The sequence below is a fragment of the Arachis hypogaea genome, chromosome 19 (genome assembly GCF_003086295.3).
Source record: "Arachis hypogaea cultivar Tifrunner chromosome 19, arahy.Tifrunner.gnm2.J5K5, whole genome shotgun sequence".
In the NCBI taxonomy this organism is placed as follows: domain Eukaryota; kingdom Viridiplantae; phylum Streptophyta; class Magnoliopsida; order Fabales; family Fabaceae; genus Arachis; species Arachis hypogaea.
The window spans coordinates 134744641-135011161 of record NC_092054.1 but is presented as its reverse complement, the minus strand read 5'-3'; the positions used below and the strand labels follow the sequence as shown (position 1 = coordinate 135011161).

Below are 266521 nucleotides of genomic sequence, written 5' to 3'. Positions count from 1 at the left end.
GAATATGAAATGTTTGCAATGAAGGAAGGAGAGTCCATTGATGAACTGTTCGAATGGTTCAATGCTATCATTGTTGGCTTAAATGCTCTGGGAATTACACATTCTGATTCTGTGCTAGTGAGAAGAGTGTTGAGATGTCTCGCAAAAGAGTGGGAAACTAAAGCTTTAATTATTTCTGAGAGCAGTAGCTTAGACTCCATGACACTTGATGATTTGAGAGGAAATCTTCTTGCTTTTGAAAATAACTATTTGAAAAAAGATACAAAAAAGAAAGGAATTGCATTTTCTTCTGTGACTAACCCTCTGGATGATGAATCCAGTGATAACTCTTCTGAAAATGAGTTTGTTTTATTTGCAAAAAAATTCAGGAAAATGGCTAAGCTCAAAGGCAGCAGCACAAGGAGAGTAAAGAAAGACCTTAGCAAGGTAACTTGCTATAATTGCAAGGAAATGGGGCATTTCAAATCTGATTGTCCCAAGCTGAAGAAGGAGGAAAAGCCGAAAAGAGGAAAGAAGAAAGGACTGATGGCCACATGGGAAGACTTGGAGAATGATTCTGATGATGATGAAGAAGAAACTGAGACCAAGTCACAAACATGTCTCATGGCAGACCACATAGATCAGGTAGTTTTTCATAACCTTAACACTGAAGATCTTCATCTTATGATAGATCACCTTTCTGAAAAAATAAGATGTTTTCTGTTGGAAAATCAAGAACTTGAACAGGAAATTACCATTCTTAAGGCCGAAAACAGTTTTCTAAAAGAAAAAGTGAGAGATGCCGAAATTGCTTGTGATCTTGTTGAAGAAAATAAGCAGTTAAAAGCCCAAGTTAGGAGCTGTGAAAGTAACCATTGTGTTCTTGCATATGTGGACTGTTTTAAGCAAAATGAAGAATTGCTTAAAGAGGTTAAAAGACTTAAGGAAGACTTGGCCAAGTTTACACAAAGTTCCGAAAGTTTAAATCACATCTTGGCTAGTCAAAAACCTCTTTATGATAAGGCTGGGTTGGGGTTCTATAAATATGAAAATTCACATTTTGAAAATATTGCTTCATCTTCTAATGACACAAGATTTCAAGATCCCACCTACTTTAACAAAAAGGCAACTCCAAGGTTTTGTAGACTATGCAATCGGAATGGACACTTTCCCATTCAATGCTTTTTCGGTGAAAGAATGGTTGGTGACAAGGTTTATAAAATTGTTTTTGATTACAATGGCTTAGGACATAGAAGATGGTTTAACATAAAAGGATCCAAAAAGATTTGGATACCTAAGGTTACTTAAGCTTGTTTTGTAGGTGTGCCTAGCATCCAAAAGGAAGGAAAATATGTAGTATATGGACAGCGGATGCTCTAGGCATATGACCGGAAAGGCAACCTTCTTCATAAAGCTTGATAACTATGATGGAGGACTTGTCACTTTCGGTGATGATGCAAAAGGAAAAATTGTGGCTGTTGGAAAAGTTGGTAAAAACTTTTCTTCTTGTATAAATGATGTTCTCCTTGTACATGGCTTGAAACATAATTTGCTTAGTGTTAGTCAACTTTGTGATTTGGGTTTTGAAGTTATCTTTAAGAAATTTGTTTGTTTAGTTGTGTGTGAAAAAAACTGGGAATGTTCTTCTTGAAGCTAAAAGATGTAACAATGTGTATGGATTAACTCTTGAGGATTTAAAGGAACAAAATGTAACATGCTTTACATCTTTTGAATCTGAAAAATGGCTTTGGCATAGAAAGTTGGGACATGCTAGCATGTATCAAATTTCTAAGCTAGTCAAAAGAAATTTGGTTAGAGGAATCCCAAACATCAAGTTTGATAAGGATTTTACTTGTGACGCTTGTCAATTAGGCAAACAAGTAAAATCCTCTTTTAAATCAAAAGATGGAATCTCAACCAAAAGGCCATTGGAAATGTTACATATTGATCTTTTTGGTCCTACTAGAACTCAAAGTTTAGGAGGTAAACATTATGGTCTTGTAGTGGTAGATGATTACTCTAGATTTGGTTGGGTACTTTTCCTTACTCATAAGAATGATGCCTTTCATGCTTTTTCCACCCTTTGTAAGAAAATTCAAAATGAAAAGGATTTGAAAATTGCCCATTTGAGAAGTGATCATGGAAGAGAATTTGAAAATCAAAATTTTGAAAAATTCTGTGATGACTTAGGGATTTCTCATAATTTTTCATGCCCTAGAACCCCCCAACAAAATGGGGTGGTTGAAAGAAGGAATAGAAGCCTTCAAGAAATGACTAGGGCTATGTTATGTGAGAGTGAAATTCCTAAATTCTTATGGGCTGAGGCTGTGAACACAGCATGTTATATTTTGAATAGAACAATCATTAGAAAAGGGTTAAAGAAAATGCCTTATGAGCTATGGAAAAGAACCCCTCCAAATCTTAAGTACTTTCATGTTTTTGGATGCAAATGTTTTGTGCTTAACAATAAGGAAAATCTTGGAAAATTTGATCCAAAATCATATGAAGGAATGTTTGTTGGATATTCCACCACAAGCAAGGCCTATAGAGTTTATCTCAAGGAACATAGGACAATAGAGGAATCCATACATGTTACTTTTTGTGATTCTAACTTAATTCCCAGTATTGTGAAGGATATTGATTCAGATTGTGAAGAAGATGGAACAAGCAAAGAAAATCCCAAATCTGTCCAGAATGAAGAATCTGTCAGCCCGGTTCTGTCTCGTCAGATTGGAGGAGACACTTTCATTTTGTCTCCTGAACAGGCACGAGCAACTGAAACAGTGAGACCACCAGAAGTTCATCAAAGTTCTACACCTGTCCGAAAGCCTAGAGAATGGAAGTCTATGAGGGGTTATCCTCATGATTTCATCATTGGTGATCCTTCTCATGGCGTAACAATAAGATCCTCCACCAAAAGGCAAACCGAACCTAGCAACTTTGCTTTCTTGTCACAAATGGAGCCCAACAATGTCAAACAAGCTCTTGAAGATCCATCATGGGTCAAGGCCATGCAAGAGGAGCTAGCTCAATTTGACAAGAATGAGGTTTGGACATTAGTACCTTATTCGGATGGTATGAAGGTAACGGGTACTAAGTGGGTCTTTAAAAATAAACTTGGTGAGGATGGACAAGTTATTCGTAACAAGGCTATATTAGTGGCCCAAGGTTACGATCAAGAAGAGGGTATAGATTTTGATGAGTCTTTTGCTCCGGTAGCTAGAATGGAAGCAATTCGGTTGCTTCTTGCCTATGCCGCCCATAAAGGTTTCAAAATGTTTCAAATGGATGTTAAATGTGCTTTCCTTAATGGATTTATTGATAGAGAAGTGTATGTGGCACAACCCCCCGGTTTTGAACATAAAGAGTTTCCAAATCATGTTTTCAAATTAACTAAGGCTCTTTATGGTCTTAGACAAGCTCCAAGAGCTTGGTATGAAAGGCTTAGTGCCTTCTTGTTGGAAAATAAATTTCAAAGGGGTACCACCGACACTACTTTGTTCATTAAAGCATCTAATGATGATATACTTCTTGTTCAAGTTTATGTTGATGATATTGTATTTGGATCGGCCAACATTTCCTTGTGTGAAGAGTTTGGAAAACTCATGACTAGTGAGTTTGAAATGAGTTTAATGGGAGAGCTCACTTTCTTTCTTGGCCTTCAAATTAAACAAACTCCTAGTGGTACTTTTATTTACCAAGAAAAGTATGCAAAAGAACTTATTAAAAAGTTTGGCCTAGAAAATTCCAAAGCAATGGGTACACCAATGCATCCCAACACAAAACTTGAAAAGGATGATGATGGTCGAGATGTGGATGAAACAAAATATAGAGGAATGATAGGTTCACTCATGTACCTTACCTCCTCTAGACCGGATATTGTTCAAAGTGTGGGTGTATGTTCAAGATTTCAATCTCACCCAAAAGAATCCCATCTTACGGCTGTTAAATGCATCATTAGATACATTAAGGGAACTTGTGATTATGGCTTGTGGTATCCTAAATCTGATGAATTTTATGCAGTAGGGTTTTATGATGCAGATTATGCGGGAGATAGAGTGGATAGAAGAAGCACGTCCGGCATGTGTTGCTTCCTTGGAAGCTCACTCAACATGTGGTCAAGCAAGAAACAAGCCACAGTGGCTTTATCCACAGCTGAAGCAGAATACATTTCCGCATCTGCATGTTGCACTCAATTAATTTGGTTAAAAACACAATTGGAAGATTACAAATTAAAAATCAATAGTATACCCCTATTTTGTGATAATATGAGTGCAATAAATATTTCAAAAAATCCTGTTTTGCACTCAAGAACAAAGCACATTGAAATTAAATATCATTTCATTAGAGAACATGTGCAAAAGGAAACTATTGATATTCAATTTGTAAAATCTGAAGACCAAATTGCTGATATTTTTACAAAACTCCTCTGTGAAGACAGATTCTGTAGCTTGAGAAAAAGTTTGGGAATGTTTGATTTAAATTTTATTGAAAATCTGTGAATTTGTGACTCTGTTCAGTTTTTGCTCGTAGGTTTGGACGAGATAAAAATGATGGCATGATGGAAGAGCTGTGGTCAAGGGGGAGGCAGCGCAGAATTCAAAATTTTATGGGCCCCACCAAAAATTCCTTGACCCCACCTTAACAGTTATGGTAGTTATCTTTCTACAAATAAGAATCTTCCTCTTGTGTCATCAAATCTCCTTGGAAGTGGTTATTGTCAAATCAAATCCCTATATCCATCTAATCCCTTGATTTAAGGCAACAACTTTTCAGTTTTGGATTTCAAAAGTTAAAAGGGAAATCATTTTTGGATAATAACCATCCATTATGGTCATTAACCGTCCACTAATGGTCATTACTCTCCATATTCTCTTTCTAAACCTCATTAAATGTGTTCACCCACCTTGTCTCTCTCTCCCTCTCAATTCGGTTATCACCGCCAACCTTTCATATTTCATTCCCCCATTACCATGAAAAAGAAAACCGCGCCAAGAAAGAGTGAAAGAATTCTTCTTTCTCAAAAACCATCAACACCTCAAACTCACACTCACATCCACATACATTCTACTTCCTCATCCTCTCCCTCACCTCCAACCAAACAAACCGAAGCCATGAGAAGAAAGGTAGTGGCCCAAAAGAGTTTCGGAAGAGGACGAAACAGGAAGAACAAGGACCCCCAAGAGGAAGAAGAGCAAGAATCTCATACTTCTCCCATGCCTTCACCTCCACCCTCATCACCGAAACGGACTACTCCTGGAAAAAGCTCCCAAAAGAATCAGGGGTTTGCACTCAATGACACTACTGAACCTCCAAACTTGGAATCCATGGAATTCAGAGACAAGTATGGCAAGACTCACTCCCACTTTGATCCAAGCAGATTTAACTCGTGCACCTCTTTTGAGTTTCATAAAGAGGTTATGGAGAAGCGTCATTTGTGCACAACCTATCTTGTTAGCCTTTAAAATCTCACCAACAAGGGTATCAATATCTCCTCTCTGTTTGAACTTCTCAACTGGAAGCCTCTGCTTCTCATCCAGAAACCAGTCTACCCTGGTCTTGTTCGAGAGTTTTATGCCAATATGTGGCTCATTGACGGCACCCTTCATTCCTATGTCAAAAGGGTTCAAATAGCCCTTGATGCTGAGACAATTGAAGCGGCCCTTGGGTTCAAAGATGAAGGACCGCGAGCGTACATGGTGGAAAAATGGGACGCACAAGTTGGCGTTCCATACAAAACTGTTCTCAAGCACATTTGCGAGAACCTTTCTGGATTGCATGGCACCATTCCAACACATAAAGCTCTAGGACCGGTCAATTCCCTGCTTCACCGAATCATCACTCATATTCTGACTCCCCAAAGTGGCTCACACAACCGAGTAACATTTTCTGACTGTCTCATCTTATTTGCTTTGGTTACTTCTACTCCTATATCCTTTGGTTATATTATGATTAGGCACATGTGGGATTCTGTTAGAAGCACCAGAAAGGCTAACCTGCCTTATGGTATGTTTTTAACTAGAATATTTGAGTACTTTAAAGTTGATTTGTTGAATGAGGCTGTAGAAAACAAGGTGTCTTCAATTAGAGGAGGAGGAGCAACTAAGGACACCAAAGGGCGAAAATCTGCTGCATCGGATAGTGAGTATGAAGGCAGGCCAGAATCTTCCAAAACAATTAAGTCCATCAAACAGATTTTGGGAGAACTTTCGAACATGGCAGATCTGATGTATAAATCCCACAAAGAAGCCCGCAAACAAGCTTATGAAAGTGAGAAAGCTTGGAACAATTGCAAAGAAAGGGTTAATCTGATGATGGAACGTTTTAAAGAAGATTTGGGAGATGATAGTGACGGAGATGCTGAAGAACAAATTAATTTTTCTGATGATTAGTGACTGTTTCTTTACTCTGTTTGATATTGGCTCAATTAGGCTCAATCTATTTTTTGTATGAGCATGACTTGATACTCCCTGCTCTAGGATAATCTCTAGGATATTGTCATATACTCTTGCTACTTTCTCTTGAATATTTTGCTGTGTTGATCATGTTTTGTGCAGGTGCCCCCATGATGACAAAAGGGGGAGGAAATTTATGTGTTTCCAAAATTGAAATTGGAACGAAACAGGGGCTGGAGAAACAGGGGAACAGGAGATGAAATTTTCAAAATTGAAAATTCATGATCACCCTTGTTCAAAGAATGCATGTTGTTATTGCATTCACTATGGTTGTTGCTTGAACTGCATTTGGTTTATAATGATATTTGATTTATTTTTTATGCCTGGCTGTTGATTCATCATTGATAAACTTGTTGTTTGGAAAACTTATTTTTGGCAGTTCCTTTAAATTGTGTAATACATTAAAACTGCCTTGTTTTGATCATGTGTACTTCAAATACTTTTCCATCATGTTATTTTGCTCTGATATCTTTAACAGGAAAGGATTTGAAAATTTTTTTTGAAAGAAATAGTTTGAGCAGTAAATCAGTTTATGATATCAAATGAGTTTTGATTATCAATTAAAACTGCTCATAAATCAAGCATTTAGCATCATAAAATATGCTAAATAACATTGTTACTTGAAGCTTGATTTAAATGTTACAGGTTGAGTGCTTCCCTTGGTAAAATAAGCATACATCAAGGGGGAGCATTGTGACATTTTGAAAGGGGGAGAAATTCAAATTCAAAGGGAGTATTCTTTACTCAATCTCTAAATTTTCCCATTTCAATTTTAATAATGTTTGTCATCAAGGGGGAGATTGATGAGTTTGGAAAACTCTTAATTAATATTTATGATGACTAAACATTATTAAAAATAATTAACTGCAAAAATTAATAATCTGATTTGATTAAATAATTTTTGTTGCAGGTTTTAATATTGGGCCAAAAAATGAGTTTTTGGCTTAAGCCCAATAACCAGCCTTGTTGCATGATTTTATACTAAGTGGCTGAAATTTTATATTGATAAGCCAAAATAAATATTGTTGTTGCAAGCCCAAACAGATGCTTTCTTATGTGTTCTATGTTTGATCCCAAATTCATCAAGAAAGCAAATGTTAACCAATTGGGGCAGATTAAATCTTAATGCTACCAAGCCCAACATTATTTTGATGAAAGTTTCCAAGCTTGGTTCGAAACCAAGGTTAAATGAAAGCTAAATGGCTTCATGTTTTCCAATGGATTCCATTTCTTTGTTAAGAATGGATTTCAAATTTTAATATGTTAGCATTGGAAACATGAGAGCGAACTTGACTTTGATTTGATGGGAATCATTATGATTAATGCTATACGCTACTCAAAGCAAGGGAAGTAAAAAGCAATCTATCAACTTGTTTCATTTTCACTTAATTGCTTTTACTTTAACTTCACATTCTCTCTCATCTCTTTCTTCTTCTTCCTTCGGTCCTTGTCCAAGAAGCTATGGACACAATGCTCATCAACCAAGAAAAGGAAGAAGTTGCATGCATCAAGACCATCAAGCTAATGATGGCAAGAAAACATACTAAAATAAAAATGAGCTGTGGCTGAGATATTCACCATATTTGGTTAGATTTGGTGATGTATCTTGAGCCTCTCATGCTCAAAAATGGACGTTGAAGATTCGGCCAGCATGGAGGAGATTCTTGAAGCATGGCTTGTCTTTGATTCTGTTTAACCACCACAGGAAGTAGCTAGAGTGGCGAAGTGATGGTTGAGGCAGAGATTGAAGCAGATGAAGTCATTATCATCATGAAGCATCAAGGGCCAGAAATTCATCTTGGAGAGCAAGCCAAGGATGGAGAGCTCGGATTGATGAAGGGTGATGATCAAGAAAGGTCCAGAGTTAATTGCATGTTGGGTTTTACATGGTTATCTCTTCTCTCTCTATGTGGCCGAACCGGTTCTGTTTGTTGAAGGAGGAAGAAGTTGGTTCGGTTTTGGCTTCAATAAGTGGAGGCTCCCCTCTTCTATAATAAGGGTGGACAGCCACTGTTTGGAGCAAGGAGAAAATTTGAGAGTGCAAGGCACAGTGTTCTCAGAGCTACCTGAGCTAACAGTTTTCTCTTCTCCTTCAATGTATTCTGTTTTGTATTTTTCTGTTTAATTTTGTCATGTCTTGAGTCTCATGGAAAAAGGCAAACAGTGAGGTTTGTAATGAAAAAGCCATAGAGCGGAAAAAGGCAGAGAGTGCAAAATTAAAAGAAAAAGCCATAGATGTCTTAGAGTTCCTTTGTTCATCTATGTTGTGTTTCATGATTCTGTGGGAATCCCCTTGTAAGTTGGGTTAGCACTTTACAAGTTGTAATCAGATTGATTATAGTGAAATTCCATCATGTTTGTGATGGAGACTGGATGTAGGCTGCACTGCACTTAGCAGCTGAACCAGGATATATCTGGGTGTAATCTTTCTTCTCTCCAACTCCATTTCTATTTTCTACTGCACAGGAGCAAAAACTAAAATGTCTCGTGCCAAGTGACGAGACAAAACAAAAAGTCTCGTGGCAAGTGACGAGCAAAAACAAAAAGTCTCGTGTCCAGAGACGACCTAAAACAGAAAAGTCTCCTCTGAGTTCAGCAAGCGTTAGCAACATAAAAAAAGGGGGCTAAGATTCAACCCCCCTTCTCTTAGCCATTGAAACCATCACATCGTATTCTCTAAATTTTCATTTTATATGTTACTTCAATTTTTTTTTTTGAAAATGAGATATAAACAATTGAATGTTAGCTCTATAGGCATAATCAACCCAGAAAATGAACAAAAAATAAGCACAAAACTAGAGAGAAAATAAAAGTAGAGATAACTCATGTATGATTGAATTTTAAGTTTCAATAAACCAATAAAAGAACAATTAAGAAAATAACAGCAAAAACCAATCATCAATCATAAAATAAGTTAAAAACAAGTAATTAATTTTTACCTGCCTCCATTAGCCTTGCTAACCTAATTGTTTTGAAATTGCAACGACAAAAGAAGTTAAAATTCAAACATATTAAAAATAATTTGAAAACTAATTCAAAAATTTTTAAAACAAGTACTAAATAATATTCCACATAAATAAACACTCACAACTGCAATAGATTTATTGTTTAGGTGCTCTTTCTTATAGTGTTCTCTGAACTCAAATTTATAAAACGAAAACATAACAAAAAATCTCAACTAAGAATCAAGAACAAACTAAAAATCATAACAAGAGAATTAGATTCAACTCAATAATAACTAATTATGTCAAATTAAATAAATTATCTAAAGCTACATCAAAATTTAGAATTGAAAAACTAAAAAAATTCAATGTAAAAAATTTATGGAATAAAACTAAAAAAACTCAGTCAAAAGTGAAATCAGTGAACTCACCCACACTGCAGAAGCAGAACCAAGAACATAGTGATGGAGGAATCATGAGAAGAGGAAGTAGAGGATGGTGATGTGGCAGGAAATAAGTACGACTGGCAGTGAAAATCCGAGGCAGCGAGAATGTTTGAACCACGAACCACAGTCACTGAAGAAGGAGAGACATAGGGTTAGGGTTCAGAAAGGGGTTAGGTTTTTATTTTAAATAAAGTGAAAACGGGGATGAAATAGGAAGAGGGATGAGGGCAACTCACCTGGAAGAGGGCAGAGAGACGCAGGTCGGCAATTAAGGGAGCAACGACAGCGGTAACAGTGGCGGGAGCGACAAATACAGTGGCTACAGAATAACCAACGCGGCGCAAGGAGCACCTATCCGAGTTTACGCATTCTTTGGACGCGGTTAGTGGTGGCCGATGCTAGCGGAGGGGTTGCCAAAGGTGGTTTAGGGGGGTGGGAGAGAGGAGAAGGTTAGAGAAAGAGAGAGATAGTAGTTTGAAAATGAGGGGAGAGAGGGTTTGCGTTCGAATTTAGGGTAAGATTATCGTCGAATTTACCGGCAGAAAAATCCAATGGTAATGCTTTGAAAGTGACCAAAACACAGTGTTGCAATAATCAAGGATTACCAAAAAATAAATTCGACGGTAATCTTGGCGCCAATTTTTCTTATTTTTCCTCCGATTATTACCAGCGAATTTACTGTCAAAAATCAAATCCGACGGTAACCTTTTTATCTAACAAATTCATTGCCAAATCCTCCAGTAAACCCATCGCTAACGTCTGATGCTAAATTCGACAGTAAATCCGATGGTATTCAGTTTTTTTCTTGTAGTGGACATCCATATTAAACTATCAAAAATATATATTATAATGCAGATGCGTATCTGTATTCATAAAAGTAATTAATGATTTATTTTAATCTTCTTCAATTAAAGTCTTCTGTATCCCTAATAGGGTTGAATTACAACTCTTCTAATGGAAAAAGAGCTTTGGAGGCGACTTTGATATATTGGGAACCGAAACTCTAGAGTTACTATTTTTTGTTGCACACGGTATTCCCAAGTCGACAGGCTAAAGACTAATCCGTCGTGAATTTTAGCTTGAGTGTGACACTTATTAAACACTAAATCCCAAATAAAATAGTATCTCTAGTTTTATTCTCATTTAATTCCAAATCAAAAGTAATAATGATTTATTCAATTCAACATTTATAACAATAAATAAGATCACCGTTATATAAGTCATTTAACGTGAAATAGTTTAATTTGCGATTGTAATTCCATAAATAGATTAAAAATTTAGTAATTTTTTAACATAGAATATCCTAAAAGATAAAAATTAAATATATATTTATAATATCTAATATAAGTAGGCAACCTTGATTTTAAAATGGTGTTTTATTCTTTTTAAATTCAAATTCAAATTTTTTATTTTTGTGCAACTAAACAAATTTAAACGCAAAACGATAGTTTCATAATTAAGATTATATAAGGTACTTTTTTTTAGATAATAGTGGTATTTTATTCAATAGAAAAATAAATACAATGTTCAAAAGTCAGGTCAAAAAAAATAAAAAAAAGAGGATTTTCAAATATTCACAAACAGGTGAAATTGTAAGAAGAAAATAACATAGAAAAGTAAATAGGGAAAAAATCTTAAAAAACTATGTATAAAATAAAATAGATAGCTCTTGATTCAACTTAAGCGATGTTACTTGTACTTTTTCTTGAGGCTCCTGGACATGCTCGAAGACTCGCCGATACCTTTCTTTCCAAATATTCCAAGCTATAATCAAAACCAGTCGAACTCTTTGAGGGCTTGTTCCTTGAAGTCCAGTTTGTAAAACTGAAGCCCTCCACGAATTGAAGAACAACGAACATCTATAGTTTGAAATGAGGTAAGTCAAAGGATTCTTCTTACACACTAGATTAGCATCTCCAAAGAAAAATAGACAGTGCATGAGTGATTCTGGAGTTGACTTGCAGATTGGACAAGTTGCCGGAGTAGATGGGAACCGCTGGTGGATGAGAAGTAGAACAGGAAGCTTACCATAGAGGATTTTCCATGTAAAGAGCAAAATCTTGTGAGAAATTTTTATCTTCCATAAATGACTCCAAACTGGCCTCTGTTACATAAAGTTCAGACAAAATTCAATAGAGGTATGGTAAAATTGGTAAATAATCTTGTACCCTGATGCAACATCATATGTCTTTACTCTGTTCATTACCTATTGAATTGTATCTTCAACTTCTCCTGGAGTTATGGAGAGGATTCGCTGAGCAATTTCTAGAGGAAAAATATTTGAGATTAATACTTGGTTTCACTGTTTATTTGACAAAAACAAGCCTTTTACCCATAACAGATGGTAACTATCTAATAGTAGTGAGAATGTTATCGTGAAATTTTTGGGATTTAGAGAGACCCCTGACAGTTCACAACCTTAAAGGAATTGTTCAATCCCACTCCCCCGAGTTGGTTTTTCTTTGTAAATAAAAAACCAATCTTGACAGATAGAAAGAAAATTTAGGAGTTGTGGCTATTTTAATTGGAAAATTGGATCCTTCTGATAGTGTGGGTGGACTTGCGTTGGCAAGAAAGGATGATTTTGTTATTCAAATTTTTAATTGTTCTGAGTTTTATATTGCTGCTTTGATAAAAGATGTCGCTCTCAACATTGAATGAAACATTGTAGGGGTTTATTTAAATTGCAATGAGAATATTCGGCTATCCCAGTTCTAAGAAATCTCTTTGGTGTTCTTCCAACTCCAAGGTAAATAGTTATTGTTGGTGATTTTAATTCAATTATTGATCAAGGTGAGAAACTTGGTGGTAATCCTAAATCTCATTCTTCTATTGCTAGCTTTAATTACTTTATTAGAGATATCTTATTGATTGATTTGGTAAATGGTGGGTAGACCATTTACTTAGAGTAATAGATGCAGGGAAGGTGAACTAATTTAGAAAAAGCTTGACAGAGCACTTGTCGAAGAATCTTGGTCCCAATTATACTCTCATCCCACAGTCTTTAGACTATTAGAGACAGGTTTTGAGCACGTCCCCTTCTTTTGGACACTAACTACCAACCAGAGAGATTAAAGGGGAGATTCAATTTCAATCCCACTAGTGTGGTGAAGAACAAATTCGTAACTTCATCAGCGAGGTCTGGAACTCAGATATAGAAGGTTCAGCGATGTTTAGATGATTTCAGAAGCTTAAATTGGTTAGACTCCGATTAGTTCTCTGGCAAAAGAACAGCTCTACAAATTCTAAAAAAAAGATTGTAGAAGTTACTACTTTTCTAGAACAAAAACGGTCATCAAACATCATGGGAGACACTGAATTACTTGCGCTTGAACAACAGTTTGAAAAAGCATATTTGGATGAAGAACTTTATTGGGAAGACAAATTTAAAATTAAATGGCTAAAGGGAGGAGGTCAAAATATAAACTTCTTCCATTAATAATTTAAATCTAGAACCAGAAGAAATAAGATATGGCATCTGTAGAGGGATAATGGGGATATGACAACAACCAATGCTGATATTACTAAGGTGGCTGAGGACTACTTTAAGAATATTTTCACATCTTCTAATCAGCTAGATCCTGGGCCTTTTTTCACAGACTTTGAGCATAAGGTTACAGCTAATATGAACTATAGGCTCAGAAGACCTGTTTCTATAAAGGAGGTAAAAAGGACTACTTTTAGTATCTACCCTCAAGTGAACCAGGAGAGGATGGTATAACGGTTAAATTCTTCCAAATCAACTGGGATATAGTAGGAGAAGACGTGTTTCGGGCTGTGAGGAGTTTCTTTGCTGGAGGTAAAATTTTAAAAAGTTTTAACTACACCAATATCTATCAAGTGCGAAAGGTCCCAAATGCGAGCGATATGACTCAGATAAGGCCCATCAGTTTCTCCTCTATTGTCTACAAAATCATTTTGAAGGTACTGGTCCACAGACTCCAAGGGTGTATGAACAAAGTAATTAGCCCTACTCAAAGTGCATTCTTAAAAGGTAGACTTATTTCTGATAACATTCTTATAGCACACGAATGTATGCACTACCTTAAATAAAATAAACGAGGCTTGGAATACGAAATGACACTCAAACTTGATATGAGTAAAGCCTACGACAGGGTGGAGTGACATTTTCTATAGTTTATTATGGAGAAGTTGGGCTTTGAATCAAGATTCATTGACTGGATTCGTGAATTATTAAAAATCATTTCTTACTCTGTTGTTGTGGAAGGTCAACTCTATGGTTTTTTCTTAAACCAAATAGAGGCATCCGTCAAGGTGACCTTCTATCCTGTTTTCTTTTCTTATTATATGCAGAAAGATTTTCCTTCTTGCTACACAAAGTAGAGCAAAACAGTCTCATTTAGAGAATTCAGATAAACAGAAGATGCCCCAGTATAAATCACTTGCTATTCGCTAATGATTCCATTCTATTTGATAAAGCCTTGAAAAGTAGTTGTGCCTCTATTCCAGAATTATTGGAATCTTATAAGAGATTCAGTGGGCAAAGAGTTAATTTTAATAAATTGGCCATGTTATTCAATAATAACACTCCAGAGCTTATTAGAACCTCCCTAGTAGTCTAGCTGAATATTTCTCACATAGATGCATAGGATAAATATTTGGGTCTACCTTCCCTTGTCACCCATTCTAAGAAAGCCACCTTCAACTCAATCAAAGATAAGGTTCTCAAAAGGATACAAGGATAAAAAGGTACTTGTTATCTAATGGAAGAAGACAGGTATTACTCCGAGCAGTTAGTGAAGCCATACCAATATACATATTATCATGTTTTAAACTTCCGGACAACTTGTTAAATGAAATTCATAGTATTCTAACCTAGTTCTGGTGGGGGTAGCAAGGTTCTGAAATGCGAATGGTGTGGATTTGCTGGGATAAGATGACTAGGCCTAAGAAAGAAAGCGGGCTTGGTTCAAAGATCTCAGGATTAAAAACCTGGTTCTTTTGGGTAAATAGTACATAAAAATCGTGACTCAACCTAACTATCTTCTTTCTAAAATACTTAAAGGTAAATACTTCAGATTTAATTCCAGCCTTATAGTAGAAGTAGGAACCTTACCTTATTAGAGTTGACAAAGTATTCTTGAAGAGAGACGAGTTGTAGAGAAAGACATTAGTTGAAAAGTAAATTCTGATGATATTCGAATTTTCAGTGAGTCATGTCTCCCTCCTTCTTACTCCTTTACTATTCCACCATCTGCAGCACGATTATATAAGGTACTTTAGTGATGTAAAATCAAATTAAAATATCTAAATTTTAGTACAGTTAGTTAATACTAAATGTATATTTTAGTCTTTTTTATATGTCTCATCCTTAAACGCTCCTTGTTAAGTATGGAGTGCTGCACACCTTGTGAATTCGTTAAATCTGAACTCTTCATTTATTATATTTTATTTGAATGGTCTGGATTTAAAAAAGTAACCTGTTAATCAGGTTAATCATTTTTTACAAGTTTTAAATTTTTTTTGTAAGTCTCAAATATTGGGCTGAAGTTCAAAATAAAAAAAATAGTATATAAATATTAAAAACAACATGTCTGTACAAAAAAAAGGTTATTGGACTTTAGAATTAAAATAAATAATACATAAAAAATAAGTTGAAAATTCATGTACTAAATCTAGAAAAAAAAGATATATTAGAATCTTAAAAAAATAATATTAAATATATATTATGTATATAATATTAAAATTTAAATAAATTTTGTTTTGTGTGAAATAAAATTATAATATTAAATATAAACACAATAATAAAAAATTTTGTGTTATATATATATTATGTATATAATATTAAAATTTAAATAAATTTTGTTTTATGTGAAATAAAATTATAATATTAAATATAAACACAATGATAAAAAATTTTGTGTTATATATATATAATTTTATTTTGTGAGAAATAAAATTAAAACATTAAATATGAACAGAATGATAAAAGATTTTGTATTATATTAATTTAATTAAAAAAACATATATACAACGTAAAAAATAAACAAACATATAATAATTTTATTTTATGCAAAACCAAAATTCATATAATTTTTTATTAACAATTTTTTTATTGAAATATGTCATTTTACTATATTTATAATATATTATTTGGGATAATTATATTATTTTAGTTAATATATTATTTAAAAAAATATTTAAAATTTATTATTTTGTATTAAAAATATTATTAAAAATATATTATTATTTTTTCTTAAAATAATACTTTCTTTTCTTTGGTTCAAATACTATGACAATAAAAAAATTTTACGTAACTGCGTCTACTCAATAAATATTATATTCATTTATTTCTATATTGTATGTAAAATAAATAATTAATGTTTAAAAAAGTTAATAAAAAAAGAAGTATTCTTTTTTTTTTTTTACCAACTCTTAGGTGAATATAGAGATTATGTCATTTGAACTATAGCTCGTTGGCAAAGAAAGAAATACTCTTAATTATATATTAAATAGAATAATTATTTATTAGGCTCATTCTTATACAAATAAAAATTTTTCTTAGTTTTATATCTGTAATATTTTATACCAATTAGCTTCAAAATTTAATTATTTTTTGAATAAATTAATAAAAAATAATATAAATAATTGTTTAAATATAATTGTATTTTAATTTTTCATTCTATTACGTACACGTTGAGAATAATTTGAAATAAAAGATAATGGACTTGTTGTAACTGTCATGTATATTGTGCTTTGACTGCGTCGTCATCTGAGAATTATGGCACCTTCATGGAGACCGGGTTCTTCTACAGAATCGGTTTTACATTTGGAGTTAGCCAACCAGCAGCGGCCACACAGCGTCTTCCTTTTCTATGACAGTAATTTTTCGGGCTTTGAAGGTCCATTTATGGTAGAGGTGGAATGGGGTGAGTTCAAGAACGTCAAAATCTGTGGCTAGACAGAACAACAATGGAAGCACCTGCTAACAAACAAAACAGTGAAAATATTTGAAGACATCACATCAACAATAACAGAGTAACGGAGGAATTTGATCAAATTTTTCTGAGTATTTTTCTGGTGTAAAGATAGTCCTGTGTTAAACGAGCAAATTAGTTTTTTTTGTTAGTGTCGATTTGTTTGTTCAGCCCATGACAAAAAAAATAACAATAATAAATAAATTTAATTTACCTGATCACTTTTGATAGTAGATTAACTTTTAAAGAGTACTGCACTCCCTACTTTGCCTAGAGTGCACTAGCTTTCGCCTTTTTATATCAATATTCAAAAAATAATTTAGTCTTTTTAAAATTAACTAAAACAATATTTAATTTATTTTCTTAAAACCATATTCAAAATTCAAAATTTCTAATACAATAAAAAATATAATTAATTGTGTAAGGGTTTTTTAACTTTTTTATTAATTAACTAAAATATTATTTTAGTCTTTTTAAAATTAATCCTACAAGATTATTTAGTCTTTTAAAAATTAATTATACAATTATTTAATATTTTTAAAGATAAAATTCAATTTTTTTCTAATATGCTCGAACAATGTTAGATTAATCAAATTATTAAGGTATTTTAGTCCTTTAAAAATTAATATCTTTTGATTTTTCGTCTTTCAACATGCATTAAACAGTCTTAATCTTAAATTTGTATTTTTATCTTTTTATAATTAACTTTAAAAAATTATTTTAGTCTTGTAAAAATCAATCAATAGGATAGTTTAGCATTTTTACAATCAAATTTATTTTTTTAGTTTTTAATATAATAAAAATAGTTTAGTTAATATTATAATAATATTTAAATTTTTTAAATTAATGATAGAAGATATTTTAATATAATGTTCTATTTTATTTGAATATAAACTATTTATTTTTTGAAATAAAACTTTGTTAGTTTTTATTTCAAAAAGCGAAGAGACAGTGACAGATCTAGAAAATATTGTGAGTGTGGGCAATAAATAAATATATATATTGTTACGGTGGGTAACCGGAGATGGTGGGCTGGACTTGCTAGGTTGGCCCAATCGTCTGAGGAAGGAAGCCTTTGAGCGGGTCTGCGCCTTAGGGGCCTCCGTCCGACTTGTGAGTATGAATGAATGGGGGGTGGTACCTACAAAGACACTCCGATGCCTAAGTTAGCAAGGGTGTTAGCAGGTTTAGAGTGTATTGGGACTTAGAGATACCTGAGAAGTGTCAGTGTATTTATAGTGGTGAACCAATAACCACCGTTGAAGTAGTGCCGCTTTTCTAGGATGCTAACCGTCCCTTTATCTTAGGGAGGTTGAGATATGGCTCCGGGAAGTGGGTAGAGAGATTTTAGGGGTAGTTACTCTTTTGAATGGGTGTTTATCTGCCAGCTAATCTTCGTCCCGACTTCTTTAGAGCAAGTCGTGGTAGGAACCGACTTCTTGGGGTGAAGATTGGTATAAAGCGAGGCTCAATCCTTTGGATTGGGCCTTTCGTTTGGACCTGGGCCTTATCGTTGGGCCAGGGTATGAACAGTGTCCCTACTCGAGCCCAATTTCTTTTAAGATTTGGGTTCGAGTATTCTACTCGGGGTCGTAGCCGACTTGTTGGAGGACCGACGTGACTTTTCGTGACCTTTTGGTTCTGACAGTTACGTCTAATTAAGCGTCGCGTCTGTTAGGGATGTGCATAGGGATTGATGGTCTTGGTAACGGTGCGTCTTTATTAATGACTGCCCCGTTTTTACCATTGTGCCCCTAACGTACTTATAAATACCTTCCCTCTCTTTTCTTGTTTCGTTTCTGCGATTTTTCAATTTTTCTCTTCATCTGTTCGTGCTGTACTCTTGTGTTCGAAGGCCTTTACTTCCTCCAGCCCTCATTTTCAGATAAAGGTTAGTTTTTTCTCCTTCTGTAACATGCTTTTCTATTTGCATGCCTTTATTTTGTAAATAGATAGGTTAGTTTGTAGACTTCCGTTTAGTTATGTATTCCCTCCCTTTAGGGGCCGTGTTTTTTTATTTTCCTTTTCTTTTTCCCTTGTAGGTTTTTGTCACCTTTTTAAGAAAAGAAAATGGCGTCTGTAGATGTTCTTTCTCAGTGGGTTGATGTCACGGTCCTAAGGGAGGAACCTTCGGTCGATACTGAGTTTATCACCCACCTTCGTACTCACCACAGAATTTGTACTTCTGAGGAGGAGGAGCCGAAGTATGAGTTGGTAGTCCCGGGTCCAGAAGACCGGGTTTGCTTCGGGAGGGCCAATGAAGCGGCACCTCATTTTATCTTTATGTATGAGTGTATGATCACCCGTTTGGGTGTTTTTCTTCCTTTTTCAAATTTTGAGATGTTTGTTTTGCGTCACTGCCGAGTTGCTCCTACTCAGCTTCACCCCAACTCTTGGGGTTTTTTGAAAATTTACCAATTCATCAGCCAGGCCTTGGAGTTCCCGACTTCTCTGAGGGTTTTCTTCTATCTCTTCCATATGACCAAGCCCTTCAGTGGGCTGAATAATAAGCAACCGTGGGTGTCTTTCCGAGCTATTCAAGGTCGGAGAGTTTTCACCCTTTTTGATGAGTCCTTTCATGACTTCAAAAACTATTTTTTCAAAGTTCAAGCAGCAGAGGGTCACCACCCCTTTTTCTTGGATGAGAGTGCTTCTCCTCGCTTTCCTCTATACTGGTTAAAGGCCTCCCCCTGTGAGAAATATGGTCTGAACGACCTGGACGAGGTGGAGGCGGCCATTGTAGGGTTCCTTCGAGAAGTGTGGGGAGGGCCCCATACTTGGATACTAAAAAATTTCTCCAGGGGTCGCCGACTTTTGTCCAGTCACAATTAGGTAGCTTTTTGCTTTTCTCATTTGTTTCCGACTTGCGATTTTTCTTACCGACTTGTCTGACTTTTAGCTACCGATTTGTTTTTGTAGAGATGGCGAAGAAAAACGCTCAAGAGTCTTACCAGAGGGTTCAGGAAGCCAAGGCAAGGTCTCGTGCTAGGTCTGGTGGAGCCAGGGCGATTATCTCTCCTCCTCCCCTTCCTCCCCGGAATGTGGGGACTCCTTCCCAGCCCATCGTGATCCCTTCATCAACTCTTTCTCAGCCGCCCCTTTCCTCCCAACTTTCTTCTGAGCCAGAGAAAAAGAAACGCAAGGTGTTGGATTCTGGCTCCTCTTTTGAAGGTGAGGCTAAGGCGGATGCCCCTGCATTCGTCCGGAAACACATCTACCCTCATGTCCATATAGGCATGGATGATGTTTCTGTCCGGAACCACCTTACTTCTCTGGCTGAGGAGAGTATCAGGGCGGCGGGGGTATGCACAAAATTTCTTGACATGTTTGAGAAGACTCCTCTTAGTTTTCTGGGTTCAACTTCGAAGGTTGGTGAGCTGGAGGAGAGACTTCTCATATATCAGAACACTGAGAAGGGGTTGAAGGAGGAGGTCGCCAAGCTAAAGGAGGAGAGGGATAATCTTCGGGAGAAGGGGAACAAGTTACAGGACCAGTGTAACATGGAGGAGGGCTTGAGAAAGAAGGCACAGGAGAGTTATCAAAGTTTGTTCGAGGATTTGGTGGCTACAAAGAAGGATCTATTGAATTCCCGAGCTGCCTACACCGAGCTGGAGGACTCTATCGCTGATGGTGCCGAGGAGGCTTGGAGGATCTTTATGGAGCAGGTCAGGGTCCTTGCCCCCGACCTTGATCTTTCTCCTTTGGATCCTGACAAGGTTGTTATTGATGGCGCCATAGTCTATCCTCCTGCCTCTCCTAAGCCTGTCTCCGATTCCGACTTGAAGACTCGGGGGCAGAGGATAATTGAGTCTCCTCCTCGTTCGAAGGATGCTCCGAGCTCCTCAACGCCTCACGGAACCTCCTCTCCTTCTCCTATGGCTGCCTCTCTTCCTGGCCCTGATGGTGCTCCGACTGCTCTTTCTGATTCCGGTGGTGATCTCTCTAAAAAATAGTTGGCTATATGGGGCCCGGCCTGTGGGTCCCCCTTTTTTAAACTCTTCATATTTGTTTGTTGGTGGTGGTGTTTGTTGAACAATTTCTTCTGGCCTTTTAAGGTCGTAAACAAAAAATACTCTTTTTGATAAGGGTTTTAAGTTAACAAAATAAATACCCTTTTTTGGATAAGGGTTTAAGTTACCTTATGCGTGTATGCTTTTCTGACTTCTGTTTTTTGAAAAAACCCCTTTTTGATCTTTTCTGAAAACCTTTCCTTTGGCTTGTCTAAACCTTTTTGCTTTAAGGGTTCTAGGATAGCTTTTAAGCTTTTTCCTTAGGTTTTTCAATCTCTTTTTGTTATTCCTCGTACTCAATTTTGTTTTATTGAGTTCTTATGACTTAGGTTATTTTTGCGATGCGTTTTCTTTTCTACTCGGACTTTCATTTCGACTTATGAGCCTGAACGTTTCCGAGTTCTTCGCGATCATCTTTTATAACCTCTTTACACCGACTTGTACCTCGTCATTTTATCCTGACGACCATCTAGGTCGGTTCATGAGATTTTCACGTTTTGTCGAGCTTAAGTCGGCGCATTTCGTCGAAAGAAAGAGAAAACAAAGAAGGAATTTATAAGAGATATTTGTAAGATGAAAGAGATCTTTATTAATTGGGGAGGTACCTTATTGCTACTAAGGGTTTTGACAATCTATTTCCTTTAGCCTCTACTATGATGCCTCGTTAAAAACCCTTCTCCAGAAAAAACCCTTTGATTTTTGGGAAAAAATCATGAAGTTGGGAAAAGAGTACATCAGGGAGTAGAGTTCGCTTTTAACTGTAGTACCTTTTCATATTACAAGCATGCCACGACCTCGGTAACTCGGTTCCGTTCAGGTCGGTTACTTTATAATAACCTTTTCCTAAGACTTCATTGACTTTGTATGGTCCCTTCCAATTTGCAGCGAGTTTTCCTTCCCCTGATTTGTTGACTCCAATGTCGTTTCTGATCAAGATCAAGTCATTCGGGGCGAATACTTTTCGAATGACATTTTTGTTGTACCTTGTAGTCATCCTTTGCTTCAACGCTGCTTCTCTTATCTGGGCTTCTTCTCGGACTTCGGGGAGCAAGTCGAGCTCCTCTTTGTGCCCCTGTATGTTTCCGATCTCGTCATGGAGAATTACTCTTGGGCTTTGTTCGTTGACTTCTATTGGTATCATGGCTTCTACGCCATAGACTAGTCGGAAGGGCGTTTCTCCAGTGGCGGACTGAGGGGTTGTCCTGTAAGCCCATAGCACTTGTGGAAGCTCTTCGGCCCAGGCTCCTTTTGCATCTTGTAATCTGTTCTTCAGCCCTGCCAGTATGACTTTGTTGGCTGCCTCGGCTTGCCCATTGGCTTGCGGGTGCTCCACCGAGGTGAATTGGTGTTTGATTTTCATACTGGCTACTAGGCTTCTAAAGGTAGAGTCGGTGAACTGGGTTCCATTATCTGTAGTAATGGAATAGGGTATCCATATCTTGTGATGATATTTTTGTAGAGGAACCTCCGACTTCTTTGTGCGGTGATGGTGGCCAATGGTTCTGCTTCTATCCATTTTGTGAAGTAATCTATTCCCACGATCAGGTATTTGACTTGTCCTGGCGCCTGGGGAAAAGGACCTAACAAATCCATTCCCCATTTCGCAAAGGGCCATGGAGAAGTGATGCTGATGAGCTCCTCCGGGGGAGCCACGTGGAAATTTGCATGCATCTGGCATGGTTGACACTTTTTCACAAATTCGGTCGCATCTTTCTGCAAGGTCGGCCAGTAGAATCCAGCTCGGATCACTTTCCTGGCTAATGACCTTGCTCCGAGATGATTTTCGCAGATCCCACTATGGACTTCCTCCAACACCTCGGTGGTTTTTGAGGTCGGTACGCACTTTAACAATGGTGTTGATATCCCCCTCCTATAAAGAATATTTTTCACCAAGGTGTAGTGTTGTGCTTCCCTCCGGATTTTCTTAGCCTCTTTTTCCTCCTTCGGGAGGATGTCCAATTTCATGTATTCGACCAAGGGGTTCATCCATCCGAGGCTTAATCCGACTACCTCAAGGACCTCTTGTTTGTTTTTTTCTTTTACTACGGAGGGTTCCTGGAGAGTTTCCTGGATTAGGCTTCTGTTATTCCCTCCTGGCTTGGTACTTGCTAACTTGGATAGGGCATCTGCTCTGCTATTTAGATCCCGAGTTATGTGTTTGACCTCGGTTTCCGCAAAGCGCCCAAGGTGTTCCAGAGTTTTTTCCAAGTACCTCTTCATATTTGGGTCCTTTGCCTGATACTCTCCACTTATCTGGGAGGTCACCACTTGTGAGTCGCTATATCAGCACCTTTGTAGCACCGACTTCTTCCGCCAGCTTCAATCCAGCAATCAAGGCTTCATACTCTGCCTGATTATTTGAAGCTGGGAATTCAAATTTGAGGGAAAACTCTATCTGGGTTCCTCTTTCATCCACCAATATTATGCCTGCACCGCTTCCTGTTTTGTTTGAGGATCCATCTACATAGAGTTCCCATGTAGTTGGTTTTTCCTCTTGGTCTCCTGCGTATTCTGCAATGAAGTCGGTGAGACATTGGGCTTTAATTGCCGTCCAAGTTTCGTACTTCAAGTCGAACTCGGAGAGCTCTATTTTCCATTGAACCATTCTCCCTGCAACATCCGTCTTTTGGAAGATTTGCTTCATGGGTTGGTTCGTGCGGACTCTTATTGTGTGAGCTTGAAAGTAAGGCCGTAGCCTTCGTGAGGCTACTACTAAGGAGTAGGCAAAATTCTCTAGTTTGTGGTACCTTAGCTCAGGGCCTTGTAGAACTTTACTGATGAAATATACTGGATGCTGACCGGCCTCGTCTTCTCTTATCAGGGCCGATGAGACGGCCTTGTCTGCTACAGATAAGTATAGGACGAGGTCTTCTCCAGCTATAGGTCGGGTCAGAATAGGAGGTTGGCTCAAGAATCTTTTGAACTCCTGGAACGCCTCCTCGCATTCAGGAGTCCATTCGAACTGACATCCCTTTCTCAATAAGGAGAACAGTGGAAGGGATTTTAGTGCTGATCCTGCCAAAAATCTGGAGAGGGCTGCAAGTCGGCCATTCAGTTGTTGGACCTCTCTTAAACAAGTCGGGTTTTTCATCTCCAGGATAGCTCTACATTTATCGGGATTTGCTTCGATCCCTCTTTGTGTCAGCATAAACCCTAGAAATTTTCCTGCCTCTACCGCGAAGGCACACTTTGCGGGATTTAGTCTCATCCCGTGTAACCTTATGGTGTCAAAGACTCGTGAGAGATCTGACAAGAGATCGACTTCTTTTTCGGTTTTTACCAGCATGTCGTCGACGTATACTTCCATTAGGCTTCCCAGGTGGGAGGCGAACACCTTATTCATCAACCTCTGGTATGTGGCCCCTGCATTTTTCAATCCAAATGGCATGACCACGTAGCAGAAATTAGCTCTGGGTATGATGAATGACGTCTTCTCCTGGTTTGGCTCATACATCGGGATTTGGTTATACCCCGAGTAGGCGTCCATGAAGGACAAGTATTGATACCCCGAGCTGGAGTCTACTAGGGTGTCAATACTTGGCAGTGGATAAGGGTCCTTGGGACAGGTCTTATTTAAGTCGGTATAGTCGACACACATTCTCCATTTGCCATTTTGTTTTTTGACTAGCACTACATTGGCTAGCCATGTTGGGTACTTGACTTCTCTGATGAAGCCGGCTTCTAGGAGCGCCTGTACTTGCTCTTCTACTACCAGGGCTCGTTTTGGGCCGAGCTTGCGTCTTCTTTGTTGTACAGGTCGGGACCTCGGGTAGACCGAAAGCTTATGGGACATGAGCTCGGGGTCTATCCCAGGCATGTCGGAGGCCTTCCAGGCGAAGAGATCGAAGTTGTCTCTTAGGAGCTTAGTCAACCCTTGTTTTAGGGTTTCCCCTAGGTTGGCTCCTATGTGAGTATTTTTCCCTTCCTCTTCGCCTACCTGTATCTCCTCGGTTTTTCCTCCCGGCTGTGGTCGCAGCTCTTCTCTAGCCCTTGCACCTCCGAGCTCTATTGTGTGGACTTCTCGGCCCTTTCTTCTCAGGTTTAGGCTTTCATTGTAGCATTTCCTTGCCAATTTCTGGTCTCCCCTTACCGTTGCTATCCCCGCTGAGGTCGGGAATTTCATACAAAGATGGGGAGTGGATACCACCGCTCCGAGTCGGTTAAGGGTAGCTCTGCCGATTAAAGCATTATATGCTGACCCTACGTCGATGACTATGAAGTCTATACTCAGAGTTTTTTATTTTTCCCCTTTTTCAAAAGTGGTGTGGAGGGGCAAAAATCCCAGTGGCTTTATTGGCGTGTCACCTAATCCGTACAAGGCGTCAGGGTAGGCTCTTAACTCTTTTTCATCCAACCCTAGTTTGTCGAAAGCGGGCTTGAAAAGAATGTCCGCTGAGCTTCCTTGGTCTACTAGGGTTTTATGGAGATGGGCGTTTGCTAGGATCATGGTTATTACCACTGGGTCATCGTGTCCAGGGATTATTCCTTGCCCATCTTCTTTTGTGAATGAAATGGTAGGGAGGTCGGATGACTCTCCTCCGACCTGGTAGACTCTCTTGAGATGCCTTTTGCGAGAGGATTTGGTGAGTCCCCCTCCCGCAAACCCCCTGAGATCATATGGATATGTCTCTCCGGAGTCTGTGGTGGTGGGTCTCTTCTATCCATATCATCTCGCTTTCTTTTCCCATGACTGTCCGACCTTTCTATGAGATATCTGTCAAGCCGACCTTCTCTAGCCAGCTTTTCTATCACATTTTTAAGGTCGTAGCAGTCGTTCGTGGAGTGACCATATATTTTATGGTACTCACAGTAGTCGCTGCGGCTCCTTCCTTTTTTATTTTTAATGGGTCTCGGGGGTGGCAGCCTTTCAGTATTACAAATCTCTCTGTATACATCCACTATAGAGACCTTTAGAGGAGTATAAGAGTGATATTTTCTTGGTCTATCGAGACCGAGTTCTTCCTTCTTTTTGGTTTCCCTCTCCCTCTCTTTTGTTGAGGGAGGGTGCCCAGGTCGCCAACTCAGGTCTCTCAGCTTAGCATTTTCCTCCATGTTGATGTACTTTTCGGCTCTTTCCTGTACATCGCTTAGGGAGGTGGGGTGTCTTTTAGATATGGACTGTGAGAAGGGACCTTCTCTAAGCCCATTGACTAACCCCATTATGACTGCCTCAGTGGGCAGGTCTTGGATTTCTAGACATGCTTTATTTAACCTTTCCATGTAGGCTCGTAAGGATTCCCCGACCTCCTGCTTTATTCCCAGGAGACTTGGCGCATGTTTTACTTTGTCTTTTTGGATGGAGAACCTCATCAAGAACTTCCTTGAGAGGTCTTCAAAACTGGTTACCGACCTCGGGGGGAGGCTGTCGAACCACTTCATCGCCGCTTTCGACAAGGTGGTCGGAAAAGCTTTGCATCGCGTAACATCAGAAGCATCAGCCAGATACATCCGACTTTTAAAGTTGCTCAAATGATGCTTCGGATTTGTGGTTCCGTCGTAGAGGTCCATATCGGGGCTTTTAAAGTTTCTTGGAACTTTTGCCCTCATTATGTCCTCACTAAAAGGATCCTCCCCTCCTAGGGGCGACTCTTCTCTATCGTCACGGGAGTTCCGACCTTTGAGGGAGGATTCTAACTTTAAGAGTTTTTTCTCTAACTCTTTTGGTCGATCCATCTCCTCTCTTAGGTGCTTTTCTATCTCCCTTTGTTGCTCCTGTTCCTGTTCTAGTTGTTCCAAGCGACTTTGGTGGACATGAACTAGTCCCATAAGTTCAGTTGCATGGGATTGTCCGTCCTTCTCCGATTCACGGCCTTCAGAGGAATTCACCTTCGGGGTTTTGACTCCGGAGGTACCCTCTCTATGTTGACCGTTGGTTTCCTGGCGGAGGGTTAAGTCCGCGTCGTTATTTCCGGTATCCAGATTCTCTTGTTCGGAATCTGTTTCTACGTGACCCTCCTCAGGGGATCTGTCCGCCATCGCTGGTTGATCTCTCGGGTCCCCGGCAACGGCGCCAATGTTACGGTGGGTAACCGGAGATGGTGGGCTGGACTTGCTAGGTTGGCCCAATCATCTGAGGAAGGAAGCCTTTGAGCGGGTCTGCGCCTTAGGGGCCTCCGTCCGACTTGTGAGTATGAATGAATGGGGGGTGGTACCTGCAAAGACACTCCGATGCCTAAGTCAGCAAGGGTGTTAGCAGGTCTAGAGTGTATTGGGACTTAGAGATACCTGAGAAGTGTCAGTGTATTTATAGTGGTGAACCAATAACCACCGTTGAAGTAGTGCCGCTTTTCTAGAATGCTAACCGTCCCTTTATCTTAGGGAGGTTGAGATATGGCTCCGGGAAGTGGGTAGAGAGATTTTAGGGGCAGTTACTCTTTTGAATGGGTGTTTATCTGTCAGCTAATCTTCGTCCTGACTTCTTTAGAGCAAGTCGTGGTAGGAACCGACTTCTTGTGGTGAAGGTCGGTATAGAGCGAGGCTCAATCCTTTGGATTGGGCCTTTCGTTTGGACCTGGGACTTATCGTTAGGACAAGGTATGAACATATATATATATATATATATATATATATATATATATATATATATATATATATATATATATATATATATATATATATATATATATATATATATATATATAATATGATAATAATTTTTATAATTATACTTTATTATTATAAAATATAATTAGTCTTTAAATTATCTAACTAACAAATTAAAATACTAAAATAATAATATAAAAATTAAAATTTATTTTTTTAAGTTTTATATTTTGAAAAGATTAAGTAATTTTTTATTGTTAATACAATCAAATATCTCTTTTTTTATATATGTCGTTAAATAATCATTTAAAAATTCATCTCTCATATTATGAAATCGATTCTTTATAATATTCATATTTAAAAAAGTTTTTTCAACTGATGTTGTCCCAAAAAAATTTTAGATGTCATATTTTGATGTAATTTTTTGTAAATAATATTAAAAAAATAAGATCTTTTTATTCTTAAAAATTTGTAATTTTATGTCAAGTGAATTATTTAAAAGTTTTTTAATTGTGAATGACTAAATTTTTTTGAAAAATAGAAAAAGAAAAATTTAGAGATCAAATTTTTCTCTAAATACTTTTATGCATCTTCTAAATATTTATTCAAACATTGACAAAACAATTTAAGATTAAATAGATATGTCATTGGTTAACTACGAAAATTTTTTTATTACTTATAATAAATATATATTTATTAGTTATTTTTATTGCAATTTTTAAATTATTTAAGAAATATTTATGGCTACGTAGTTACTTCTATTTTGAATATATATATATATATATATATATATATATATATATATATATATATATATAGCACAATAGTAATATTCACTAAGTATATAAACAGATTTTTTTAAATTTTAAATTTATTTATTAATTATAATTATAAAATAACAAATTTATACTTATTTCACTCGTTTTTTTTTAAATTATTATAACAAATTTATTTAAATATTGAATTACTATTTGTTTCTACATAATTAAAATTGATGAATAAAGTTCAATCATAATAAAATTAAATTTAATTATACAGTGAGAACAAATAAATTTTATTACTATATATTAGTTAAAAAAAATTTAAATTGCACTGGGGCACTTGCCCCGAACCCATGAACTTGAATCCGTTCCTGCGAAGAGAGTGAGACGTGGCTATGACACTATTTGGTTATGTCGTTTTTTAAGGATGAGCATAATTTCAAAATCTGCCTCTGTATTGGGGAATCGAATTTTATATTTTTTTTTTTTTTGGGTGACTATCGAATTTTATATTTTATAAACAACTTTCATAACTTTAAAATATCGAATTTTATATTTTAAAGTTATGAAAGTTGTTTATAAATAATTTTTATTATTAAATCAATAATACTATATGACTAAATTATTTTACTAATTAAATTTAATTAAATTGATTCAATAGTTTATTAGCATAATAAAAATCAATTAAAAAAAAAGAGACACATAAAAAAAACTTTATTCAATTTAGTTATAAAAATAACATGTTTACTTAATATTTTTTTATTCGATTATATTGCATAAAAAACCACATATAAATAAATATTTTAGATAATTTATTATAAAGCCTTTAATAGCATCTCTCGTCATATTAAAAATATTCACTAAAAATAAAATTATTTTTTACTAATTTATACATGATTAAATATTGAAAGTGATAGATATAATAAAAATTTATACAAAATTATTTTTATATAAAATCATTACTTTAGATTATTAAATAATAATTTAATTAAATATATTAAATTATTTAACCATTTTTAATTAACAACCTCACATAAAGATAAGGACAATTTACGCAAATAAAATGAATGAGCAAAACCTTTACGCAAATATAACATTAGTAATTTCCAGACGCAAATGCAATAAACGCAATTGTATATAATCCGCTACACCCTGTAACGGAACTCAATTGCATGTAATCCGCTACAGGGTACCGCGGATTACGTTGAGGGCTGTATTACTCATAAACCGCTACATCCTGTAGCGGTTTATGCTCATATGGTGCTACACTCATAATCCGCTACACCCTCTAGCGGATTATGAACAATGTGGAAGCTTGGGAAGATGCCTATATATACCAGTCTTACAGTAACAACTCGTGATGCAAAATGTACGAAGTTATACAAATACAGTCTCCATAAATAATAAGCCATAGAAATATAATAGGCACGAAGCATTAACAGTAACACGGATTAAATTTCTACATTAGGCATAAGTCATAAGTTATACAAATAGGTCGGAACCAAGACTAACACAAACACACCAAAGGAACTAACACTAACACCCGAAAGCGTAAATTGCTACAGGAGAATATAAAATTCAAAAAACTAGAAGCACACAGACTAGAAGTCCTACGAACTACTGGCAACGGTGGAGCCTCTCTAGGGGCAAGACCTACGCGTGTGCCCAGGCTGTTTGCAGAGCCCGCATCGCTTCGGTCGGTTAGGGTCAGCCTCATCCATGTTGTTCCGGATTCTGGTAGACCTTGGTCGCCCATCACGACAACGCCTCAAGCTGGGGTCCGGAATAACGGTCGGACCGTCATAAGGTGGCCAAAGTCCCTCCGGTATTGGCGGTACGAAACCCATCTGGTACACCCTGAACACCTTCTGCATGGTGTAGACGTCGTCGACATAGATAGACCAGTCAAGCCGTGACTGGTCACAACATGCAATTGCATGGCAACATGGGTAATGGAGAGCTTGAAAGTATCCACAGTCGCATGTACGATGCTGGAGGGAAACTCGGTACGTCCCAAGTGAAAAGCTCCCGGTGGCCGTTGTCTCGGCAACGGTGTACTCAGACTGGTGTCTATCGAACAGAGTGACAGTGAAACATCTGGAGTCTTTCAAGTTGCGCTCCATCGCCTTCATAAAAGACTGGCAGAACTTGGCATCGCTGGCCAATTGAGCCTCTGCCGTCTGACCACGAATCACGAACAACTCCGCTAGCCGACCATATGTGGACTTTACTAGGGCGGTAACCGGAAGATTCCGTGTACCCTTAAGAACAGAATTAACACACTCAGATATATTGGTCGTCATGTGACCGAACCGTCTGCCACCATCCTGGTGCTGAGTCCACTTATCGTATTCTATTCTGTTCGTCCAATCACATATTGCCGGATTCTCAGTCCGCATTATATCAAACCAATAGTGAAACTCTGCCTCAGTCTTCGCATAAGCAGCGTTCACAAGCAAACGCTTTGCATCCGTCCCCTTGAAACTGAGTGCGAAGTTAGCTGCAACATGCCGAATACAAAATGCTCGGTACGCATGCGGGGGTAACCACCCACTGTTCGGGTTCTTTAGTGCAGCCTTGATGCCATTATGCCTATCTGAGATGACTAGTATCCCCTGTTGCGGAGTCACATGTTGCCGCAGGTTGGTCAGGAAGAAAGACCAAGACTCGGCATTTTCTCCCTCCACGAGACTGAAAGCAATAGGCAAGATGTTGGAGTTCCCATCTTGAGCGATGGCCAGGAGCAAAGTCCCTCCATACTTGCCATACAGCTGAGTACCGTCTATACTTACCAATGGCTTGCAATGTCGGAAAGCTTCAACACAAGGAGGAAACGTCTAAAAAAGACGATGAAAGTACACGGTTGAGTCATCCACGTCATCACCGACGCGAACCGGAGATGTCTTCAACAACGTAACCGTCCCCTCCATGGTGGACTGCACACCAAGGATCCAACGAGGTAGCTCGGCGTAGGACTCTTCCCAGTCCCCGTATATCTGTGCTACCGCCTTCTGTTTTGCCAACCACGTCTTCCTGTAAGTTGGCTTGAACCCATACGTTCCTTCGGTAGCTTCTTGTAACACCTTTATCGATCCGCCGCATTGGCTCAAACCAGAGGAAAGATATTCGCACAGATCACGTGATAATCTAGTTGTCGGTGGTCGCTGGATATCAATGTAGCCAAGCATGTGTGTGGTCCATTGTACCGCCGAACCTCCCAAGTTCCCTTCCGTGCTCGAAGGCTGATGCGAATCATCCATGTGCAACCCTTCCCAAACTCCTTGCATCTCCCATGGTACTTAAGATGATCTGACTCCATCACTCTATACTCAACATCGCGCCAAATGCTGTAATCCTTTACAGTAAGCACAGCTTCCTCCTTACTATGGAAAGATTGGCCAACTTGAAATTCAGCTACAGAATTTTCCTCGTGCAAGCTTCGACCCCCAAAGGTTGGTGCTGATACCGTCGGTTGGATGATGGCTCCCAGATCCAGGGTAGAATAATGTGCAGGTTGCTCATGTGTGCCGGCACTTGACGGTGGTTGACATGTTGCTGGGTTTGTCGGAATTTCATCATCGCTGTCCCCTCCAATGTCAGCAGGCTCTTCGTCGGAATCATCCTCTAGCATAGCATTTTCCACCCGATCCGGTTCCCCCTCATGTCCTACATCTGGAGATGGATGAGTTGAGGTGAATGCCCTCAACTGGACCGGCTGGCCGATACTCCAACAAACACTCAGGTGCAACGACGGACATCGAGGTGGAGGCACCCCCCATCGTGGTGGACTGGGGGTTTGGAGCGGATGCACCAAAACTATCGATCCCATGTTCCAGCTTCGCAAACAACTCATGTATCCTCACTTTCGGAAAACTCTGACGACAATGAAACAACACCTGCATATCTTAATCTGTTCGTAACACGAACGTTTCATATTGCACGCCAGTTGACACAACCGCAATAGGGACCTTGTAGAACAGCTTCTTCACCCACTTTGAGCCACCCGCGGCCAACTTCTGCAGTATACTGCTCTTCAGATCCAACAATGTATCAGGCGACCTGACAAAAACACTCAGCGATTCTCTGTCTGTAAACTTCACACCGTGCCTCTTACTCTTTTTTTATTTTTTCAGAATGATGCACTAACACCAAAAAGCTCTCTTCATTCTCCATTCCTCAAGTTATGAATGAATGAGAATGACACTCTACACAACTTGTTGGGTATATATAGGCATCTTCTCAAGCTTTCACATTGTTCATAATCCGCTAGAGGATGTAGCGGATTATGAGTGTAGCACCATATGAGCATAAACCGCTACAGGGTGTAGCGATTTATGAGTAATGCAGCCTTCAACGTAATCCGCGGTACCCTGTAGCGAATTACGTGCAATTGAGTTCCGTTATAAGGTGTAGCAGATTATATACAATTACGTTTATTGCATTTACTTCTAGAAATTGTCAATGTTATATTTACGTAAAAGTTTTGCTTATTCATTTTATTTGCGTAAATTATCCTAAGATAATGATATGAATTCATCAATACTATCATCCACCAAAACGTTTCCTTCTTGAATCTGGGTTTGTAAAATTGCTGATGGAAGCGCTTACGGCAGGAAAACAAAATAATGCATCATTAAAAGAATTTTATCAATAATCACAGATCCCGATCTATTTTTCTACAATGTTTTATTATATTTTGAACATTGACATTTCAACATCGAAAAATCAATTTTTTATATATATTAATATATATCCAAAAGTGGAAATTCGACTATTGAAGTAAAAGTTATATTAAATTATAAAATAATGAAATAGGAGCTAATACGACACACGAAACTACATACGAAAGTTTGTTTGTTTAAACATTATTATTTGCGAAAGAAAAGTATACGTCACCAATATATTATCTGTTAACTTATTACCAACAATAATTAATTAATATATTTTAAATACATATATAAAAAGATACATCTAAAAAATATATTTATAAAAACACTTCTATTAAACATAATTATAAAAAAGATATTTTTATTAGACACATCCACGAAGACACTTCCATAAAACACAATTATAAATAAGAGTTAGCAGAAATTAACAGATATGCTGTTGGTAATGTAGCGGAACCGTATTTGCGAAACAGAAACTCTAGGACAGTAGTTTTTAATAATTTTAATTAGCATAAATATTAAATTATTTTTAATAAATAAATTTTATTAATTTATAAAAATAAATTTTAAAAATACATATATTAATTTATATATAAATTTTAATAAATATAAAAATAAATTTTATATTTTTAATCTATAAATATTTATAAATATAGATATAAATTATTATTGACTAAATACTAATTTAAAATATTAAAAAACTGCGAACTCTTCTTCAGTATATCTTCACTACTAAGACGAGGGATCCAGTATTAGGAAGCTTACTTCCATTTTCATTTGTTTTATCAAAAACTCAAAGTTTAAATTTTTAATATATTTATTATCGGTTCCGCTACGTTACCAACAGCATATCTGCCAACTTCTACCAACTCTTATTTATAATTGTGTTTTATGGAAGTGTGTTCGTAGATGTGTCTAATAAAAATGTCTTTTTTATAGCTATGTTTAATAGAAGTGTTTTTATAGATATATTTTCTGGATGTGTCTCTTTATATATGTATTTAAAATATATTGATTAGTAGACACATCCACGAACACACTTCTATAAAACACAATTATAAATAAGAGTTGGCAAAAATTGGCAGATAATATGTTGGTACCCTATACTTTTCCATTTATTATATATTTATTAAAACAAAAACTTTAAAATTTTTCTAATAATAATTTTAATATATAAATTTATAATATACTAAACTGATAAAAAAATTGGAGCATTTTTTCCGAGAGTTTACAATCATAAATGTGAAATTCAAGTTGACCATTACAATCAACTAAAAGTCTAAAACTACTTGAGATATTATATTAAATTTCTTAGGTTTAAACTTGATGAACACGCCAGAATCCAGATGACTAAACTCAATATAAAGAGAGGTAGAGTGAGGAGGTGACACTAAACACAAAAATGGAAGATTTGAAGTTACATGGATTTTGGTATAGTCCCTTTACAATGAGGGTGGTATGGACCTTGAAATTGAAGGGTCTATCATATGAGAACATTGAGGAAGATCGCTTCAATAAGAGCCCTCAACTTCTTGAATACAACCCTGTGCATAAGAAGACCCCAGTGCTTGTTCATGGTGGAAAACCCATTTGTGAGTCCATGATCATTGTTCAATACATTGATGAGTTATGGCCACAGAATCCATTGGTCCCTCATGATTCCTATGACAGAGCTCAAGCAAGGTTCTGGGTTGCATATTCTGAACAAATGGTAAGATTTTTAGAAATTAATATTTTTGTGTTTTGTTATTAGTGTTTTCAACTCTTTGCATACCATATTAGACTTTGCAAACTTAGAAATAAAATTTTATTTTTGTTGTAAAAATAAAGATAAGAATAATTATCTAAATTAATTTTTAAAATTTTAGTCACAAAAAAAAAAATTAATTTTTAAAATTTTAAAATTGGATAAAACAATTTTTAATGTTTATTTCTATTAGACAATATAATTTTTTTCCATTAATCACTAACAATGACTGATGGTGACGTAAAATATTATTTCGCACACACGATAATTGCTAAGTGTCCATATGTGCAAGCTGAACAAATCAATTCAAATTTTTATATTTTTCATCGTTTTCAAAACCAAGGACAAAATACATCTCTGATTTTTTATTACTCTGTCTCATTATTTTTATATCGGAGATAAAATCCAATAATAATAATAATAAAATTTGTAGCTTAACAAGATTCTCGCTTTCTAGTCATTTTTATGCTAATTAACTTTGTACCGTATCAAAGTTTTTTATGAATAATAATAATAATATCGATTCAATGTTGTCAATAATTAATGGATTAACGTTTATACTAGGTTCCTGCACTGCCAGCACTCATTCAAAGCACTAGTGCGGAAGAGAAAGAAAAGGCCGTACAGAAGGCCTGGGAAAACTTCAAAGTCCTTGAAGATCATTGCTTAGCTGATAAGAGAAAATTCTTCGGTGGTGACAAAATTAACATTGTGGACATAGCTATTGGATCATTTTTCGTATTTTTTGTCACTATAGAAGATCTTAAACAAGTAAAGATCCTGGTAGCTGAAAAGTTCCCTCTCTTACATTTATGGTTTGATAATTTCAAGAATGCCCCAGTTATCAAAGAAAATTTCCCAGATAGGGAGAAAATGTTGGCTACTATGAAGGCTATCTTGGAGAGGAGGTTGGCATCTTCCTAAGAAGTCAGCATCTCTATTTATGTGCTTGTTTCTTTATATACCAAACCTTCTGTTGGGTTTGTCTTATATTGTGCTTGTAAGGTATAACAAAAGATTGAGTTTATTGTATTTCTTGAAATAATGAATTCGGTTTCCTTTTAAGTCATTGGCAAACCTCTATGAAATAGATTGGGACATATTGGGTAACTTGTGTGGACATACTAAAACGCCAATTAGTAGAATTTGGTTTACTTCTATTATGAATTAGTAGTTTTACACTTTTACTACTTGAGAAGCTATGGCTAAAGTATAAATTAATTATATAATCATGTTAGTTATATTCTAAAATTAACCATTAAAATTAATTATTAATATAAAATATATAGTAAAATATAAAATATACATTAAAAATTAATTAATATATATATATAGATAAATTTTAATGTATAAATAATATTTTTATTAATTATAATATAATACGATGTCTCATACAATGAGGGACGAAATAAGAATAATTTTTTGAGGCGATGTTTAGTAATTTACTAAAATATTTTATATTGCTATTTTTAACAATAAATTTTAAATGAAAGTTAAATGTATAATTTCAATCAAATATCTATGTGAAAATATACACAAATGTATTTAATATCTAATTAAATAAAAGACATACTACGAATCCTGTTATTATTGGAGTGGAGTGAAACCCTAGTTTTTTTTTCCTGGCTTCCCCCTCCCTGGCCTTCATGGTGCTGGCGACGGCATCCCTTCTCCTAATTTTTGCATCCTCTATTTGTTAGTTAACCGTCTGACTGAGTCCACGTCCAACCCAGATTTGCTTTGCCTTCCCGCTTTTAGATTAATAATTGACCTCATTGGTTGTGCCTCTGGTCGAGTCATCGTAGACTCCAACCCAATAGTCATTGCGTCACCTGAACTCGTGTGCCTGTCTTGGAACCACAGTGCCGACAAGTTCCCCTTCTGCTCTCTACAAGGGTCATTGCGAGTGCATCTACTCCAAAATATGAACCGCCTGTGCGACCGCCACAGCTGCTGCCCCTATCAGAGCTTGATGACTACGCATTATGTACCATTTTTCCTATCTAAAAGGACCATAAAAAGAACACAATCCTATTGAATCAATGCAATTTCATGGAAAAAATGATATATATTGTGGTACTTTGCTTTGAAATGGTTTTCGTTAAATTTCAGGTGGAAAAAGAAGCAAAAAGAGCACAAAACAAGCAAATAAAGTTGGGCGTGCCACTTGGAGCTCTGGGCGTGGCACGCCAAGCTTTTGAAACCAATTCTCAACAATGGGCGTGCCACTTGGTGCTATGGGCGTGGCACGCCAAGATTGTAAAGCCAACCATCCACATGGGCGAGCCACTTGATGTCGAAGGCGTGGCACGCCAACCTTAATTGTGACTTGGGCGTGCCACTTGGGTTCTAGGCGTGGCACGCCAAGCTTGAAAGAATGAAGACCAACATGGGCGTGCCACTTGGTGCTATGGGCGTGGCACGCCAAGTTTGTGAAGCCAAGATCTCAAAGAGGGCGTGCCACTTGGTGTTTTGGGCGTGTCACGCCAGGCTTAAGTTCCAGAGGAGTGATTTTGAGCCCCACTATAGGCATAGGCATGCCAGGCTTAAGTTTCAGAGGAGTGATTTTGAGCCCCACTATGGGCGTGGCACGCCAAAAAGTGGGCGTGGCACGCCGGGGCATATGCCAGCCTGACCTCTTCTCATTCAAATGAAAATATCTTGAGATACACAATTTCAAATGAGATGATTCCCATTCCATTAGAAAGTAGACATACAGAGTTTTTCAACCATATATAATACTTTATGATGGACACTGGAATTGAGGAAGATATTGACCCCGAAAGCACAGGGAGCAAAACACGTTACTGCAGAGTTACCAGCCTGACCTCTTCATCTTCAAAGGAACATAACTTGAGTTGTAAAGGTCCAAATGATGTGATCTTGGTGGTGTTGGAAAGCTGATATCAAGAGCTTTCCAACTATATATAACACTCTAGGGTGGACGTTAAAACTAAAGGTGAAAATGCCATTATTTCAGCGTTGCAAAATCTGGGCGTGCCACTTGACATCGAAGGCGTGGCACGCCAACTTTATTTTTATAATGGGCGTGCCACTTGGGGTTCTGGGTGTGGAACGCCAGTTCTAATGACCAGAGAGTATCATTGAAGGTGTGGCATGCCAAAAAGTGGGCGTGGCACGCCGGGGTACTTGACAGACTGACCTATTCACCTTCAAATGGGCATAACTTGAGCTACAGAGGTCCAAATGAGTTGATTCTAAAGGCGTTGGAAAGCTAACATCCAGGGCTTTCCAACAATATATAATAATTCATAGTGGACATTCAATTTGAGGCCCAAACAACTCCATCAATTCAGCGTTGCAAAGTAGGTCATACTCCAAAGGGCAAAATCAAGTGGGAGTGGCACTTGAAACCACACGCCAACTTCTTCCTGCAGCCCCCAACCTTCAATCAAGCCCACTCCAACTCTCATTCAAGCTACAATTGTCAACCAATAAAGGCCACAAGAAGTATCTAGAATAGTTTATTTTCATTTCATTGTTATTTGCTTTTAATTTTATTTAAGTTTCTAATTTAGGAGAGCCTATATAAAGGCCTTAGTTTCATAGACTTGGGTATGCTGGATTGGGGGAAGTCTTCGGACCCTCTCTATTCACCATCAATTTCTTCTCTTTTCTTTCTTACTTTGTAAATAATTTAGTTATGAATTACTAACTATTTCCATTGGGAAAGAGAGCTCTATTGTTTCTCAATGGATTGATTGTTTTTATTCTTCTTCTTCTCTTCATCTCTCTTTGATTTACTAGAAAGAATTTCGTTCTTCATGCTTAGCATTCAATTATCTTGAAAAAGAGATTGAATGTAATTGGGTTTTATGGGAACCTTGGAAGAGGAAACATAAAACTATGCTTGAAATTCTTTCTCGCACTTGAATAGAATTTGGGTTTTGGTGTTTGGATATAGTGATATATAATCTTCCCTCTACTTGAACCTAGGAAAGTGTGTGGTATAATCAAGGAACAAGCTTCATCTCTTCTCGTGAGCAATTAGACCAAGGAAGTGGCTATTGATCAAGATTTGAGAGATTGAGTCACCAAGGGATTGGGGCTCAATCAATCATGATTGCCAAGAGGTCAACGACTTGCATGATTGAAGATGAGATGAAATCAATTAATCCGGAGAATGTAATATCTCTTGATCCCAATGCTTATTTTATCTTTCTTTCTTTTATTTACTTTATGGTTATTTATATTTTCTGCACTTTACATTTCTAGCACTTTACTTTCTTGTACTTTACTTTCCTTGCCATTTACTTTCTCGCACTTTATTGCTGTCCTTTACTTTCATGTCATTTATATTTCTTGTTGATTATCTCTCCTTAATGAATAGTCTAACTAGGATAATCAATTAACTATTGTTTGCTTTAATCCGTTAATCTCTATGGGATTCGACCCCACTCCTAGTGGGTTATTACTTGACGATATTTGGTGCGCTTGCCAAAGAACGGATTCATTACATATGTGGGTAGTGAATCTAACTCATCAAGACATATGTAATGAATCCGTTCTTTAGCAAGCGCACCAAATATCGTCAAGTAATGACCCACTAGGAGTGGGGTCGAATCCCACAGAGATTAACGGATTAAAGCAAACAATATTTAATTGATTATCCTAGTTAGACTATTCATTAAGGATAGATAATAAAAAAGAAATGTAAATGACATGAAAGTAAAGGAAAGTAATAAAGTTCAAGAAAGTAAATGGCAAGGAAAGTAAAGTACAAGAAAGTAAAGTGCTAGAAATGTAAAGTGCAGAAAATGTAAATAACCATAAAGTAAATAAAAGAAAGAAAGATAAAATAAGCATTGGGATCAAGAGATATTGCATTCTCCGGATTAATTGATTTCATCTCATCTTCAATCATGCAACTCATTGACCTCTTGGCAATCATGATTGATTGAGCCCCGATCCCTTGGTGACTCAATCTATCAAATCTTGATCAATAGCCAATTCCTTGGTCTAATTGCTCATGAGAAGAGATGAAGCTTGTTCCTTGATTATACCACACACTTTCCTAGGTTCAAGTAGAGGGAGGATTGTATGTCACCATATCCAAACACCAAAACCCAAATCCTATTCAAGTGTGAGAAAGAAATGTTTCCTCTTCCAAGGTTCCCATAAAACCCAATTACATTCAATCTCTTTTCCAAGATAATTGAATGTTAAACATGAAGAACGAAATTCTTTTTAGTAAATCAAAGAGAGATAAAGAGAAGAAGAAGAATAAAAATAATCAATCCATTGAAAAATAATAGAGCTCTCTTTCCCAATGGAAATAGTTAGTAATTCATAACTAAATTATTTACAAAGTAAGAAAGAAAAGAGAAGAAATTGATGGTGAATAGAGAGGGTCCGAAGACTTCCTCCAATCCAGCATACCTAAGTCTATGAAACTAAGGCCTTTATATAGGCTCTCCTAAATTAGAAACTTAAATGAAATTAAAAGCAAATTACAATGAAATGAAAATAAACTATTCTAGAGGCTTCTTGTGGCCTTGATTGGTTAACAATTGTAGCTTGAATGAGAGTTGGAGTGGGCTTGATTGAAGGTTGGGGGCTGCAGGAAGAAGTTGGCGTGTGGTTTCAAGTGTCACTCCCACTTGATTTTGCCCTTTGGAGTATGATCCACTTTGCAATGCTGAATTGATGGAGTTGTTTGGGCCTCAAATTGAATGTCCACTATGAATTATTATATATTTTTGGAAATTTCTGGATGTTATCTTTCCAACGCCTTTGGAATCAACTCATTTGGACCTCTGTAACTCAAGTTATGCCAATTTGAAGGTGAATAGGTCAGTCTGTCAAGTACCCCGGCGTGCCACGCCCACTCTCTGGCGTGCCACGCCTTCAATGATGCTCTCTGGCCATTAGAACTGGTGTGCCACACCCAGAACCCAAGTGGCACGCCCATTATAAAAATAAAGCTGGCGTGCCACGCCTTCGATGTCAAGTGGCACACCCAGATTTTGCAACGCTGAAATAATGGCATTTTTCACCTCCAGTTTTAATGTCCATCCTAGAGTGTTATATATATTTGGAAAGTTCTTGATATCATCTTTCCAACGCTATGAAGATCACATCATTTGGACCTCTACAACTCAACTTATGTTCCTTTGAAGATGAAGATGTCAGGCTGGAAACTCTGCAATGACGTGTTTTGCTCCCTGTGTTTTCGGGGTCAATATCTTCCTCAATTCCAGTGTCCATCATAAAGTATTATATATGGTTGGAAAAATTTGTATGTCTACTTTCTAATGGAATGGGAATCATCTCATTTGAAATTGTGTAGCTCAAGATATCTTCATTTGGATGAGAAGAGGTCAGGCTGGCATATGCCCCGGCGTGCCACGCCCACTTCTTGGCGTGCCACGCCCATAGTGGGGCTCAAAATCACTCCTCTGGAACTTAAGTCTGGCATGCCCACGCCTATAGTGGGGCTCAAAATCACTCCTCTGGAACTTAAGCCTGGCGTGCCACGCCCAAAACACCAAGTGGCACGCCCTCTTTGAGATCTTGGCTTCACAAACTTGGCATGCCATGCCCATAGCACCAAGTGGCACGCCCATGTTGGTCTTCATTCTTTCAAGCTTGGCGTGCCAAACCTAGAACCCAAGTAGCACACCCAATTCATAATTAAGGTTGGCATGCCACGCCTTCGACATCAAGTGGCTCGCCCATGTGGATGGTTGGCTTTACAATCTTGGCGTGCCACGCCCATAGCACCAAGTGGCACGCCCATTGTTGAGAATTAGTTTCAAAAGCTTGGCGTGCCACTCTCAGAGCTCCAAGTGGCACGCCCAACTTTATTTGCTTGTTTTGTGCTCTTTTTTCTTCTTTTTCCACCTGAAAATTTAACACAAACCATTTCAAAGCAATGTACCACAATATATATCATTTTTTCCATGAAATTGCATTGATTCAATAGGATTGTGTTCTTTTTATGGTCCTTTTAGATAGGAAAAAGGGTACATGATGCGTAGCCATCACAACACCAAACTTAAACTTTGCTTGTCCTCAAGCAAACAAGGAATCATGCAATAGATTTTGACAAACCAAGGTGAGAAGAGTAGCAATTTTTATGTTCATGGTTGGCTAGTTTCTTATGCATGCTACAATTACAAAAGACATTCAATTGATTGATGCTTCTATCTAGCTCATTTTATGAAATCTTTTTCTTTATGTTCCTTCCTTGAAACAAGCTTTTCATTCTTTTCTTAGTTTAGCTTCTTGGGTGCTTTGCACCATTTGTTGAAAGCTACGACTCTAAATGCTTTGTTTTCAAGTATTACCACTTGATACATAAGCACCACAACCATTTAATTAGAGGACTCTTTTAGCTCATTTGTTTCTTTTCTTTACTCTCTAATCATTGATACTCAGAGCCTTGAGCTCTAAGGGAGTACTTTTGCACTTGAGCCTAGCCTTGACTCTAAGTGTTTTGTTTTCAAGCTTTTTGCTTGATACATAAACACCACAAGTACTTAACAAATGAATTGTCATTGGTACTCAGAGCCTTCAGCTTTCTCATTCTTTCCCTTTTCTTTTTCTTGCCTTATTTGCATTTTGCTTCTTCAATGTTTTCATGATTTCAAAAACTTCATAAAATGTCCTAGATGAAAACTTCAATCAAACAAGTTCAAATGCAATTGAAGAACAATAATCATGCTAGCCTTCCAATACTTATATGCCCATGCTAAGTTCTTCTTTAATGACCTTGTTTGTTTATGATCATGAAACTAAATTGCTTTTGAACTCACAAAGCTCAAGATGGTAGTCATAATATCATGGCAACATGTTCCAATTCAACAATCAAGCTATGCTTATTCACAACACACATGTATACAAAGGAAATAGAAGACAATCATGCAATTTAAATGTACTGGAAACAAATAAGAGGAAAAGAAACTTTACCACCTTGTAGTTCATCTTCATTGTTGTTGTCACTTTCCTCCTATTCTTCCCCTTCCCACACCAAATTTAGAATGATTGTTTGTCCTCAAGCAACAAATAAAACAGTGGTGATGGGGTTTATGATAGTTCATGAATGTCTTAAACAATAGAGTGTTAGTAGTACATGTGTTTAAGCAAGCAAAATTAAGAATCACAATAAAGGCACAAGAAAGAAACAGAGGCAATATGATTGCATTAATAAGTGGTGTGCATGGTACATATCATGAAAGATAAGTGGCAACACCAAACTTAGTGTGACACTTTCATTTTATCATGATGCAAGTACCCAATGAAGATTGAAAATTAAATTGTTGCATGGCAACACCAAACTTAGAATGCAATCATATGCCAATTTATTGAAAGTAAACTAAGCAAAGAAAGGAAATGTTACCTACAGTTGGGTTGCCTCCCAACAAGCGCTCTTTTAGTGTCATTAGCTTGACATGTTGTTCTCAACTTTCTTCCTCTTCTTCCAATTTTTCAAGAGGAATGACCTCAAGGGGAGAGAAGAGCAAGTTGATGTCTCCTGTATAGGCCTCTTCCCAACAAGCTTTCTTTTATTATTTGCTTGATTTGCTTTGCTTGTTGGGGGCAGGGGTTGGATTGTTTGCAGTTGACCTTTTCTTCTTTATGAGTGTTGTCCTTTGTATCTTGGTCACAATCCTCATTCCAGTGTTTTGGTTGATTGCCTTCACTTCTTTGTTTTTGGAACTTGGGTGTTGTGAGATGGTTGGAGTATCCTCTTTATCAAGAACATCTTGGAATGGTGACTCACTTGGTACAAGGATCTCTTTTTCTTGCTCTACCAATTCCTCATTTTCACCCTCATTAAACACTTCTCCACTCCTTAGACTGATGGCATGATATTCTTTCCCTGGCCAAGGGAAGACATTGGTTAGTTCAGCAACAAAATATTGTGCCAATTGTCTCATTTTCTCTTCTTGATTTCTCCTTGAGATTTCCATATCTTCAATCACCTCTTTTACATTTTACCTTAAAAACTTACTGAGTTGGGCAATGAAGAGATATCTCTTGGAGAGTTCTTCTATTATAAATTCTAGAAGATTTTGTGGAGGTGCATATGTTGGACAATTACGGGATGATAGTCCTTGAAGAATGGGGTATGCAGCATTAAAATTCCTTCCAAAGCCAAAATTTTTGTAGTTGTCATAACAATATGAACTATTTTGTGGCTCTGGGAGGTTTTCCATTTCATTTGATTACTCATACTCTATCATTCTTTGGTGATATTCCCAGCCACCATTAGGAAAATGACTAGAATCATTTTGTGGTGGTGGGCAATATCCCATATGACATGATTGATCAAAAGATGAGGTAGACTCCATTCTTACTTGCAAAATGCTCTGTCTCAAACAATAATCACCAAAAGAAATTGGAATCCCCATTGTCACAGATGAGGTTCTTAGTGAGGCAATAACACAAACACCTTAGTAGCAAGAGAAAATAAAAAGAAATTAAATGACAAAAACAAAAAATAAAGGGAAAAAAATATCTAATTTAGGTAATCAACCAACCGGTAGTTTGTTAATCACAATTAATCCCCGGCAACGGCGCCATAAAACTTGATGTGTTAGATTCACTACCCACATATGCAATGAATCCGTTCTTTGGCAAGCGCACCAAATATCGTCAAGTAATAACCCATTAGGAGTGGAGTCGAATCCCACAGAGATTAACGGATTAAAGCAAACAATAGTTAACTGATTATCCTAGTTAGACTATTCATTAAGGAGAGAAAATCAACAAGAAATGTAAATGACATGAAAGTAAAGGAAAGCAATAAAGTTCAAGAAAGTAAATGGCAAGGAAAGTAAAGTACAAGAAAGTAAAGTGCTAGAAATGTAAAGTGCAGAAAATGTAAATAACCAAAAAGTAAATAAAAGAAAGAAAGATAAAATAAGCATTGGGATCAAGAGATATTGCATTCTCCGGATTAATTGATTTCATCTCATCTTCAATCATGCAACTCATTGACCTCTTGGCAATCATGATTGATTGAGCCCCGATCCCTTGGTGACTCAATCTATCAAATCTTGATCAATAGCCAATTCCTTGGTCTAATTGCTCATGAGAAGAGATGAAGCTTGTTCCTTGATTATATCACACACTTTCCTAAATTCAAGTAGAGGGAGGATTATATGTCACCATATCCAAACACCAAAATCCAAATCCTATTCAAGTGTGAGAAATAATTTCAAGCATGGTTTTATGTTTCCTCTTCCAAGGTTCCCATAAAACCCAATTACATTCAATCTCTTTTCTAAGATAATTGAATGCTAAGCATGAAGAACAAAATTCTTTCTAGTAAATCAAAGAGAGATGAAGAGAAGAAGAAGAATAAAAACAATCAATCCATTGAAAAATAATAGAGCTCTCTTTCCCAATGGAAAGAGTTAGTAATTCATAACTAAATTATTTACAAAGTAAGAAAGAAAAGAGAAAAAATTGATGGTGAATAGAGAGGGTCCGAAGACTTCCCCCAATCCAGCATACCTAAATCTATGAAACTGAGGCCTTTATATAGGCTCTCCTAAATTACAAACTTAAATGAAATTAAAAGCAAATTACAATGAAATAAAAATAAACTATTCTAAATGCTTCTTGTGGCCTTGATTGGTTGACAATTGTAGATTGAATGAGAGTTGGAGTGGGCTTGATTAAAGGTTGGAGGCTACAGGAAGAATTTGCCGTGTGGTATCAAGTGCCACTCCCACTTGATTTTGCCATTTGGAGTATGACCCACTTTGCAACGCTGAATTGATGGAGTTGTTTGAGCCTCAAATTGAATGTCCACTATGAATTATTATATATTGTTGGAAAGCCCTGGATGTTATCTTTTCCAATGCTTTTGGAATCAACTCATTTGAACTTCTGTAGCTCAAGTTATGCCCATTTGAAGGTAAATAGGTCAGTCTGTCAAGTACCCCGGCGTGCCACGCCTACTTTCTGGCGTGCCACGCCCATATATTATGAAACTGGCATGCCACATCCACTCTTTGGCGTGCCATGCCTTCAATGATGCTCTCTAGCCATTAGAACTGGCGTGCCACGCCCAGAACCTCAAGTGGCACGCCCATTATGAAAATAAAGCTGGCGTGCCACGCCTTCGATGTCAAGTGGCACGCCTAGATTTTACAATGCTAAAATAATGGCATTTTTCACCTTCAGTTTTAAAATCCATCCTAGAGTGTTATATATCGTTGGAAAGCTCTTGATTTCAGCTTTCCAACGCCACCACGATCACATCATTTGGACCTCTACAAATCAAGTTATGTTCCTTTGAAGATGAAGAGGTCAGGCTGGTAACTCTGCATTGACGTGTTTTGCTCCCTATGTTTTCGGGGTCAATATCTTCCTCAATTCCGGTGTCCATCATAAATTATTATACATGGTTGGAAAGCTCTGGATGTTTACTTTCTAATGAAATGGGAATCATCTCATTTAGAGTTGTGTAGCTCAAGATATCTTTATTTGAATGAGAGGAGGTCAGGCTGGCATATGCCCCGGCGTGCCACGCCCATAGTGGGGCTCAAAATCACTCCTCTGGAACTTAAGCCTGGCATGCCACACCCAAAACACTAAGTGGCATGCCCTCTTTGAGATCTTGGCTTCACAAACTTGGCGTGCCACGCCCATAGCACCAAGTGGCACGCCCATATTGGTCTTCATTCTTTAAAGCTTGGCGTGCCACGCCTAGAACCCAAGTGGTACGCCCAAGTCACAATTAAGGTTGGCGTGCCACGCCTTCGATGTCAAGTGGCACGCCCATGTTGATGGTTGGCTTTACAATCTTGGCGTGCCACACCCATAGCACCAAGTGGCACGCCCATTGTTGATAATTGGTTTCAAAAGCTTGGCGTGCCATGCCCAAAGCTCCAAGTGGCACGCCCAACTTTATTTGCTTGTTTTGTGCTTTTTTTGCTTCTTTTTCCACCTGAAATTTAACACAAATCATTTCAAAGCAATGTACCACAATATATATCATTTTTTCCATGAAATTGCATTGATTCAATAAAATTGTGTTCTTTTTATGGTCCTTTTAGATAGGAAAAACCGTACATGATGCATAGTCATCAGAACTTGTGTGGACTGAAATTGCAGTTGGTTTGAGTCTCTCAGTCTTCATCTTTTCCCTCCTTTTAGTGATATTTTGTCACTGTTGTTATATTACTTTGGATTTTTGTGTCTTTTCTGCTTTTTGATACCCCATAGAGGTGTGTGTGGGTTTGTTCAACTATGTTAATTGTGGTGTTTGCACTATGTTGAGTGAAAAATAGAGGTTTAACAAGAGAGAGGGTGATGAGGGAGAATGCCAATGGCGAGAACTTGATAAAAGAAGAACAGAGGAGTGATGAGGACTAAATATTGGTTTAGAAATTTCACAAGTTAAAACACAAGATTCGTTATAGCTCTAAACCGGAAAATAACCCACTACAAGAAAAAAGGCCTATGGCCACACTTTTTCTTGCCACGCTTTAAAAGCATGGTCAAAAGTGGTCAATGGCCACGCTTTTATGAGGGTGGTGATTGATTAGAGATTTGGCCACGTTTTTTCTTTCTACGCTTTTATGAGGGTGGCAATTGATTCGAGATTTGGCCACGCTTTTTTTTTTGCCACGCTTAAAAAGTATAGCCATAGAGAGAAACAGGCACACTTTTAAAACGTGGCGACAAGGGTTTGTTATAGTGACGTTTTAAAAGCGTGACAGTTTTCTACAACTCTTTTGGCACGCTTTAAAAGCATGGCCAAAAGGTTAAAAAAAAACGTTTCGAAAAGGATATAATTAGTTAATTACATTGCACACCCTCTTCGAAACTCTATCTTTCTCCTTCGAACCCTAAACTCTTCGAACCCTTGTATTCATCTTAAAAAGAAAGGCCCTTCGAAAGAACCTTAAACTCTTCGAAAGAACCCCAACACTCCGCGACCCCAGCAATCTGAAGAACATCGACGACGCTCGCAATGCCTCCGTCAGCGCTCCCTGTTCCGGCACTCCCACCATCGTTGCTCCCACCCTAACCCTCCTTCGGCGGTGATTCTCTATGGCGAAGACTCTCTCAACGCTCACTGTCAGTCACAAACCCTCCGTTGATGCTCCCTCCGTCGCCGCTCCCTTATGTCGTTGCAAATACCTAACCCCTTCCATCGCCGCTCCCTTTTGTCGAAGCATTGGAAAAGGTTTGTTGTTCAGGGCCACTCCCTTCCATCGTCAAGCTCGATGGGGCTGCTGTCACAACTGGCAAAGAGGATGAAGATGCCATCCTTGATCTATAATCCCTAACTCATACTTGTTCAGTAAATTTTCGATCAGCATTTAATCATTTATTTTGAATATTACAATAAATATGTGCTTTTAGTTGTTATTACTCTTTTCCAATTGATTTTAGGAAATCGAAGTTTTACCGATTCGACAAGGAAGGGAATCGGTGGAAGGAGAGAACCGCAGGTACCGTCAAGTTTCCAAAGAACAAGGTTACTAGCAAGGTTTGGTTTCTCATCCTATCAAAATTCATTTATGCTTCTTTGTTTATGCTATTTATTATTCTCTTATTCATTTGTGCTTTCCTAGTTCTCTGATTTTTCAGTTCATAAGTAATTAGAGAAGTTTAAACAATAATTGTTTGAACTTTATATAATAATGTTGAACGTAGTTCTTTTGCTGTCATTATAGTAGTTAAATATAAAAAGGTTAATTGGTTTATTTATGCAACTAATTTTTGTTCTTTTTTGTGTTTATACAGAACAAAATCATTGCTGAGTGTGATTTTTTAGCTGTAAGCACTCCAAATCATTAAAAAAGGTAATTCATAAATTCCATATTTTTTTCATTTAAAAATCATACTAAAATAATATAATCTAATATAAAGAGCGAGCTGTTAATACTCTAGCTTGATTTATATTTATAAGAAATTATGAACTTATTGGTTGAATAGCTTATCATGGGTCATTATAAATACCCTTTCCCTTTATTTTTCTTTTCGTATATTCCTTCCATAACCACCCCTATCTCCGTTCCAGAATCCAACATCCCACCAAATTTACTCTTCTTCTCCCACCTTTTACAGATAGCTACATCTCGTTACAACCGCACAAACCCTCATCCTCTCCCTCAAGACCCTTTCCTTTCACTCCTTGATTCCTCTGTAATTTGAGATCATTACTCTTGAAAATCCTACGCTGCCACGATGAAGTTCTGCAATGTCATAGTTGTGAGGACGATGATGAGCATGCAGCGAGGTGGTGCCACTGAGGGGGATTTGCTGCCACGATGAAGCTCCGCAACAGTGAGGCAGTGGTGCTGAGGGAGCTTCGGCCGCTGCAGCTATGGTTTCTTGTGTTCAACAGTGTAGTGGATCTTATGCGCGCGGAGGGCGTGCCGTGAATTGGTGGATTCCAACAACAATGATGAATTTTTATTATAGTTAGATGTGTGTAAGACTTTGCCAAGTGGAGAGTACTTGTAACTTGAATGATTCTTCAGCGTCATTGATTAGGAAATTCGGGCCACTAGAAACAAGTATGATGCTGGTGGCATCACGAATGATGAGGTTTTCATCACATTTTTCCGGAAGTCTACGTCAAGATGTTCAAGTTAAAGCTTATTTGTTTCTTGATTTTTTTTTTGGTTTGAATTTAATTTTAAGAATATTTTAATAACACTACTAGTGATAAAATTCAAAGATAAACAAAAAGACGAGCATTGAAATTAAATAAAAAGATAAATTAACAATTGAAATAGAAAACAAATAATAGGTTAATATTGAATAGGTTTAATTATTCTATTCGTTTTTATAGTTTTATTAAATTTGTAATTAATTTTTTATATTTTTTTATTTTTTTAATTGAGTCTCTACACTTTTTAATTTTATAATTAAATTTTTTTTAGTATAAAAATATTAGAATTAATTAAATATTTTTTTTAAATTGAAGGTATTTATAAGTAAAAATTTAATTAAATTTTTTACCACAAATATTTTAGAAAAAATATTCTGTTAATTTTAATATTTTTGACATAAAAAAGACCTAATTACAAAATTAAAAGTAACGTAGGAATTCAATTGAAAAGAAAAAAAATATAAAAACCTGATTAAAAATTTGGTAAAACTATAGAGACCAAGAAAGTAATTAAATTAATTGAATACAAAAAGAATCACTTCACTTTTTATTCAAGTTTTTGATGCAACAAGAAAGGGAACGCTCAACCTAATTTGTCAACACCATAGTTTGAGAATTGGATCGAAGGGACTCACACAACATAACCTTCTATCTAATTTTCTGATGAAATAAGAGAGTGACTCACTCAATTTCACTTGTCCACACCCAGGTACAGACCTAGTCACAACCATGAGAGGGCATTTGCCCTACAGTATTTTTAATTTTTTTTTAAAAAATAATTATATATAGTGTGTCTCATTTCAAATTTTAAATGACTCTACTATAAATAAATTAAATTTAATTGGCTAAAATCTTAAATTCACTTTCTTATTTTTTTATTATTTTGACTATTATTTAACATAATCAAATTTAGTTCTTGTGCCATCACTTTTTTATTCCTTTAAATCCTCTTCTTATTTTTTATATTTTTAACTTTTATTTTTTATTTTTTGTCTAGTTGTCATATTCTCTTCATCAAAAGATAAATTTCAAATTCTCCATTTTTTTATATAACTCTCCATAACTCTATGTATCTTCTAATTTCATTATTTCTTTTTTTGATATTGTCAATCGCAAATTTTAATTCAAATAATTATAGTTTAAGTATTAATATAATGTTTTATTCTTTTCATGACTTTATATATTTTATGATCTATTCATCTTTATTATTTGTTTTGTATCTTTTGTTTTATTATATGTATCTACGTTGTATATAAAATTTGAAAATGAATTGATTAATTTACTAATTTAAAATATATTTTTTATTTTTAAAAATAGTAATAGAAAAATATTTTAATTACAATACATAATTAAATAGATGTATAAAATTTTTCATCTAACATTATATCAAAATTAAATTAAAAAATATATAACAAATTAATTATTTAAAAAAAGAAAGAAAAAAATTGTAAATTAAATTTCTATTATTTTATATAAACAATCTTTTATATACAGATTAATTTTTCTAGTATTTATATATAATTCTACTTTCAAATTATAAATACTAGTGTATTATTAGGCGTTAATGTGTTAATTAATTCAATCTTTTATTATTAAATATGTATAAAAAATTAGTTAGAATAATAAATTATCTATAATTTAACTAAAATATTTTAAGTTCAAGTTTTAGAAATAAAAAATATTTTTTTATTAATTATATATAATGAATAATATTTGAAGAATGAAAGTGTTCACTAACTCTTTTTAATTTTTATAACTTTATAATTAATAATGTTCAATAAAATTTATTTGAGTAAAATATCGTTTTTTTTTGTTCCCAACGTTTGAGGTAAGTTTTAAAGTTGTCTTTAACGTTTCAAACGTCTTATTTAAGTCCCTAACGTTTCAAAATTGACTCAATGTTGTCATGCCGTTAGGGATCCGTTAACAGAATTGGTAGCAAGACAAAATTGAGATGATTTTGAAACGTTAGGGACTTAAATAGGACAAAACATTGGGGACAAATTAAAACAATACATAGAAATAAATTTTAATTTTATCCTTCAATAATATCAATTTTTTACTATACAGAATATTCAATTATTTTTTAGTCACATCTAAATAAATTACAGTTAATCACATTACTTTCATTTTAAATAAATTAATTTTTTTTATAATTTTACTCTTGAAGTAATGTAATTTTTTTATAAATAAATGAATTTTATACTTTCATTCTAAATAATGTAATTTTACTTTTATTATTTAATCACATTACTTATAATTTTTTTTTATAATTTTACACTTTTATTTTAAATAAATTAAATTTTTTCATAATTTTACACTTAAAGTAATGTAATTTTTTTATAAATAAATAACTTTTACACTTTCATTCTAAATAATATAATTTTACTTTCATTATTTAATCACATTACTTAAATTTTTTTTATAATTTTACACTCTCATTCTAAAAAAATTAATTTTATACTTTCATTCTAAATAATGTAATTTTACTTTCATTACTTAATCACATTACTTATAATTTTTTTATAATTTTATACTTTTATTCTAAATAAATTAACTTTTTTATAATTTTACACTTAAAGTAATGTAATTTTTTTATAAATAAATAACTTTTATATTTTCGTTTTAAATAATGTAATTTTACTTTCATTACTTAATCACATTACTTATATTTTTTTTATAATTTTACACTTTCATTCTAAATAAATTAATTTTTTTATTATTTTACACTTAAAGTAATGTAATTTTTTATAAATAAGTAAATTTTATACTTTCATTCTAAATAATGTAATTTTACTTTCATTACTTAATCACATTACTTATAATTTTATTTTTATAATTTTACACTTTTATTCTAATCACATTACATTATTTATTTAGAATGAAAGTAATGTGATTAAGTGTAATTTACTTAGATGTGATTAAAAAATAATTGAATACTATGTATAGTAAAAAATTGATATTATTGAAAGATAAAATTAAAATTTATTTCTATGTATTATTTTTGTCTCCAACATTTTCGTCCTATTTAAGTCCCTAACGTTTTAAAATCATCTCAATTTTGTCTCGCCGTCAATTCCGTTAACGGATCTCTAACGGCAGGACAACATTGAGTCAATTTTGAAACGTTAAGGACTTAAATAGGACAATTGAAACGTTAGGGACAACTTTAGGACTTACCCCAAATGTTGGGGACAAAAACGATACTTTACTCAATTTATTTTAATAAATATATTTTTACCTCATTCCTAAAATTTTCTAGGTCCATCACTGTCCACACCATAGTTTCATTACGAAACCAAAAGGGAATTTACACCTTCAATCACTTAATCACAACTACAATAGTTTATGAGATATTTATAACCTCTTATTAAGTTAAATAAAAAAAATTCTAAACTCACTAATATAAAACTTAATTTAGTAACTAAATAAATAAAATAAAAATATATAAAATTAAATTAAACATTCTAATACTTAAAATATAAACTAATAATTATTAAATAATATTTAAACTTTTTATCATATCACAAACATTTAAAGCATATATCACCTAAAGATAACAATAGTGATAAGAAAATGGAGATGAGAAAAAAGAAAAAAGAGAGGGATATTTATAAAATTATTTTAATGGAATTAATGTTTTGTTAGTTATGTCGGACGGAAATAAATTTTAGTGTTTATTAAATGTATTTAAATTTTTTATGGTCAGTTTTTTGTGAGTTTTAAAATTTTGTATGGTTAAAAATATTATTCTCTACTTCTTTTATGAAGAATATAAAAATTAAGATTTTAATATATTTATTAAAATAAAAATTTAAATTTTTTTACTCATAGTACTTTTAATATACAAGTTTAGAATATACTAAATTGATAAAAAAATTTGGATATTTTTTTCAGACTTTATTGTATAAATAAATTTGATCAATAAATGTGAAATTGAAATTGACCATTACAATTAACTAAGATTAATTAAAATATGATGAATTATAGGATAAAAATATAAATTTACATATTTTTTTTTATGAAATGAAATAATATTTGAAAAATTAGGGTCTATATTTTGAATAATAATAATAATATAATAAAAAATAACTATAAAAAATTTTATATTTTTTTTTATACAATTTTAATCTGTATGTATGTAGAATATCCCTAAAAATATTTATTAGATTTCTCGGACTTGGTGAACAAGCCATATGACTGAACTCACTCAATATAAGAACAAGAATGAGGAGGTGACATTAAACACAAGAATGGAAGATTTGAAGTTACATGGATTTTGGTATAGTCCCTTTACGCTGAGGGTGGTATGGGCCCTGAAGTTGAAGGGTCTAGCATATGAGAACATTGAAGAAGATCGCTACAATAAGAGTCCTCAACTTCTAGAATACAACCCTGTGCATAAGAAGACTCCAGTACTTGTTCATGGTGGAAAACCCATTTGTGAGTCCATGATCATTGTTCAATACATTGATGAGTTATGGCCACAGAATCCATTGGTCCCTCATGATCCCTATGACAGAGCTCAAGCAAGGTTTTGGGTTGCATATTCTGAACAAATGGTAAGATTTTAAAAACTATAACAAATAAAATATTTTGTCTTTAATATTTGGATTAAAATTTAATTTTATTTAATATTTTATTTTTATTTAAGTCTTTTTATCAAAATTAATTTTTTTTGTAAAAATATTATTTTTTACTATTATATTTTTTTTCTTATTATTCTATCACTTTTACTCTTAAATTATTATTACCATTATTATGATTACTACATTCACAATTTTTGTTGTTATTTAAAAAAAATATAATGAAAAAAGGTATATCTAGAAAAAAATAATTTAAACTAAAAATTTAAAATAAATCAAAATAAAATATTTTAGAATAAAAAATAAAATGTATAAAACGTTAAGAATAAAATTAGAAGTTAATCCAAACATGAAAAATTAAAATAGTACTTTACTCAACTAATATTATATGGCCAATGAGACATATCTTAAATGACATAGTCTCTCCATACTCTCTGAGGTGCGATTGGACTTTTCAAACACAAAAATATTTATGGCTGTGTTTGGTTCTGAGAATATGATAAGACAAGATACTGATAATAAGATACAAAGAATAGAAATATAAAAATTAATATTTTTATATTTTGTTTGATAATAAATTAGTACACATTATGCAACTCTAATTTATTTTCAATTTTTTTATTCAAAAAATTTGAGAAAAAAATATAATAATAAAAAATATAATAAGAATAATGAAAGAAAAATAAAAAATAAATTGTATTTCTTATTAGTATCTTAGTGTTATTTCTATTAGAATAAACACAAAATACACTAATTCAGTATTTCTAAACACAATGTCTTATGTGTCAAACACAATTTTTTGTGTCTCTGTATCTCATGTCTGTAAACAAATGCGACCTATGTGTTTTTGTTGGTACTTTTAACTCTTTACGCGTTTATTTAATTAGATTTATGCGTTTAAATAATTTTTAAATAATTAGTTTAAAAATTAATATTTTTGTTATTGTAATAATACATAATTAATTATACTGAAAATACATAAAAATTAAATTTAAAAATAAATATATAAAAATTTCAATCATATTAAATATATAATAAAAATTTGCCACTAAAATAATTACATATAAAATATATGTTAAAATATAACATACATATTAAAAATAAGTTAAATAAATTAATATATAAATACATAATAATTAATTTTGTTATGTACACATAATATTATTAAAAAAATATATTTTTTTGTCCTTTTGTAAAACAAGGAAAAAATATATCTCTAGTTTTATATTTCTGTCTGATTAATTTTATATTAGAATAAAATCCAAATACAATCTTTGAACCAACAATGTTAGCAAGAACTTTTTGGCACTTGATCCCTAACAAGATTCTAGCTCTAGTCATTTCTTATGCTAATTAACTTTCTACCATATCATAATTTTCTATGCACAAATAATAATAATAATAATAATAATAATAATAATAATAATAATAATAATAATAATAATGATTAATGTTGTCAATATATAATTAATGGATTAACGTTTATACTAGGTTCCTGCACTGCCAGCACTCCTTCAAAGTACTAGTGCGGAAGAGAAAGAAAAGGCCGTACAGAAGGCCTGGGAAAACTTCAAAGTCCTTGAAGATCATTGCTTAGCTGATAAGAGAAAATTCTTCGGTGGTGACAAAATTAACATTGTGGACATAGCTATTGGATCACTTTTCGCATTTTTTGTCACTATAGAAGATATTAAACAAGTGAAGGTCCTAGTAGCTGAAAGGTTCCCTCTCTTACATTTATGGTTTGATAATTTCAAGAATGCGCCAGTTATCAAAGAAACCTTCCCTGATAGGGACTAGGGATGGCTACTATGAAGGCTGTCTTGGAGAGGAGGTTGGCATCTTCCTAAGAAGTCAGCATCTCTATGTGTTTGTTTCTTTATATATACCACCCTTCTGTTGGGTTTGACTTATTGTGCTGGTAAGGTATAATAAAAGTTTGAGTTTATTGTATTTCTAGAAATAATGAATTCGGTTTCCTTTTAAGTCATTGTCAAACCTCTATAGTCACCAAAAAAAAAAAAAAAAGTGTCAAACCTCTATGAAATAGATTAGGACATATTATGTAACTTGTGTGGATAGATTTAAAGAGCCAATTAGTAGAATTTGGTTTACTTCTAATGAATGAGTAGTTTTACATTTTTACTGTTGGGCAAAACCTCCAACAATATGGAATGCTCATGATCCGAGAAGATTTTGACGATAATCCAGTGAGAAAACATAAAATAAGAAGGTATTACATCAAATTCAAAATTCTAAAGTTTTAAATTAATGAAAATTTTTCACTCTTCCTTATTTTTTTTGAGATGAGACTAACTTCATACATTCTCACACTTACAACATTAACATTTATTACTTGAGAAACGACGGATAAAATATAAACTAATTATACAACTATGATATATATATATATATATATATATATATATATATATATATATATATATATATATATATATATATATATATATATATATATATATACTAAAATCAACCATCAAAGTTAATCATCGATATAGAATGTGAATACACATTATATATATATATATATATATATATATATATATATATATATTTTATAGTAAATTTTGATAGCTAATTTTAATGTATAAATAATATTTTTATTAATTATAATATGAACTCCGCTAAAGAGTCAATAGAGAATCTTTACAATGTATATAACGGGCTGGTCGTTTATTAGCCCAATAAGGATAAATAGTGAAAACTAGCCTATAGATTACCCTAAATTCAAAAATTCCAATTCACTTATCTCACAAAACCAACCATCCAACCCTAATTACAACCCTTTTTTTTTTACCCCAAATCCTCTTTCTCCCAAAACAGCACCCACCCACTGCCTTCTCTACCGAACATCCAACCTCATTGGAGTGTAGGTTCCACCTCAGTCACCCCGCCTCTCTTGTATGTATGTGTTGTAACATCCTAATATACAAATCCTTATACTTGAGTCATAAGTCAACGATATTATGGTGGTACGACTCAAGGTGGAATAATAGTAAGCATGTGTGTGTGTGTGTGTGTGTGTGTGTGTGTTTAAATGAAAGAATTAGTAAACGAGAAGTTTGAAAAGGAATAAAATAAAATTGTGAATGAAAAACACTCTTGTATATAAATAACAGACGAAAGATAAAACGTGTTTTGGAAAGTGACGGAGAAAAAATGTCGGTAAAGAATTTTCACAAAAATATCGCATTGCAAGTATAGATCTAAACCGATAATGAATCCTCGGTCAACGTTTAAATTGTTTGTCACAAGTACAAACCCAATAAAATAACCGAAGTATTCAAACATCGGGTCGTCTCTCAAGAAATTGCAGGGAAGTGTAGTTTATTATTGGCTATGAGGTATATTTTGGGATTTTTGTAATAAGAAACAAGAAAGTAAAATGGTAAGAAAATAAACTAATAACTAAGAAACCTCTTAGCAAGGAAAGAGAATTATAAGTCCTATCCTCATTATCATCGTCAATTGTGATGGTAAATGTAAATTGCTTTCACTTAGTTATCCTCTAACAAATGAAGGAAAGTCAAGCGAGCAAAATCGACTTAAGTTCACAAGTCCTAATCAAAGACTAGATTTAGTGAGGCTCAAGCCAACTAGCAACTTTCAATCACCAATCAACAAAAGAATTTTGATAACTCAAGAGTCTCTAATTAATCAATCCAAGTCAAGAACAAAAAATCTAAATTAAAATCCATCCAAGCATTTTATCAAACACTTGAAAGGCATAAAATAAAACATTGAAAATTGATAAGACATAGGAAATTCTAAGACTAACCAAAGCAAAGAAATAACAATCACAAAGCAATTGAACAATAAAAAATATGAAACATAAATTGCATTAATGAAAATTGAGAGTAACAAATGAACTCATAAACTAAATTAGCAAAATAAAGGAATCAATAAGAGAAGTAAATAACTAAAGTCTAGAACAAATAAAAGTAAGAGAAAATTAAATTAAATACGACTGAAACCTAAACCTAAAGAGAAATTGAAAGAAGGAACCCTAAACCTAGAGAGAGGAGAGAGCCTCTCTCTCTAGAATTCTACATCTAAACCTAACTAATGTGAAAAGTGAAAAGTGAATGATTGATTCTGCTCCACTCCCCGGCCTCTAGTCTGTATTTTCGGGCCTGAGACTGGGTCAAAAGCAGCCCAGAAATCGCCCCCAGCGTTTTCTCGTAACTGGGGCACGTGATGCTTGTCACACGTATGCATCAGCCACGCGTACGCGTCAATAAATATTGAATTGGCCACGCATACGCATCATCCATGCGTGCACGTCATTTGTCTGCTGCACCAGTCACGCGTACGCGTCGTCCATGCGTGCGTGTCGATATCAGCTTCTCAAATTCCAAAATTCTTGTGTTCCTTCCACTTTTGCATGCTTCCTTTCCATCCTCTAAGCCATTCTTGCCCTATAAAACCTGAAAACACTTAACAAACACATCATAACATCTAATGGTAATAAAAGATGATTAAAAATTACTAATTTAAAGGCCTAAGAAGCATGTTTTCAATCATAGCACAAAATTAGGAAGGAAACTTAAAAACATGCAATTTACATGAATATGTGTGAGAATAATTGACAAAATCCACTCAATTCAATATAAAATAAACCATAAAATAGTGGTTTATTAGAAAGCGATAAGAATAAGATAAGGACAAGATGTATATATATATATACACACAACTAGAAAATGGATTAATACAGACAGATTTAGTCTTTATTACAGACGAATTTTTAGTTACCGACGGATTTTGTCCCTTTGTAAAAGCCCCGTCGGAAATTATTTACCGACGGATTTTTTTCCGTCGAAAAATTACAGACGGATTTTTACCAGTTACCGACGGATTTTTCCTCTGTAAATTTTTTATCCATTTCCCAAAGGCGACAAAATTTTTGACGAATTTTTCGTTTGTAATTACAGACAGATTTTCCGACGGATTTTCTATCTGTAATTATAGACGGATTTTCAGACGGATTTTCCGTCTGTAATTATAGACGGATTTTCCGACAGATTTTTCATTTGTAATTACAGACGGATTTTCTGTCTGTAATTTGAACCTTGGAAAATCATCTCATACTATGATTACAGACAGAAAATCCGTCTGTAAATCCGTCGGTAAAGTAAAATAGAAATTTTTTAAAATTTTTCCATTGCAAAATGAATACTTTAGGTTTATTTTTTAAATTTCCTCCATCAAACACACTGTAAATTGAAAAAAAAGAGGCCAAAAATCATATAGATAAACATAATATTCATTACATGATACCTATAAAATTGGATGTTATTTTTCAACATCATTGGCCAATATCTCACTATCTCAATAAAAAGATACCCAAAAAAATAAACCATTGACAGAACTATAACTATTTACAACACTCATTGACACTACTAGTTCCTTCATTTTCAACAATTTAAACAAACAAGATTTTATATTGATCCTATTCCTTTTAGATTGCATGATGGTGACTTGCTCAGAGCCATTGACAAATACACCTCCTGGATCTCCTTGTGGTTGTGTGTGGCCACTTCAAGTTAAACTCCACATCAGCATTGCAATATACAAGTTCTTCCATTTGGTTTTCAAGCTAGCTGAGGAAATTGCAGCCAGTCTTTTGTTGAGTCGCAACCAGGTTCGCATTGTTGGAGCTAATGCAGCAAATCATCAACTAGAGAAAACCACTGTTCTCTTAAATTTGGTGCCTCAAGGAGTTAAGTTTGATGATACAACAACATTCTTGATATACAAGAAATTCTGGCACAAAGAAATTCTCAGTGATGCTTCCCTTTTTGGCACAAGAAATTCTGGCACAAAGAAAATCTAATGGCTTATTCAACCAGAAAAAGAATATATTTCAAGGTACCTAATTACTTTCATGGCTTATAAGGCAACTCGCGAAATCTTAAAAACCAGATCCTTGTGACATTGATTAATGGAAATACTGAGATAATATTCTATATATTCTATTTATTTTAATCAGCAAAGGGAAGAAAAAAAAGTTTGTATTGACACAGCTCTCTTCTTTATTTATAGAGTTTGCTGATATAAAAGCTGTCACAAATCAGAGTTTCAAAAATTCATCCTTCTAAATGGTCTTCACACACACATCACAACTATACTAATATTTGGCAATTGAATTTGCCTTTCAATTGAAGGGCGCAATATAGATTTACCTCAATAAGGACCTTTGCCTTCTTTGATTTAAGATCAATAGAATCCTTTTAAGAAGGTATATGAACATCAGTAACAAATATTGTTAGGCTATAAGAAAGAAATATTTTTGTATAAACAACAGCAATTATAAACAACAGCAAATCTCATCTTCCAAGTTCTTCACATTAAGCTGTGATTCAAACATTTTGGTTTCATGAACATCTTTATAAAATTCAGTTACAACGATCCTTATCTCATAATGTGAGGTCGGCTACATAGATTATATGGCACTATATTGCTACGTCGAATTCAGTGACAACAGTCTGAGTGTAAAAAGTACAAAGTTAACACACCTGTAGCTCCTTAACATAGGATTGATAATCAAAAGGTAAGAACTCCTCATCTGCTAGCCATAATGCTACTAGACCCCAAACACTTGCAACTGTTTTCCACAACAGAACCAATTGTCATTCAAGTGAATTAAGTATATGTAGTTATAGTTTCTCTTGTGGTTTCTATAGTTCCTTCACCTATTCTTTCGCATAACGTATGAAATGACATAGATCCTGTTACCACTTGTTAGGATTTGATTCGATTTAATGCGGAGAAAAATTCTCGTATCAAATAAGGTCATGAAGTGTCAAACATGATAACAGAACTTTCCCATTTGTAACACTATGTGTATATATTGTGAATATACTAATTGCAGAAAAGTTAACATATTTTAACCTGTAGTTGTATATGTAATTATTAAATTCTTAACTCTTCAAGAAACATTTTGATATCATTAGAGTTAACTGAGATGGAGTTTAATGTGACATAAACTGAAAAAGGAAATTGAATGCCACCAACCTGCAACATGCCTATGAAACATAGGATCTCCAAATTTTTGCATCCAGATGAAATCATCATATAGTGAGTGGTATACTGGATAATCTACAGAAAGAGTATTATTAATGCATCTGAATCTTAGTGATTAAATTAATGTGTTATGTACCTCCTCCAAAGGCTATATCAATTGATGGAATTCCCACATGCTTCACAAAAGGTTTATAATCTGATCCTCCACCACCTAATCTTCCAATCTTTCCATGTAAAGAAATAGTTCATGATTATATATAGATGTTCAAGTTATGCTACTATTTTAAAGTTCAATCAATCACATACTGATCACTGGCCAATTTGTTGAAACTAAAAGCATAGTAAATTGCATGCTTCTACTTTACTAATTTTTTGACAGTTGCAATATGCTTACCAAAGGAGAGGTGCCAGAACTAGTCCAAGCTTCATAAAGGCTCTGTGATGAGTTATCTGAGTCTGTGACCTAAATAAGAGTCAATATTTAACAATAGTTCCAGGTGCAAATTTCTACGGATCAGTGGCTCCAATTAGTTTTTGGCCATAAGTTATGACTCCTTCTCCTTCCCAAACCTGTTTCATGAATTCAAGGGAAAATCATACTAGTCTAGAAACAATAACAGGGCCAGAGCTTATATGACAGAGCTTAATTGAAGATGGTGACAGGATAATTTTGACTAACCAAAAATGCAGTCTCATTATACGACCTTAGAATAGTAATCACAGCCAAATCAACGATCATCAATGACTCCAGGAGCCTCCAATTTTCTAGATTCAGGCCAAATCAAATGTAGAATTTTCACTACTCAGCAACAATTCAGCAAAGCTAGCAGTAAAAAATTCAATAATTACATATCTCCAATTTTAGAATTCAGATTCAGAATATAAAATTGCAAAATTAAAGTCTACAACAGCAAAAGCTTCAAAATCAGCAAGGAATCCAAAACTTACAGAAGTTGTTCACATCAAAGGAGAAGAAGGAGACTCATCAGATTTTAATTTTACATTTTAACCTCAACAACAAACAAAATCAACAGAGCTGGCAGATCGAGCAATAATTCAGCATTCATCTTTGTCTATTTATGCAAAAAATGAAGAAGAAGCAACATATTTGGCTGAAGAAGAAGAATTAGCTTTCAATTTTGAATTCAACCAGTATAATCAAGAGCAATTTCAGTTCGAGTAGGATTCCAAAATTCAATTCGAAAACTGCAATCAAAATTAGCTCTCATTCCAGAACACACAAGAGAAGAACACCTGGATCTATATTTGGTGCATTTGGAGGAAACGGATCGGGCCGAGCTAAGGAGGAAGTTGCCATCCAGGACGGCGGAGTAGCAGCGGAGGGGTTGAATCGTCCACCGCCAAAGCCACCTTACTCGTTTACAAAGGCTGTGGTTGGCTGGGCGACAGCCAGCGGCGCCATCGCAAAGTTGGAGGGAGATGACACCGTGCATGAATGAGGCGGATGGGCCTAGAGCGGTGAGAACGATGACGACGCGACTACCTCCGCGACCACCAGAGGCAGAGATCTTCCCTGAAGGATGAGTGCAGTGATTCCTGAACCGGTGGATGAGGATAACCAGCGAATGGCCGTTGCTGAGGTCAGTGATGAGATTGTGCGACGCAAGCGGCGGCAGCAGCGGTGTAAGAAGCTCGTGGATGGTGAGAGAGCGTGGATGGAGAGAGGAAGAAGCTCTTCACTAGCGTGGAGGGTGAATGGAGCTCGAGAGACTAGGGTGTAAGTTAGGGTTAGCTCAATGTTTTCGACAGAAAATTTTAAATTACAGACGGATTTTTCCGTCTGTAATAATTTAATAAAACGCAGCATTTTGTTTATTTAATTACAGATAGAAAATTCGTCTGTAACTATTTTCTATGAAAAAAATTAATTTTACCGACAGAATTATCGACGGATTTTATTTTTTGTCTGTAATTTATGCTAATTCATTTTTTTTGTTTTCCAACAAAAAAAAATCCCTCTGAAATTCCGTCTATATTTCCGTGGGATAAAATCCGTCGAAAATATCCGTCTGTAATAACTAGTTTTCTAGTCTGTGAAGTTTAAGCCGGTTAGGGTACAGAAATTTAAGACTAGATTGACAATAGTATTTTTTATCTCTCCCAAAGATACATTATTGTCTCTACAAGAAAGCTGCAAATTAAAAATTTACATGATTCATATTGAAGGTTTTCAAAATAAAATGGAGAGATCCTAAAAGTACAAAATAGAATCAAATAAACTTCGCGCCTTCCAGACGAATCTAGCTCACTATTGAGCACCAGGACCTGCATCTGAAAAACAAAGAATATATATACGAAATGAGAACCCCCGATCCATGGGTTCCCAATACGGTAAAAGTACCAAATAAATACAATGCACGATAACATAAATTCTCTAAGCATCTGATCTTAAACTTCTTACCTCGTCATATCCATCCTAAGTTCTCACTAATCCATAACTTGGCAACTATTATAGAGGATTCTAATTCTAACCCAATAGCTAACCCGGGCACAGTCTCTCCGTTGCGCATTAATACCGTTAGAGGGGATCCGTGCCCTGTCACTATTAGAGGGTATCTGTGCACTATCACCAGTAGAGGATATCCGTGCACTGTCACCATTAGAGGGTATATGTGCCCTGTCACCATTAGAGGGTATATGTGCCATGTCACTATTAGAGGGTACATGTGCCCTGTCACCATTAGAGGGTATCCGTCTCTTGTCACTATTAGAGGGTATATGTGCCTTGTCACTATCCGTGCCCTGTCACCATTAGAGGGTATCAATGCCCTGCCACCCTTTCAACCAGAGAGAAAAATGCGAGCATACTCACATTCAACATTTTCTATCATGATTCATTTACCACATTCATTCATTAATCATATATGCATCTCCGGCATACTCGCCACATTTTCACGCTTCCTCAATTAATCATAATCATTTAATCATCAATCCATCTCTAACTCGATTGAAATTTATTATTATTATTATTATTATTATTATTATTATTATTATTATTATTATTATTATTATTATTATTATTATTATTATTACATTAGTTCGGTCAACACTTCACAAGCCTGAATTCGCCACTACACAATCATAATTTATTACTCCGCAACTTGCTTGACTCCCAAGTCACTCCCCTTTCATAGTTCGGCCCCCCTTCACTATCATTACAACTTAATCCTAGGGTCTTACAGAATAAAAATAGAGGTTTAGAGGTTCAAAAGAATGTTTAAAACACTAAAATCTCATTTGCTGAAAAATAGGGGCCCGCGTACGCAGACCATATCACGCGTACGCGGAAATACATTTTCCTTTAGCTCGCATACACATCCCTTGTCTGCATACGCAAGTGTAGTGGACATCAGCAAACGTGCGTGTACGCAGTCGTGTCCCTGTGTACGCGGGTGCCCTTTTTAGACCATGATGCGTATGCGGAGCCTGCTCACGTATGTATGTACACCAAACAGATACGCATAGCCTCGTATATAGAGACACGCGTACGCAGGTAAGAATTTCCATTTTTGCACTTTGAACTTTCTACACACATAACTTCTTTGTTTCAAAATATTTTTTATCCGTTCTTCGAATGGTGTAAACTTCACAGACCCAATTTTCATACAAAATAAATTTGAAAGAGTTTGGGGATCCGAAAGCTAAGTTATGGTTCGCTGAATTTTGGCCAAAAATCATATTTTTCAAAATCTTCCAAACCTCTATTTTCACAAAACATAACTCATTAGCCACATCAATACAACTAATCCCTGTACCAAAACATACCAAACACAGCCATCACTGCCCACATTCTACCACAACCAACCTCACCTCAATGTAAATCACTTCAATAATCAACAAAACCTCATGTTCAAATATTTATATATTACTATCATTCGTTCAATTCATCATCTCATCAAATCACCAATCATCAACCATCACTTACCGTTCTTACCTCTTTCCAGCCTCCGACCCAAATTCATGGTCTCCGACCCAATATTTCATCAAATAAACTCATAACCACATAATTCACTATCCAATACCAATTTTAATCCACACATCAACTATGCAAAATTTCACAATCCTTATTTAATATCAATATCATACATATCAACATCAATCTTTACCATACATCCATTACACATATAATACCAATCAATCATACCATTCAAGCTTAATCCTAGGGGAACCTAACCTAGGAATTCACATCATATCACACGGTACTTAAATGAAACTTAAACCGTACCTCTTGGAGCTAAAACAATAGAGCTTCTACTTGTAAGTCTCCACCAATCCTTAGCTCCAAGCCTCACCAAAGCTCCACAAGCAATATCAATACTTTAACATAACCAATTTTCACACTTTTAATCAATCTAGGGTTCATAAAATTGATAAATCAAAGAGGAAAAAGCTTCTCTTACCTCAACCTACTCGAAATTGGGGTGAAACCCACTTATAATCCATGCTAGTGTACCCCTAAACAATCAAAATCACAATAATTCAACAACCCTAAAACCAAAAATGCAAATTTCAAAGGAAAAGAAAAAATGGGCAAAATTCTGAAAGTTCCTTATCACAAGGCTTAGATATAATCAAAGAGGATAAGGAGAGCTATGCGAGGCTGTAAACGGCTCGTCAATCGGAGCTCCGAATCAAAAGTTATGGGCGAAACAAGATTGGGGTGAATAGTGAAACCCCAACTCTTCTCTCTTGCTCCTCCACGGCTCTCTCTCTCTCTTTCTCTCTCTCTCTCTCTTTGGAGGGTGAAAATAAGTTGAAGCTCATTAATTATGGCTTATGTAGGTTAAGCTTGGGCCCAACTTGGGCCCAGTTCAATCGGTTTATCCCGTTAGCCCAACTTTGGGCAAAAACCTTTAAGATTTGAGTTTTAAATTGTATTTTAAATATTTCTTTCTTCCCAAATTATAAATGATAATTTATTAACCTTATTTACTTATAATTAATTTTCTCAGTCGCAGTACCGAACAGATCTCAGCTGGTACTGCCGGTCAAATTTTTCAGTGCGCATTTTTACGCAGAAAACTATGTTTTTTCCGACTCAGGAAAACCCACTAAGTCCAAATATCATATTTGAATAATCAAATTATGATTGCTAAAGTTTCTAACCATGTTCGCTCATATTTAATTAGCTATGGTTTGACTGGGCTTTACATGTGTCTCCGTCGCCGGCACCCACCTCTCTTCCCTCATGCCCGCATTCTTCCCATCGCGAGTCTCCTGCTCATCTGCCGACAGCCTGATTCGAGGCTGACCATCGTCATTCTGGTCACGCGTTCTGGTGAGTGGTTCCCTCTCTCTCCCGTGCCTATACCTAGCGTGGTGGTCCCGTTCTGCCTCCGCCCCCATAGCGCCACAGATCATTACCGTTGTGTACGCTGAACAGGTCGGCCGTCTTGCTGCTACGACACCCACCCCCAGCTGAAAAGGTTGGTTGATGAATATGTTTAGTTGATGAATTTGGTTTTGCTTGTAACTTGATGTTCATGCCAAGAATTTGTTGCTGAGTTTCTTGATGTTCTTTTCATAATTAAGAACACCATGGTAGGATTTGAATTTTTCGGAACGTATTGATCAAGTTGATGCTGCTGATGGTTGCATTGGTGTTTATTTTAGCGCGGGAAATATTGCGGATGTTCGTTTAGTAAGTACAGTAGTTTTGGCTCGTTGTGTTGACTTTTGCATACAACGTCACTTAAATTTGTTGACCATAGTCGAGCTTTAGTTGACATAAAATGGATGGTTACTTAAACATGTTTCCGAATGGTTGAATTTCAAAAAGTGATTGGTATTTGTTTGGATCATGTAGTCTTTGCTGTTTTTTTTATAACATTTAATGAAATTGGTCATTGAGTCCCTTTAAAGCTTCAATTAAATGTATATGTGTTTCTCATATTGAATTATGACTCATAAATTTTTTATGACCCACACGAACGTAGGAGTCTTCTTGGTTTTAGTAGTGACCAACATGTGCGGATTGTCGATTGTAACATATTGTGCACTTGTTGATTTCTTGAGGCACCCCAAATTGAGTTGATTTAATTAGTTGATATAAGACTGATGGTTACTTAAACAAGTTTTTGGATGGTTGATTTTCAAAATGTGATTGGTATTTGTTTTAGCTTTTGTTGTTTCAAAAAGCGCTGGCACCCATCCTGAAGTTCGCGTCATGCATCCCTAGCCTCCCATCTCGTTGAAGTCGTGACCGCTAAACAAGTTGCCCTCCTTGTTGCTACAGCACCCACGACCAGCCATACCTGCTACCAAAGGTTAGTTGATTAATATGGTTAGTTGATGATAATGGTTTTACTTGTAACTAGATGTTCATGCTATGAATCTTGCTGAGTTAGTTGGTTGTTCATAATTAAGAACACCATGGTTGGAATTTGAATGTATTAGAATGTATCGAACAAGTTGTTGTTGTTGATGGTTGCATTAAATTTAATTAAGAATACCATACTAATTGCTGTTTGTTTTGGATTGTGAATTTATTGAACACTTGAGCACATATTTAGTTGTGCACATTTTACTGATTGTATTATTAATTTGCTTAGTGGTGGTTGGAACTTTTTATACTTGTTGACTAAGGATTTAGCTGATAACATGATGTTTATGCAATGGATTTGGCCGAGTTACTTTTTACACGCTCCTTGCTTTGGCCAGGGAAGAATAAGTTGAGTTATCGGTTAAAAAGCACTTTAATTTTGCAAGAATCACACTTTTTCTAGTTCTCACTTTGGTCGAATAAGTTTTTATTGAAATCTTTTCAGTTTTACCTACTTAGTTTGACGGGTTTGACAGTATCATTGATAGTGTTTTTTAAGTACGAATGTCATGCTGTTCTATTGCTCGTTACATGCTTGTTTGGTAATCAGATTATGATTTTTGGATTGAGGAAAACCTAATGATTTATTGATTCTTAACAGTCTACCAATTGACCAGAATTATGCGTAAGGAGGATGGAACACCATTCATAGAACCAAGCACAAGAACCCTGGTCCAGAGGGCTGAAGGGTTACCCATGAAGAGGACTAACAAAGGGAGGAAAAAAATAGACGGATAAATTTGAATAGTTCAATTTACTTTTCCACATTTTATTTTATTGAATATAGGGATTGGATGATGTTTTGCTAGTCACAATTACGTATATACTCTGTTCTTTTTGTAAAACTCCATGATTCTGTTGCAAATCCTGATAATTTTGAGAGAGTCCCAAGTCCAACAAAACAACTATCCACGTAGCATGTAAAATAATCATCTGGCTACATAGAGAACTGAACATCCCGCATTTATTAACTGTTTATATTTAAACCGAATCTAATAAAATAACTATCCAATTACTAATTAAAACAACCATCTGTACACCTAGTGAATTGAGCATTTAGTATATTTAACATGTGATTACTTAAATAACCATCCACGTATGAATAAAAATAACCATCTGCCAACATAGTGAAATGAACATCTGGAATATTCGCCATTGTCCACAACTTAACACTTTTGGGTTAAACTTCTCTTTAATCACATATTCATGATACTAACGGCATATGTTTTATAATTGAAAAAATTTACACTTTGTAATAAATATACATTATGGAATATGATATAATTAAGTAGAATTTAGCAATGTAATAACATGTCTATTATAACTTAATCACTTATATCTAACTACAACAACTCCAAGCATACTTGAATTCAGTGAATGATAAATTAAATACAATTCAACAATATGACCACATTTCGTCTCATCAGTTTCTTGCTCAGTCACGTCCATCACTTCCACGACCTGCAATCGAACATAAACAAAAAAAACCAACCAAAGGAATTAAGTGACATATGGTACTATGACATAAATATCAGCAATATAAACCACCAAGAAAATGACTAACTTAAACAGGATTAAGTGTGTTAGTTAAATTTCAATTTATAATAGGCACTGTTCCAAGGGTTACCTTAAACTGTAGGTCGATCTCGGACGAGATCTTCTGTGCTAATCGGTGCTGACGTGTCCGACTTGTAAGTGGTGGCCGGAGCTATCGCATCCGACTTGTTGGACTGGTGGTGATGTTGATCCTTCGTCATCGGAAGGTGGTGGTACCTGCAAGGGACTCCGATGCTTAAGTTAGCAAGGGTATTAAGCAGGTTTTTAGTAGAATCAGAGTATGAGTTATACCTGGGTGCTCCAGTGTATTTATAATGGTGAGGGGTGACCTTCTTGGAGATAAGATAGTTATCTTATCTTATCTTTGAGTGAAGTCATCTTTATCTTCAAGGGAACCGCCCTTATCTCTATAGGCTTGGGCTGCCTTTGGATTTGGGTCGTGTTCCTCTGTTTGGGCCCTTTTTTGGGCTTCTCCATGAGGGTTTGGCTGAACTCTTTGAGAAGAGATCGGGTAGCCTTGACCTGAAGAGGTCGGTTGACTTGTCGTTAGTCAGCCTGGGTCGTACAGCTCGACCCAGGGTATAAACAGTGCCCCTGCTCGAGCGTGGTCTACCTTTTGAGGTTGAATCCTTTTTTTTAGGACTTCAGTCCTTCTTTGGGGAAGCCGAGCTCGAGCATTGTCGATTTCTTTTTGTAGAGCTTCTATTTGAATGCGGAGCGTTTTTTTTCTCACTCCCTTTAACTTTGAAAACGCGCGTTTCTTGCTTTGGGAACGTGCGAGGGTTTTTAATAACCCATTAACTCCCCTCTTTTTGCCATTTTTTCCTCTTTTCACTTTGAATTTTGAAAGATTTGGCTTTCAGTTTTCTCTTCTTTGTTTTTCTGAAACTCCATTTTTATCTTTCTAGCTCGCCTGAGAGTTTTCATTTTTCGCTTGCTCCCAAGTTTTTTGTTTTTCACATCTTCACGCTTCTCCTTGTTTTCGGAGGTGACTGTTTGGCACTTCGTTCTTTCGAAGGGTGGTTGTCTGGCGCGGTTTTTGCTGCTTCAATCTCTTAGTATTTCTCGTCTCCTCCCAATTGCAGGTTGGTTTTCTTCCTTTCTCTTTTCTTTTCCACGTCGTTCTTTTCATACCTGATTTTGAGGAAGTTTTGATGTTGCTTGGAGAAAGTTTGAATCTTTCTTCTTTGGCTGTGCTTGATTGCTGTTGTAATGTGCGTTCTGTGAGTTTCTTCATCTTTTGTATGAACTTTTTTGCCTTTTCTGATGGTTGATGCTTTTAGGGCTTTGCATGTTGTTTCTGTATTCTTTGATTTTGAAGTTCTTGGATTAATGACTTCTTTTACTTCTTGAAAAAAGGTTATGTCTTTGATGATTTTCACTTGGCATGTTTTGATGTTAGTAGTTCTCTTTGCTGATAGACTGTAAAAAGATAGTAGCTTTGATGACATTTTGTGATTAACTTTCTTTTCTTCGAAGTGTCGCTATCTAAAATCTTTTTTTTTTCTTGTTTGAGAGATGTCAGACGTAAGCTGTAGATTTTTCCTGAAACCTTGTTCTATTACTGCCTCCAAAGGATGCCCCTGGACTTTGGTTTGAGTCTTGGGGTTTCCTTTTTGCTAATTTTTCTGTCCTGTACGCCTTAGATCGAGTTATATCCGTGTTTGGCCTAGCTATTTTGTTGATTTGCCTGAGTTGATTGATTAGTAACGATTTCCTTTTTCTTACTGTAGGACTAGTTGACCCATGTCTTCTCGCAAAAATATTGTTGAGACTTCTTCAAAAGTCCTTGAGGGTATGTCGGACTGGCTGGACTCCCTCGTGTTGATGTGTGTCTCTGTGGTAAATGCTGAGTACTGTGTAGAACTGAGGAAACATCACAGGATTTGTAGTAGTCGGGCCCAAGAGAAAGATTATGAGCTTGTAGTGCCTGATTCCGATGAGAGGGTTTGTTTCCCGACCTCGGTCCAGGGGGAGCGTCCCTTCTTTTATGCATATGACTATTTTTTCAACCAGCTGAACATTACTTTTCCTTTTACTCCTTTTGAGACCAATTTGATGTGGTCGTGCAATGTATCTCCCTCCGAGCTTCACTCGAATTCATGGGGCTTTTTTAAGATTTTTCAATTACTGTGTCAAGAGTTGGATGTTAAACCATCTCAAACACTTTCCGTGCTTGGGTGGCTAAGAAGAAGGCTGCTTGGGTATCTTTCCGTGCTGCCTAGGAAAAGAAAGTTTTTTCAATGTATGATGAATCTTTTCGCGATTTTAAGAACTATTTCTTCAAGGTCCGAGCTGTTGAAGGAGCTCGGCCTTTCTTTTTGGATGAGAATGGCGAGCCCAGCTTTCCTTTAGAATGGCAGAAGAATGTAGTGGTGTCTAGGTATACTTGGGAGATGTTAGATAAGGTTGAGCAAGCCTTTGTAACTGTGCTAGAAGAGAATTGGGGGCAGCCTCCCCATCTTGATACAAAGAAATTTCTAGGAAATTCCTCTCTTCTCCGAGCTGAGCTAGGTAGTCGTGGACTTCTTTTGTATTTGTTGTGCTTGTTTATATTTGTCGAGTTCATTCCTTTCCTTTCCTATTTATAACTCGGTTTTCTTACTGTATTTTGTTTTCAGAGATGATTAAAAATAATGACTCTATGAGGGCCTTTAAGAAGGCGAGAAAGGCTACAGCTGCCCAGAACATCTCGGCCAAGGTGGCTGGGGAAGGATCCTCTCATGTTCCTCCAAAATAGCTGATATCAAGCTCTTTTGGGCCAAGGAAGATGATTCCTACTCCTCGGGTTCACTTGATTGATCCTGCCCAGACTTCTGCTGCTACCTCTTCTCCTACTGCCGTTCCTCCTTCGAAAAGACAGAAGACTATTGAGACCTTCAATCTGGATTCCCCTGACTTTGATGTTGTCGGGTTTGTTGATCAACAAATTGCTCCCTATGGTGTCATTCCTACTGACGATGTTTTCCTCCTTCGTCACTTGGACTTCATTACCCGGAGTAGCATCAAGATGGCACATATGGGGGCGGCTCTGTATCGAACTGCCCATGATCTTCCTATTCATGAAACGAAGGCTTTTATGGAGGAGGCCAAATCCGAGTTCGACTGGATCAAGGGTTTGAAGGAGGAGCTTGAAGTGAAGGTGGCGAAGCTAGAAAAAGAGTTGGAGGGTGAGAAGACTCGGGCTACCGCTACTGTGGCTTCTGCCAAGTTGGCTGAGGATATGGCTCTGAAGCATAAGGAGAACTATGTCACAACTTATGGGGAGATGATGGATCTTAGGGAGAGTTTGGAATCTGTTCGAACTGACTATGCCGAGCTCCAGGGTCATCTTGTAGGCAGTGTAAATGCTGCTTATGAGAATTTGAGGGATCAGGTTCGGGTTCTTGTGCCCAAACTCGACCTCTCCCTCTTTAGCTTGGACAACATTGAAAGGGATGGTAAGATTGTCCCTAATGATCCTAATGATGATGATGTTGATGTGGATCCCCTCATGTGCCATCCGTCAAAGCCTCTGCTGCCCCGCCTTCCTCAACTCCAGTAGCTGAAGTCGGTCAACCTGAGTCTGATCTCGACGTCCAGATCCTGAACCGGGATGATGGGACGGTAGATGCGGTATTCCTTCAGACTCATCCTCCTTCACCCCGAGATGCTGCTACTGGGAAATCGTTGGATCCATTGTAATTTTTTCTTTTGACATATGATGTACAGCCCGGTCTGTGGGCTTTTAAACTTTTATTTCTGTAATTTTGTGGTTTGTTTTTTACTCTGGATACTTTAGTTGCTTTCTTAGCAACCTTATTTAAAAAAAAAACAGAAGTAGTTTTTCAAGTCTCTTGGAGTCGACTTCAGGTGGCCTCTTGAGTCTGTTTATTATAACAACCTTATTTCTTCGCAATATGCTTGTCGGTTGCTTACCTTAGTACTTTCCAGGGATCTTCAGGGTGTTGGAATCTTGTCCTCTAACTTCTTCCGATTGCTTTTGTATTTTTATACTTGTAGATTGAGGTTATGGCTTTCTGGGTACAAGTCCCTTATGGCGCATACCTTCTATCGATCGATGTTTTTATTTTTAGTAAATCCCACAAATTTACTTTTTATAGTTCTGCAACTTTGGTCCGACTTTCGCATCTTGGTTTGTCTTGAAGTTATTTCTAGTAATCCATTTTATTTGGACCTTTGTCAGGTCTTTTTTATGGATTACTTTTTATAACTTTGCGATTTTGTTGGGCCGACTTCATCATGTCAGTCCCTTCTAAGTTATTTTAGTAATACATTTCTTTTGGACTTTTGTTAGGTCTCTTTTATGGATTACTTTTATAACTTCGTGATTTTATTGGGCCGACTTCATCATGTCGGTCCCTTTCTAAGTTATTTCTAGTAATCAATTTCATTTGGACCTTTGTCAGGTCTCTTTTATGGATTACTTTTATAACTTTGTGATTTTGTTGCGCCAACTTCGTCATGTCAGTCCCTTCTAAGTTATTTCTAGTAATCCATTTTATTTGGACCTTTGTTAGGTCTCTTTTATGGATTACTTTTATAACTTTGTGATTTTATTGGGCCAACTTCGTCATGTCGGTCCCTTCTAAGTTATTTCTGGTAATCCATTTTATTTGGACCTTTGTCAGGTCTTTTTTATGGATTATTTTTATAACTTTGTGATTTTATTGGGTCGACTTCGTCATGTCGGTCCCTTCTAAATTATTTCTAGTAATCCTCTTTTTTTAGGGCTGGCCAGACCTCTTTCCAGGGATTTACTTTTTATAACTTTGGTTATTGTGGTCGACTGGTCCGACTTCTTTACGTCGGTCCGTCTTTAAGTTATTTTTAGCAACCCATTTTTATTAAGGCCTCGTCAGGTCCTTTCTATGGATCACTTTCGATAACTTCTTGCATTATTCTGTTTTTGTCGCCTTTTCATCTTTGCCAATTTTGTAGAGATTGAGTTTGATCCTCGTTTGGTCGACCTGTTGATGAATTTGGTTTTCATCTTCGTTGGTCTTCATCGTGATCGAGCAGTGAATTTGATTTTCACTTTCTGCCGATCTGTAGCTTTATAATCAGGCGATGAATTTTTTGTGTTTCAGATTAATGCGTCTTGATAAGAGGATTTGTAGAAAATCTAAAAAACTTTATTCAAAAGAAAAATGCAACTATATACATGTGGGTGTTTTATCCCTCTAAGTCAGGTAGTTCATGGATCTTGGCTCGGTGGCTCGTTAAAAAACCTTTTTCAAGAAAAAGAGTGCACCTCATCCTAAGATCTAACTGTAGTACCTTCTTAAGTTGCAGGCATGCCATGACCTTGGAAGCTCTCGTCCTTCGAGTTTGATCAGCCTGTAGTAGCCCTTTCCGAGTACTTCTACGACTTGGTAGGGCCCTTTCCAGTTTGCTTCCAGCTTTCCTTCTCCAGGTCGACTTGTTCCAATATCATTTTGGATTAAGATGAGTTCATTTTCGATAAAACCTCGCTGTACTACCTTTCGGTTGTATCTTGAGGCCATTCGACATTTCAACATCTCTTCCTTGATCCGAGCTCTTTCTCGGATTTCTGGAAGTAGGTCGAGTTCTTCCTTTTGAAGTTGGGAGTTGGCCTCTTCACTATAGTAGATTACTCTGGGCGATCCTTCTTCGACCTCCATTGGGATCATTGCCTCCATTCCGTAAGCTAATCGGAAAGGTGATTCCTTCGTGGTGGAGTGTGGAGTTGTTCGACTTGTGGGAGCTCTTCAGCCCAGGCTGCCTTTGCATCTTGTAATCTCCATTTTAGCCCGGCTAATATAACTTTATTGGCGGCTTCTGCCTGTCCATTGGACTGGGGATATTCTACGGATGTAAATTGGTGCTTTATTTTCAAGTCGGCCACCAATTTTCTAAAGCCCGCGTCTGTGAATTAAGTGCCATTATCTGTGGTGATGGAGTAGGAGACCCCAAACCTTGTGACAATGTTTCTATATAGGAATTTTCGACTTCTTTGAGCAGTGGCGTTGGCTAGGGGTTCTGCCTCAATCCATTTTGTAAAATAGTCTACCCCGACGATGAGGAACTTGACCTGTTCTGATCCTTGAGGAAAAGTCCCAAGGAGGTCGAGTCCCTATTTTGCAAATGACCAGGGTGACGTTACGCAGATGAGCTCCTCTGGTGAGGCGATGTGAAAATTAGCATACTTCTGACATGGTGGACATGTCTTTACGAATACCATTGCTTTTTTTTTGTAAGGTTGGCCAATAGAATCCGGCCCGGAGTAATTTTTTGGTGAGGGCTTTGTGCTCCGAGATGGTTGCCACAGATGCCACTGTGTACTTCTTCTAAAACTTCCTTTGTGTTGGAAGTCGGCACACATTTTAATAGTGGTGATGAAATTCCTCTCTTGTATAGAGTATTGTTGATGATGGTGTAGTATTGTGCTTCCCGTTTTAACCTCTTTGCCTCCTTCTTATCTGTAGGGAGTGTTTCTATTTTGAGGTAGTTGATTATGGGAGTCATCCATCCTTGATCCAGACCTGTTATGGCTAGGACCTTTTCTTCTTCCGAGATTGACGGGTTCTGCAGCATCTCTTGGATGAGGCTTCTATTGTTGCCCCCTGGTTTGGTGCTGGCTAGTTTTGAGAGTGCATCAGCGCGAGCATTCTGTTCCCAAGATATGTGCGGACCTCATATTTCCCGAGTTGTCCGAGCTGTTCCCTGGTTTTGTCCAAGTACTTTTTCATGGTGGGATCCTTGGCTTGGTAGCTCCCTGCTATTTGTGAAGTGACTACTTGTGAGTCGCTGAAGATGATAAGCTTTTGAGCTCCAATCTCCTTAGCCAGCTTCAAACCAGCTAGTAGTGCCTCATATTCGGCTTGGTTGTTTGAGGCAGGGATCCCGAATTTGAGGAAAAGTTCGATTTGGGTTCCCTGGTCACTTTCTATTATCACGTCTGCGCCACTTTCAGTTTTGTTTGAAGAACCGTCCACGTAGAGATTCCACTCAGTAGGGATTTTCGGAGTGTCCGTAAAATCTGCAATGAAGTCAGCCAAATACTGTGATTTGATGGCTATCCGAGCTTCATATTGGAGGTCGAATTCGGATAACTCGACTGCCCATTGCAAGATTCTTCCTGCCAAATCTGTTTTCTGTAAAATGCCTTTTATGGGGTGGTTAGTCCGAACCCTGATGATGTGGGCTTAGAAATATGGGCGAAGTCGTCGAGAGGTTAGTATGAGAGCATAAGAAAATTTTTCTATCTTTTGATAGTTCAGTTCGGATCCTTGTAATGCTTTGCTGATGAAGTATATAGTTTGTTGTCCACTGTCGTCTTCTCAGACCAGTGCTGAGGCTATTGCCCGATTTCCCACTGCGAGGTACAATATAAGTGGTTCTCCTTCCTGTGGCCGAGTTAAAATGGGTGGTCGTCCCAGGAACCTTTTGAAATCTTGGAAGGCCTGCTTGCACTCTGTTTTCCATTCAAACCTATTTCCCTTCCTTAGAGTGGCGTAGAAGGGGAGAGATCTTATTGCCGATCCAGCTAAAAATCTGGACAAGGCTGCTAATCTTTCATTGAGTTGTTGTACCTCTTTAACACTGGTTAGACTCTTCATGTCGAGTATAGCCTGGCATTTATCCGAATTTGCTTCAATTCCTCTTTGTGTGAGCATAAAACCCAAGAATTTGCCAGCTTCTACTGCGAAGGTGCATTTTGCAGGGTTAAGTTGCATGCCATGCCATCTTATAGTGTCGAATACTTGGGTGAGGTCGGACAGTAACGACTATTCACTTTGTGTCTTGATTAACATGTCGTCCACATAAACTTCCATGACTTTCCCGATGTGGTCTGTGAAGACTCTATTCATTAATCTTTGATAAGTGGCTCCTACATTTTTGAGTCCGAACAGCACGACGATGTAGCAGTATTTTGCTTTCGGGGTTAAGAATGAGGTTTTTTCTTGATCAGGTGGGTACATCAGGATTTGATTGTATCCTGAATAGGCGTCCATAAACGAGAGGTATTTGTATCCGGAGGAGGCATCCACCAGAGCGTCGATACTTGGGAGTGGATAAGGATCTTTTGGGCAGGCTTTGTTGAGATCAGTGTAGTCGGTGCACATCCGCCACTTCCCGTTTGATTTTTTCACCAAGACGACGTTAGCTAGCCATAGTGGGTACTTGAATTCTCTTATGAATCCTGCCTCCAGTAGAGCTTGTACCTGCTCTTTCACAGCTTGGGATCGTTCTGGTCCAAGCTTTTTACGTCTCTGCTGTACTGGCCGAGATCCTGGGTAAACTACCAACTTGTGGCACATTAACTTGGGGTCTATGCCTGGCATGTCTGCGGCCTTCCATGCAAAGAGGTTGGTATTATTTCTTAAGAACTGTATGAGTGACTCCTTTACGTCTCCTTTTAGAATTGTGCCGATATTGGTTGTTTTGTCTGGGACATCTCCGATCTGGACTTTTTCTATTTCGCCTTCGGGTTGTGGACGAAGTTCTTCCCGCCCTCGAAATCCTCTGAGTTTGATGGTGTGGAATTCTTCTCCTCTGCCTCTAAGGTTTAGAATTTTGTTGTAACAGCGGCGCGCCGTCTTCTGGTCTACTTTTATCGTAGCTATTCCTTCTGCGGTTGGGAACTTCATGCACAGATGTAAAGTCGAGACTATTGCGCCGAGCTGATTTAATGTTGTCCGACCTATTAGGGCATTGTAGGATGAACTCACGTTGACCACAATGTAATCTATGTTGAGTGTCCTTGACCGGTTTCCTTTTTCAAAGGTTGTGTGTAGCGAGATGTATCCCAGTAGTTGGATTGGAGTGTCTCCCAGCCCGAATAGACTGTTCGGATATGCTCTGAGTTCTTTTTCTTCCAGACCAATTTTGTCAAAGGCGGTTTTGAATAAGTGTCAGCCGAGCTTCCCTGGTCTACCAGTGTGCGGTGGAGATTAGCGTTGGCCAATATGATAATGATGACCATGGGATCGTCATGTCCCAAGATGATGCCAGCTGCGTCCTCTTTAGTAAAAGTGATAGTGGGGATATCAGGTGCTTCTTCTCCTCCCTCAACATGATATACTTCTTTAAGATGTCTTTTGCGAGATGATTTGGAGATTCCTCCTCCCTCAAATCCTCCGTGTATCATTTGGACGTGTCTCTCTGGGGTACGAGGTTGTCGTTCAGTTCGTCCGACATCTTCATCCCTTCTTCTTTTTCTTGGTTCATCTGCTCTGCTGGCTAAGTACATATCTAGTTTTCCCTCTCTCACCAGTTTTTCTATGACATTTTTCAAGTCGAAGCATTCATTGGTGGAATGTCCATAGATGCGATGGTATTCACAGTATTTAGTCCGATTTCCTCCTCCTTTCTTGCTTTTAAGTGGGCGAGCTGAGGGTATCTTTTCAGTATGGCATACTTCTCGATAGACATCTACAAGAGACACCCGGAGAGGGGTGTAATTGTGATATTTCTTGATCTTTTCTCCATGCTGATCTTCTTTGGACTCTTTGTCCTTATCCCGGGAGGAGTAGGAGAATTCGGACTTTGAGGTCTCTCCTAGTCAAGAGTTTTCCTCCATGTTGATGTATTTCTCTGCTCGTTCTTGTACTTCGTTCAGGGATGTGGGATGTTTTTTCGATATTGAGTGACTAAAAGGTCCCTCTCGTAAGCCATTGATGAGACCCATAATGGCTGCTTCTGTTGGCAGACTTTGTATGTCCAAACATGCTTTGTTGAATCTTTCCATGTAGCTGCGGAGACTTTTCCGATCTCCTTGCTTGATCCCTAATAGACTTAGGGCATGCTTAGTTTTGTCTTTCTAGATGGAGAATCTGGCTAGAAACTTCTTGGCTAAGTCGTCAAAGCTTGAGATAGACCTAGGGGGCAGATTGTCGAACCATTTAATTGTTGTCTTTGTCAAGGTAGTCGGGAAGGCTTTGCAGCAGATTGCATCTGAGGCGTCAGTGAGGTACATTCTGCTTCTGAAATTACTGAGATGATGACTGGATCTGCTGTGCCATCGTATAGAGTCATGTCGGGAGGTTTGAAGTCCTTTGGGATTTTGGTTTTCATGATCTCTTTGGTGAATGGGTCTTGGTCCTTACGGGAGCTATCTTCGTGGTTGGATCGAGTAGTTTTGGCCTTGAGATCAGCTTCGAGCTTTAGGAGCTTGTCCTCTAACTTGCGGCGTCGCCTAGCTTCCCTTCGTAGGCCTCTCTCGGATTCCTGTTGATACTCGACCTCTTTTTCGAGTTATTTTAGGTGATCCTGAGGTGCCTCCATGGCTCCCGTGTTTGGTGAATTCTTGTCTTTGTTAGGTTGAGAAGTATCATCTATTGTGACCTCTGCGTTCTTATGTGGCGTTCTGTTCTCCAAATCAGAATTGTGGTCGTTGTCAAGGTTGTCTGCCATGAGGTTGGGATGACTTCCAGGTTCCCCGGCAACGGCGCCATTGTTCCGAGGGTTACCTAAAACTGTAGGTCAATCTCGGACGAGATCTTCTGTGCTAATCGGTGCTGACGTGTTCGACTTGTAAGTGGTGGCCGGAGCTATCGCGTCTGACTTGTTGGACTGGTGGTGATGCTGATCTTTCATCACCGGAGGGTAGTGGTACCTACAAGGGACTTCGATGCTTAAGTTAGCAAGGGTATTAAGCAGGTTTTTAGTAGAATCAGAGTATGAGTTATACCTGGGTACTCCAGTGTATTTATAATGGTGAGGGGTGACCTTCTTGGAGATAAGATAGTTATCTTATCTTATCTTATTTTTGAGTGAAGTCATCTTTATCTTCAAGGGAACCGCCCTTATCTCTATAGGCTTGGGCTGCCTTTGGATTTGGGTCGTGTTCCTCTGTTTGGGCCCTTTTTTGGGCTTCTCCATGAAGGTTTGGCCGAACTCTTTGAGAAGAGGTCGGGTAGCCCTGACCTGAAGAGGTCGGTCGACTTGTTGTTAGTCAGCCCGGGTCGTCCAGCTCGACCCAGGGTATGAACAGGCACCATGCTCATAATATTTTTTAACAAATTCTTCTAATCAGGCCAAATTATGTTAAATTCAATCTAAATCAAATAAACATCCAAATTAGAATGAACTAAACTTCGTATAATTACTTGGAACTTTTGACCTTAAATTCCTAACTCACACAGAGGCCTTCTTCAAGCACCCAAAAAATATATCTAAAAAACTTGCTTCAACAGTAAATGAATGCCAATGCCACATAATTAAACGACAAATAGCAACAACAACAATAAATTAGTTACATTAATATAAACACTCACACTGTTATGATTTAGTCCATCAAAATCACAACTATGAATAGCTACCAAAAATGTTATATATATATATAATGATGATTGTAAAGCACAACCAGCATCATAGTGCTTGAAAGGCAATAACATGAATTGCATTGTTATGAGAATATATTAAACAATACATCAAAAAAGATTTCTACTAATTAGAAATCCTACTGAAACAGTTGCCAAAAGGGATCCAGTTCCATTCACATATCTGTAATAACTTTTGTAAAATGGCAACAATGCTTTGAATCAGGATAGACAACATCTAGGCTCTTTTAAGAAAACAATTCATTATTAGTTGCTAAGTGGCCTTTTCTTTTTGAAACCTACTTAAAAAACAGAGAATGAACATCCAAATTAGTGCTTCATAAAATTTCATAAAATTCTAAAAAAAGGGGAGAAATTATGACCTTTTGGAATGCGGCAGTGATTGACGAATATCCAATTGTGGTGCAGAATTTTTCAATCCACAAACAAACCGGCAAGTGCACCAGGTTGTACCAAGTAATACCTCAGGTGAGTGAGGATCGATCACACGAGGATTGATGGACTGAGCAACAATGGTCAAATGAATCACTTAGTCAGACAAGCAGAAAGTTATGTTTTGAGGGTTGTAAAATGCATTAAATAATAAATTCAGAGAATTGGAAAGCAAACAATAAAAGTGTTGTGAAATATACGAGAGAAAATAGTTAAGGCTTCAGAGTTGTTTATTCATCCGGATTAAGTTTTCTTACCGACTATTTTAATCATGCAAGATTTATTTCATGGTAAACTGTAATTGACTAAATCCTAATGTCTTAGTGATTTAGTCTCCTCTAACCCAAATCAACTGCCAATGTCTTGGTCACTTAATGTAGGTTAGAGGGTTAAAAGCAATTCTAGTTTATGGCCATAGAATCCCTAATTACCCAAAGCTAAGAGGATTATATATCACGTATCCTGATTAGTTCAAGTAATTACCAATTTTGGATGAATTTGCTTTCATCAAACTGTTGTTCAAGCGAGATAACTCTTTCAAGAATCACAAGAACACATATAGAATAAGGGTTATACTGTTGTTCTACCCAAATTCATAAGATGAAGAACGAAAGCAATCCTTGAAACTAAACCAATACATTAATTAAAGTAGAAGAATAATAATCTCAATCTTTAGATATAAACAGAGCTCCTAACCTTAACCAATGAGGTTTAGTGGCTCATGACTTATAGAGAAAACAAGGGTTCTGAAAAGTGAAATGTGCGGAAGTGACAAGATGAGAAGAGATCCCCCTAAAGGGTGAATCTTTTCCCTTTTATATCTAATCTAATTTGATTTGAAACTAAAATAAAATAATAAATTCTAAAACTAAAATATTTTGTTTGTAAATAAAAATTACAAAAATAAAAGATAAGATAGTAATTAAAAGCTAAACCCACTAAAGATGCTCCTTTGATGGGATTTGAATTCGGATTGCCTGGCACTAAACGCCGGCTTGGTGTTTAGCACCCAAAGGGGATAGAAGCGTGCTGAGTTGCTGGCGCTAAACGCCAGCTTTAGCGCCAGCTTGGCGTTTAGCGCCCAAAAGGTAGCTCCAATTCTTCTCTCTCTTGCACAAAACTTTGCCAACTCGCCCGAATTTCACTTGAAATAATAAAAACACCAAAACAACTCAAAGTAGCATCCAAAGAGGATTTTAAAACCAAATATAATTAAACTTACTAAATTCTAACTAAATTTAACTAGAAAATAAGCGGGTACCAGATGCTCATGCATAACAACACCAAACTTGAACTGTTGTTTGTCCTCAAGCAACTAAAAACAACGTAGGACTGAGAAGTATAAATTACCCAAGACTTGAGTATTCATTTAAGGTCTTGCCTAATTACTGAGTGGGGTTGATGACATTGTGTTCTGAATAGGTTTGGCATCTCACTATCCTTTGGAGCTTAGAAATATTGATGTCCCTCAGAACTAGAACTCAGATGGTATTATGGATTCTCTTCCTACTTAAGCTCCGATTGATCCTTGAATACAACTTTTTTTTCTTTGGTGCTTTACACCTTGAGCCTAGCCATGACTCTTAGTGTTTTATCCTCAAGCTTAACTTGGCACAGAAAACACCACAAGCACTTAACTAGGGATTGGTTTCTAATTTTTCTTTTAATTTCTCCCAGTCAGTGGTACTGGTGCACGAAATTGTGATCTCAGGCAACGGCGCTAGAAACTCTGTACGCACGTCTTAATAAATCATTTTTCATTCACAACTTCGATACAACTAACCAGCAAGTGCACTGGGTCGTCCAAGTAATAAACCTTACGTGAGTAAGGGTCGATCCCATGGAGATTGTTGGTATGAAGCAAGCTATGGTCACCTTGTAGATCTCAGTCAGGCGAATATGAAATAGTTATGGAGTTTTCGAAAATAAATAATAAAATAAGGATAGAAATACTTATGTATATCACTGGTGAGAATTTCAAATAAAGGTATAGAGATGCATTCGTTCCTCTGAACCTCTGCTTTCCCGCTGTCTTCATCCAATCAATCCTACTCCTTTCCCTGGCTGGCTTTATGTAAGGACATCACCATTGTCAATGGCTACTTTTGATCCTCTCTGGAAAATGGTCCGATGTGCTGTCACTACATGGCTAATCGTCTGGAGGCATCACCGTGGTCAATGGCTGCATCCTATCCTCTTGTGAAAATGGTCCAAATGCTCTGTCACAGCACGGCTAATCATCTGAGGTTCTCGATCATACTGGAATAGGATTCACCCTCCTTTTGCGTCTGTCACTACGCCCAGCACTCGCGAGTTTGAAGTTCATCACAGTCATTCAATCCCAGAGTCCTACTCGGAATACCACAGACAAGGTTTAGACTTTCCGGACTCTCATGAATGCCGCCATCAATCTAGCTTATACCACGAAGATTCTGATTAAGAGATCCAAGAGATACTCATTCAATCTAAGGTAGAACGGAAGTGGTTGTCAGGCACGCATTCATAGGGAATGATGATGATTGTCACATTCATCATATTCAGGTTGAAGTGCGAATGAATATCTTAGAAGCGGAATAAGTTAAATTGAATAGAAAAACAATAGTACTTTGCATTAATTCATGAGGAACAGCAGAGCTCCACACCTTAATCTATGGAGTGTAGAAACTCTACCGTTGAAAATACATAAGTGAATATAGGGTAAGCATGGCCGAATGGCCAGCCTCCCATGGAGGTCTAAGATAGCATAAAACTGATCAAAGATGTCTAATACAATAGTAAAAAGTCCTATTTATACTAAACTAGTTACTAGGGTTTACAGAAGTAAGTAATTGATGCATAAATCCACTTCCGGGGCCCACTTGGTGTGTTCTTGAGCTGAGCTTGAATGTTACACGTGCAGAGGTCATTCTTGGAGTTGAACGCCAGGTTGTAACGTATTTCTGGCGTTCAACTCTAGTTTGTGATGTGTTTCTGGCGTTTAACTCCAGACAGCAGCGTAGAACTGGCGTTCAACGCCCTTTTACGTCGTCTAAACTCAGTCAAAGTATGGACTATTATACATTGTTAGAAAGCCCTGGATGTCTACTTTCCAACGCAATTGGAAGCTCCAGAAAATCCACTTTGAGTGCAGGGAGGTCAGAATCCAACAGCATCAGCAGTCATTCTTCAACCTCTGAATCTGATTTTTGCTCAAGTCCCTCAATTTCAGCTAGAAAATACCTAAAATCACAGAAAAACACACAAACTCATAGTAAAGTCCAGAAATGTGAATTTAACATAAAAAATAATAAAACATCCCTAAAAGTAACTAGATTCTACTAAAAACATACTAAAAATAATGCCAAAAAGCGTATAAATTATCCGCTCATCACAACACCAAACTTAAATTGTTGCTTGTCCCCAAGCAACTGAAAATCAAATAGGATAAAAAGAAGAGAATATACTATAAATTCCAAACTATCAATGAAACATAGCTCCAATCAGATGAGCGGGACTTGTAGCTTTTTGCCTCTTGAATAGTTTTGGCATCTCACTTTATCCATTGAGGTTCAGAATGATTGGCATCTATAGGAACTCAGAGTTCATATAGTGTTATTGATTCTCCTAGTTCAGTATGAAGATTCTTGAACACAGCTACTTTATGAGTCTTGGCCGTGCCCGCCCCTAAGCACTTTGTTTTCCAGTATTACCACCGGATACATAAATGCCACAGACACATAATTGGGTGAACCTTTTTAGATTGTGACTCAGCTTTGCTAAAGTCCCCAATTAGAGGTGTCCAGGGTTCTTAAGCACACTCTTCTTTTGCTTTGGACCTTGACTTTAACCGCTCAGTCTCAAGTTTTCACTTGACACCTTCACGCCACAAGCACATGGTTAGGGACAGCTTGGTTTAGCCGCTTAGGCCAGGATTTTATTCCTTTAGGCCCTCCTATCCACTGATGCTCAAAGCCTTGGGATCCTTTTTATTTGCCCTTGCCTTTTGGTTTTAAGGGTTATTGGCTTTTTGCTATTGCCTTTTGGTTTTAAGAGCTTTTGGCTTTTTCTGCTTGCTTTTTCTCTCTATTTTTTTTCGCTATTTTTTTTCTGCAAGCTTTGTTCTTTGCTGCTTTTTCTTGCTTCAAGAATCATTTTTATGATTTTTCAGATTATCTAATAACATGTCTCCTTGTCATCATTCTTTCAAGAGCCAACATATTTAACATTCATAAACAACAACTTCAAAAGACATATGCACTGTTCAAGCATTCATTCAGAAAACAAGAAGCATTGTCACCACATCAACATAATTAAACTAAGTTCAAGGATAAATTTGAAACTTATGTACTTCTTGTTCTTTTGAATTAAAACATTTTTCATTTAAGAGAGGTGATGGATTCATAGGACATTCATAACTTTAAGACATAGTTACTAACTACTAATGATCATGTAATAAGACACAAACATAGATAAGCACTTAACATAGAAAACGAGAAAACAGAGAAAGTAAGAACAAGGAATGAGTCCACCTTAGTGATGGTGGCGTTTCCTTCTTGAGGAACCAATGATGTCCTTGAGCTCTTCTATGTCTCTTCCTTGTCTTTGTTGCTCCTCCCTCATTACTTTTTGATCTTCTCTTATTTCATGAAGGATGATGGAGTGCTCTTGATGTTTCACCCTTAATTGTCCCATGTTGGAACTTAATTCTCCTAGGGAGGTGTTGATTTGCTCCCAATAATTTTGTGGAGGAAAATGCAATTGAGGCATCTCCGGGATCTCATGGTGATGAGCTTCATGCGTCTCTTGAGATCCATGAATGGGCTCTCTTGCTTGCTCCATCCTTTTCTTAGTGATGGGCTTCTCTTCCTCAATGGGAATGTCTCCTTCTATGAAAGCTCCAGCTGTGTAACATAGATGGCAAATAAGATGAGGAAAAGCTAGCCTTGCCCCAGGAGAGGGCTTTTTGGCTATTTTGTAGAGTTCAAGGGAGATGACTTCATGAACTTCTACTTCCTCTCCAATCATGATGCTATGGATCATGATGGCCCGATCCACAGTAACTTCAGATCGGTTGCTAGTGGGGATGATGGAGCGTTGGATGAACTCCAACCATCCTCTAGCTACAGGCTTGAGGTCCAGTCTTCTTAGTTGAATCGGCTTGTCTTTGGAGTCAATCTTCCATTGAGCTCCTTCCACACATACGTCCATGAGGACTTGGTCCAACCTTTGATTAAAGTTGACCCTTCTAGTGTAGGGGCGTGCATCTCCTTGCATCATAGGCAAGTTAAACGCCAACCTCACATTTTCCGGACTAAAATCTAAGTATTTCCCCTGAACCATTGTAATATAATTCTTTGGATTCGGGTTCTTACTTTGATCATGGTTCCTAGTGATCCATGCATTGGCATAGAACTATTGAACCATTAGGATGCCGACTTGTTGGATGGGGTTTGTTAGAACTTCCCAAACTCTTCTTTGGATTTCATGTCAGATCTCCGGATACTCATTTCTCTTGAGCTTGAAAGGGACCTCGGGGATCACCTTCTTATTGGCCACAACATCATAGAAGTGGTCTTGATGAGCTTTGGAGATGAATCTTTCCATCTCCCATGACTCGGAGGTGGAAGCTTTTGTCTTCCCTTTCCCTTTTCTAGAGGATTCTCCGGTCTTGGGTGCCATCAATGGTAATGGAAAAATAAAAAGCTTATGCTTTTACCACACCAAACTTAGAATTTTTCTCGCCCTCGAGCAAGAGAAGAAAGAATATGTGAAGAAGAAGAAGAAAATATGGAGGAGAGGGGGGAGAGGTGTATTCGGCCAAGAAGAGAAGAGAGGGTTGTGTTGTGTGAAAATGAGGGAGAATGGAGGGCTATATATAGGGAAGGGAGGGGGGTTAAGGTTCGGCCATATAGGGTGGGTTTGGGTGGGAAAGTGAGTTTGAATTTTGAAGGTAGGTGGAGTTTATGAGGTAGGTTTATGGGGAAGAGTGGATGGATGTGAGTGGTGAAGTGGTGATAGGGAAGAGAGATTGAGGTGATTGGTGAAGAGTTTTGGGGAAGAGTGTTTATTGGGAAGAGAGGATGATTGAGAAGAGAGAAGTGAGTGGAGGTAGGTGGGGATCCTGTGGGGTCCACAGATCCTGAGGTGATCCTATGGGGTCCACAGATCCTGAGGTGTTCAAGTATTTACAACCTTGCACCAAATTAGGCATGCAAAATGCCTTTGCACACAACGCTGGGCGTTCAGCGCCAGATCTTCTCCAGGGTGCAATTCTGGCGTTCAAACGCCCAGATGCTGCCCATTTTGGGCGTTCAGCGCCAGAACCATGCTCTGTTCTGGCGTTGAACGCCAGTAAGGTCTTCCTCTAGGGTGTGATTTTTCTTCTGCTATTTTTGATTCCGTTTTCAATTTTTATATTTATTTTGTGACTCCACATGATCATGTACCTATTTAGACATATAACTAATAAAAATATAGTTAAATAAAAATTGGGTTGCCTCCCAACAAGCGCTTCTTTAATGTCAATAGCTTGACAGTGGGCTCTCATGGAGCCTCACAGATGTTCAGAGCATTGTTGAGACTCCCCAACACCAAACTTAGAGTTTGGATATGGGAGTTCAACACCAAACTTAGAGTTTGGTTGTGGCCTCCCAACACCAAACTTAGAGTTTGACTGTGGGGGCTCTGGTTGACTCTGCAATGAGAGAAGCTTACTATGCTTCCTCTCCATGGGTACAGAGAGAGATCCTTGAGTTTTAAACACAAGGTTGTCCTCATTTAATTGAAGGATCAATTCTCCTCTGTCCACATCAATCACAGCTCTTGCTGTGGCTAGGAAGGGTCTTCCAAGGATGATGAATTCATCCTCATCCTTCCTAGTATCTAGGACTGTGAAATCAGCAGGGATGTAAAGGCCTTCAACCTTTACTAACACGTCCTCTACTTGTCCATAAGCCTGTTTTCTTGAATTGTCTGCCATCTCTAATGAGATTTTAGCAGCTTGCACCCCATAGATTCCCAGTTTCTCTATTACAGAGAGGGGCATGAGGTTTATCCCTGACCCAAGGTCACATAGAGCCTTCTCAAAGGTCATGGTGCCTATGGTACAAGGTATTAAGAACTTTCCAGGATCCTATTTCTTCTGAGGCAATGTCAGTTGATCCAGATCACTCAGTTCATTGGTGAACAAGGGATGTTCATCTTCCCAAGTCTCAATGCCAAATAATTTGGCATTCAGCTTCATGATTGCACCAAGGTACTTGGTAACTTGCTCTTTAGTAACATCCTCATTCTCTTCAGAAGAGGAATACTCATCAGAGCTCATGAATGGCATAAGGAGGGTTAATGGAATCTCTATGGTCTCTAGATGAGCCTCAAATTCTTTTGGTTCCTCAGAGAAAAACTCCTTATTGATCACTGGACATCCCAAGAGGTCTTCCTCACTGGGATTCACGTCCTCAACCTCCCTTACAGGTTCGGCCATGGTGATTAATTCAATGGCCTTGCACTCTCCTTTTGGATTTTCTTCTGTATTGCTTGGGAGAGTACTAGGGGGATTTCAGTGATCCTTTTACTCAGCTAGCCCACTTGTGCCTCCAAATTTCTGATGGATGACCTTGTTTCATTCATGAAACTCACAGTGGCCTTAGATAGATCAGAGACTAAGTTTGCTAAATTAGAAGTATTTTGTTCAGAGTTCTCTGTCTGTTACTGAGTGGATGATGGAAAAGGTTTACTGTTGTTAAACCTGTTTCTTCCACCATTATTAAAGCCTTGTTGAGGCTTTTGATCCTTCCATGAGAAATTTGGATGATTTCTCCATGATGAGTTATAGGTGTTTCCATAAGGTTCACCCATATAATTTACCCCTGCTATTGCAGGGTTCTCATGATCATATGCTTCTTCTTCTGAAGATGCCTCTTGAGTACTGTTGGATGCAGCTTGCATTCCATTCAGACTCTGAGAAATCATATTGACTTGCTGAGTCAATATTTTATTCTGAGCCAATATGGCATTCAGAGTATCAATTTCAAGAACTCCCTTCTTCATAGGCGTCCCATTATTCACAGGATTCCTCTCAGAAGTGTACATGAACTGGTTATTAGCAACCATGTCAATAAGTTTTTGAGCTTCTGCAGGCATTTTCTTTAGGTGGATGGATCCACCTGCAGAAGTATCCAATGACATTTTAGCTAATTCAGACAGACCATCATAGAATATATCCAGGATGGTCCATTCTGAAAGCATGTCAGAAGGACACTTTTTGGTCAGTTGCTTGTATCTCTCCCAAGCTTCATAGAGGGATTCACATTCTTTCTGTCTGAAGGTTTAAACATCCACTCTAAGCTTGCTCAGCTTTTGAGGAGGAAAGAACTTGGCTAAGAAAGCCGTGACCAGCTTGTCCCAAGAGTTCAGGCTATCTCTGGGTTGAGAGTCCAACCACACTCTAGCTCTGTCTCTTACAGCAAAAGGGAAAAGCATGAGCCTGTAGACTTCAGGATCTACTCCATTAGTCTTAACAATATCACATATCTGCAAGAATTCAGTTAAGAACTGAAAAGGATCTTCAGATGGAAGTCCATGAAACTTGCAATTCTGCTGCATCAGAGAAATTAGCTGAGGTTTCAGCTCAAAGTTGTTTGCTCCAATGGCAGGAATGGAGATGCTTCGTCCATGTAAATTGGAATTTGGTGCAGTAAAGTCACCAAGCATTCTCCTTGCATTATTGTTGTTGGGTTCGGCTGCCATCTCCTTTACTTGTTCGAAATTTTCAATAAGGTTGTCTCTGGATTTTTGTAATTTAGCTTCTCTTAGTTTCCTCTTCAGAGTCCTTTCAGGTTCTGGATCAGCTTCAACAAGAATGCCTTTTTCCTTGTTCCTGCTCATAAGAAAGGGAAGAGAACAAGAAAAGAAGAGGAATCCTCTATGTTACAGTAAAGAGGTTCCTTATTGTTAGTAGAAGAAGAAAAGGAATAGGGGTGAAGAAGAATGAAGAATCCAAACACAAGGGTAAGGATAGGAGCAGTGATTTGAGATGAGGAGATGTTAGTAGATGAATAAATAATTAGAAGGAGATGAGAGAGGAAGGAGAATTTTCGAAAATAATTTTTGAAAAAGGGTTAGTGATTTTCGAAAATAGTTTTTGAAAAAGGTTAGTAATTTTTGAAAATTAAAATAAAAAATTAAAAAGAATTTTTGAAAAAAGAGAGAGATATTTTTGAAAATTAGAGAGAGAGAGTTAGTTAGGTAGTTTTGAAAAAGATAAGAAACAAACAAAAAGTTGGTTAGTTAGTTGAAACAAATTTGAAAAGATAAGGAGTTAGGAAGTTAGAAAAGATATTTTGAAATCAAATTTTTGAAAAAGATAAGATAAGAAGATATTTTTGAAAAGATATGATTGAAATTAGTTTTTGAAAAAGATTTGATTTTTAAAATCACAATTAATAACTTAATTCACAAGAAATCACAAGATATGATTCTAGAACTTAAAGTTTGAATCTTCCTTAACAAGTAAGTAACAAACTTGAAATTTTTTAATCAAAACATTAATTGATGATGTTATTTTCGAAAATTTTGTGATATAGGTAAGAAAAAGATTTTTGAAAAAGATTTTTTTAAAATTTTTGAAAATAACTAAGAAAAATGAAAAAAGATTTGATTTTTGAAAAAGATTTTGAAAAAGATAGGATTTTCAAATTGAAAATTTGATTTGACTCATAAGAAACAACTAGATTTTAAAAATTTTGAAAAAGTCAATTCAAATTTTTGAATTTGATGAGAAGAAAAAGGGAAAGATATTTTTTTTTTATTTTTGAATTTTTGATGATGAGAGGGAAAAAATTAAAACATCATTTTCATGTTTTTCTCTTTTCTTTTTGGATCAAAACAAGGAATGCATGCAAGAACACTATGAATGTCAAGATGAACACCAAGAACACTTTGAAGATCATGATGAACATCAAGAACTTATTTTTGAAAAATTTTTAATGCAAAGAAAACATGCAAGACACCAAACTTAGAAATCTTTCATGTTTAGACACTATGAATGCAAAAATGCATATGAAAAACAAGAAAAGACACAAAACAAGAAAACATCAAGATCAAACAAGAAGACTTACCAAGAACAACTTGAAGATCATGAAGAACACTATGAATGCATGATTTTTTGAAAAATGCAGGATGAACATGCAATTGACACCAAACTTACAATTTGACTCAAGACTCAAACAAGAAACACAAAAATATTTTTGATTTTTATGATTTTCTAATTTTTTTTTGTATTTTTCGAAAATTATTTGAAAAAGAAAAAAAATAAGGATTCCAGAATTTTTAATATGAATTCCAGGAATCTTGTATTCTTATTCTAAAGCTCCAATCTGAGGGTTAGGCATGGCTTAATAGCCAGCCAAGCTTTAGCATGCCATTACATGCATTGAAGTGATTAGTTGAAGACCAGTCCCAAAGCAGTTTGGGTATGGCTTTACAGCCAGATAGGATTCAACATGTTTCATGAAACACTAGAATTCATTCTTAAAAATTCTGAAGAAAAATATATTTTTGAAAACATTTTTTTTTCGAAAAAAAGGAGAAGTTTATGAAAAATTTTGAAAAGAAAACAAAAAGAAAATTACCTAATCTGAGCAACAAGATGAACCGTCAGTTGTCCAAACTCGAACAATCCCCGGCAACGGCGCCAAAAACTTGGTGCACGAAATTGTGATCTCAGGCAACGGCGCTAGAAACTCTGTACGCACGTCTTAATAAATCGTTTTTCATTCACAACTTCGATACAACTAACCAGCAAGTGCACTGGATCGTCCAAGTAATAAACCTTATGTGAGTAAGGGTCGATCCCATGGAGATTGTTGGTATGAAGCAAGCTATGGTCACCTTGTAGATCTCAGTCAGGCGAATATGAAATAGTTATGGAGTTTTCGAAAATAAATAATAAAATAAGGATAGAAATACTTATGTATATCACTGGTGAGAATTTCAGATAAAGGTATAGAGATGCATTCGTTCCTCTGAACCTCTGCTTTCCCGCTGTCTTCATCCAATCAATCCTACTCCTTTCCCTGGCTGGCTTTATGTAAGGACATCACCATTGTCAATGGCTACTTTTGATCCTCTCTGAAAAATGGTCCGATGCGCTGTCACTGCATGGCTAATCGTCTGGAGGCATCACCGTGGTCAATGGCTACATCCTATCCTCTTGTGAAAATGGTCCAAATGCTCTGTCACAGCACGGCTAATCATCTGAGGTTCTCGATCATACTGGAATAGGATTCACCCTCCTTTTGCGTCTGTCACTACGCCCAGCACTCGCGAGTTTGAAGTTCGTCACAGTCATTCAATCCCAGAGTCCTACTCGGAATACCACAGACAAGGTTTAGACTTTCCGGACTCTCATGAATACCGCCATCAATCTAGCTTATACCACGAAGATTCTGATTAAGAGATCCAAGAGATACTCATTCAATCTAAGGTAGAACGGAAATGGTTGCCAGGCACGCGTTCATAGGGAATGATGATGATTGTCACATTTATCATATTCAGGTTGAAGTACGAATGAATATCTTAGAAGCGGAATAAGTTGAATTGAATAGAAAAACAGTAGTACTTTGCATTAATTCATGAGGAACAGCAGAGCTCCACACCTTAATCTATGGAGTGTAGAAACTCTACCGTTGAAAATACATAATTGAATATAGGGTAAGCATGGCCGAATGGCCAGCCTCCCATGGAGGTCTAAGATAGCATAAAACTGATCAAAGATGTCTAATACAATAGTAAAAATTCCTATTTATACTAAACTAGTTACTAAGGTTTACAGAAGTAAGTAATTGATGCATAAATCCACTTCCGGGGCCCACTTGGTGTGTGCTTGGGCTGAGCTTGAATGTTACACGTGCAGAGGTCATTCTTGGAGTTGAACGCCAGGTTGTAACGTATTTCTGGCGTTCAACTCTGGTTTGTGACGTGTTTCTAGCGTTTAACTCCAGACAGCAGCGTAGAACTGGCGTTCAACGCCCTTTTACGTCGTCTAAACTCGGTCAAAGTATGGACTATTATATATTGATAGAAAGCCCTGGATGTCTACTTTCCAACACAATTGGAAGCGTGCCATTTTGAGTTCTGTAGCTCCAGAAAATCCACTTTGAGTGCAGGGAGGTCAGAATCCAACAGCATCAGCAGTCCTTCTTCAACCTCTGAATCTGATTTTTGCTCAAGTCCCTCAATTTCAGCCAGAAAATACCTGAAATCACAGAAAAACACACAAACTCATAGTAAAGTCCAGAAATATGAATTTAACATAAAAACTAATAAAAACATCCCTAAAAGTAACTAGATTCTACTAAAAACATACTAAAAACAATGCCAAAAAGCGTATAAATTATCCGCTCATCAGGTACTCAGAGCCTTTGACATACTCTGTAATTGCACTTGGTCTCGACTCTTAGTGCTCTGTCTCAAGGATTACTTAACACATTCACACCACAAGCATATAGTTAGAAAAATAACTCTTTGAGCTTTTAATCATTTTTTAAATTCCTTACTATTGATGCTCAGAGCCTTGGACTTTACTTTTTATTTTCTTTTTCTTTTTCTTTTTGCTGTTTGTTTTGCTTCAAGGGTCAATTTCTTACTGAGTTTTGGAGAATCCATAATATTTTTCTAAGCTTATGTAATTCAGGAATCAACATTCTTAACTTTAATATCGAGTATGCACTGTTCAATTCATGAATTTGGAATCATAAATAATACCACCACATTAAAGTAATCAGGACAACTCATGATATATAACTCAAGTCTCATGTATTTTACTACTTTTCTTTTTCTTTTTCATTTCTAAAGTTTAGTGTGCAATACATGAGATAATTTTCAAAATAAGCATAATATGGCAAAGTAAACTACTAAAATATAGAAAAATAATAAAGTACTACTACTGATCATGCAAAGGCTTTCAAACAGAAAATAAGAAATAAGATAAAATACTGAAGAACAGAAAATAAAATAAGTAGAAGATAAAGAAACTCAACCATTTCAGTCATGGTAGCTGCTCCTCCCTCCCGAGAATCCTCTATGGCGCCTCAGCTCATCCAGCTCACGCCTCTGTCTCTGCTGCTCCTCCTCTACTAGCTGATGGAGAAGGACTAAGTGGTCCTTATGCTCTATCCTCAGTTGGATAGTAGAAGATGCCAACTTTCCAATGGATGCCGTCAGCTGATCGCAGAACTCGCGCGGGGGAAAGTACTATCCTTGATGCACTTCAGGCTGCTCCTGCTGAGGAGGGGGAATTGACTTCTAGGGTGGTACTTGTCCAAGCTCCCGAGCATACTCCATGCCCCTCCTCGTGATCGGTGTGTCAACTGCAATAAAAGTGTCTCTATCAATCCAGACATGAACAGCCTCACACAAGCAAAAAATGAGGTGAGGGAATGCTAATCTAGCTGAGGTGAAAGTCTTAGCTGCTATGCTATATATCTCATGAGGGATCACACGCTACACCTCCACCTCATTGCCGAGCATGATGCAGTGAATCATCACGGCTCAGTCAATAGTAACCTCAGACCGGTTACTCGTAGGGATGATGGAGCACTTAATAAACTCCAACCAACCCCAAGCAAATGGTTTCAGATTATGCCTCCTCAGCTGGTATGGCTGACCCTTAGCATCCCTCCTCCACTGTGCTTCGGGGAGGCATATATCAGTGAGCACCTGGTCTCTGATCAGTGTTGATCCTCTTAGTGTAGGAGTGAGGGTCATATCTAGATGGAGGCAACTGAAGTATCTCCCTCACTCTCTCTGGACCGAACTATAGGATTTCCCCTCGGATCATAGTGCGCCAAGACTTGAACTCAGGATTCACATCCTTGATGTGCTTGTAGGTCACCCACAAGCTGGCATAAAACTCTCTGACCTTCAGAACTCCAACCTAAGTCATAGGGTTGGCCAGAACTTCCCAACCCCTACTCCGAATTTGTTCTTGGATCTCCGAATATTTGTCCAGCTACAGATCAAATTGGACCTTTGGAATTACTTTCTTTTTGCTCACAACTTCATTATAGTGATCCTCATGAACTTTAGTTTGGGACCGGTTGACATCATATGGGATAGTGGAGGGAGCCTTCTCCTTCCTCTTCCTTGAATAGGATTCTCCAACTTTTGGTGCCATGAAAAATATGAGAAAAGTGAAAAATGGAGCGCCCCAATGATACGTGAGCATCTTTCCTATCGTTTCCTAGTGAATTTGCATTTAATTTGTTGAGTTTAATTAGAATTAATTATCTTTTAGCCACTATGGATGCTACTTTGAGTCTTGTACAATTCTGTTTATTTTAGGTAGCATTTGGTTGGATTTGATGGAGCTTCCACAGAAAAAGAGAAGAAGGCCATATAGGGCAGCAATGGCTTAGAGGATGGAGAGAAAGCTTGCACAAATGGAAGGAGCACAAGAATTAAAGGAGATGACCAGCGAGGAGCGACGCGTGCGCGTACCTGACGCGTGCGCGTACCTGACGCGTGCGCGTACCTGACGCGTGCGCGTGATTTGGAGATTTGCACAGCGACGCGTGCGCGTACCCGACACGTACACATGACATGCACCACGTGCAGAAAACGCTGATTATTTAATTAATTTTGATTTAAACTTTATTTTTATTTTAAAATAGGAAAAGATATTATTTTAGTTTTAGAAAATAGATTTTAAATTAATTAGGATTAGATATAAAAGAAAAAAAAGAAACTTCTCTTCTGGGGATTCCACTTTTCATTCCACCTCAGCCCAATTTACAGTTTACCAGAATTCTTATTTTCTCTCTTTTTCATGAGCAACTAAACCTCCACTGTTAAGGTTAGGAGCTCTGTCTATTGTATTGATTAATTCTATTATTTTTCTATTTTAATTCATGTACTGATTTATAATTTAAGAATTATTTTCGTTCTTTATCTTATGAATTTGGGTGGAACGGAAGTATGACCCTCTTTCTAATTGAGTTCTTGTATAACTTGAAAAAGCTCTTTACTTGAACAACAGGTTGAAAACAATTTCTCCTAAATTCTAATTATCTGGACTTAACGGGATATGTGACATATAATCCTCTTATATTTGGATAATTAGGATTTTTGTGGCATAATAACTAGAATTAAACTTCACCCCCTAATTGGAATTAATTGACTAAGGAATTCGCGGTTGATGAAAGTTAGAGGAGACTAGAAAGGTCTAAGGAATTAGGGTCTAGTCATATATTGTTTGCCATGAATTAAATCTTGTATGATTAAAATAAATTAATAAGAAAGTCAATCCGGAAAATAGATAACTCTGAAGCCTTAACTACCTTCTCCATATTTTATTCCCAACTTATTTACTTGCCTGTCTTTTGATATTCTGAATTACTGTTTAATGCTTTTGAACTCTCAAACACTATTTTCTGCTTGTCTAACTAAGTAAATTAATCAACCATTGTTGCTTAATCCCTCAATTCTCGTGGGATCGGCCCTTACTCACCTGAGGTATTACTTGGTACGACCCGGTGCACTTGCTGGTTAGTTTGTGGTTATAAATTCCGCACCACCCAACAGCAAACTTAAAGCCTTTATTCGTCGTCCCCAAGCAAATAAAGAGAAAGAAAGGGAACAAAACGAACAAGAGAGTGGAAAAGGCGTAAAAAGGGTGGGGGGTTTGGTTTTGGCTAAAAGGAAAAAAAGAGAAAGGAAAGGAAGAAAGGGGGTAAAGAGAAGTGAGGAAGGTAGAAAAATGTAGTGGTGAGGTGTGGTGAAAGGTGAAAATAGAGGTGGTATTTATAGGAGGGGGTAAGGAAATTAATTTGGGAAGATCGATTTGATGAGGATTTTAGAAGATATGATAGGAAAATAGGTTGGGGTAGGGAGTATGGTGAATTAAATGAGATGGTTTGGGGAAAAAAATTTGACTTGATCTTGGAATGAGGAGAGAGAGAGGTAAAACGGTCAAAAGGGGAGAGGGTGGGGTGGGGTGACCGTTGCAACGCCCAACTGGCGTTTAGCGCCTTTTGAGGCTTGGATTTCTTTGAAAATTGGATCCCCTTATGGGTGTTAAACACCCTCCTGGCATTTAACGCCAGCTCTTTGATGCCATCTAGGGTGTTAAACGCTCACCTGACATTCAACGCTAACCGTTAGCTTGCCAACTCCGGTGCTAAACGCCCACCCTGGCATTTAGCGCCAGAGCACTTCAAGTTGATTTTGCTCCATGGTGTTTTATTTTTCTTCCTGATTCCTCCAGTTCCTTTCCTAAACACTTTGCAGGATCATAAACAAAATTAAACCAAGGAAAACTATAAATAAAATGAAAAAGAAATGAAAATCAATTGAAAGAAAAACCAAAGGATACTCAGGGTTGGGTTGCCTTCCAACAAGCGCTTCTTTATCGTCACTAGCTTGACGGTTAGTTCTGCTAAGCTAGCAGATGAGTGGATCTCTGACAATCAATCTCACGTCCAAGGTAGTACTTGACCCTCTGGCCATTGACTATGAATCTTTTATCTGAGTTTTCTTCTTGAAGTTTCACATGACCATAAGGTGACACTCCAGTGACCATAAAAGGTCCTGATCACCGGGACTTGAGCTTTCCTGGAAAGAGCTTGAACCGAGAGTTGAAATGGAGAACCCTCTGAACTCATCAAGCTTGGCATTCTCATAAGCAGAGTTTCTGAACTCATCAAGCTCATTCAGCTGGAGCAGCTTCTTCTCTCCTGTGGCCTTAGCATCAAAATTTAGGAACTTTATTGCCCAATAAGCTCTGTGCCCCAATTCCACGAGCAAGGGACATGCTTTACCAAAAACTAACTGGTATGGAGATATTCCAATAGGGGTCTTGAAAGCAATCTGGTATGCCCGAAAAACATCATCAAGCTTCCTTGTCCAGTCCCTTCTTGAGGTACTCACAGTCTTCTCCAGGATCCTCTTGAGTTCCCTGTTAGAGACTTCAACCTGTCCACTTGTCTGAGTGTGATAGGGGGTTGCCACTTTATGACGGACTCCATATTTCTATAGGAGTGAATCTAACTATCTATTGCAGAAGTGGCTCCCTCCATCACTAATCAATGTCCTTGGGACACCAAACTGGCTGAAAATATATCTCTGCAAGAAGCTCAGCATGACTCTGGCGTCATTGGTGGGTAAGGCTATTGCTTTCACCCACTTGGAAACATAATCTACTTCCACCAAGATGTAAGTATTTGAGTATGAGGGAGGAAATGGCTCATAAAATCAATCCCCATACGTCAAACAACTCGATCTCTAGAATTCCCTGCTATGGTATCTCGTGATTGTTGGGGAGATTCCCAGCTTGCTGACACTGGTCACAGTTTCTTATGAATTCTCGTGAGTCTCGGAAGAGAGTCGGCCAATAAGAACCGCTTTAAAGGACCTTAGTGGCTATCCTTTCACCACCAAAGTGGCCTCCAATCTCAGAACCGTGACAATGCCAGAGGATCTACTGTGATTCATCCTCTGAGACGCAACGCCAGATCATACCATCTGAGCATCTCCTAAACAAATAAAGTTCATCCCACAAGTAGTACTTAGCATCACTCAAAAGGTTTCTAACTTGATGTTTAGTGTATTCTTTAGGGATAAACCTCATGGTCTTGTAGTTTGCAATGTCTGCATACCACAGAGCTCGTTGAATCATGAAGAGTTGCTCATCCGGAAAGGTCTCAGTCACAAAAGTGGGGGTGGTGTCCCGTCTTTAGGCTCAAATCTGGAAAGATGATCAACTACTTGATTTTCTGACCCTTTCCTTTCTCTAATCTCAATATCAAACTCCTGAAGAAGCAGCACCTATCTGATTAATCTTGGTTTAGAATCCTGTTTGGTTAGATTTAGAAGGTACTTAAGAGTAGCATGGTCAGTATAAGCAATAACCATGGAACCAATTAAATAGGATCTAAACTTATCAAACGCATAAACTACAGCTAATAATTCCTTCTCTGTTGTAGTGTAATTCTTTTGCGCGTCATTTAACATGCGATTGGCATAGTAAATGACATGTATAAGCTTGTCTTGCCTCTGCCCATAAACAACCCCTATAGCATAATCTCTGGCATCACACGTTAGTTCAAATGATAAATCCCAGTTAAGAGGGGCTATGATGGGTACAGACACAAGCCTTGCTTTCAGAGTTTCGAAGGCATGCAAATAGTCATTATCAAAAACAAAAGGAGTGTCAGCAACTAAGAGGTTGCTCAAAGGTTTAGCAATTTTAGAGAAATCCTTTATAAACTTCCTGTAAAATATTGCATGTCCTAGGAAACTCCCTATTGCTTTAAAATTAATAGGTGGTGGTAATTTTTCAATTACCTCCACTTTATCTTTGTCAACCTCTATCCCTTTGCTTGAAATCCAGTGACGAAGAACAATACCTCCAGTTACTGTAAAGTGGCATTTTTTCCAATTTAAAACAAGGTTTGTTTCTTGGCACCATTTCAAGACCAAGGATAAATGCTTAAGGCAAGAGTCGAAAGAATCACCAAAAATAGAGAAGTCATCCATAAATATCTCAATGAATTTTTCAACCATATAAGAGAAAATAGAGATGCATCTCTGAAAAGTTACGGGGGCATTGTAGAGTCCAAACGGCATTCTTCTATAAGCAAATACTCTGAAGGGACATGTGAATGCTGTCTTCTCCTGATCTTGAGGATCTATTGCAATCTAATTATGGCTAGAGTATATAGTTAGAAAACAGTAGATAGCATGGCCGGCTAACCTCTCAACCATCTAGTCAATGAAAGGTAAGGGGAAGTGATCCTTGTGGGTAGCATTGTTGATCCTCCTGTAGTCAATGCACATGCGCCTCCATGTGATGGTTCTTGTGAGAATGAGCTCATTCCTTTCATTCTTGATCACTGTCATTTCCCCTTTTTTGGGAATCACTTGTACAGGACTTACCCATGGACTGCCAGAAATGGGGTAAATAATCCCGGCTTCCCAAAGCTTCATCACCTCTTTCTGGACCACTTCATTCATGGTAGGATTTAGTCGCCTCTGTGGTTGCACAACTGGTTTGGCATCATCCTCAAGTAATATATTGTGCATACACTTGGTTAGACTAAACCCTTTTAGATCACTAATGGTCCATCCAAGAGCAGTTTTGTGAGTTCTGAGCATCTGAATTAGCGCCTCCTCCTCCCCATATTTCAGAGAGGAGCTAATAATCGCCGGATAAATGTCTTTGTCTCCCAGGAAGGCATACTTCAAAGATGGAGGCAGAGATTTCAACTCATGTTTCAGGGCTCCTTCTCCTGTGCTAGGCGTGTGAGACTTCTCCTTCAGAGGTGGTGAATCATCAAGTTCAAGTGATGCATCCTCAGAAGGAAACTTTAGAATGTCATCAAGTTTCTCAGCTTCAAACACTTCTTTAATCAAAGGTTCAATCATATCAACTCTCATGCACCCTTCGGAGTCATTAGAGTGTTGCAAGGCTTCTAGCACATTGAGGACAATTTCCTCTTCATTGACTCTTAGAACCAATTCGCCCTTTTTCACATCAATCAGAGCTCTTGCTGTGGCCAAAAAGGGTCTTCCAAGAATCATAGAAGTACTTTTGTCTTCTTCCATATCCAATATCACAAAATCAGCAGGAAAGATAAAAAGTCCTACTTTCACAAGCAGATCTTCAACAACTCCAAGAGGATACTTAATAGAATGGTCTGCAAGTTGAAGGGATATGCGAGTCGGTTTTACCTCATCGATTTGAGGCTTTTTCATTAACGAAAGAGGAATAAGGTTGATACTAGCTCCAAGATCACATAAGGCCTTCTGAATGGTGGTCTCTCCAATGGCACAAGGAATTAGAAAACTCCTGGGATCTTGTAGCTTCTTTGGGAGATTTTTCTCGATGATTGCATTGTATTCCTTAGTCAATACCACTGTCTCACTTTCTTTCCAATCCCTCTTCTTACTCAAGAACTCCTTCATAAATTTGGCATAAAGAGGTATTTGCTCAAGGGCTTTCGCAAAAGGAATGTTGATTTGAAGCTTCCTGAAAACCTCCAAAAATTTGGAAATTTGGTTGTCCTTAGATGCCTTTTGTAGTCTCTGAGGGTATGGCATTTTAGGCTTGTATTCAGGAGCCTTGGGTATAGCAGGATGTGCATCAAGAGTGACTAGAAAAGGGTTGTCTGGATGCCTTGAGGGGGGCATGCTCTGCCTCTTCATTTGTCCTCTCTGTGGTCTCTTTTTCAACCTGCTCTTCACCACCCTTAGTTTTTGGGCCTGCAATATTATCACTTCTCAACTTAACTACCTGACACTCCTCTTTTGGAGTGAAAACCGTGTTACTGGAAGGAGTATCAAAAGGTCCCTCAGGTGTTTTCTTGCTAAATTGTCCCATTTGTATCTCCAAATTCTAAAGTGAAACTCTGATTTTCTACATAAAACTCTGTTGGCTCTTGGAAAGGTCTGCAACAATAGATGCTAAGTCAGGGACACTCTAAGGTTGAGAAGGTTGATGTGGGCAGTTGTTGAAATAATTCTGATTGAAACCCCCTAGGAATTTGGTTGCTGCCTCTGAAGTTTCTCTCTCCATCCATAGTTTGGTTGATTTCTCCACCCTTGATTAAAATTATTGGAATAGGGACCATTGTTGGGGTTTCTAAAGGGACTCCCCATGAAATTCACCTGCTCATGAATGAAGTTTTCATACTCATAATTCTCACCTTGAGGCCAACCGCCACTCATATCATAGGAAGTGTCTTAAGCATTAGTGGCTGAGACTTGCATCCCACTTAAGTGTTGATTAAGAGCACTGATTTACTGAGATATTGCCTTGTTCTAAGCCAGAAGTTCACCCGAGGTATCCAATTTCGTGACTCTTTCCTTTACAGTAGTCCTCTCAGAAGAATATAGGTATTGGTTATTAGCAACCATTTCAATTAACTCAGTAGCTTCCTTTGGGGTCTTCTTCATGTGAAGTGAACCACCTGTAGAATTATCAAGAGACATTTTGGCCATCTCAGAGATGCCATAATAAAATATATGTAGTTGCATCCACTCTATGAACATATCTGGAGGGCATTTTCTGATCATTAACTTGTACCTCTCCCAGGATTCATAGAGGAATTCATCATCTCTCTGCCTGAAGGTCTGGACATCAGTCCTCAGCTTAGTCAGCCTCTCAGGTGGAAAGAATTTGGTTAGAAATTTGTTGACCACTTTATCCCAAGTGTCCAAGGTCTCTTTGGGCTGAGTATCTAGCCACTACTTTCCTCTATCCCTCACGATAAATGGGAAGATAAATAGCTTGTAGATATCGGGATACACCCCATTAGTCTTCACAATATCACAGATTTGTACGAAAGTTGAGATGAACAAGTTTGGGTCTTCTTACGGGAGTTCATAAAACTGGCAGTTCTGTTGCACTAGGGTGATCAACTGAGGTTTCATCCCAAAGTTATTAGTAGCAAAGGGGGCACAATAATAATATTCCCATAGAAATCAGGGGAGGGAGCAGTGAATGAGGCGAGAGTTCTCCTGGGTTGCTTATTTGCATTTGGATCCATACTGACCCTTCGGCCTTTTGCTTCAAAATCGTCCCTGAAGTTCTTTGTTTCTATTCCTACTTGTAAACAAACAGAAAAAAGAAAGGTGGGAGTCTCTACGTCAAAGTGCAGAGAATTTCCAGTAAGGTATCTTGTGTAAGAGAAATAAAATGAAATAAACTAAATAGTGAGATAGTAAAACTCGAAATGACTAGGCAAACAACTAAGGAAATAAAATGAATAATTTGAAAATTAAATAAGATAAATAAAACTAGTAATTTCCAAAATTTTGAAAATAAAATAACTAGGGGACACTAAAATTAATTTCAAAAAGTTAACAAAAATTTTAACCAAGATGAAACTTAATTTTCAGAAATAAACAGAAAAAGAAAGAAAATAAAATTAAAAACAAATCAAAAACTAAAAATGCCTAATCTAAGCAATCAGACAACTGGTAGTTGTCAATCACAGTCAATCTCCAGCAACGGCGCCAAAAACTTGGTGCAGAATTTTTCAATCCATAAACTAACCGACAAATGCACTAGGTCGTACCAAGTAATACCTCAGGTGAGTGAGGGTCGATCACACGAGGATTGATGGACTGAGAAACAATGGTCGAATGAATCACTTAGTCAGGCAAGCAGGAAGTTTGTTTTGAGGGTTGTAAAATGCATTAAACAGTAAATTCATAGAATTGGAAAGAAAACAATAAAAGTGTTATGAAATATTGATGAGCGGATAATTTATACGTTTTTTGGCATTGTTTTTAGTATGTTTTTAGTAGAATCTAGTTACTTTTAGGTAGCGTTTGGTGGAGAGACAGAGACGAAAAGACTGAGACTGAGAGACAGAGACTAAGAGACAGGATTGAAATAAATCTCAGTATTCTGTTTGGTGCAAAATGGGAGACATGAATTGAAACAAGAATGAAACTCTAATTTAATTTGCATAAAGGGTAAAATTGGAATTAATTAATCAAAATGAAAGTATTTTAGGTATAAAATGTTATTAAAGTTTCAGTCTCCATCTCTAAAAATTTCAGTCCCCTGTGTCCCTACTTTTTGGAGATACTGAAATACTGAATTTTTAGAGACAGAGACAGAAATTTTAGTACCAGTCTCTGAACTAACAAACACGATACTGAATCTCAGTCTATCAGTCTCTGTCTCAGTACCTCAAAACAAACACTACCTTAGGGATGTTTTCATTAGTTTTTATGTTAAATTCACATTTCTGAACTTTACTATGATTTTGTGTGTTTTTCTGTGATTTCAGGTATTTTCTGACTAAAATTGAGGGACTTGAGCAAAAATCAGATTCAGAGGTAGAAGAAGGACTGCTGATGTTGTTGGATTCTGACCTCCCTGCACTCAAAGTGGATTTTCTGGAGCTACAGAACTCCAAATGGCGCGCTTCCAATTGCGTTGGAAAGTAGACATCCAGGGCTTTCCAGCAATGTATAATACTCTATACTTTGACTGAGTTTAGATGACGTAAAAGGGCGTTTAACGCCAGTTCTATGCTGCTGTCTGGAGTTAAACGCCAGAAACACGTTACAACCTGGCGTTCAACTCCAGAAAGAGCCTCTGCACGTGTAACATTCAAGCTCAGCCCAAGCAAACACCAAGTAGGCCTCGGAAGTGGATTTATGCATCAATTACTTACTTCTGTAAACTCTATTAGCTAGTTTATTATAAATAGAACTTTTTACTATTGTATTTGACATCCTGGATTGTATTTTTGATCCTGTGATCACGTTTTGGGGGCTGGCCATTCGGCCATGCCTGAACCTTTCACTTATGTATTTTCAAATGGTAGAGTTTCTGCACTCCATAGATTAAGGTGTGGAGCTCTGCTGTTCCTCAAAGATTAATGCAAAGTACTACTGTTTTTCTATTCAATTCAACTTATTCCGCTTCTAAGATATTCATTCGCACTTCAACATGAATGTGATGAACGTGACAATCATCATCATTCCCTATGAACGCGTGCCTGACAACCACTTCCGTTCTACCTTAGATTGAATGAGTATCTCTTGGATCTCTTAATCAGAATCTTCGTGGTATAAGCTAGATTGATGGCAGCATTCATGAGAGTCTGGAAAGTCTAAACCTTGTCTGTGGTATTCCGAGTAGGACTCTGGGATTGAATGACTGTGACGAACTTCAAACTCGCGAGTGCTGGGCATAGTGACAGACGCAAAAGGAGGGTGAATCCTATTCCAGTATGATCGAGAACCTCAGATGATTAGCCATGCTGTGACAGAGCATTTGGACCATTTTCACAAGAGGATGGGATGCAGCCATTGATAAGGGTGATGCCTCCAGACGATTAGCCATGCAGTGATAGCGCATCGGACCATTTTCCAGAGAGGATTAAAAGTAGCCATTGACAATGGTGATGTCCTTACATAAAGCCAGCCATGGAAAGGAGAAGGATTGATTGGATGAAGACAGCAGGAAAGTAGAGGTTCAGAGGAACGAAAGCATCTCTATGCACTTATCTGAAATTCTCACCAATGATTTACATAAGTATTTCTATCCTTATTTTATTATTTAATTTCGAAAACTCCATAACTATTTTATATCCGCCTGACTGAGATTTACAAGGTGACCATAGCTTGCTTCATACCAACAATCTCCGTGGGATCGACCCTTACTCACGTAAGGTTTATTACTTGGACGACCCAGTGCACTTGCTGGTTAGTTGTATCGAAGTTGTGAACGAAAAACGATTTATTAAGACGTGCGTACAGAGTTTTTGGCACCGTTGCCTGAGATCACAATTTCGTGCACCAAGTTTTTGGCGCCGTTGCCGGGGATTGTTCGAGTTTGGACAACTGACGGTTCATCTTGTTGCTCAGATTAGGTAATTTTTTTTTTTGTTTTCTTTTCAAAATTTTTCAAAAACTTCTCCTTTGTTTTCGAAAAAAAAAATTTTAAAATAAAAATGTTTTCAAAAATATATTTTTCTTCAAAAATTTTAAGAATGAATTCTAGTGTTTCATGAAGCATGTTGAAACCTGGCTGGCTGTAAAGCCATGTCTAATTCTTCTGGATAGGGAATGTCAGGCGTGTCATGTCTGAGTTACATACTAAAGTTTGGCTGGCTATTAAGCCATGCTTGACCCTTTGATTGGAGCTTTAGACTAAAGAGCATAAGATTCCTGGAATTCATATTAAAAATTTTGGAATCCTTATTTTTCTTTTTCAAAATGATTTTCGAAAAAAAAATACAAAAAAATCATAAAATCATAAAAATCAAAAATATTTTTTGTGTTTCTTGTTTGAGTCTTGAGTCAATTTTTAAGTTTGGTGTCAATTGCATATTCATCTTGCATTTTTCGAAAAATTCATGCATTCATAGTGTTCTTCATGATCTTCAAGTTGTTCTTGGTAAGTCTTCTTGTTTGATCTTGATGTTTTCTTGTTTTGTGTTGTATGGTGTTTTTCATATGCATTCTTGAATTCTTAGTGCCTAAGCATTAAAGATTTCTAAGTTTGGTGTCCTGCATGTTTTCTTTGCATTAAAAATTTTTCAAAAATATGTTCTTGATGTTCATCATAATCTTCAAAGTGTTCTTGGTGTTCATCTTGACATTCATAGCATTCTTGCATGCATTCATTGTTTTGATCCAAAAATTTCCATGCATTGAGTATTTTTGTTGTTTTTCTCTCTTATCATAAAAATTCAAAAATAAAAAAAATATCTTTCCCTTTATCTTCTCATAAATTAAAAAATTTGGATTGACTTTTTCAAAAAAATTTTTAAAAAAATCTAGTTGTTTTTATGAGTCAAATCAAATTTTCAATTTAAAAACCTTATCTTTTTCAAAATCTTTTTCAAAAATCAAATCTTTTTCATTTTTCTTAGTTATTTTCAAAAATTTAAAAATATTTTTCAAAAATTTTTTTCTTATCTTTATCTCATATTTTCGAAAATAACATCATCAATTAATGTTTTGATTCAAAAATTTCAAGTTTGTTACTTGCTTGTTAAGAAAGATTCAAACTTTAAGTTCTAGAATCACATCTTGTGATTTCTTGTGAATCAAGTCATTAATTGTGATTTTAAAAATCAAATCTTTTTCAAAACTAATTTCAATCATATCTTTTCAAAAATATCTTCTTATCTTATCTTTTTCAAAAATTTGATTTCAAAATATCTTTTCTAACTTCCTAACTTCTTAACTTTTCAAAATTGTTTCAACTAACTAACTAACTTTTTGTTTGTTTCTTATCTTTTTCAAAACTACCTAACTAACTCTCTCTCTCTCTCTAATTTTCGAAAATCCCTTCCCTCTTTTTCAAAATTTCTTTTTAATTAACTAATTATTCTAATTTTTTATTTTAATTTTCGAAAATTACTAACGTTTTTCAAAAACTGTTTTCGAAAATCACTAACCCTTTTTCAAAAATTATTTTTGAAAATTCTCCTTCCTCTCTCATCTCCTTCTAATTATTTATTCATCTACTAACATCTCCTCATCTCAAATCACTGCTCCTATCCTTACCCTTGTGTTTGGATTCTTCATTCTTCTTCACCCCTATTCCTTTTCTTCTTCTACTAACAATAAGGAACCTCTTTACTGTAACATAGAGGATTCCTCTTCTTTTCTTGTTCTCTTCTCTTTCTTATGAGCAGGAACAAAGAAAAAGGTATTCTTGTTGAAGCTGATCCAGAACCTGAAAGGACTCTGAAGAGAAAACTAAGAGAAGCTAAATTACAACAATCCAGAGACAACCTTATTGAAAATTTCGAACAAGTAAAGGAGATGGCAGCCGAACCCAACAACAATAATGCAAGGAGAATGCTTGGTGACTTTACTGCACCAAATTACAATTTACATGGACGAAGCATCTCCATTCCTGCCATTGGAGCAAATAACTTTGAGCTAAAACCTCACCTAGTTTCTCTGATGCAGCAGAACTGCAAGTTTCATGGACTTCCATCTGAAGATTCTTTTCAGTTCTTAACTGAATTCTTGCAGATATGTGATACTGTTAAGACTAATGGAGTAGATTCTGAAGTCTACAGGCTCATGCTTTTCCCTTTTGCTGTAAGAGACAGAGCTAGAGTGTGGTTGGACTCTCAACCCAGAGATAGCCTAAACTCTTGGGACAAGCTGGTCACAGCTTTCTTAGCCAAGTTCTTTCCTCCTCAAAAGCTGAGCAAGCTTAGAGTGGATGTTCAAACCTTCAGACAGAAAGAAGGTGAATCCCTCTATGAAGCTTGGGAGAGATACAAGCAACTGACCAAAAAGTGTCCTTCTGACATGCTTTCAGAATGGACCATCCTGGATATATTCTATGATGGTCTGTCTGAATTAGCTAAAATGTCATTGGATACTTCTGTAGGTGGATCCATCCACCTAAAGAAAACGCCTGCAGAAGCTCAAGAACTCATTGACATGGTTGCTAATAACCAGTTCATGTACACTTCTGAGAGGAATCCTGTGAATAATGGGACGCCTATGAAGAAGGGAGTTCTTGAAATTGATACTCTGAATGCCATATTGGCTCAGAATAAAATATTGACTCAGCAAGTCAATATGATTTCTCAGAGTCTGAATGGAATACAAGCTACATCCAACAGTACTCAAGAGGCATCTTCAGAAGAAGAAGCATATGATCCTGAGAACCCTGCAATAGCAGAGGTAAATTATATGGGTGAACCTTATGGAAACACCTATAACTCATCATGGAGAAATCATCCAAATTTCTCATGGAAGGATCAAAAGCCTCAACAAGGCTTTAATAATGGTGGAAGAAACAGGTTTAACAACAGTAAACCTTTTCCATCATCCACTCAGCAACAGACAGAGAACTCTGAACAAAATACTTCTAATTTAGCAAACTTAGTCTCTGATCTATCTAAGGCCACTGTGAGTTTCATGAATGAAACAAGGTCATCCATCAGAAATTTGGAGGCACAAGTGGGCCATCTGAGTAAAAGGATCACTGAAATCCCCCTAGTACTCTCCCAAGCAATACAGAAGAAAATCCAAAAGGAGAGTGCAAGGCCATTGAATTAATCACCATGGCCGAACCTGTAAGGGAGGTTGAGGACGTGAATCCCAGTGAGGAAGACCTCCTGGGACGTCCAGTGATCAATAAGGAGTTTCCCTCTGAGGAACCAAAGGAATCTGAGGCTCATCTAGAGACCATAGAGATTCCATTAACCCTCCTTATGCCATTCATGAGCTCTGATGAGTATTCCTCTTCTGAAGAGAATGAGGATGTTACTGAAGAGCAAGTTACCAAGTACCTTGAAGCTGAATGCCAAATTATTTGGCATTGAGACTTGGGAAGATGAACCTCCCTTGTTCACCAATGAACTGAGTGATCTAGATCAACTGACATTGCCTCAGAAGAAACAGGATCCTGGAAAGTTCTTAATACCTTGTACCATAGGTACCATGACCTTTGAGAAGGCTCTATGTGACCTTGGGTCAGGGATAAACCTCATGCCCCTCTCTGTAATAGAGAAACTGGGAATCTATGGGGTGCAAGCTGCTAAAATCTCATTAGAGATGGCAGACAATTCAAGAAAACAGACTTATGGACAAGTAGAGGACGTGTTAGTAAAGGTTGAAGGCCTTTACATCCCTGCTGATTTCACAGTCCTAGATACTGGGAAGGATGAGGATGAATTCATCATCCTTGGAAGACCCTTCCTAGCCACAGCAAGAGCTGTGATTGATGTGGACAGAGGAGAATTGATCCTTCAATTAAATGAGGACAACCTTGTGTTTAAAACTCAAGGATCTCTCTCTGTACCCATGGAGAGGAAGCACAGTAAGCTTCTCTCATTGCAGAGTCAACCAGAGCCCCCACAGTCAAACTCTAAATTTGGTGTTGGGAGGCCACAACAAACTCTAAGTTTGGTGTTGAACTCCCATATCCAAACTCTAAGTTTGGTGTTGGGGAGTCTCAACAATGCTCTGAACATCTGTGAGGCTCCATGAGAGCCCACTGTCAAGCTATTGACATTAAAGAAGCGCTTGTTGGGAGGCAACCCAATTTTTATTTAACTATATTTTATTAGTTATATGTCTTTATAGGTACATGATCATGTGGAGTCACAAAATAAATATAAAAATTGAAAATGCAATCAAAAACAGCAGAAGAAAAATCACACCCTGGAGGAAGACCTTACTGGCGTTTAAACGCCAGTAAGAAGCATCTGGCTGGTGTTCAACGCCAGAACAGAGCATGGTTCTGGCGCTGAACGCCCAAAATGGGCAGCATCTGGGCGTTTGAATGCCAGAATTACACCCTGGAGAAGAGCTGGCGCTGAACACCCAGAACAAGCATGGTTCTGGCGTTCAACGCCAGAAATGGGCAACAAATGGGCGTTCAACGCCCAGAACAAGCACCAATCTGGCGCTGAACGCCCAGAGTTGTGTGCAAAGGCATTCTGCATGCCTAATTTGGTGCAAGGTTGTAAATCCTTGAACACCTCAGGATCTGTGGATCCCACAGGATCACCTCAGGATCTGTGGACCCCACAGGATCCCCACCTACCTCACCCTCTCTCTCTCCATTCATTGTCATCCCTTCTGTTTTCCATTCACCACTCACATCCATACATCCCACTTACCTAAAAAATTTAATATCCCTTTCCCACCCAATCCCACCCATATGGCCGAATACACACATCCCTCCATCTCCTCTGTATCTTCTTCTTCTTCTATTCTTTCTTCTTTTGCTCGAGGGCGAGCAACATTCTAAGTTTGGTGTGGTAAAAGCATAGCTTTTTTTTGTTTTTCCATAAGCATTAATGGCACCTAAGGCCAGAGAAACCTCAAGAAAGAGGAAAGGGAAGGCAATTGCTTCCACCTCTGAGCCATGGGAGATGGAAAGATTCATCTCACAAGCCCATCACTAAGAAAAGGATGGAGCAAACAAGAGAGCACATTCATGGATCTCAACAGGCACATGAAGAAGCTCATCATCAAGAAATCCCTGAGATGCCTCAAGGGATGCACCTTCCTCCACAGAATTTTTGGGAGCAAATCAACACCTCCCTAAGAGAATTAAGTTCCAACATGGGACAATTAAGGGTGGAACATCAAGAGCACTCCATCATCCTTCATGAAATTAGAGAAGATCAAAAAGCAATGAGGGAGGAGCAACAAAGACAAGGAAGAGACATAGAAGAGCTCAAGGACATCATTGGTTCCTCAAGAAGGAAACGCCACCATCACTAAGGTGGACTCATTCCTTGTTCTTACATTCTCTGTTTTTTGTTTTCTCTATGTTAAGTGCTTATCTATGTTTGTGTCTTATTACATGATCATTAGTAGTTAGTAACTATGTCTTAAAAGTTATGAATGTCCTATGAATCCATCATCTCTCTTAAATGAAAAATGTTTTAATTCAAAAGAACAAGAAGTACATGAGTTTCGAATTTATCCTTGAACATAGTTTAATTACATTGATGTGGTGACAATACTTTTTGTTTTCTGAATGAATGCTTGAACAGTGCATATGTCTTTTGAAGTTGTTGTTTAAGAATGTTAAATATGTTGGCTCTTGAAAGAATGATGACAAGGAGACATGTTATTTGATAATCTGAAAAATCATAAAAATGATTCTTGAGGCAAGAAAAAGCAGCAAAGAACAAAGCTTGCAGAAAAAAAAATAGCGAAAAAAAAAAAGAAAGAAAAAGCAAAAGCAAGCAGAAAAAGCCAAAAGCTCTTAAAACCAAGAGGCAAGAGCAAAAAGCCAATAACCATTAAAACCAAAAGGCAAGGGTAAATAAAAAGGATCCCAAGGCTTTGAGCATCAGTGGATAGGAGGGCTTAAAGGAATAAAATCCCGACCTAAGCGGCTAAACCAAGCTGTCCCTAACCATGTGCTTGTGGCGTGAAGGTGTCAAGTGAAAACTTGAGACTGAGCGGTTAAAGTCAAGGTCCAAAGCAAAAGAAGAGTGTGCTTAAGAACCCTGGACACCTCTAATTGGGGACTTTAGCAAAGCTGAGTCACAATCTGAAAAGGTTCACCCAATTATGTGTCTGTGGCATTTATGTATCCGGTGGTAATACTGGAAAACAAAGTGCTTAGGGCCACGGCCAAGACTCATAAAGTAGCTGTGTTCAAGAATCAACATACTGAACTAGGAGAATCAATAACACTATCTGAACTCTGAGTTCCTATAGATGCCAATCATTCTGAACCTCAATAGATAAAGTGAGATGCCAAAACTATTCAAGAGGCAAAAAGCTACAAGTCCCGCTCATCTGATTGGAGCTATGTTTCATTGATAGTTTGGAATTTATAGTATATTCTCTTCTTTTTATCCTATTTGATTTTCAGTTGCTTGGGGACAAGCAACAATTTAAGTTTGGTGTTGTGATGAGCGGATAATTTATACGTTTTTTTGGCATTGTTTTTAGTATGTTTTTAGTAGAATCTAGTTACTTTTAGGGATGTTTTCATTAGTTTTTATGTTAAATTCACATTTCTGGACTTTACTATGAGTTTGTGTGTTTTTCTGTGATTTCAGGTATTTTCTGACTGAAATTGAGGGACTTGAGCAAAAATCAGATTCAGAGGTAGAAGAAGGACTGCTGATGCTGTTGGATTCTGACCTCCCTGCACTCAAAGTGGATTTTCTGGAGCTACAGAACTCAAAATGGCGCGCTTCCAATTGCGTTGGAAAGTAGATATCCAGGGCTTTATAGCAATGTATAATCGTCCATACTTTGACCGAGTTTAGATGACGTAAAAGGGCATTGAACGCCAGTTCTATGCTGCTGTCTAGAGTTAAACGCCAGAAACACGTCACGAACCAGAGTTGAACGCCAGAAACACGTTACAACCTGGCGTTCAACTCCAGAAAGAGCCTCTGCACGTGTAACATTCAAGCTCAGCCCAAGCACACACCAAGTGGGCCCCGAAAGTAGATTTATGCATCAATTACTTACTTCTGTAAACCCTAGTAGCTAGTTTATTATAAATAGAACTTTTTACTCATGTATTTGACATCCTGGATTGTATTTTTGATCCTGTGATCACGTTTTGGGGGCTGGCCATTCGGCCATGCCTGAACCTTTCACTTATGTATTTTCAAACGGTAGAGTTTCTGCACTCCATAGATTAAGGTGTGGAGCTCTGCTGTTCCTCAAAGATTAATGCAAAGTACTACTGTTTTTCTATTCAATTCAACTTATTCCGCTTCAAATATATTCATTCGCACTTCAACATGAATGTGATGAACGTGACAATCATCATCATTCCCTATGAATGCGTGCCTGACAACCACTTCCGTTCTACCTTAGATTGAATGAGTATCTCTTGGATCTCTTAATCAGAATCTTCGTGGTATAAGATAGATTGATGGCGGCATTCATGAGAGTCCGGAAAGTCTAAACCTTGTCTGTGGTATTCCGAGTAGGACTCTGGGATTGAATGACTGTGACAAACTTCAAACTCGCGAGTGCTGGGCGTAGTGACAGACGCAAAAGGAGGGTGAATCCTATTCCAGTATGATCGAGAACCTCAGATGATTAGCCGTGCTGTGACAGAGCATTTGGACCATTTTCACAAGAGGATGGGATGCAGCCATTGACAAGGGTGATGCCTCCAGACGATTAGCCATGCAGTGACAGCGCATCGGACCATTTTCCAGAGAGAATTAAAAGTAGCCATTGACAATGGTGATGTCCTTACATAAAGCCAGCCATGGAAAGGAGAAGGATTGATTGGATGAAGACAGCAGGAAAGCAGAGGTTCAGAGGAACGAAAGCATCTCTATGCGCTTATCTGAAATTCTCACCAATGATTTACATAAGTATTTCTATCCTTATTTTATTATTTAATTTCGAAAACTCCATAACTATTTTATATCCGTCTGACTGAGATTTATAAGGTGACCATAGCTTGCTTTATACCAACAATCTCCGTGGGATCGACCCTTACTCACGTAAGGTTTATTGCTTGGACGACCCAGTGCACTTGCTGGTTAGTTGTATCGAAGTTGTGAATGAAAAACGATTTATTAAGACGTGCGTACAGAGTTTTTGGCGCCGTTGCCTGAGATCACAATTTCGTGCACCAAATATATGAAAGAAAATAGTTAAGGCTTCGAAGTTGTTTATTCATCCGGAGTAAGTTTTCTTACCAACTATTTTAATCATGCAAGATTTATTTCATGACAAACTGCAATTGACTAAACCCTAATTACCCAAAGCTAAGAGGATTATATGTCACTTAATGTAGGTTAGAGGGTTAAGAGCAATTCTAGTTTATGGCCACAAAAACCCTAATTACCCAAAGCTAAGAGGATTATATGTCACGTATCCTGATTAGTTCAAGTAATTAGCAATTTTGGATGAATTTGCTTTCATCAAACTGTTGTTCAAGCAAGATAACTCTTTCAAGAATCACAAGAACACATATAGAATAAGGGTTATACTGTCATTCTACCCAAATTCATAAGATGAAGAATGGAAGCAATTCTTGAAACTAAATCAATACATTAATTAAAATAGAAGAATAATAATCTCAATTTATAGAAATAAACAGAGCTCCTAACCTTAACCAATGAGATTTAGTGGCTCATGACTTACAGAAAAAACAAGGGTTCTGAAAAGTGAAACGTGCGGAAGTGACAAGATGAGAAGAGATCCCCCTAAAGAGTGAATCTTTTCCCTCTTATATCTAACCTAATTTGATTTGAAACTAAAATAAAATAATAAATTCTAAAACTAAAAGAGTTTGTTTGTAAATAAAAATTACAAAAATAAAAGATAAGATTGTAATTAAAAGCTAAATCCATTAAAGATGCTCCTTTGATGGGATTTGAATTTGGATTGCCTGGCGCTAAACACCAACTTGGTGCTTAGCGCCTAAAGGGGGGGGGGGGGCAGAAGCGTGCTGAGTTGCTGGCGCTAAACGCCAGCTTGGCGTTTAGCACCCAAAAGGAGTAGCTCCAATTCTTCTCTCTCTTGTACAAAACTCTGCCAACATGCCCGAATTTCACCTGAAATAATAAAAACATCAAAACAACTCAAAGTAGCATCCAAAGAGAATTTTAACACCAAAATATAATTAAATTTACTAAATTCTAACTTAATTTAACTAGAAATAAGCAACAAATAGGTATAAGATGCTCACGCATCAAATTGCGAGGGGAAGAGGGTTGCGGCAGTGATCTGTGAACTGCAACGAGAAGGGACTGCGGCAGTGAACTGCGAATCGCGAGTGAAAGGGGGACAGAGTGGTGGCGGCGCCTAGAATCGCGACTGGGAGGGCGCGAGCGTTCGTGAACAGCAGTGACTGCGGTTGATTCCGTCACAAAGAAAGGGCGAGTGGTCGCTGAATGATGGCGCAGCGGCATGACGGCATGTTGCTGTCCTTTGCGCGTGCTCCTCGTCGATGGCGGTGACTGTGGTAGTCTGCAATGAGAATAGGAATGACGAAAGTCTGGTCGGTGCCGTGGTGACGTGGTGATGGTGCGAAGAAACGACACGTCGGGTTATTAGGAGTAGAGTAAGATGGTACAATGTTAAAAGTTTGGGGGAAAGGAATTAGAATTTGGGAGAAAAAATTTAGATATTAAACAGTGAAAACAAATTTCTTTTATACGATGAATTTTTTATTAATTAACTTAATTATTATTTAATGTTAATTTCAGTTTTACCTCTATTATATAATACACTAAATTCATTGGTTTCCATGCTTTTTCTTATAACATAATACAATGTCTCATACAACGAGGGACAGAGCTAGACTAGTTTTTTATAGAGTCTATGTTTGATAATTTGCTAAAATATTTTATATTATTATTTCTAAGAATAAATTTTAAATAAAAGTTAAGCATATAATTTTAATCAAACATCTATGTGAAGATATATACATATATGTATTTAATATTTAATTAATAAAAGACAGCTACTAACTTTGTTGTTTTTGATATGTATATACAATACTCATATATTATACATTTTTTTTTTGAAAACTAACAAGATAATCTCTATAAATAAATAAGAATGCATATCATAAATAACGTAAGGCTACAATGCGTAAAAGTTACAACTTTGTACTTATAATTTATTATCATGAAAAGGTTATTTGATGTTTTTTTACTTTTAAAATCATCTATTATTATATGTGTCAAAATAGTTATTAATTCTTTTTTAATATATAAATAACCTAATTATCTTTAAAAAAATTCATCAATCATCTTATTTTAGAGTGTTATCTTAACAATTTTGTATTGCTAAAAATTTTTTTTATTATTGTTGTAAACACTAAAAGAATTAAAACAATACATATTAATCTATCAACTATATGATAAGTTCTTAATTTTTCTGTTTATTGTCACTTGTTACATAATTCAAAAAGTGTATTAATGCTTTTTAAATGATTTGATATATCATGTTAATAATGTTACAATTGAGATTTTAAAATATTTAGTTCCTTAAAAAAAATTAATATAAAATTTTTCTACTAATTTGTTAATTTCTTTAATGTTAGATTATTTGAAATTATTGTCCTTAGAATCTAAAGTACAAAAGCTCTATTATTTGCTCAGTAAATTTACTATTCAACTTTTGTATCTGAGGGTTAATTGTTATAAAAAATACATCTACTCAATAATAATGTTCAATGATCACATTTGGTTAATGAGATCGAACACTTTTAAAGACATATTATACACTCATATTAGAGACTTTAATTTCATACTTTAAAGACATATTATACACTCAATGAAGTTTTAAAGCTAGCTTTAATTACTTCATCGATACCTATAGTTTTATCGAATTTTTAATTAAATTTTTATATTTTTTAATTAAACTTTTATATCATATTAAATTTTGTAACTAAGTCTCTACCGTGATAAAAATGTTACAATTAATGGAATATTATGTTAAACTGTAAAAAATATTCAGTCAAGTGTTAGGCATATTTGTTTTGTTTAACTAATTATTCTGTTAATTCTAACGTTTTTGTCACGACAGAAATTTAATTACAAAATTTGATACAATATAGGAACTCAATCGAAAAGAAAAAAGTATAGGAATCTAATTGAAAATTTAATGACACTATAAAACTGATGAGTAATTAAACCTTAAGGTTTTTAATAATTGGGGTTACTGCGAGCAAGATTAACTTAGGTTAACAAAGGAGATTAAATTATCCCACAAAACAAGCAAAATTAAATTGGTCCACTTAAATTTTGCTTCAAATCATTCAGGAAAATGAATACCCTAAACCATGCTAATCCAAGCAAGCAAAGAAGAGGAATCTCTGTGAATCTGAAGTCTGAACAATAATTAAAAAAAAGAAGAAAATAGCCATTACTAAATGAGTGAAAAACTGAAGATTGATGGTTTAGAGGTTACAGAAACTCTCGTTGTAAGTATAGTTACTAAACCAAGCAATCAACCTTTCTTACAAAAGTTTTGGGTGTCACAAGTAACAAACCCCATTAAAAATTATTAACCGAGTATTCAAACCTCGGGTCGTCTTCTCAAGGAACTGCAAGGAAGTATGTTCTTATTATTGGCTATAAAGGTTGTAATCGGGGTGTAGAAGGTGAGAAGCAAGTGATTTAAATGACAAGTAAAATAGATGGCAATTAGAATAAATAAATACTGTAAAGCAAACTTCTGGCAAGGTAAAAGAAATTGGAAGTCCAACTTAACTATCTCTCTCAATAATAATGAAAGTTGAATCTAAATTCCGCTTAGTTAACCTTTACCAAAGCAAAGGAAAGTCAAGGGACTAATTAGTTTGACCTTCGAATCCTATTTATTTCCTAAGAAAAAGTTGGGATTATTGAAGTTCAGTTCAATTAGCAAGATAGCGATTATCAGTTATGTTGAGTTGATAATGTTGAGTTACTGATTTCTTAACCAAGACCAAAAGGGGAAAAAAGTAAAATTGCTAGAATAAAAATGTCCTTAGATGGAAAACAATGGTAACACAAATTAAAGAGAAAGTAATCAATAACTGAAATACCTCAAATAATCATTAATTCAAATAATAATCTGTAACATGGAATAATTCATAAGCCAATTGGGCAACATACCTGGATCGAGAGTCACTCTTAAAAACTAAGAGAAGTCCTAAATCCTAATCCTAAGAGAGAGAGGAGAGAATCTCCCTCTCAAAACTAGATCTAAATCATGGAAAGTAATAAAAATGCGAGCTCTCTCCTGACTGGATGCATTCCCCCACTTTATAGCCTCCAATCTGTGCTTTCTGGGCAAAAAACTGGGTCAAAAATAGCCCAGAAATCGCCCCCTGCGTACTCTGGTACGTTTAGGTCGCGGACAAGTGACGCGAAGGCGTCGCCCACGCAGCCGCGCGGATTGAAGTTCGCAGATGTGATGCGTCCGCATGGATCACGCATTCGCATTGCCTAGCGTTAGAGCAACTATGGCATATTATATATCAAATCGAAGCCCCGGACGTTAGCTTTCCAATGCAACTAGAACCGCGTCGTTTGGACTTCTGTAGCTAAAATTATAGCCGTTTGAGTGCGAAGAGGTCAGGCTGGACAGCTTAGCAATTTCTCCAACTTCTTGTATTCCTTCCACTTTTGCATGCTTCCTTTCCATTCTCTGAGCCATTCCTGCCCTGTAATCTCTGAAATCACTTAACACACATATCAAGGCATCTAATGGTGATAAGAGAGGATTGATATTAGCAATATAAAGGCTAAAGAAGCATGTTTTCAATTAAAGCACATAATTAGGAAGGCAAATGTAAAATCATGCAAATAGTATGAATAAGTGGGTAAAGAGTTGATAAAAACTACTCAATTGAGCACAAGATAAACCATGAGATAGAGGTTTATCAACCTCCCCACACTTAAACATTAGCATGTCCTCATGCTAAGCTCAAGAGAAGCTATAAAGATGAAGAGGAATGGTAGGATGTATGAAATGCAATCCTATCTATATGAATGCAACTACATGCAAAATGTTTCTACCTACTTGGTTTAAAAGTAAACAAGTTCTCCAAGACAAATACAAACCAATTTCCACTAATTCAAATTGTACAATAAAAAGCAAGTAAACTTGTAAAAAGACAGCTCATGAAAGCAGGGAACATAGAATCAAGCATTGAACCCTCACTAGTAGTGTATATCACTCTAATCTCTCAAGTGTATAGGGTTATTCACTCTACTCTTCTCTAGTCATGCTTTCTAAACCTTGTTCTTCATCTAACCAATCAACAAATATTTAATGTACCAATGCAAACATCATGAGGTCTTTTCAAGGTTGTAATGGGGCTGGGGTAAAGGTAAGGATATATGTATGGCTAAGTGAGCTATAATATGAATCTTTAATTAACCTAAGCTCTCACCTAATATACATATACTCTATATACTTTTAAATTCATGCCTAGCTACCCATAATTCCCACTTTTGTATAATTCCCATACTCATGTACCAATTTTTTTTTTCTTTAATTTTTATCACATGTGCATTGATCTTTTTATTAAACTTAATATTGGGGTAATTTTGTCCCCTTATTTACTTATTTATTGAGTATTTTTGGATTTTTCTCTTTTTTCTCTTTTTTTTAGAGAAACAAACATAACTTATCAATGCACATGGATTTTCTATTAGTTTTCTATTTTAGTTTTTCATGAGTAGATTCCAAATTCCTGATATTCAAATAAATTAGAAACATTATACTTTTCCTTTATTAACCCATGTTCCCACAGTTTCCCCACACTTAATTAACACACTATCTTAAGCTAACCAAAGATTCAATTGGGATAATTAATTTGTTTTCCGCTTAAGGCTAGTGATGTGGTAAGATATAGAACAAATGGGGATTAAAAGGCTCAAAGTGGCTGACAAGGATGATTTAAAGGGTAGGCTTGTTTGGGATAAGTGAGCTAAAATCAAATAATGGCCTCAATCATATGCAAGCATGTAAATACACTAAATAATGGACAGATAGATTGGAACAAAATATAGATTACAATCATGGAGAAGAAGACACATAAGAATAAAAACTTATGGTTAAATAATGTAACCATATAAATAAGCTCAAATCTCACAGGTTGTGTGTTCTTTATCTCAAAAACCATGTTCCAAATACAACTTCAAACAAATTTAACATAAAAATTTTCAATTTAAATTAGTGAATTTTTTTTTCAAAAATAGGGTCTTTAGAAGAAATTTATTATTTTTCAACCAAGTAGTATTTAAATACAAACAATCAACTACACATGCAATCTATTATGTAATGCAACAATGAACTAATGAAGAAAATAAGACATTGGTGTTGAGAAGAGAATAACTAACCCATGGAGATCGGTATTGACCTCCCCACACTTAAAGATTGCACCGTCCTCGGTGCATGCTGAGATGTGCAGGTGGACGGGTTGTTTCAACTGTTTGCTTTTCTCTAAAGATTGTGCAGATGGACTTGTCTGTCTCCCCATGTAAACGTCTTCCGGTTCCCTTCCGGGTGGCCATCCTGAAAGAAAAAAAAGGTAACCCAATAATAGAGATAAGAAAATAAATGAATTATGATTGGGTTAATGCCAAATGATAAGGGTCTCATTTACATGGTAGCTACAACATTCAAGTGAGAAAATAATAGAAGTACATGGCAAATCAAGAGTGCAACAATTTGCAACAATGGGGAAGAGAATGTGGGTAAAGAGAGATAAATTCATGTCAATGCAAAAATTAATACAAATATCATAAAAGATTAGCATTGACTTAAATAATATTACCCAACAGTGTAAAACAAGTCACTGAGCACCAAAATAATACCAGAAAAGACACAACAGTTGAATATGAATTAGGGACACCAATGGAAAAATAATAAATTTAGAAAAGAAAAGAAAAATATGCACAAAATTAAAATTCAATGAATGAAAGTATGCAAATAAATTAAATAAAATAGAATGGAAGTGAGAGAAAATAAGAAAGGAAGAAAAAAAGAAGTAAGAAAAGATAAGAAGAATAAGGATTCGGAGAAGAAAAGATAAGAAAATTGGCACTAATCTGGATAGGTTGTGCGACGCTGGTGACGCGGACGCGTGGGCACGCGATCGCGTGACTCGATTTGTGCTAGTGGCGCGAGTGCAGCCTCGCGGTCGCACAACTCTCTGTTGAAAACTTAGTATTGCCAAAATCCAGGGTGACGCGGTCGCGTGGGGCATGCGATCGCGTGAGTGGCCTTATTTCCAATATGACGCGGACGCGTGGGGCACGCGTTCGCGTGGGAGGGCTTGGGCTTCCAGCACGAGTCCAGCCCAACTCCAGCTCAACTTTCGGCCATACACCTTTGTTACGTCGAAATCCTGGTCACGTGGCCGCGTGGGGCACGCGGTCGCGTGGGGCACGCGGTCGCGTGGGAGGCCATTATTCCCATATGACGCGGTTGCGTCAGCGACGCGGTCGTGTGGGTGATTTGTGCCATTGGCACGCTGCCAGCCCTGCTCCTGCGTAACTCTCTGTTCAATTTTCTTTCTTCCCAATGCACTGGCGATGCGAACGCGTGGGTGACGCGGTCGCGTCGCATGCGATTTTTTTTATATGTATGATAAATGCAGAATTCAATGATTAACATGAATGCTATGCATGATTCCAGGTTCAATGAAGTAAAATGAAAAGGAAATAAAAATGAAAGCAATTAACAAGAAATAAATTGAAAAAGAAGCGACCATACCATGGTGGGTTGTCTCCCACCTAGCACTTTTAGTTAAAGTCCTTAAGTTGGACATTGGAGGAGTTTCCTGCTATGGCGGCTTATGTTTAAATTCGTCCAAAAATCTCCACCAGTGCTTGGAATTCCAATAGCCTCCGGGGTCCCATACTAGGCATGTAAAGCTTCTGAGCAGCTTCAGACAGATTGTTAGGCTCCCAGGGTGACAAACGTCAGAATAAACGCCAGGATCCCAAGCTTTGCTATTAAATCCGCCTCCGCATTGATCTACATGTCTCCATCCGGGCGGTTTAAAGAGTAGAATCTCACCATGGTGACCAAACGTTCTCTATGATCCATGCAATTGAGCATGATACCAATCTGTGTACTTCGAGGTAAAGCGTGGAACCTTATTGAACCTTGTGCACCAACTCTGAGTACGAGCCATTTCCCTCTTACTCTTAAAGCCGCAAAGAGCTCTAAGCTGGCCATCTGTTTCAAGCAAACCATATTCAAGTGAATAAGTAAAGTTATAGGTTAAGGATTGTACCCACTTGAAGCTTGTATTAGGTGGTAATGGCCTTGGGGTAGGTGTTTCTGGTGGTTCTGTAAGTTCTACTCCCTTGTGCTCTTCTGTGAATTCCTCCACTTCCTTGCAAGGCTCTACAATTGTATCTGTGTCCTGGTCAAAGTCTTCTATGTCTTCCTCATCACTTGAGTCATAGATTGGAGGTTGAGAGAAATCTACCTCCGCATCGTCTTCATATTCACTTGGAGAAGATTCTTCGACCTCAGAGAATTCACTTGCGGATGCCAGTTCATTACTAAGAGAATTTGACTTGTGACTATCATCATCAAGGGAATTTGTGTCTTGGGTTATTCCGTCTGATTCTTCATAAACAACTTGCCTTGGAGATTGTACAATATCCTCCTTAGCATCAACTGTAGCGTCCTTGACGGAGTTCTCCTTAGTTCTGGATTCCCATGGAGGTTCAGCATCTCCTAGATCTTCAACCAACTCTTCTTCTTGAACAATGATAGCTTCTTCTACCTGTTCTAGTATGAATTCATTCTCTGTCTTGTCCACTGGAGTTTCTGGTATCTCCTTCATGCTACGCTCTTCGTTAGACTGTTCACATGGGGCTGTGGCTGATCCTTGTATATTTGAGCGCCTAGAAACCCATTGAATTATTGTTTGCTCCAGTTGTCAAATGGTTGTTTGAAGTTTATTTACTGTTTCCTTTAGGCGAACCTCTGCTTCTCAGGTTGCCGGACTTGGGCATGATACATAGGAAAGTGGTGGTGATTGGGAGTGATTGGATTGGTACTGGGGTAAGGAAGGATCATATGGTGGCGAATGGTAAAGAGAAGCTTGTGAGTGTGGTGGTTCGAGGTTATGTTGAAAGGATGGTTTATATGCACGGGATGGGGCTTGTTGGTAGTTACAAGGTTGTCCACCATATCTTTCAGCTGGGTATGCACAGTGGAATGGTCTTTGTCCAGGATATCTCAGAGGGTGTTGCTGCCTAAAGGGTTGATTAGAACCTCTTGGCTCCATCCATCCTTGATTGGTCTGACCTTGATGCATATTCCTGCTGTAACTTCTATTTCCTTCAACAAAGTTAGAACCAAACTCAAAGCGAGAGGGGTGAGAGTTCATGGTAGCAAATAAAGATAAAAAGGAAAAACAAAAATAAATAAACAAGCAAAAGAAAAATATTTACAATAACCAATAATAAGGTACACGTTAGCAGTTCCCCGGAAACGGCGCCATTTTGAAGAGCTGAAGATTGATGGTTTTGAGGTTATAGAAACTCTCGTTGTAAGTATAGTTACTAAACCAAGCAATCAACCTTTCTTACAAAAGTTTTGGGTGTCACAAGTAACAAAGCCCTTTAAAAATTGTTAACCGAGTATTCAAACCTCGGGTCATCTTCTCAAGGAACTGCAAGGAAGTATGTTCTTATTATTGGCTATAAAGATTGTAATCGGGGTGTAGAAGGGAGAAGCAAGTGATTTAAATGACAAGTAAAGTAGATGACAATTAGAATAAATAAATACTGTAAAGCAAACTTCTGGCAAGGTAAAAGAAATTGGAAGTCCAACTTAACTATCTCTCTCAACAATAATGAAAGTTGAATCTAAATTCCGCTTAGTTAACCTTTACCAAAGCAAAGGAAAGTCAAGGGACTAATTAGTTTGACCTTCGAATCCTATTTATTTCCTAAGAAAAGTTGGGATTATTGAAGTTCAGTTCAATTAGCAAGATAGCGATTATCAGTTATGTTGAGTTGATAATGTTGAGTTACTGATTTCTTAACCAAGACCAAAAGGGGAAAAAGTAAAATTGCTGGAACAAAAATGTCCTTAGATGGAAAGCAATGGTAACACAAATTAAAGAAAAAGCAATCAATAACTGAAATACCTCAAATAATCATTAATTCAAATAATAATCTGTAACATGGAATAATTCATAAGCCAATTGGGCAACATCTGTAGATACGAATAAAAGCATTAAAGTAAAAGTAGCATAGAAACATAAATTAAAGTAAATATTAAACCTGGATCGAGAGTCACTCTTAAAAACTAAGAGAAGTCCTAAATCCTAATCCTAAGAGAGAGAGAGGAGAGAATCTCCCTCTCAAAACTAAATCTAAATCATGGAAAGTAATAAAAATGCGAGCTCTCTCCTGAATGGATGCATTCTCCCGATTTATAGCCTCCAATCTGTGCTTTTTGGGCCAAAAACTGGGTCAAAAATAGCCCAGAAATCGCCCCCTGTGTATTCTGGTACGTTTAGGTCGCGGACAAGTGACGCGGAGGCGTCACCCACGCGGCCGCGCGGATTGAAGTTCACAGATGCGACGCGTCCGCGTGGATAACGCGTTCGTGTCACCTAGCGTCAGGGAAACTATGGCATATTATATATCAAATCGAAGCCTCGGACGTTAGCTTTCCAATGCAACTGGAACCGCGTCGTTTGGACCTCCGTAGCTAAAGTTATAACTGTTTGAGTGCGAAGAGGTCAGGCTGGACAGCTTAGCAATTTCTCCAACTTCTTGTATTCCTTCCACTTTTGCATGCTTCCTTTCCATCCTCTGAGCCATTCCTGCCCTGTAATCTCTGAAATCACTTAACACACATATCAAGACATCTAATGGTGATAAGAGAGGATTAATATTAGCAATATAAAGGCCAAAAAAGCATGTTTTCAATCAAAGCACATAATTAGGAAGGCAAATGTAAAACCATGCAAATAGTATGAATAAGTGGGTAAAGAGTTGATAAAAACCACTCAATTGAGCACAAGATAAACCATGAGATAGAGGTTTATCAATGAGCAGTGAGCAAAGTATGAATTTTAATAAACTAAGAAAGAAGACAAACAAAACAGGGATAAGAAAAAAATTAAAAACAAAAATAAAATCAAGAAAACATAAATTGTCTTCGGTTTGAGAACTAAGCAAAGTATGAGGGAGAGGAAGCAAGAACGCTGATGGCAACGTACAACCGAGAACCACAGACGATGGGCGACGAGCTGCCAAACTGGAGCTGGCGATGTGACACGAAGAAGTTGGCGAATGAGCAAAGGCGTTGGAGAATACAGTAGAGGGGACGGTGGAGGACGACCAGACGATAGTGGGACAACGACGGTGAGAAAAATGGCAGCGGTGATAAATGCTAAAGTATGTCTCCTCTTTTCTTTCTTAGAGAGAGGGAAGAGCAACGTTGTAAAAACCAGAACTAAATTAACCGTTTAGATGAAAATAAAATAATAAATTAATTACCTGAAATAGGTTTAAAAATTTAGACATCTTAATTTAAAAATTTAAAGGTGAGATTTGAAATCAGTGAATTTTTCCAGGTGAAAAAATGTAATTTTCTGCGAAAAATTGCCTAAAAACGCGTATCAGTAAATTAGCCGGTAGTACCGGCTTAAGTCTATTCGGTACTATGAGGGAGAAAATAAAACTGTAGAAATCCTTAAGAAAAACATTTAAAATTGAAAATCGGGCGCTAATTTTAAAGGTTTTGGCCCAAAGTTGGGCCAAACAAACCAAAAACGCTAAGCAGTTGGACCGAGCTCAAGTTGGGCCCAACCCAACATATAAAATGCACCTTAATGAAGTCATTCAGCTTCATAACATACAACACAAGAGGGAGAGTTGCTGAGATTGAAGAAGAAGAGATCACTATTCATCTTTCTCTTCACAAGCTCATAACTTGAGCTACAATATTCCGATTTACGTGCTGTTTGCGGACATGCAAAGCTCTCGCTGAACCCATCATTTCTATCTAAACAAAGTTGGTAAGAACTTGAAATCCATGCTCCAACTTTCTGTCTTAAGAGTTTCAAAAATTTCGGTATAGTTATTAAGTAGATTTTATGATTTTGGTTGTTTAGGTGCCATCTAATAGTGAAAAATTATTGGGTTTTGTCCGATTCCACAGTGGGTGAGGTAAGTCAGTTCAAAAACCCTTGTAATTTGATTTTTTGGTAAGCCCTAATGTTAATTTGGTGTATTCTATGATATTAGAGTAATTACATATTGATTTGGAGTTGACTTGGTGGATTTGGAGCATTTGGATTTGAACTTTGGTGGTTGACACTTTATGGAAGCTTATTTGGAAGTCAATTTTGGTATTTTGTGCATGTTGGAAATCGGCCAAGGTATGGTTTCAATTTTCTTTAGTTAATATGTAATGTTTCGTAAAACTTAGGCTAGTAGACTGTAGGATAGGATTGAATTAACGTTGTTGATGATTGATGATGGATATTGATGTTGTGATATTGATGATGAATATTGATGATTGTTAATATTGATGAGGGTTTGTGATGATTATTGTTGTTGATGAGTATTGATGATGAGAAAATTGGCAAATAATGATTGAGATGGAAATGTTTGAGTTTTGGTGTTATTTAGGTTGAATGTGGAGTTTATGAATGAATTGATATAGTGAGAAGTGTCTAATCTAGCCTTTGGAATGCTTGAAAGATGATTGAGGATTGCTTATGTATTGTCTTGGGTATGGTTAGTTTGTTTGTGAATTGAGTGTTTTGAAAACTAGAGGCTTTTACAACTTTCGGTAAAACTTTATTTTTGATGAACTTTGACGAGCCATAACTTGGCTTCCGGATCCTTAATTTTGATGAAACTTGATTTGAATGAAAGTTGTATCCGAGAGGTTTAAGACGTTCGAAGAAGGATGAAAAATATTTTAAAACGAGAAAGTTATGCGCGTTTGAAATTCGGTGTCAAAAATTGAATACTGTAGCAAAACAGCTTTTTGTGAAAATTGGGTGGCATGCGTACGCGGAACAGGCGTGTGTACGCGGGCCTTGGCCTCGGCCAACCACTCTTGCGTACGCGACCTGGAATGCGTACGCGAGTTTGCCATTTTTACACTCCCACGTACGCGGCCATTGGCATGCGTACGCAGCACCCCTTGCCTGTTTGAGCGTTCGCGTACGCGGGCGATGAACGCATACGCGAGATGGGGCATGCATACGCATGACCTAGGGGTGGCAAACGGGCCTAAACCCGCCGGGCCGGCCCGTGTAACCCGCCAAAAAAGGCGGGCCGGGCTGGAAAATTGGGACCGCCAAATAGCAAAAGCCCGCTTAACCCGCACCGCTTAAACCGCTGGTTTTGGCGGGCTTTGGCGGGGCGGGGCGGGCTTTCCCGCCGGGCTTAGTCTTTTTTTAGCAAGGGGTATTTTTATAATTTTTTTTACCAAAACCCAACATCCCCAACCCAACTTACAAGAGAATGAAGATGAAAATTGGGTGTTTTAGATTATGTTTGTTTTGTTTTAGAGACAATATTGTTAATTATGTTTTGGATTATGTTTATTTTATTTTGGAAACAATATTTATAATTACAAAGACTTTAATATTTGTGAATACAAAAATTATAATTTGTTTATACTTTTAGAAATTATAATAGTTAAAAGTAAAAAACAAAAGAGATTTTTTTATATCTTTATATATATTATTTAATAGTTAAAAGTAAAAAAAAAAAAAAAGAGGATATTTGGCGGGCTTAGCCCGCCGGCCCGCCAGCCCGCCGTTAGGCGGGGCGGGCTAGGATTCTGGGACCGCCTCACTAGGCGGGGCGGGGCGGGCTTCCCCGCTTGCCACCCCTAGCATGACCCCTGTTTTGCTGAAAAATTAATTTTTTTTGACATTTTAATGGTTTCTCTAGCTTTCTAAACACCTTTAATGTCTATTTAGGATCAGACTCTTAGCTAATAATTGGACTTTGACACTAGTGAAGACGGGTTAGGTAACTTAAGTTAGATATTTCCTATTATGAGTTTAGAAGACGGTGACTTAGACTTGGGATGTAATGTGAATGGATTAGTTATGTGAATTGATGAAACGCTAGATTGATGATGAATTTGAGAAATAGAGAAACAATTGATGGTTACGATGAGTTTGGAACTTAGAAAGGAATGGTGGACTTGTTAGATATTGTGAGTGATCTCTGAATGATAAATTATGATGATATATTATTTCGGTAAGTTGCTATGCGCCTCGGGCAAGGACGGTGGTGAATCCCACTTGTCGAGGTAGCAGTGCCGACGTAGAGGCTGTGGCAGTCTCCCGCCTACGTTCAGATGTGAGGCCTAAGGTAGTATCCTGCTCGCATAACCTCCTTTGCCACAAGAGTGAACCAGGCACTATATCCTTGGATTAAGAGTGGGTCAAGCGCTATATCCCAGGAACGATAGTGTGCAGGGCACTATATTCCTGGGTGCACAGAGTGAGTCGGGCACTATATCCCAAGACGTCGAAGAAAGGCTACATCCAAAAGGGTGTGTCAGGTTGGCAATTGAACTGACAAGTGATATCACCGCCAATAGAACAAGCATTCATCATATGCATCTTCTATATGCTTGTTTGCTTTGTTAGACTTCTGTTATGCCTAAATAAATCACATGCCTACTAGCTATTTGTTTTACTTGTTGTATATGTATATTAATTGTACTTTACTTGTTTTCATTACCTGTGTTTTCTGCTGGGATTGAGGAGGTTTGGTAGGCGGTGGCAATGGGATTGCAAGGAGGATAGGTTGGTGAAGGCTGTGGGACAGTGGTGACTAGTATTAGTTAGAAATCCCTTAAGTTAGATTACCCTGTTTATGGTTTACTTTATATATATATATATATATATATATATATATATATATATATATATATATATATATTAAGCTTGAATGTCTTGTATCGATGTGAAATTCTAGGATTGCCGCTTCTCAGAACCTTGTATCTTATCTATTAGGCACTGCTACCACATACTGAGAACCTCCGGTTCTCATACCATATGATGTTGTTGTTTTTTAGATGCAAGTCGCAACCCACCTCGATGAGTTTGCAGACGTCGTGACAAAGTGGAGGATAATTCAGCTTTGTTTCGTACTTTATTGTATTATTAGTTCTCTCACTTTTGGATTATTGCATCTTGTTACTTTAGAGGCTTTATTTCTAAAAACTTTGAGAGAAAGAATGTTAGTTGTTTTAACTTATAAAAACTCTATTGTATTCTGTTTGAGCTGGTCGGCCTAAACTTCGCAAGCTGTGACTAGTTCTCTTTTGTATAACATACATATATATGTTGTTTACTTTAATTATTGCCTTGTGTATCTTGGAGCTATCTACAAGGTTTTATATATTATGTTTTGTACTTTTCATGCCAACGCATTTAGTTATCGTGTGTGAACGTTTCGCGCATCATATCTATATTCTATGAGTCTTTGATCTTTTATTCCTTTCATCGGGCTTCTAGTTATACTATTTCTTGATTATATACTATTGTATGCAGCTTTAAAACTGTCGTAATACTTTATCGCCTTTGCTTCACGGCTATAGGGTGAACCTTAGCGTAATAGAGTGTTACAAATGTCCTTTAGAGAGATGAAGAGATGATGGCTCATGTGACTCTACGAGTGCGAGGCTTCAGTTTCTGCCTTATTTTTATATAATTTTTAACCCCAAAACAACATTGTTTGAGGCAGATGAGTGAAAACCAGTCGAGTCTCGATTTGATCTGACCGGCCGGTTCAGCGTTTCTAAAATGGTTCTAAGTCTAGCATTTTTCAAGTCAAGTCGAATTGTATAAAAAAGCCAGCTCATAGTCGGATCGGTCCGACCAATCAGTTCGGTTGAATTTTCAGAACCATGGCTACAACAGAATAAAACTAAAAGAGATAATAAAACAACAAAATTAAAAGAATCCACTTACCAAACTACAGAAATATGCCCAAAAAATTGAAACCAAATAATTAGAAGCAAAATCATAACCAAGAACAAATTCAGAAGAAAAAAACTCTAAGGAAGTAACAATCAGAAACACCAAAAATTCATGAAACTTAAAATAACACCCCCAAAAATCAGAACTATCAAAAAGCCCCAACAATTCTCCCCGGCTGTGACGAGGATCTAGATCCGGCAGATGACGATTCTTCTCAGGCACACGGAGACGACGATTCTACGATAAGAGTGAAAGAGGAGGAAAGTGAAGGATGGCGTGAAAGGAGAAGAAATTTCGATATGTAAAATTGTGTGTTTGAATTTTGGAAGTTGAGATTGTGTGAGAATGAAGTTAGAATTTTTGTTTTGAAGCTAGCGTGTTTATAAATTTCACTCAAAATAAAATTTTAATTCTTTTAATTTATATTTAACAATTAAATTTTTTTAGATTTGAGAAATTAATTTGTAATCAAAATTTAAAAATTAATTATTGGTAAAGATTAGATGTATTAATTTTTAAAAAAATTAAAATAATTTCTACAATTTTTAATAACTAATCATTTAATCGTTAATTTTCTTTTATAAAAAATACTTAATATAAACAGTATTTAAAAAATTAAATTTTGAAACAAAATAAAATTATCCTATAAAAATTTATATAAACAAATTTTTAATTCCTAGAAAGTTTAACATTTTAAAATATTTTTTTTAGTTACAAAAGATCTTTAAATTTTGTAATAAACAAATAATTTGTTATAAATAATATTAAATTTTGTAACATGTTAATTTTTTATTACAAAATAATTTGAATTTTTGAAATAAATAAATATTTTGTTATGAAATATTTTAAATTTTTACAATAACTTAATATTTTGTGACAAAATATTATAAAATTTTACAACAAAATATCATTTCGTTACAAAAGATAACACAATTTGTAACAAGAAATTAGATTATTACAAAATATTTGAACATTTTATAACAAAGTGTCTTATTTGTTACAAATAATTGTTCTTATTATATAATAATAACTAATTTTTATTACAAAAAATAATAATTTGCAATAATTTTAAATTTATTATAAATGTTCTATTTTTTTGTAATGTTTACCTATCAAACAGATCAAACATACAATTTATTATATAAATTCTTCTTAAATGATTCACGTTATTAAAAATTGAATTTTAATTTTACAATATAATACTTGAGTTTGAGAAATTAAATTCGTTAAAATTATTTCTACATCAAATTCGTTAAAATTATTTCTACATCAAATTTTTAATTTTTGTAATGTTTTATTTCTTTACCATTTTAAATTATTAATAATAGAATTATAAAAATAAAATAAATAATAAATAATAAAATAATAATTCATAAAATAAAATATAAATTTTAAAATTAAATAATATATTAAAATTAATTAATAAATAAAATTAAAAAATAATTATTTAATAATTATTTAAAAACTTAAAAAAATATATTTTATTATTAACCACAATTTAATAGCCCAAAAATTAAAGTACCATCTAATCTTTTACCCAATCACATATCTATCTTTCTAAAACATTTTTTGAACTTTGACATTTCAACGTCCCGTAGCGAAATCAAAATTTTATGAGAAGGGACTAAATTAAATGCAAAACTAAATAAATTAAAATTTAATATAACAAAAAATTAACAAAATATAATTAAAGGTATATATATTAATATAAGTTAATAATTATATTTTATAAAAATTTATATTTAACAACATATTTTAGAATTTTAGTATTTTTAGATTTGTTCGACAATATTTTATGAAACTAAAATGATCAGTTATCAGAATTTTAAAATAATTTTTTTTAACATATACAATTATATAATACATCAAAATTCACCTTTTTTTTTTTTATCTTATTTCGAAATCTTGTTTGATTAATTTTCATAACTGAAAAAACTAATTCAATTATTGTTATTATCACATTACAAAATTCTTATTTATTTGTAGAAATTTTTTAATAGAAGTTATTAAAACCCTCCTAATAGATTTTATTTGTGATAATTTTAAATAATTAACAAAAATTTTTGCTGTTATAATATTCTCAACTTAATTAATTATAAAAAGTCCAACCTAAATAAATATTTACTGAGTCCATACTCAAAAAAAAAAAAAAAAAATCAAAAGCGTTCTTCGAGAGAAAGGTAATGAGGGAGAGTTTGAACACCAAAATCTCGATTCCATTGCCACCGTCATTCATCTTTTTGCTGTTGTTGCCACCAAAACTCCTCCGTCAATGCGTCATTGATGGAGTTATGAATGAAAAACGACGAGCCTCTCAATTTATGGAGCTCTCGCTTCTCGAGATAGTATTTCAGTGACGATTCCATTCAGATTATTGATGTAATGCTTTAGATCTTCCGCTTCTGCATCGTCTTTTACGGCGAGTTTTACCGCTGATTCTGTTTTTGCTCCAACGGTTTAAAGCACTCCGAACGCGATTTGAAAGCGGATTCGGTGGAGTTGACTAAATAGATCTAGAAGGCGAGCAAACAAAAATCTCTAGAAATTTTGATTGAAGTTGCATTTGAAACTATCAGATCTCATGAAACTGATTTTTGTGTCGTTCCGAATCATTGTGGTGAGAATTTATTCCCAAGTTATTCTTGTTTAGTTGAAGATTTAAATTTTATAGTTTTAATGGTGTGAATTGTATATGACACATTTTACATTTTAATTTATGTAATAATTATATATGACGCAATTTGACTCCAAGGGTACAAATAAAATTTGCTTAACCATATTGAGGCTTTGATTGAAGAGAAAAAACGGTATGTGTCTACAAGAAAATTCGCTGGAGCCAATCGAAGCCATAAAAGATAAAAGTGTTGGCTTATTGAGATTAGGATTATTGAAATCACGTATCTCAGATCCATCATATATTTATTTCTATGAGGTAATTTTTTTTGAAAGGATAATTAGTAATGGATATAGTACAAAGTAGGTTTCTTGTTTCTATAATTGTTTGTGACGGAAAATTGAGAGGTTGGAAAAATAAAAATGCAAAAGAAGAATTTTAGCGTCATAGCATGATGTAAAAGCAAATATCTAGATCTGGTTCAATAATTGAGGATTGTATTCATAATGCTTGAAAACTCTTACCAATAATTAATGTTTGAAATGTTCAACAGGAAGGGAATCAAATAGGAACCAAGAAAAATTGTGACAAATGTAGGGTTAGATTCAAGAATCCAATGAAAAAAGCAACTAATGGATTATTTACATGCAAGAAACTGCTAAAGGTATTGAATATTCAGAAAGATAGGTTTATCTTTTTTTTATGTCTATAAGACACTAATCAATCCAACTTTGCTTGTTCGAAATTATTGAGTATAAAAAAGTATTAATTTAAATTATATCTTAAACCTTGTAGTGTCAAATAAAAATAGAAAATTTTAATTTTTTTTATGAGAAACCTATAAAAAAATATGAAAAAATCAAATTTTATTTAAAAAATGCAATTTATTTTTTCTGGGTCATCTTAATTTTAAATTGACTAACTTATTATTTTATTTTAGTTTATATTTATTATAAATTTATTACATATTCATACCTAATACATTTATATTTTTTAAAACACTACTTATTGTTTAGGATTTTTTTTAAAATAAATAATTTAATTATTTTATTTATCGAAATATATAATTTGTAATGTATTTACCAATTTACATCATATTGATTTATCTCGTTTACACTGTAAACGAGATATATAAAATTTGAAAAAAAAAATACATATCTCGTTTACAATGTAAACGAGATACATTCATAATTATCTCATTTAAACTATAAACGAGATATGTGTATTATTATAAAAAAATTACGATTACAATAATATAAACGAGATATTATTTTAATCATAATTTTTTTAATAATAATACACATCTCTTTTACAGTATAAACAAAATAATTATGAATGTATCTCATTTATACTGTAAACGAGATATGTATTTTTTTTTAAAATTTTATATATCTTTTTTATAGTGTAAACGAAATACATTTATGATTATTTCGTTTAGAAAGTAAACGAGATAAATTCATGTGTTACGGCCCGGGCCAAACATCATGCGGGCCGACCCGACCCATAGGCCACACGACCCAAACGGTCGGGCGTGAGACGCTCAACTACCGACACGGACACGCGTCCTTGACAGCTCTCTGCTACAGCTGTATTGGGAAGCTTCGAGGAAGGTGGGTCTGCCCTTGTGGGACCCACTCCTGACACGGTATATATGGGGAGGGTCCTACCCCTCCCCAAAGGTACGTCACACATATCACCTTACCCACTTTTTCGCCTGCATACCTGACTGACTAGAGCGTCGGAGTGTCTTTGCAGGTGGCACCCCCCCTCCACACCAGGATCTCGGAACGTCGACTGCTCCAGCTCCAACTCCGCAACCCGGAACCAGGCGATACCCCACCTCTCCAACCCAACAACCTCTCTGAATCGTCCGGTACCCGAGCTACCAAACATTGGCGCCATCTGTGGGGATTTCGCCTGAATGGATGTCATACTTGGTCCTGGAGAACCAGGAGGCCGCTGGGCCGAGCACAGAGGAGAAGCCTCCATGGCTTCCTCCCGGGAGCGCACGAGGTCCCCTCCACGACGACCCGAGCCGTCTTCAAGATCTTAAGAAAGATGCCCCTTTGGAGGAACAGGCAGCAACAGCGCCAGAATAATGCAGGAATTGCATCACAAGATGCAGAACCTGGAATGCCAGCTGGCAGATCAGGAACATCATCAACGAAATCTCAAACCAAGCTATTCCCGTTCTCCTCCGAGAAGTCTTTCCCGTCAAACGCCTAGCCCACGATCTGAATCTGAAAGCGTCCGGGAGGAAGAAGGATGCCCAAGAAGACGCCGTGACCCCGTGATATACACCTGGCCTGAAAGGAGACGCGCCACAGAGCGGGACCGGGAAGATGGCGGAGAAAGGCCGAGGAGAACGCGGCGACCCGTGATAATGGGCGCAACCCCGTTTCATCGTTCCATCCTCGAGGTCCGGCTACCAAAGCACTTTGATAAGCCGACGGACATGAGGTACGACGGAACCCAAGACCCACAGGAGCATCTCATGGCCTTCGAGGCCAGAATGAACCTGGAGGGAGTGGGAGACGAAGTAAGGTGTCGCGCGTTCCCGGTCACTCTGGCAGGACCTGCAATACGGTGGTTTAACAGCCTCCCGCAGGGCTCTGTTGCCAGGTTTTCAAACATTAGCCGTGCTTTCTTTGCCCAATTCACTATCAGAATCGCGAAGGCGAAACACCCGATCAACCTACTCGGGGTAACACAAAGGCCCGGCGAGCCGACCAGAAAATACTTGGACCGGTTCAATGATGAATGTTTGGAGATCGACGGACTAACTGATTCGGTGGCCAGTCTGTGTTTGACGAATGGACTTCTGAACGAGGATTTTAGAAAGCATCTCACCATAAAGCCGGTATGGATGATGCAAGAGATCCAAAGCGTAGCCAGGGAATATATCAACGATGAAGAAGTCAGTCAAGTCGTGACAGCCAACAAACGGCAGCCCGCCTACAATCAACCTCGGCAGCACGGTGGCGGGAAAAGGCCAAAGGAGCACGCCAGAGACGGCGGGCCGAGCAAGACATCCAAGCCGTTTCCCCGAGTTGGAAAATTCACCAACTATACCCCCTCACTGTTCCCATCATAGAAGTTTATCAGCAGATAGCAGAAAAAGGAATTCTATCGAAGCCCCAACCTCTCAAAAACAGAACCGGAGGGAACAATAGCCTCTATTATGATTATCATAAGGGATATGGACACAAGACACATGACTGTTTCAACCTGGAGGACGCGCTAGAACAAGCAATCCGGGACGGAAAGCTGGCTGAATTCTCCCACCTCATCAGGGAGCCAAGGAGATGAGATCGCGACCGCGATGGAGAGGACAAGACACGTGCAGTGAAGCGACGTCAGGAGCCAGAGGACAACGAGCACGGCCTTACCATAGTAAACATGGTGACAGCAACAGACGCGGCTCCAAGGTCGAAGTTGGCACACAAGAAGGATGCCAAAGTCCTGGCAGTCTCCTCCTCTTCCGTGCGAAGCTCCAAGAGGGTTCCGCCCATCTCGTTCGGTCCAGAGGACCAATGGTTCGACGAGGTCGCAGAAAACCCTCCTATGGTCATCACGGCCAGAGTAGGAACTGGCATCATCAAGCGGATCCTCGTAGACACCGGGGCTGACTCGAATATCAGGTTCCGTAATGTGTTCGATGCCTTGGGCCTCCGGGATGCCAACTTAAGGACTCACCAGCACGGCGTAGTAGGCTTGGGCGACCACTTTGTCAAGCCCGACGGGATAATCTCCCTGCCAGTATCCGTTGGAGTAGGACAGGGAAAGAGATCGGTAATGGCTGAGTTCGTGGTTCTGCGAGACTCCACGGTCTACAAGGAGGTCCTAGGAAGAAAGACTATCAATGATCTCGGGGCAGTGATCAGTACAAAGATGTTGGTAATGAAGTTCATCGCTGACGACGGGTCCGTTGGATCCATAAAGGGAGACTTGGAAACGGCAGTCGCTTGCGACAATGCCAGCCTCTCCTTAAGGAAGAAATCCAAGGAAGCGTCGGAAGTATTCCTCGCCGACCTGGACGCTAGAGTTGATGACAAACCCAGACCCGAACCAGAAGGGAACTTAGAAAGGTTCAGGGTTAGCGACACAGAGGAAAAGTTCACTTTCGTGAACAGGAATCTCCCACACGACCTGAAGGAACCTTTAATGGAAACAATCAGGGCTAACGGCGACCTATTTTCCTGGACGCCGGCCGACATGCCGGGGATAGACCCCCAGCTCATGTCGCATCGCTTGGCCGTCAAAGCGGGGGCCAAGGCGATCGCTCAGAGGAGAATGAAAATGTCACAAGAAAGGGCAGAGGAGGTGGCAGGCAGACGTCCAGCCTTCTCGAAGCGGAGTTTATCCGGGAACTCGACTACTCGACTTGGCAGTCGAATGTAGTTCTGGTTAGAAAGCATAATGGAAAATGGAGGATGTACGTGGATTACTCTGATCTCAACAAAGCATGTCCCAAAGACTCCTACCCCCTCCCCAACATAGATGCGCTCGTCGACGCAGCGGCGGGATATCAGTATCTGAGCTTCATGGATGCTTATTCTGGCTACAATCAGATACCGATGCACCGGCCAGACGAGGAGAAGACAGCGTTCATAACGTCGGGGGAAACATATTGGTACAAGATAATGCCGTTCAGACTGAAGAATGCAGGGGCCACCTTCCAAAGGTTGATGAATAAGATATTCAGCAACCTCATAGGCAAAACGGTGGAAGTATACGTAGACGATATTTTAGTAAAGACCACCCGACCTGACGATCTCACAGGTGATTTGGAAAACGTATTCGCCTCCCTCCGACAATACGGCATGAGGCTCAACCCACTTAAATGTGCCTTCACCATGGAGGCGGGAAAATTCTTGGGGTTCATGATAACCCAAAGAGGGGTAGAGGCCAATCCGAAAAAATGTGAAGCAATACTCCAGATGAAGAGCTCGGGATGCATTAAAGACGTCCAAAGGTTGACAGGCAGACTCACCGCGCTATCACGGTTCCTCGGAGCATCGGCTGCTAGGGCGCTACCATTCTTTAACCTGATGAAAAAGGGGATAGCATTTGAATGGACCCCGGTATGCGAAGAAGCATTCAAGCATTTCAAAGAGATCCTCGCAACACCACCTATTCTCAGGAAGCCCAAGGTTGGAGAACCACTATACCTGTACTTGGCTATAACGGATGGAGCGATGGCGGCAGTTCTAGTGCGAGAAGAAGGAAAGATCCAACAGCCAATTTACTTTGTGAGCAAAGCGCTGCAAGGAGCAAAATTGAGATACAGCAAATTAGAAAAGTTGGCACTCGCGCTCCTGACCTCTTCCCGTAGATTACGACAATAATTCCAGGGTCACCAAGTGGTCGTGAGGACAGACCAGGGAATCTGCCAGGTACTCCAGAAACCCGACTTAGCAGGAAGAATGATGACTTGGGCTATCAAGCTATCCCAATATGACTTGCAATATGAACCCAGGCATGCAATTAAAGCACAGGCCATGGCTGATTTCTTGGTGGAAGTAACGGGAGACCCAACTGAGGCGACGAGCATACGGTGGAAGCTCCATGTAGACGGGGCCTCCAACCAAACGTTTGGAGGAGCCGGGATCATCTTCGAAAGCCCGGCCGGGGTCATATATGAACAATCGATCAAGTTCGAGTTCCCAGTGTCAAACAACCAATCGGAGTACGAGGCCCTCCTGGGCGGCTTAATCCTGGCTAGGGAGGTTGGAGCCACAAGGCTAGAAGTGTGCAGTGACTCACAGGTCGTTACCTCTCAGGTCAATGGGACCTACCAAGCCAGAGATCCACTGTTACAGAAGTATCTGGAGAAGGTCAAAGAGTTGAGCAAATAATTCGAGGAGGTCACAATCCAACACGTTCCAAGAGAAAGGAACACACGAGCAGACCTCCTGTCCAAGCTAGCAAGCACGAAACCAGGGGCCGGCAACCGGTCTCTCATTCAGGGTTTGATAAAAGAACCAGCTGTGGTCTTGCAACTGACTCAATCAGAGCCCTCTTGGATGGACCCGATCGTTGATTTTCTGGAGAAGGCGAGGCTCCCCAGTGACGACAAGCTGGCCAAATCGATAAGGCGGGAAGCGGCCAAGTATGCAATCATACAGGGCCAGTTGTTTAAAAAAGGGATTAGCCAACCTTTTATTGAAATGCCTGCATTCCGATCAAACGGACTATGTGCTTAGAGAAGTCCACGAGAGATGATGCGGTCACCACATCGAGGGCAAAGCCTTAGCAAGAAAGTTCATCAGAGCAGGATATTACTGGCCATCGATGATGAAGGACTCCAAAGAATTCGTAAGAAATGCGTCAAGTGCCAGGAGAACGCCAATTTCCACAGGGCATCAGCAACCGAGCTAAGCCTATTGACGTCTTCCCGACCTTTCTCACATTGGGGAGTCGACCTCCTGGGACCCTTCCCGATCGGTCCAGGGCAGGTCAAGTACCTTATAGTTGCTATCGACAACTATACCAAGTGGATAGAGGCTGAGCCACTGGCCAGCATATCCTCATCCAATTGTCGGAAGTTCATGTGGAGACAAGTGGTAACTCGATTCGGCATCCCTGAGGTCGTTATCTCTGATAACGGGATGCAGTTCACTGATAAGAAGTTCGCGGAGTTCCTCGCCGGTTTGGGCATAAAGCAAAAGTTCTCATCTGTGGAACATCCCCAGACGAACGGCCAAGTTGAGGCCGCGAATAAGGTCATTTTGCTAGGCCTCAAAAAGCGGCTCGATAAGAAAAAGGGAGCATGGGCCGATGAACTCGCCTCCGTCCTTTGGTCCTACCGCACAAGCCAGCAGTCGTCCACTAAGGAAACCCCATTCTGCCTGACATACGGGGTGGATGCTCTGATACCCGTAGAGGTCGGCGAGCCGAGCCCACGGTTGCTTCTGGGAGGAGTAGAGGAAGCTATAGAGAAAGACCTAGTAGACGAGGCTAGAGAAATGGCCCATTTGTCGGAAACAGCGCTAAAGCAAAGAATGGCCCTACGCTACAACGCCAAAGTACTTAGGAGAGAATTCGAACAAAATGACTTGGTCCTGCGGCGCAACGACATCGGGATGCCGACTCAAGGGGAAGGTAAGCTGACGGCTAACTGGGAAGGCCCTTACAGGGTCAAAGAGGTGATTGGTAAGGGCGCCTAAAAATTGGAAACACTAGATGGCAAGGAAGTCCCGAGAACGTGGAATGCGGGTAACTTAAGAAGTTTTTATTCTTAGTCCAAACACGCCGAATAGGCGACCTGACCAGCTCAGTAAAACTCGTGTTTCTCGCTTTTATCACTGGTGTGCAGAAATCGTGACGGTTAATTCCTTGGTAACGGCGCTGAAAACTTAATACGCACGTTCATAATCTTAGTTCTTTGTCACAACTTTGCACAACTAACCAGCAAGTGCACTGGGTCGTCCAAGTAATAAACCTTACGTGAGTAAGGGCCGATCCCACGGAGATTGTCGGCTTGAAGCAAGCTATGGTCACCTTGTAAATCTCAGTCAGGTGGATTCAATTGATTATGGTGAATTGATAATTAAAATATAAATAAAGCGTAAAATAAAGATAGTGATACTTATGTAATTCATTGGTGAGAATTTCAGATAAGCGTATAGAGATGCGTTCATTCCTCCTGAACCTCTGCTTTCCTATTGTCTTCATCCAATCATTCATACTCCTTTCTATGGCAAGCTGTATGTTAGGCATCACCGTTGTCAATGGCTACATCCTGTCCTCTCAGTGAAAATGGTCCAATGCGCTGTCACTGCATGGCTAATCATCTGTCGGTTCTCGATCATACTAGAATAGGATCCATTGATCCTTTTGCGTCTGTCACTACGCCCAGCACTCGCGAGTTTGAAGCTCGTCGCAGCCATCCCTTCCCAGATCCTACTCGGAATACCACAGACAAGGTTTAGACTTTCCGGATCTCAAGAATGGCTGTCCATGGATTCTAACTTATACCACGAAGACTCTGATTAAGGAATCCCAGAGATACTCATTCAATCTAAGGTAGAACGGAAGTGGTTGTCAGGCACGCGTTCATAGGTTGGGAATGATGATGACTGTCACGATCATCACATTCATATTGAGGTGCGAATGAATATCTTAGAATTGGAATAAGCTTGAATTGAATAGAAAAACAATAGTACTTTGTATTAATTCATGAGGAACAGCAGAGCTCCACACCTTAATCTATGGTGTGTAGAAACTCTACTGTTGAAAATACATAAGAACAAGGTCCAGGCATGGCCGAATGGCCAACCTCCCAAGGAGGGTTCAATCATCAAAACATGATCAAAAGATGATCCGAAGATGATCCGAAGATGTAAATACAATAGTAAAAAGTCCTATTTATGCTAAACTAGTTACTAGGGTTTACAGAGATAAGTAAATGATGCAGAAATCCACTTCCGGGGCCCACTTGGTATGTGCTTGGGCTGAGCATTGAGCTTTACACGTGTAGAGGCTTCTCTTGGAGTTGAACGCCAGTTTGTCACCTGTTTCTGGCGTTTAACTCCACTTTGCAACCTGTTTCTGGCGTTTAACTCCAGAATGCAGCATGGAACTGGCGTTGAATGCCAGTTTTCGTCATCTAAACTCGGGCAAAGTATGAACTATTATATATTTCTGGAAAGCCCTGGATGTCTACTTTCCAACGCAATTGAGAGCGCGCCATTTGGAGTTCTGTAGCTCCAGAAAATCTACTTTGAGTACAGGGAGGTCAGAATCCAATAGCATCTGCAGTCCTTCTTCAACCTCTGAATCTGATTTTTGCTCAAGTCCCTCAATTTCAGCCAGAAAATACCTGAAATCACAGAAAAACACACAAACTCATAGTAAAGTACAGAAATGTGATTTTTATTTAAAATCTAATAAAAATATACTAAAAACTAACTAAATCATATTAAAAACTATGTAAAAATAATGCCAAAAAGCATATAAATTATCCGCTCATCACAACACCAAACTTAAATTGTTGTTTGTCCCCAAGCAACTGAAAATCAAATAGGATAAAAAGAAGAGAATATACTATAAATTCCAAAATATCAATGAAACTTAGCTCCAATCAGATGAGCGGGACTTGTAGCTTTTTGCCTCTTGAATAGTTTTGGCATCTCACTTCATCCATTGAAGTTCAGAATGATTGGCATCTATAGGAACTTAGAATTTAGATAGTATTATTGATTCTCCTAGTTCAGTATGTTGATTCTTGAACACAGCTGCTTTATGAGTCTTGGCCGTGGCCCTAAGCACTTTGTTTTTCAGTATTACCACCGGATACATAAATGCCACAGACACATAACTGGGTGAACCTTTTCAGATTGTGACTCAGCTTTGCTAAAGTCCCCAATTAGAGGTGTCCAGGGTTCTTAAGCACACTCTTATTTTGCTTTGGACCTCGACTTTAACCGCTCAGTCTCAAGTTTTCACTTGACACCTTCACGCCACAAGCACATGGTTAGGGACAACTTGGTTTAGCCGCTTAGGCCAGGATTTTATTCCTTTAGGCCCTCCTATCCACTGATGCTCAAAGCCTTGGATCCTTTTTATTACCCTTGCATTTTAGTTTTAAGGGCTATTGGCTTTTTGCTCTTGCCTTTTGGTTTAAAGAGCTTTTGACTTTTTCTGCTTGCTTTTTCTTTTTCTTTCCTTTTTTTTCGCTATTTTTTTTCTTTTTTTTTTCTGCAAGCTTTTGTATTCACTGCTTTTTCTTGCTTCAAGAATCATTTTTATGATTTTTTAGATTATCAAATAACATTTCTCCTTTTCATCATTCTTTCAAGAGCCAACATATTTAACATTCATGAACAACAATATCAAAAGACATATGCACTGTTCAAGCATTCATTTAGAAAACAAAAAGTATTGTCACCACATCAAAATAATTAAACTAGTTTCAAGGATGAATTCGAAATCATGTACTTCTTGTTCTTTTGTAATTAAAACATTTTTCATTTAAGAAAGGTGATGGATTCATATTCATAACTTTAAGGCATAGACACTTAGACACTAGTGATCATATAGTAAAGACACAAACATAAATAAAACATAAAGCTCAAAATCTGAAAAATAGTAAAATAAATAGACAAGGAGATTAAGGAATGAGTCCACCTTAGTGAGGATGGCGTCTTCCTCTTCTTGAAGAACCAATGGTGCTTTTGAGCTCCTCTATGTCTCTTCCTTGCCTTTGTTGCTCCTCCCTCATAGCTCTTTGATCTTCTCTAATCTCATGGAGGATGATGGAGTGCTCTTGGTACTCCACCCTTAGTTGTCCCATGTTGGAACTTAATTCTCCTAGGGAGGTGTTGATTTTCTCCCAATAGTTTTGTGGAGGAAGGTGCATCCCTTGAGGCATCTCAGGGATTTCATGATAGGGGATTTCCTCATGCTCTTGTTGAGGTCCATGATCTCTTATTTGCTCCATCCTTTTCTTAGTGATGGGCTTGTCCTCTTCAATGAGGATGTCTCCCTCTATGTCAATTCCAGCCGAATTGCATAGGTGGCAAATGAGGTGAGGAAAGGCTAACCTTGCCCAAGTGGAGGACTTGTCAGCCACTTTGTAAAGTTCTTGAGGTATAATCTCATGAACTTCCACCTCCTCTCCAATCATGATACTATGGATCATGATGGCCCGGTCTATAGTAACTTCAGACCGGTTACTAGTAGGAATGATTGAGCGTTGAATGAACTCTAGCCATCCCCTAGCCACTGGTTTGAGGTCATGCCTTCGTAGTTGAACCGGCTTGCCTCTTGAGTCAATTTTCCATTGAGCTCCTTCCTCACATATGTCTATGAGGACTTGGTCCAACCTTTGATCAAAGTTGACTCTTTTTGTGTAGGGGCGTGCGTTCTCTTCCATCATTGGCAAGTTGAACGCTAGCCTTACATTTTCCGGACTGAAATCTAAGTATTTTCCCCGAACCATGGTGAGCCAATGTTTTGGATTCGGGTTCACACTTTGATCATGGCTCCTAGTGATCCATGCATTTGCATAGAACTCTTGAACCATTAAGATCCCGACTTGTTGAATGGGGTTGGTGAGAACTTCCCAACCTCTTCTTCGAATCTCATGTCGGATCTCCGGATACTCATTCTTTTTTAGCTTGAAACGAACCTCAGGGATCACTTTCTTCTTGGCCACAACTTCATAGAAATGGTCTTGATGGACCTTTGAGATGAATCTCTCCATCTCCCATGACTCAGAGGTGGAAGCAATTGCCTTTCCTTTCCTCTTTCTAGAGGTTTCTCTGGCCTTAGGTGCCATATATGGTTATGGAAAAATAAAAAGCTATGCTTTTATCACACCAAACTTAAAATGTTTGCTCGTCTCCGAGCAAAAGAAGAAAGAAAGTAGTAGTCAAAAAAGAAGAATGGAGGAGAGGGAGAAGGGTGTGTATTCGGCCAAGGGAAGAAGAAAGGGTTGTGTTGTGTGAAAATGAAGAAGGAGTGAGGTGTTTATATAGGAGTGAGGGGAGGGTTAGGGTTCGGCCATTAGGGTGGGTTTGAGAGGGAAAATAGTTTGAATTTTGAAGGTGGGTGGGGTGTATGGGGAAGAGAGGATGGATGTGAGTGGTGAAGAGGTGATGGGAAAGAGTGATTGAGGTGATTGGTGAAGGGTATTTGGGGAAGAGAGTTATGAAAAGGTGTGAAGAGGAGAGAAGAAGATGTGGGGATCCTGTGGGGTCAAGGACTTAACATCCCTGCTCCAATTAGGCGTGTAAAACACCCTTGCTGTGCAATCCTGGCATTTAACGCCAGATTGCTGCTTGTTTCTGGCGTTAAACGCCCAAATGTAGCCTGTTTCTGGCGTTTAACGCCAGGCAGATGCTTGTTTCTGGCGTTAAACGCCAGCTTGGTGCCTGTTTCTGGAGTTAAACGCCAGACAGATGCTTGTTTCTGGCGTTTAAATGCCAGGCTGCTCTCCTCCAGGGTGTGCTATTTTCAATGCTGTTTTTCATTCTGTTTTTTTATTTTTCAGCAGTTTTTGTGACTTCACATGATCATCAACCTAATAAAACACGAAATAACAAAAAGAAAATAAAATAGATATGATTAAATAACATTGGGTTGCCTCCCAACAAGCACTTCTTTAATGTCAATAGCTTGACAGTGAGCTCTCATGGAGCCTCACAGATAATCAGAGCAAGGTTGGAACCTCCCAACACCAAACTTAGAGTTTGATTGTGGGGGCTTTGGTTGACTCTGCAGTGAGAGAAGCTTTTCATGCTTCCTCTCCATGGTTACAGAAGGAGATCCTTGAGTTTTAAACACAAGGTTGTCCTCATTCAGTTGAAGGACCAACTCTCCTCTGTCCACATCAATTACAGCTTTTGCTGTGGCCAGGAAGGGTCTTCCAAGGATGATGGATTCATCCTCATCCTTCCCAGTGTCTAGGATTATGAAATCAGCACGGACGTAAAGGCCTTCAACCTTTACTAACACGTCCTCTACTTGTCCATAAGCCTGTTTTATTGAGTTGTCTGCCATCTCTAATGAGATTCTGGCAGCTTGCACCTCAAAGATCCCAAGTTTCTCCATTACAGAGAGTGGCATTAAGTTTATTCCTGACCCCAGGTCACACAGAGCCTTCTCAAAGGTCATGGTGCCTATGGTACAGGGTATTAAGAATTTGCCAGGAACCTGTTTCTTTTGAGGTAATTTCTGCCTGTCCAATGCATTCAGTTCATTGGTGAGCAAGGGAGATTCATCTTCCCAAGTCTCATTACCAAATAATTTGGCATTCAGCTTCATGATTGCACCAAGGTACTTAGTAACTTGCTCTTCAGTAATTTCTTCATCCTCTTCAGAGGAAGAATACTCATCAGAGCTCATGAAGGGCAGAAGGAGGTTCAATGGAATCTCTATGGTCTCTAGATGAGCCTCAGATTCCTTTGGTTCCTCAAAGGAGAACTCCTTATTGGTCACTGGACGTCCCAGGAGGTCTTCCTCACTAGGATTCACGTTCTCTTCCTCCCTTGTAGGTTCGGCCATGATGGTCAAATCAATGGCCTTGCACTCTCTCTTTGGATTTTCTTCTGTATTGCTTGGGAGAGTACTAGGAGGAGTTTCAGTGACTCTTTTACTCAGCTGGCCCACTTGTGCCTCCAAATTTCTAATGGAAGACCTTGTTTTATTCATGAAACTTATAGTGGCCTTAGATAGATCAGAGACTATATTTACTAAGCTGGATGGATTCTGCTCAGAATTCTCTGTCTGTTGCTGAGTGGATGATGAAAAAGGCTTGCTATTGCTAAACCTGTTTCTTCCACCGTTATTAAAGCCTTGTTGAGGCTTTTGTTAATCCTTCCATGAGAAATTTGGATGATTTCTCCATGAGGGATTATAGGTGTTTCCATAGGGTTCACCCATGTAATTCACCTCTGCTATTGCAGGGTTCTCATGATCATAAGCTTCTTCTTCAGAAGAGGCCTCTTTAGTACTGTTGGATGATTCCTTCAATCCATTCAGACTCTGAGAGATCATATTGACTTGCTGAGTCAATATTTTATTATGAGCCAATATGGCATTCAGAGTATCAATTTCAAGAACTCCATTCCTCTGAGGCGTCCCATTACTCATAGGATTCCTTTCAGAAGTGTACATGAACTGGTTATTTGCAACCATGTCAATGAGTTCTTGAGCTTCTGCAGGCGTTTTCTTTAGGTGAATGGATCCACCTGTAGAATGGTCCAATGACATCTTTGATAATTCAGACAGACCATCATAGAATATATTCAGGATGGTCCATTCTGAAAGCATGTCAGAAGGACACTTTTTGGTCAGTTCCTTGTATCTCTCCCAATCTTCATAGAGGAATTCACCTTCCTTCTGTCTGAAGGTTTGAACATCCACTCTAAGCTTGCTAAGCTTTTGAGGAGGAAAGAACTTGGCTAAGAAAGCCGTGACCAGCTTATCCCAAGAGTTCAGGCTATCTTTAGGTTTTGAGTCCAACCATATTCTAGCTCTGTCTCTTACAGCAAACGGGAAAAGCATAAGCATGTAGACTTCGGGATCAACCCCATTGGTCTTAACAGTATCTCAGATTTGCAAGAATTCAGTTAAGAACTGAAAGGGATCTTCGGATGGAAGTCCATAAAACTTGCAATTCTGTTGCATCAGAGAAACTAGTTGAGGTTTCAGCTTAAAATTGTTTGCTCTAATGGCAGGGATTAAGATGCTTCTTCCATGTAAATTGGAATTAGGTGTAGTAAAGTCATCAAGCATCTTCCTTGCATTGTAATTATTTTCGGCCATGTCTCCTTCTTTTTCGAAAATTTCTATCAGATTTTCTCCAGAGAGTTGTGCTTTAGCTTTCCTTAGCTTCCTTTTCAGAGTTCTTTCAGGTTCGGGATCAGCTTCAACGAGAATGCCCTTATCCTTGTTCCTGTTCATATGAAAAAGAAGAAAACAGAAAATATGGAATCTTTTATGTCACAGTATAGAGATTCCTTTATGTGAGTAGAAGAAGATATGAATAGAAGAAGGAGAATCCAAACACAAGGGTGAGGAGTAGGTTCGAATTCTTGGGTGAAAGAGGGGTGTTAGTAGATGAATAAATAAACAGAAGGAGGTGAGAGGGACAAAATTTCGAAAATTAAACAAATTAAAATAAAAAATATTTTTATTTTTAATTTAAAATTAAAGTAAAAATTCGAAAAATTAAAAAAAGAAAAAATTAAATTAAATTAAATTAAAGTTTAAAACAATTAGTTAATTAAAAAGGAATTTTGAAAAAGAGGAAGGTGATTTTCGAAAATTAGAGAGAGAATTAGTTAGGTATATTTGAAAAAGATATGATTGAAATAAAAGGATAGGATTAATTGAAAAATATTTGAAAATTAATTTTGAAAAGATAAGAAGTTAGAAAAGATTTTGAAATTGATTTTGAAAATGATATTATTGAAACTTAATTTGAAAAAGATTTGAATTTTGAAATCAAAGTTGATTACTTGACTAACAAGAAACTAAAAAGATATGATTCTAGAGTTTAAAGATTGAACCTTTCTTATTAGGCAAGTAACAAACTTAAAAATTTTGAATCAATCACATTAATTGTTAGTAAAGATTTTGAAAGTATAGAACAAAATAAGAAAAAGATTTTGAAAATCAATCATAAAGTTTTCGAAAATATGAAGGAAAAATTGAAAAAGATTTGAAAAAATTTGACTCATAAGAAACAACTAAATTTTAAAAAGTTTTGAAAAAGTCAACTCAAATTTTCGAAAATTTATGAGTGAAAAAGGGAAAGATATTTTTTTCGATTTTTGTATTTGTAATAAAGAAAGAGAATGCAAAGATGAACACCAAGAACACTTTGAATGCAAAGATGAACACCAAGAACACTTTGAAGATCATGATGAACATCAAGTATGTATTTTTGAAAAATTTTTAATAAAAGAAAAACATGCAAGATACCAAACTTAGAAATTTTTAATATTTGGACACTAAGAATTCAAGAATGCATATGAAAAATAAGAAAAGACACAAAACAAGAAATTTTAAAGATCAAACAAGAAGACTTATCAAGAACAACTTGAAGATCATGAAGAACATCATGCATGAATTTTCGAAAAATTTTTAGGAAAAATAAAAGAATGCAATTGACACCAAACTTAAAAATTGACACTAGACTCAAACAAGAAATATAAAATTTTTGGTTTTTATGATTATATAAGAAAATTTTTTGTATTTTTTTTTCGAAAATTATTTTGAGAAAAACGAAAAAGAAGAAATTTTTTTTATATTTTTTCAAAATAAAAAATCTTAAAATTAAAATAAAATTACCTAATCTGAGCAACAAGATGAACCGTCAGTTGTCCAAACTCGAACAATCCCCGGCAACGGCGCCAAAAACTTGGTGCGCGGAAATCGTGACGGTTCATTCCTTGGTAACAGCACTGAAAACTTAATATGCACGTTCATAATCTTAGTTCTTTGTCACAACTTCGCACAACTAACCAGCAAGTGCACTGGGTCGTCCAAGTAATAAACCTTACGTGAGTAAGGGTCGATCCCATGGAGATTGTCGGCTTGAAGCAAGCTATGGTCACCTTGTAAATCTCAGTCAGGCGGATTCAATTGATTATGGTGAATTGATAATTAAAATATAAATAAAGCGTAAAATAAAGATAGTGATACTTATGTAATTTATTGGTGAGAATTTCAGATAAGCGTATAGAGATGCGTTCATTCCTCCTGAACCTCTGCTTTCCTATTGTCTTCATCCAATCATTCATACTCCTTTCTATGGCAAGCTGTATGTTAGGCATCACCGTTGTCAATGGCTACATCCTGTCCTCTCAGTGAAAATGGTCTAATGCGCTGTCACTGCATGGCTAATCATCTGTCGGTTCTCGATCATACTGGAATAGGATCCATTGATCCTTTTGCGTCTGTCACTACGCCCAGCACTCGCGAGTTTGAAGCTCGTCGCAGCCATTACTTCCCAGATCCTACTCGGAATACCACAGAAAAGGTTTAGACTTTCCGGATCTCAAGAATGGCTGTCCATGGATTCTAACTTATACCACAAAGACTCTGATAAGGAATCCCAGAGATACTCATTCAATCTAAGGTAGAACGGAAGTGGTTGTCAGGCACGCGTTCATAGGTTGGGAATGATGATGACTGTCATGATCATCACATTCATATTGAGGTGCAAATGAATATCTTAGAATCGGAATAAGCTTGAATTGAATAGAAAAACAATAGTACTTTGTATTAATTCATGAGGAACAGCAAAGCTCCATACCTTAATCTATGGTGTGTAGAAACTCTACCGTTGAAAATACATAAGAACAAGGTCCAGGCATGGCCGAATGGCCAGCCTCCCAAGGAGGGTTCAATCATCAAAACATGATCAAAAGATGATCCGAAGATGATCCGAAGATGTAAATACAATAGTAAAAAGTCCTATTTATGCTAAACTAGTTTCTAGGGTTTATAGAGATAAGTAAATGATGCAGAAATCCACTTTTGGGACCCACTTGGTATGTGCTTGGGCTGAGCATTGAGCTTTACACGTGAAGAGGCTTCTCTTGGAGTTGAACGCCAGTTTGTAACCTGTTTCTGGCGTTTAACTCCACTTTGCAACCTGTTTCTGGCGTTTAACTCCAAAATGCAGCATGGAACTGGCGTTGAATGCCAGTTTGCGTCATCTAAACTCGGGAAAAGTATGAACTATTATATATTGCTGAAAAGCCCTAGATGTCTACTTTTCAACACAATTGAGAGCGCGCCATTTGGAGTTTTCTAGCTCCAGAAAATCCACTTTGAGTGCAGGGAGGTCAGAATCCAACAGCATCTGCAGTCCTTCTTCAACCTCTGAATCTGACTTTTGCTCAAGTCCCTCAATTTCTGCCAGAAAATACCTGAAATCACAGAAAAATACACAAACTCATAGTAAAGTCTAGAAATGTGATTTTTATTTAAAAACTAATAAAAATATACTAAAAACTAACTAAATCATATTAAAAACTATGTAAAAACAATGCCAAAAAGCGTATAAATTATCCGCTCATCAATCACCAAATAATTTACTTCTGTTAAATACCTATCATTGCAATAGACTTGTTCACTTGCCAATTAATGTTCACTTGTTAATGTTCACTTGTTAAATTTACTTTTCCCCATTTATACATCCCACGACAACGAATTTCTTATAATAATGCTAAACGGGGCAACGACACGGTACCCCGGGACTGATCACCCCGGAAACCAACTAAGTTAACGCCATAACAAACGGCTACAGCGATAGTGAAGCCACGACTTGGCTTCATCAAATTACCAACGCAACGGTAAACAAACATGAGCGATAAGCAAATACCAACAAAACGGTAATAAAATAAAACAAAAACGCACTACCGAGTAAGCGGGGAAAAACAATAATCATAAGCCGACTAGTCGACTACTATAGCAGTTCAAAGTTACAAGATCCGACATGCACAACAGCAAAGTTTACCAAACTACGCGACAACGTCTACAGAAACAAAAAATTACAAGATTCATACGAGTACAGAGATCACTTCTTCGGCATATCGACAATCTTGCCGTCCTTGATTGTTTTGAAAACACCGATTGCCGACGTGTTGAAGTCAGGAGCCACGAGCTTCACTTGGGCTTTAAGGGCCTCTTCGGTCATCAGGATGGCGCTCTTCCCCTGTTTCACGGTCTCTTTGTACTTCTTCTTATATTCTTCAGCTTCGGATTGAGCAGTCTTGGCCAATGAGGCGGCCTCATCGCGTTCCTTCTCCAAAGCAACGACCCGACCCTGAGCAGTGTTGAGCTAGCTCTCCAGAGTCAGCTCCCGCTCGGTTAGCCGGGAAACAGCTGCATTAGAAGTCTTCAATTTTTCCTCAGCGACTGTGGCCTTCTCCTCTGCTTTGCACAGCTGCTCCCGAAGTGTTTCAACTTATACCTTAAATTGATTGTTGGCCTTGACAGAGGACTCGAGCCTCCTCTGCACCGACTGCATTCTCGACAGCTCAAACCTGGCCTTCCTGGCTATGGTAGCGTCGCTGGTACGCAAAATCGTGATTATTCAATCCCTGGCTATAGCGCTAAAAACTTGGTGTGGGAGAACGCTCTCAAGACTTCTTCACAATTCTGTGTAACTGACCAGCAAGTGCACTGGGTCGTCCAAATAATAAACCTTACGTGAGTAAGGGTCAATCCCACGGAGACTGTCGGCTTGAAGCAAGCTATGGTCATTGACAATCGTGATTTTTGCCAGTAAAGAATTTTATAAAAACAGTCGCGTTGTAGATATAGTTTCTAGACTAACAGAAATCCCTTCGTACAAACGTTTTGGGTGTCACAAGTAACAAACCCCTTTTTAAATTGTTAACCGAAGTATTCAAACCTCGGGTCATCTTCTCAAGGAACTGCAGGGAAGTATGTTCTTATTATTGGCTATAAAGATTGTAAATCGGGGTTTAGAGGATGAGAAGCAAGTGATTTAAATGACAAATAAAGTAAATGAAGAACAAGTAATTTAAATAGCAAGTAAATTAAATAAATGACTGTAAATAAGCTTTTGGCAAGGTATGAGAAATTAGAGGTCCTATCCTAGCTATCCTTATCAAAGATGATGATAATTGAATCTTAATTCCGCTTTGTTAACCTTTGCTAAAGTAAAGGAAGGTCAAGGGATTAATTAATTGATCTTCGAATCCTATTTATTTCCTAAGAAAAGATTGGGATTATTGAAGCTCAAATTAACAAAGATAACAATTGTCAAGCATGTTTGAGTTTGATAGCTCCTGAGTTACTGATTTCTTAACCAAGACCAAAAAGGGGAAAAATAAATCTATCGAAATAAAAATGCCTTCAGATTGGGAATGACAGTAACATAAGTAAAAGAAAGCGATATTAAACTGAAATACCTCAAATAACATTAATTCAAAATAGTAATCTGTAACATGGGAGTATTCATAAATTCAATTATAAAAGTAAACAAGCAACTAAAGCAATGAATAAAAGTAAAAGGGAAGCTTAAAGTAAAGGAATATTAAAATCTGGGATCGAGAGTTACTCCTAAAGAGAGAAGTCCTAAATCCTAATCCTAAAGAGAGAGAGAATCTCTCTCTAAACTAAATCTAAATCATGAAAACTAAACTAAAGTGGTCTCTCCCTCTGAATGGATGCATTCCCTCACTTCATAACCTCTGGTCTATGCCTTCTGGACTTGGACTTGGGCCAAAAAGGCTTCAGAAATCACTGGGACCATTTTCTGCAATTTCTGGTGCGTGGCCTCTGTCACGCGTCCACGTGGGTCACGCGGTCGCGTCATTCGGAGCTTTTCGTGCCACGCGGTCGCGTCAGTCATGCGACCGCGTCATGTGCGTTCTGCTTAAGGCGTGCGGTCGCGTCAGTCATGCGGCCGCGTCGCCGCTTCTTTGAGCTTGGCATGCGTCTGCGTCGCTCATGCGATCGCGTGGATGCCAGTTTCTTCAGAAACTCCGTTTTGTGCTTTCCTTCCATTTTTGTATGTTTCCTTTCCATCCTTTAAGTCATTCCTGCCTTAGAAGATCTGAAACTACTCAACACACTAATCACAGCATCGAATGGAAATAAAGGTAATTAAAATAATTAATTTTAAAGCATAGGAAACATGTTTTTCACATACATCATATAATAAAGAAGGGAAAGTAAAACCATGCAATTAATATGAATAAGTGGGTGAAGGATTGAATAAATCACTCAAATTAAGCACAAAATACATCATAAAATATGGGTTTATCAACCTCCCCATACTTAAACAATAGCATGTCCTCATGCTAAATCCAAAGTAAAAAGTAAGGTTAAAGTGGTGGAATGTAATGCAATGCAATCTACTCTAAATGCAACTACCTAAATGAATGATGCATCATGCAATTCTACTTTTCTATTCACTCATATATAAAGCTTACAGGTAGTTAAATTAATTCACATTCTCAAGGAGTCATATATGTATATATAGCCAAGCCTTAGATAATCAATAAGCACTTTTACAATTGAGATGGGAGAAAAAGCATTTTATGAACTTGTAAGACAATTAGATAATTCAAACAGAGATAAATGTTAATGAGCTATTGAACCCTCACTGGATTTGTGTTTACTCTCTAGTCACTCAGTGTTTATTGGGTTAATCACTCTATTCCTCTTTTTATTCTTCCTTTCTATAACTTTGTTCTTCATCTAACCAATCAACAATTATAGAATACAGTCATACAAAAAATCATGAGGTCTTTAATTAAGGTTGTAATGGGGCCAATGTAAAGGTAAGGATATATGTATAAGGCTAAGTGAGGTAATAAGTGAATCCTTAATTAGACTAAGATCTCACCTAACATACATACTTAGTAAAACAAAACTTCTTTACCTATTTTTCCATATTTTCCCACTTGATGTTACATGCTCATGTTTCAATTTTTATTTTTTTTTATCCCATGTGCATTGCTTTTATTTTGCATTTGGGGAATTATTTTGTATCCCCTTTATTAAATACTGAAAAATAACTTTTTTTTAATGCACATGGTAATTTAATCACTTTGATTTCTCATGAGCATGCTTCCCAAAATTTCTTATTTTGAGTTATTTTATTCTTTTCAATTTTTCTACCTTCTGTTTTTATCATCCATGTTCCCAATAGGTTTTCCATATTTAAACTATTCATAATTTGCTATCTTAAGCTAACCAAGGATTCAACTCGGGATTTTATTTTGTTTTTCTGCTTAAGGCTAGTAGTGTGGCTAAATAGAATAAAAGGGAATTTAAAGGCTCAAGGGGGCTAACAAGGGTGATGTGAAAGGTAGGTTAATTTGGGATAAGTGAGCTAAAATCAAATGACGGTCTCAATCACTCTTTTGGTATACATATCTATATTCTATATTCTATATTCTATAATTGGACATATAGATTAAAACAAAGTAAAGAACACCAGAATAAATAAGAAGGGCGGAACACACAGGAATAAAAATTATGGTTTAAATATAACCATACAATTAAGCTCAAAACTCACAGGCTGTATGTTCTCTAGCTCAAAAATCATTTATCAGTTATGTATGTCATGCAGGTTTAGTTAAAAATTCCCATTATTCTCAATGTAAAACTTAAGGTGGATTTAAAGTTTTAGTGTTCCTCCTTGATGAAATGTTGTTAACTAACTAACATGTAATTCTATATATACAAGGTGTGTGGATTGTTTCTATTAAGTTCAAGTTTCTAGTTTACTTCCTTTTTATATTTTCAATTTAAACTAAGCTATCTTGTGCTAAAAAGGGTAAACTATACTAATTAATCCACAATTTTCTACAACTACTAAGTTAGAATTGCAACTAAACTAAATAACTAAAAATATGAACTAAAGTGCAAAATGCAGAAAACATAGTAAAAATACATAAAAATAACAATGTATCAGAAAATAAGAATAAAAATAAAAAGAAAAATACAGAAAAATATCCAAAATAAAAGAAAAAGAGTCTGTAGTGGTTCACCAAAATAGTACGCCAGAGATGGCGACCTCCCCACACTTAAAATGAAGCATCGTCCCTGATGCTCACTCAAGCAGGGTGTGAAGGGGTGTCATCACTGGAAGGGATGGTAACTGGGGTCTCTGTGGTTGCTAGCTGAATGTCCGGCTGCTGGAGAGGAGGGGCTGTCTGAATGGGGATCTCTACAGCCTGGATCTGATGTGGGACCTCTGCCTGTGGTGCAGCCTGCTCTACCTCTCCCTGGGGATGGGTCTCTGCCTCGGGCGCATCCGCCTCCTCCTCAGATGCCTCGGATAGTGTGTCAGGCTCAGAGGGGATGTCGCCGGATCGTATCATCAGCTTCAGGTGCTCATAGTGTCGCTTGTTGCGACGCTCCATCTGGTCAAGTCGTCGAAACAAGCAGTGCACCAGATGATAGACAGGCTCTGTGGCAGGTGGAGGTGCAGTGGTGGTGGCAGGGGTAGGTGGTGCAGCAGTGGAGGAAGAGGGACCGGCAGATGGTGTAGCTGTATCATCAGCAGTGTCAGTCAGGAATGGAGGTCTGTAGCCCAAGGCCAGGAAGTTCCTGCTGTGCGGGATAATCTTCTTGTATTTCGCAGCGGGTGGCCTCTCATCAGCATCCTCCCATGGCACGTCAGCTCGACGGCCCAGCTGTGTAACCAGATAAGGAAAGGGAAGAGTGCCTCGGACGTAGACCCTGGCCATATAGTGCCGGATAAAGCGTGGCAGGTACAGGTCCTTGCCCTCCATCACACACCAAAGGAGGTTGATCATAGCGGCTGGTATCTCAGTCTCGTGAGTACTTGGCATAATGTAGTTGCTGAATATCTAATGCCATAGCCGAGCCTCATCGTTCAGGTAAATCCGCTTGATCCCCTTGGGCATGGTGGTGTTCTGACCCATGATCCAAGGAACTGACGGGTCAAGGGCGATCCTCGCCTTGACTACATCCCAGTCAAAATGCATAAAGCGCATATCCTCCTCAGCTTTCTGATAGCCATCTGTCTGATCAGTCTTAGGCAGAAGTTTCACAACCTCTTCTATTGCCTCCTCAGTAACCAGAATCTACTTCCCTCTGAGGTTCACTGCATCTAGGGAAGTTTTGAAGTAGTTGCAGTAGAATTCCCTAACCTAAGATGCATTAACCTCAGTCAGAGGTCTCTCCAGAAAGAACCAGCCTCTTTGTTTGATCTGATCAGAGGTGTATTGCTGGAGTTCTTCTGGGATCTTCAAAGTCCGCTCCAGGTATAGGTTCCTGGAGTTTGCAAACACCGGATACTTCAGCTCACAGTATCGGTTTGCAAACTTTACTGAGTCATTGGCGGGAAGTAGCTGGTCGGCCTTCTCCTGCGAGGTAAAGGCTTTCTCCCGCAATGAGGCATCATGCATGAGGTCGATGATAGACACGGAGGCTTCTCCTCATTTCCTTTTTCCAGTAGTGGCCTTGTCTTTTCCCTTTCTCTGGGAATCTGACATCCTGAAAAACAGAAAACCAGGAAATAATAAAAATAGGAAAGCAAATAGGCAAATAATCAAAGAAAACACAAAGTGGCAAAGGAGCAATAGGATAATGAATATGAGTTAAGTAAAATGTGCATTTAGGATTGTATAGGAGTGAAAAGTCTGAAAAGAAGAAATCACAATCCAAAATATAATTGAATGCAAGTTAAATAGAAAAATTAACATCATGCCTTAGTTAGAATGTTAAAAGAAAGTGAAAGAAAAGCAAAAAAATAAGTTTTGAAAAGGTTAGTAGTGCACGAAATTGTGATCCCTGGTAATGGCTCCAAAGACTTGGTGCTCTAATCTTAATTCATAATTTGTCACAACTTCGATACAACTAACCAGCAAGTGCACTGGGTCGTCCAAGTAATAAAACCTTACGTGAGTAAGGGTCGATCCCACGGAGATTGTTGGTATGAAGCAAGCTATAGTCATCTTGTAAATCTCAGTCAGGCGGATATTAAATGGTTATGGAGTTTTCGAATAATAATAGTAAATAAAACATAAAATAGGATACGGATACTTATGTAATTCATTGGTGAGAATTTCAGATAAGCGTATAGAGATGCTTTCGTTCCTCTGAACCTCTGCTTTCCTGCTGTCTTCATCCAATCAGTCCTACTCCTTTCTATGGCAAGCTGTATGTTAGGCATCACCGTTATCAATGGCTACATCCTGTCCTCTCAGTGAAAATGGTCCAATGCGCTGTCATTGCATGGCTAATAATCTGTCGGTTCTCGATCATACTGGAATAGGATCCATTGATCCTTTTGCGTCTGTCACTACGCCCAGCACTCGCGAGTTTGAAGCTCGTCACAGCCATTCCTTCCCAGATCCTACTCGGAATACCACAGACAAGGTTTAGACTTTCCTGATCTCAGGAATGGCCATCCATGGGTTCTAACTTATACCACGAAGATTCTGATTAAGGAATCCAAGAGATACTCATTCAATCTAAGGTAGAACGGAAGTGGTTGTCAGGCACGTGTTCATAGGGAATGATGATGACTGTCACGATCATCACATTCATGTTGAAGTGCGAATGGATATCTTAGAAGCGGAATAAGTTGAATTGAATAGAAAAATAGTAGTACTTTGTATTAATTCATGAGGAACAGCAGAGCTCCACACCTTAATCTATGGTGTGTAGAAACTCTACCGTTGAAAATACATAAGTGATAAAGTCCAGGCATAGCCGAATGGCCAGCCCTCCATGATCTAAGAACTAGACGTCCCAAGATGATCCGAAGATGAAAACTCAATAGTAAAAAGTCCTATTTATAAAAACTAGTTACTAGGGTTTACAGAAGTAAGTAATTGTTGCATAAATCCACTTCCGGGGCCCACTTGGTGTGTGCTTGGGCTGAGCTTGAAGTTTACACGTGCAGAGGCTTCCTTTGAAGTTGTACGCCAAGTTGTAACGTGTTTTTGGCATTCAACTCTGGTTCGTGACGTGTTTCTGGCGTTTAACTCCAGACTGCAGCGTAGAACTGGCACTCAACGCCCTTTTGCATCATCTAAACTCGGGCAAAGTATAGACTATTATATATTTCTGGAAAGCCCTGGATGTCTACTTTCCAACGCCATTGAGAGCGCGCCATTTGGAGTTTTGTAGCTCCAGAAAATTTTCTTTGAGTGCAGGGAGGTCAGAATCCAACAGCATCAGCAGTCCTTCTTCAACCTCTGAATCTGATTTTTACTCAAGTCCCTCAATTTCAGCCAGAAAATACCTGAAATCACAGAAAAACACACAAACTCATAGTAAAGTCCAGAAATGTGAATTTAACATAAAAACTAAAAAAAACATCCCTAAAAGTAACTAGATCCTACTAAAAACATACTAAAAACAATGCCAAAAAGCGTATAAATTATCCGCTCATCACAACACCAAACTTAAATTGTTGCTTGTCCCCAAGAAACTGAAAATCAAATACGATAAAAAGAAGAGAATATACTATAAATTCCAAAATATCAATGAAACATAGCTCCAATCAGATGAGCGGGACTTGTAGCTTTTTGCCTCTTGAATAGTTTTGGCATCTCACTTTATCCATTGAAGTTCAGAATGATTGGCATCTATAGGAACTCAGAGTTCAGATAGTGTTATTGATTCTCCTAGTTCAGTATGTTGATTCTTGAACACAGCTACTTTATGAGTCTTGGCCGTGGCCCTAAGCACTTTGTTTTCCAGTATTACCACCGGATACATAAATGCCACAGACACATAACTGGGTGAACCTTTTCAGATTGTGACTCAGCTTTGCTAAAGTCCCCAATTAGAGGTGTCCAGGGTTCTTAAGCACACTCTTCTTTTGCTTTGGACCTTGACTTTAACCGCTCAGTCTCAAGTTTTCACTAAACACCTTCACACCACAAGCACATGGTTAGGGACAGCTTGGTTTAGCCGCTTAGGCCAGGATTTTATTCCTTTAGGCCCTCCTATCCACTGATGCTCAAAGCCTTGGGATCCTTTTTATTACTCTTGCCTTTTGGTTTTAAGGGCTATTGGCTTTTTGCTCTTGCCTTTTGGTTTTAAGAGCTTTTGGCTTTTTCTGCTTGCTTTTTCTTTTTCTTTCTATTTTTTTTGCCATTTTTCTGTTTTTTTTTTCTGCAAGCTTTTGTATTCACTGCTTTTTCTTGCTTCAAGAATTATTTTTATGATTTTTTAGATTATCAAATAACATTTCTCCTGTTCATCATTCTTTCAAGAGCCAACATATTTAACATTCTTAAACAACAACTTCAAAAGGCATATGCACTGTTCAAGCATACATTCAGAAAACAAAAAGTGTTGCCACCACATCAAAATAATTAAACTAGTTTCAAAGATGAATTCGAAACCATGTACTTCTTGTTCTTTTGTTTTTAAAACATTTTTCACTTAAGAGAGGTGATGGATTCATATTCACTACTTTAAAGCATAGACACTTAGACACTAATGATCATGTAATAAAGACACAAACATAGATAAATATTTAACATAAGAAAATGAAAAACAGAAAATTTAAGAACAAGGAATGAGTCCACCTTAGTGATGGTGGCGTTTCCTTCTTGAGGAACCAATGATGTCCTTGAGCTCTTCTATGTCTCTTCTTTGTCTTTGTTGCTCCTCCCTCATTGCTCTTTGATCTTCTCTAATTTCATGAAGGGTGATGGAGTGCTCTTGATATTCCACCCTTAGTTGCTTCCAATAATTGTGTGAAGGAAAATATATCCCCTGAGGTATCTCAGGGATCTCTTGATTTGCAGTCAAATGTTCTACCACTGAGCTATAGACCCTTGAGATGAATCTCTCTATCTCCTATGACTCGGAGGTGGAAGCTTTTGTCTTCTCTTTCCTCTTTCTAGAGGTTTCTCTGGCCGTGAGTGGAAGTATGTGGGGATCCTGTAGGGTCCACAGATCCTGAGGTGTCAAGGATTTACATCCCTGCACCAATTAGGCATGTAAAATTCCTTTGCATGCATTTCTGGCGTTTAGACGCCGAAGTGATGCTTGTTCTGGGCGTTCAACGCCCATATGTAGCATATTTCTGGCGTTGAACGCCAGCTTTATGCTTGTTTCTGGCGTTCAGCGCCAGCTCCATGCTCTGTTCTGGCGTTGAACGCCAGCCAGATGCTCCTTACTGGCGTTTAAACGCTAGTAAGTCCTTCCTCCAGGGTGTGATTTTTTTTCTGCTATTTTTTATTCTGTTTTTAATTTTTGTATTTATTTTGTGACTCCACAGGATCATGAACCTAATAAAACATGAATGAACAATAAAATAAAAATAAAATTAGATAAATAAAAATTAGGTTGCCTCCCAACAAGCGCTTCTTTAATGTCAATAGCTTGACAGTGGGCTTTCATGGAGCCACACAGGTGATCAGGTCAATTTTATAGACTTCCAACACCAAACTTAGAGTTTGGATATGGGAGTTCAACACCAAACTTAGAGTTTGGCTGAGGCCTCCCAACACCAAACTTAGAGTTTGACTGTGGGGGCTTTAGTTGACTCTGTACCGAGAGAAGCTTTCTATGCTTCCTCTCCATTGTTACAGAAGGAGATTCTTGAGTTTTAAACACAAGGTTGTCCTCATTCAGTTGAAGGATCAATTCTCCTCTGTCTACATCAATCACAGCTCTTGCTGTGGCTAGGAAGGGTCTTCCAAGAATGATGGATTCATCCTCATCCTTCCCAGTATCCAGGGTTATAAAATCAGCAGGGATGTAAAGGCCTTCAACCTTTACTAACACGTCCTCTACTTGTCCATAAGCCTATTTTCTGGAATTGTCTGCCATCTCTAATGAGATTCTAGCAGCTTGTACCTCAAAGATTCCCAGTTTCTCCATTACAGAGAGTGGCATGAGGTTTATTCTTGACCCAAGGTCACATAGAGCCTTCTCAAAGGTCATGGTGCCTATGGTACAAGGTATTAAGAACTTCCCAGGATCCTGTTTCTTCTTAGGCAATCTCAGTTGATCCAATGCATTTAGTTCATTGGTGAGCAAGGGAGGTTCATCTTCCCAAGTCTCATTACCAAATAATTTGACATTCAGCTTCATGATAGCACCAAGGTACTTGGCAACTTGCTCTTTAGTAACATCTTCATTCTCTTCAGAAGAAGAATACTCATCAGAGCTCACGAATGGCATAAGGAGGTTTAATGGAATCTCTATGGTCTCTAGATGAGCCTCAGAGTCCTTTGGTTCCTCAGAGGGAAACTCCTTCTTGGTCACTGGACGTCCCAGGAGGTCTTCCTCACTGGGATTCATGTCTTCTCCCTCCCTTGTAGGTTCGGCCATGGTGATCAATTCAATGGCCTTGCACTCTCCTTTTGGATTTTCTTCTGTATTGCTTGGGAGAGTACTAGGAGGGGTTTTAGTGATCTTCTTACTCAGCTGGCCCACTTGTGCCTCCAAATTTCTAATAGAGGACCTTGTTTCATTCATGAAACTTAGAGTGGCCTTAGATAGATCAGAGACTAAATTTGCTAAGTTAGATGGATTCTGCTCAGAATTCTCTGTCTGTTGCTGAGTGGATGATGGGAAAGGTTTACTATTGTTAAACCTATTTCTTCTACCATTAGTAAAGCCTTGTTGAGGCTTTTGTTGGTCCTTCCATGAGAGATTTGGGTGATTTCTCCATGGGGGGTTATAGGTGTTTCCATATGGTTCACCCATGTAATTCACCTCTGCTATTGCAGGTTTCTCAGGATCATAAGCTTCTTCTTTAGAAGATGCCTCTTGAGTACTGTTGGATGCTGCTTGCATTCCATTCAGACTCTGGGAAATCATATTGACTTGCTGAGTCAATATTTTATTCTGAACCAATATGACATTCAAAGTATCAATTTCAAGAACTCCCTTCTTCTGAGGCGTCCCATTACTCACAGGATTCCTCTCAGAAGTGTACATGAACTGGTTATTAGCAACCATGTCAATGAGTTTTTGAGCTTCTGCAGGCGTTTTCTTTAGGTAAATGGATCCACCTGCAGAAGTATCCAATGACATCTTAGCTAATTCAGACAGACCATCATAGAATATATCCAGAATGGTCCATTCTGAAAGCATGTCAGAAGGACACTTTTTGGTCAGTTGCTTGTATCTCTCCCAAGCTTCATAGAGGGATTCACCTTCTTTCTGTCTGAAGGTTTGAACATCCACTCTAAGCTTACTCAACTTTTGAGGAGGAAAGAACTTGGCTAAGAAAGTCGTGACCAGCTTATCCCAAGAGTTCAGACTATCTTTAGGTTGAGAATCCAACCATATTCTAACTCTGTCTCTTACAGCAAATGGGAAAAGCATGAGCCTATAGACTTCAGGATCTACTCTATTAGTCTTAATAGTATCACAGATCTGCAAGAATTCAGTTAAGAACTGAAAAGGATCTTCAGATGAAAGTCCATGAAACTTATAGTTCTGCTGCATCAGAGAAACTAATTGAGGTTTTAGCTCAAAATTGTTTGCTCCAATGGCAGGAATGGAGATGCTTCTTTCATGTAAATTGGAATTAGGTGCAGTAAAGTCACCAAGCATCCTCCTTGCATTATTGTTGTTAGGTTCGGCTGCCATCTCCTTTTCTTGTTCGAATTTTTCAGTAAGGTTTGTCTCTGGATTGTTGTAATTTAGCTTCTCTTAGTTTCCTCTTCAGAGTCCTTTCAGGTTCTGGATCAGCTTCAACAAGAATGCCTTTTTCTTTGTTCCTGCTCATAAGAAAGAGAAGAGAACAAGAAAAGAAGAGGAATCCTCTATGTCACAGTAAAGAGGTTCCTTGTTGTTAGTAGAAGGAGAAAGGGAATAGGAGTGGAGAAGGATAGATAATCCAAACACAAGGGTGAGGATAGGAGCGGTAATTTGAGATGAGGGGATGTGTTAGTGAATGAATTAAATAAATAGAAGAAGATGAGAGAGAGCAGTTTTCGAAAATAATTTTTGAAAAAGAGTTAATGATTTTCGAAAATTAAGATAAAATTAAAATTAAAATTAAAAATTGAAACAATTAATTAATTAAAAAGAATTTTTTAAAAAGAGGGAGGTATTTTCGAAAATTAGAGAGGAAAGAGTAGTTAAGTGGTTTTGAAAAAGATAAGAAACAAACAAAAAGTCAATTAGTTAGTTGAAAAAGATTTGAAAATCAATTTTGAAAAGATAAGAAGATAAGAAGTTAGAAAAGATATTTTTAAAAGATTTTTTTAATTTTTGAAAATGAATAAGAAAAATGAAAAAGATTTGATTTTTGAAAAAGATTTTGAAAAGATAAGATTTTTAAATTGAAAATTTGATTTGACTCATAAGAAACAATTGAATTTTAAAATTTTTTGAAAAAGTCAATCCAAATTTTCGAAATTTATGAGAGAAAAAAGGAAAGATATTTTTTTTTATTTTTGAATTTTTAATGATGAAAGAGAAAAACAAAAAAAATGACTCACAACATGAAAATTATGAATCAAAACACATGATGCATGCAAGAACACTATGAATGTCAAGATGAACACCAAGAACACTTTGAAGATCATGATGAAATCAATAACATATTTTTGAAAAAAATTTGATGCAAAGAAAACATGCAAGACACCAAACTTAGAAATCTTTAATGCTTGGACTCTAACAAACAAAAAATGCATATGAAAAACAAGAAAAGACACAAAACAAGAAAATTTAAAGATCAAACAAGAAGACTTACCAAGAACAACTTGAAGATCATGAAGAACATTATGAATGCATGAATTTTCGAAAAATGCATAAATTTTTAGAAAAAATGCAATTGACACCAAACTTGAAATTGACTCAAGACTCAAACAAGAAACACAAAATATTTTTGATTTTATGATTTTATGATTTTTTTTGTATTTTCTTTTAAGTTTTTTCAAAAAACATATAGGAAAAAAGAAAATAAGAAATTCAAAATTTTTAATAAGAATCCCAGGAATCTTTCAATGTTGGCCTAAAACTCCAATCCAAGGGTTGGGCATAGCTTAATAGCCAGCCAGCTTTAGGATATAAATCAGGCATGCAACAATTGATATTCCAATTAACTTGCCTCTATGCTGATGGTTGGAAGCCACAGTCCAAAAGAATTAGACATGGCTTTACAGCCAACCAGGCTTCAACATGCTTCATGAAACACTAGAATTCATTCTTAAAAATTTAGAATAATTTTCGAAAACAGATGAGAAATTTTTGAAAGATTTTTGAAAATTTTTTGAAAATAAAACAAAAAGAAAATTACCTAATCTGAGAAACAAGATGGACCGTCAGTTGTCCAAACTCGAACAATTCCTGGCAACGGCGCCAAAAACTTGGTGCACGAAATTGTGATCCCTGGTAATGGCTCCAAAGACTTGGTGCTCTAATCTTAATTCATAATTTGTCACAACTTCGATACAACTAACCAGCAAGTGCACTGGGTCGTCCAAGTAATAAAACCTTACGTGAGTAAGGGTCGATCCCACAGAGATTGTTGGTATGAAGCAAGCTATGGTCATCTTGTAAATCTTAGTCAGGCGGATATTAAATGGTTATGGAGTTTTTGAATAATAATAGTAAATAAAACATAAAATAGGATAGGGATACTTATGTAATTCATTGGTGAGAATTTCAAATAAGCGTATAGAGATGCTTTCGTTCCTCTGAACCTCTGTTTTCCTGCTGTCTTCATCCAATCAGTCCTACTCCTTTCTATGGCAAGCTGTATGTTAGGCATCACCGTTGTCAATGGCTACATCCTGTCCTCTCAGTGAAAATGGTCCAATCCGCTGTCACTGCATGGCTAATAATCTGTCGGTTCTCGATCATACTGGAATAGGATCCATTGATCCTTTTGCGTCTGTCACTACGCCCAGCACTCGTGAGTTTGAAGCTCGTCACAGCCATCCCTTCCCAGATCCTACTCGGAATACCACAGACAAGGTTTAGACTTTTCGGATCTCAGGAATGGCCATCCATGGGTTCTAACTTATACCACGAAGATTCTGATTAAGGAATCCAAGAGATACTCATTCAATCTAAGGTAGAACGGAAGTGGTTGTCAGGCACGTGTTCATAGGGAATGATGATGACTGTCACGATCATCACATTCATGTTGAAGTGTGAATGGATATCTTAGAAGTGGAATAAGTTGAATTGAATAGAAAAACAGTAGTGCTTTGTATTAATTCATGAGGAACAGCAGAGCTCCACACCTTAATCTATGGTGTGTAGAAACTCTACCGTTGAAAATACATAAGTGATAAAGTCCAGGCATGGCCGAATGGCCAGCCCTCCATGATCTAAGAACTAGACGTCCCAAGATGATCCGAAGATGAAAACTCAAAAGTAATAAGTCCTATTTATAAAAACTAGTTACTAGCGTTTATAGAAGTAAGTAATTGTTGCATAAATCCACTTCCGGGGCCCACTTAGTGTGTGCTTGGGCTGAGCTTGAAGTTTACACGTGCAGAGGCTTCTTTTGGAGTTGAACGCCAAGTTGTAACGTGTTTTTGGTGTTCAACTCTGGTTCGTGACGTGTTTCTGGCGTTTAACTCCAGACTGCAGCGTAGAACTGGCGTTCAACGCCCTTTTGCGTCATCTAAACTCGGGAAAAGTATAGACTATTATATATTTCTGGAAAGCCCTGGATGTCTACTTTCCAACGCCATTGAGAGCAGGCCATTTGGAGTTTTGTAGCTCCAGAAAATCCACTTTGAGTGCAGGGAGGTCAGAATCCAACAGCATCAGCAGTCCTTCTTCAACCTCTGAATCTGATTTTTGCTCAAGTCCCTCAATTTCAGCCAGAAAATACCTAAAATCACAGAAAAATACACAAACTCATAGTAAAGTCCAGAAATGTGAATTTAACATAAAAACAAATAAAAACATCCCTAAAAGTAACTAGATCCTACTAAAAACATACTAAAAATAATGCTAAAAAGCGTATAAATTATCCGCTCATCAGTTAGGTTGGTTAGAGTTAAAATTAGTAAGTTAGTGAAAAATGGGTTAAAGTAAGAGGCATAATGAAAATAGTCCAAGTAACAAGTAATCACAGGTAGAAGCTATAGGTAACTCATATTCAAACAAGTAAGACAGTTTGATGATGATTCAAATAGAGATAAAGAAAGCAAAAATAGGAATCAAATATCAAAATTGCAGTTTAGGAACCAGGAAATCAAAGAGGATAAGAATGCATGCCCTGGCATTCATGAATGGTTTGGTTAAAGCAGAGGAAAACAGAGTTCAAGATTCCAAAATCAAAACAAGAATGAAAGTAAAAAAGATTTATAAAAATTTGGGCAGCATTCCGGCTAAAATTGGATTTTTTTGGAAAATAAACAGCAATCAAACAGTTCATATGAATTAAAAAAATCAAGCTACAGTTACATATAATGAATATAAACATGAAAATTCAGTGTAAAGAGTAACAATATACAAGAAATACAGCATATGAACAAGATCACAGCAACGGCAGATTTGCAAATTTGATAAAACAGAAACAAGAATAGTGTAAATAAACAGACCTAAATCCACTAACCACAACCTAGGCTACCTAACAACCTAAAATCCACTACAACATGCATATCTAACTAGCCTAAACATGAACATAAACGGAAAAATAAGAATAAACTACGAACGGATAAAAGGGATTGCGTGTTGCGGAACCTGGAAGGCCGAATAATGAGAATAGACAGAAAGGTGGCTGGGGGTGGTGATGATGGTGGCGTCCGGTGGTGGGCACGGCAGCTGGCGGTGGTGCGCACGGCGGCTCGGCTGTTCGGGGCAGGGGGGAAGAGAGGGTAATGGGGGTAGCGGAAGGGAGGGGGGAAAGGAGTGGTGTTGCTGGTGGAAGGGGGGTTGCGGTTGGGACGGTTGGCGGCGGTGGGTGGTGGCGCGGAGGGGAGCAGTGGCGGAGGAGGAGGGAGAAAGAAGAAAGAGGAAGAAAGAAGGGGGAAGGAGGGGGTGGGTGGCGGCAGCGTCTGGGTGGTCGGTAGCGTCTGGGTGGTGGCGCGGTGGTGGCTGGGTGGTGGTTGTGGTTTGGAGAAGGAGAGAAGGAAGGGGGTGGGGTTCAGGGGGGCGCGAGAATAGGGTTTCGCGTGACCTGGGGGGTTATAATTTGAATCCACGCGGCCGCGTGGGGCACGCGATCGCGTAGTTGGAGCGAAAAAGGTGGTTGACGCGATCGCGTGGATGATGCGATCGCGCGGAGGGCAAAAAGAGTAAATAACGCGATCGCATGGGGCATGCGATCGCGTCGCTGGAATTTGTGCTAAACGCACAAATCCAGTGTCGTTTCAGCGTAACTCTCTGTCTCCTTTGGGGTGTTCGTGCAATCCATGCGACGCGGTCGCGTCGCTGACGCGGTCGCGTGGGATTGGTATTGTGCGAGTAACGCGATCGCATGGGTGACGCGATCGCGTGGGCCATTTGTGCGAAACGCACAATGGCCGCACGATTCCAGCCTAACTTTCTAGATGTTGGATGTTTACGCCGATCTCCAGGTGACGCAGCCGCGTGGATGACGCGGTCGCGTGGAAAGTGTAGTTCGCCATTTGACGCGATCGCATAGGTGATGCCGTCGCATTGCGCACCCCTTTTTTTTACGCATGAAAAATGCAGAATGCAATGATTAATGTGAATTCTATGCATGATCCCAGGTTTAATAAAATAAAATAAAACTAAAAAAAAACAACTAAATAAAATTAAAAGTGTAAAAGGAACGATCATACCATGGTGGGTTGTCTCCCACCTAGCACTTTTAGTTAAAGTCCTTAAGTTGGATATTGGAAGGGCTTCCTATTATGGTGGCTTGTGTTTAAATTCATCCAGAAATCTCCACCAATGCTTGGAATGCCAATAGCCTCCGGGGTCCCAAACTAGGCATGTAAAGCTTCTGAACAGCTTTAAACAGATTGTCAGGCTCCCGGGGTGACGAATGTCAGAATAGATTCCAGGATCCCAAGCCTTGTTATTAGATCCGCCTCCGTCTTGACCTACATGTTTCCATCCGGGCGGTTTAGAAAGTAAATTCTCACCATGGTAACCAAACGTTTTCCGTGATCCATTCGATTGAACATGATACCAATCCGTGCACTTCAAGTTGAAGCGTGGAACCTTATTGAACCTTGTGCACCAGCTCTGAGCACGAGCCATTTTCCTCTTACTCTTAAAGCCGCAGAGAGCTCTAAGCTGGCCATCTGTTTCAACTAAACCATATTCAAGTGAAAAAGTAAAGTTAAAGGTTAAGGATTGTACCCACTTGAAGCTTGTATTAGGTGGTAATGGCCTTGGGATAGGTGTTTCCAGTGGTTCTGTAAGCTCTGCTCCCTGGTAATCTTCTATGAATTCCTCCACTTCTTTGCAAGGGTCTTCAAATGCATCATCACCCTGGTCAAAGTCTTCTATGTCTTCCTCATCACTCGAGTCATAGATTGAAGGTTGAGAGAAATCTACCTCCGCATCATCTTCGTATTCACTTGTACAATGACAGCTTCTTCTACTTGTTCTAATACGAACTCATTCTCTGTCTTGTCCACTGGCATTTCTAGTATCTCCTTCATGCTACGCTCTTCATTAGATTGTCCACATGGGGCAGTGGTTGGTCCTTGAACGCTCGAACGTCTAGAAGCTAATTGCTTTACTGCCTGCTCTAGTTGATGAAGGGTTGTTTGAAGTTGATTTACTGTTTCCTTGAGGCGAACTTCTGATTCTCGGGGTGATAGACTTGGATACGGCATAGGGGGAAGTGGTGGTGTTCGGGAGTGACTGGATTGGAACTGGGGGAGATGAGGATCATACGGTGGTGAATGGTGAAAAGGAGCTTGTGAGTGTGGTGGTATAAAGTTGCGTTGAGAGCATAGTAGCTAGAATCTCGATTTAACTCTTAAAATCTTCCGATATTACGATTTTAAATGAGTTTATCGATTTTACGAAATTTGTACTAAGTCTGACGATTTTACGATTTAAATCTTGTTAAGATTTTACGTTTTACGTTTTTTATTTACTTTTTCGATTTCACGTAAAATCTCGATTTTCTCTACCTTGGTTGAGAGGATGGCCTATAAGCACAGGGTGGGACTTGTTGGTAAATACAAGGTTGTCCACCATATCTATTTGCTTGGTATGCATTGTTAAACGGTCTTTGTCCATGATATCTTGGAGGGTGTTGTTGCCTAGAGGGTTGATCAGATCCTCTTGGCTCCATCCATCTTTGATTGCTCTGACCTTGATGCATGTTCATGTTATAACTTTCATTCCTTTCAACAACATTAGAACCAAACTCAAAGCGAAAGGGGTGAGAATTCATAGTAGCTAAAAGAAATAAAGAGGGGAAAAAGAAAGACAACTAAACAAGTAAAAAGAAAAATATTTACAATAACCAATAATAAGGCACACGATTGCAGTTCCCCGGCAACAGCGCCATTTTGACGATCGTGATTTTTACCAGTAAAGAATTTTATAAAAATAGTCGCGTTGTAGATATATTTTCTAAACCAACAGAAATCCCTTCGTACAAACGTTTTGGGTGTCACAAGTAACAAACCCCTTTTTAAATTGTTAACCGAAGTATTCAAACCTCGGGTCGTCTTCTTAAGGAACTGTAGGGAAGTATGTTCTTATTATTGGCTATAAAGATTGTAAATCGGGGTTTAGAGGATGAGAAGAAAGTGATTTAAATGACAAATAAAGTAAATGAAGAACAAGTAATTTAAATAGCAAGTAAATTAAATAAATGACTGTAAATAAGCTTTTGGCAAGGTATGAGAAATTAGAGGTCCTATCCTAGCTATCCTTATCAAAGATGATGATAATTGAATCTTAATTCCACTTTGTTAACCTTTGCTAAAGTAAAGGAAGGTCAAGGGATTAATTAATTGATCTTCGAATCCTATTTATTTCCTAAGAAAAGATTGGAATTATTGAAGCTCAAATTAACAAAGATAACAATTGTCAAGCATGTTTGAGTTTGATAGCTCCTGAGTTACTGATTTCTTAACCAAGACCAAAAGGGGAAAAAATAAATCTATCGAAATAAAAATGCCTTCAGATTAGGAATGACAGTAACATAAATAAAAGAAAGCGATATTAAACTGAAATACCTCAAATAACATTAATTCAAAATAGTAATCTGTAACATGGGAGTATTCATAAATTCAATTATAAAAGCAAACAAGCAACTAAAGCAATGAATAAAAGTAAAAGGGAAGCTTAAATTAAAGGAATATTAAAATCTGGGATCGAGAGTTACTCCTAAAGAGAGAAGTCCTAAATCCTAATCCTAAAGAGAGAGAGAATCTCTCTCTAAACTAAATCTAAATCATGAAAACTAAACTAAAGTGGTCTCTCCCTCTGAATGGATGCATTCCCTCACTTCATAACCTCTGGTCTATGCTTTCTGGACTTGGATTTGGGCCAAAAAGGCTTCAGAAATCGCTGAAAGCGTTTTCTGCAATTTCTGGTGCGTGGCCTCTGTCACGCATCCGCGTGGGTCACGCGGTCGCGTCATTCGGAGCTTTTCTTGCCACGCGGTCGCGTCAGTCATGCGGCCGCGTCGCCGCTTCTTTGCGCTTGGCATGCGTCCGCGTCGCTCATGCGATCGCGTGGATGCCAGTTTCTTCAGAAACTCCGTTTTGTGCTTTCCTTCCATTTTTGTATGTTTCCTTTCCATCCTTTAAGTCATTCATGCCTTAAAAGATCTGAAACTACTCAACACACTAATCACGACATCAAATGGAAATAAAGGTAATTAAAATAATTAATTTTAAGGCATAGGAAACATGTTTTTCACATACATCATATAATAATGAAGGGAAAGTAAAACCATGCAATTAATATGAATAAGTGGGTGAAGGACTGAATAAATCACTCAAATTAAGCACAAAATACATCATAAAATATGGGTTTATCAGTCATCCTTGTAAATCTCAGTCAGGCAGATCCAAATGGTTATGAGGTTTTGACAATTAAAATATAAATAAAATATAAAATAAAATAGAGATACTTATGTAATTCATTGGTGGAAATTTCAGATAAGCGTCTAGAGATGCTTTGTTGCTTCTGAACTTCTGCTTTCCTATTGCCTTCTTCCAACCATGCGGGCCTCCTTCCATGGCAAGCTGTATGATCCTCTCAGATGAAAACAAATCCATATGCACTGTCACTGCATGGCTAATCATCTGTCGGTTCCCACTAGCGTCGGAATAGGACCCTTATCCTTTTGCACACTGTCACTGCGCCCAACATTCGCAGGTTTGAAGCTCGTCACAGTCATCCCTTCCCAGATCCTACTCAAAATACCACAGACAAGGTTTAGACTTTCTGGATCTCAGGAATGCTGCCAATGGTTCTAGCCTATACCACGAAGATACTAATCTCACGAACTTAGTCCGTGTATTAGATATCCAAGAGAGTATACTCCAGCTGTCGTCCAATGACTACGTTGAACATCATGTAGATCGCTTTGTGGTTGTCAGGCACACGATCTTGGCTAAGCGAGTAACGAAGATTAGGTGATTGTCACGGGTCCCTCCTTCATTCTGACTTAACTGAATTAAGAACAAGAGTATATCTTGGAGAGAAAGTAGGCGTGAATTGGAGGAAAAACAGTAGTAATTGCATTAATTCATGATAAACAACAGAGCTCCACACCTTAATCTATGGGGTGTAAAAACTCCACCATAGAAAATACATAAGTGAAAAAGGTCTAGGCATGGCCGTGAGGCCAGCCCCCATTGTCTAAGGACTAAACGTTCCAAAGATCCCTCCGACTTAAAGCTTGTCAAAAGGCTTAAAGTAGTTTTTATAATAAACTAGTAACCTAGGTTTATAGAAAATGAGTAACTAAGTGCAGATAGTACAGAAATCCACTTTCGGGGCCCACTTGGTATGTGCTTGGGCTGAGCATTGAAGCTTTTTCGTGCATAGGCTGTTCCTGGAGTTAAACGCCAACTTTAGTGCCAGTTTGGGCATTTTACGCCAAGATATTTTAGGCTGTCTTTGAACGTCAGTTTGGGCCATCAAATCTCAGGAAAATTATAGTCTATTATATATTGCTGGAAAGCTCAGGATGTCTACTTTCCAACACAATTGAGAGCGCGCCAATTGGGCTTCTGTAACTCCAGAAAATCCACTTTGAGTAAAGGGAGGTTAGAATCCAACAGCATCTACAGTCCTTTTTCAGCCTCTGAATCAGATTTTTGCTCAGGTCCTTAAATTTCATCCAAAAAATACCTGAAATCACAGAAAAACACACAAACTCATAGTAAAGTCCAGAAATGTGATTTTTGAATAAAAACTAATAAAAATATAATAAAAAGTAATTAAAACATACTAAAAACTATGTAAAAATAATGCCAAAAAGGGTATAAATTATCCGCTCATCACAACACCAAACTTAAATTGTTGCTTGTCCCCAAGCAACTAAAAACAAAATAGGATAAAAAGAAGAGAATATACAATGAACTCCAAACTTATCAATGAAGATTAGCTTCAATTAGATGAGCGGAAGTTGTAGCCTTTTTGCTTCTGAACAGTTTTGGCATCTCACTTTATCCTTTGAAGTTCAGAATGATTGGCATCTATAAGAACTCAGAATTCAGTTAGTATTATTGATTCTCCTATTTCAGTATGTTGATTCTTGAACACAGCTACTTTATGAGTCTTGGTCGTGACCCTAAGCATTTTTTTTCAGTATTACCACCGGATACATAAATGCCACAGACACATAACTGGGTGAACCTTTTCAGATTGTGACTCAGCTTTGCTAGAGTCCCCAGTTAGAGGTGTCCAGAGCTCTTAAGCACACTCTTTCTATTTTGGATCACGATTTTAACCACTCAGTCTCAAGCTTTTCACTTGACACCTTCACGCCATAAGCACATGGTTAGGGATAGCTTGATTTAGCCACTTAGGCCAGGATTTTATTCCTGTGGGCCTTCCTATCCATTAATACTAAAAGCCTTGGATCCTTTTTATTTTACCCTTGTCTTTTGGTTTAAAGGGCTATTGGCTTTTTTTGCTTGCTTTTTCTTTCTCTTTCTCTATTTTTTTTCCTTTATTTTTTTGCCATTTTTTTGAAAAAACAGAAAAAATAAGAACAAGAAAATTAAAGAACGGGTCCACCTTAGTGATGGTGGCTAGTTCTTCCTCTTGAAGATCTTATGGAGTGCTTGAGCTCCTCTATTTCTCTTCCTTGCCTTTGTTGCTCCTCCCTCATGGCTCTTTGGTCTTCTCTAATTTCATGGAGGAGGATGGAATGCTCTTGGTGCTCCATCCTTAGTTGTCCCATGTTGGAACTCAATACTCCTAGGGAGGTGTTGATTTGCTCCCAATAGTTTTGTGGAGGAAAATGCATCCCTTGAGGCATCTCAGGAATTTCTAGATGAGGAACTTCCTCATGCTCTTGTTGAGGTCCATGAGTGGGCTCTCTTGTTTGCTCCATCCTTTTCTTAGTGATGGGCTTGTCCTCTTTAATAAGGATATCTTCCTCTATGACAATTCCAGCTGAATTGCATCGGTGACAAATGAGATGAGGGAAGTCTAACCTTGCCAAAGTAGAAGACTTGTCCGCCACCTTGTAGAGTTCTAGGGATATGATCTCATAAACTTCTACTTCCTCTCCATTCATGATACTATGGATCATGATAGCCCGGTCTATAGTAACTTCAGACCGGTTGCTAGTAGGAATGATAGAGCGTTGGATGAACTCCAACCATCCCCTAGACACGGGCTTGAGGTCAAGCCTTCTTAGTTGAACTGGCTTGCCTCTTGAATCTCTCTTCCATTGAGCGCCTTCCACAAAAATGTCCCTAAGGACTTGGTCCAACCTTTGATCAAAGTTGACCCTTCTAGTGAAAGGGTGAGGATCTCCTTGCATCATTGGCAAATTGAATGCTAACCTCACATTTTCCGGACTAAAATCCAAGTAATTCCCCCAAACCATTGTGAGCCAATTCTTTGGGTTCGAGTTCACACTTTGGTCATGGTTCTTAGTGATCTATGCATTGGCATAGAACTCTTGAACCATTAAGATCCCGACTTGTTGAATGGGGTTGGTGAGGATTTCCCAACCTCTTCTTCGAACTTCATGTCGGATCTCCAGATATTCACTCTTTTTGAACTTGAAGGGGACCTCAGGGATCACCTTTTTCTTGGCCACAACTTCATAGAAGTAGTCTTGATAGACCTTTGAGATGAATCTTTCCATCTCCCATGACTCGGAGGTGGAAGCAATTGTCTTTCCTTTCCTCTTTCTAGAGGTTTCTCTGGCCTTAGGTGCCATTAGTAGTTATGGAAAACAAAAAGCTTTAGCTTTTTCCACACCAAACTTAGAAGATTTGCTCGTCCTCGAGCAAAAGGAGAAAGAAAGGAGTAGAAGAAGAAGAAGTAGGGGAGATGGAGGTGAGGAGAAGGTTCGGCCAAGGGGGGTTAAGTGTGTATGAAGTGTGAAATTGAAGGTTGTAAGGAGGGGTATTTATAGGGTAAGAAAGAGAGGGTAGCAGTGTATGAGGGGTTGGGTTTTGGGAGGGAAATGGTTTGAATTTGAATGGTGAGGTAGGTGGGGTTTAATGATGGATGAATTAGAGTGGTGAAGAGAATATGGAGAAGAGGGTAGGATTTGATAGGTGAAGGGTATTTGGGGAAGAGTTAATGATGGGATTGGTCAAGGGTATTTGGGGAAGAGTGTTATGGAAAGGTGTGAAGAGGAGAGAAAAAGATGTGGGGTAGGTGAGGATCCTGTGGGATCCACAGATCCTGAGGTGTCAAGGAATTTGAGTCCCTGCACCATTCTGGCATTCAAACGCCCATTCTGTGCCAATTCTGGCATTTAATGCCAGCTCTGCTACCTTTCCTGGCGTTAAACGCCACTCTGCTGCCCATTCCTGGCGTTAAACGCCAGCCAAATGCCCATTTCTGGTGTTTAAGGCCAGCCAGATGCCAGACAGCCCTTTCTGGCGTTAAACGCCCAGAGTGTTGCCCATTCTGGCATTTAACGCCCAAAATGCTGCCAGGCTGGGCGTTAAACGCCCATTCTGCTATCCTTACTGGCGTTTAAACGCCAGTAAGTCTGTCCTCCAGGGTGTGCTGTTTTTAATGCTGTTTTTCATTCTGTTTTTTATTTTTTTTTTTTTGTTATTTTTGTGACTTCACATGATCATCAACCTAAGAAAAACATAAAATAACAAAGGAAACACAAATAAATATAATTAAATAACATTGGATTGTCTCCCAACAAGCGCTTTTTTAATGTCAATAGCTTGACAGTGAGCTCTTAGAGAGCTTCACAGAGATTTAGAGCTTAATGTTGGCCTCCCAACACCAAAATTAGAAGTTGAGTGTGGGGGCTCTGTTTGACTCTGTATTGAGAGAAGCTTTTCATGCTTCCTCTCCATGGTTACAGAAGAAGATCCTTGAGCCTTAAAGACAAGGTAGTCCTCATTCAATTGAAGGACTAACTCTCCTTTGTCCACATCAATCACAGCTCTTGCTGTGGCTAGGAAAGGTCTTCCAAGGATGATGGATTTATTCTCTTCTTTCCCAGTATCTAGGATTATAAAATCAGCAGGGATGTACAGGCCTTCAACCTTCACCAAGACATCCTCTACAAGTCCATAAGCCTGTTTCCTTGAATTGTCTGTCATCTCTAGTGAGATTCTTGTAGCTTGCACCTCAAAGATCCCTAGTTTCTCCATCACAGAGAGGGGCATGAGGTTTATACTTGACCCAAGGTCACGCAGAGCCTTCTCAAAGGTTATGGTGCCTATGGTACAAGGTATTAAGAACTTTCCAGGATCTTGTTTCTTCTGAAGTAATTTCAGTTAAACCAGATCATTCAGTTCCTTGATGAGCAATGGAGGTTCATCCTCCCAAGTCTCATTACCAAATAACTTAGCATTCAGCTTCATGATTGCTCTCAGATATTGAGCAACTTGCTCTTCAGTAATATCTTCATCCTCTTCAGCGGAAGAATACTCATCAGAGCTCATGAATGGCAACAGTAAGTTCAGTGGAATCTCTATGGTCTCTATATGAGCCTCAGATTCCTTGGGTTCCTCATTAGGGAACTCCTTGGAGGCCAGTAGACGTCCATTGAGGTCTTCCTCATTGGAAATCACTGCCTTTTCTTCCTCTCCAGGTTCGGCCATGTTGGTTATATTTATGGCCTTGCACTCTCTTTTTGGATTCTCTTCTGTATTGCTTGGGAGAGTACTAGGAGGGAATTCAATAACTCTTTTACTCAGCTGACCCACTTGTGCCTCCAAATTTCTAATGGAGGACCTTGCTTCCGTCATAAAACTGAGAGTGGTCTTAGATAGATCAGAGACTACAGTTGCTAAGTCAGAGTGGCTTTGCTTAGAATTCTCTGTCTGTTGCTGAGAAGATGATGGAAAAGGTTTGCTATTGCCAAACCTATTTCTCCTACCATTATTATTATTAAAGCCTTGATTAGGCTTCTATTGATCCTTCCATGAGAGATTTGGATAATTCCTCCATGAAGGATTATAGGTGTTTCCATAGGATTCTCCCATGTAATTCACTTCTTCCATTCCAGGGTTCTCAGGGTCATAGGCTTCTTCTTCAGAGGAAGCTTCCTTAGTACTGCCTGTTGCAGCTTGCATACCAGGCAGACTCTGAGAAATCATATTGACTTGCTGAGTCAATATTTTGTTCTGAGCCAATATTACATTCAGAGTGTCAATCTCAAGAACTCCTTTCTTCTGAGTTGTCCCATTATTCACAGGATTCCTTTCAAAAGTGTACATGAACTGGTTATTTGCAACCATTTCAATGAGTTCCTGGGCTTCTGCAGGCGTCTTCTTCAGATGAAGAGATCCTCCAGCAGAGTGGTCCAATGACATCTTAGGCAATTCAGATAGACCATCATAGAATATACATATGATACTCCATTCTGAAAACATGTTAGAAGGACACCTTCTGATCAATTGCTTGTATCTTTTCCAAGCTTCATAGAGGGATTCACCTTCCTTCTGTCTAAAGGTTTAGACTTTCACTCTAAGCTTGCTCAACTTCTGAGGTGGAAAGAATTTGGCCAAGAAGGAATTGACCAACTTTTTCTAAGAGTTCAGGCTATCTTTAGGTTGTGAGTCCAACCATGTCCTAGCTCTGTCTCTTACAGCAAAAGAGAAAAGCATAAGTCGTAGACCTCAAGATTAACCCCATTGGTTTTAACAGTGTCACAAATTTGCAAAAATTCAGCTAAGAACTGATGAGGATCTTCCAATGGAAGTCCATGAAACTTACAATTCTGCTGCATCAGAGAAACTAATTGAGGCTTAAGCTCAAAGTTGTTTTCTCCAATTGCAGGAATTGAGATGCTCCTTCCACAGAAGTCAAAAGAGGGTGCAATAAAGTCACCAAGCATCTTCCTTGCATCTCCACCATTGTTGTTGGGTTCGGCCATCTCTTCTTCTTTTTCGAAAAATTCTGTCAGGTCCTTTCCAGAGTGTTGTGTCTTAGCTTCTCTTAGCTTCCTCTTTAGAGTCCTTTCAGGTTCTGGATCAGCTTCAACAAGAATGTTCTTATCCTTGCTCCTGCTCATATGAAAAAAAAAAGAGAACAAAAAAGAATAGGAATCCTCTATGTCACAGTATAGAGATTCCTTTATGTGAGTAGAAGAATAGAAGAGTAGAATGAAGAAGAGAGAAGATGAAGAATTCGAACACAGAGAGAGGGAGAGGGTTCGAATTTTAAGAAGAGGAAAAGTGTTAGTGAATAAATAAATAAATAGAAAAAGATAAGAGAGAGAGAGAGAGAGAGAGAGAGAATTCGAATTTTAAATTAAAATAAAAGGAAAATATTTTTGTTTTTATTTTAATTATTAGTTAGTATTCAAAAATTATAAAAAGGAATAAAATTAAATTAAAATTTGAAACAAATAGTTTAATTAAAAAGAATTTTGAAAAAGTGGTGAGGAGTTTTCGAAAATTAGAGAGAGAAAAGTAGTTAGGTGGTTTTGAAAAAGATAAGAAATAGTAAACTTTTAAAACCAAACAAAAAAGTCAAGTATTTAATTGAAAAAGATTTGAAAATCAATTTTGAAAAGATAAGAAGTTAGAAAAGATTTTGAAATTGAATTTTGAAAAAGATATGGTTGAAATTTATTTTGAAAAAGATTTGAAAAGGAAATTAAAAAGATTTGATTTTGAAAATTAAAGTTGATTACTTGACTAACAAGAAACTAAAAGATATTATTCTAGAATTTAAAGATTGGTCCTTTCTTAATAGGCAAGTAACAACTAAAAAAAAATTTTATTCAAAACATTAATTGTTAGCATTAATTTCGAAAATATGAAATAAAAATAAGAAAAATATTTTGAAAATTAAATTTAAAATTTTCGAAAAACATGAAAGGAAATTGAAAAAAAAAATTGATTTTGAAAATGATTTGAAAAGATAGGATTTTGAAATTTATGAGTAAAATAAGGAAAGATATTTTTTTATTTTTGAATTTTTAATGAGGAGAAAGAAAAACATAAAAATGACACAAAACATAAAAATTTAAGATCAAAACAAAAAAAATATGCAAGAACACTTTGAATGTCAAGATGAACACCAAGAACACTTTGAAGATCATGATGAACATCAAGAACATATTTTTGAAAATTTTTAAGAAAAGAAAAACATGCAAGACACCAAACTTAAAAATTTTTAAACTTTAGACACTGATAATTCAAGAGTGCATATGAAAAACAAGAAAAGACATAAAGAAAAATTTAAAGATCAAATGAAAAAAATCATCAAGAACAACTTGAAGATAAATGAAGAATATATGCATGGATTTTCGAAAACTTTTGAGAAAAATTAAAACATGCAATTGACACTAAACTTAAAATTTAACACTAGATTTAAACAAGGAACACAAAATATTTTGTTTTTATGGTTTTATTAATTTTTTTGAATTTTTTGAAAATTATTTTGGAAAAGAAAATAAAGAAATTCAAATTTTTTAATAAGAATTCCAGGAATCATGCAATGTTAGTCTAAAGCTTTGGTCCAAAAATTTAGACATGGCTTAATAGCCAGCCAAGCTTTAGGTGAAAGCTTCGGTCCAAAAGATTAGACATGGCCAAATGGCCAGCCAAGCTTCAGCATACAAATCAGACATACAACAACCAATTAGATGGGAATCCAAGGGCTCTTGCAATGATAAGTGGAAGCCTCGGTCCAAAAGAATTTAGACATGGCTTAACAGCCAACCAGGCTTCACATATCATCTGAAACTCTAGAATTCATTCTTAAAAATTCTGAAGAACAAAATAAATTTTTTTTGTATATTTTTTTTGAATTTTTTCGAAAATTAAAAAGCTTAAAAATAAAATAAAATTACCTAATCTGAGCAACAAGATGAACCGTCAGTTATCCAAACTCGAACAATCCCCGGCAACGGCGCCAAAAACTTGGTATGCGAAATCGTGATTATTCATTCCCTGGCTATAGCGCCAAAAACTTGGTGTGGGAGAACGTGATCTCAAGACTTCTTCACAATTCTGTGTAACTGACCAGCAAATGCACTGGGTCGTCCAAGTAATAAACCTTACGTGAGTAAGGGTCGATCCCACGGAGATTGTCGGCTTGAAGCAAGCTATGGTCATCCTTGTAAATCTCAGTCAGGCAGATCCAAATGGTTATGAGGTTTTGACAATTAAAATATAAATAAAATATAAAATAAAATAGAGATACTTATGTAATTCATTGGTGGGAATTTCAGATAAGCGTCTAGAGATGCTTTGTTGCTTCTGAACTTCTGCTTTCCTATTGCCTTCTTCCAACCATGCGTTACCTCCTTCCATGGCAAGCTGTATGATCCTCTCGGATGAAAACAAATCCATATGCGCTGTCATCGCACGGCTAATCATCTGTCGGTTCCCACTAGCGTCGGAATAGGACCCTTATTCTTTTGCACACTGTCACTGCGCCCAACATTCGCAGGTTTGAAGCTCGTCACAGTCATCCCTTCCCAAATCCTACTCGAAATACCACAGATAAGGTTTCACTACAAGAAAAAGCAACATTTGTAACAAAAAAAAGGGCCGTTGCAGTATGTCCCGTTACAAAAAGTTTTTGTAACAAAAAATGGAACTGCTACAATTCAAAGTGGTATTTTGTAACAAATTTTTCTGATACAAAAAACCAGAAGCCGTTATAAAAGTGGTAACAAATTTTGATCTTCAATGTATTTTTGGTAACAATCTATTTTTTTTGTATCATAAAATTTTGTTACAAAATGTAACTTGATTTTGTAACGTTTTTTTTTCTTAGTTACAAAAGCAAATTAATTATTTTGTAACAATTTTTTTTAATACAAATTGCATGCATAATTTATTAAATTATTTTTTAAATTAACTAATATATTAACTATTCTAATAAGCAAGTCTACATTCATATAATATGCAAAAACATACATAATTCAAACATGCCTCATTTAGCTAAAATTGTTCTAAAACAAAATAACATTAGTGAGTACATTGATTAGTTCTACAAGTTATATGTCTTGCATAAGTTCAACCAAAAATTAAAAGTTCTAACATAGATTAGTCTCTCTATGAATTAAAATATTCTTGAGCCCTCAAGGTAGCATGTGGTCACCATTTCAGCACTCCTGTAGATAAGAAAAACCGAAACAAAAGATTAGAAACAAGATATAACACTAATTATAATTTTTTCCATTAAGTTTTATCCAAAATGTTTAGAAAAATTTTGACAAAACCTCCCCTAAAACTTGGATATTTTCATCGTCTACGGTTCCAACAAAAACAACCAATTCACAACTTATATCTCAGCCAATACACAACCAATTTTATCAAACCAAATAATAGGACATTTGTCATTTTTTAACCATGACACAAGTAAAATGTGATAAGTAGATCTATATACAAATTAAACTATACTAATAAAATAAGAATCATCTAGGAAAATGTATTAAAATCATCTAGGACATTTGTCTCTATTGATGGAGTTTTTCTCCCTTTTCCTTAACACAGCAGTTTTGCATTTTGTTTACTAGTCATGCCTAATCAGAGCACTCACAAGTCTCAATTCTCAATTTTAGTGTAACTGAATTCCATAGAAAGATGAGGAGATTTAACTTAAATGAAAAACTAATAGTGAAACAAATTTAAACAAATTCCGGCAGCATTTCAGCAGCAATTTAGCATATTTTCCAAATTCACTCAATCAAATCAATATCCATATGAATACAATAACAATTAAACAAAATTCACATATTCATCCATATGAAATAAGCAACAAACAACTTGAGTGCACAATCTAAATTTATCATCATCATTGCACAAACTAAATTCACATAACAGCAGCAGTTCACAATTCGATTCAGAAAAGAAGAAAATCATTATCATCCAATCACAGATTCACAAAAATTCAAACAACATTCATGATCATTCAACAAATAATTAACAAAAATTTATTCCAAACTCATTCAAAACAGCAAAATTTTTCTAGACCTAATTCCTCTACAAACTATGTTCAACCTACGTAACAACCTATAATCCATTACAACATGCATATCTAACTAAGTCTAACTAAGTGACAGAATTAAATGAACTTAACAGAATTGAAAGAAAAATGCAGTAAATGACCTGGGAATGTAGAAGCAGAACAGGGGAAAGGGGACAGAAAGAAATGGTGGTGAGCTCTCTCTTTTCAAGTTCTCCCTCTCTGAGCTCTCTTTTTTCAAGTTCTTCCTCTCTCTTTCCAACTGAGAATCACATCCAGAGTAGCTGCCCAAGTGAAAAACAGAACTAGGATAAAGAAAAAGGAAAAACCATAAGCAACCTCCTCATAATGTAAAAAGCTTGAAAGTAAACAAGTTTAGAAAGACTCTGGCCATTGATACTCTTACATGTTAGACATTAATAGCGGCAGAAGAAATGGTTCCAAAACAGCGGTTAAAGTAGCAAGGTAGATTGCAATTTTTACAGAAACACATGCAACAATGATAGAATTAGCTATTGAATTACACTAGACAGTTGTATATCTTCAAGTAAAATTTGCTATCCCCTACCTTGTCCAAGTTTCAATATGGCTGCTGTTATAAACACACTCAGCACCTTCTTGAAGACATTACCATTAAAAATTGCACTTGGATTCCCAGATCCATTCCATGCAACAATAATCATTGCCTAATCAAATATTAGCTATTCAGAAGTAGATCTTATTTTGCATTATATTAAAGGAAAAAATAATTAATGTAGAGGGAGAGTGACAACATAAATACATAACACAAATGTAGTAAAACAAATGAACTAACTCTATTAAATGACACAAAATAACACAAGACTAACAAAAGTGTCTTTGCATTATGCAAGAAAATAACACATCTAAAGGTATATTACAAACAATAAAATTCTTCCTTTCTATTTTTAATACCATTATATCAATATATTTAGAATGTTGAAGACATCTTTCATAGTACAAAGAACTTCATAACTTGCAATTGAAATGCACTTTCTCACAAAAAATACAGGCAATACATAAATACATTGTGCCCACCTAGTTCTCTTGAAACTAAAAGCCGCAAGCGAGACATGTGTAGAAAGACCAATTACCTTAGACAATTGCACCTTCTGTTCATCAATTATATTGATTCCAAGTTCTCTTCTTATATCCTGCCAAAGACCAATACCAGATAATGAACAACAAATACTAGGAATCAACGACAATGAACAATGAACAACAATGAACAAATAATTAAAAAAACAGAAACAGAAACACAACAAAATAAAATATTACTAGCATTCAGCAACAATGAACAATGAACAACAATCAGCAACAATGAACAACAATGAACAAATAGATTGAACAGAAATTGAATACAAATAAATCACAAAATCAACTCAAAACAAGCAAAAATAAATTAAACCCAGCAGCTCAGAATCACAGAATCAGAATTATTAATAAATTAAATCACAAATTCAACTCAAAACAAACAACTCAAATTAACAAAATCATTAAACAAGCACAGTAATCATTAGTATTATTAACAAAATTTCAAAACAAGCAAAATAAGTGCAGAAAACCAAAAATCAATTCAGAATCACATAATCACAGAATCAGAATCACAGAATCAGAGAATCACAGAACTTGAACTAAGCAAAATAAGCAAATTTGAACCCAACAACTCAGAAGCACATAATCAGAGTTATTAACAAGAAATTAACAAAACCCTAAACAAATCCAGCAACTCAGAATCATAGAAATTATAATTAACAAAATCAAACTCTAACTATTTCATAATTATAAACCGAATATGTTTAATTGCTTCAGATACATAGAAGGAGAGAAAATCAAACCTAAAGTCAGTGGATGGGAAGGAGGAAGAGCACTGGAAGAAGGCTAACCGGTGGCTGCTGTGTTGTTGGTGGCCAGGCCAGAAACACAACAGTACTGCTATGGGTGGCCAGATCGGTCCTGTTGGTGGCGCTGGGGTGCCGCTGGATGGTGCTGGACTGCTGGGTGGTGTAGTGTCTACGACCGCGAGGGTGGTGCTGGCTGGGGCTGGGTGGTGCTGTCCGCAAAGAGGGGCTGCGAAGAAAGGTCTGGTGGCCCTGGGAGAAAGGCTTCGACGGCACTACGAGGTGGTGGGAGGAAGGGGTTCACCGGCTGGGGAGGTGCTGCAAGAAGATGGGTTCGCCGCCGGCCTTGGGTTTCTTTGAGTGAGACTGAGAGTGAGTGCAGAGAGTGAAATTGAGAGAGTGAGAATAGCGAAACTAGCGGCGGCAACGCATGGCAGCGACGAGGACGAACAGTGTGAACGTCTCCGTCGATCTCTCTCTCTTCGCGGTTCTGCTTCTCTCTCCTTCTCCCCCGTGGTGATTCGACGGCAGCTCTGGTGGCAGTGACGCCCACCGCGCCGTCTCCCTTTTCCCCATCCGGAGCGCCCCCACCACCCCTTTCTTTCTTTCCTTTCTGATATGCGTTTAGGTTAGAATGCAGGTTTTAAGTTAGGAATTTTAAGTTTAGGATAAAATATATATAAATAATATAATAATTTTATAAAATATTTAAAATAAAATAATAATTTAAAATTTAAATTTAATACTATAAAGATTATTTTTAATTTAAATTATAAAATAAATGTATCAATCACATTTTATAAAATATAATTTTAAATTCGAAAATATCAGTTATTTATATTATTGATATAATTTTTTATTACTAAAATTTTAATTTCAATTTATATAAAATAAAACAACTAATTATAATAAAAATTATACCTAAACATTAATTAACTTAAAATTAAAAAATTTATAAAAATCAATTTAATCATTCCAAATAAATTAATCTCTTAGAGCTCAATTTAATAAAATAAACTATAATTTATTCATAATAAAAATTATTTAAATTAAATTATATAAGACTTCCATTGCTAAATTTAATTTCAAATTATATGAAATAATCAATTATAAAAAATTACACAAGAATCTTAATTACTTAAATTATATTTGTGTATCTTAATTTTTTTTATATTTAATTATTGATTTTATATTTATAGTTTAATTAAATTTTTTAAACTTTCATAAATTAATTTTTAGTTAACATTAAAAATTTGATTATTAATACAAATTATATATTAATTTTTTAAAAGAATATAAAATTAATATTTACAATTTTTAAAAATTAATAAATATAAATAATATGTAAAATATTTTAATTTGTGAAACAAAATAAAATTATTCTAAAAAGAATTATATAAACAATTTTTTTTAATCACAAATTGTTTAACATTTTGAAATAATTTTTTGTTATAAAATATACTTATATTTTGTGATAAATTAAGCAACTTGTTACAAACAATGTTGAATTTTGTGACAAATTAATTTTTTATTACAAAACAATTGAAGATTTTGAAACAAAAAAATATTTTGTTACAAAATATTTTAAAATTTTGCAACAACTTTTTTTTATTACAAAATATTGCAATATTTTGTAACAAAACACCATCTCGTTACAAAAACTAACATAATTTGTAACAAAATAAAATAAGTTGTTACAAAATATTATCATGTTTTGTAATAACTTGTAATGTTGTTACAAAACATTATTCTTTTATAACAATCACAAATTATTATTACAAAATACTATTTTTTTGTAACAATTTTAAATTTGATACAAATTTTTTGTTACAAATGTTCCATTTTCTTGTAGTGTTTAGACTTTCCGGATCTCAGGAATGCTGCCAATGGTTCTAGCCTATACCACGAAGATACTAATCTCACGAACTTGGACCGTGTATTAGATATCCAAGAGAGTATACTCCAGTTGTCGTCCAATGACTACGTTGAACATCATGTAGATCGCTTTGTGGTTGTCAGGCACGCGATCTTGGCTAAGCGAGTAACAAAGATTGGGTGATTGTCACGGGTCACCCATTCATTCTGACTTAACTGAATTAAGAACAAGAGTATATCTTGGAGAGAAAGTAGGCGTGAATTGGAGAAAAAACAGTAGTAATTGCATTAATTCATGAAAAACAGTAGAGCTCCACACCTTAATCTATGGGGTGTAGAAACTCCACCGTAGAAAATACATAAGTGAAAAAGGTCTAGGCATGGCCGTGAGGCCAGCCTCCATTGTCTAAGGACTAAACGTTCCAAAGATCCCTCCGACTTAAAGCTTGTCAAAAGGCTTAAAGTAGTTTTTATACTAAACTAGTAACCTAAGTTTACAGAAAATGAGTAACTAAGTGTAGATAGTGCAGAAATCCACTACCGGGGCCCACTTAGTGTGTGCTTGGGCTGCATTGAAGCTTTTTCGTGCATAGGCTGTTCCTGGAGTTAAACGCCAACTTTAGTGCCAGTTTGGGTGTTTTACACCAAGATGTTTTAGGCTGTCCTTAAACGTCAGTTTGGGCCATCAAATCTCGAGAAAATTATGGACTATTATATATTGCTGGAAAGCCCAGGATGTCTACTTTCCAACGCAATTGAGAGCGAGCCAATTGAGCTTCTGTATCTCCAGAAAATCCACTTCGAGTGCAGGAAGGTCAGAATCCAACAGCATCTGTAGTCCTTTTTCAGCCTCTGAATTAGATTTTTGCTCAGGTCCCTAAATTTCAGCCAGAAAATACCTAAAATCACAGAAAAATACATAGACTCATAGTAAAGTCCAAAAATATGATTTTTGAATAAAAAGTAATTAAAACATACTAAAAATTTTGTAAAAATAATGCCAAAAAGGGTATAAATTATCCGCTCATCAGTCGCGAAGAAGAGAACGATACATCCATCTCGCCTGCCCAGGAAGATCCGAGCCATGGAAATGTTCCTCTGTGCCAGGAAGCAGCTGCGTGTCTATAAAGTTCCCGACATCAAAGTTCCTCTCCATCACGGTGAGGGCTCCTTCAGGACTGGAGGACGGCTTCCTCCTCTTTGGGTTGTGGATAATCTTCACATCATCCTCCTCGAATTGAGGGTTGGAGGTCGAGCCCTCGCTAGGACCAACCGCCTCACCATGAACGGGAGAGGCATGCGCCTCATCAGCATTTTGGTCCGACATCTCGGCATCACGGGGAGGGGACACCGCCTGTTTCTCGTTATTTTCAGGTGGAGCCTCCTGTTTCTTGTCCCCGTTTCCTCATCACTGTCGCCAGCCAGAAAGGTGTTATATAAATTCTCAAGGCCTGTCACTTCAGTAGACATTCCCACTGCAACAAAATAGTGAAACAGGTTAGTCGTGACGTCAGCATAACAAATCAAAGCAACAGTAGCACAAGAAATGCAAGTTAAAACTACTCACAAATATAATTTCTAGTGACCTCCCGGTCACCCATAAGGAGATGGGGGTTCACATGGTTTTTCCCAAAAACAGCCAACAACACGTCGGCAATCTTTTTGTCCACAGAGGACATTCCTTTGTATGTAACTTTTATGAAGGTATTGGACCCCGCTCCGAAACTCCAATACGTCGGGATGAGACGCTGCCCCTCTAACGACAGCCAGAAGGGATGGCGACCTTTGACTGGGCACACCTTGAAGTACTTGTCCTTGAACCCATGGTAAGAGTCCTCAAGCAAGCCAAAAATTCTCCGACCTTGGGCTGATCGGAAGGACATGAACCCTTTCCTCGCTTTCCCTTCTTTGGAAGGATTCGTAAGGTTGAAGAGATAAAGGAAAACGTCGACGGACACCGGCAGCTCTAAATATTCACACACCATCTCGAAACAGCGGATGGAAGCCCAACTGTTCAGATGCAACTGCGACGGCTCCACGGAGACTCGGTTAAGGAGCGCCATTTGAAAATAAAAGAAAGGAATGCGAACCCCCAGTTGGGTGAACATTGCCTTGTAGAACCAGATCCAGTTGGAAACTCGGGGGGAGTGGAGGTTAAGTTCGTACAACCATTTGTTAGGGGCGGGGACGAAAACATCGTAGTTAGACTCCTCGTCGGTCCCGCCACACAAGTACTCGGCTTGACGAAACTCGGTCAGCTCCTCCTCACCCATTTGGTTTGGGGAGTCCTTCATGTCAGAGGTCACCCAAGCATATCGGTCGTAACCCGCGCTTGAGGAGGAAGATCGCGAAACGTGACGAGGCATACCTACAGTGGGCGCACCACTCGGTTAGTCTACGAGGTCGGGAGTTCGAAAAAGGTCCAGAAACTACATTTTGCCTATTCAACAACTGCAACCAAGCATGGCCGAAGCCAATCCTAAGTAAAAGCCTAAACAAATGCCCTAGAGTGGTAACCCCCTAATGCACCTACCTAACACTAATGCCATCCAACATACAAGTCAAATAAGAAAAACAACATGCATACAGAGCATAGACAATGAAGATAAAACAAACATGGAACAAAGAGTGAGAGATGAGCGCTTACTAGGATAGTTGCAGAGATTCGAAAGGAGGCAAGAAGGGGCGAATGCACAAGGACACAGAAATAGCAGTAGAAAATTCGAGAGGGAAGAAGATGGAAGTGGAAAGAACAAGGAAATGAAGTGGAAGCGAAATACAAAACTGACTGGGGGATTAGGAAACTGACTCAAGAAGTGCGAAAGGCAAAGGGAAAAACAGTCTTTGCGCTCAGGGTTTTGAAATAACTCATTATGAGCATTAAATGCCTGACGCGGAGAACGAGCCGACGAAAGGTTATCCCCAGCAACAAACAGACACGCGCGCAAGAGGCACGTCCTCTCCACGAGCGGCTGACCTAGCCACAACGCACCAGAAAGGACATAACACACCACCAACGTCACTCACGAGCATTGCTGGCGCGTTGGGAGTACTGTTACGGCCCGGCCCAAACGTCATGCGTGCCGACCCGACCCATAGGCCACACGACCCGAACGGTCGGGCGCGAGACGCTCAACCATCGACCCGGACACGCTTCCTTGACAGCTCTCTGCTACAGCTGTATTGGGAAGCTTCGAGGAAGGTGGGTCTGCCCTTGTGGGACCCACTCCTGACACGGTATATATGGGGAGGGTCCTACCCCCTCCCCCAAGGTACGTCACACATATCACCTTACCCGCTTTTTCGCCTGCACACCTGACTGACTAGAGCATCGGAGTGTCTTTGCAGGTGGCACCCCCCTCTCCACACCAGGATCTCGGGACGTCAACTGCTCCAGCTCCAACCCCGCAATCCGGAACCAGGCGATACCCCACCTCTCCAACCCAACAACCTCCCCGAATCGTCTGATACCCGAGTTACCGAACATCATGTAATGTAAATTGATAAATATGGTACAAATTACATATTTCAATAAATAAAATAATTAAATTGTTTATTTTAAAAAATTCCTTATTGCTGCTATATTGCAATAAAATCATACATATTGAATTATTTACATATAATTTTTTATATCTAATATATTAATATGTAATTAATCAGTGATATATATATATATATATATATATATATATATATAGATAGATAGATAGATAGATAGAGAGAGAAAGATAAATGATCAAATTCATCTCTAAAACATCATTTGTTTTTTAAATTAGTTCCAAAAGATTTTTTTAATCAAATTCATCATTTAAAGATTTTAAATTAATTAGGTTAGTCCTTCTGTCATTTTTGTTGTTGATAGCGCTAAAAATTATTAATGTTTATAAAATGAGATCAAATCAAAACCTAATTAAGGAAAAAACTTCAAGTATTAGAATCCTTCAATTTGGGGTTGATTTGATCTAATTTCATAAACTTATTATACTAGCCATCAATTATTGGGACTACTAGGTATGTGTTGTGATATCACTTAAGCTGTCACATCAATAAATCTTAATGCCGTTAGTAACGAAAGTGACGGAAAGACTAAAATGACCAACTTTAAAATCTTTGAAAAATGAATTTGATTAAAAATAATTTTTAGGAACTAATTTAAAGGATGAATAATTTTTTAATGACTAATTTGACCATTTCTTCATATTATAATAATAATAATAATAATAATAATAATAATAATAATAATAATAATAAATTTTTAAAAAACTTTTGGAGGACCACCATAACCACTTTGGACCCTGAATGTGCTGCTTTCAACATTGAAAAGTAAATTATATAATCAACAATATATATATATATATATAATTTATTAATTTGATTTTTTAGGTACATATATATAATTTACATATAATTTTTTATATATGAGCAAACGTAAAAATTCGAGTGTTGAAGTAAAAGTTATATTGAATTATAAAATAATGAAATATAAATTAATATGAAACACGAGAAGTTTGACGTTTAAAAGTTAGAGTTTTCTAAATACAAAGAAAAATCAAAATTCTCCACCTTCACTACTATAAGATTAGGACGTATCACAAACTCCTAGGAAGGATGAGGGATCGAGGAAGCTTACTTTTCATTTTTATTCAGGATTAATTAACTAGCATGTATTATCAACTAAAAATATTTTCATAAAAAAATATAAAACTTAATTTTCAAATAGTATATTTATTAGAAAAAACTTTTAAAATTTTTTATTAATAATCAATTTAATATATATTTTAAAAACACGTATTAATTAAACTCTTTTATTTATAAATACATTTTTTTGGACTATTCGTTTCGAGACTTAATTGCATAAAATAAATTCAATTAATAAATGAAAAATTCAAGTTGACCAATACAATCAACTAAGACTACTCGAGATATTATATTAAATTTCTTATAGGTTTAATCTTGAACACTCCAGATGGAGGAGGTGGCATTAAACACAAAAATGGAAAATTTGAAGTTACATGGATTTTGGTATAGTCCCTTTACGATGAGGGTGGTATGGACCCTGAAGTTGAAGGGTCTACCATATGAAAACATTGAAGAAGATCGCTACAATAAGAGTCCTCAACTTCTAGAATACAACCCTGTGCATAAGAAGACTCCAGTGCTTGTTCATGGTGGAAAACCCATTTGTGAGTCCATGATCATTGTTCAATACATTGATGAGTTATGGCCACAGAATCCATTGGTCCCTCTTGATCCCTATGAGAGAGCTCAAGCAATGTTTTGGGTTGCATATTCTGAACAAATGGTAAGATTTTAGAAATAATATTTATGTTCTTTGTTATTAGTGCTTTCAACTCTCTGGGTGTTGTTAACCACATAGGAAATATTTTTAGAATACTATAAAAATATATTTTATTGTAAATTATTAAAAAAATATTTAAATTTTTTTTATTATTATCATATTAAAAAGTCTTTTAGAGTACAAAATTGGTAAATTCTAAAAATTTATTTTGTCAATAGAATTTAACTAACATGCATGTACTACTGCATATATTAATATTAATATTGGTAAAAGTTTTTAATTTTTTATTTTAATAAATAAATAATAAATTGAAAATTTAAACTTAATATTTTTATATAAATATTTTTAAAGATAAAAAACAATTTAGATGAGAATACATGTTAATTTTATTAATTAATAAAATTTATATAGAAAATATATAATTAAAATTCTAATGTGTATTTGTTATATATTTATTATTAAAATAAAACTTTAAAAATTTCTAGTAATAGTAATTTTAATTTGTGTTTTAAAGATATACGTTAACTAAATCTCAAAATTAAATGTATAAAAAAATTTTATATTTTTCATATTTTTCAAAATCAAGATCAAAATACATCTCTAGTTTTTTTTATTTTTCTGTCTCATTATTTTTATATCAGAAATAAAATCCAAATACAATTGAACTGACGATATTAGCAAGAACTTTTTGGCACTTGATCCCTAACAATATTCTAGCTCTCTATAATTTCTTATGCTAATTAACTTTCTACCATATTATAATTTTCTATACACAAATAATAATAATAATAATAATAATAATAATAATAATGGATTAACGTTTATACTATAGATTCCTGCACAGAAAGAAAAGGACGTAGAGAAGGCCTTGGAAAATTTCAAAGTCCTTGAAGATCATTGCTTAGCTGATAAGAGGAAATTCTTCGGTGGAGACAAAATTAACATTGTGGACATAGCTATTGGATCACTTTTCGCATTTTTTGTCACTATAGAAGATATTAAACAAGAGAAGGTCCTAGTAGCTGAAAGGTTCCCTCTCTTACATTTATGGTTTGATAATTTCAAGAATATTTCAATCATCAAAGAAAACTTCCCTGACAGGGAAAAAATGTCAGCTACCATAAAATCTATCATGGAGAGGAGGAGGTTGGCATCTTCCTAAGAAGTCATAATCACTACGTCGTTGTTTCTTTATATTACCAAGTGCTAACATTTGTTGGTTTTGTTGTCTTATTGTGTTTGTAAAGTAGAATAAAAGTTTGAATTTACTGTATTTCTTCAAATAATCAATTAGGTTTCGTTTTAAATCATTATCAAACATCTATGGAATAGATTGGGATATATTATGTAACATGTGTGGATAGATTTAAAAAAACCAATTAGTAGAATTTGGTTTAGTTATAATATGAAGCTTAGGAGTGGCTAAGCAGGCATTATCAAAAGAATAAATAGATAAAAATATATAAAAAATAATTTAGATTAGACAAAATAAAATACACTTAAAAGATCATAAATATTAAAGTACACTTTAAATATTATTTTAGATGGACAAAAATATTATATCGTTAGTGAGTTTATATACTTTTACACTCAAAAATATTATTTTAGATGTACTTTTGTCTATTAAAATCAATTTTTTAGATATAATTTGATATTTATAAACTTTGTTGTATACTTTTATCTACGTCAAACTCTTTTATGCATATTTTTATCTATTTACTCTTATCAAAAATTTAGATTTAGATTTAGATTTAATGAAGAGCACAACTACCTTCAACCACCATTGACGAGGAACTAGATGATGCACTGAATGCATCCAAAATAACTCAGATGTTGTCGCTCTAAGTAATGTGATGTGTGATCATCTTATACTTTTTTTTTGTGATCATCTTATACCTTTTTTCTAGCATTTTTTAGTTATTTTTAGTTAGATTTTATTAAGTTTTGTTATATTTTAGTGTAAAAATTCTCTTTGAATGTTACTTTGAGTTGTTTTGGTATTTTTATGATTGCAGGTAAAATTCGAGCGAATTTGGCAGAGTTTTGTGCAAAAACAAAGGAAGAAAGTAGATATTGTCAACCTTGACCTCCTTGCATTCCAACGAGCATAATTTGAGCTACAAAGGTCCAATTGATGCGGTTTCAACGGCGTTTGAAAATCAACTTTCAGAGCTTTCTAACGATATATAATAGTATATACTTTTCTTCTGAAATCACTGCCAAATCTAGTGCTAAACGTCGAGCCTGGCATTTAGCGCCCAAGAAGGACAGAATGCAGCGCCAGAATCCCCCCCCCCCCCAAGGGCGCTAAACGCCCAACCTGGCATTTAGCGCCAGCAACGTTGCACTCCCCTTGGGGTGTTTAACGTCCAAACTGGCGTTAAACGCCAACAGCAGTCCAGATACTCCCTCTTTGGGCCTCTCAAGTGGATTTAGCACTTATTAGTTTTATTTTAATTTTTTTTGTAATTTTATTTACAAAAAAATATTTTAGGCCTAGAATTTATTATTCTATTTTATTTTCAAATCAAATTAGATTATTATAAAAGGAAAAAGATCACTTAGGTCTAGGATCTTCCTTCCGCACGTTTTCAGAACCCTAGTTTCTTTATAAGTCATGAGTAACTAAACCTCTCGGTTAAAGTTAGGAGCTCTGTTTATTTCTATAGATTAGAACTATTATTCTTTTATTTTAATTAATGTATTGATTCAGTTTCAAGGATTATTTTCGTTCTTAATCTTATAAATCTGGGTGGAACGAGAATATGACCCTTATTCTACTTAAGTTCTTGTGATTCTCGAGAGAGTTATCTCGCTTGAACAACAGCTTGAAAACAAATTCCTCCTAAATTACTAATTATATGAACTAATTGGGATATGTGACATATAATCGTATTAGCTTTGGGTAATTATGGTTTTTATAGCTATAAACTAGTTTTTAAACTTAACCCTCTAATCGGAATTAAGTAACCACAAGAGTGGTAGTTAATGAAGATTAGAAGAGGCTAAATCACTAAGAGATTAAGATTTAGACATTTACAGTTTGCCATGGAATGAATCATACATTGTTAAAAATAGTTGGTAGAACTTTTAATCCGGAAAGATAAGTATCTCTGAAACCTTAACTGTTTTCTCTTACTGTTTTTACACCAAACCCTTATTTGCTTTATTTACTAGCTTATTTACTGTTTTATACGAATTTGACTTACCAAATCCCTTTTCTATTTGCCTAACTAAGTCCAACTAGATAGCCATTGTTGCTCAATCTGATAATCCTCGTGGGATCGATCCTCACTCACTTGAGGCATTACTTGGATGACCTGGTGCACTTGCCAGTTAAGTTGTGCGAATATCCTAATTCGCGCACCATAATGCTTTACCTCTTAGGTCTAAATTTTACATTTTTTTTAAAATTAGTATAGATGCAACATAAAAATTAGGAGGACAAACTTGATTCGCTGAAAACCTACAACAAGATCACTATAGCCGCCCTAACGTCAACTGATTTTCATCACGTTTCATGATTAGGCAAAAAGAAGGACATTATGGACTGTTGAGTATTTTAGTAGAGCGATGGAAGCTGGAAAGTCATACATTTCACCTTTCATTTTGCGAACTGATTGACCCTAGAAGACGTGATACATATTCTTGGCCTGCCGATCAATAGGAACGACCCCGTGATAGGCAGAACGAACAGCAGTCACTCGTTCTTGGTGGAGAATTGCATAGCAATGTTTGGTAGACAGCCCGGTCTGCGTGATCACATGTTGGGGAAGATAAACCTAGCATGGGTCCGACAATGAAGAGACACCAAATCATTAGACACCCAAGAGTTTATCGAGCAATATGTCTGGGTTCACATATTCTGCTTGCTTAGAACTGTTGTGTTTTTAGACAAATTGACCAATTCTGCTAACTCAAAGTTTTTACCTCTTTTTCGAGATTTCCATCACATTTATAACATTGTTGGGGACAGCTTGTCTGGCACATCTATACAAGTCATTGTGCCTTGCATCGCAATATAACTGTAAAGAGATGAATGACCCCCTTATTCTTCTCTTTGTTTAGGTATGAGAAGATATGTTGTGGATAGCGCCCGTTCCTCAAGGTGAGCTTCTGGTTTTTGGCATTCCAAGTGGGCAATGGTAATGGTTATTATTATTATTATTATTATTATTATTATTATTATTATTATTATTATTATTATTATAACTAACATAAACTAATTTAGGTAGAGTCACTGGCATCGATTAAGAGATTATGTGCCATGGTCTACGATGCAATTTAGGTAATAATTAGATCACATGAGTGTGAACGATGTACGTGCTAATGATTTCTCTTAAGAAGTTTTTATGTTTAATAATTTAATTGATTATCGTCGTATTTATTGTTGTTCAGCTTATATGGCAGCCATATATAAGAGTTAATGTCCCTGAGGACCTATCCTTATAATTGTGGATATGCTCCACAAAGTGTCTATTGGTGTCATTCGAGTGTATAGAATGGTACCCAATAGACCGAGTGAAATGCCAATTCGGGCTTGTACAACTTTCACCAAAGGAAGCATTCCGAATTGGAGAAGCTCACTGCAGGCGGTTGATTCGAGCACAGTGCCATGACAGGAAGGAAAGAAACAGACTTTGGGTCGATATGTGGAACAACTAGTGCTATAATATGCTGCAAACAAGAGACAAAATTGTCGACTTTCACTCTCTCTCGATGTACTATGATTGGTACACACAACAGTATGGCAATCACCTAAGGTTGTCAAAAAGAGCTTCGTATGCAGACCCCAAGACGAATCAACCACTGCCGCCACCCCGCCCCCACCTAGACCACATCAGTTTCCCCCTATGAGCAACATTAGCCATTTCCCTCTTATGAGCAACAACATTAGTTTCTGGCTTATGAGCTCCAACGTCAGTTTCCAGCTTATGAGCAACATCAACAGTTTCTGATTTATCAGCAACATTTATTTTCCTTTTACCCACCACAACCACAGCCGCAAGTAAAATCATACATACCACAATTGGTAATTCCAACAGAAGAATCCTTCAGTCCGTTAAACCCATTTGATGACATCAGTTTGCCTCAGGTACTAAGGGAGACTGGAGCATTCTTTCAATTTTCTCAAGAAAGGCCTGATGCTTCTGAACCCTTTGTTAGCCATAGCTCCGTCTCAGCTCGTGCTAGTGAATTTGTGATGGATCCACTAAAACAGAGCCACCATTCATAAGGGTTGAGCCACCACGTACTTTCAAACCACCATATACAATATTATTTGATTTGAACTAGTGTTTGTAGAAAGGAAAGGTGTTCCGAGAGGATGATTTACAGCACGATTAGGGCAACGATGGAGCGAGTGTAACACCCTACCACACAAAGTCTTATGTTTAAGTCATAAAATTGAAGTGGTGAGGTATTACGATCTCTAAAAATAAAAAAAAAATATATATATATAATATAATATAATATAATATAGTTGAAAAAGTTTTATATCTAGGAGCCTTTGAAAGAAAGTTTAAAACAAAATTCGTAATACTCACGTAAACAAAAATTTGCGTACAAGGAAACGTAAGATATTGTGTATGAATAATAAAAAGGGAGTGTCAAAGGTATAATTAACAAAGCTTCCAACTCGGTTCGCAAAGATAAACCGGCTAGAACATACAAGTATATATATAAGAGGATCCCAAAATGACCCAAAGCAGAAAACGACAACCTGTTTCTCCGAGTCAACCTCTAAGAGGGACAAACATAAAATACAAGGTGGAGAATCTATATACATTCATAAATATAAATAAAGATACGGCCCTGAATCCCAAGAGTTCTTCACTTCGTCAGTGTCTCCAGAATACAGAGTGGTGCTTCTCAACCTGCATCTGAAAAACAAAAATATTGTATGGGATGAGAACCGGAGGTTCTCAGTATGGTTAAGGTGCCCACATATATAATAAGCAAGGTCCCGGAAAAGCCAAAGGCAATTCTAGAACGCCGACAATCGGATTATAAATCTTAAGGAACTAAAGCTAAAACCATAAACGAGGATAGGTATCTAAGATTCTAAACTTGATCAACATCTAATCAAAACCCTCAATCTCTTCACCTTTCCTCCGTTTCTTCAACTCCGATAAAATTGCATAAACAGACAAAACAGAAAAGTCAAACACATACAGAAAGCATATATAACAAGTAGGCAATTAGCAATTAACGTGAATAAATAATTAAGCAAGCCAAGACAATACACGTTCAAACAAAATATATAAATGCACATGATGCATGCCTTTCCTAGCGCAAGCCATGAGCTCATGCGTCGGTTGTCTACCCACAACCTGACGTTACTCGGAGTGAACCCCAAATATGGTCTCTTTACTGTGTCAATTAGACACCTTGACATCACGGTTACCCATGTCAATTAGGCCTCATTATAATAACATTTCAATGTGTATCACAGTAAGGAACAGTGCTATCAGTTAGGCGAACATTCCTGCATTAGCAATCTCAGACTATCCATTAGGCGGGCACTTTCGCATTAGCAGTTTGGCACAAGGCCTATTCAATATACACTTTTCATAATTTACATATTCATTTAGATTATCTCTTTCATGCATATTTTCTCATTTCACTTCTCTCTATTATGCCTCCACGTCACCAACACTACAAAACATACCTCCGCATCACCGCCTAATTATACATACCTCCGCATCACCCATTGACCTTAAGCCTTCCTTGGTTGTCCTAATACTACTATTTTAGAACCTAAATCTTGGTATTGAGGTAATTTGGTCATAGTTAAAACTGGTGCTTTTGCTTAAAAAGGATGCTGTTATTGTTTTTGAGAAAATGCAACAAGGAATAGCAGGGGCGGTAGATTTGTTAAATTCACTAAAAATCCAATTCTCGCCCATTGCCTTAAATAAGACTCTTCCATATTTCCGGAAAAATAAATTTTAGATTAATACCATGTCACATGAAAAAGTTATGAGTTTAGAAATACATCTCTGCCTTTTAGAAATCTATTTTCAAAATCCAGCAAACTACCGTTACACTTTGCAACATAACTAATTAATTAAAAAACATTTTGACACAAAATTTAAACTGTAGTTTGTGGGCTTAAAAGGCTTAGAAATGCCATTGGTTTCAATCCAAAAGCTCCTCAGAATTGCAAATTAGGTAGGTTGGAAGTTGGTGTTTTTGCAGCAGAGAAACGGAATTTTCTGCAGAATCCATCAATTTTTAAAATTTCATTTCTTCCAAACCACTCATCAATAAATTCTAAAATTTTTATGAGACACTCATAACACATTAAACTTTCATAGAAAAATAGTTTCATTTAAAAATAGGGCCTGGTCTACTCCCAGAAACTAGTTTATTCTACTATCAATTATGCAAAAAATTCTGCCTTGGACCTTTTCAACAACCTTGCATACCATAACTCACATTTAAACTTATATCCATTCTAAAATTACATTTTCAGCCTTTCTTCAGTTATCTAAGGTTACTTTCACAGCCAACATAACCCAAAAAGATCATCAATAATTCATTACATATATATATATATATATATATATATTCATTCTCATCATACTCATCATTCATCATTAAAATCATCATGTATCAATATATTCTCACTACAATATCAGTTGCCAAAATTTATATTCAACCCAAATCAACAATTTAATTCAACAAACAACAATCAATTCAACTTATCCTATGGGTCAACTAGCCTAAGTTTTCACAACACATTACATATTATATACGAGAAACAAAAACCATACCTTGGCCGATTTCTCGATAACCCGGAACACCTTAAGCGTTTTCGAATCACAAGCTCCACAACTCTAGCCCCCTCACCAACGATACCCAGCCTCCAAAGCTAATCCTCTAGCTTCCAATTTCTCAAATTGACTCCAATCCACAACCAATTTCAATCTAACATCATAATATTTACTATAGTTAACATAGAGTTCACTAATTCAATATTTCATAAAAGAATTGAGGGTGCTTACCTGACCCACAACCTCAATAAGTTGAACCCAACAATACCCACGAGTTAATTCAAACTTAAACACCGAATTCAGGCAAAATCCAACATGATTACACATTGAATTTGAAATTGAGAAAGAGGGAATTGAAAACAAAAACGTTGCTTTCTTACCTAATTGACCACTAAGTTTTGTAGAGCTCGACGCTGCGGTCGTGTGACCGCAAACGGTGCGGTGATCGGAGCTCCGGATTGAAAGTTATGTGGAATTGAATGAATTTGGACCAAGGGTTTCATTTCTTTCCCCTAACCCACCGTGCTCTCACTCTTCCTCTCTACAACCTGAAGTATTAACAATGGGGAAGGTTCTTTTATATACTTGGGCTTGGGTAATTGGGCCCAATATGGGCCCGGTTTAATTGGTTCGTCCCGTTCGGTCCAATCTTGGGCCAAATTCTTTAAAATTTATGTCAAAATTCTTGTTTTAATTTTCTCTATCACCTTAAACTATAAAATTCTATTTTCTAATTTTCTAGAAAAATAATTAATTTATTGATTCGTTATTTACTAATTACTCGGGGGTTTATATCTTACCCCTTAACAGAAATTTTTGTCCTCGAAAATTCGCTATCAAATCTTCATATATGCCCCCTCAGATTCAACTGACTTCTTACCATTCATTTTACCATTCTCGGACGTTAATGCATTATCTTATTCCCAATTCAAGCCTAAGCTAAACCCGTTTGTCTCACTCTTAGCTTCGTTTAACTCTCTTAATGAGTACAACTTCCTTACCCTTCAAGGGTTCTTTCTAAATGAAATTAATCTCAATGCTTTCTCAGCTATCTCACTCGCTAACAATTCCTTAATATCTTATTTTGAGTTAATATGGTATAACCTAAGCTACACCTTCTCACTCTACATTCTTCGATCTTGTGTTAATCCTTGAATCATGCTCATACCTCACAACTTCTTCCTCTCATCATCACTATTCTAGAGTCACCAAAATCACTGTGCTTCCGCAGCGTTACTCTGATTTTAGCCATTAAGATTCGGAATCGTTCACTTACTCTGCCAGAACATTCCCTGAATCTCTCCATCTTTCTAACTAAATGTTATTAACCTTTGCCATAGCTGCAAGAGTCCTAATCCCTAGGAATCTCTACTACCTAATCCATTATCGCCTCCATCACAATTCCTAAGTAATCCGCTCTATTCCTTCAATAGTAGCTCACACAGCAGCAACTATATTCTCCAGAGCAGCTTAAAGATCAATCATACAACCTCGCTCGCATCCACGAGACGCCATTTGGGTCTTGTCCACACCGAACAATTGATATTAAGGTGATCAGTCTTAATATCTAAAGTCTAGTGCTTCGAATCTCCAAAGGTAATGCTCATGAACATTTATGCTATATAAGTCAAGCAGACATCCTAAATAGCATCTACACACAGCCAGAGTTTGCTCAGAAGTATAGTCAGTTTATTTCCCAGGCTCTACGGGAACGAACTGCTCTGATACCATAATGTAACACCTTACCACACAAAGTCTTATGCTTAAGTCATAAAACTGAGGTGGTGAGGTATTACGATCTCTAAAAATAAAAAATATATATATAATATAGTTGAAAAAGTTTTATATCTAGGAGTCTTTGAAGAAAAGTTTAAAACAAAATTCGTAATACTCACGTAAACAAAAACCTGCGTACGAGGAAACGTAAGATATTTGTGTATGAATAATAAAAAGGGAGTGTCAAAGGTATAATTAACAAGGCTTCCAACTCAGTTCGCAAAGATAAACCAGCCAGAACATACAAGTATATACATAAGAGGATCCCAAAATGACCCAAAGCAAAAAATGACAACCTGTTTCTCCGAGTCAACCTCTAAGAGGGACAAACATAAAATACAAGGTGGAGAATCTATATACATTCATAAATATACGGCCCTGAATCCCAAGAGTTTTTCGCTTCGTCAGTGTCTCCAGAATACAGAGTGGTGCTTCTCAACCTGCATCTGAAAAACAATAATATTGTATGGGATGAGAGTCGGAGGTTCTCAGTATGGTTAAGGTGCCCACATATATAATAAACAAGGTCCTGGGAAAGCCAAAGGCAATCCTAGAACGCCGACAATCGGATTATAAATCTTAAGGAACTAAAGCTAAAACAATAAACGAGGGTAGGTATCTAAGGTTCTAAACTTGATCAACATCTAATCAAAACCCTCAATCTGTTCGCCTTTCCTCCATTTCTCCAACTCCAATAAAATTGCATAGACAGACAAAACAGACAAGTCAAACACATACAGAAAGCATATATAACAAGTAGGCGATTAGCAATTAACGTGTATAAACAATTAAGCAAGCCAAGATAATGCACGCTCAAACAAAATATACAAATGTACATAATGCATGCCTTTCCTAGCGCAGGCCATGAGCTCATGCGTCAGTTGTCTACCCGCAACCTGACGTTACTCGGAGTGAACCCCGAATATGGTCTCTTTACTGTGTCAATTAGACACCTTGGCATCATGGTTACCCGTGTCAATTAGGCCTCATTATAATAACATTTCAATGTGTATCATAGTAAGGAACAATGCTATCAGTTAGGCCAATATTCCCGCATTAGCAATCTCAGGCTATCCATTAGGCGGGCACTTTCTCATTAGCAGTTTGGCACAAGGCCCATTCAATATACACTTTTAATAATTTACATATTCGTTTAGATTATCTCTTTCATGCATATTTTCTCATTTCATTTCTCTCTATTAAGCCTCCACATCACCAACACTACAAAACATACCTCCGCATCACCGCCTAATTATACATACCTCCGCATCACCCATTGAACTTAAGCCTTACTTGGTTGGCCCAATACTACTATTTTAGAAGCTAAATCTTGGTATTAAGGTAATTTGGTCATAGTTAAAACTGGTGTTTTTGCTTAAAAAGGATGTTATTGTTTTTGAGAAAATACAGCAAGGAATAGCAGGAGCGGTAGATTTGTTAAATTCACTAAAAATCCAATTCTCGCCCATTGCCTTTCAAAATTCATTTTCTTAAACAAGACTCTTCCTTATTTCCGGAAAACTAAATTTTAGATTAATACCATGTCACATGAAATAGTTATGAGCTTAGAAATACAGCCCTGCCTTTTAGAAATCTATTTTCAAAATCCAGCGAACTACCCTCACTCTTTGCAACATAACTAATTTATTAAAAAGCGTTTTGACACAAAATTTAAACTTTAGATTGTGGGCTCAAAAGGCTTAGAAATGCCGTTGGTTTCAGTCCAAAAGCACATCAGAATTGCAAAATAGGTAGGTTGGAAGTTGGTACTTCTGCAGCAGAGAAATGGAATTTTCTGCAGAATTCATCAATTTTTAAAAATTCATTTCTTCCAAACCACTCTTCAATAAATTCTGAAATTTTTATGAGACACTCGTAACACATTAAAATTTCATGAAAAAATAGTTTTATTTAAAAATAGAGCCTGGTCTACTCCCAGAAACTGGTTTATTCTACTGTCAATTATGTTGAAAATTCTGCCTTGGCCCTTTTCAACATCCTTACATACCATAACTCACATTTGAACTTATATCCCTTCCAAAATTATATTTTCAGCCTTTCTTCAGTTATCTAGGGTTACTTTCACAGCCAACATAACCCAAAAATATCATCAATAATTCATTACATATATATATATATATATATATATATATATATATATTCATTCTCATCATACTCATCATTCATCATTAAAATCATCATGTATCAATATATTCTCACTATAACATCAGTTGCCAAAATTCATATTCAACACAAATCAACAATTTAATTCAACAACCAACAATCAATACAACTTATCCTATGGGTCAACTAGCCTAAGTTTTCACGACACATTATATATTATATACGAGAAACCAAAACCATACCTTGGCCATTTTTTTGATAACCCAAAACACCTCAAACATTTCCGAACCACAACCTCCACAACTCTAGCCCCCTCACCAATGATAACCAGCCTCCAAAGCTAATCCTCTAGCTTCCAATTTCTCAAATTGACTCCAATCCACAACCAATTTCAATCTAACATCATAATATTTACTGTAGTTAACATAGAGTTCACTAATTCAATATTTTATAAATGAATTGAGGGTGCTTACTTTACCCACAGCCTCAATAAGCTGAACCCAACAATACCCGCGAGTTAATTCGAAACTAAACACCGAATTCAGGTGAAATCCAACATAATTACACATTAAATTCGAAATTGTGGAAGAGGGAATTGAAAACAAAAACGTGGATTTCTTACCTAATTGACCACTGGGTTTTGTAGAGCTCGACGTTGCGGTCGTGTGACCGCAAACGGTGCGGTGATCGGAGCTCCGGATTGAAAGTTATGTGGAATTGAATGAATTTGGAGCAAGGGTTTCATTTCTTTCCCCTAACCCACCGTGCTCTCACTCTTCCTCTCTGCAACCTGAAGTATTAACAATGAGGAAGGTTCCTTTATATACTTGGGCTTGGGTAATTGGGCCCAATATGGGCCCGGTTCAATCGGTTCGACCTGTTTGGCCCAACCTTGGGCCAAATTCTTTAAAATTGTTGTCAAAATTCTTGTTTTAATTTTCTCTATGACCTTAAACTATAAAATTCTATTTTCTAATTTTCTAGAAAAATAATTAATTTATTGATTCGTTATTTACTAATTACTCGGGGTTTACAGCGAGCACTCAAGGCATGAGTGCTTCTGGGATTTATGAGGGTAATGGAGCCAATGGTCCGAATGTGGGTACTTATGAGATTTGTGGGGATGGTGAAGCCAGTGGTATGGATGTGAGTACTTCTGAGGGTCATCCATATTTTTTACGAACAGAGATTGCTCTACCGAAAAAATACACTTCGTCATATTAGACCAAGTAAGCGAAGAAGTTGTTGGGGGACAAGCTTGAAAAGAAATAGACTCTTGAATTTTTTATGTTCTTATTTATGTCTTGGGTAAATTTATCTTTTCTCTATTTTTTGTATTTATATTTGTACATTTCTTTTTATGTCGTGTTTTTTCCTTTGCGGTGTATTGTAACACTTATATTTGACTACTTTTATGCTAACAATATTTAACATAGAAAAATTCATACATAAAAAGGCAAAAAATACATAAAAAAATTACATAAAAAGGTGAAAAATACACTAGTAACCCTATTGACCTCCACTAGAACTCGGACCAGCGCGATAAGGGCATCAACTATGGCTATGACCCTCTTGTCCACATAGGCTACGTTTGGTTAGTATTTACCAAGAGATAGAGACACTGAGACATAAATTTAGAAGACATAGACACAAAATACATTTATACATGTTTTATGTTTGGCAAAGTAAATACACAAGACACAGAAAACACTAAAAAGTCCATAATATCCTCATCATTTACTTTCATCATCACCACCCAAACTTTTCATCTACCACCACCTAATTTTTTCCTCCATCACCATTCATAACAAAAAATAAAAATCTAAATAATAGAAAATTTCAATAATTTCAACAATAAATTCAATCATTAATGGCAGCAAAAGTTATATTTGATAATCAATCCAACAACTCTTATTTAAAAAAAAAAGAAAAAACTGAAACAGGTCTAGGAGAAAAGTGTGCGGAGAGTAAGAGTGGAAGAGAGGCAACAATGGCAAACTTGTAGAGAAAAAGAGAGAGGCGGTAGTGGTAGACTCAAAGAGGAAGAGGGAGAGAGGCGGCAGTGGCAGGCTCGAAGAGGGAGAGGAAGAAAGACGGATCTAGAGACGGTGGAAAAGTGAATCTAGAGGCAACAACGGCAAAGGATGGCGACGATGATGAAATAGCCGTGAATAATAAAGAAAAAGAGAAAGAGGAAAGGGGGAGAAAGAGAGGCGATGATTGTTTGGGTGAAAAAATAGAGGAGAAGAGGTGACAGGTTGACAGTGGTGGTTTGAGTGGGTAAGAGGATGGAAGAAGAAGATTTCATGAAGGTGGTTTGGAATGGTGACAGAAAGAGAGGTGAGAAATGGAAGAAAGAAGAAGATGATCTTTTAGATGATAGAAGGAGGAAGAAGATTTGGAAGGGTATAATTGAAAAATAAATGTAAAAAAAATTGTGTCTATGTCTAAAAGTTTGTGTTCGACCTCCTACTGCAGTACACAAATTTTATGTTTTGTGTCTATCCATGTCTATCTCTGTCTATAGAAAATTTGTGTCTCAACAAACAAACAATGAACATGTACTACTGTATTTATGTCTTAGTGTATATGTCTCTCTAACCAAACACTGCCATAGATTACACTGGCGAGGGGTGTGCATTAACCAGACTGGACTGGTCAGTCGGACCTTGATAAACCCATATTTTATGATATATTTTGTGCTTAATTTGAGTGATTTATTCAATCCTTCACCTACTTATTCATATTAATTGCATGGTTTTACTTTCCCTTCCTTATTATGTGATGTATGTGAAAAACATGTTTCCTATGCTTTAATATTAATCATTTTAATTACCTTTATTTCCATTCGATGCCGTTATTAGTGTGTTGAGTAGTTTCAGATCTTCTAAGGTAGGAATGACTTAAAGGATGGAAAGGAAACATACAAAAATGGAAGGAAAGCACAAAATGGAGCTTTTGAAGAAACTGGCATCCACGCGATCGCATGGACGAAGCGATCGCGTGCCAAGCGCGAATCAGCAGCGACGCGGCCGCATGACTGACGCGACCACGCGCCTTAAGCAGAACGCACATGACGCGGTCGCATGATTGACGCGACCGCGTGGCAAGGAAATGCTCCGAATGACGCGACCGCAGGACCCACGCGGACGCGTGACAGAGGCCACGCACCAGAAATTGCAGACAACGCTCATAGCGAATTCTAAAGCCCTTTTTGGCCCAAATCCAGGTCCAGAAGGCATAGACCAGAGGTTATGAAGTGGGAAAACGCATCCATTCAGGGAGAGCTCGCCAATTTTCACTTTCCATGACTTAGATTTAGTTTGAGAGAGGTTCTCTCCTCTCTCTCTTAGGATTAGGATTAGGATTTAGGACTTCTCTTAGTTTGTAAGAGTGACTCTCGATCCAGGTTTAATATTTACGTTAATGCTTTTATGTGTACTTATAAATGTTGCCAACTTGACTTATGAATCCTTCCCATGTTATGATTTGAATTAATGATTATTTGAGGTATTTCAGTTATTGATTGCTTTCTCCTTAATTTGTATTACCATTGCTTCCTATCTAAGGACATTTTTATTCCAACAATTTTACTTTTCCCTTTTTGGTCTTGGTTAAGGAATCAGTAACTCAACATTATTAAACTCAGCATAATTGATAATCGTTATCTTGCTAATTGAACTGAACTTCAATAATCCCAACTTTTTCTTAGGAAATAAATAGGATTCGAAGGTCAAACTAATTAGTCCCTTGACTTTCCTTTACTTTAGTAAAGGTTAACTAAGTGGAATTTAGATTCAACTTTCATTATTGTTGAGAGAGATAACTAAGTTGGACTTCCAATTTCATTTACCTTGCCAAAAGATTGCTTTACAGTATTTATTTATTTTAATTTTCATTTAAATTATTTGTCATATCTACTCTTCACTCTCAACCCCGATTTTACAACCTCCATAACCAATAATAAGAACATACTTCCCTGCAGTTCCTTGAGAAGACGACCCGAGGTTTGAATACTGGGTTAACAATTTTTAAGGGGTTTGTTACTTGTGACACCCAAAACGTTTGTATGAAAGGACTTTTGAAGGTTTAGAAACTATACTTGCAACGAGGATCTATCCGCAATTTTCTAGACCACGCAAAAGTTTTCTCATCAAAATGGCGCCGTTGCCGGGGAACTGCTAACGTGTGCCTTATTATTGGTTATTGTAAATATTTTTCTTTTGCTTGTTTCTCTATTTTTGTTCTTCCTTTTCATCTTTATTTGCTACCATGAACTCTCACCCCTCTCGCTTTGAGTTTGGTTCTAACTTTGTTGAAGGAAATAGAAGTTACAGCAGGAATGTGCATCAAGGTCAGACCAATCAAGGATGGATGGAGCCAAGAGGATCTAATCAACCCTTCAGGCAGTAATACCCTTCGCCACCATATGATCCTTCCTTACCCCAGTACTAATCCAATCACTCCCAATCACCACCACTTTCCTATGTATCATGCCCAAGTCCGGCAACCCGAGAAGCAGAGGTTCGCCTAAAGGAAACAATAAATAAATTTCAAACAACCATTCGACAACTGGAGCAAGTAGTAATTCAATGGGTTTCTAGACGCTCAAATACACAAGGATCAGCCACAGCTCTATGTGAACAGTCTAACAAAGAGCGTAGCATGAAGGAAATACCAGAAACTCCAGTGGATAAGACAGAGAATGAATTCGTACTAAAACAAGTAGAAGAAGCTATCATTGTTCAAGAAGAAGAGTTGGTTGAAGATCTAGGAGATGCTGAACCTCCATGGGAACCCAGAACTGAGGAGAACTCTATCAAGGACGCTACAGTTGATGCTAAGGAGGATATTGTACAATCTCCAAGGCAAGTTGTTTATGAAGAATCAGACGGAATAACTCAGGACACAAATTCCCTTGATGATGATAGTCACAAGTCAAATTCTCTTAGTAATGAACTTGCATCCGCAAGTGAATTCTCTGAGATCGAAGAATCTTTCCCAAGTGAATATGAAGATGATGCGGAGGTAGATTTCTCTCAACCTCCAATCTATGACTCAAGTGATGAGGAAGACATAGAAGACTTTGACCAGGGTGATACTACATTTGAAGACTCTTACAAGGAAATGGAGAAATTCACAGAAGAACCCAAGGGAGTAGAACTTGCAGAACCACCAGAAACACCTATCCCAAGGCCATTACCACCTAATACAAGCTTCAAGTGGGTACAATCCTTAACCTTTAACTTTGCTTATTCACTTGAATATGGTTTGCTTGAAACAGATGGCCAGCTTAGAGCTCTCTGCGGCTTTAAGAGTAAGAGGAAAATGGCTCGTACTCAAAGTTGGTGCACAAGGTTCAATAAGGTTCCACGCTTCACCTCGAAGTACATGGATTGGTATCATGCTCAATTGCATGGATCACGGAGAACGTTTGGTCACCATGGTGAGATTCTACTTTCTAAACCGCCCGGATGGAAACATATAGATCAAGATGGAGGCGGATTTGATAGCAAAGCTTGGGATCCTGGAATCTATTCTGACATTCGCCACCCCGGGAGCCTGAAAATTTGTCTGAAGCTGCTCAGAAGCTTTACATGCCTAGTATGGGACCCCGGAGGCTATTGGCATTCCAAGCACTGGTGGAGATTTCTGGATGAATTTAAACACAAGCCACCATAACAGGAAGCCCTTCCAACGTCCAACTTAAGGACTTTAACTAAAAGTGCTAGGTGGGAGACAACCCACCATGGTATGATCGTTCCTTTTGCAATTTTAATTTTATTTCGTTTTGTTTGTTTTTTTATTTTATTTTTATTTTATTAAACATGGAATCATGCATAGCATTCACATTAAGCATTGCATCCTGCATTCAGTTTAAAAAAAAAAAAAAGATGCACGACGCGACCGCATGCCCCATGCGATCGCGTCATACTGCGAATATACTATCCACGCGACCGCGTCACCCACGCGGCCGTGTGCCTTAGAGATCGGCGTCAAAAATCCAACGTCCAGAGAGTTAGGCTGGAATCGTGTGTGCGTTTTGCACAAATTGGCCCACGCGATCGCATGCCCCATGCGATCGCGTCACTTGCACAAAACCAATCCCACGCGACCGCGTGAACGACGCGATCGTGTCGCATGGATTGCACAACACCCTAGGACGAGACAGAGAGTTGCGCTGAAATGGTGCTGGAGTCGTGCGTTTAGCACAATGTCCAGCGACGCGATCGCGCGACCCACGCAATCGCGTCATCCCCTCTTCCACCCCTTTCATGCAATCGCGTCACTCCCATTTTCACCCCAACCACGCGACCGCGTGCCCCACGCGGCCACGTGGATTCGAAAATATAACCCCCTCAGCCACGCGAACCCTATTAGTCGCACAGCCCCCCCAACCCTCTTCTCCCTTTCTTCTTCTTCTTCTCCCAACCTCCACCCAGCCACCACCCAGCACCACCCAGCAACCACCGCACCACCACCCAGACGCCGCCGCCGTCCAGACACCGCCGCCGTACCACACCCTCCCCTTCTTTCTTCTTCTTTCTTCCTCTCTTCTCGCCTCTCCACCACTGCCCTCCGCGACCACCACCCACCACCGCCGGCCATCCAGCCGCGCCCCTCCGCCACCCACCCGCAACCCCCTCCCTTCCTCTATCAATTACCCTATCCCCATTCCCCCTTCTCCACTGCCCCCTCAGCCGCCACCGCGCCGCCGTACCCCTCCACTGCGCCAGACGCCGCCGCAGCCACCACCCAGCCGCTTTCTTACCCCGTTCTACTCCTCACGCCTACCAGGTTCCGATGAATGCCGCCTTCCTATCCTTCGCAATTATTTTACAATTTTTTCTGTTTCTGTTCATAATTAGGATAGATAGATATGCATGTTGTAGTGGATTTTTAGGTTGTTAGGTAGCTTAGGCTGTGGTTAGTGGATCTAGATCTATTTACTTGTACTGTTCATGTTTCTGTTTTATCAAAACTGCAATTCTGCTGTTCCTGTGACCTTGTTAATATGCTGTGATTTCCTGCATTTGCTGCTTGTTACTCTCAATTTTCATGTTTCTATTAATTATAGATAACTGCAGCAAGTTTTTAATTCATATGAACTGGCTTGTTTGCTGTTTATTTTCCGGGACAATCCAATTTTAGCCGGAATGCTGCCCAAATTTTTTGTAAATTATTTTCATTCATGTTTTAGTTTGGCAATCTGAACTCTGTTGTCCTCTGCTTTAACCAAACCATTTCATGCATGCTACGGCAGACTTTCTTATCCTCTTTGATTTCCTGGTTTATAAACTGCATCTGTGATATTCTGATTCCAATTCTTGCTTTCTTTTTATCTGTTTGAATCAACATCACCCTATTTTCCTTGTTTGGTTATGAGTCACTATAGTTCCTCCCTGTGAATCCTTGTTACATGAAATATTTTCTTTATGCCACTTACCTTAACCCACATTTTACTACTTTACTAATTTTAATTTACTAACCCCTCTTTCAAATTCTAACTATACTAACCTTTTCAAAATCTCTTTTCTGATTTTTTTTCACTTTCCTCTAACTTTCTAACCATGGCATAATGACAATTTTTCTATTTAACTTGAATTCTGATACATTTTGGATTGTAAATTCTTCTTTTCCAAATTTTAAACTACTACACAATCCTTAATGCACATTTACTTGACTCATTTACCTCATTCTTATTCTCCTTTGCCAATTTGAGTTTTCTTTGTTTAAATTGCCTATTTGCTTCCCTATTTTTATCCATATCCTGGTTTCCCATTTTTCAGGATGTCTGCCTCACAGAGGAAAGGAAAAGGCAAGGCTACTGGCAAGCGCAAGAGAGGAGATTCCTCCCAGTCCATCATTGTCCTCATGCATGACTCCTCATGGCGGGAGAAGAACTTTACACAGTAGGAAAAAGCTGACCAGCTGCTCCCTGCAACTGATCCAATAAAATTTGCAAACCGGTACTGTGAGCTGAAGTACCCGGTATTTGCAAACTCCAGGAATCTATACCTGGAGAGATCTCTGAAGATTTCAGAAGCACTCCAGTAGTACACCACTGAGCAAATCAAGCAAAGGGGCTGGTTCTTTCTGGAGAGAACACTGACAGAGGTCAACGCATCTTGGGTTCGGGAATTCTACTGCAACTACTACCTCACCACCCTAGATGTCGTACACCTGAGAAGAAAACAAATTCTGGTCACTGAGGAGGCCATAGAGGACATTCTCCAGCTCTCAACCAAGTCCGATTAGCCTGGTGGTTATTCAAAGGCTGAGGAGGACATGCGCCTGATGCAGTTTGATTGGGATGCTGTAAAGGCACGGATAGCTCTCGACCCGACTGTTCCTTGGGAGATGGGTCAGGACACCACCATGCCTAGAGGGATCAAGAGGACGTACTTAAATGATGAGGCTCGGTTATGGCACCAGATCTTGAGCAATTATCTCATGCCGAGTACTCATGAGACGGAGATCCCAGCTGCTATGATCACCCTCCTATGGTGTGTGCTGGAGGGTAAGGACCTTTATCTATCACGCTTTATCCGGCATTATATGGCCAGGGCCCACGTCCGAGGCACCCTCCCTTTCCCGTATCTGGTTACACAGCTAGGCCGTCGAGCTGACGTGCCATGGGAGGATGCCGATGAGAGACCACCAGCGGCGGACTGCAGGAAGATCATTCCTCACAGTAGGAACTTCCTAGCCTTGGGCTACAGACCACCACCCTTCACTGCTACTGATGAGACAGCCCCACCGTCTGCTGGACCCTCTTCATCCACAGCTGCCACTGCTACCCCTGCTGTTACCACTGCACCTCCACCTGCCTCTGAGCCCGTATATCGCCTCGTGCACCGCCTATTCCGACAGCTTGATCAGATGGAGCGCCGTAATCGGCGCCGGTATGAGAGATTAGAGCGTCGCAGCCAGCGACGCTATTCGCATCTGAAGCTGATGATTCGACAGGGTGGTGACATCCCCTCTGAGCCCGACACACCATCTGAGCCATCAGAGGAGGAGGAGGATGAGCACGAGGAGGAGACTCATTTCCAGGAGGAGACCCATCAGCAGGCAGCCACAGAGCAGGCTGCCCCGCATCAGGAGGTTACGCATCAGATAGAGGCTGCAGATTCGGAGATCCCGATCCAGTCAGCACCGCCTCTACAGCAGCCAGACCCTCAGCCCACCACCACCACAGAGCCTCCAACTACCATCCCTACTAGTGATGACACCCCTTCACACCCGGCTTGACTGAGCATCAGGGACGATGCTTCATTTTAAGTGTGGGGAGGTCGCCATCTCTGGCGTTTTATTTTGGTGAACCACTACATCTCTTTTTCTTTTATTTTGGATATTTTTCTGTATTTTTCTCTTTTTTCTGAGTACTTATACATTGCTGCTTTTATGTATTTTTACTTTATTTTTGCATTTTGCATTTTTAGTTCATATTTTTAGTTATTTAGTTTAGTTTGCAATTCTGACTTATTAGTATATTAATTAGTATATTTACCCTTTTTAGCATAAGATAGCATAGTTAACTCGAAAAATATAAAAAGGAAGTAAGCTAGGAAATTGAACATAACAGATTTAAATCCATAAACCTTGTATATATAGCATTACATCATATAGTTAAGTTGACAACATCTCATCAAGGAGGAACATCAAAACTTTAAAGGCTACCCTAAATAATTTTTTTATGAGAATAATGGGAATTTTTAACTAAACCTGCATAACATGTATGAATGATATATGATGCTTGAGTTAGAGAACACACAGCCTGTGAGTCTTGAGCTTAATTGTATGGTTGCATTCAAACCATAATTTCATTTTTGTGTATTTCATTTCTTTTTATTCTGATGTTCTTTACTTTGCTTTAATCTATATGTCCAATTATAGAATATAGATACATGCCAAAAGAATGATTGAGGCCATCATTTGATTTTAGCTCACTTACCCCAAAATAACCTTCCTTTCACATCACCCATGTTAGCCCCCTTGAGCCTTTAAAAATCCCTTTTATTCTATTTAGCCACACTACTAGCCTTAAGCAGAAAAACAAAATAAAATCCCAAGTTGAATCCTTGGTTAGCTTAAGATAGAAAATTATGAATAGATTAAAATGTGGGAAACCTATTGGGAACATGGATGATAGAAACAAAAGGGTAGAAAAGTTAAAAGAAATAAAATAAAATTTGGGAAGCATGCTCATGAGAAATCAAAGTGATCAATTACCATGTGCATTAAAAAAAGTTATTTTTCAGCATTTAATAAAAGGGGATACAAAAGAATTCCCCAATGCAAAATAAAAGCAATGCACATGGAATAAAAATAAAATTGAAACATGAGCATGTGACAACAAGTGGGATAATATGGGAAAATTGGTAAAGAAGCTTATTCTACTAAATATGTATGTTAGGTGAGATCTTAGTCTAATTAAGGATTCACTTATTAGCTCACTTAGCCTTATACATATATCCTTACCTTTACCTTGGCCCCATTACAACCTTAATTAAAGACCTCATGACTTTTGGTATGACTGTACTCTATAATTGTTGATTGGTTAGATGAAGAACAAAGTTATAGAAAGTAAGAATAAAAAGAAAAGTAGAGTGAATAAACCCAATAAACACTGAGTGACTAGAGAGTAAACACAAAATCCAGTGAGGGTTCAATAACTCATCAACATATATCTGTGCTTAATTTACTAATTGTTTTGCAAGTTTGTACAATATTTTTATTTCCCATCTCATTTGCTAAAATGCTTTATTATTTAAGGGTTGGCTATATATATATATATATATATATATATATATATATATATATATATATATATATATATATATATATATATATATATATATATATATATATATATATATATATATATATATATATGACTCCTTGAGGATGTAAATTAATTTGACTACATGTAAGCTTTATATATGAGTGGATAAATTGGAATTGGATGACTCATTTAGGTAGATGTATTTAGAATAGGTTGCATTGCATAACATTCCACCACTTTAACCTTACTTTTTACTTTGGATTTAGCATGAGGACATGCTATTGTTTAAGTGTGGGGAGGTTGATAAACCCATATTTTATGATATATTTTGTGCTTAATTTGAGTAATTTATTCAATCCTTCACCCACTTATTCATATTAATTGCATGGTTTTACTTTCCCTTCCTTATTATGTGATGTATGTGAAAAACATGTTTCCTATGCTTTAATATTAATCATTTTAATTACCTTTATTTCCATTCGATGCCGTGATTAGTGTGTTGAGTAGTTTCAGATCTTCTAAGGTAGGAATGACTTAAAGGATGGAAAGGAAACGTACAAAAATGGAAGGAAAACACAAAACGGAGCTTCTGAAGAAACTGGCATCCACGCGATCGCATGGACGAAGCGATCGCGTGCCAAGCGCGAATCAGCAGCGATGTGGCCGCATGACTGACGCGACCGCACGCCTTAAGCAGTATTTATTTATTTTAATTGCCATTTAAATTATTTGTCATATCTACTCTTCACTCTCAACCCCGATTTTACAACCTCCATAACCAATAATAAGAACATACTTCCCTGCAGTTCCTTGAGAAGACGACCCGAGGTTTGAATACTCAGTTAACAATTTTTAAGGGGTTTGTTACTTGTAACACCCAAAACGTTTGTATGAAAGGACTTTTGAAGGTTTAGAAACTATACTTGCAACGAGGATTTATCCGCAATTTTCTAGACCACGCAAAAGTTCTCTCATCAGACATGTCCAACCGCAAACTGGTGGCATTAACGGTCCGATCAGGAATCCAACATCGTTGAAACAAAAAATGGTGGAGAATCGCTAAATCAGGCAGTTCCCAGCCAATTGGAACGGATCGAGAACTGGCCGATTCGATGGAAACGACGTTGTTTTTGGCTTAAACGGTTAAATGCTGAATCACATCACTCGACCATGCTCTCTAGTCTCTCCACATATCACTTCTCTCACTCAAGTTGTAGAACTCTGAATTACTCTCCCTTCTCTAATCCTGCCTACTGTCACCGCCCGTCTGTCGATCCACTACCACCGTCTGCCAGTTGAGCTCAGTTGCTGTCCGTCCATGTAGCCACTGCCCCCAAATCTCCAACCCCTGCTCTCTTCTTCCGCGAGCTCTCGGACCATCTGTCGTCTTCAACTTCTTGCCATCATCTGGTTGGCGTTGTCTGTCAATCAACGGTCTTTCGACGTCGTCTTCGAAGGTTAGTGGTTCGATCGTTTGTTCTTCACTTGTTCTTCATTTTTTTTATGTTCTATGGTTCAAAGCTTGTAGCTGTGTTTTTAATTTTTGGTTAACGATTACTTGATTATTGGTTAGCTTTGGTTTTGTTATGCTGCTATTTTGTGTGTTGTGTTTTTATTATTTTAATTTACTGATGATTGATTATTGAATGTCTTGTGATTTCTTTCGCTCCTTACTTTTTAGAACTGGTTTTTAAAGCTTACATATGACTTATAAATATTGAAAAACTATTTTATTTTATGGTAAATTGAACTCACTATACCTTTGCTCATAGACTAAGTTCGACCCCTCTATTTCTGAAAACATAAATAGAATCCTGAGATTTTAGTCATTTAGATAGCACAGATGCTATATGAAAAACCAATAAGTAGTTGTTCATAGCATTTGTGGATAGATAATAATAATATACCTTGTTGTGTTGTATTTTGTAAAGTATAACGTTACAAACCCTAAATATAACACTCCTCCCCCAAAAGTGTGTCTATGAGTTGGGATCTTTGAGAAGGAAAAAGAGAAGGGAAGGTAATGGCTTAACTAGTAAAATGGACTCCACTTTACTCTTCAACCCTTTCCCATTAACTCTTTAACCTTTCCCTAGAAAAACTCCAACTTACAAACATACCATAACGGAAGATTTAGATGAGGTTAATGCCACATGGACTAATAGAGGGGTCATGATAAATCATGAATGTCACAAAACCTTTGGAGAATTCAGTGTGATTTGCTCGATAATATATGGTGGCAGTAAAAGGTAAAAATTACCCTCCACACATTTTGATTATAGTCATTGTAGATTTTAAAAGCAATTTTATAATCCATTTATTGAAGCAAAATTTACATTACTTTTCCAATTGTAGTTGGTAGTAATACAGTTTCTCAAAATCAGTGTTTAGAGATCCTAAAGTGTTTAATAGCTCTGATGATTTATTACAATATTGTTAATTTTTAACATAATGATAATATGTGTATTTTATTAGAATGTTGTTAGTTTTCAATATAATGACAACATGTATTATTTTAACTTTAGAAGATATTTTAAAGTTTATATTATACTATAATTATATTTTAGAGTGTTTATTTATAATTTATTTATTATTTTATTTTAAAACAATTTTTCAGTTGGACTATGGTTGGACCGGTTAGACCAGTGAACCAGTAATTAGAGCGGTTCGATGACCAATTCGGTTTTCAGAACCTTGTGTACTACCATGTCTATTTCTCATTGTATATGTCTCTCTAACCATACGCTGCCATAGAGTACACCGGTGAGGGGTGCGCCTTTCCCGCGAATCCATCTCAATCAAGTAGTGGGTTGACTTCGGTCGTCCTTTAATTGCGTGCCTCAATGTCTAATTAGCGATTATCTTCACACCATCATATTTAGGCCACGTATCTGGATTGCCCATCGGTACAAACTCGTCTTCGTAATCTTTGTAAATTTCTGACATCTTGTACACGTCATGCACATATACTTGCCAGTTAAGATGTTAGTTCGTGCAACACGCAAGAACGGGGTGACAAAGAAGTCACTTAACCTGGAAATGGTCACAAATTGCAAAATTGTTGTGCAAGATTAACAATGCATATCAAACCGTCACACATTTCATGAACCTCATTGCGCTTGTCAAACCGGTTGAGAATTATATTTTCTGCACGTCAAAATTTTTCTTCAACTCGTCGAATGGAAAACTCTGAATATGTAAATCCATTGTGAATGCGATCATGAGCCTGAACGCTCTTCACAGTAAAAAATTTGTTTAGCCAATAGAAAGTAGCTCTAATTATGGCAGTCACAAGAAGGTTGTGTGCATCATTAAGGACTGAATTTGTACACTCTACTAGATTTATCGTCATATGACTCCAACAATGACCCTCGTCAAATGCCAATACCCATTTCTCAACATCGATCTCATTGCACCATTGAGTATAACCTGCAAAACAAACCTTGTTATCATAAGCAAGCACCACAAGCAATTAAGAATATAACCTTAAACAACAACCTCAAATACCTATGTTAACCATGGGCTTATGTAAGTATGGAGTCTTGAATCTCCTTAAGAAATTAGATCCAATGGGCCTAATGCAGAACGTATGCCATGCTCTTGGCAGTGCCCATGCATCGTTACTACGAGCTATTGCTGTCTCAATAAAATTATGACGATCAGGAATAATACCTATGCTATCTCGAGTAACAACATATCTTTGCAAATTACTAAAAAAAAAATTTCCATGCATCTGCCGTCTCATCCTACACAATAACGAAAGTAATCGGCACAATACTTTGATTTCCATCTTGTGCAATTACAACCAAAAGTACATCATTATATTTTCTGTAAAGGTGTGTTTTGTCAACCTACACCAACGGCTTGCAGTGTCTAAATGTTGTAATACATGGATAGAAGCTCCAAAATATTCGTTGGAGAACTCTTACACCATTCACCTCCTCACTCTCACGGTAAACAGACAGAGTTTTATTTGAACACGTGATTTTGGCATCTTGGCATACATTGCTTTGCACCATACTAGTAGAGTATGGTAAGAAACTTCCCAATCACCAAAAATTTTTGCGACGGACTTCTGCTTTGCCAACCAAGCCTTGCGATAACTTACAATGTAGTTGAACCTAGGTTGAACTTTTGCAATAATAGATTTCACCTTTAACGATGTGTTCGCTTCAACTAATGGCCTAATAACATCTGCAATTGTGTTTGATTCCAACTTGGCATGATCTTGTGAAAACGTGCCCATGGTACACGTATGTTGCCATTGTATCTCCTGGTCTTCCAACAATCTTTCTTTCCAATCAAGCTAGCTCGGATAAGCCAATTACATCCTCTACCTTAACCCTTAGCTTGCATTTTGCGTAGAAAGTCTGCGGCTCCGACTCATTCTCTAGAGATAGTGTAACTTTTGATTTTAGAGATTTTTGACTCTCTAGAACTAAATTCTATTCTGATACTGAACTCATCATCTTCTGCCACTACATTGCCTTCACCTATTAAATGCAAACTATCATTTGTCAGTCAAAGCGAAATAAAGAAATCGCAGTGGTAACTTAATTGAATAACATAACATACCCATATTTGCATACTCAGAAAATTTCAAAGCATGCATGGTTGCGAGATCCAGTGCTCGCATAAAAGACGGAACACCGAAGAATTCTAGTTGACAATTGTATCTACTTCGTTTTGTACCGCCAAATTGTCTACCTCGTTCCCATCATTGTTTTCCTCATCGACTTTGTAGCTGGATTCGAATTCCTCCTCGCTGTCCTTGTTATCTAATGCGTGAGCATCTTATACCCATTTTCTACTTATTTTCTAGTTAAATTTAATTAGAATTTAGTAAGTTTAATTATATTTTAGTGTTAAAATCCTCTTTGGATGCTACTTTGAGTTGTTTTGGTGTTTTAATTATTTCAGGTGAAATTCGAACGAATTTGGCAGAGTTTTGTTCAAAAACAAAGGAAGAAAGTGGATGTTGTCAACCTGACCTCCTTCCATTCCAACAAGTATAACTTGAGCTACAGATGTCCAATTGACGCGGTTCTAATGGCATTGAAAGCCAACTTCCAGAACTTTTCAATAATATATAATAGTCTATACTTTTCTTCTGGAATCACTACCATGAAGGGCGCTAAATATGGAGCCTGGTGTTTAGCGCCCAGGACGACAGAACCAGCGCCCAAGCCACTACCAATCCTGGCGTTGAATGCCAATTCTGGCACTAAACGCTAGTAGTGCAGGTCAACCTTACCCAAGGAGCATCTTTAGCTAGAATTAGCTTTTAATTATTATTTTATCTTTTATTTTTGTAATTTTTATTTACAAATAAAATCTTTTAGGATTAGAATTTATTAATTTAATTTATTTCAAATTAAATTAAGTTAGATATAAAAGGGAAAAGATTTACCCTTGAGGGGTATCTTCTCTCTTCCGCACTTTTGAGAACCATTGTTTTCTTTGTAAGTCATGAGCCACTAAACCTCTTGGTTAAGGTTAGGAGCTCTATTTATTTTTACGGATTATGATTATTATTCTTCTATTTTAATTAATGTACTGATTCAATTTCAAGAATTACTTTTGTTCTTAATTTTATGAATTTGGGTGGAACGAGAGTATGATCCTTATTCTAGATGCATTCTTGTGACCCTTGGGAGAGGTCTCTCACCTGAACACAGCTTGAAAGTAAATTCTTCCTAAATTACTAATTACTTGAACTAATCTGGATACGTGACATATAATCCGTTTAGCCTTGGGTAATTAGGGTTTTGTGATCATAAACTAGATTTGAACTTAACCCTCTAATCGGAATCAAGTGACCAAGAGATTGGCGGTTGATGAAGGTTAGAGGAGAGTAAATTAAATCACTAAGAGATTTGGATTTAGTTAATTACAGTTTCCCATGAAATGAATCTTACATGATTAAAATAGTTAGTAAGAAAACTTAATCTGAACAAGTAAACATCTCTGATACCTTAACTGTTTCTCTCATTGATTTCTACGCCAAACACATTGTTTGCTTTCTTTAGTCTTGATTTATTATTTAATGCTTTTGAAAACCCACAAAACCAACTTTTCTGTTTGCCTAACCAAGCCAATTAGTTGACCATTGTTGCTCAGTTCCTCAGTCCTCGTGAGATTGACCCTCACTTACCTGAGGTATTATTTCGACAACCCGATGTACTTGCCGGTTCAGTTGTGAATATTCAAAATCCGCACTAAGTTTTTAGCACCGTTGCTAGGGACTGACGGTAATTGACAACTACCAGTTGTCTGATTCCTTAGATTAGATATTTTTCTTAGTTTTGTTTATTTATTTTTATTTTATTTCCCTTACAATTTTCGAATTAGGTTTTATTTGTTTCCTTAGTTTCTGATTTTAAGTTTGGTGTCCCTTTAGTGATTTTTCTTTTTCACTATTTTCGAAAACTTTAGCATTCTTCATTGTTTAATTTTCGAAAATTTTGACTTTTTTTAATAGTTTTCAAAATTCTTAGTTTAATTTCTTTTTCACTATGGTAAGGCGTGTCACTTGCTCGTAGAGCTAGAGCACAGAGCTTATTGGGCAACAAAGTTCCTAAATTTTGATGCCAAGGTTGCAGCAGTAAAAAGGATGCTCCAGCTCAATGAGCTTGATGAATTCAGACACTCTTCTTATGAGAATGCCAAGCTCTACAAGGAAAAGACCAAAAAGTGGCATGATAAAAGGATAGCTTCAAGAGTATTTGAGCCAGGCCAAAAGGTTTTATTATTTAACTCCCGGCTTAAGCTCTTTCCTAGGAAGCTCAAGTCTAGGTGGTCAGGACATTTTGTGATCACTGGAGTATCACCTTATGGTCATGTGGAACTTCAAGAGGAAAACTCAAATAACAGATTCATGGTCAATGGTCAAAGGGTAATGCATTATCTTGGAGGCGAGGATGATCACCAGAGGTCCACCCATCTACTGACATAGCAGAAATGACTGTCAAGCTAACGACAGTAAAGAAGCACTTGTTGGGAGGCAACCCAATCATGAGTATCCTTTAGTTTTATTTCATTTTGATTTTAGTTTTATTTCAGTTTGATTCTCAATTTTACTTTCATCTACTTTCATAGTTTCCTTAGTTTAACATTGTTCGTAATCATGCACAGTGCTTAAAACAGGGATAGAAAAACTCAAAATGAAAAGCAGAATACCCTGAAGCAAGGAAGCATGGCGTTTCATGCCAGAAAAAGAGCAGAGCTTGGGCGCTAAACACTAGGAAGGGAGCAGAGAGGTTTACCGTTAAACGCCAAGAAGGGCGTTTAACGCCCAAAAGGGAGCATGGAATGGGCGTTTAATGCCCAAAATAGCCGTTTAGCGCCACAAGTTTCAAAAAAAATATATATTAAAAATATTTTTATTGGCGTTTCACGCCACCAAGGGGGTGCAAGTGGTGTTTAGTGCCAATAAAAGGGAGTTCAAGTATTTTCTCATCATATCTGCTCAAATCCTTATCATATCTTTTCATATCATATCTTCATCAACCAAAATTCACTCTCCTTTTTCACACACTCCCTATGACCGAACCCCCAACCTATATATACCACTTCCCTCTTCCCTGCCCCTCACACCTTTTCACACAACTATCCTCCCCTTTTCCCTTCTCTCCTTATCCCTCTCTCTTTTTTTTCCTTTGCTCGAGGATGAGTAAAAGTCTTAAGTTTAGTGTTAGGACGCTCCACTTTTCACTTTCGTCACATCCCCTATGGCACCAATGGGGTTGGAGAATCTTTTTCAAGAAAAAGGAAGGAAAAGGGTCCCTCCACAATTCCACATGAGGTCCACTGGTTTTACACTAAGGTTCATGAAGAGCATTACTATAAGATTATCAGCAAAAAGAAAATGATACCGAAGGTGAAGTTCGATTTGAAAGCTGACGAGTATCCAGAGATTCAGGAATAGATTCGAAGCAGGGGTTGGAAAGTTCTGACCAACCATGTAATTGAGGTTAGAGTTCTGAAGGTCAGAGTTCTATGCAAATTTATGGATGACTGACAAGCACAAGAATACGCATCCCGAGTTCAGGACTTGGCACACCATGGTCCGAGGGAAGACCCTACAGTTTAAAATAGAGAGAGTGAGGGAGATATTTCAGCTTCCCTCATCCAGAGATGACCCTCACTCCTACACTAGGAAAGTCAGAGCTTATCAGAGGTTAGATCAAGTCCTCAAGGATATATGCTCACCCGGAGCACAGTGGAGGAAGGATGCCAAAGGCTGGCCATACCAGCTGAGAAGGAACAATCTGAAGCCAGTTGCTAGAAGACGACTGGAGTTTATTCAATGCTCCATACCGGTTACTGTAAGCCGAGCCATGATGATTCACTGCATCATGCTTGGCACTAAGGTGGAAGTTCATCATTCGATCCCTCTGGAGATATACAGCATCACAGCAAAGACCTCTACCCTCTCTAGATTGGCCTTTCCCCACCTCATCTCCCACTTATGTGAGGTCGCCAATGTCCAGATTGATAGAGATATGCTTATTAAAGTTGATAGACCAATCACTAATAGGGGTATGGAGTATACTCAAGAAATTGGACAAGCACCACCTCAGGAGCCGGTTCCCCCTCCTCAGCAGGAGCAGCCTGAACTACCTCAAGAACAAGATCTTTCTCCACGTGAGTATTGGACTCAGCTGGTAGTATCCATCAAACAACTGATATCCACTATGGATCAGCTAAAACAGGAGCACAAGAGCCAGACTACCATCCTCCATAAGCTGACAGAGGCGCAGCAGAAGTAGGGGCGTGAGCTAGAAGAGCTTAAGCTCTAGAGTGGATCCTCAGGAGGAAGCAGCAACCACCAGGACTAAGGTGGTTGAGTTTCACTACCTTATACCTATCCTATTTCCTGTTTTCTTTTCAGTACTTTTATCTTGTTTCCTGTCATTTACTTGTTTGAGTTTTTGCATGATCCTTAGAGTCTCTTATTGCTTTCCAGTTTAGCTATTTATTTTGTTATTTTATGCATATTTTGAAAGATGTTTCATGTATTGCTCGCTGAACTTAAAAAAAATTTAAAAAAAAAAGAAATAATAAAATACATGAGGTTTGAGTTTTATATATTATGAAATTATTCCGATTACTTTGATGTGGTGACCTTATCTTTGATTCTGAATGCATGACTGAACTGTGCATATTTGATTTTGAATTTAAGAATGTTGGTTCTTGAGGCATAAGGAACTTAGAGAAGTATTATGGATTCTCTAACTAAGGAAGACATTGATCCTTGAAGCAAAACAAAAAGCAAAAAGAAAAAAATACAGAACAAGGTCCAAGGCTCTGAGCATCAATAGTTAGGAAGGTCTAAAATGATTAAAAGCTCAAATGAGTTGTTCTCCTAACTACATGCTTGTGGTATGCATCTGTCAAGTAAACCTTGAGACAAAGCACTAAGAGTCGAGATCAAATACAATTATAGAGTATGCCAAAGGCTCTAAGCACCACTGTCTGGGAGAAATAAAAAGAAAAATTAGAACTCAGAAGAGTTCCCCATTTAAGTGCTTGTGGTGTTCTTGTATCAAGTTAACCTTGAGGACAAAACACTTAGAGTCACGGCTAGGCTCAAGGTGCAAAGCACCAAGGAAAAGATAAGAAAAAGGATGTGTTCTAGGATTCATCAAAGCTTCAAGAGAAAGAGAGTCCATAATATCATCCGAGTTCTAGTGCTGAGAGACATCAATATTTTTGAACTTCAAAGGATAGTGAGATGTCGAATCTATTCAAAGCTAAAATGTCATTAGCCCCACTCAGTACTTAAACATGAGCTTAAAAGAAAACTCAAGCCTTGAGTGTTTTTCTCTTCTTTTCTATGTCCTATATTGTTTTAGTTGCTTGAGGACAAGTAACAGTTTAAGTTTGGTGTTGTGTTGCGTGAGCATCCTATACCTTTTTTCCCTTTATTTTCTAGTTGTTTTAATTATAAATTATTAATTTTTATGTTAATTTAGTTCAAAAATCCTCTTTGGATGCTACTTTGAGTTGTTTTAGTATTTTTATGATTTTAGGTGAAATTCGGAGCAATTTGGCAGAATTTTTAGCAAAAACAGAAGAATTGGTGCATCCCTTTGGGGCAGCTCCAAGCTGGCGTTTAATGCTAGCAACATGCATGTCTCTGCCCCCTGTAGGGCTCTAAATGCACAACTGGTGTTTAGCGCCGGCAAGCTGATCTGAATTTGAAGGGCCATTCTTGGAGCATCTCTAATTGGACTTGGTTTTTATTAGTTATCCTTTATTTTATATTTGTAATTTTTATTTAAACAATATCGTTTAGTTTTAGGATTTTAATATTTTATTTTATTTTCAAATCAAATTAGATTATATATAAAAAGGAAAAGATTCTCCCTTTTTAAAGGATTCGAACTCTTTTGGTTTTTGGTGTACTTTTCAAAATCCTAGTTTTTTTCTGTAAGTCATGAGCCACTAAACCTCTTTGGTTAAGGTTAGAAGATCTGTTTATCTTCTATGGATTGAAATTATTACTTTTCTATTTTAATTAATATATTGATTCAATTTCAAGGATTACTTTCACACTTAATTTTATGAATCTGAGTGGAACAAAAGTATGACCCTTATTCTAGATGCGTTCTTGTGACCCTTGGAAGAGGTCTTTCACCTGAACACAGTTTGAAATCAAATTTCTCCTAAATTGCTAATTACATGAACTAATTGGGATACGTGACATATAATCCTATTAGCTTTGGGTAATTAGGGTTTTTGTGACCATAAACTAGTTTTGAACTTAACCCTCTAATCTGAATCAAGTGACCATGACGGTGCTTATTGATAAAGGTTAGAGGAGACTACTAAATCACTAATGTTGGGTTTAGTCATTTACAGTTTGTCATGAAATGAATCATGCATTGTTAAAATAGTTGGTAAGATGTTTCAATCTGGAAAAGTGAACATCTCCGAAGCCTTAACTGTTTTCTCTCACTGTTTTACACCAAACATCTTACTTGCTTTCTTTACTCCTTGATTTGATGCTATGATACACAGACACTGACACCGACACGGGACACAGGACACGGAACACGCCGACACGCGAATTTTAAAATCTTATAAGACACGGGGACATGCATACATATAAAATATAAAGTATTTTTTAAATAAATCATAATGGTATTTTTTAATATTTTATTAATACTAAAATATAAAATAATTTTTTATTATTTTAATATCTTATTTTAATTATATCAAGTATTTAAAATATTTTTGTTTTAATAAATAATAATATATACTATATCTAAATTTATTTCAAAAATATATGTTAAGAATAAGATTGGACACGCTGACACGTGATGGTATTTAGGTGTGTCCAAGCGTGTCCATGAAGAATTTTTTATTTTTTATTAAGACACGGTTTGGACACAGCAGACACGCGTGTCGGACGAGTGTTGGTGAGTGTCGTGTCCAAAATGTGTCCGACACGCGGACACGGCAACTACTCAACGAAGTGTCCGTGCTTCATAGGTTAAAATAGTTGGTAAGATGTTTCAATCCGAAAAAGTGAACATCTCCGAAGCCATAACTATTTTCTCTCACTGTTTTACACCAAACATCTTACTTGCTTTCTTTACTCCTTGATTTGATGCTATGATACACAGACACTAACACCGACACAGGACATGATACGACACAGGACACGCCAATACACGAATTTTAAAATCTTATAAGATACAGGGACACACATACATATAAAATATAAAGTATTTTTTAGATAAATCATAATGGTATTTTGATATTTTATTGATACTAAAATATAAATTAATTTTTTAATGATTTTTAATATCTTATTTTAATTATATCAAGTATTTAAAATATTTTTATTTTAATAAATAATAATATATACTATATCTAAATTTATTTCAAAAATATATGTTAAGAATAAGATTGGACACGCTGACACGTGATGGTATTTAGGTGTGTCCAAGCGCGTCCAGTGAAGAATTTTTTATTTTTTATTAAGACACGATTTGGACACAGCAGACACGCATGTCGGACGAGTGTCGGTGAGTGTCGTATCCAAAATGTGTCCGACACGCGGACACGGCAACTCAACGAAGTGTCCGTGCTTCATAGGTTAAAATAGTTGGTAAGATGTTTCAATCCAGAAAAGTGAACATCTCTGAAGCCTTAACTGTTTTCTCTCACAGTTTTACACCAAACATCTTACTTGCTTTCTTTACTCCTTGATTTGATGTTATGATACACAGACACTAACACCGACACAGGACACAACACGACACGGGATACGCCGACACGCAAATTTTAAAATCTTATAAGACACGGGGACACGCAACATATAAAATATAAAGTATTTTTTAGATAAATCATAATGGTATTTTGATATTTTATTGATACTAAAATATAAATTAATTTTTTAATTACTTTTAATATTATTTTTATTATATCAAGTATTTAAAATATTTTTTGTTTTAATAAATAATAATATATACTATATCTAAATTTATTTCAAAAATATATGTTAAGAATAAGATTGGACACGCTGACATGTGATGGTATTTAGGTGTGTCCAAGCGTGTCCAGTGAAGAATTTTTTATTTTTTATTAAGACACGGTTTGGATACAGCAGACACGCGTATTGGACGAGTGTCGGTGAATGTCGTGTCCAAAATGTGTCCGACACGCGGACACGGCAACTCAACGAAGTGTCAATGCTTCATAGATTTGATGTTTTATGCGATTTCAACCACCAAAACAGCTTCTTTATTCTCCTGACTAAGCCAACCAGTTAGCTATTGTTGCTCAGTTCCTCAGTACTCATGGGATCGACCCTCACTTACCTAAGGTATTACTTGGACGACTCGGTGTACTTGCCGGTTCAGTTGTGGAAATCCTATATTCCGCACCAGTGGACACCCTGGATGCCATCTTAGCTCAGAACAAGATCATGTTACAACAAATCAACATGATTTCTCAACACTTGAGTGGGATGCAAGTCTCAACTGTTAGTACTCAAGAGGCACCTTATGACATAAATGGAGGCTTCAACCAAGGGAAACATTATGGTTATGGTCAACCCACTCTTGAGCAAGTTAATTATATGAAAAATTCCTCCAGAAATCCCAATAATGATTCTTATTCTAATGCATTCAATCAGGGATGGAGGAATCACCCTAACTTTGGGTGGAAAGAGCAACTTCAGAGGCCCCAGCCAAACTTCAACAACAACTCTCAGGGCCGTTTCAATCAGAACAAGTTCAATAATTTCAACAACCACCAATTTCAAACCTCTCAGCCACAGCAAGCATCCACTCAGCCTCAGAATACTCCTGACTTGGCCTCTTTAGTTGCAAAACTTTTCAAGAGCACTCATAGCTTTATAAAGGAGACTAGTACTTCCATTCGGAACTTAAAAGTACAAGTGGGTCAACTGAGTAAGAGGATACCTGAGAGATCTACTAACACTCTTCCTGGTGACACAGAGGTAAACCCAAGAAAAGAGTGTAAGTCCCTCACAATGGATAATGAATCCATACTAAAGAAGGTGGTACAAGTTGTTAAGGAGTCAGAAGAGAAGAAAGAAGCTCCAGAAAGGGCTGAGGATACACTGACACACGCCCCCTCTAAGGCACCTATGCACAAAAGCTCCAAGAGGAGACCAAGGACTAGTAGCACTCTCAGTTCTTGGAAGTCTTTAAAAAGCTAAAAATCAATTTTTCCTTTTACTGAGACTCCGGAAGAAATGCCTTCCTATGTTGCATTTATGAAAGGCTTACTCTCTGAGAAGAAAGTCTTAAAGGAAGATGAAACAGTGGTACTGACCAAGGAATGTAGTACACTCATTCAGAGCAAGCTGCCTAAGAAGATGCCAGATCTAGGGAGCTTTCAGATTCCTTGTACTATTGGGAATATCACTTTTGACAAATCTCTTTGTGATCTTGGCTCAAGTATCAATCCGATGCCCTTGTCTGTAATGAGGAAGCTACAAATTCAAGAGGCACAGCCTACAAGTATAGCACTGCAGATGGATGAGAAGTCTCTGAGGTAGGCACATGGGCTAGTGAAAAATGTCTTGGTCAAGGTTGGAGAGCTATTCCTCCTTGAAGATTTTATAGTACTTGATATGGGAGAGGATGCAAACGACCCCATCATCCTAGGAAGACCATTCTTAGCCACTGGGAGAGCTTTGATTCATGTTGAGAGAGGCGAATTGGTTCTGAGGCTATGTGAGGACTATTTGGTGATCAACGTTTTTAAACCTTCACCAATCTCTGGAGTAGGAGGCACTTGCATGAAGAGTTCATTGCTTAAGCCTCCTCCCTTGGTGGGAACCAACACAATTCCCTCTGACATCAAACCTAAGTTTGGTGTTGGGCATTCGTTACCCACCAAGGAGGGAGGAGGTCCCAAGAAGAACCAAGGGGCTGGAAGAACAAGAAAATTCCCACTGAAGACTTCTCACCTGGCATGAAAGTGGTGTTCACTAGAAGTCTAGTCCTGTCTCATACAGTGAATAAGATCCTGTCTCTTGAGCATATTGAATTGATCCATGAGAGCACAGAAAAAAATTTCACAGTAAGGGGTGAAGACCTGAACTCCTATGACCCTCCTCCTTAGAAGAGCTAACCGTTAAGCTAGTAACGGTAAAGAAGCACTCGTTGGGAGGCAACCCAACCAAGAGTATCCTTTAGTTTTTATTTCAGTTTGAGTTTCTTTTATTTTTCATTATTTTTCATGTTTTTTCTTGGTTTAATTTAGTTTGTGATCATGCACAGTGCTTAAAATAGGGACAAAAAGACTCAAAAGGAAGAACAGAATATCCTGGACAAAGGAGTGTTCTGGTACTAAACGCTAGGAATGGGGCAAGCAGGGCTGGCGTTTAACATCCAGAAGAGGAAGCAGAAGCTGGCGTTAAATGCCATTCTGGCATTTAACGCCCACAAGGGGCTTAACTCTATGAAACATCAACCCTTCAAAGGCGCTAAACACCCTCTTCTATCACTCTTATCTTCTTTTGTATTATTTTTATTTTACTCATCCGTATGCTTTTTGTATCCCTCCTCGTTTTCAATTTTTCTTTGCTTGGAGACAAGCAAACTTTTAAGTTTGGTGTTGTAGAGTGAGCTCTCTATTTATCTTATTATCAATCAGTTGACCATTGTTGCTCAGTTTCTCAGTCCTCATGGGATCAACCCTCACTTACCTGAGGTATTACTTGGACGACCCGGTGTATTTTCTGATTCAGTTGTGGATATTTCAAATCCGCAGCATTATCTTCTTCCCAGGCTATGTCCTTGATTTTATCCATATTCAACTCCTCGTCAAATGCGTCCAGGCACATATGTTGTTCAAACTCAATGTACAACTTTATATCGGCACATGAAATCTGGTCTGTTGATAAATAAAAACATATGCTGCATACATACGTCGTCAGTGATGAATATTATTTGAAACTATTTTAGCCAACCAAAAACGACAACAGGATTTCTGTATAAAATATTGCTCACCCTCTTTGAAATGTGACTATTTTGTAACTCCGCAAAACTCATGATGTATGGAATAGCAAAAGAAAATGGAGATACACAAAAGTCATTCTCTCGCGTGCATGTTGTATGATCTCACCGTTATAATAAACTCACAAATTTTTAATATCTTCCATACTCTCGATCTCACCTCATCCAATTTTTTTGACAATACTAATTATTAGAAAAAAATCACAAGCATACAAAAAATGAATGACAATAGTATTTATAAGCAACACTCACGGATTAAAATATTTTAATTATACAAAACATAACCTATTTAAAAAAAAAGCACAACCTATGTTTTGCAAGTTTCTATTTTAAAAAATATACATAAAAGCAAATCGCAACCTTCATTTTATAGGTTTTAAATTAAAAAAAAAAAAAGTGAAAAATCCAATGCAACCTATATTTTGCTCTAATATCACACCAATATAAATAATTCATGCACATCCATTTCAACATGTAATTTCAATTTTTTTATATTAAAAAACATCAGCCTAATTATGTAATGGGAAGTATACTGAAAAGCTTTTACTTATTTACATGCTCTTGTTTACATGCTAGTTATTGATGACCACATTCTCCCTCTCATCTCTTATCTTCTCCTCTCACTATTTAAACATAATTCACTCAGAACATTCAGCTGTGATGTGATAGGACTTAAAAGTGAAATTTTTACTTTTCATTTGGTGCATGCATAATCAGCGAGAAAATTTAGCTGTTTTGTTTTCTGATTTTTTCCCTAATAAACCGCTGTCAGTAGATGTGATTTTAGCTATATTTTTGTGTTATCATAAACAACTACGAGTTATAACAGTTTCGGCATTGCAATGGTTTGTTAATAATCCGTTATGCATCATAGTAGTTTACATGAGAAAACCTAAAATTCTACAAGTTGTGGTAGTTTCTATAAAAAAAATTATACTCGCATATAAACAAAATTTAATTGTTGTAATGGTGTAATTTAAAATCTCAATTGATTTAATAATGTTGTTGCCTATTAATTAACCAATGTAAATATCCAGTCCATAAAGACAAAATCTTTTATATCTTTATATGAAAAATATTCCAGACTCGATTCCGGATCTCCCATCGGAGCAAGTTATGATCCGGTTACCTGAGCCTAGGTCACCACCACGGTCCAAACCGGTTTACTAACCATAAATTTATAATCAATATTTAAATTCAAACACTTTTTCTTATTTTAGCCAACAAGATAAGATAAGATAACAAACTCAAACTATATAGAGTCAAGTGCTCCCTCAGGTATATTACACATGTCTAACTCTCACCTATACCTCTTAGATTCTTTCTGACTTGAGCGTCAGAGTGTCTTTGCAGGTACCACCTCCCGTCGCTCTAAGAAGACCTGATTCAAGTCACCACCTAAGGCCGGCGAGTCCCTAATCCATCTCACAACCCATACTAACAAAGTCTAGTACGTTGGTTCCGTTTGTGGAAACTTGCCAGGCCTTGGCGATATGACAGAAGAATTCGAGGAGCGATCCTCAAACCTTCACCACGCATCAGACTCACTAAACCCGACGGACGTATCACATGACGACATCCCCCACCAACCCACGGGAGGATAACCAGCAATGTGCACTGCCAGCCGACCCCTAACAGGCAATCACCAACTCAATAAGGCCAGAGCAACCGACGGCCTAGAAGAGAAAGCAATCCAAATTATCCAAGAGCTCTATCAAAGAGTACAAACCTTCAAAGGCTAGGTCAGTTCCAAGGAACGATACCAGCCAGAACATGCAAGCCAAGTGATCTCCAGAAGCCGATCACGGTGAAAAACCAAGAACGAAAGGTCACCCGAACGACGACACGGAAAACGATGGGACCGCAGCATTTTTCGAGAGCTAGAGTGCCAACGCGACGAGAAAGATAACAGGCACCGGCGAGACTCCAAACGGACAAAGAGTGAGCACGTGATAACGGGAGCCACCCCATTCATCGAGAGAATGCTAAAGACCAAGCTACTGAAGGGTTTCGACAAGCCAACCGACATGAAATATGATGGGATGAAGGATCCACAGGAACATCTCACGGCCTTTGAGGCCATGATGAACTTAGAAGGAGCCGCCAATGCAGTTCAATGTAGGGCCTTCTCGGTAACCCTAGCCAGCCCTGCAATCAAGTGGTTTAATGCTCTCCCCATGGCTCGATAGCCAATTTCGACAACGTCTCCAGAAAGTTTATGGCACAGTTCACTACCAGGATTACGAAAGTGAAGCACCCGCCAGCCTGCTCGGAGTCATGCAAAACCAACACAAACCCACAAGGAAATACCTCGACAAGTTCAATGATGAGTGCATAACGGTCGATGGGCTCACGAACTCTATAGTAAGCCTCTACCTGACCAACGAGCTCATGAATGAAGATTTTCAAAATCACCTCACCACCAAATCAGTCTAGACTATCATGAAATCTAGAACATTACAAGGGAATACATAAATGACGAAGAGGTAAGCCAAGTCGTTGCAGCCAATAAACGGCAGCACAACAATACAACACCTCAAAGTAATCCACTGTCCAAAGACAACCCGAAGGAGCACTACACCCCCTACCCACCCCAATCACGGAGATCTACTACCAGATAACGGAACGAGGCATCTTCTCGAAGACCCAACAACTGAAAGAGTGGATAGGCAGTAATAAAAGCATGTACTGCGATTATCACAGAGGATATGAACACAAGACTCAAGACTGCTTTGACTTAAAAGACGCTCTTGAACAAGCCATCAGAGACGGTAAACTCCCAGAGTTTGCCAAAATTATTCGAGAACCCAAAAAAACTGAAAACAAGAGATCGCAGGAACAGGAAGGACGCAATCCCAAGATGATAAGGTAGGCTTAGCAGGAGAGTCGAAAAACTGATCTGACAATCATAGTGAACGTCATTGCCGGAAAAGATGCACCGGAAAAATCCAAGTCAGTGCTAAAAAAGACCTTCAAGTACTGGCAGTAAAAGATGAAAAAAGAACCCCTCCTCTCCCAACGACGATAAGATTCTCCCCCGATGACTGCTAGAATAGCACCTTAGAGGAAGACGGCCCTTTCGTCATATCAGCAAAGATCGAAACCGATCTAGTTAAGCGGATACTCGTGGTCACCAGAGCTGACACTAACATCCTATTCGAGGAGCTTTTGACAAGCTAGGACTCCAAAATGAAAACTTACAAAGCCACCAAAATAGAGTAACCGGGTTCAGGGATAATTTTCTCAAATCAAACGGTTCCATAGTACTACCAGTTACCATTGGATCCGGTAACCAAAAGAAGGTCATACTCTCTGAATTCATGGTCTTAAAGGTTTCCATGACATATAACATTATCCTAGAGAGGAAAACCATCAACAACCTCTCTACCACCATATTTACCAAGTTTCTCATCATGAAGAACCAAGCCGACAACGAAACCATTGGAACAATTCACGGTGATCAAGAAATCGTAGTGGAATGCAACAACACCAGCTTAGCCCTGCAGAAACGGTCCGAAGCCGCAACAGGGATCTTTCTCGCCGACTTGGACGCACGCCAAAACGATCAACCCAGACCAGAACCAGAGGGAGACATGGAAAAACTACAGATAGGGCAAACCAAAGACAAATTCACATTCATCAACAAGAATCTACCCTTCAACCTAAATAGTGACCTCATGGAACTCCTAAAACAACACAGGGACTTATTCGGATTCACCCCAGCCGACATGTTGGGAATAGACCCAGATCTGATGTCTCATCGGCTAGCCGTGGATTCCAAAGCCAAGCCAGTTGAGCAAAGAAGAAGAAAAATGTCCACAGACCAAGCATTTGAGGTCAGGAAGCAAGTCAAAAGCCTGCTCAAAGCAGGCTTCATCCGAGAACTCCACAACCTGGCTGGCCAATGTCGTGTTGGTCAAAAAGGCAAATGGCAAATGGCAAATGTGTGTCGACTACACGGACTTGAACAAAGCTTGTCCACAAGACGCCTTCCCTGTACCAAATATTGATGAGCTAGTAGACGCTGCCTCGAGGAACCAGTACCTCAGCTTCATGGACACATACTCCAGGTATAACGAGATACTAATGCACTGACCAGACGAGAAAAACCTGCATTCGTAACCCCCAAAGGCACATAATGCTACATAATCATACCCTTCGAGTTAAAGAACGCTGGGCCACCTACCAAAAGCTTGTCAACAAGATCTGTAAAGACTTCTCAGGGGCCAAACTAAAGGTTTATTGATCACACGTCATCTTAAGCGATTTTTAAGGTTTTTTCTATTTCATTTTCTTAGGTTTTAATCAAATTTATTATGTTTTCTAAATTTGATAAATAATTAAATATTTGGAGTTGGGATAGTATTTTCATATTTTCAGGAATCTTTTACTCAAAAACAAGTAAAAACTAAAGCTTTTTCACAAAAGAAAACACAAATATAGAAAAAAAATGGCGTAAGAAAGAGAAAGTGTGCCCAAAGCCCCACGCCTAGCGGACAAGGAGCACACCTGGCCCCACTTCACGCACTACATGCCCAGCGGCCCTACCCTGCGCCCGACGGCCTTCCTCATGCCCGATGGCCTAGCTTCACGCTCGGCGCAGGCATCCCTCCTTGCAACAAAACACATGCCCGACGTGTGTATGCTCCTGGAAGTGTGTTTGGGCCTTCTACCTAAATTTTCTCTAATCCAAGCCAGCTTAAAGGCTATTACAACCCTCAGGATTCAATAATTAAGGCTCAAACTTAATTATTCATATTTTTAGAAGCCTTAATCACATCCAAAATATTGAAGACTCTAGAAGATTAGTTATTAATTCTTTCTAGAAACATAAGAGATTCAGTTGTTATATTTGATTTGAATTATTGTTTTGAATTTACAGGTTAGTAATTAGCTTATCTTTTTATCCGAAAGATAAGAAAAGGATAGTTATCTTATCTTCCTCTCCGACAAATAAGATCAGTTTAGTTTGAATTTGAATTCTAGAATTAGGATATAAATAAGTGAACCTAGTTCACAGAGAAGGACATCTAGCTCCTCTGTAATCTCTTTTCATTGTTTTCTTTCCTTTTCCATGGGTAACTAATCCTTTGTCAAAGGCTTAGAAGCTCTGTTTATGTTTTCTATGGGTTGTTAATCTACGTTTATTTTATTTTGAAGTTTTGCATTGATCTATTTCATGATTGAGTTATTCGTTCTTCATTCAGATTAAAGGTATCGGCAGGTTTGCTAATCCCTTTTAAATTCTTTTATTTTAATTGAAAATTTTGATATTTGAATTAAAGCTTGAAAACTCTTTCATAAAACTCTTTGAATTTGACTAGGAATACTGGTTCAATTACTGTGCGACACATGCATAATTTTCAATCACTCTAATTTTGAATAAGTGACATATAATTCGGATTAGAACCACTTTTAAAAATTGTGTTTTTCTTCTAAAGATTTAACTGGAGAGGACTACCTTGAATATGTGACATATAATTTGACCTAAGGACTACTTTTAAATCTTATTAGAAAACTAAATTAGTTTTTTGTGCTTAATCTCTTGATTAATTAATTGATGACTAATTAATACTTGAGAAACTGAGGAACTAAGGAATTGAAAATCAGTTACTAAAGATTTGTCGTGGAAGATCTTTGCAAACTTCAAGATAAGTAAACCAGATTTGATTTCTCTAAAAGCATAAACATCTCAAAAGCCCTTGACTCTCACCATCACTGTCTTCTCTCAAATCAACATTTAAGCTCTCCGTTCATAAGCATTAAGGTTCTCAAGCTCTCAGTAAGACATAATCTTGCCCCTTTCAATTCTAGGTTCTTTTAATGTAATTAGGTATTTAATCTGATATTTACTTGTTGAATCCTTTAATCCTCGTGGGAACGATATGCACTCACAGTGGTATTACTTGAGCGATCTGGTGCATTTACCGGTATCTGTGAGCTTTAATTTTCGCTCATCATCTATATCGATGACATGCTATCCAAGACACAAAAAAGCGAGGAGCTCATTGACGACCTCAAGCTCATAGTAGACACCCTGAGGAAGCACCGAGTGCACCTAAATCCAACAAAGGGTGCCTTTGGAATGGAGTCCGGGAAATTCTTCGGCTTCATGATCATGCAACGGTGAGTAGAAGCAAACGTGAAAAAGTGCAAGGCCATCCTCGAGATGAGCAACCCTGCAATCCTCAAAGATGTCCAAAGACTAACCGGGTGGCTCGCCGCCCTCTCACAATTCCTCGAGCCTCGGCCCAAAAGGCCATCCCCTTCTTCAACCTCATGAAAAAGGGTATAAGCTTCAAATGGGAACCCGATTGCAAAGAAATCTTCCAAAACTTCAAAAGAGTACTAGCTGAGCCTCCCAAACTATCAAAACTAGAGATGGGAGAGACATTATACCTCTACTTATCCATAACGGAGGAAGCACTAGCAGCAGCACTCATCCAGGAAGACGAACAAAAGACACAAGTCCTATATATTTCATAAGTAAGGTCCTCCAAAACACCGAGATGCGCTACTCTAAACTCGAAAAACTCACATTCGTGTTACTCATGGTATCCCGACACCTCTGGCGGTACTTCCAAAGCCACCCTATCACAATCTGGACGGACCATGCTGTTAGAAAAGTACTACAGAAGCCAGACCTGGCAGAATGGGTGCTCGACTGGTCGGTCAAGCTATCTCAATAAGATATTGGATTCAAATCTAGGAACGTAATTAAGGCTCAAGACATGGAAGACTTCATTGCTGAAATGACTCCGGGAAGCGAACCCACAGAACTACGGAAACTCCACATCAATGGCTCATCAAACACCAGCTCAGGGGGAAGGGGAATAATACTGGAAAATGAGAACGGGATCACTATCGAATAGTCCATTCAGTAGAGTTCCCAATCTCTAACAACCAAGCCGAATACGAAGCCCTCTTGGCCAGATTGATGCTAGCCAAAGAAGTCAGCACAAAAACACTAGCAGTCTACACCAACTCCCAGGTAGTTAGCTTCCAAATAAATAGAGACTACCAAACATGGAACCCTCTATTACAATAGTACTTGTCCAAAGTCAAGGAATTAACTACTGAATTCCATGACGTAACTGTCCAGCACATTCCCAAGGAATGGAATCTGAAGGCCGACCTACTCTCTAAACTAGCAAGCACCAAGTCAGTCTTGGCAAACCGATCACTAATCCAAGAAGTCGTCAAGACATCATCCATCACGACCACAACCTCGGAAAACTTACCGGTGTCAAACCAACACTCCTGGACCACCTCGATCCTCCGATACCTCGTCGACAGGGACCTGCCCGAGGACCCAAAAGAGGCAAAATGCATAATGCGGGAAGACGCAAAATACACCACCATAGAGGGGCAGCTATACAAACGAGGATTGTCCCAACCCATCCTCAAGTGTATAGAACCTGACGACACAGACTATATACTTCATAAAATTCACGAATGATGCTGCGGCCACCATGTCGGGGGAAAAACCTTGGCACAAAAGGTTAATTCCGAGCCAAATACTTCTGGCCCACCATCATCAGAGACTTCCTCCAGGTAGTTAAAAGCTACAAGCAATGCCAAGTCCACACCGAATTTCACCGAGCAACCCCCCATTAGCTCAGCACGATAACAACAGATTGCTCTTTCGGAACCTAGGGAGTCGATCTCGTGGGACCCTTTCCCACGGCTCCCGAGCAACTCTAGTTCTTCATAGTCGCCATCGACTACTACACGAAGTGGATCGAGGTCGAGGTGCTGGCCACTATCACCGCCACCCAGTGCTAAAAATTCTTCTAGAGACAAGTCATAACCCATTTTCCTGAAATCATTATCTCAGGCAGCAGAACTCAGTTCGCGGGTAAACATTTCAGGGTGTTCCTAGAGGGACTCGGCATCTCTCAGAGGTTCAACTCGGTGGAGCACCCACAAACCAACGGCCAAGTAGAAGCGGCCAACAAGACCATCGTGAAAGGCCTCAAAAAGACACTACACGAGGCCAAAGGCCTGTGGGTCGACAAACTCAGGTCTGTCCTTTGGTCATACCGAACATTCCCTCAAACCCCAATCGGGAAGACCTTCTTCCGGATGACATACAACCTAGAGACCGTCATCCCGGTAGAGATCGGAGGACCACGGGAGGTCATGATGAAGACGTAGAGCAGGACCTTACAGATGAAGTCAAAAGCACAGCTCACCTATGCGAGCTAGCCTTGAAACAAAGGGTAATCCTAAAGTACAACCAATGCATAGTAAAACAAAACTTCAAAGAGGGAGACTTGGTCTTACGACGTGACGACATCGGTCCCCCCACCCCGGGAGAAGGAAAACTCACACTCAACTAGGAAGGACCCTACCAAATCAGGTCTGTAATCGGGAAAAGAGCCTACAAGCTGAAAAGGCTTAGCAAGGCCGAACTGCCGAGATCATGGAATGCTGCAAACCTACGATGTTACTACTTGTAAAGAAGCCACGCTGGTTTGGTAACTTCATTAAATTTCTTTCTTAAGTATCACAGTTTATTCATAGTCTCTTTAGTATTACTTTCTCTTTCCTCATTCCCTTGTTATATATTCTCATCTCCTCGGGCACTCTTTCTTACCTGAATAACAACAGGAGGTTTTAACGAGATCCATTGTTTAATAAAAACATTTTTTTACTTTAAACGACTCCTACCTGAGCAAAATGGTACGAACTAAATAAACTAAACGGCTACCCTAGGGCCCGATCACCCCCAAGGCCAATAAACAGATATCCACAAATAAACATAGGTACATAAAATAGCTCACCAGGAAGCCCACCATTCATGCAAAACGGCACGCCAGAAAAGGCCACCAAAAGCAGTTTAAGGACCCGAGAAAATAGCCTACAAACTTAAAAAGAAAAATTGTTCGCAAGAGCAAAGTATAAACACCGAACAGACGGCTTACAAACTTATCAAAACAAAACATAAAATAAACTACTCCAAGTCTACGATCTGGCCATCCTTTACAGTCCAAAAGGCTCCCATCACGAATACATCCATGTCTGGAGCCAAAACCTGGACTTGAGCCTTCAGGGCGTCCTCGGTAGCCGTGATGGCCATCCAAGCAACAGCTAGAAAATTGGCATTCCGTTTCTTCAAACTTTTCACTTAGGCCTTCACTACCTCCGCCTCGAAATGGGCAGCAGCAGCCGCAGCCTCTGCATCAGCAGCCAGCTTTTGGACCTTTGCAACCTAAATTGACAACTCGGTCTCCAGCTCTAATAATCTTAGGATCTCGACATTCGCATCCTCGACATCCTTGGCCGCCTTTACCCGGGCAATCTCATCCACTTCCAACTGCCTCTTCAGAACGCCTAAATCTACCTAAGCCTACTAAAACTTCCCATCCAGATGAATAGTTTGCAAAAAAGAAAAATCGGCTTTTCGAATAATGGCAGCAGAGCAGAGGAAGGCTCGGTACAATGACTTAGCCTAGCCAGACAAATCGCAATCTTTGAAAAACTCGTTAGTATTGGGCAACAGGTGCCAATCAATGAAATTGAGACCATCAAAGGAGTGACCACCCTTGTGTTGACCCCCTCCCGACCAACACCTTCAACTCACTTGCACTTTCTATCAGTTTCTGGAATCGGGATCTCCCGAAGATCATCATCCCCGGTGACCTCCTGCTGGAAGATCTTCTGCGGGACCATTTACAAACTGGGAATAGAGGTCACCGGAGGGGTTACTGGGAGGACCCCTCAACTCCAGCCTCCAGAGTATCCATGAAAGCAGTCTTCAAATGCTACAACATCATCAGCCATGCCAACTACAAAATAAAGAGAAAAGGAAAAATAACAAGTTACAAGATCGAAATACAAATACACAAAAGTCACAACACAAGGAACCTACCAACATAAAACCTCCCTGCCTCCAGATCCCCATCACGCCCTGAGGATTCAGAGGCCGGTCCCCGAAAAGCACCAACAAGACGTCGGCAATTTCCTTATTTTCAGGGGACAATCCCTCATAGGTCACCCTCATCATATAGGAAGCCCTGGCTCTGAAAGTCAAAAGGGGTAACAACCCTCAATAGGACAGACCTTGAAGTACTCCACCCTGAAGCCATGGAATGAAACTTCGAACAAGTCAAAGATTCGTTGGTTTGTCTGGGTTCAAAAAGAGATGTATCCTTTCTAGTGTTTTCCCTCCTTATGCAGAATAGTGCACAAGAAGAAAAATAAAAAGACCTCAACCCGAGCCAGCGTCTCTAAAAACTCACACACCAGCTTGAAGGTCCAATAGTTACCCAGCTATTTGGATGTAGCTAGAATGGCGCCGCCGAAACCCGGTTAAGAAGCGACATTTGGAGCTCGAACAAGGGCAATTGAACCCCTAACTTGATGAACATGGGTTCGTGCACCCAAATCTAGTCCAAGACACGAGGGGAATGCAAGTTGAGGTAGTAAACCCTCTCGTTTTTGTCAGCGAGCACCAATTCATGCTACCTCACCTCCTCACCACCTCCCAATACGGCCCCTTCATCTCGAAGCCTTTGGAGGTCCCCCTCGTCCAGTCAAGAAGGCGTGCCCGACACATCAGACGTTACCCAATGGTAATGATTCGGCATACCCTCTGTCGGGAGGATAGGACCCGGGTTCCTCTGAACTCCCTTCTGTCGCACCATATCTATATCCAAATAGGTGCACCACTGTTAGCCCACTACCCAGAAACGTAGAAATAGGGAAATTCATACCTATATCTAAAACTACAATCAAACAAACTACCAAACCCATTGAATCCCTGAAACTACACTAAGATGCAACAGTCTCTATCAGCATTCTCCCATCGCTAAATGCAGGAATATCCACAAAAATAACAAACCAAAAACAAAATGCAAAGAAATAGGCAAATTAAAAACATAAAAAATAAATAAAACAAAAAGGGAGGAACATAGTAATGAAGGCACCAACCTGGTTTTCAAAAGTCGAAAGTAGGAATTGTGACAAGTCCGAGAGACAGAAATAGCACAAGCAAAAACCAACAATCCAGACGAATGCAGTGTCAAGGGAAAAGTTATAGAAATGATCTCACAAAGACAGTAAAAGAGATTACTAGAAAAAGAAGAGGGAACGGTTGCAACAAAGGAAAATAAAAGGCCGCCAAACATTCCAAATTAAAAATATGAAAAAGCAAGGACAAAAAGGGGAAGAAAAGAAAACTCTCCCCTCACATCTAAGCGTGACTATGACACCTAGAAAAACGCAACTAACGGACACCCTTCGTGGAATGAAAACGATCAGACAAAAGAGGACCTAAACCCCTCAAGGGCTCCCGACCTCCACCATAAACCACGAACGACACACCATCCCCTGAGCCAAGCTCACGACCACACAGCGAAGCGAACTCCTCCAACGACGAGATTAAGCAAGCCTACTCTATCACTCTGGAGGCAACTATTTTGGACCCGACCCCCGGGTCCCCCATCGGAGCAAGTTATGACCCGATTACCCAGGCTTAGGACACCACTGCGGCTCAAACCGGCCTGCTAACCATAAAATCCTAACCAATATTCAGATTCAAACACTTTCCTTATCTTAGCTAACAAGATAAGATAAGATAACATACTCAAACTATATAAAGGGATTCAAATGCTCCCTCAGGTACCACTACAACAAATACGGATGATAGTGGCGGCTAATTAGCGGCTGTTTATCAAATCGCAGTAAATTGACAAGATAGCGGCCAATAGGGTAGCGGTTTGGGATCTGCTACAAAAAGAACTAAGATAGCGGCGGTTAGCTTTCCAACAGCTGCAAATCAAACCAAAGAAGAGAGCCAGCTTTAAGTGCCCCGTCACTCACTGAAGTCCAGAGCACTGAAGTCTGAATCACTCCCCCTTTTTCAGCCCTATCTTCTCTTCGACCACCCACGCAGCACCACCATCGATCATCACCCCCCAACGTCTCTGTCAGAACCACAAAACCACCATCTTTTCAGAACAACCACTACGAAAACCCTTCCTCTCTTTCTCTTCCCCTGTCTCCTGCCTTCTCTTTCTCGCCGCCAGCTACCATCCAGTGCTGCCGTGACCATCTTCTTCCCCTTCTTACAACCTCGCACTGTGGGCCTGTGGCTCTCTAGCTCGCCCATGCCTCTCTCATTCCCAGTCGCAAAATCAGAATAAAGCCACTCTAGTATTAACTGAACTCAGGTTCTCAGATCACATTTTCTTCTCTATTTTAGTTAATTTAGGATTAGTTATATGCTGATTCTAGTATTGATTTGATTTGCTTAGAATTATTTGCTACTGTTAGTTGAGTTTAGGTTAGAATTAGGATTTTCTAATTGGAATTAGTGTTAGTTTATACATAGTTAAACATGTTGTTAAGAGCTTCTTGAGTTTGAATTTCAATTTGTTTGAATTGATTGACTGATGCTTTCCTGAGTAACTGCGAAATGCTGTTGAGTTTTTATGTCATTGATGCTGAATTTTGAATTGGTGTTGCAAAGAATGCTTGTTTGTGTTATTTTATATTGTTTAGGCTTTTGCATGCCAAGTGTTCGATAATATGCCAAGTGTTTTGAATATGTTTTAAAGTTCTATGCAGATATGATCTATGATAAGGACACTATGGATGGCAATGTTTGATTCATTTAGTGCACCCAACCTAATGAGATTTGGCTTGGTTGTTGTTGTATTCTTCTAGCTAGAGAAAATTTTGTTTTTTGCAATATCATGCCACAGTTAGTGATATTTTGCACTAAAGATTTTGTATTACTTGATAAAAGTAATGTTGTGTGTGATCTCACCATAAAATGTATAGGTGCTACCGTGCTAGACATGAGTAAGTGAAACATCTACTTTGAAGTATCTTCTGCTTTTTTTGGGCTTAAAATGGGGAGAATTATACGCTGATTATGTTTTCATTAGTCATGTCAATCTAGAATTAATCATATTTGTTTTTCTTTCTTCTCCAGATTCCTCACCAGCCTATGTGTGATCCTATCTTCACCATTGGCCAAGGTCGTCGGTGCAATTTATGGCTTAAAGATCCAACTGTTGGCAATATTTTATGCAAGTTGAGTAACATCGAGGTAGAGATTCCACTTTCTACTTTATGCAATTCAAAACAGGCGGCTGAGTTGCTAATGATCTATATAGTTTGCATTTTGGTTATAGAAAATGAGTAATTTGTATGATGCATTTTAGGTCATTACTATTTTAGATTACTGATCATGGTTGTTATTCTACACAACGTGGAGGTTCACCTGTTCCATTATAGGAAATCACAGGAGGCAAAGGTGTTGTTCAAGTTAATGGTAAGACCTATCGCAAGAATGTCTCAACTTCTATTCGTTGTTAGTGCCTCCTTCCTTCTACTCTGCTCATTAATTCTGGTATTTTCTTTTTAGTTTGATTTATTCTGAACTTTATTTCTATGCACTTCAAAATTGGTTTTGCTCATTTTTTGTACCCAATAATCTTCACTACGTAGCTCCCCTTTCAAGAGACGTCGTTCAAATTGAGTGTAGTGAAGGATGCAATTGAGTGTAGTATAGAAATTTTACTATTTTTAATTATATGGGTGTTTTAAAGTTGTAAACTTTGTTCATAAATTTTAATGTTGCACAGATTGCTGCTATTGGTGCCACTACAAGTGCATTTTATGGATTCAACCATGGTATGCTTTTTTTATAAATGCATATCCCCAAGTTATACATTGATAAATGCACATCCCCAAGTTATTAGAATATATAGACTTGATTGTAGTTAGGTTGGTCACAGTTTGGCTCCTATAATAAACTTGACTGAAGGGATTTGTACTGATTAAAATGTGCAGCAACAATTATATATAGGCTGACCAAGATAGATAAATAGATAGATTAGGAGTAAGACTTATATATATATCCTCAGCAAGATATATACGATGAATTAATTAATATACGTACATTCTTTTTGGGGTAATTTAGGTAAATAAATTGGTTGAAAATCAATTCTACATGAATATCTTGATTGAAAAATATATGCATTTGTGTCCTCTTTTCTAATTTGTTGTTGACAAAGTAAACTCAAAACTTACATGTAAATCATTGCAAGTGTCTAATAATTTACTATAACGGTGTATATGATGTTAAACTGTTATTGGGTACAAACTAGTAAGACAAAAGTAAATCATCATTGATCTAACGATTTAGTAAGTTATATTGGTTACTTATGACAACAATTAAGGCAGAGAGCAATTTATGAGACACTCCTCCTACACTCGTATATGGACATACAATTGGACTATAAATATTAAATACATGACAATTTAAATCGATTTATATAAAAAATTTAATATAATTTTGTTACAATTTGCATAGTATTGGTTTCACTTTTACTTCCCAATCTAATTCATAATTATTTAAAATATTGTGTCTATATCGATTTGGATTTATTGGTTTTGGATTTGGGAATTGATTTTTCTTATTACATCTATATTGTCCGATGAAAAGCATTTATAAGAAATTAAATGACTCCCCACACTGATTAAGTTTATTTTTGATTAATGATGTATTCTGAATATTGTCTATCTGGATGACCCCTTGAAATTTTTGTTGATGTTTATGGCTTTCGTTTGAGTATTTGTTAGCATATCATATCTATTTTGCTCAATCCTCTATTTTATTTCCTTAATGTGTGACATACTATTTTCTCAATTGTGCTTAAAAGTTCCTCCAGCTATGGCTCTATCCTTTGGAGATGATGTACAAAATGGTAGAAATCCAAGTCTCACAAGTGCAATACAGTTAATCGAACGTGTTCCTGCTGCCTTGCTCTATTGGCCACTAATTCATTTAACTGGAGCAACTACTGATGACATTGCATTGGGTGTTGCTGTTGGAAGTAAAGGAAGAGGAAACCTGCCTCGCGCAACATTTGATATTCGAGTCACACTTCTACTACTACTTATTGGTAAATAATTCGTATGTTGAAATCTGTTGTGAAATGGTTGCAAGTTGTTTTTGTTTTGAGTAAAGTATCGTTTTTGTCCCCAATGTTTGGGGTAAGTCTCAAACTTGTCCCTAACATTTCAATCGTCCTATTTAAGTCCCTAACGTTTCAAAACTGACTCAATGTTGTCCTGCCGTTAGGGATCCGTTAACAGAATTAACGGCGGGACAAAATTGAGACGCTTTTAAAACATTAGGGACTTAAATAGAACAAAAACGTTAGGGACAAAAACGATACATAAAAATAAATTTTAATTTAATTTTATCTTTCAATAATATTAATTTTTTACAGTACATAGTATTCAATTTTTTTTAATTACATCTAAATAAATTACACTTAATCACATTATTTTCATTTTAAATAAATTTATTTTTTTATAATTTTAAAGAATTTTTATACATTAGAGACAAAAGGTATCATTTATATTTTATTGTATATATATTATTTTTTTCTTTTCTGCAAGTTTATATACTAGTCATTCTACAAATATTTTATGATAACTAAACATTTTTAAGAGTAAAACTATAAAAAAAATTATTATCTAAAATGAAAGTAATATGATTAAGTGTAATTTACTTAGATGTGATTAAAAATAATTGAATACTATGTATAGTAAAAAATTGATATTATTGAAGGATAAAATTAAAATTTATTTCTATGTACCATTTTTGTCCCCAACGTTTTTGTCCTATTTAAGTCCCTAACGTTTCAAAATCGTTTCAATTTTGTCCCGCCGTCAATTCTGTTAACGGATCCCTAACGGCAGGACAACATTGAGTCAGTTTTGAAACGTTAGGGACTTAAATAGGACGATTGAAACGTTAGGGAAAATTTTGGGACTTACCCCAAATGTTGGGGACAAAAATGATACTTTACTCTTTTGTTTTTATTCTTATGTTGATTTAAAAGAATGTTTTTGCTCAACTGATATATGATAAAATGCTTCATTGTTGTTATATTTCATAATCTTGTGTGCCTGAGTTTACTTCCTTTCATTTTTCTACTTACAGTAAAGATTGTAATGCTTGTAATCTATTAGGTTCAAAGCAGCAGCAGAGAAGAAAAAGAGGCAGTCGATGGAGAGTGCTCTGTGATATCTATTTCAAAGGTAGGGTGAGGAGCTGCCGTCAGACATCGCTGCAAGAATGAATTCCGTAGAAGGACAAAGTGAAAAATAGAATCCTAGGATTGGACTTATTTTGGTTTGAAGTAAACATTTTTTTGAATTTGACTATGTAATTCTTAGCAAGAGATTTATTATGCTGATATTTTTTATAAATATATTATTTTCTTTTTCAATTAATTTTGTAGTTTTTACCACAAGTTTATATTCAATAGCTTTAAAATATTAAGATTTATAGTATTAAAAAATCCAAAAATGGCAAAAAAAATATAATTTTAAGATTAAACCAAAAAAAATTAGCATTTTTTAAAAGGAAAATTCTTTTTTTTTTAATTTGATTTGGAATTAGCGGCGGTTTTATAACCGCCACGAAAGTCATAAATTAAAAAACTGTAATTACATTGCGGCGGGTCGTAACCGCCGGTAAAAAATGACTAAATCCTAATATTTGTATATTGCGGCGGTTTAGAACCACCGCTAAATTAGTTGCCGCTAAATACTGATTCAACGGCGGTTGTACCAGCGGTTACCAAAAACCACCGCAAAATTATTTTCCCGCGTCAATAACCAGGGCGGTCCACTAAACCGGTGAAATTTGATTTTGCGACGGTTTAAAACCGCCGCTAATAGAAAAAACCGCCGCAAAGCAACACCTCTGTTGTAGTGTACATTACACATTCCTAACCCTCACGTATACCTTTTAGATCTTTTCTAACTTAAATAACGTAGTGTTTTTGTAGGTATCATTCCCGTCGCTCCAAATATACCCAATTCATGTCATCACCCAAGATCGACAAACTCCTAATCCATCTCACAACTCGTACCAATAATGTCTAGAACAAAAAACAATTCGTTTCTTAAATTTTGGTGTGTAAAATTCTTGATTGAAGCATTTACGACTGTAAGCAAAATAATAGAATTTTTTTCTTTTTTTAATACAAAAGAATCTTATAAATAAGTACTCTAAAATTCTGCCAAATTTTTTGTATTGAAACAATCAAAATTTTAAGACACTCTTTAACTAAATTATTAACTAAATCCAGTAAAAATTTATTTTTCTAAAATACATTTTTGAACATTTAATACTTCAACGTCTAAAAGTAAAATATAAACAAACAAAAGTAAAAAATTGAATGCTAAAGTAAAAGTTATATTAAAAACAAATTTTTTTTCATTTTTGAATTTTATGTTTTTATGTTAAGTAAATATTTTTTAGTAATTCTTTTACATGAATGACAAAAAATTAAAAATTGAAAAACAAATGATCCATTATCTTTTATTTTTATATATACATTTTAAATAATTTTTCAAATATTCTAATAAAAAATTAGATCAAATACATAAGTATTATCAAACTAAAATATCTTTGGGTAACCAAAATATTATTTCTATCTTTTAAATTTATTCTGTGAAAATTTTTTTTAAAGACAAAAATAATATTTTGTTAAAATTTTATTGTTCAATTTTAAAATTGAATGGTATAAAAATTTTAGATTTTTTATATATTTAATACATCAATATTGTAAAAGTTATTTTTTAATAATTTTTATGAAAAATACTTTTTATGTTACTATTCACATATCTAACACACAATAATAAACTATTAAAAGAATTTTATTAACAATCACATATCTATTTCTCTAAAATACTTTTTGAACTTTGACTTTTCAGAATTTTTTACATATAAATAAAATAATACTTAATTTATTAATATATATAATTTTGAGGGAATTTAAATATTTAAATATTAAACTACATCTTGATTATTGTGGATGCTTTTAAAATATATAAATATCCGATGCTCAATAATCAAGATCTATAAGAAAAAAAATTTGGCCTCTTCGTGAAAAACGTGTATATCAGTTATCAAAATATGTGGACAGAGATCTTAATACTACAGAGATGAGTAAAATCGATATAATTTGTCAGAAATGAGATCCTATCAATTTAATTTTTATCTTTTTAATATAATTTTATCAAATAATTTAAAATTATAAACTTATCAATTTTGTATAATTTAAATTAAAAATTTAATTTAATATAATAAAAATAAACATATTCATACGTACACATATTGTTAATTATGTTTATTTAGTTTTAGAAAGAAAATCTAACGATTTAAAATTAGAGCACCAAATCTATTACTATCATAAAAATAATTTCCAGAAAGTTTGTTGTTTAAAAATTATAGCTTTCGAGATACTTGGGTTAGTTTAGTAAAATTTTTATTTTTTAAAAAGAATTTATAAAAATTAATTTTTTTTAAAAAACTTTTTAAAATTATAGAATATATATTTAATAAATTAAATTAAAAATAATTTTTAATAAGTACAAACAACAAGTATGTTTAGTAAAATAATTTTTAAAATTTAAAAATATTATAATAGATATTAATGTAAAAATTAAATTTCGATATTAATTAATGTATAAAATTATATTAGACTTATGTGCTGTGTCTATTAGGGTCCCTAGTGTTCTGCTAGTAGGGTTTTAGTGTCCGTTAGGGTTTTCATATAACACATCACAAACAAATTTCTACAAAGCCATTACTATCAGAATTTTGATTAGCAAACAGAATGGATGATCTTAAATCTGATTCTGAGCGTTCTAGACATGACAGAGAGAGCGAGGAGAAAAAGATTGTTATCCTTGATGAAGAAGACATCTCGGAAAGAGTACAAGCATGTACGAAGAGTCTTTCAGGAAGAATCTTTGTGGAAAGATTATTTTCTACTGGAACAATGGAAGGTGCAATGCATGCTATTTGGGGTAGACCTGAAGGCTTTAGAGTAGTGAGCAAAGGTAATAATCAATTTCAATTTTTCTTTGAGAAAGAAACAGATATGCTGAAAATTGAAAGAAGCTCCCCATGACTCTTTAAGAATTACATCCTACACGTTAAGCATTGGGAGGAGGGTGAGGACTCATGAGAAATAATGATCTCTACACTCCCTATGTGGGTTCGATTCTGAGGTTTACTAAAACAATTTAAAACCCTGGAAGTTAGATGTAAATTAGGGAGTCAATTAGGCCCCATCTCTGACATTGATTTTTTTTTTAGGTCAAAGGCAAAGAATCTCGGATTATCAAAGCCAAGGTGGAACTAGAGGGTGATAAAAAGCTAAGAGATAGCATGAAACTGATGGGGCCTAATCAACAACCTCTGGAGGTAGGTTTGAGGTATGAACGTATTGGTGTGTTTTGTACTTACTGTGCCTCCCTTAGACATGAGACAAGAAATTGTCAATTATTCTTGGAAGACTCATCTAAAAATCAGATTAAACAGGAGAGTATAGGGGACTGGGTCAAGGCGGATCAGGTTGGAAGGAGAGTTGAAAGGCGAAAATATGATTATTCATGAACATCTAGAGCTGATGGTCATTCTCCTATACAACCAAGGAAGAAACCAGCTCCAATGTGGTTTTTAGAGAGCTTTTCCAGCCTAAGTATGGAGGACAAAAAGCAGTAACCAGCCCCCAAGCAATTAATGGCAAATAGTTCTAACATGCAGGAAGATAAAGATGCGGAAGTGGAGACTGCTAACACTAATTCAAGTGCTGATTCGCTAAATGTTCTTAGAGAGCTATCTATTCGAATGAATACTGAGGAATATGTGGCTACTTTTGAAAATATAAGATAATGCAAAAACAAAAAAGTGAAACTGAAGCAGCTAGCTAGAATAACAGACAATATTATCAAGACGTATGTTGGCAATAAGAGAAGCAATAGTGGAAAGGAGAATGAAGGAAGTTGGAAAAAAACGTGTTTAGATAAAGAGCGATTAATTGAGAATGAGGTGGAGGGTGCCAGCCATCAAATGGCATCCAAAGCCCTATGAAGCTACTAAGTTGAAATTGTTAGGGTTTGGGGAGACCCCTGACAGTCCAGAATCTTAAAGGGATATGTCAATCCCACTCCCCCGAGGTTGTGTTTATCTGTGAAACTAAAAATCAATCTCACATAGTAGAAAGGAAATTGAGAAGCTGCAGATTCATGAATTGGAAGATTACTAATCCAATTAGGACAGCAGGAGGAACAGTTCTGGCCTAGAAAGAAGACCTAGATCTCGAAGTAATTGCTAATGAAAATTACTATACAGCTGCAAGGGTAAATGACACATCTAATAACTCTTCATGGGGATTGGTGGATGTTCACTTAAACTGTTTGGATCATGAAAGGCTAACCCAATTCGAAGAGATCTCAACAATCGTCCAACAACTACCCGAAAATGCATTGTTTTTGGAGATTTTAATGCCATTGTGAGTCAACAAGAGAAGATGGGAGGAGATCTTAAATCCTGGGCTGTTATGTTTGAGTTTTCTAATTTTATTGATGGAAATGGGTTAATGGACTTAGGCATGGTAGGGAGACCATTCACGTGATCAAATAAAAGAAGGGGTTCGGAGCATATTGCCGAGAGATTGGATAGAATGCTCGCTTCAGGGGGCTGGTTGAATATCTACCCTGATGCTTCAGTGATTAGATGGTTGGAAAATGGGTCTGATCACGCGCCACTCCTCTTGGATACTAATCCTCAAATGGAGAAGTCCAAAAGAAGATTCAAATTCGTTGGTGTGGAATAGAGGAAATAAGAAATGTTATCACTGCTGCTTGGAGTTGAAGGTTTGAGGGTTCAGCAATGTTTATTCTTGCACAAAAAATAAAAACATGTCATCATCAATTAGTGGTCTAGTAACAAGCATTCAAATCCAATTCTAAAAAAGATATTAAGAACTTCCTTGATAGGATTGAGGCCCTCAGAGAAGCAGGAATTAATGGCGGAGACCAATTGAATGAGCTGGAAAAGGAACTTGAAGTGGCGTATTCCAGAGAAGAGAGCTATTGGAAAGGCAAATCAAGGATAAAATGGTTGAAGGAGGGTGACAAAAATACTAAATTCTTCCATCAATCCTACCAATCTCAAATTTGGAGTAATAAAATCTTGAAATTGAAAAAGAATGATAGAAGTTATGTCACTACTCATTGAGAGATTGCTATGGTTGCCAAGGAATATTTTAAGAAAATGTTCACTTCAACTAACAATACTAATCCAGGCCCTCTATTTGAAGAGCTTGGTGCTAAAGTTACCCCTGCCATGAACCGTAGACTGTTGCATCCAGTCTTAATGGAGGAAGTTAAAAGAGCTGTTTTTAGTGTCCATCCCCAGAGTTCCCTAGGTGATGAAGGATTCATTTCTAAATTCTTTCGATTTTATTGGGATATAGTAGCGGAAGATGGTTTTAAAGCAGTCCGAAGTTTCTTTGTTGGTGGTCGAATATTAAAAAGCTTCAACCACACCCACATTTTCCTAATTCCTAAGATTTCAGATGCAAAGGTAATGTCCCTGGTTAGACCTATAAGCCTTTCTTCAGTTGTCTACAAATTTATTTCTAAAGTATTGGTTCATTGGCTCCAGAGTTTCATGAATTATCTGATTAGTCCAACACAGAGTGCCTTGATAGGTCGGCTAATCTCTGACAATATTCTTATAGCCCATGAATGCATGCACTACTTGAAGACTAAGAAAAGGGGTTTGGTGAATGAGATGGCTTTGAAACTTGATATGAACAAAGCATATGGTAGAATTGAGTGGCAATTCCTATGGTTTATGCTAGAGAAGCTTGGTTTTGACTCAAGATGGATTGGCTGGATACAAGAGGTGATGACAACTGTTTCTTACTCTGTCGTTGTTGAAGGACAACCCTATGATTTTTTCAAGCCAAATAGAGGTATCCGTCAAGGTGACCATCTATCTCCCTATCTTTTTCTATTTTGTGCGGAAGGTTTTTCCTACCTTCTGAACAAGGCAGAGCAAAATGGTATCCTCTCAGGTATTCAAATTTATCAAAGATGCCCAATAATGAATCACCTTCTCTTTGCAGATGACTCAATTCTATTTTGTAAGGTAAATGAGGATAGTTGTAAAAAAATTATGGAGCTGCTTTTGAATTATAAGAATGTGAGTGGCCAAAAGGTGAACTTGGATAAATCATCTTTATTTTTCAGCAATAACACTCCTAGGGAGGTTCGATTGAGCTTGGCAAATAGACTGCATAGTAATTACATAGGAGCCCAAGTTAAATACTTGGGATTGCCCTCGGTTATCCAACGTTCTAAGAAAGCAACTTCAGTTCCATTAAAGAAAAAGTAAGGAAGAGGGTTCAAGGATGGAAAAGGAAACTCCTTTCATCAGTTGGCAAACACATTTTGATAAAAGCAGTAGGTGAGGCGATTCCTATTTACTCTTTGTCTTGCTTTAAACTCCCTGACTCCCTAATAAGAGAAATTCATAGTATTTTATCTCAATTTTAGTGGGATCAAAAAGGTTCAGAAAGAAAAATGGCTTGAGTAAGCTGGGATCTTATGTCAAGACCTAAAAAAAAGGCGGTCTCGGATTTAAAGACCTACGAGCCCAAAATCTAGCATTGCTTACTAAACATTGCTGAAAACTAGCTACCCAACTAGATTCTCTTATAGCCAAGGTCTATAAAGAAATACTATAGATACAGTTCTATCATGAAAGTAGAGACGGGTAACTTACCTACTTGGGGATGGCGAGAGTGTTCTAGAAGGTCGTTCAATTCTCAAAAAGCAGCTTATTTGGCAAGTTGGCAATGACAACAACATTCAAATTCTCACTAACCCTTGGCTCCCTCTCAATCATCCATTCCTAATCCCTCCTTCAACTATCACAGAAATTTAGAGACATAACATTATGTGGATAAAAGATTTAATATTACCCAATAGAAGCTGGAATCAGAATCTAATTAATCAACTATTCTTACCTGAAATTAGTCAGCCAACAATCTCAGAAGGTGAAGATAGACTTCAATGGAATGCAACTCGAAGCAGAAATATGAAGCAAGCGCTGGTTACTAAGTGGAGTATCATTTCAAGCACTCTCCAATAGAATTTTGCCCAGAAATTTTTCAACGTAAAGAAATATGGTGCCAAATGTGGAGACTCTCTCTTCCTCCAAAATTGAAGATTTTTCTCTCAAGAAGCATGTACGAGAAGCTCCCCGTCCTTGACCTGCTCAACCAGCGCTTCTCTTCCATTTTCCCATTATGTCATTCCTACCAACAAGATGCAGAATTGATCAATCATTGTCTATTCTTATGCGAGAAAGTAAAAGAGGTGTGGAATACAATCTCCATCACCATAAATTTTGTCAACAACAACTCACCTTCCTTTTGGTCGGTCTGGTCAGAGAGATCTGAGCACTTCAGAGTTCGACATGGTGAGTCATCGTAGTTGGTGTTGTTAGCAACATTGTGCTAAAAAATTTAGAAATTCAGAAACAGCATGATCTTTGAACAAGAATTGATCCCTCCAGAAACAACAGTGGAGTCATGCTTGAAGCTTGTGAATGAGTTGTCTTCCAATTTCTAGTTCGCAATCAATTTTCTTTTCCTAATCTATTTTCTCTTTCATTCGTGTTTTGTTGCTGTATTCACGCTTTAATGAACTTTGGAAATTTTCTCTTTCTTTTGCTATGTGTGCTAACATGGACCCCATAGCCTCAGTCAATGAATAAAGAATTTGAATCCTCTAAATTTTAAATTTCACTTTAGAATGTAAAGTGTGATATCTCCCTTGAATAGTTTCTCTCTCATATCTTCTCTTGGTCTCACTTATAAAATAAATGGTGAGAAATCACACTTTATCTTCTAAAGTGAAAATTCAAAATTTAGAAGATCCAAATTTATAAATAAAATACATCTATCTTTGAAAAAAAATAAATTATATTAAATTTTTAATTTTGATAAATAAAAACCAACTTTAAAAAAATTCTCTTAGTTTTTTTTTTAAAGCTTTCTTAACTTTTAAAAACTACAAGTACAAGTAGATGAGCTATTTGTTTTACCGAACATAAAATGAAATACTTATACTTTTCAAAAGAATTTAATAAATTTACCAAATTAAGCCTTAGTTTAGTAAAATTTTTTGAAAAGATATTTGTGTTTTAAAAAATTTTCATGTTTATTTTATGTTTGATAAATAAAAAAGATACAAATTCATATATATAAAATTAAATTTAAATAAAATTTATAAATTTTTTATTTTATGTTTAATAGATAAAAAATATTATATACTTATGCTTGTAATTTTTAAAAGATAAAATATACCTTTAAAAATAATTTAAAATTATTAAAATTAAAAAATTTATATAATTTTATATATTAATTAATATTTAAATTTAATTTTTATATTAATATTTATTATAATATTTTTAAAATTTAAAAATTATTTTATCAAACTAAACAAAGGGAAATCAAATTTCTTCACCTTCCCTGCTATAAGATTAGGACGTACCCCAGACTCCCAGAAAAGACGAGGGATCCAGGAAGCTTCCGTTTTTATTTATATATACATTTCTTCCTGGACCATTATTTCCGAGAGTGCATTGCATAAAACAAATTCAATTAATAAAGGTGATATTCAAGTTGACCATTACAATCAACCAAGACTACTTCAGATATTTTATTAAAAAATCTCTTATTTGAACTTGGTGAACAAGCCACATAGATGACTGAGCTCGCACGATATAAAGCGAGCAAGAGTGAGGAGGTGACACAACACAAAAATGGAAGATTTGAAGTTACATGGATTTTGGTATAGTCCCTTTACGATGAGGGTGGTATGGACCCTGAAGTTGAAGGGTCTAGCATATGAGAACATTGAAGAAGATCGCTACAATAAGAGTCCTCAACTTCTAGAATACAACCCTGTGCATAAGAAGACTCCAGTGCTTGTTCATGGTGGAAAACCCATTTGTGAGTCCATGATCATTGTTCAATACATTGATGAGTTATGGCCACAGAATCCATTGGTCCCTCATGATCCCTATGAGAGAGCTCAAGCAAGGTTTTGGGTTGCATATTCTGAACAAATGGTAAGATTTTAGAAACTATTATTTGTGTTTGTTAGTGCTTTCAACTCCTTGGATACGATTGCAAATATGGAAATAAAAGTTTATTTTGTTTTAAGATAAAAATAAATGTATGAAAATTTTATATTTTTCCATTTCCTGTCTTATCATTTTTATATCAAATATAAAATTCAATTACAATCTTTGAACTAACAATGTTAGCAAGAACTTTTTGGCGCTTGATCCCTAACAAGATTCTAGCTTTCTATGTACAAATAATAATTATATTGATTTAATGTCGTCAATAATTAATGGATTAACGTTTATACTAGGTTCCTGCACTGCCAGCACTCATCCGAAGCACTACGCCTGAGGAGAAAGAGAAGGCTGTAGAAATGATCTGGGGAAATTTCAAAGTCCTTGAAGATCATTGCTTAGCTGATAAGAGGAAATTCTTTGGTGGGGACAAAATTAACATTGTGGACATAGCTATTGGATCACTCTTCACATTTTTTGTGACTGCAGAAGATATTAAACAAGTGAAGATCCTAGTAGCTGAAAAGTTCCCTCTCATACATTTATGGTTTGATAATTTCAAGAATGCCCCAGTCATCAAAGAAAACTTCCCTGATAGGGAGAAAATGGTGGCTACTACAAAGCCTATCATGGAGAGGATGTTGGCATCTTCCTAAGAAGTCATCATCAATATGCTTGTTTCTTTATATTCCCAAACTCCAACCTTTTGTTGTGTTAGTCTTACTGACTTACTGAGCTTGTAAGTTAGATATAATAAGAGTTTGAGTTTACTGTTTTTCCTAAAATAATGAATTAGGTTTCCTTTTAAATCATTCTCAAACCTCTTAGAATTAGGTTGGAATTTATTATGTAACATGTGGATTTAAAAAGTTTTTTTCATTTAGTAGAATTTGGTTTACTTCTTATAATATATAAGTAGTTTTACTAGTGAATTTGGTTTAATTCTAATATGAATTAATTTTAATCATAATTTTTTATTGCAGATGGCGGTGAGCTAAAAATTCACCATAAAGCATTGCAAAAAATAGCAGAAATGACGGATTATCTAAAAATGTACAAAAAAAAATGTAGAAAAATTACAAATATAATAAACTATAAAATCTATCTATATAAACAACTTTTTTTGTCATAAAGCATCCAACTAATATAGTAAATATAGTAACAAATTTAATAAATAAATATAACATCAAGTGTAAATCATAACTCAAAAGTCATAAACAAACTATAAAATAAACGACATAAAATATAAAAATTATAAACTATTTATATTCTAACTCTTATCAAATTCATTTTAATTATCACAAAAGCTACACGTAAACCACACAATCAATTATCACCAGCTACGGTAGATGATTGATGGTAATTATGAAATTTGTTTGATGATAAAAAAAATAAGTGAGGGAGAGATTGTGTGAGCAATAAAAAACGGAAGACAAAAAAAAAGTTAAAATTTGTCTAATTATAAATGTTAAATAAGGTAAATTTTAGTTAATTTTGACTAAATTTTTTTTGTTATTAAATATTTCCTAAAAAAAATATTATTAAATCAAGTAAGTTTGATTTTATAATGACTAATTAATATAGTGTGTAGTGTGATTAAAGTATTTTCAATGTCATAATATGTATAAAAGTTTATTTAACCAAAATGAGGTTTTATTCTTTTAAATGAGATTCTTCTCATATTTGCATCTTGATGACTGTGAAGGTGATATTTTTTTTTTTACTGTTTTATTAGTGTTCTCTATATGGTTGTGTTTTTCTTTTTGTAAGCTATACATCACTTATACATCTCCTTTGTTTTAGGGTCAAGCATTTTTAGATTATATTAAGGATATTATTTAACCCAAAAAATCAATAAGACTTTCGCATGGCTAATTAGCTGATTTTTCCTATCAATATTTTATTACCGTGAAAAATTGTATATAGAGTTTAAAATAGTTGTGTGTTAAATAAACTAGTGTAAGATTCGCATTACACGCTGGACAAATGTTGATCCAATATAAAAATTAATTGGCATTATATCTACTAATATTAATACTTGTTATGTTTATGTTGAAAAAATTTTCATGTATAAAAAGTAAAAAATCAATTATATATTTCTTGGTTAAATATTGCTCCATCCTCCATTTTCGATAGTCCAAATAATCTTTTTTTTTAAGCTCATATTAGTGGATTCCACTTGTATAAGAAAAGGATATTATATACGTGTATTTAAATAAAATTTGTATCACTATGTTACCTGCAAAAAAAAATAACATTAAATAATTAATACAAATAATTTTTATTACAATCATACAAACAACGATTACTGATTATATTACATTTAGTTATATATTTAGACCCAAATTTACTATTTCGGTTTATGATAGCGAACTATTAAAAAATCAAATAACATCGTTCAACAAAATGAAAAAACTAATTAAAGACCCAAATCTCATCAGGTAGATAATTAGCACTAAGTGTAAATTATAACTCAAAAGTCATAAGCAAGCCATAAAATAAAAGACATAAAACATAAAAATTATAAATTATTTACATTTTAGTTCTCATTAAATTTATCCAAATTAACATGATTATTATTCTGTCTCTCTGCCTTCTCATCATCCTCTAATTCAGTATCATTAAATTGAATTTCCTCTTCTTGTTCTTCTTCATTTTCAAAATTCTCTTCATCTTTAAATTCTGGTTCTTCTTTCACTTCTATAATTACTGCCTTTTCTTTTCCTTTTTTGAAGCCTTAGACCCACTTGGTCCATCCTTTACACCACCCCTTGCAGTTGCAGGTTCTTTTTTTTATTATTATTTTGTTGTCTTCTCCTAGTATTTGTCGTAGGCTCATGTCCTCCCATTTCTTCAAACAGAAGGTTCCAACTCAAAGTGTTGTCATCTTGATGAACTAAATCAGCATCATGATCCACATTATCATCATCTCGAAAGGTGGCAGTCCCAATTTTTTCAACTAACCACTCATCACACTTATCAATGTCATTGAGTGCAATAGGGTCAACTTCATCTTTAAGATTGTACCTTTCTATGAGTTGTTGGTTATACTTTATGAAGACTAAACTCTTCATCTTTTTATGATCAAGCCTATTTCTTTTTTTTAATATGAATATGCTTAAATATACTCCAATTGTGCTCACATCCTGAAGCATAAGTCAAGTTTAAGATCTTAGTAGCAAGGTCTCGCATGTTTGGAGTTTCATGCCCCATATGTCCGCCACCAAAATGCTATGAAATTAAGATAAATTTGTCTAAGATTTTAATCGAACTAAATTTATAAAGCTTTGTAAAATTTATAACAATCTTATCGGGTGAAATCTTTTTCCTCTGAGATTTTGTAAAATTTGATCCAAAAAAAGTCCATAGACAGCCTTGTATAGTGCTTGCTCCTCCAATATCTTCTGTTGCACAGCTTGACTTGGCACCAATCTAGTGATGCACTCAAACCACCCTTTTATAACTTCTAAATCCAGCTCAATGCGAGGGTTGTCATAAAACAACTCCGGATTTAGAAAATGACCAGCTGCATGCAACGGACAATGAAGTTAGCAATTCCATCTGTTGTCAATGATTTTAAAAACATCATTGTACTTGCTCTCATCATTAAAAAATATTTTCATGATGCATTCATTTGCCTTCTCTATTGCTTCATAAATATATCCTATTGGTGGCTTCTTCTCCCCATCAACAAGTCTAAGCACCCGAACAAGAGGGCCCATGATTTTAAGGATGTACTTGACATGATTCTAAAAGGAGAGCATGATAACAATCTTTGTTGCCTCCCTCCCCTTTGCCTCCTTTGACAACTTATTCTTTGCCTATTCATTTGAGGTGAACATTCTTCTCATATTTCCTTTCTCCTCATAAAGCATTTTCAAAGAGAGAAATGAAGTGGCAAATCGGGTGACTGCATGCCTTACCAACTTCTTGCCATTTGTGAAGTGTCTCAACATAGCTAACATGCTAGAGTGACTATAAGTGAAGCTAACCAAAGAAATGGCCTTTTATGGTTTTTTGAATAAATGATAACTTTTCAATGTCCTCAAGCATCAAATCAAAACAATTTGGTCTTTTCTCCATCAGCAACTTACCGGCAAGAACATAATTGCTCCCATTATCAATTACAACTTGAACAACGTTTTTCTCACCAATTTTCTTCACAACATCATTAAGAAGCTCAAATAATTTCTCACCAGTCTTCACATAATCAGAAGTATCAGTAGACTTCAAAAATATTATTCCAGCTGGAGAGTTTACAAAAAAAATAATAATACTCTTTTGCCTCTTATCCATCCAAGCATCTGACATAATAGAGCAGCCATACTTTTTTCATTGTTCTTTATGACCCTTTAACAATCATTTTTTCATTAAGCAGCAGAATCCTTAGAGCATGATAACTGGGAGCAGGTAAATTGGGACAAAAGCTTCCCACAGCCCACAACATATCTTGAAAACTCTTCAACTTTATTGGGTTCAATGGAATCCCAGCTTGGTAGAGCCACCGTGCTATGTATCGATTAACTCTACGAAGTGCTTCCTTATTATATGCTTCCTTGATGTTCTGCTGCCTCAATTTCTCTTTTATTTCTTGCAATGGCAATTTCAGGTCTGCTAACAAACAAGTCCATTAGACCTCTCATACTAGTTGCACCGCCTCTAGCACTACTTGCACCCTCCCCCCCTCTAGCTGCTGCCATTGGAGCTAGATTATGAGGTTCGTCAATTCCTTGAGCATCTTCTTCTGACAATCCGCACTCAAACTCTCTAAGTCAAGTTCCCTAGCATTGACACTCTGTTCTTCGGTGCTTCTCGGTGTGGCACTTTGTCTTCCTCGATTCTTTTTCTTATTGTAATACTCCCATAATTCAGCAATAACATCCTTTGGGACCATTTTACATCCAGCAACGTTTCCAGACTTGATCATTAAGTGCTCTTTTGCCCATGTAATACCTCCTTTCATAATCCACAAAAATTACATACAGTGTCATTGGTATTTCTTTCTTCTACCGTACTAATATATTTTCAGCCTGGGTCAATTCTGTTAGAATGGACAGGAGCTGCAGGACCAACAAGGCCAGTACTAGTAGCAAGATCAGCCGAGGCAGGGTAGGAGCATTAGAATCAAGGGCTTGTCTAGAAGTGGACATAGTAAACTGAATGAAAAAAAATTAGAAGAAGAAAGGTTTAACACTGATTATTGATAAAGAAGCGGCAGCAGGGAAGAGAGAAAAGAAAAAAATAGGACCAAAGAAGGTGAAACAATATGTACGAACCAGAGAAGGAACCGTGGTTAGCAGTGGCAGTAAGGAGTGGCTGTGGTGATGAGCAGACGTGATGATCGGTGCCACTAGCGGCAGCACCGACCAACGGTGGTGGCAACGAGCGGCGCGACGATCGGCGGCGATGGGTGGCGGCGTGTCGCAGAAAGTAGGAACAAAGACAGACAGAAGTTTTTTTTTTTTTAAGATGAGGCAATGGAGGGAGTTTTTGAATGAGGCTGATTATTAGGGTTAATGGTTAGTGGGATCACTTAGGTTTGCTAAAATACCCGAAACACCCTTAAATTTTTATGGAAAATCCGAAAAACTCCCGCAATTTCTGCCATTTGAATTGCGTTCCGCCATGGCGCCACCGCAATTGCGGCCGCCATGGCGCCCCCCATGAAAACCCCAATGCGGCGCCCACTATATGGCGGCAAGGTCAAAACCCGCCTCGCCATACCGTTATGGCGCCGCCATAACCGCAATTTGAAAACACTGTTTTTAATTTAACACTTGAGAAATAGTCCAATTACTATTGGCTTATTGGATCCTGTCAACAACCATCATGGCAAGGAAGGACGGGTTCCAAGTTTGGGAGAATGGGAGAAAAGAAAGAGGCTTAAGATTTGGGAGTGGCCAAGCCAATCAGAAAGGCATCATCAGAGTTCATATCGAGATCCAATGGAGAGCACAACACTCAAACTCTTCTAAATGATGTCTTAGGCCTAGGCTCAATTGCTCTTTCTAGGCATAACCCAAAAAATAAAGAATCAAAAAAATTACAATGATAATTAACTCTTTTGGGATCATAAACAAGTCAAACACCATATTATAGAACATTCTTCTATAAATAGCATAGTCACCACTTTGCGGCCACCATAGACGACACTAAAAACAACTGTAATTTTTTAGAGCATAGTTAGAAACATTTTGGAGTAAAATATATAATTGAGCAATGTAAATATCCAATCCGTAAACAAAAATAGATGAAATAAATAAAATAAAATAAAACAGGAAGACAAAATTAGTTCTTTGATCTTCAAAATATTCATTCCATTAAATTAGTCTTTACAAGATAATCTGCTTAGAACAAGTGTCAGTAAGAGGAAAATTCACATAGCCTAGCAACCACCACTTCCATGTTGATCTAAAATTAAAATTCAAATAGAACCTCTATTGGTAATTTTGGGTTTTTTTTTCTAGGTAAGAGATCATTATTGAAATGAGCAAAGAAGATGGATAATTGGTTACATGGTCAGTATTGGAACTTGTATAGCTTTTAAAGCGAAGCTATGGGTATAATTTATGCGTTAAAAGTTTCTTAGGATATTGGTATAAAACATTTAAACAACTGTAGAGACTTGTTCCGAGGTTACCTGAAACGTTAGTTTGGGTCTAAATGTCGGGTCCAGATCTCTTTGTATGGCAGCATCCGACTTATTGTTGTCGAAGTGCCGCCTGTCCGAGTTCCTTGTGAGGAGAGGGGTAGTGGTACCTGCAAGAGACTTTGATGCTTAAGTTAGCAAGGGTTTTAGACAAATTTTAGTAGAGTAGAACGTAAAATTATACTTGAGAGGTGTCAGTGTATTTATAGTAGAGTCATTGACCACCTTTGTTGGAGTAGTTCTACCTTTATTGATGGATAACCATTTCCTTTATCTTGGGAGTTTGTTGAGATCACCTTTCTAGATGAAGTGAAGAGATTCGCGGAGGCAGTTACTTACTTTGGGCAAGTAGAGTTGGGCTCCCTTGATGGTGTTTGACCTCTTCAAAGAGGTCGGGTAAGCGTGGAGACCAACCCTTCTGGGTTAGGCCCTTCATTCTTTAGTAGGTCTAGCTTTAAGTTTTGGGTTAGGATATGAACAAGACTAATTCTAAAGAAAGTTTGGATGGTATTAACAAAGGAGAACATGCAGGAGCATTGGTATTTTGTGTTTTAGTTTTTTTTTCCTCCAAAGTTATAGAATTTATTGCAATAAAGAGAAGTATAGTTGTAAACCATTACATCTGTGAAGGAGATTTCCCAAAAGAAATAATAACAAAAAATTCTAAAGAGATCAATTGTCTAAAGAAAGAAAAGAAAGTGAGTAAGTAAATTGAAGTCTTCGTGTCACTGTAGAAAAGGAGTAGAAGTGCACTGTTGTGGTTTCAACCACTGCCGTGGATGCAAGCTCGTCAGTGTCTTCCAAATTCCTTTGCCACACGGTTTGTCTGAGATAGAATTTCCTCAGGATTGATTCTTCTCTTCTCAAACATATGAGTATTTTTAGCTAGCCATGATTGCCATAGCAGGTATGTCATTCTTCAGCTCTGATCTTTGAATTCTGGTTGCTTCTTCATCGTATCTATTGTTTGATTCCACCAATTCCATGTTTCCAGTGATGGGTCTTGAGGAATTGCACTTGCCAGTGATGGGTCTTTTATGTATTTTTGTCATTACTGTTATACCTCCATGAATGAGCTTCGACACAAAATTTTTTATCTTCGGCTGACATTGTAGCTTTCATATACTTTGCCAGAGATTCTTGTCTTGAAATCAGTCATGGAGACTCTCAACCGGTGGGTGGTAGAATTGGTATGCTATATTGTAACCTGATTTAACTAAATCCTCACCAAAATTATTATGTACCTATTTAATGGCTTCTAGTTCTTGTAGGATAGGGATTTGTTGTATTTGTTGTGCAATTTCAGACCTAAATATAGAATTCAGTAGCTAAGGGTTCCACTCTCCATTCTTATCAATAGTTGCTTTGCCTAGGTAATATTATTATCATTGCATTCACCTTGAAAGGGGATCTATCTCCAAACCATGGGTCTTCCATGATTTTATTTGAATTCTTCACTATTATATTCTATTTAACTCCTTTCTCCAGAACCTTTCTATCCTCTAGAAGGCTTTGCCAAGCCTACGAGGGTCTATTTCTTATTTTTGTTTCTAAAAAGGATGAGTACCTGAAGTATTTATTTTTATAGATTTTGTAGAAAAGTGATTGAGTGTTGTTGACTAACCTTCATCCCTGTTTGGCTAACATTGCCAAATTGAAGGCTTTAAGGTCTTTGAAACTTAATCCTCCATAATTCTTCTCTCAACTCATGGTGTCCCAACTAACCCAGTGCATCCTTTTTTTGTTATTTTTCTGACCCCACCAAAACTGCATCATCAACCTTTGTAAATTATCCAATAAAGTCTCAGGCAGCTTAAAACAACTTAGAGCATAAACCAGAATCGCAGATCCTATTGCATTTATGAGTACTTCCCTTTTGCTAGTTGATAGAAATATTTTCTTCCAATGTGCCAGCTTCTTTCCTACCTTATCTTTAATAAAAGCAAAAGTTTCGTTCTTGGATCTGTTGACTATAGATGGCAGACCCAGATACTTATCCTGAGCTCCTATATTTGGAACTCCTATTGCATTGGCCAACTATTTTCGAGTGTATTGTGGTGTTTTTGCTAAAGAAGACGAAAGATTTACACAAATTAATTTCCTAGCCACTCATACTATCGTACTAAGATCAGCAGCAAATTGTCACAATTTTATTTCGTAGCCTTGTAAAATAGTAATGAGTTATTTGCAAAAAGTAGGTGGGACATAAATGGACTTCTATTGTTCAATCTGAAACCTTGCGATAGATTATTCTATTCTCCTTTGTGGAGCAAAAAGGACATGTCTTCCGCACAAATTAGAAATAGATATGGTGATAAAGGATCTCTTTGGTGGAGCTCTCTACTTAGTTTGAAAAAACCAATTGATGAGTCATCTACAATAATAGAATATGAGATTGAAAACACGCATTTCTTCATCCACCTAATCCACTTAGCACAAAAACTCAATTTCTCCATAATATACCAAACAAAATTCCACTATACTCAATCATATGCCATGCTCATGTCAATCTTAAAAGCCATCTCCTTTCCTCCATACTCCTTAGTTTTAAGATGGCGCATACATTCATGCGTTACTAAGATATTATCACTTATTAGTCTTCCTTTGATGAAGGAACTCTCATTTTCACTAATAAGCAAAGTATAAAAGGTTGAAGACGGTGAACCAATTTCTTAGAAAAAATTTTGTAAAACATAGTGCTAAGGCTAATTGGTCGAACCTAATTCATTGAAGTAGCATTAGAAATTTTTGGAATTAAACAAATTTGTGTATGATTAAACCCCTTAAAAATCCCCCACCCCCCAAAAAAAATTGCTTCACTGCTGGAACAACATCAACCTTGATTATATCCCAATAATATTAGTTGAATTTTATTGTGAACCCATCATCAACCGGTACTGCTTCTAGATCAACAGGAAGAACTTCTCTTTTAATCTCTTCTTTGAAAACTGGTTTAACTAAAATCTGGTTCATCCCTACTGTCAACTTCCTTCCAATACCATCCAATAGTTTAAATGGATCACGAGTAGGGCTGGCCGAAAATAGATTCTCATAGTACTTCTGCGCACAGGTTCTAATTGTTTCCTTGGAAATGCACCAGTTCCATTCTCATCTTTCAACTTCCATATCTTGTTTCTCATTTTTCAAGCTTGATTTTTAGAGTGAAAAAATCGTGTATGTTGATCTTCCCATCTAAGCCAATTAGTTCTGATTTTCTTTCCGAAATCGTTCTTCATTGATGATGGCTGCAGCCAATTCGTCTTTAATTTTAAGGATTTGGTCCTTGTATAAGACCCACATTTTTTGAAATTAAATAGTAAGTTATTTATAATTTATTATATTTGTTGATAATATTATTTAAAGAGAATTATTTCTTCTAAAAGTAATTAAATTAAATTTTTATGATACTTTGAGTTTAAAATTTATTAGCATTTATAAAATTTTTTAAAATAATTGAGTATTTTCATTTAAGGATTTAAAGTTTTAGTAATTGAAAATAACGAGAATTTTATACAATTTAAATTTAAATAATTGAAAGTTTTGATTAATTTTTATAAATTAAAAGAAATTTTGTTTATTTATCTCTAATCTTAAATTAAAGTACTTAATTAAAAATAATTTATAAGTTAAAAAAATATAGTATTCCTAAAATTAATTATATTGGATTGAATTTGATTTTTAACTAATACTTTATCTAAATCCTAATTCCCAAATCAAAACCCTAAATCCCTAAAACACAACCCTAACCCTAATTTTCCTAAACCCTAGCCGCCAAACCAACCCCCCATCTTCAACACAACACACAGAGCACACCAACACAACACATGCGGAAAGAGAGAGATCCGACTGAGCAGAGGGGAAGAAGGAGAAGGGAATGAGAAAGGGGCAGAAGGGGACCACAACGGCGCCGCTAGGCCTCGTTCTGCCGTCGCGTCATCGCCGAGCTGCTTCGCTTCTGCCGCTGCCTTCTCCACGCGCCGTCGTCAAAGTCACTGGAGGAAGAGAGAGCGAGTTCACGGCGTCGTGAGGGAGACGGATCGCTGTCACCACCTTTCGTCGTGTTAACTCGTCCCCGTCGCGTCCTACCGCCGCCAAAGATCCCGTTGCCGTCAGATCCGTCGAGTTGCCGTTGAAGGGCTTTAAAGGGAAAGCATGCAATGAGGAGGAGTTGGAATCGCTACTGTCGCACCGCTACTGAGGGCCAGCCACCGTCAGGTCCGCTGAATGATCACCGGGTATTGTGCGGGTGTAGTCAAAATCACTGCTAGAGCTGCCACCGCTTTGTTCTTAGTTCCTTTCTTTGTGCGGTGAGTTGTTTTGCTCCGAAAGTTCTTTATCGCTATTTTGATATATGTCGTTGAGATTTTGTGGCGTTAATTGCTATAAGATTGAGTTTTGATTATTATTGTTGCGATTAGAGTTGCTGTGGTTGCTGCAAAAGTGGTTTAGAACTGAGGTTGCGTCTGCCGCCATTTCAGGCCAAGAGAAAACGGAGTTTTGTCGCGTAATTGAGTCACGAACGAGGAAGGGCCATTTTCTTAAATTTATTGTACTTTCAAGAGTTGTTATAAGTCGATAATAGTATGAAAAAACTATTTTTTATGGTTAGGTGTGTTTTATGAATCAAATAGAACTGCTTGGATGAATGTGATTATTTATCTAATTGATTTATTGAATTATTGAGAAAGTTGGTTATTCTGATTTGTTGTTTTAGTTTTTTGAGTTGGTTATTCTGATTTGTTGTTTTAGTTTTTTGAGTTGGTGGTGCGAAATTTGAATGTCCACAAACTAACCGGCAAGTACACTGGGTCGTACCAAGTAATACCTTAGATGAGCGAGGATCGATCCCATGAGAATTGATGGACTAAGCAACAACGATTAAGTGATTTACGTAGTTAGACAAGCAGAAAAGAGTGTTTTAGTGTTATAAAGCATAAAACAGTAATTCACAGAAACAAAAGCAAACAGTAAATTGATGTGAAGTATATATGAAAAAACAGTTCAGGTTTCAGAGTTGTTTATCTTCCAGATTTCTATTTTTTACCAACTATTTTAATCATGCAAGATTCAATTCATGGCAAACTATAAGTAACTAAACCCTAATTCCTTAGTAATTTAGTCTCCTCTAATCTAGTTAACCGTCAATGTCTTGGTCACTTAATTTCAATTAGAGGGTGAGATTCAATTCTAGTTCATTAGCCACAGAAATCCTAATTATCCAAATATAAAAAGATTATATGTCACATATCCCGTTAAGTCCAGATAAATTAGTGATTTAGGAGAAATTATTTTCAAGTTGTTGTTCAAGTAAATTGTTTTTCCAAGGTTTACAAGAACTCAATTAGAATAGGGGTTATTTTTCCGATCTACCCAAATCCTTATGATGAAGAACGAAAACAAATTCTTAAAATTGAAATCAATACATTAATTAAAATAGAAAAGTAACAACATTAATCCATAGAATAAACAGAGCTCCTAACATTAACAGTGGAGGTTTAGTTGCTCATGGCTCAGAGAGAAAACTAGGATTCAGAAAAACAGTAAACTGTAGAATGAGGTGTGTAAAAGAAAAGGGAGCACGAAGGGCTGAATCTTTTCCCTTTTATCTAATCCTAATTAATGTAAAATATGTTTTCCAAAACTAAATAATATCTTTTTCTATTTGAAATTAAAGTAAAAGTTTTTAACCAAAATTAAATGGAATCTTCGAGCTAGCCTTTGAGGAAACATGGGGACCAACGTTTCCCTTTGAACTGGTGCCTAGCTTTAAGATATTGAAGTTAGGCGTGGCCTTGACAGCACACTTTGGAGTGTAATTGCTTCATCCGGTGCCTAACTTGGGATTTTCCAAGTTAGGCGCCAACATGGTCGTACAGATTGGAGAAGAAGTGTATACTATTATATATCGTTGGAAAACTTTAGAAGTTAGCTTTCCAATGCCATTGAAACCGCGTCAATTGGACCTATGTAACTCAAGTTATGTCCGTTAGAGTGCAATGAGGTCAGAGTTGACAACATCATCCATTTTCTTCCTCTTTTTCTATAAAACTCTCTCAAATCCATCCGAATGTTACCTGAAATAAACAGAATTGCACACAACTTAAAGTAGCATTCATAGTGGCTAAAAAGTATTTAAATCTTGATTAAACTTAACAATTCAAATGCAAATTCACTAAGAAAAAATAGAAAAGATGCTCACGCATTAGTTGGTCATTGTTGGATTGGTTTCCTGGAATTGGTTTGTTTGATTTGTCAGAAATGATTCTGAGAATTGGATATGTTTTGAGTTATGGAAAATGAATTGTTTTCATTTTGACATTGTTAGACATCAAAATGATTTGACAATTAGAAAATCTGAATATATGTTTTATTGAGAAATGATTTGGTTTTCAACCCGTTGGAATATGGTTGAGGAATGGTTTGATTAGGATCCGAAAAGGGTGACAAAGTCTAAGTTTTAGAGGAGGTGCTGCCGAAATTTTTATAAAAATCGAAAAAGTTTTGTTTGAAGTGATTATTTAGAAGATTTGGATTTTAAGAATTATATAATTTGATTTTGAGTTATTCAAAAGAGGATTATGTTTTGAGTTTTGCCTTATTTAGAAAAGAATTAATTGTGGTTGAGAAAATACGAAAACGATGATTTGTAAATGAATGAGACATGTAACCCCGAGTAAGAGGCAGTAGCGTTATCCACTTACTCTGAGAAAGAGATGAGAAAGAAGAATGATGAAAACTGAGTTTGAATTATGAAATTGAATTAAATGATATTGGGAATAGATTTGAAAAAGAAATTGAATTTGATTGAGATATGTGTGACCGGGTAAGAGACGGTGGCATTATCCACTGAGACTCCGGGTAAGATGTAGTGGTGTTATCCACTTACTCCGGATAAGAGTTCGAGACTCCGGGTAAGATGCAAGGGTTGAGTTTTGTTGTCGCTTACTCCAGGTTGAGAACTGTAACACCACCTGGGTAAGAGGCAGGGATGAGGTGGTCCCCTTGCTTCGGGTACACAGGTAAGATGCAAGGGTTGCAGCGTTGTCCCACTTGCTCAATGTTTGGTGTTCAATCCAGGGTTTGCTATTGAACATATCGAGTTTGGCTATATAACCGACAGATGAGACTCATCGGCCGTAGAACAGGTATCCATCATATTGCATTTGTTTGCTTTGTTTGGGTGTACTTAAGTGTTTTGGATTGCCTATCTAATGAATTTTGTTTAACTAGTAACTGTGATACTTGCTGTAACTGTTCTTAAAATGTGTTTGCCTTGTATTTGTTTGTGCTTGTGATTGATTTCTATTTTGAAGTATTGGTGGTGGATTGATGATAGCAGTGATATGTTTTGAATTGGGCCGGAGGCCAAGTTGATTGATTTGATTTGGGCCAGAGGCCAGGATTGGTTAGCTCAGTGGTAAGCTTGTTTAAAATGGTTTCTTAGTAAGCGATGAAATGTATGGAGTGCTGTTTTGTGCGAATTTTTATTAGAAAAATATAAGTTTTAAATTTGGATAATGAACTAACGTTCACTGCAACTGAAAACAGTTTTATTTAAAATATCTTCTTATAACAATTCTTTAAAATCCTCTACTAAGAACTAGCGAGGACGATGTTCTCACCTCCCTTACAACTTTATCTTTTTAGGACGGACGAAAAAGCTTGTGGAGTTTTAGTTAAGTACTTAGATATGTTGTTCTGTTTGTATATATATGTTATATATTTTTTCTCGCCTTTATTATTATAATATTATAAGAGGGATAGGAGTTGTATATTTTATATGTATATTATAGTTATAAGCTACTTATGTAAGAAGTCTTGTATATAAATATATGCTTGTTTGTTTTCAAGATAAAGTATTTTTCCGGTTTTTAAAGAAATCAGCCACACGGTGTCAAGTCAAAGGCTCCTATTTTAATATTAAGTATATAAAGTAGTCATAATACTTCTTGCTATCAGAGTGGTGCAGCCGAAAGCGTGACATTCTAGTAGTGAGAGTATTACACCTTGTCTATGGTTGATGGTTGTTCCTTGGCTGCTGCTAGTGCTGACTCAAGTCTTCCCATCTCTTTCTTTGAATTATTTG

General features: G+C 37.2%; 4 protein-coding genes, 1 long non-coding RNA gene and 5 other non-coding genes across 11 annotated transcripts; 7 read left to right on the top strand and 3 right to left on the bottom strand.

Annotated features, from left to right (window-relative positions):
- Positions 1-29714: 29714 nt before the first annotated feature.
- On the bottom strand, positions 29715-31903 carry LOC112778813 (uncharacterized). The gene is made up of 3 exons (XM_025823097.1): positions 31289-31903; positions 30993-31238; positions 29715-30911 (listed from the first exon to the last, which is right to left on the bottom strand). Exons 1-3 carry the CDS (start codon positions 31901-31903, stop codon positions 29715-29717), a joined length of 2058 nt encoding a protein of 685 aa, XP_025678882.1.
- A 2112-nt stretch (positions 31904-34015) lies between these two features.
- LOC112779318 (probable glutathione S-transferase) lies at positions 34016-35557 on the top strand. The gene is made up of 2 exons (XM_025823562.2): positions 34016-34452; positions 35053-35557. Exons 1-2 carry the CDS (start codon positions 34144-34146, stop codon positions 35410-35412), a joined length of 669 nt encoding a protein of 222 aa, XP_025679347.1. The 5' UTR covers positions 34016-34143; the 3' UTR covers positions 35413-35557.
- A 17717-nt stretch (positions 35558-53274) lies between these two features.
- On the top strand, positions 53275-190132 carry LOC112779560 (probable glutathione S-transferase). The gene is made up of 3 exons (XM_025823862.3): positions 53275-53658; positions 188490-188825; positions 189655-190132. The coding sequence occupies exons 1-3, from the start codon at positions 53293-53295 to the stop codon at positions 189982-189984; spliced, it is 1032 nt and encodes a 343-aa protein (XP_025679647.2). The 5' UTR covers positions 53275-53292; the 3' UTR covers positions 189985-190132.
- Positions 88588-88695, top strand: LOC112780495 (small nucleolar RNA R71). Its single transcript, XR_003191328.1, has one exon. It is a non-coding gene; the product is annotated as a small nucleolar RNA R71 (small nucleolar RNA).
- LOC112780640 (small nucleolar RNA R71) lies at positions 107044-107151 on the bottom strand. The gene has a single exon (XR_003191463.1). It is a non-coding gene; the product is annotated as a small nucleolar RNA R71 (small nucleolar RNA).
- Positions 145143-145250, top strand: LOC112780306 (small nucleolar RNA R71). Its single transcript, XR_003191152.1, has one exon. It is a non-coding gene; the product is annotated as a small nucleolar RNA R71 (small nucleolar RNA).
- Positions 160410-160517, top strand: LOC112780639 (small nucleolar RNA R71). Its single transcript, XR_003191462.1, has one exon. It is a non-coding gene; the product is annotated as a small nucleolar RNA R71 (small nucleolar RNA).
- On the top strand, positions 175233-175336 carry LOC112781116 (small nucleolar RNA R71). The gene has a single exon (XR_003191910.1). It is a non-coding gene; the product is annotated as a small nucleolar RNA R71 (small nucleolar RNA).
- LOC112777359 (probable glutathione S-transferase) lies at positions 188493-252718 on the top strand. 2 transcript variants are annotated; one of them, XM_072228931.1, is made up of 3 exons: positions 188493-189088; positions 251226-251774; positions 252083-252718. In XM_072228931.1, exons 2-3 carry the CDS (start codon positions 251466-251468, stop codon positions 252440-252442), a joined length of 669 nt encoding a protein of 222 aa, XP_072085032.1. In that variant the 5' UTR covers positions 188493-189088; positions 251226-251465; the 3' UTR covers positions 252443-252718. The 2 variants fall into 2 exon arrangements, with proteins under 2 accessions (XP_072085032.1, XP_025677494.1); XM_025821709.2 differs by having other exon boundaries at positions 188508-189088; positions 251230-251774.
- LOC112777697 (uncharacterized) lies at positions 198513-201297 on the bottom strand. Its single transcript, XR_003190547.2, has 3 exons — positions 201123-201297; positions 200743-200896; positions 198513-198822 (listed from the first exon to the last, which is right to left on the bottom strand). It is a non-coding gene; the product is annotated as an uncharacterized lncRNA (long non-coding RNA).
- Positions 252719-266521: the final 13803 nt, after the last annotated feature.

Coding starts and splice junctions, on each gene's coding strand:
- LOC112778813 (XM_025823097.1), bottom strand. CDS start 31,903: ATGGGATCGATAGTTTTGGTGCATCCGCTCCAAACCCCCAGTCCACCA. Junction 31,239..31,288: donor CACGGAAGGGAACTTGGGAG/GTTCGGCGGTAC, acceptor ATTGATATCCAG/CGACCACCGACAACTAGATT. Junction 30,912..30,992: donor AGTCCACCATGGAGGGGACG/GTTACGTTGTTG, acceptor CGTCTTTTTTAG/ACGTTTCCTCCTTGTGTTGA.
- LOC112779318 (XM_025823562.2), top strand. CDS start 34,144: ATGGAAGATTTGAAGTTACATGGATTTTGGTATAGTCCCTTTACAATG. Junction 34,453..35,052: donor TTGCATATTCTGAACAAATG/GTAAGATTTTTA, acceptor CGTTTATACTAG/GTTCCTGCACTGCCAGCACT.
- LOC112779560 (XM_025823862.3), top strand. CDS start 53,293: ATGACTGAACTCACTCAATATAAGAACAAGAATGAGGAGGTGACATTA. Junction 53,659..188,489: donor TTGCATATTCTGAACAAATG/GTAAGATTTTAA, acceptor TGAACACTCCAG/ATGGAGGAGGTGGCATTAAA. Junction 188,826..189,654: donor TTGCATATTCTGAACAAATG/GTAAGATTTTAG, acceptor TTTATACTATAG/ATTCCTGCACAGAAAGAAAA.
- LOC112777359 (XM_072228931.1), top strand. CDS start 251,466: ATGGAAGATTTGAAGTTACATGGATTTTGGTATAGTCCCTTTACGATG. Junction 251,775..252,082: donor TTGCATATTCTGAACAAATG/GTAAGATTTTAG, acceptor CGTTTATACTAG/GTTCCTGCACTGCCAGCACT.